A 288,358-nucleotide genomic window follows, 5' to 3' on the forward strand; every position below is an offset into this window, starting at 1 on the left:
ACACCCCCCCCCCCCACACACACACACAAACTCTGTCTCTCCCCCCCCAGGACCCTTCGTGGAGTTTACAGCGCAGGCTCCAGACACTGCAAGCCCCCAGCAAGGTAATTATAACCCCAATGGATGTTGGGGGTTTGATTGACAGGACATGCATGGCATATAACATTTGATAAATTGCATAATTGTTTTCATATGTGTACAACCTGTGCAGTATGCAATACCATTGTTCAGTGTTTCAACACGTACAGTAGCCTACTTACCATGTTACAAACCACTTATTGTGCAATGACCGACAAGAGGCTCTTGAAACTCTCTCCTCACACTTTAGGTTAGGTTCTATTGTGCATATGAAAGCAAATGCATCATGACGTGATCATTGGAGACACTTGATATTGTGAATGTCAGCCTGTGACAATAACCATTTGATATTCTGATTTGCTTGTCTCCAGTGGGTCTTATTGTTGCTTTGTGCTTCGCCAGTGAATGACCAGTCCATATAATTTCATATTACGCTACACGCGCAAAGTGCAATGCACTGATTGGATGGCAGGCATCATTGGTCCCTCCTTTACCCAGAGAACTTTGCTTTGCTCTCTGGCCGCTCACTACCCAATCAGGGTTCTCCTCTCCGGGGCAGTGCTGCTGCTACTGCTGCTGCTGCTGCTGCTAACTAAACAAGAAGCGTTGGCAGATGGAAAAAAATGGGGAGGCAAATGCTGATTTTCTGCCCCAATTAGTAATCATCACTATTTCAAGGAGAGGATAGATGTTGTGGCAAGGAGTTGTTGTTGAATGGCTTCTATTTGAGCATGTCCATATGTGCAGTACTGTACATTGATCTCAATATCATTAAAATGCTCTGTCTTATCCCTCCTCTCCTCTTTTTCCCTCTTTGTCTCTCCTTCGTTTTCTCTTTTTCTATTTCTCTCCTTATCTCTCTCTGTAACCAGATCATATGTGGACTCCTGATACCCCCCTTATGAAATCCCAGGGACGCACCCAGGAACCCTCTCCCTCAAATAGAGAAGACCGGAGCCCAAGCCCGCCACGCGACGACTCCCAGCCACCCCCCCGTTCACGGAAGAAGTTCCGCAAATTCTCCTTGTCGCAAGCCAAGCGGGACAGCCTTATTGAGATCCCTGAAGAGGTTCACATCGACCCCACACTCATAGACCTCTATAAGAAGTCGAAGTCCAAGCCGTTCAAGTCATCCTGCCCACTCACCAGTGACTCTGGGATCAGCTCCCTCAGCAGGGAGGCCAGTGTGGTTCAACTCCCACCTGCCACCCAGCCCGAACACTTCAAACTGGAGCCCATCAAGGGCCAGGGGGACCCCAACTGGAGGGACAGCCTGTACAAACTTGTCTCCCTCTACGGCTTCCGCTCCCCACGGGCCTCCAGACTGGCTGCACTGAGTCACCTGGCTGTTCCTGAGGCCTCCCAGTGCCTCCCCTGCACCCTGCCCTCTCTCAAGGCCTGGCAGGCCAGCAAGATGTCCCTCGGCCAGAGGGTGGTGACGAAGATCCAGGTGAAGGAAAGGGACTCCATAGAGAGGCCTCCCTCCCAGTTCCACCATGGGCTGCCCCTGTCCTGGCAGCTCAACAGCCACACCCTGCAGCCCTGTGGGGAGAGCCAGTACGGGAGGCTAGAGATGGACTGGACGAGGGAGCACATGGAGGTCCAGAGAGGGAAGTTGAGCAGGCTGAGGCTGCCTCCGATAATGTCCAAGTGTCACCCTCCCTAATCACCAGGGGGCAGTATGGGGCTGAGGTTCCTTCTAGGCTGTGTTTGTCTTTGAGTAGCTGCTTGAGAAATGTACTCTTATTTGGATGACAATATAATGCATTGAGCTCTTTTTGTGTTTATAATAATAATAATATTATTATAAAAAAATTAAATTGTGTAATAGCTGATGTAACACAAGCATTTTTTTTTTCTTCAAACTAAATACACACACATACACACACACACACACACACAATCATTTTAATTTTGATACACTGATGATTCACAGAATACACATACATGGTGGGTATGAGTAGACCGATCATACTCGTCACTCAATTTGAGGCCTTGACTTCATTATACTCATCAGTATTTATTCCATAATTAAGTCTTGTATTTATAGGTATTTCTGAAAGATCAAACTGAGTATTATATTATGCTTGTGGTATCTGAACTGTCTGGGACGCACAATACACTACATTACCCATAAGTCACCAGCATATTCCACCCCCAACCCAGCCGGTGTATTTGGATACAAAGTCAGCCTAGAGACTGACAGCTCGGTCTGCGAAATGGCACGTCTTTTGGAGAAAAAAGCTATTTGATTGTGATGGGCAACTGGCCAACCGACTGACCCAGATGAGTATGGACTCCAAGACCAATTATTTTGCGGGATTGGGCTGTAAACACTGATGGTGGATATACTCGGATGCGATCACACGCCCATGCGACGATGGATGTTGTGATGCACAGTGGCCAGGCTACATCACCGTAAATACGAATACTTTAATATGTGGTTTATTTGGAGCAAAAGATAGGACGCAGGATACACATTGTGACTGGATTCTAATCAATTTTGCGCTAAAGAGGATTATATTTGGGATTGACATTCATATTATTATCATTATTGTTATTATTTGTAGTAGTCATATTTTATTTTTTAATTGTTATTATTGCCTCGAAGATGGTGTACCCGCCTGTCGTTGACTTAGCCAAAGAAAACACGTTACCGAAGAGGATTCCATCGCCTTATTTTTACCACGTCTACTCGGATTAGAGATACATAAATATTTGCGATTGGAATTACATAGCATACTCAGACAGCTCGATGTCAGGTCGTGGTAGTCCGCTCATTCTCTTTGCGTGTGAGAGCGTCGATCAACACTAAAACATCTATCTATGAGCCAGCAGGTGTAGGTCCTTTGATCTTAACCGTAATGTGCAACATTCCATACATTTAAGACTAGACTATTGATTATGATTACAAATGTGTCCATTTATAAGATTCGTCCTATAGACAAATAAAAGCTGGAGAATAATGGCAAGATTCTCCAGTTTTTCTCTAGATTATACGTTTAAAACCGAAACAAATGGTTACTCGCAGTCTCTTAATGTAGTCGCATTTATTGAGATGCGTGCGCAGAACGTAGGCCGCATAATGTTACTAGAAAAACGATGAATCGTGGCTGTGCGCTGACTGTAAAGGTGTTACTTGTACAGTCGCTCTATCAAACTGTTTGACTGTCTGCTCGCCGTAATTCTCTATCTTACATGAACGAGTATTTTATATCCCCAAAGGCTATTAAATGACGTTAAACTGGCTTAGGCCTACGTTTATATGCATAGGATTTAGTCTGGACGAGGAAGCCACAAACTAGCGCAATATTTCTTGATATTTCAATGGGATAAAGAAAATAGCAATCATCCTTGTCAAAAAACAGCCAATGAATAGCCAGATGCCAGACGAGCGATGTGCTGCTCCTCCGCTGTTCTTGCTAGGAAATAATGACGGTCCTTGCTCAGAGGATATTCAACTCAAATACATGTTATACCATAAGAAATTGTTTACTTGCATATAGTGCAATTTATCTTTAGATAGCCTACAACTTGTCAATACAGGTGAACAATCACTCTCTTATCTCAACCTTAGGGTGAGGAGTCTCTTTAAATATCTGAGTCAGGATATGTTGTTCTCAATGAGGCGAAAAGAAGTGCACTGTGGGCCATGCATTATTCATCAAGGCAAAAATGAACTAAAAATGGTAAGACATCATAAACTCAGTTCCTTTCTGGAACATAAGCTGGGAAATGATCAGCTATGTCTCCCAGGGATAAAAATGATTCTGCTCTGAAGGTTATTTATTTTCTCTTTTATGAACACTCCCCTGTGTGGTAATACATGTTAAACACCACACCACGATATACATGATTATACAGACACTAGCACATGCATTGGTGATAGGAACTAGAACTACTTCAATAGGAAGGGCGTGTGATGGGACAGTGGGGCATTGGCCTGCTGGTCCATTGATCCCGCTCTCCTCTAGTTAAAGGAGGCCTGGATTCTGCTGATGGGCCCTGCATGGATTTTGCCCGTGAGTTGACAAAGGGCAGGCCCACACAACGCTGATCAGCAGCCGGACAGCCATGGACCCTTACACCAGAGCCAGCAGCACGGCCACCCATCTGCCTTGCACCAGCTGCGGGGGCTGCTGCACCACTCCTCCTCCTGGCTTCGTCCCCCCTGGTCCCCCCTACTCCATGCCCCCAGAGATGGACCCCGCACCCCCCATGTGTGCCGCCATAGCCATACAGACGGAGAATGGCAGCAGCTGGAACTCTTCCATCCTCTCCTCCTCCGGATCCCTAGATTCCCACCATGGCCATCAGGGAGGCCCCGCCAACCCCAACCCGTACTGGACGGCCGTGTTCGACTACGAGGCCACAGCGGACGAGGAGCTGACCCTGCGGCGCGGGGACCTCTTGGAGGTCCTCTCCAAGGACTCCAAAGTGTCTGGCGACGAGGGCTGGTGGACAGGCAAGATCCAGGACAAGGTTGGCATCTTCCCAAGCAACTATGTCACGCGGAGAGACGCCGGGAGTTACCCACAGCTAACCCCAGGAGGGCTGGTGGCGGGCGGGATGGGAGTCGGCGAGTGCCCCCTGGAGATCGACTTCACGGAGCTGCTCCTAGAGGAGGTGATTGGAGCAGGGGGATTTGGGAAGGTGTATAAGGGTGATTGGCTCGGGGAGGAGGTGGCGGTGAAGGCTGCCAGGCAGGACCCAGACGAGGACATTAGCGCCACTGCGGAGAGTGTACGACAGGAGGCCAGGCTCTTCTGGATGCTGAGGCACCCCAACATCATCTCCTTACGAGGGGTGTGCCTACGAGAACCCAATCTATGCCTTGTTATGGAGTATGCTCGAGGGGGGGCCCTGAACCGAGCCCTGGCTGGGAAGAAGGTTCCCCCCAGAGTACTGGTGAATTGGGCCGTGCAGATCGCCACTGGGATGGACTACCTGCATAACCAGACAATCGTACCGGTTATCCACAGAGACCTCAAGTCCAGTAACAGTGAGTATTTATTCTCCTCTCCTCCCAAATGATGTGCATAGTCACTAGATCTGTGGTTCCCAACCTGGAGGATGGGACCCCCAGGGCGGGCGCCAAATATTTCAGGCATAATTCAAGCATAATTTTATCCATTATACATACAAATGCATAGGGTTATATTCAACAAATAACTACATGTATCACTCCAGAGAAAACTGGATAATGATGCCATGAAAATGACTTTTTCCTTTGAAAGAAAGAAATTCCAGTTGTGAATAGGTCTATTACACTATGTAAGATACATAGGAAAAAAAGGTTTGTTCAGTTGAAAAAGGTTGGGTCCGTACTCGATGACCATGCTAGAACGGACAATAGTGACAATCTTGTCATAACTGACGAGTGTTTCAAATCATGTGTGGTACCTTACTTCCATCCATTCCAGCATGGCCAGACAGTCACAACCACTTTGTCATTTTCTCTCCAATTATTACACTCTGAATTGAAAATCTTTGTTTCCTTCGGTTTGTTTGCTTTGTTGAATCAGCCAAGCATACACACTTGATTGCCGCATAGGCCATACAGTAGATGTACTATAGATATGCGTATTTTCATTCCAGTACCCAGTTAAGGGTAATATGATATCAAAGGACGGAGGAGTGGATGAGTGGACACTTATGAACGTACAGTCCACTCTCCTTAATTTAAGTGTTGTTGTGATGGGTTCATTTAAGTGTTGCAGGGATTGGATGAAGAACAGGTTTTCTGTTTGACTCACAGACAGACAGTTAATCTTAGCACAGCAGGCTGTAGCATCAGCCCTGGAGAGCCAGTCTCTCTAACTGCCATCTTTTCCCTGTCATTTCTCTTTCTGTGCCTCCCCTCCTCAAGGAGAGCAGTTCTGCTCTGCAACTCGCCGAGCTATTTTTGGTCCTTTGTGCTACTTGCTGTTTAAAGACGCAGTTGCAGTTGTTGGTGTATCAGAACAAATACTGTGTGTGTGTGTGGGGGGGGGGGGGGGGGGGCAGGGCTTTTTTAAAGGAGAGCGAGCTTGAAAACGTTGTTATGTCCTAATCTTCTCCTTCTAGTTTCTGAACCTCTGATCTAGAGAGTGTGGCCTTATAAAAAGCTCTCTCTCCACCACAGTGACTGTAATGATGGGGATCAGATGGGTATTGGACAGCGGAGCCTTGGCAACAACACCAGAGCTGCCTTCACAACAGTGCTGTTGAGTCATCCAGCTGCTAGCCTCTGCGCAAATGTCAAGTCCCTTAACTTAGAATTATTCTGTGGAAAATGATTCTAAAGGAGTGTCTTTGGCAGGCTGTGTCCAACTCATTGAAAGCCATCTAGTGCTCTCTGCTAAGTATGTGATCAGACTGTGACTCAAATGAAGGGATGTTTACATTAGCCTGGTGATGCCCGGAGGGAGGGAGGGAGAGAGAGAGAGGGAGAGAGAAAAGAGAAAGGGGGGGGGAGGGAGGGAGGGAGAGAGAGAAAGGAAGACAGCAGTAGGAGATACTGTAGAAATGAGATAAGTGAGAAAGATAGAGAATGAGGAAGAGAGGGGGGAGAAACAGAGTGGCAGAGAGGGAGAGGGAAGAATAAACAGTTGGTTCATCTACGTTTAGGGTTACACCTCAGCTCATTGTCCCGGTGCGCAGGTCTCAGGTGTCCTCTTCAAACTACCGCCCGCTTGGCATCGCTGCGGTTATGGAGGAGTTGAGGCCCTGCAGCCTCTTGTGTTCCAACCCTCCCTGGCTTACCAACCTACCCCCCCTCTTCACCCTCATTGCTCACCTACTGTTGTCCACAAGACTCTGTGTCACACTGATAATGAATACTATCAAGAATTTGTGTTTGAAGTGTGTTGGCTTCATCAGATCCCTGTAATGCTATTTTCTACCATGTATTTTGGCACACTCAAATGCCCCTTTTCATCCCAACAGAGAAACACACATTTCATTGTTGTTGTTTTGTGTGTACGTATCAGTGTGGTTATGGTATGATTGTGTGTCTCTGAGAGTAGTAGTGTGTAGTCTTATCTGTGTCTCTCTCTGTTCAATTCATGAGACTAAAGCAGTGTCTTTTTGTTTGTGTCAGAGTAGTGTTTCTTCTCCTCTTCTGTGTTGTTCTTCCTTAGGCTACTGTAGTGTGTGTTATGCTGTACTTCAAGCTTGAGTAGTGTGTGTTTGTGTGTGCATGCATGCGTGTGTACTTGCGTGTGTGTGAGTATGTCCCTGCATTCCTGCCTTTCTATGTTGTTATTCTCCAGGCCAGTAGTGAGTCTATGTAACTGGGATAATCTGATTACGATGACCTCTTTAGAGTGGGAGTCACTGTGTGTTTGTGGGTTGGCAGGTCACTGTCCCGTGGTCGCTTTAGCCCTTACCTGTCACCCTGATACAGGATCAGCGTACTCTCACAGTGTTCTACAAATCCTTTGGCTCTGTCATAGAATTGCAACCTATGGAAAGGACATTCCCATTGAAAGCAATGTTACACAGTGTCTCTGCGGATGTTTTGAGGATGGTCCCTTATTCTAGTTGTATGGGTTCTATTCAAGTCAAACTAGGTTCATATTCCCTTTTCTGTAAGATTACACACTTGGATTCATGTACTCTCTACAAGAGCTTTATTGATAGTGTCACAATACAGTAAGTTGTCACAATTTCATTTGTGCTTGTTGCCTGTGCGATGAACCTGTGCGATGACTCAACAGCAGGCAACACAATACTGCACCACTGATCACCTGTTCCTATGACACAGGTCTGGTAGATCCCTCCATAACACAGAAGTTGGTTGCTTGGCTAGCAACTTAAGTTGCTTGGCTAGTAGCTAAGTGCTGTTAATTGAAATGACCGGCATGTTTACACATTCAACAATCGCCTGAATAGTTGGGAATTGCATTTACATTGCATTTACATTTATGGCATTTAGCAGATGCCTTTATCCAAAGCAACTTACAACAAATACATTTGACTAGGTAAGTGAATCATCTATCCATCAGTCAGTATAAGAAAAAAATAATTTATGTTAGGACCTGGGGATATTTACAGTCACAATGCTAGAAGAAAGGGTGTATTTACAGGAGAGAAACTTGCACAGGGGGGTAGTGGGGATGAAGAGGCTGCTACCAGCAGGCTGGTCCAGTCTGTAACATCTTTTGGTGAATAAAGCATTTATTCCACACACTGTTGGTATATGGACAATATTGGTACACTATGACTTTTGTTAGATGGTGTGAGTCTGACATCATTATTTAACATCACCATACAATGCATAGGTATTTTACATGATATTGACTGTCCAAATGAGGCTGGCAAAACTCTATTGGAATTTATGGGAAATGGGAGGTTTTTTTTGCACACTGATTGTATTTGTCTTTGATCCTTTCATTATATTCTTCTATTACAAATAAATAAATTAACAGCCTCTTACAGTTTCATTACGGTTAACATTTTGAGCTGTAATTGAAAATGTTAACATTGCTCCAGATTATCCATTCAATAACATAATCTCCCCCCCCAAAAGACCAATTCACTATAGAAAGATAGATAAAGATAAAGTAGTAATCAGCCTATAGATGAAGGCCTAACGGCCAGTAACGTCATTTTCACATTGAATGTCTATGGGCACTTTTTCATGTTTTTTCCCCTTTGTCATGCATTAGTCCGAATTCACACCAGAAAACACAAACGAGCGTTGACGAAAAAGGAGATCTCCCCCGTCATAATCGAGCAGGGTGTTCAGACACGGGCGAGCATGCAACTCTTCTCCTGGGAGCTGTGACAGCCGCCTTGTTTGGCTTCTGTGTCGCTCACCCGCAGTAGTCCCACGTGTGCTGTCACCTCATTGTCTTTCACGGCTTCAATCCCTTTTGTTAAATCATTGGGGAGTTATTTCTTTCGCGTCTTTCAACATGATGGGGACCAGGTGTGGACAGCTGAAAGCAATTTTTCTCTCTCGCTTGCCTGCGGTTTGAATACAGACTTAAGAGTTGGAGATGACAATGTTTCTTGCTGCAAAGACCTGTCATTTCACCAATTGAAAATGCAACATTATATGCCCCAAAAATTCCCCAAATTCAGAGGATAAATACCCTCAGAAGTATTACACAGTCTTGTTCTCAAGACAGGGATAACACAAAGTGTGCGTGCGTGCGTGCGTGCGTGCGTGCGTGCGTGCGTGCGTGCGTGCGTGCGTGCTTTTGGGTGTTTTTCCTTGTGTGTGCATGCGTTGTGTCTGCATTTGTAGTGTATGTGTGTGTATGGAGGTTGGACAGAGGGACACAAGGAGTTAGGGCAGAGAACACACACACACACACACACACACACACACACACACACACACAGATACAGTACATATACATACACACACACACTGCTAAGCAACAATGACCCCATTCTCATTCGACAGCCTAAGACAGAGCGAGAGTGGGGCTCACAATGACAGGAGTCACGAGGGGGAGGGGGGGAGCACGACAAGAGAGAGGTCGACTGTAGACCTTGAATGACAGGGCAGAGGGGGAGATGGATGGATAGATAGAGGAGAAGGAGAAGGAATGCACTTGCTATAGAATAGGCCTTGAGGACTAGGTTGGGGAAGGATGAAGGGTGGGATTGAGGTTGAGGAGGTAACGGAAGAATGCAAGAGAAGAATTGGGTCTGGTGTTCAGAGTTTTACATTTTAGTCACTTAGATTTAGAGCAACTTACAATAAGTACGTTGTAAGTCTAAAGTAAGTGAATCAACGATACATCACAGTCATCATGAGCAAATCCTTCCGTAAGAATAACTGCCACAGGCCGTCATAGTGCTAGAGAAAGGAATAAAACAAGTTATTTAGTTCTGCTCCCTCTTGTATTCGATAAGAGTGTCCTAATCAACTATGTACGAATTAAAAGTTCCATACCTTTGGTTCGGTAAAGAATGGCACACAAGGGAGGCTAGTGAAGGTGGAAATCGAAGGACCAGGCTCACTGTAATGCATGGAATGCAAATGAGAAATGGTATCAAATACACATGTTTATTATAATGAGCCCGCCCTCTGAGTTCTACCTCCACCAGCCTCCAAGGTCAGCAAAAGCGTATAGGCATAACTAATTATTAGTTGAGCGTGTTGGTTAGCTGGAAAACAGAATATGTGTTCGAGGACTAGGTGCCATGACGGTTGAGAATGACAGGTGTATTGTAAGGTCCCGCTGATGGTGTGTCTGTTCTGTCGGACTCTTAAATGTTTGGCTGACTTGTTCAGACCTTGGACTCGCAGCGTGAGAAGAGGAGCAGGCTGCAAACAGATGTTTGTATTCCCTCTCAGTTAAGCTCAGACAGACCCCCTGAGTTGATGAAAGTGTAGAGAGATAGAAAGAGAGGGAGAGAGAAACAGCAGTGACACCGATCAATGGTCAGTCAGATTGCAACAGAAACACAAAAACACAACATAAGGTACGTACACACACACACACACACACACACACACAAGTATTTGCACTAAAACACACACTCAAACACATACACACCACAGGTACTCTCTACACAGGTCAATAAACAGGACAGTGGCTACCAGTTAACCATGCTGACACATGGAACACTACACCGCCATGGCCTTGTGCCTGATTTCCACAAACACACAGATTTCTGGAGTGTTATACTGCTTTGTTTCTTATACCCCAATCATGAGTTTTGACTGAGTGTAGTGTACATCCATCATAAATCTCCGTTATCATTTTCCACTATGCACACACATTCTACACATTGCATTCTACACATGCGGCATGCTAACATACACATGCTGTTCTGTGGACAGTCAACAGGGCAACTATGGGACTGGACTGTGCCTCGCAATGTTACTGTCTCCATCTGCCAGCCTCATGTGACTAAAGGAGAGAGCAACAACAGGGTGCTCACACAGCCAGACTCACACACACACACACACACACACACAGTGCCACTGCAAGGGACATGGGGTTTCACCACGTCTTTACCCCTGATCCCACATGTACGTACACACATACACACACATGTGCGCCATCACAATGCACATTGGCATCCAATGCCTGGGTTGTGTGGCGACTGCTGTTAGCATGGCATTGTTGCTGCCCAGAAGTCTGGCAGTGGGCCTAAGGCCCAAGGGGGATGTGAACGAGACTGGATGAGAGGCAGGCTCAACGCAGGGGGCTTTGCACTGGATGTCCCCTGAGCTGGAGTCCTTCACCCACAATCATAGTTAAGTAGAGGACATATCATGAATATGCCACATATATCGTGAACAGAAAAGAAAGGAAACGTTGGTGGCGTGTGTGTGTGTGTTATGATTTCCCTCAGGCATAGCATAGGAACAATGGACTGTTCAGTAGATGCTCATTGCAAACATGATAATACTGTAGGGTTGCTTGCTACCTTGCTACGCTACGAAAACATGCAGTGTTGGGTCCATATCATTTAATTCAGTAGGATTGGTAATTGAATGGGGGAAAAAAACATTGAAAGTGAATGGCTTTGTGCGTGCCTGCGTGCCTGCGTGCCTGCGTGCCTGCCTGCGTACACACTGTACTGTATGTGTGTGTTTGTTAGTATTATTTACACACATTGGAGGATCACTGTACTTAACAACCAGCCTCTCAGTCCAGGCAAATTCATAATGGATTTCCTGGTGTTGATGGTTTGCATCTCAAATAGACGGAACAAAAAGACCCAGACGGATTCTCCGAAACATACACCCTGTACCAAATGTCTTTCTTCTTTCTTGTAAAACACAGTCAAATATGTAATCTGACTTGAATTGATAACCATGCTTTCTAAATATCCATAGTAATCTGCGATCTCACTCCACATACTCTCAGAGACAGGCAAGAGAAAACAGTCTCACTTAATACCTCAATCCCTTACCAGAGTGATGTCGCCCGGTCACACAAATTTGGCAGCTGCGTTTGTACGGAGACAAAGTGAATGCCTTCAGGGTGAAACTGTGTCTCTGCACGGCTCAGGATTAGAGCCCAAATGGCCTCTGGTTGTACGAGTGGAGCCAGGGATATCAATGACATGGGAGCTGATTCAGTACAACCTCTACAACAAGGGAGGCTGGTGGAGGTAGGAATCGGAGGACGGGCTCATTGTAATGAATGTAATGAGCAATGGTATAAAAAAAAGATGAAGGATGGAGGGAATTGATACATGTGTCTGATACCATTCCTCATTCCTTGCATTACAATGACCATGTCCTTCAATTTCTTCCTCCACCAGACTCCACTGCTCCACAGTACATGGTGACAGGCAGAGTGAAGAAACCCTGAGACACTGTGTATGCAGCATCTACTATACAGGTTCTTTTCAATAGTGATTGTAGCTTCCTGTACCATACTAATATACTGATTTGAAAAGGTCAGTATGGCTTGAAGTAGCCTATAATACATTGTGGTTTTAAATTGGGGTGTAAAACCTACAGTACGTCAGTGTCAAGTGCATTGTGGTCACATACTGTGACACATACTGGTACACATCAAAGTGCTGTGTTTTAGGATTAGTGTGTGCGTGTGCGTGCGTGCGTGTGTCTTTCTCTATGGTTTCTTTGGAGTCTTTTAGGAGAGGAACAGAGACAGGAGGGACGTGAAAGCAAGCGAAAGAGAGACCTAGAAGGAGATAAAGACAAGAAATATGTCCTGCCAGCAAGATGTCAAAAAGCTCTCCTTCCCCCAGTCATATTTCTTTATTCCTTCTATCCTTTATCTTCTCATCTCTCTCTCATCTCTCTCTCTCTCATGCCACTGGTCCCTTACCCATCTTACTCCATTTTCCTTTCCATCTTGCTCCTTTCTTGCCCTCTCTCTCTAGCCACCACTTTCTCTCTCAGTTTAGCCCCATCTCTCTCCTCCCCCTTGCCCTCATTCTTGTCCCCTTCCCTCTTGTCATTTTTCTCTCTTCTGCCTCCCTCCTTCCTTCTTTCCTCATCTCCCACTCCCCTCCCCCACATCTCTTCACTCTCTCTCTCTTTCTTCCTATCTCCCGACTGCCTCAAATCCCACCTTACACGACCTCTCTCCTTCCTCTGTTTTTCTCATCTCCTTCCTCTACCTTCTATTTCTCTCTCTCTCCATCTCTCTCTCCACAGCGTAGTGCAGTCTGAGTTGATCCTATAGGCAGGCGACAGCTGGAACAGCAGACAGTCAGGGAGGCGGCATCAGAGGGGGGGGGGGGGGGGGGTGGGTGAAGGGAGAGGAGGGGGGTGGGGGGGTATGGGGTGTTAGGGGTGGAGGCGGGGGGGGGGGCTTTTTTGTTGGCAGGGCTGTGACCTTTGATGTGGAAATTGAGTCTCAGAGATTGACCCTGAGGGCCTGGCGCAGTGGCTGTATCTGCTATTGGAAAACAAAGCTTACATTACTGCATGTACCCACTCTCATTGGACTGAACCTCCTGTCTATCTACTCACTGTACACTTTTTTTTTGTCAAGGCAATCCCTCCTCTAAGAAAATCTCCTCAGAGTCAGAGGGTGTCAGAGGGTGATGATGACGCTATTGTGCAAGAACAGTCCAGCACCCAGGCTATTGGAAGGCTATCACCCTTTTAAACCTCACTCCATCTGAACCTCACTCCCCTTATTGAGGATGGCAGAATCGGGTGTGGATGTGGGTGTAGGTGTGTGAGTGGTTGAGGGTCTATGAGGGAGACACATCTGAGGGTGGGGTAGCGGTTACTGTGCGTGGACGTGCGGGAGGTCGGGTTGGTACAGAGGGACTGATTCGACGACAGCAACAGCTGTTCCACCCTGCAGGCTACACCTGAGAGAGAGAGAGAGAGAGAGAGAGAGAGAGATACACTGTAGAGGAGGAGAGAGGGAAAGTGAGAGGGAAAAGTGGGAGAGTGAGAGGGAGGCAGGGGTAAAGTGCAGGGATAGGGGCATAGGGGTGCTGTTCTCCCACAGTCTTCTAGGCTTCACCTTTCCTAGTCTCAGCTCCTAGCTTCCTATTTCACAGAGCAAGACCCTTGTTGTCGGGCCTTGTTACCATAACAACACAGGTTGATGTGACTGCACATTTTAGTGTCTGTTGTACACCATGGGGAACACAAGTGGAATAACTGGTTTTAAAGCTCTGCAGAGCACCACTTACCACTGTATTTATGTACAGCACTTTTCACAAACCCAAAGTGTGTATTGAAGTTGAAAACTCACTCAAGGATCTAACATGGAATCATCTCACAATATATAGACACGTAGATAAAGAATTGGCCACAGCACATACAGTAGTGCCCTTTAATGGGGTTTTGAAAAATGATGTCTTCGTCAGGCAGCCACCTGTACAACACAACTGCTGTGCACTGACTTACCTCAGAGGATTATCACGAAGGCTAAGCCAGTGTGTGTGTCTGTAAGGCCCTTGTGGGCCGAGTGACTCACAGCATTCCTCCACTCTCCAACATGGTCAGGGTCCATGGGCTTGGGATGGACGGATAGACGGACGTATGGATAGAGGGATGGACAAATAGGGGGATGGATGGATGGATAGATGGAGGGATTGGAGGGCCGGGGGAAATGAGAAAGGCTGGGAGGAACGGTTAAGGCCGAGAATACTTGTCTTGTCATGTCTCATTCATTTCACAGTACATAGTACAGTATGTCAATATAAAGTCATTATGTGTTAGGAATAGCTCGACGAGATAGGTATAGAGCGCTGATTAGACAGTACGTTATCACACTTCACACTCCACACATGGGGACGTCGGTGTACTGCACCAGATGGGACTGGGTGTGAACGCCACCACTGACCACATATTGGCCCGAATCCATCAGGCTATATCTGGATTTATATTCTTACTGTAAATTGGACATATTCTTTGGGATTCTTTTGCGTGTTGTGGGTCTCATTTGTGACCCTGTGAACAACCATCACCATCATCCAACTTCAGAGCTTGTCCTGGATCCTGGTAAGCAGCCAACTTTACGGACCATTTTAAAGTGCCAATAAATGCACTTTAAAATGGTCCGTATTTATGTAGCCCGTATTTAGTATTTAGTTTTTAGTATTTAATGCTATAATCGCACTGTCTGCCTTACCTTTTTGCACCTCACCTAACTGCAAAGACATTTACAACTGCACCTCGCCTGTATAAAATTCTGCTAATGTTGTATGTTGTATGTGTATGTTATGTGTGATACCCCCTATGTCTGTATGCTACTTGGAACCTGAATTTCCCCCTGGGATAAATAAAGTTTCTATCTATCTATCTATCTATCAACTGCCTCCCCAGGTCACATCACATCCAACACTGTCCGCATACTCCGACTTCTCATGTTAATACTACACATCCAGACCAGTTTCCGAATCTTTTAGATAGCTTAGCACCCTTAGACTAGATGAGTAGAGATACCTGTAGGCTGGCTAGTTGGTTTCATAACAAATGTAATAGCACTGTGTTTAAGCAATGTTTTATCTTACGTATAGTTGTAGTAAACATACCACGTTGTATATGCTACCTAGAACCATAAAGGGTTCTTCAGCGGTCCCTGTGGGAGAACCCTCAGAAGAAACCCTAACCCTTTTTGGTTCCATGTAGAACCCTTTTCACAGAGGGTTTAAAAAAGGTTCTACATGAAACCAGAGTGTCTGTTGATGAAGCTTATGTGTTGATAATGAAGTGATGGTAGGCAGCAAAGTGTGGTAGGTAGGTGTGGAATACATAATGGTAAAAGGGCTATTATTAGTTATTATTATTAGTTATTATTATTAGTTATTATTAGGCTTGAGTGAAATATTGACATCACGAGAGCTGGAGTGGAAACAGGTGCCTCTGCTTTGATCAGATGTCAGTAAACATCTCTTTTTCTCTCTCAACCAAGTTGCATTGAATCCAACACACACGTTTATGGACTTGATGCAGACACGCCCTCAGTCTAACATGCAAACAGGCAGACTGACGGTAAGCTGTCATACTCATTCCTCTCTCTCTCTCTCTTTCTTCCTTCTCTCTGTCTCTGTCTCTCTCTGTGTGTGTCTCTCTCTCTCTCTCTCTCTTCCTTCTCTCTGTCTCTGTCTCTCTCTGTGTGTGTCTCTCTCTCTCTCTCTCTCGCTCATAGGCATAAGACGCACACGGGCGCACACACACACACCAACCAGCCTTGAGGAGACAGCTGTCCCCCGCAGAGACAGTGGTATCGAAATAGAAAAAGAGGGCTAGGGGATGACAATGGCAGCAGCCGTTCCCTATTCCCTATAGGGGATATACTCCGAAATGTTATATATTAGAGATATGCCACTCCCTTGATTTGCTTGGTTGTGCGACAGACGACTTCGGATAAATTTAACGTGTGCGCGTGCGGCACACAACATAGATGCATCGTTGCATTGTTCGCACAGATCCCCATTGAAAAGCGATGGGACTTCTGTTAGGCCGCAACTGCATGCCACAGTCGGTGTGTATGAGGCATTGAGCTTCGTACACACAGACTGCGGTATGCGGTTGCAGTCCAGCGGAAGTCACATCGCGGAAGTCTGCGTTCGTGCCCGTTCAGTCTATCCAACTTGTGCGTTGAAATGCTGCACAGCGCTCGGGCGGAAGTTGGTTTAAAAGTGACTTTGTGATATTCTACTCCTAACACCACTACAACACTAGGTTCTCAAGCAACACTAGGTTCTCATAGCTTCTCAACAATGTTTGCTTTTATTCAAACACTTTTAGACTTAGATGCCACCCAGCTCGAACTATACATCACCATACCATACACCATATAGCATGTCTGCAAGTCTGTGTGTTCGAGGCGTCACTGACAGTTGTCGTTGCTAGGATTGCGTCTTTCTGACGCCGTTTCCCTAGCAGCGTGTGTGTAGGACTAGAGCGGGAGTCTAGTAGGGTTGGAGAGAGCCAATTGAAGTGTATTTTTAAGCAATTACAGCAACTTTTACGATCAAATGACTGCACAAAATGTTTCTACACACACACACACACAAAAAAAAAAAAGAAGTTGCTAAAAGTTGCTAATCCCTATCATTTTGGTGTGAGTGGAGTTTTTGTCCTGCCCTCCCGTAGACGACCTGTCTGAAAAACAGCGTTTGGTCTCCTTATTGAAAATAAGCACCCAAAGAGATGTTGCCAAGATGGCAGAGGAGTGAACCAGCTTCCTTTCAAGAGGCTTTGCTATACTTAAAATTAGATGCAAGAATGGCTTTTAACTGGATAATAACGGGAGATAGAGAGATGATGCCGATCCAGGAAGTATTGCATCATAGTGTAGTCATATCTCTATTAGATTAATTAAATACACTCAGCCCTATACACATATTCAGTGGAGTAGGCTATACAAAACTATTGGTAACCAAATATCCTTGTTCTCAGTAGAGAATGTTTGTGTGGATAAGAGATATGTGTATTTGTGTACATACTGTCGCAGAAACATCTCTTTTTTGAATGTTTGTTATTCATTTTCATTGACAGCAGTGCTGTAAGCACATACTCCTCTCCCCTTTTCTACAAGTGTATTTCTGCTCCCGGACTCCAGGGCAGTTCTGTGTGTGGACATTGGCTGGCTAGGCTACCTGTCAACATAACAAGAGTACAGAGTCTGAGTGCCACACCTGTGTCACGTGAGCTCAGCCTCTGCGTGTGTGTGTGTCCGTGTGTGTGTGTGTGCGTGCGTGTGTGTGCGTATGTGCGTGTGTATGCGCGTGTGTGTGTGTGTGTAAACAAAGACTCCCCTGTGTGCTCTGTCACTCCCCGCCTCCCTTTGCATATGCCCGTAGATAAGCCAGAACAACCCGGTCCCATACCTCCCTCCCAGCACTGTAGACTGTGTACACTCCAAATATTTCCATAGCCAGCTCTCACACGGAAATGAAAGAGGAAGTGGATGGACAGGAGTAGAGAGAGAGAGAGAAAGAGAGAGAGAGAAAGAGCACTGGGAATAAAACTCTCTCACCTCGGTCCCCCAATGCAGAGACCTTGAACTGGCCATCTCATTGAATGCATATCCTAAAAGTCATCATAATCATACACAAGTAGGCTACTGTAGCCTATACTGCTGGATAAGGTCCATGATGTGTATGAAGCAGAAACCTGAATAGCACACTGCTCTGACCACACCTGTATTGTCAATAGAACTTCAGTTTAAGTGCAGACCTGTTGAAGATGCACCATGGGAAAAAATGTACATGCACATGACATTGTGTAAAGTTCATTGGGGTTTTCACTGAAGTCTGCCTGCTGCTAAAGAACTTATTCAACTCCTGCGAGGGTACTTTGACCATTTTCAAAGCTGTTGCTGAAGTGTGACTGAAAAAAAAAACAGTTTTGTGTGTGTGAAGGTGATGAGAGATACTATATGTCTGACCTAGTGGTTATGGAATATGCACAGGTGACCAAAGGGTTAGATACAAGCTAGCTTCCAGAAATCCTTGGCAGGTTATGCAGCTGCAGAGTTCTTGAGTTGAGGCTCTTGACCTGAATTGATTTAGTCAATAAGCCGTTTTTATATGATGAGATTGTGTCTACCTACCTCTGTGTATGTGTGTGGATCAAGACGACTATTCCTCAGATTTACCTCCAACTCTCCATCTCCGTGTCTCCCCTCACCTCTCCACCTATCCTCCCGTCTTCTCTCCCTCTCTTTCCTCAACCCTTCTCACCGCTATTCCTCCCTTTCTCATCTCTCTATCCTCCTACCATACCTCCATATCTATTTCTCTCCATCCTCCCTTCCTCCCAAACTCCTTACCCCCTTTTCATTCCCTCTCACCTCACCCCCGCCCTATCCCTGCCTTCCCTCTTCTTCTTATCTCCTCCTCCTCCTCCTCTTCTCCCTGTTTATCTTTCCCCAGTCCTAATCCTGGAGCCACTGGAGAGAGATGACCTGGGTGGTAAGACCCTGAAGATCACAGACTTTGGCCTGGCGCGGGAGTGGCACCAGACCACCAAGATGAGTGCAGCAGGCACCTACGCCTGGATGGCCCCTGAGGTCATCAAACTCTCCCTCTTCTCCAAGAGCAGCGATGTCTGGAGGTAGGACACTTAAAACTGTCATGTACAGCTTGGTCCCTTGATATCATTGTTTAGTTTCCTCATTGTAGTACATAATGGTAGTTTTTTTAAATTAAACATCGGGAACACATCACATTTACTGTAAATTGTGCCCCTCAGGCAGTAGAAACTTTGTTGATTTTTGTGCTCTATATTGCCTGTGGTACTGTATAAACTGGTGGATAGGATGGGACTGCTGGAGGACAACTTGTACAATTGTGCCACCATTTACATATCATTAACATGTTCCATGTGTAACATTTATTTGAACATTGTGACACCACCGTGATGATGTCAGGCAATGAGTCAAGGATATGGAGGGGAAACCAAAATCCGTCTCTAAATAATAATTTCAGGATCATCATACATGATGAAAAATAAAAGATTCTTCTTTCTCAAAAATGTTGTCTCCCATGGCTCAGTAAAAGTGAGGTAAAAGGCAGCCTGCCCCTGGGCTGCCCCTCACAATGTCACTTCTACATTTCAACACACTTGCAATTATCAAAAAATGCATTGCAAAACACTGTAGCGTAGTGAACTTAACGGGCCACACCATTTTCAGCCTTGTATTAATTATCTCCAGCACCATACCAATGTAACTGTCTGCATATGTGAAAACGGTGAATTCCTACATTCTGTAGTCAAATACACAGAAGAAGAAAGGGTCCTAAAAATAACCTTGTGTCATTGGGATGTCATTTTTAATGTAATGAATTTAAGTAATTTGCAGAAACTGAAGCCACAAATGCCCAGCAACGCACTCACACTGGCTGAAAACTTGTGTTTGTGGTAGTTGTTTTTTCAAAACAATGTTGTGTGGGTGGGGGTTGTGATGTGTTTATGATTCTTTTCCTTTTTTTGGAAAAAGTGTGTTGAATTAAGATGACGCTGATCTATGGCATGGTGCTGCTGTTTGAACTGGAAATTACTGGAAATTGAATTGTAAAATGTGCTATTAACAAGTTGGCCAAAGTATTATTAATCTTGTGGAATTTTCAGTGGGGCAGATACTAATGTATGGCAGGGTATACAGGGATGTTTTTATATTCTTCTCTCTCTATCCCCCCCCCCTCTCTCTCTCTCACCCCCCCCCCCCCTCCCTCTCTCACCTCCCTTCTCTATCCTCTCTCCCCCCCCCTCCCCCTCTCTCTCTCACCCCCCCCCCCTCCCTCTCTCACCTCCCTTCTCTATTCTCTCCCTCTTTTGCTCTCTCTTTAGTTTCGGCGTGCTACTTTGGGAGCTGCTGACTGGAGAGGTTCCCTACCGGGAGATAGACGCACTAGCCGTAGCGTACGGCGTGGCCATGAACAAACTGACCCTGCCCATCCCTTCCACCTGCCCTGAACCCTTTGCACTCCTGCTGGCAGGTAAGAAGTGGAATCCAGAGGAGGCTGGTGGTAGGAGGTAGAAATCAGAGGACGGGCTCATTGTAATGCATGGAATGGAATAAGGAATGGTATCAAACACGTGTCCAAATGGACACCTAACCCCCAGCCCTAGGCACCAGCTGGAGAATGGACACTAGTTCAGTAGTACCGGTACTCTTTGAGCTGCAGTCAGAGCTAGACACGCACCTTCTTGTCACAATGATTCTTGTCATGTACCATGTCCATACCTCTCTTACTCCTGGTTTCAGTAAATCCACTGCAGAGTTGCAATAAATACCTTCCAGCCTCCAACATGTTGACTGTCCAAAAATGCTCTATGTTTAATTATTTAGCTTCCGTGAGGCATCACTTTATATACACCTGCTGCCATGATCACTGTAGTAGTCTCTCAAAAGTCTTACACCCCCCCCCCCTCACACTTTTTTCTCCAATACATTTTGAGAATGATCAATGAGAAGGTGAAGACAGAGGACGCAATGATGAAATGAGACTTTTGGTCAGAATACTGTAGTATTAGTAGTACCCTTCCCTTACAAAGTTGATATTTCCCTCTCACTCCACTTCTTTCTATCCTCTACTATAGCTCCCTTCTTTCCTCATCCCTCTCCCCTTCCCCTTCATCTTATCCCTCTTCATCCTTTAATCTCTCTTTTGTCATCCCTCTCTACTCTGTTTATTTCGGTCTCTCTCTCTCTCTCTTCATCCTCTTTTCCCTTTCCACCCTCTGTTCATCATGTATCTTTCTTTTCCCCTCTCCTCCTCCTCCTCTTTCTCCTCTCTTTGTCCCTGGACATCAAATGTTATCAGGTTTGAGGACATTTGGGGCCAGTTTCCCGGACCTTGATGAAGCATAGTCCGAGACTATAAATATCTTTCATTGGAGAATCCCCGTTGAAAGTGTGATCTAGTCTAGGCTTAATCTGTGTCTGGGGAAACTGCCCCTCGGTGTTACAGGGCCATGGGTGCAGTCTATTGGTTGAGGTCATTTGTAGAAGTGTAGATGCGTTGTTATTGTTTAGATTTTTCAGTTTCTGTTCATTGACACTTCGGGCCCCAATTTGCTTTAGCAAATAGCGCTGGGCAGAGCATAATAAATAATACCTAACAACAAAATTCTCTACAGCATGATTTTCATTATACCTGGTCTTTAACAATATCTTTGAGAAAAATAGTGATTATTCAATCAGAGTTTTAATAAACATATAATGCAAATGCTAGTTGCAGTATTCCAAAAATCCCATTGGATTTTTTTTGCACATGCATGTTTTGTATGCAGCCTAGATTCTCCTGTATGCACTCTTAACACCTTAATTGTACGATAAAGACTCCAACTCTCTCCCCCACGTCCCGTCCCCAGAGTGCTGGAGCCCTAACCCTCACAGTCGCCCGTCCTTTACTAGTATCCTGATGCGACTGCTGGCCATCGAGCAGTCAGCCATGTTCCAGATGCCCCTAGAGTCCTTCCACTCACTGCAGGAGGACTGGAGGCTGGAAATCCAGCAGATGTTTGACGAGCTCAGGGCTAAGGAGAAGGTGTGTGTGTGCGTGTTTAAAGTAAATGTACATGGTGTATTCACCTCAGTTCTCTATGTGTTATATGGGAAGGTTTCACAATAACTCCTCTGTGCTCTTGTACACCACTATATCCTCCTCTCCTCTCCTCTCCTCTCCCTCTTCTCCTACCCTCTACTCTCTAGGAGTTGCGTTCCTGGGAGGAGGCGCTGGCACGTGCGGCCGAGGAGCAGCGAGAGCAGGAGGAGCAGCTGCGGAGGAGGGAGCAGGAGTTAGCCGAGAGGGAGATCGACATCGTAGAGCGTGAACTCAACATCATCATCCACCAGATGTACCAGGAGAAGCCCAGGGTCAAGAAGCGCAAGGGCAACTTCAAGAAGAGCCGGCTTCTCAAGCTGGGCCGAGACAGCAACTGCATAAGCCTGCCCTCTGGTGTGTGGAGGAAGGGACTGCACCCAGACATTTAGCCTCTTTTGCCCTTTAATAACCTATGTATTTTCTATTTTAAATGATACTTTATATTTGCAGTGCATCTAAATGTTGATTATATCTAATAAGAGATATTTGATTGACAGGAGAATTGATATTTGAGATGATCTGTAGCCTTGTTTGTATGACCCTGTTCCTCTCTGTTCCAATTGGTGCAGGTTTTGAGCACAAGATCACGGTGCAGGCTTCCCCGAGCGTGGACAAGAGGAAAACCCAGGGGAACGAGAGCACCACCCCTCCTGCCAGTCCAGGGGTCATTCCCCGCCTCAGGGCTATACGACGTGAGTCCACCTGAGGGGGCGGCAAAGAATGCCAATGAGGAAGTGCATCGTTCCTGGATGCCATTGAATTTTAAATTATATCATTGACTAAGTTTTACTGTACTGCTGTATATTTACCATCGATACCGCTGTGTTATAGCCTGCTTCATTTGTTCAATGTTTTAACAAGATCATTTTGATAATTTTGTTACAGCATTGTACATTCCTATGAAGACAACCAAATGATTTTCTGATTTGAAACACATTGATCAAAGGATGTTACTTTTTCAAAAGGCATTTTCAATAGGTTAACATGGAAATCAATTAATTGTGTGCTTAGGAAACAGAACTATAGTGTTGCCCTAGTATTCTTTGACTAAGTGAAAATGCGTTGTAGGTGCAATACATTTGAGCAACGATAAAACTAATCTGTCCTGTGTCTGCTGCTCTCTGCTCGGCACAAGGGAAAGAGCGAGATGTAGCCACCCTTTATGTGCAGCTCTCTGCATAGTCCAACCACTTGTCCCGGACTTGTCCCGGACAAACGACAATGGGTAATGTCGAACACTGGTAGATCTAACCATGTGCCCACTGTCTTGCATATTCATTTGTCAAGTCAACTCCCATCTGAAATGTTCAGGTTGGGACGTGAAAAAGGAAGAGGCCTTTAATTGTGTTGCTGTTTTGTTGTTTGGCCCGCAGTGACACCTAGCGACGGCAATAAGACATGGGGCCGAAGCGCTGTGTGCAAGAAAGAGGACCTGGCAACCAGCAAGAAGAAGGGACGCACCTGGGGCCCTAGCTCCACCCATCAGAGAGAGAGACTGGGTGGTGAGGACAGGTAAACAAGGAAGTTGCTATCTGTCGCTATCTGTCGCTATCTCTCAGTCCAACCAATGCGCATGAAATAAAGAAAAGAGATATTCAGCGCACTCCTTGAGGAAAAGTCCTAAAAATGCTGTTTCTTTTGTTAGAAAAAGAAAGAGTTTTTTATCAGCCCCCTAACACATTGAACAGCATGGTCATAGTATGAGTGGGGAAATGTATAGAGTAGGTCCTGTGACCTGTGGTGAGTGTTTGGTAGATGATGCTATCAGGGAATGTTATTGACCCAAAGTATGCGTCCTCCTGCAGATTGAAGTCACTGGGGGAGGGGTGTAAAGTGTGGTCCTCAAGTGCCCCAAATCTGGGCAAGTCCCCCAAACATGCCCCCATGACCGCTGGCTTCTCCAGCCTCAATGAGATGGGTGAGTCTGTCTGTTTGGACATTGTGTTGACAAAGAGATTTCCTTACAGTTTTTTCATGTATGTCACTCTGATAAAAGTCATTCATCCAACAACTTGTTTTTCTGATGACGCTACAGTTTTCTGATGATGCGCTTTATTTGAGTAATTTACACCAGTCAGAATTTCATGCACTGGGTGGTTGTTGGAGGTGGCGGGTGGGGGGTGGTTAGGACTGGGTTACTGCGACTTGAATGTGTGTAACCAGCATCATGCCACAGTATCGCTTCCTCCCTCACAAGATGGTACTCAGCGTTTATCTTGGGTCCTCAGTGTGTGTATTTCAAACACTAACTGGAATTGCAAACACACGTGACTGCTAGTGATGGGCAGGTCAGCTATTTGTTCACCCTCACCCACCTACATCTTTTAATAACCCACCCGCCAGACTATGTGATGAAGCAAAAATAAAGACCCGCAACACGACCAAAACCCCACATTTATTGAACCTTTCTGAGCATTTATTGATCTATGTCAAATATGTTTCTCACACAAGAGGCTAGAATTAACAGCGACATCTCCGGTCGCTCTGCCTTAGGTAAATACAGATATTGGTCTGGGCCTAATAATCTAGTCCTAAAAAGCAGATGAAATGATAACCAGCTGTTTCCGGTTGCACTGCTACGCTCAATCGTTGACTGATTAAACAACAGGCAGAAAGTCTTAAAGACTTATTGCATTGTTTACCCTAATATTTAACCAGTCACTGACCCAACATTTATCAACACAATATTTTTGGACCCTAAAGACGCCTGACCCACGGTTATGAGTTAACCTGCGCATCACTAGTGTCAGCCCTGCTGAAACACCACGCTAACCAGCTACCACAAAACCACAAAAGCTAGCAATTCGATGTTGTAGGTGGGGGATATTTCAAGTTGAGTTGTGAGTTTACCAATTCAACCTGCTTTTATGTGCCCTGTGTCCTGACAGAGGAGCACTGTGAGTCTGAGGGAGAGTCCCCCGGGTCCCTGATACCTCCGGAGCCCAGCAGTAATGGGGCTGTGGAGGAGGCGGGCCCCTCGTGGGGTGGCGGTGGTATGGCAGGGTCTGGAGGACTGGGGAGCGGGGTGGGCTACCAGGACTCTCTGCGACGCTGCAGCCAGAGGAAGAAGAGCGATATGCTGCTACTGGGCTGTGCCTCTCTGCTGGCCTCTGTGGGCCTGGGACAGGACCTGCTACAGCTGGGCAAACTACAGGTACTGATAAGGATGGATAAGGATGGAGGGAGGGAGTTGGAAGTATGGGTGGATTAATAGACAGGGTGGAGGGTGTGAGGGAGTTAGAGAGAGAGTGGTCTTCTACGGTGGAGGGATGGAGTAGAGGAGGGAAAGAGGGTGAACAACATAGATGGACAAAATAACAAAAGCCATGGAAAATCACCTCAGTCCTGCCCCCTAGTGTAGAGCATCTGTTAAAGCAATGAGTAATGCTTTATGCATCTCAGTGTTGACATGTTTTAATGTGTCATGTGTCCATTGACATTATGCCAGACCTGGGCAAAATGCAGATTAGAATATTTGAAAAACATAAGGCACTGAAAATATTGAAACCATTTAAGATATATCTGTTGCCCAGGTCTGCATGACACATCAAATGAATGATGGTATGATATTGTATAACCTTGTGTCCAGGTACTTCAGGACGAGCAGGACCTTCGAGAAGAGCAACCCAAGAAAAAGGAGGGTCTTTTCCAGCGAACAGGTCGCTTCCGTCGAAGCACCTCCCCCCCCAGCCGTACCCTCTCCCTCTCTCTCTCCCGTCATCAGGACTCCACCCTCCCCTGCATGGACCCCTCCCCCTCCGTCACCCTCCTGTCACTTTCCTCCCTATCCGACTGCAACTCCACCAAATCCCTCCTGCCCTCGGACCCTGACGACCTGGCCGTGACCCCTGGCGTGGGGGTGGTCAACCTCCCCGTGTTGCCCCCCACCCCCTCCCTCAACCCCCTCCTGGACCTGAAGGCGGAGAGTTTCAAGAGGGAGCCCAACCAGTCGCTCACACCCACCCATGTCACTGCAGCCATGGCACTGAACAGGGGTCACAGGCGCACCCCGTCGGAGGGAGCCATACGCCCCCGCGCCCAAACCCTGGGGCACCGCAGGACTCCCTCGGACGGAAGCATGCCCCTCCCATCGGCACCAGGGGCACCCATGCTCACCCCACGCACAGGTGAGGAGGAGTGTACTGGGAGCATCTACATATGATGGCAATACTAGAGGTGTCACTGAGAGTAGGCGGCCATTTGTTTTAACTGAACATCATACAAGACAATGAGCTGTATATACTTGTCATTTCACCTCATCATTTAACCCTTTCGCTCTGCTCTCTCCATCTCCACCCTTCCTCTGCACTTCTCCCCCTTTCTTTCTCTCTCTCGTCTATTGCTCTGCTCCTCTCTCTCTCTCTCTCTCTCTCTCCTCTCTCAGGTTCACGGGAGACCCTTGACATCCCCCGTCTCCCCGACCCCTCCGCCCTCTTCCCGTCGGTCCTCCGTCGCAAAGCCCCCCCGCCTCCTCTTCCGCCCGTCCCTGTGACCGACGTAGACGCAATCTCCATCGTCAGCCCCCTGGAGAGGCCCAAGACACTCGCGTTTGCCCCCCGGCCCCGGCCCACCCCCGCCAGGGTGCGAGCGGACCCCTGGAAGCTGGGCTCACTGTCGCGGACCCTGAGCTCTTCCCCGGGGAGCAGCTGTGACAGCCCCCTGGGCTCTGGAGACAGTAGCGCCAGCACCGGCACCGGCGTCGGCACCACCAGACCCAACCTCCTGGACATGGACATGGAGGGGCAGAATCTGGATGGCACTGTGCCCATGTGTGGGAAGCACCTGCCTGCCACGGTCTGTGGACAGCAGTACTCCTAGTGAACCTACCGCAGGATGCGTCTTCTCTTAGTGACCCCCCCCCCCCCCCCTGCAGGTCCTCAAAGTCAGGCCCTTCTCCTTGTGCCCTAGTACCATCTCCTTGTGCCCTAGTACCATCTCCTTGTGCCCTAGTACCATCTCCTTGTGCCCTAGTACCATCTCCATCTCTTAGTACTCTTAGTTCATCCAGTGTGTGCCCTCCTCACCCTCAAAGGTAACTCTGTTTCAGTCTGATACTAGTGCTAAATTAGTTAACCAGCTCAACCACCTCATCAACACAGTATTTCTCCACACCGGTGTTATCGTGTTGGTCTGCCTACCTCCCTCCCCAAAGACCGGAACTGGAAGCATAGACAACACTTGACTTAACACCTCTGACCAGGGTTTGATTTACACATTGACTCTTAAGAGATGCCCTAAAAAAATATCGGGCTATTTGATACGCTTGAACACTTTTGTGGTAGTGTCCATGTTGATATTAGGGTGTGTTGGGTACAAACCTCCTGTAATCTCCGCCCTGTATGTTGAAACCCTCATTCACTTTAAACATGTAGTCATTCAGTAGATGCTGTAATACTAAAGTACTCCTGATCAGTGCACCCCAGAGTATCTATACTCCTCTAGACTGTAGCACCGGTGTCCTTCCTCACCTCCACATAGCTTCATATGGGGTTTGTGTCCGTCCTCGACCCCTCCCTCCCCCCAAAGGCGGAAAGAGGAACAGAGAAGCCATTTTAGCTTCACAGCACAATGGACAGAACTCTTTTCCTCCACTCTGTACTGTAAATACAGTTAAAAAAAAATCTCAATGCTTGCGCCATTCCTGCCATAACCTGTTAGCACAGCATTATTTTATATGAACATAAAGGTCTATTATTTGTTGTGTATACAAATCTATTTAATTTTTTTAATGTCATTTTTTCTTGTGTGCGTGCATGTGTGCGTGCGTGTGTGTGCGTGTGTGCATGCGAGGGGGGGGGGGGGGCGCATGCATGTGTGCGTGTGTGTGTGCGTGCATGCGTGGGGGGGGGCGCATGCATGCTGCTATTTTGTTAACGCATGTTATGTATGAATGAGAACAACTGGATCCTTCTCTCTCTCATTCTGTAATTGATAGACTCAGACGTTTCTCCACAAACATCTTTCTTAACATCATCATAGCTCTGAATGGGGCTCCCCAACCCTCAGACCACAGACGGACTGGATAACAGACAAATAGCACAACAGCACCTCGGTGAGTTGAGGAGGACCATGGGAAATGAGGGTTTATCAGCTTGCAATAAACAGTGAATGAATACTACCTGTTTAAAAAAAAAAAGAAAAAGAAAAAAAGAAAGTACAATTCATGTGTGACTGCTCGTCTCAAAAAATAACATGATGTCCTACTTCACCTACTGCATTCAGCATCAATGGAAATAAATGGATGCTGTCCTCGGTCAAAGAGCCATGTAGCTTTTACTTTGTCTGTGTCACAAGAGTACAGACTGTGAGGAACCTGCTGTGGGAAAATGGGTGACAAATCAACTGAACAATGTCTCTGGATTTACAGAACTGCTTGTAGGCCCATGTGTGCACCTTACTGTCAGTTAGCTGGAAGGAAATGGAAAAAAATACCACTTTTTGTTAAACTACACAGTTAGTCAAGGCTACAGACAGTATTTACTTGACTGTGTGTGTGTGTGTGTGTGTGTGTGTGTGTGTGTGTGTGTGTGTGTGTGTGTGTGTGTGTGTGTGTGTGTGTGTGTGTGTGTGTGTGTGTGTGTGTGTGTGTGTGTGTGTGTGTACAGTTTTATTTGTATGGGATAATGACAATCCCATTGGTACTGTAGAGGGGATGGACCAAACTCATCCTTATTCTCCTTGTGTGGTTAAAAAAAGCTATTTATTGAAATTATTGTTATAATTGAAATAATGATTAATTATTGTTATTCCATTCTCTTCCCGGGATATCTGTATATATTTGTTAATATAACACAGACCAACCAAGGAAACCAAGCAAATTACTGACTGACTCATTTAGTGTGTGGATGGGCTGTGTTACATCTCAATATGCGACGTGTTGGGATAAATGACGAAAAGTGTGAGGTGTTGAGTGTTAAAGTGTGATGAATGATTTTTATGAACGACAGATTAAAGAGGAAGATAGGTGTTTTCTGTGTCTTTGCCGTTTCAATCTCTCTTTGTGATGGTGACTGGGAGTGATGGTCTTTACATGTTGTAGAATCATCTATTGATATGTAATAGTTCAGCATTAATGCTGAAAGATTCGTTGCGGGCTCCATTCAAACATTAACATGGGTGCAATAATGACTAAGTCCTCTCAATTCCACCAAAGATGCCTATTAATGTTACTTAAATGTGTTGACATGACTGTCTTGTTCCACTTTGAATTATGCAGTGAAAAAACGATTTTTCTCAGGCACATAAAGCCTGTCTAAATGTTGACCCAGATCTATAAGTAAAGAACTACAGTAGAGGTTTTGGCCTCTCACAGTGGCCAGCACCACCTATGTAGGGGTACAGGAGGAATCCTTCCCCAGCAGACTTATTTTCCATTCGACTCGATATCAAAAGCATAATTTTCATAAAAGACCATAAAGAAGCAATGTGTTTTTCTCATGTATAAGGACATTGTAACAAAATTAGCCACGGTGTTTTACTATTTGAAAGGGACAAAGTTGCTGCACTGTTGTTAATGCCCCCAGAGGCATTCATAACATTATTAAAGTTGTTAGTAAATACATGAACAAATGATTTGTTCATGTCATTAAGGTGTAACTGAAATTAAGAAATTAACTGAACAAATCATTAATGATTTAACATTCACTAAATTGTACTTGTTTAATAGTTAACAAATAATGGTTTTAAATTATGTTTGTGTGTATATCTATACCAGATCATCATGGGTGGATGGTTGATATAGCCAGGGGTTACTGTTACAGTAAACTATACTATATAGTTACTATAAACTATATAGTTGAAGTATATCTATCTTCAGGCTGGAACAAGAGAGATAAACAGATGTCCAGCGATCAAGAATGGTTTGTTGTCATCATTATTATTCTGTTGGGGATGCTCTGGCTCCATGCTCCTATCAGGTAAAATGGTGTTGATGTTTGAATAATTCAGCTGTTGTTTCTGCACTGTTTTGCCCAGTGTACTACATTGTTTTTCCCAGTGAACCAACAAATGTTAACTGCCTTCAAACCTTGCCATTGAATGCACGGATGCCACAGATGTGGGGTTCATTCAGGAACACTCATATCTTAGGGTTAGGGTTTAACCATTAATGAATATAAATTGGCGTATTTGGATGGCTTTTGAGAGCTCCCTGTCTGGGAGTTATAAACAACTACAACACATACATGTATATTACATGGCAGGGAGCCCATACATCTACCAACCCCCCAATAGATACAGACAGAGCAGATCCGAAGCAGGTGGAGGCTGGGGGTGGTGGTGGGAGTAAAAACAATAGCAACCCTCTCATAACACAGTAATGACCAACAGTACCAGTGACAACCTTGTAGGCTACAGAAAGGTGTGGAGACTCACCGCTTCAATAGACCGCCACATCAATGTGTGACATATGACTGTGTCAGGTGTTACCAGCTGATCTGTCACCTGGCAGACAGCTAGCACTGACTTTGAGTGTCCTGCCTGACCTAAGCTCACTCCATGCAGTGGGTAGCCTGGACGCCAGAGAAACCCACTTGGAGGGTTGTTAGTTAGTGTAAAAAAAGTATCTTGTTGTTCTTGTGCCCTGCTAAAGTAGTGATGTCACTGAAGAGTGCTGACAACCTGTTCGTCACCTGCATCCGGGGTGTAATTTGTCCAAAATACAAAATAAAAGAGAATCTGAGTACTTTGTTTACCAGTCACCAGTTTTTGAATTGAGAATATGGTGGTCATGTCATGTGGCCAGTGCACTGGATTGCCCTGCACTGACCACTGCACTGACCACTAAAACAATTGTAACAGTAAACAAAAGTGCTCGGGTTGCCTTTAATTTGGTATTTTTGATAAATGAGACACCAGCGCAGATGAAGAACAGGTTGTCAGAACTCTCGCAACATCAATACTTTGGTGAGTAACAAAAGTATATTATGGCCTGTCACTAATAATAGACCGACAGAGATGAGGCCAACAAGGTTTTGTGTTGAATGCGACAGGGCATTTGTAGCAGGCAGGCCCAGCGTCAGCATGCCGCACGTACGCCCTGGACCAGAGCTAATAGGCACAATCACACACAAAATGGTCCATTTATAAGATGGAGAATGTTCATATTGGAAACAATAAAGGCAGAGAGAGATGCACAGACATGGGGCCGTACTTTAACGGTGTAAAAAACAATATTTCGGGGTTTTTTCACAAGTGTGGGTGCTGTTGGGGGCACTGGCGCTGGCAGTGGTGCTTAGGGGGTGTGTCTGAAATATTAGTGCTATTTCTTAGGCCAGATTTTTCAGTGCACATGATGGCATTTGACCTGCCTATTGTCATGAACATGCCACTATTTACCACGCAGTGGTATTTTCACCTGTTACCGCTGACACAAACTGCCAATATGGCTGCGTTTAGACTTGCGTCCATTTTGAACTGGCTGAAAATAAAGCTCATGATGATGCAAGAATTAGTTGATCCACACGCACACGCACGCGCACACGCACACGCACACACACACACACACACACACCACACCCCTGATTTACTCCACTGCTCTGTCTATCAGTGCAGCCCCCAATCAAACACCCTTTGAGACGCCAGCCAGTTACCTAGCAACCACTCCTCACTTATATGGTGATGCTATTAAAAGAAAGAGGAAGGGGGATGATGGGTGTGTGTGTGTGTGTGTGTGTGTGTGTGTGTGTGTGTGTGTGTGTGTGTGTGTGTGTGTGTGTGTGTGTGTGTGTGTGTGTGCGTGCGCAGGGGGCAAATGGGGTGATGGGAATTTCACCTGTGCTTTATACATGTCTCTAAACCTACTGCAGTGACAACTAAAAACCTGTTGGACACAGACACACACACAGTACACCCTGTGCAGTGTGTATACATATCCATGCTGATCTTGTGATTTGTTTATTTTTGCTCCTTTTCCTGTTTCCTTGCTTCCTCCATTTCTCACACCTTCCTCTCCCTCCCTCATTCTCACATTGAATTTCTCATGGCTCTGTCCATCCCTCTCTCTCCTTTTGTTGTTCCCCCCAGTCACCCCAGCATGCCTCTCTCTCTCTCTCTCTCTCTCTCTCTCTCTCCTTTTCTTCCTCGCCCTCCATCTTTTCCCTCCACCTTTTCTCAGCATCTCTCTCCTCCTTTCCTCATCCCTCTCTTTCTACCCCTCCGTCTTTTCCCTAATGCTTTGCTCACCATCTTTTCTCCTTCTCTCCTCCCTCCCTCCCTCCCTCCCTCCCTCCCTCTCTCTGGAGATCAGGGAGCCATTAAGCAGGGCAGTCAGTAGTGACAGACAGATTATTACCTTAGGAAGGAGAAGAGAGGGGAGGGGAGGTGGAGGAGTAGAGAATAGTGCTGCAATTGCAGTGCCAGGATAAGAGGGAAGTGCTCTCAGGACAAATGGCATGGAGAAGGGTGCGTGCGTGCGTGCGTGCGTGCGTGCGTGCGTGCGTGCGTGCGTGCATTGTTGTTAACATTTTAAAGTGAGGCATCACCAAACACTGACCATTAAAACAATCACGCTGCACAATTTATTTTCCTCTTTAAACTTTATTTATAGTCTTCATTTACCAATCAATAGTGCATTCCAGGGCTAGCAATTCAATGTAACCAGTTATCATGTCCTCCAATGTTTTGATTTGAAATATTGAAAAAAAAGATCCTCTCCGCAGAGGAATAACGCATGATCCAATGGGGACATGGAGTCGTAATCATGATGTCCTCAGCGTCAAGTCCCACTCTCTAGTACAAGCAAAAAGAAAGGAAACATACAGTATTTGTGGAGTTCTTCTATGCCATAGCTCAGCTGGGCACTCCCAATCGTCCCCTCCACTCCATTCCTGTGTCACTGGTTCACCTGTGTATGGACGCCCACTTTGTTCAACAATGGGAGATTAACTGTTGCTTTAAGGGGGTTCAAAGTGCATTGCACAGACTCAGTCTTACAGTAGAATCTGGGTCCCCAAAATCTGACAACATCCAACCCCACAGAAACAGTACAGTGCAAACAGACACGGTGACAATGTTACCCCCTGTGGCGTAGGTAGCCTCAATACGAAACACTCCACTCATTCCTTTCCTTTCTCTTGCTCTCTCATCAATTGATAACATAATGAAATAAAGTAAAGCTTTTCACAACCATTCGTTTTTCCCCTTGGTGTTTTTTTTTTTGTCTGTTTTCTTTTTAATTGTCTCATAACCACAAAAAACTACTTTGACATTTTTGACAAACATATACCGCAAATGACATCAAAGGAAAGAGGGAAAAAACACAGCAAGTATTTACTTTTCCACTCCTCTTTTTAGTTGTGCTTTTGTTGTTTGTTTTCCAAGCTACACTGATGCAGAGAGGACATCTAGGCCTATCTTTATTTGCACATACAGTATGTTACATTATGCCCATGATAACTGGTCCAGGGGTAGATTCCATTTTGTTTCCATTTTTCCCCACAATTGGTACAGTGATGTGTGGGCTGGGTGAGACAGGATTGAGCCTAGACCTGTTATCATGTCCATAAAGTAACCGTAGACACAGCCACAAACATTGGGGCTAGAATGACTCAGCACATTGGGACAAGAAACAAGATGGCTGACAGATGCCATGGAGAGAGGACCAAGGGAGAAAACCTATTCCCGAGAGGCCCATGGGGTTAGTAGGCTCAGCGCATGCAGCCATGGAGACAGACCAGCCCTCCTTAGCTGTTGTTTGTTTGCTTTTCCCTTCAGAGTAATAGAAAGCATAAATCAGAGAAAAGGGTGGGTGTGTGAGAGAGAGAGAGAGAGAGAGAGAGAGAGAGAGAGAGAGAGGGGGGGGGGGGGGGGGGGTACAATAGGGAAAGGGCCAAGGAGACAAGAGGGAGAGAGGGTAGAGATAGATGAGGAGAGGAAGAGAGAGAGAGAGAGAGAGAGAGAGAGAGAGAGAGAGAGACGGTAAGGGAAAAGAGAGTATCTGGGTGCTTTGTGCCTCAGGGTTCTTCCACACCTGGTCACTGTAACCCTGCTACCAAGGCAACCTTCCCACAGCAGTTCTGTAGCCATGTATCAACAACATCTCATCTATACACGGTCAGGGCAACATGGTGCCAAATGTGTTAGTAAAGGCTGCTGGCCTATTTCTCTCTGCATTGGAGCCTCTCTGTATCACGCTGGTCTCCTCCTTGTATGGTGCCGTACCTCCAGAGTCCCATTGACACACTTAGGCTCCCTGTTCCCTCTTATCAGGTCACAGCAAAATGAGGAGATACTCTCAAATCTCTTTGACTGATTTACCATCATCCACTCCTCTGAATATCTTTTGTAATCAATGTGATTCTTTTTAGACTATACTTACAGTAGTTGACCTGGGCCATGGCAGGTGACTGCTGACCCTAACTTGCTTTTGTACGGGACAATAAGTCTCATGAAATCGCCTTATTCCAGATAGAGGGATCATATTACTGTAAAGCCTGTTCTGTGTTCGTAAGAGGCCGATGGTATTTTGTTGGGGCAGATGGGAAAGGGAACAGCATGCCATTATAGAAAGCAACACGTCAGACATGATTCCCAACATCTTGATCCAAAATGGCTTCCTCGAGAGACGCACATTACCATGCAGGGGCTTGTCTTGAAAATAGGGCAAAGGAAATTGGATTCCATAGTATTAGACTTATGAATGAAGGTCATGCTTTTACATTGGTCCATCCAGTCTTCTCCTCAGAATGGGGCAGATGTCTTTATAAGATAATAGGTAGCAGGATGGTATGCAGTAAATGTGATTCTTCACCAGCTAGTTTAGGGTTGCCCCAAACCAAATCATCAATTGTCTTTCTCGACCACAACTGTTGTGTTTAATCCAACTTTGGAGACATTGATTCTATTTTGCGGGGAAAAAACCTCTGCTAGCTATCAAAGTATACACAATTAGATGCAAAGGGAATCTGGAACCTCAAAGGGCACACTCACATTGAGGTAACACTTTCCACAAGTGCACATTAATTGACATAAATGAATGTAGTAGTTAAGATGAACAAATGATTGACTAATACATTAACAAACCATTGACATTGACAAAAATAAATAACTTCATAAATAGTTTACTAATAGATGGTTGGATTGTTTGTACTGCTATTTGTTCATATTAACAAGGTTTACTACTAATTCACTGTTATCTTTTTTCAGATTTTTTTAAATTAACTATATTTAATCTCTTAATTTACTGTAACAGTAAGTGTTGGCTTACATAAACCCTCCATCCATGGTGATTGTATATAGATATACACATCAACATTATTTAAAACCATTATTTGTTAACTATTAACTAATATTTTGTGAATATTAATAATTAATGATTTGTTCATTTTATATATACATGTATATAATTTGTTCATTATATATATATCAAATATTCATATTATTCATGTATATACTAACAGCTTTAATAATCGTATGAATGGCTTGTATATGTATATATTACTTATTTGTTCATGCTGCCAGTTGTAAACCTTATTAACTTTAACAAATTGCAGTACCAACCATCTTTTCATGTATTAGTTATTAATTTATGAAGTAAGTGCAATTCTTATTAATGGTTTGTTCATGTTAATTACTTCATTCGTTACTGTCAATTTATGTACCCTTAATCGGAAAGTGTTACCCATATTGATGTGTAATTGACTGGAGTCAGATGGTAGAAAGACAGTTCCGGCAGATTATGGGCTCCATTTTCAGCCGGCGCAAAACAGACGCAAATCCAAATGCAGGCATATTGGCAATTTGTGTCGGCAGTAACAGTTGAAAATACCGCTGTGCTGTGGGGGGAGAAGCGACAAATAGAGGCGCGTTCACGTGACAAGCAGGTCATGTGCCATCATGTGTGCTGAAAAAACTGGCCTTGAAAATAGCACTAATATTTCAGACACACCCCCTAACCCACATTTGCTCTAGGACTTGTTTTATACGCCGTTAAAATATACCCCAATATGTGTGGTTTTTGTCTGCCCAGAGTGTGATGTCAGTAATGTCTGGGAGGAGTCAGTATTAGAGATAAATGGCTAGGATAGAGAACTCGGACATCAGAACTCAGAATGAAACCTCTGCACGGCCAACAGTGGTTGATAGAACATCAATCCTACTGGCTATTTGTGGATGGGAAGGGAGGGGCTTTAACAGTCTGACAACACAACACATTTCATGGGGGTATCGCACAACAGATTCAAGACACCAGTTTCACAACAACACCCCTGTTATTAACAGTTGAACAGCGAAGTCTGTGAGAGTTTGTTTGCTTTTTTTGTTCCTTAGAAAGAGAAACGTCACATACTTTGCTTTTTTAAACAACCAATAGTAAGAACAATATAAACGATATCAACAGCAAATCATAAAACCCTGATAAATATCAAAGGACAAATTACAAACACTTGAATTAGCCCTTAAATTGAAAACAGTCCCAAAACTGAGACAAGGTATGCTGAAAACGAAAAGAAAGAGAGATAGAATATCAGCACAAAGGCAGGCTTTTTCTGATGACTATTTAATATTAAAAAGACAGAGATGTACTGTAGCACGCTAGCCTGTACTGGCCAGGTTAGGGAACGGTCTCTAACAGTGGCAATTTGGGTTTGAGGAGCCCCCATTCTGACTGAATAGGCTTCAGGGGTGTACAATCGTGGTAGGCGAAGGTCTTAATATATGTCTCATCCCGTACACCCCTCACTTTCTCCCAAACTGCCTCAACAAAACACAACCTTCTCCCTCCCTCCCTCCCTCCCTCATCTCTATACCTCCCCAACCCCCAACCTCTCTTCAGTCCTCAAATTGAAATAGAGAGAGAAAAAATAGAAATGCTGTACTATTTTTTGTTACCTTTACTAAATCACGCAAATGTCCCTTATTCATCAATTTAAAAAAAATCATTCAACCGTTACTGTTTTCTATAAGTATACTACAATATTTTCCCCTCCGTTTAGTTTTCTGTTGGCTTGACAGTCTGCAGAACTAAACCACAGCGCCTGGGTAGGGAGAAAAGAGGGGAAGGGGGGGGGGGGGGGGGGGTAGACTAGATGGATCTTATCTTGCCTCACTTGTCCATCCTTGGAGGGAGGGGAGGAGCGCTTGGTTCTTATTCATCCATGGGACCGGGGCGCGATAGAGGAAGAAAGGAGGCAGAGAAAGAGAGGAGGGGTGATGTAGGGTGGGTCATTGGGATGGAGAGGTAAAAAGGTCAAAGGTTAGCCCAGGGCCTCTTTGGCAATCTCTCGCTCCCGCTGTTCACTCTTGCTCATCTTCATCTCCGTCAGCTGGATGTAGCGCAGCACATTGGTGTCTGTGTCACAGAGAGAGACAGAGAGGGAGAGAGAGAGAGAAGAATGGAGGGAAAGAAAGAGAAGGACGAGTGAGAAAGGCATTAGTGAAGCTGAAGGCATCGGTGAACTATAGTTTTGGGGAATGCGAACATTTGCCAGCTGCTACTATATCTGAACTTACCTGTGGGTTCACGGTTCTTGGCGTCACGCAAGTAGCGTAGGGCACATTCGTAGTCACCCAGGTGGTAGAAGGCTATGCCGGCACGGTACATGGCCTTGAAGTGGTCCCTCTGGTGCCCCAACACCTTCAGACAGTACTCTTTCACCCGCTCATAGTTCACCAACTCTGACTGCAACAGGCATGCTGGAGAGAGAGAGAGAGAGAGAGAGAGAGAGAGAGAGAGAGAGAGAGAGAGAGAGAGAGAGAGAGAGAGTAGTAGTAGTTGTCATTTCTAGTTTGCCATGCATTGCGCTTTGGCAACATTAGATTGATATTTCTAGATTGATAGATTGATATTTTGTTCCTGTCGATAAAGCTAGCTTGAATTGTATTTGATTCGATTGAGAAGCGAGTAAAAGGAGAAACAGGAGGGGTTGGAGTGAGAGACAGAGGGTCTATCTCAATAGTCTCTCCTCTGTTTCTCACATCATTCTCAAAACGTATTGGGGGAGAAGATCTGAGGTTCCTCTCTTAGATCTACTCCTCCAATGTGTTTCAAGAAGGAAGCGATTAGAGACGGTGGGAGGAATACAGGAAAGACTATTGGGACACAACCACAGAGCTGACATGCTACACACCACACTTTTTTAAAAAGAGTAGCAGTGAAATCTTCTCTCCCAGACGACGAGAGAGATATCAATAGCTACACAGGATATTACGCAAAACGTTAGCAAATGTATTACACGCCTCAGAAAATCAACACAAAAACCTAGAGGAAATACAAGTATTTTTACAGTAACTGAGAAAACTGCTGTCTAAGCTACTGTTGGACTATCCCCACAAACGAGAGAGTGAAATCTAGTGAATGTAGCACACCTTTAGAGGCCTGGAGTACCACATTAAAGATGTTTAAGCTTTATCTTCCTGACTGGGCAAATATGAGCTTAGTATGGGAGAGAGGGTGAGATTGGAAAAAGAAAAAGAGGGAGAATGATGGATTCACACTTGTGAATGGATGGTAGAAGGGTAAAAACTGAAAACAAAACACAGGTGGTAGCAAGGGCAAGATTGAAACATCATGGTAGGAACGGTGGCACACAACCAGTTAAACGAAGAGTAATGTGACGAGGTTAAAGAACAGTACTTTGGAGACACTGTTCTATTGGGGGTCATTAATCGTATGGATGTGTCTGAGACAGCACTTTTCAGAAGGTCTGAGACTAACTAAGGTCTGGATACTGTAACTTCATTAGTATAGACACACACGCACACGCACACACACACACACACACACACACACACACACACACACACACACACACACACACACACACACAGCTTTATTGCAGCTTTTAGTCCAGCAAAGCTTTTAAATGCCTGCCCACTGCCCAGCTATCTGATCACTCAGCTGCCCTTCCCCTCACAAACACAAACACTTGTGGTATTAGCATTCATTGCATTAGTCTCTTCAGTTATTTTTGTACCTTTTATTTTGATGCATACAAGACTTTCATATTTTGCCATATATGGGTTTTTTGTGAACGTGTGCTGTTTACGTGATGAGACCGCAGTGGCCCTTGACACATAGACAAGCTCTGTGAATAACATGAGTCAGGGTCTATTAGCCGGGAGACAGGGTGAGTCAGGAGATAGAGACAAGGAGACAGAGAAGGGGGGGACAGGGCGGCAGTGGGAGGAGGGAGGGGGTGGGGGGACACAGGGAGGCGGAGGGGAGGGGAGGGGAGGACGAGAGAGGGTTACTAAAGGAGACAGTTTGTGTTCTAGCACCTGTCACCTTTCAATAACCTCACAGAGGTCCCTGGCTAGAGAGAGGGAGTGCGCTTGTGTGTGCGGGTGGGTGTGTACGTGGCAGTGTACAGTGCCTTCGGAAAGTATTCAGCCAAATTCTTTTAATTTAATCCATTTTAAATTGAGTCTACAACACAACAAAATGTGGAAAAAGGGAAGGGGTCTGAATACTTTCCGAAGGCACTGTATGTACATGTGTGGGTGATTATGCATGTGTGTGTAGATGACAATATCAAATACAGGCAGATTCATTGACAAGGCACAACTGCCTCTGTAAAGGAGAGTTTGGTGTTGATGGAGCCTAGTCAATCACATCGGCTTTGGGCGTCTGCAACAGAAGTGCATTGTACTAAATAATGCAACATGAGTGGAAGGGGATAGACCCATCTAACAGATCTGTAAGTGTTTGGGTTATGAGGCTGAGTTGACATAAAGTAGGTATAGACCTGCCAAACGGGTCATTTCAGTTCACTCCAGGCTCAACACAGTCCCAAGTTCTCCTGCTGAACATTTCACTGCATTTGTATCCACCCTTTCCTCCACCCCATCTCATTCCCTCCAGTTCTACTCCTCCCTCCCTCCCCCCCATCCTCCCCTATTCCTCCCATCCTCTCCTCCTCCCTCTCTCTCTCTCTCTCTCTCTCCCCATTCCTCCCATCTCAGTGTCTTCCTTTCCCCCCCCCTCCTCCATCCCCTCCCAATCTCATACTGCTGTGTTTGTCTACTCTGTCTTTTAAAAATGGGGATACTTTCATGATATTAGACCTTGTTCCTTTCACATGCAATAAAAAGGAGGGAAGGGAAGGGACGAGGAGAAAAGGAAGCAGGGATGGTAGGCACAAACACTCACTCACACACACACACACACACACACACACACACACACACACACACACACACACACACACACACACATCATGAAGCTCACACACTAAGCACACAAAGCACCTTCGAGATATTTGAGCCACCGAGGAGCAACAATAGAAAGCTAGAGGATGGAGAACTCTTTCAATAAGAGGTGAATCACGCGATTCAGGCAAGTCAGTAGCTATGAGATCACAATGTACTGAACTCAGCTGTTTCAACAGTCAGCCGGGTAGCCACCTAAGTAGGTAACATACCCCTCTACCTACTGTATTTACTCAGGCTGTACTTCAACCGACCATCTATGACATGACTGTAGGGATGTTTTTCCCTTGTCTTCCCTTCGCTCCTGTCCATTCATCACACTCAAGTGCTGACCCTCTGGAGGGAGCTTTCAGGGGATTCAGTTACAGCCAGTAATGGCCTAATGGCTGTTGCTGTTAGAGTGTTCCTCTCTTATATACAATTAGGAAAAGACACTCACGCATATGCACAAACAGCATGGTAAACAGGCAGAGGTAGAGATAGGCACACACACACACACACACACACACACACACACACACACACACACACACACACACACACACACACAGGCCACACCCTGCCAGCCCATTACAGATACTGTAGATATCAAAGGTCAGAGGAAATGTACAGTGAGCTACATTGAGGCATTAAGGGTGAGGTAATGATACAATCAGAGTCGGGGCATGCATGTCGAAGGGCTACCTCACATCACAGGACAGGGCAAGGTTACAGTAGCCCTGTGAGTGCCACCCTGAGAAATAGGCTTTGATTTCCCAGTCGGGATACTCTTTCCTAGAAAACTGCTGGTTATTATGTCAAATCATTGGTTTGGAGTTTTCCTGACACAATGGGACCAAATGGAATGATTCCAAAAGTCTAAACCCTGCCCATCTGGCACTCCAGCAAGAGAGAGAGAGAGAGAATGAGAGAGAGAATGAGCAGAGGGACTTAGAGAGGCCATCCAAGGAGAAGCAGAGAAAGAGCAGAGTATTCTGAGTGGTGCAGTGGATGGCCTTGTGCACATTGATAGTGTCAGTGTTGGTGATCTGAGTGTCTTTCTTTAAGGACCCTCTGGTTCATATTCTTGAGCACCACACTATCCTTGAGACTAAGCCGAGGAGGAGACTGGGGCGACCCAACAGGTGCAAAGACAGCAGCTTTGTGTGTGTGTGTGTGTGTGTTTGAGCTGGGGAAATACATCAGAAAGAGAGAAGGATAGGGAGGCATTAGGGAAAGAGGGCACATATACTTATAAATAACATCAAGTGAAAGAAAGAGAAAGGTAGAGAAAGACAAGGAGAGATTGCAGAGATGAGTGGAATTCAACTATTGTTCTTGCTAGTAGTGGGCTTGCTTCAACAAATCCAACTGTTGTTCTTCAACATACTTATTAGTGGGCTTGCTTCAGCACTATTCTTCTTTGACGAACTGCTGACATATATATTGCTTTTCTTCCGAATATTTCCACTGCTACTCCTCTTACAACTTTTCACTCCGATCCACTTTGGAGATTATTCCGGTCTTCTCTGACCTATCCAACCGTCCTTTTTACACGGCTTCCTTCAATGCGTACAAGGTACTGGTCGGGCCTTCTGAAAAATAGGCTTTGCATCAGAGCGTGTTCTGATTATTGCTTTGAAGTCTTTGAAGGCTTTCTGGTGGTGTTGTAGTACACCTTTGACTTCTGGATCAGTTCTTGGCTTTCTTCACTGAGAAGATATTTTTCCAGTTCAAGTTTATCTTCTCTAGCCAGTTTTGGCCCGTCGATGCAGGTCTGTGCCTTTTAACAATGACTAATGGCAGGGTCACAGTTTGTTTTTCATACTGCACTGGTACTGTCACATATCCAAGTAAAGAGATTTCTGTCCAGAATAATTAGTCAACTATATCTGCATTTTCTGCAATGGCAGGTGTTCTTGTAACACACCTCAGACACCAGTGAAACTGCGGCCCCAGCATCCAACTGCATGTTTACATTTTTTGTGTAAAATGTTCCCATCCAAAGTGACATTGACTGTAGTGCCCTTTTTTCCAATGGAGATAGTGTGACAGTGTTCAGTGTATACACTCAGAAAAGCTCTGAATCATCGTCCTTTATGCTCTAATTTTCCGCAGTTTCCACTTACTGCGTCTATGCAGCTGTTCTGCGGTTCCTACATGCACAGACTACGTGTCTAACTTTAGAACAAGCATGGCACTTTTTCTTTTTGAATCTGCATTCATGAGGAGAATGTTTTGTTCCTCCGCACCTGTAGCACTGCTGATCTACATTATCAGGCTTTGTGTTTTTTTTTTTTTTCCTGATATTGTCTCTGTATCTGTATTTCGCTTGAACTGCCCTTTTCTTCCTGGGTGAGGGTTATTGCAAGATTTACTGCATTTAATGTTCCATTGCCTTTACTGCAAACTCCAGTGTGTTCTTTGATGCTAACTCCATGATGATGCAATTTCACATGCCTGTCTGAAAGTCCTTCTCTGCTAGCACTGCATAGCGTCTGAGCACGGTCCACTCACAAACCTCTCTCTCAGTGCCTCTCCTAAATACTGTGCAAACTCACATTTAGCAGATAGCTGTCTCAAAGCTACAACATGCTCAGAAACAGATTCTCCCTCCTTTTAGTTACGTTTCTGAAAACGGAATCTCAGAGGCTGAGGTCTACGTTTCTTAGTTTACGTTTCTGAAAACAGAGATTATCAGAGGTGAGGTCTGTAGTAGTCTGTAGGTCCTATGCAAATCAGAGACCCTATAAAAACAAAGATATTCATTCCAAAATCACATGAACTATTATCCTCGCATTAAGATGGACTCAATTCAACTCATTGAGTGATTTGTTGATGACATTTTTGCATTTGAGCTCATTTTAAGAGTGTCATGGCAAAGGGTCTGAATACTTATGCAAATTAGGTATTTCTGTATTTCAATTTTAATACATTTGCAGAAATGTCTAAAAACGTGTTTTCGCCTGGGACCTGGTGGAGGGACCCATTACTCTTACTCTTACTGACACCCTCCACACACACGTACATGCACACACACACACACACACTCACACACACACACACACACACACACGCTCACACACACACACAAACACACACACACACACACACACACACACACACACGCTCACACACACACACACACACACACAAACACACACACACACACACACACACACACACACACACTCACACACACACACACACACACGCTCACACACGCTCACACACACAGACACACACACAAACACACACACACACACACACACACACACACACACACACACACACACACACACACACACTTCCTTTCACACTGTCCTACCTGCGTCCATCTCAGACCCCCAGCTCTCACCACCCACCCTTCCTCCACCATGTCCCTGTTTACCCCTGAACCAAGATCAAAGATCTACCACCTCCTCCCCTGACCCTGTCCCATCGCACTCACTCACACACAAACACACACACATACAAATACAAACACACACACACACAGACAGCCGACACACTCTCTTCAAACGCATGTAATCAGGAATCAACACCTCTACGTACAGAACTCTCTGGCTCTGCGTTATGCAGATTGTATCTCAGATGCCCACTAAGAATAGCTCCCTCCCTAGGCCCAGTGTGAAAGCCTCTGTCTCTCTCTGTCATTCAGAAGGACAGGACAGAGCTGCTGGCTGCCTTTGTCACTGGGCTGTCTGCACCGACATGACACAGCATTATCCTCCACCTTCACACTCTGTGCCCTCTGTGTTAGCCACCTCCCTCCCTCTCTCTCTCTTTCTTTCTATCTCTCTTTTTTCTCGTTTCTTCTCCCTCTCCTCCCCATTTGCACCTTTGTCTACCCGTATCGGTCCTCTCACGGCGTGTTTTTTGAAAGTAACTGGTTCTTATGTTCATTGGGTTGATCACAAGATGCATTTGAAAGGCTTTAGATGCGTCACAGAGAGTCTCACGGAATTACGGTGCGTCGTTGTGAGAGAACTTGTTGTTTGGTACGCGCTGTCACGAAACGTTGCAAAACCAACCGAAATGTTTAACCCACTGAACGCACCCCAGCACTCGCCCCTACACTACATGACTCAGCATCACTGACCACACACAGCTACCTACTGCTCTATACACAAAGGGCCACACTGACTAGGCAACAAAAAAAATGAAACTCCATGTTCAGAGGCAAGACACACTGATGTGGTTTTTCTCTTCAGGGGTTCTTCTGCACCCCTGACTCCCACCAAAAACGTCCTCTCTTTCAATTGGTTTGATCAATTTTCAAATGTATTTAACTTTGTGTTCTAAATTTCCTATCATGTTCCCTATAGAAATTAACAAGTAGTAGACACTAAGCACTGATGATGCTAACCCTACATTTGGCCCAGAGTGGAACATAGCAACATAATCCATCTGTATCAGCATAACAGAGTCTACAGACCATCTACAATGACAACAGATCAGTGTTGCAACAGAGCTTTCAATGTCATTGCAAAGCGGCCCACGTAGAGAGAAAGCAAAACCAACCGACATAGTGTAGCTTCTATCAACATGGAGATTTCCGGATAAATACCAAATGGTCTATACTGTCCACTGGAGCACAGTGTGCGTTACTGTAGATAAGCATAAATTACTCTTGCAAATTCTCATTACTGTTGGCTTAGTATGGATGGAAAATAAATACTCTGTATGTGTGCTCTCTCGCTCTCTCTCTCTCTCTCTGGCTGTGAGGTTGTCTGGCTCTGAGAGGGCATCTGTTTTAGTTTCCTCTAAGCTAATGCCGTGACTTTTAACTGCAGACTAAAAAAGGCCTCTCTCATTAACACACACACACACACACACACACACACACACACACACAAAAAACTGACACAAAAACTGTGTTTTTTTTTCTCTCTTTCTCCTTGTCTTCGGTCTCTCCCTCCCTTCCTTTTTCTCAATCTATAGTCTCTACCCACACAGACGATTGTATCTGACGATGATATACCCTCTGCTCCAGGGGCAACAGTATACTCTGACAAAGATCTTATGCCCGAAAACAAGTGTGCAGCGACTCCTTTCTTGCAGCCATTTGATTTTGAATCATCAACAGCACACCCACATTTTGACTTGTCTATAGCCATTGAACATACTGACTTCATACTGCCAGATTCATTGGTAGAGGGGAGTATAGCCCTATGAGTCTGGCAAGAGAGACTACTCCCTCTATTCCCCCCCCCCCCACACACACACACACACACACACTCTCTCTCTCCCTCCCTCCCCTCCCTCCAGAGTTCTCACCAGATGACTGGATCTTATTTACTGCCATGACAGGGGCACTTAAGCTCTGCAAGGCTTGTGATATAATACAGTTAGCTGTGGATGCGATTTCTCATCACCATACTTACTATGAAAAATGATACGCAAATGTAACATGAAAAAAAACCTCACGCTCCCTTTCAGAGGTCAAAGGTCTACCAAAGCTTTCTCACTCTTTTCTCTTTCTCTCTCTCTCTCTCTCTCTCTCTCTCTCTCTCTCTCTCTCTTATAATCCCTTTCTATTTAACAGTTCCCTTAACACTGTCCACTTTCTCTCGCTCTCTTTCCCCCACCCTCCCCCACTTCAGCCACAGCACCCCCTCTCTTGACTCTCTGCCCCCCGCCCCTCTATCTATCTCTCTTTCCACCGTCTCCTTGTTCAATCTCTCTCTCTCTCTCTCCGACCCCCTCTCTCAGACGTAGAGGCGAGTATATTGTGTGGTACAGTAGAGTGAGTGCCCAGTCGAGCTCCCACAGTGATGCCATGCCATCTGCAGACCTGGCACACAAGACGCCCGCAGCTCTCATTCTGCCGTGCCACCCCCGAACAGCCAACACATGCACCGAGGAAAAAACACCAAAACACCCATCCCCCTTTTCACCTTCGCCCCACTCTCCCCCCCCCTCGTCTGCCCTCCCACCATCTCCCTCTCTCCTCCTCCTACCCTTTCCTTCCTGCTTTTCTTCCTCAGTCTTCCTACCCACACGTCATACTCTCCCTCTCTCTTTCTCCTTCCTCCTCCTCCACCTCTTCCCGTTTCTTCCTCTCTATTTCATACTCCCCCATTGTCTTCCCCTTTTCGCACTTCATCCACTCTAGCTCCTCCCCTAGTGTGTGTGTGTGTGTGTGTGTGTGTGTGTGTGTGTGTGTGTGTGTGTGTGTGTGTGTGTGTGTGTGTGTGTGTGTGTGTGTGTGTGTGTGTGTGTGTGTGTGTGTGACGTTGTTGGCAGTGGATGAGAGGGAGGAGTTTAAAGTGGTTTTATAAGAGAAACTTGACAGCCTTTAGATAGCTCCCCCTCTGCAGTGTTATTCAGCTCTGAATACATAGTATTATTACACCCAGGTTCCCTTCCAGAATGAGATTAGGATTAAACCAAAATGCTCAAGAATCTTCAGAGAGTATCTTTGCCATGTATAACAGAATGCTCAAGATTCTTCAGGGAGTATCTCTGCCATGTACAGTATAACAGAGTTATAAGTAACAGAGTTCCTTATAAAACATTCTGATCTGTTCTATTCTATTTCTATGATATCGTGCTCTGCCAGAGCCAGATGGAACTCGCAGTGAATGGAATTCAGTCTAGGTTCCCTAAGACCCCTCTGTGCAGAGGGCAAGGCTCCAAGCTCCCTTCTCCACGTCCGGAGAACAACAGATGCCGATGACACCGACAAGCTCATTAAAGCCTCGTTACAATTGGTGCCTGTAATTGCAAGTCATGGTTCAAAAGTTCACTGAAGGCCTCTGAATGCAATGCCCCTGAGTGGAAATGAATAGTATGAGATGTATTGACACTGAACATCAGACAAAAGTGTGGCTGACACACATACACACACACACACAATGTCATCATCGTCACAGCCCTAGCTTATTGTTTATTTAATTATTTTTTTTGTGTGACAAGTGGGTGGAAGTTGTTGCATTGGATTATCATCACAGTGTGCAGAGCAATCAGGAACCGAGAGCAAAATGTGCTTGGTGTTATGAAACGGTTTGGGGAGGTTGGTAGAGGTAGAAATTCTTCACATTGACATTTGTGTGCCCATGTTAAATGATGTATTTATCCACAGGAGCATTCTATATTGCCTGATGTTAGTTTGTAATTCGACAACAGTTTCTTGATACTTCTACAGTTTTTATTTGGGGCTTTCAGGACCATGTATGAAAAGTGAAGTGTTATCATCAGATTTACGTTTTAGTAGCACAGTAATGTGGTTTAGGTGGGTGGCTGACTAGTGTAGCTCCCTCTGGCCAACATGTTGCACCACTTTTCAGAGACGCAACATACAGATGCTGGTGTAAACCACTTAGACACAGTCCCTTACCCCCATGGGGAGAACGCATTTTGGGTGTCTCTTAAAGTGGCAGTATGCAAGTTTTAATCATTCAAACATTGCCAAATGACCCTGGTACACCTGTAGTAAAACTGAGACCAACTCTATCCAATCAAAATTCCATGAAGAAATCAGTCAGTGTCAGTCTCTCTCAGACAGAATCAGGTAACATAACTGTAGGCACAGATTTCTCATTTTCTTTGTCCCCACCCCTTTTTCTCTCTCTCCTCTGGTGTTATTCTTTTATCTTCCTCCCTTTCCTGTATATTTGCCATAACAATCATTTTTTTCCCCTTCTATCTTTTCCTCCCTTTCATCCAGTCATAGTTTCCTCAGCATTCTCTTTCCAGCGTTGCTTTCCTCCTTTGAAGTCCGCTCCTCCTATCTCGCGTCTTGAATCTCTGTCACAAACAGAATTACTTGGCCTGACAGCAAAATCGTGCATTGAGTCACCTTTGTTGATTTTTTAATTTGTTTAACTTTGTTGAGTCGCCATGTAATTTAAAAAGATGCTATGACTGGTACATGACGCATTGTCAAAATTAAAAGCTTGTCCTTGTCAAAGCAAAGTCAACTCAAGGACTCAAGCCAACACATACACATACACATGTACGCGCACACACACACACAAACACTTACAGCAATGTCAGCAAGAGCACTGTGAGAATAGCAGAATGAGTGCACCCTCTTACCCGACACCCCCTTCAGCCAGCTGCCCTCGCTACAGCACTACATTCGCTGAGACTATAGAATAGAATCACAGACATACACACACTGGGTTACACTTGGTGTTAACATGCAACTTTTGTTATCAGATCACTATTCAATCGTGGTGCCAAGCATCTTCACCTAGTATTCCAAATATTAAAATGTGTCTCTTATTGTTTGCGCATTGTGTCCACACAGAGCAGAAATATAAACACCACGAGTCGTCCCAGACTACCTCCGCAGGTGGTCACGAAAATCTGATCACGATAAATTCACGTGTCTTTTTATTGTCTACACCTATTGAAAATGTGGGCATAATCAGAATGTGGGCACGATCTGGATACAGATCGCTTGTTAATACCAACTGTAGCCACAGACTCACACCCACACCCACAGTGGAGCTGGTGGAGGAGCCGTCCGCTCTACTGCCCCTGAGTCATGCATCAAAGGCCGAGACAGTTGGCCAATCAAAACGCTACCTCACACTTGTAACCACAGGGGCCACCTTATGTCCTGTAGGACTATGGGTAATGCGGTGGCTGCATAGGATGCGGGGCTTATGAAATGTGTTATTATTATTATTATTTTTCGGAATAAAGTGTCACTTTTTCGGAAGAACAAATCTAGTCAATACATTTTCACACACAAAAAATATTTTTGATAATGACGACCTGTTGACAGTGAAGGTAGAGGAAAGGCGCAGTATGTCACATTTCTGTAACATTTCTGTGTGTATCAGTCTGTGTTTCTGTGTGAAGTGGGACCAAAATGAGAAGGGTGAGAGGTATTGCTCTAATACAATAACAGGAAAAAGACCCAGTGATGGTTGCCATGGTAAATATGCCCCCCGTCGCATGATAGCACTCCCTCCCTCCCCCTTCCAATCTCTCCCTCTCTCTTTCGCTGTACCATTCCACTCTCTCTACATCCCCCTTCTCTCTCTCTCCTCTCTCTACCTCTCCCAACCCCTTCCACTCTCACTCTCTTTCCCTCTCCCTTCATATTCTCTCTATATTTCTTTCCCTCCTCTTTCTCTCTCCCCTCTTCCCCTCCTCTCATCCCTCTCTATTTCCCTCTCTCGCTCTCCACCTCTTTCTCCTTCACGCCAGGGTGGCTTCCCTTCAGGGCCCAGACAGACAGACAGACAGACAGACAGACAGACAGGCTCAACATGGGGAAGAGCTAGCCGACCTTCAGCCTGTCGTGACAGCTCAGCAGAGCAAGGCCACAGAGACACAACGCCACAGCCAACCTACCAGTGGAGGCTTGTGGAGGTAGAAATCGGCTGATAGGCTTCCCTAATTTGTTAGATAGACTTGTTTTTACTACTGTACTAAACAAATGTTAATCTTCCCGTCTATTAGATACTGAGCCACAAGAACACATAAGCCAATAATGAGCCAATGCTCCACTCAGACTTTCATACTAGAATATTTCAATACATTATTGGAGATATTTGTTTTATTGTGGTCTGTATGTGTTGTATTATTTGTGCAACAGGTACGATCCATCTTGCCCGAGGTTGGATTTGATACCATGTCAAACTATCACAACGTAACCATTACCCTATCAAAAGCTAGGTAATGGAAGGATGCGGGCAAGACTACTTAGGTCTCAAGTCGGCAGCATCACTGCGCAATGCTGATCACAGCCATCCGCTACATCTGCATCTGTTTTGATTGTATGTCATGAGCATATGATTGTCCTGTTTTGTCTCCTGGATCTCTAGCCTGGTAAAACCAGCCTGATCTCGCAAGCTCACGTTCTGTATGTCTACTTGACCAGGCTACTGGATCACCTCCTTGGCCAGGTCTCTCTTTCAAAGTAGATGATCTTTTACCTCAGTGGGAATGGTTTAGATAAAGGTTGGATGAAAATCATTTTATTTATCAGATAGATCTGTCAGAGGACAAGCTACCAAACTTTCATCCAATATATTCACAATATGTGCCCATAATCGAGTAGACTAAAATAGGCTACAGACAATCTGATACTGCTGTATCAGTAAGAATAAAATCTCATACATCTGTAGGATAGATTAGATTATTGGTCAACAAGTAATCTCTTAGACCGACATCTATTGGAAAGATTATCCTAGAGCATGCCTAAACTACTAATAGCCAATCTGTAATCTCAATATGTCTCACCCAGATCTGCTAAATACACTATAGCAGTTGGTATATAATCTCTTCAAATCACATTCCTAACTGTAAGACAGCATGTTTGACCCACACTTGTCTTTCCTGTTGTGATTGCTATGACATAAGGGCATATCTGACTTGACAATGACCTATCAGTGACACAGGAGGCACAATGTCCATAACATGTTTTCGGGGCATGTAAACTATTTTTGCAACAACACATCTGCACTGTCAGATACATCATGGGTTGGTGGGTAGGTAGCCTTTACTCACGGGCACCAACCATGTGTATTTCTGTGCCTTCTTCCACGCCATGGGATGGATGAATACCCCACTCATTTACCATAAAGTTCCATTAGCTACAATAACACCCGATGACCACGGACAAAACACCACGGTTACATGCAGTCTAAAAAGATAAACAGTACAGTAGCTCATTTGCTCTCATAAACACTTCAATCAGAATAAAGTAACCAGAATAAGCCTGTTCTGAATGAAATTTAGTTTGGAATGCAAGGCATAGGATATAGATTTTGATAAACCCAATCTCAGATAATACCGATGTTGTGTCAGTATGTGTTCCCTTGGCAGATGGTGTTCCCCCTCTATTAATTATATATATATAATGAAAAATATATATAATTGCATGTCACTATTGCAATCCAAGTGTATTCATGCATTTTGTATAATGTTTTGAAATGAATTATTTAATTCAGAACATGAATTAATATTATCGCAATGTGTCAATTTAACACCAAAATTAATCAAAATGTTTGACTTGAATGATATAACAGATGCAGTCAATAATGTGTCATCTGCAAGCATCAGTAACGTCTTACAGATGAATAAATGTAAACAAATATATATATCTTTTGAATCGATAATTATATTTATGCAGCTAACCTAAAGTGCATGGAAATATGTTTACAAAAATGTGATGGACAAGGGTATAACATGATTGACAATCATTACTTAAGTAGTAATTAATCATAATTAAACATTATTTTACAATAATCTTTCTGAAAAACACACAAACTACACTTTCTGTCAGAGCTGTTTCCCAATCCAACGCATGCCCGCCTGGACTTTATAGGCTACAGAAAGAGATACTTTGCAGAAGTCTAAGAGGGATCTATACCGATTATGTGTTTGGACATTTGCACATGCATTCGATAGTGATCATATAGACAGCTTGTTCGGAATGAGCATTCCGAATTAATTCATTCTGAATGCCCAAATAATGTGCATGAAAACGTTGCCACTGTTTTGCGCTGTGCCTACCAGGGGGATCAAATGGAAAATTATTGAAATCAGCAGAACCAGATATAGAGAGGAATGGAACGTAACTAGGCGAGACAGACAGAGAAAACATTGATAAGAATGACAAAAGGACAAAACCGAGTCTGGCACCGAAAGATTGAGACTGATAAGATTTCACAATTAACCTGTTTGAATTGTTAGGCTACTAAATCAATAACCCGTTAATCGAGATTGAAAACGCACGCGCTTTCACTTTGATTGCATTCATGCACGAATTGTATCACACAAACCCCATTCGCCAAGATACCCGTTAGAATCGGCATGATGGTGCTGTCCTTTGTGTAATGCGCGATTTGTTGATATTATTGCACTATTATTAGCCTCTGATAACCCCAAGAATATTGAGTAGTATCTCATTCCCTGCGGGAAATATGCCTGACATTGGCACACTGAAGCTCGTTTCTTTCTGCGAATCCCGTGAACCGGAACGAACAATGGAGGCAACGGTGGTTCTCAAAACAAGCTTTCCATGCATGACCTAAACAGGGGGTCTGCTACATTGCCTCGGTGCCAATCAACAACACCAACCGGCGGCTCACCTGTCAGGCTGTCATAACACTCGATCTCCGTGCTCTCCACGGCTCTCCGCTGCTCCTCTGTCAGCTTGGCCGCAGCTTGGTTTAGGAGGTTGACCTCGGAGCCCGTGGTTCCATCAACAACATGTACCCCCTTCAGTTGCAGCAAAGCCCGGTGGTACTTCCCTATAGCCTCCCGGAATTTCTTCTCTTTGTAGCAGCGGTGGCCCTCCACCTTGAAGTCTATGGCTTTCTGGATCTTTGCCTCCATCTCCATTTCAGCCGAGCCGGCACGAAATCCACCACCACCTCCAACGTCCCCAACCGCGGCCGCTGCCAGGCTCCGGCCCCCCGTCTCCGGGTAGCTTTTCAAGCTCTTGATTGAGTGCTGCTTGGCTTCCATCTCTTTTAGTGGGCGCGACTGGAGCGGGCCATGCTGTTCCGACGCGAAGGTCTGTTTTCTCGGAGAAGACTGGAGCAGCGTGCTGTGCATAAAGGATACGAGATCGAACGCAGATGTGCGAGATGGCAGGCACCGACAAAAAAATACTGCGAGAGAAAAGAGAGAAGGTTATCTAAAAACACTGTTCGTAATAGCTTACATCCAAACACAAAAAAAAAGCCTAGAAATATTCACAATAGGGGATTAGTCCCAACAACATATCGTTTACGTTTTAAAATAAGAGGGCCTAAATAATTGGTATGGATTCCTCAATTACGTCCCCTCTTCTTCTACCTCTGACCATCGCGCGCAAAGATGCTTCGATTGTGTGCTCAGCGACAGGCCCCCGGCACGCGCAGCTTCAGCACCACAGACAGCGGACACGAGCTCGTTCGCGTTGTATTGTGGGAAAGAGAGGAGTCGTGAGGTGTTGCTGCATCAAGAGAGTATTTAAATCCTGCACGGCAAAAGCTGTTAATGCAATCTCCACACAATTTGAGTCACGAACTATGAGAAAAGGAAGATTACGTAAAAGTGTCCCTATTTGCATATATATAAGACTACATCCCAGCAAACACAGCCACGTAGTGTCAACCTACTTGAGTACTACAGTCTTGTTAGAAGGTAGCCATAACATACCATTACATACCAATGAAATACTTTTAAGGGTCGCGACAACGTATGATAAGTGTGCAACCTTTAGCCTACCTGGAGTCGACCGATGGGCAACTTTGTCAGGGGGCGCACCCATAACGAAGTGGCAATGATTATTTATTTGCCTACCAGGTGACAACTAGGGCGACGTTTTATTTTGCCACTGCCGACTATTAAGATAACTTATTTAATGTTCTAGCCAAATATAAACAAGTGTATGTTGTCCGCCACGAATGATGATGTAGCACCCCTCCTGTGTCAGTTGGTGACAAATGCTTCGTGGATTAATGAGAGAGAGAATAACAACTTTTTTTTTCCCTTCGTTGAAAATTAAAATGTGATAGCTGTCTATGGACGGTTAGGGTTTTGATATAAAACAGGATTATTATTTTAAAACAGGATTCTTTTATGTTTTTACAGGCAGAGGAGGGACAACATACTGATAATACGTCGTGTTGGACTACACTGATAGTAACGCAGTATTATTTGAATTACCAATACTTTTGTAAACCGAAGTAGCCTGTGAGCTCAGAAATTATGAGCATTAAAAATGTCATCCTTCACGAAAAAAATTGGCAAGCATCAATCAATGTTTATTTTTGTAAACTGAAGGAGCTATTGGCTCTCCGTCCCGCAGAGTCTGGCGCCTATGCTGACCCAGTGAATCCACATTGAACACGCTAAAAAGCTTTGATGATTTCCATGAGTGATTATTTGATTAGTGTGGATGCAGTGAATTAACCTTGCTTCATGTAATAGCATTATTTGAAATCAGCCCACAGATTTGAGTAAGGTGGGAGTCATGATGAAAGCGCAATTTGTGCAAGGCAGGTTATATTCTAATCCTATAAATTGTAGTAGCGCAGAGACTGTTTAATTCAGTATCAACCTTTCTTTATTTGAACGTTAGGCCAACTGCAGAGGAATCCCATTGAGAATTTCAGTATTAGTTTAGGAGTCGAGGTGAACGGGACATCGTGGATGAGCAGTTGTATATGCCATGGACTCGACGCGCACTGTATGGAAATTGGAGACACCATGGAATGTTGCATGGCAAAACAGAATGTTTTAAACAGATAATGTGCCCCGCGTTATCGACCACCGAAAATGAACAAAACCGCGCAACAGAGGACATTCTAAAGTAGCCTAATCGCTGCTCACGGGCAAACCATTACTATGAGGTTAAAGTAGAGATTCTCAGCTTTCATATGAGGGTATTTGTGTACACATTGGTTTCACCATTCAGAAATTGTAACACTTTTTACACATAGTCCCAAAAGTAATTTAACAGATTTATCAAATGTCCAAATTAAGCACTAGTGTATTTGGTTGACAATCCATTGCATGCAATAACTGCGTGAAGTCTGCGACCCATTGACCCCACCATGTTCTTGGGTATCTTCTCTGGTGATGCTCTGCCAGGCCTGTACTGCAGCCATCTTCAGTTGTTGTTTGTTTTGAGGACGTTTTGCCATAAGTCTCCTCTTCAGCAAATTAAATGCATGTTCAATAGGATTAAAATGGCAAGTAAAAACTCCCAAGTTGCTATAGTATGTTTTGGGTCATTGCCCTGCTGTATGATTAAGTGCCATCCAATGAGTTTGGAGCCGTTTGTCATTTGTACTTGGGCTGGCATGATGTTCCTGTACACTTTAGAATTCATCCTGCTGCAGTCGTCAGCTGTTACATCATCAATGAAGACAAGTGAGCCAGTTCCAGTGGAAGCCATACATGCCCAAACTAACCCCCTCGACCTTATTTCACAGATGAGGTGATATACTGTGGATATTGTGTAGTTCCTTTTTTTCTCCACTCTTTACTCTTGCCATCCCTCAGGTTTATGTTAATCTCATCTATCCACAATAAGCATAACATATTCAAATATTCATTTTGTTTTTTAATTCATTTGGCTATTTAAAAGTGTACTTATTATTCAGACTCATCTGTCTCGCTTCTTACATATTTATATAAAGTAAGAATATATTTATTCTTACTATATATATAACATTCCCAGATTCGTTAGACTATCAGCCTACTTCATTAGGCTACACTCCTACAGCTGCATTCACAGCCAGACTGAAAAGTTACTGGAATGTGTATGTAGTGCTTATTTGATTCATTATCAGTCTTGCTTCTTACAAGTTTGCCTTCATTTCAAGGCAGTCTACGGATTTAATGTAGGCCAAAAAGTTATGAGCTTGTAGTGCTTATTTGATTCATTTTCAAGGATTTGACAGTATTATTTGAAAACAGCAAATTGGCCAAAAGGTGCTGTATTCTCCTCTTCGCACCCTATTATGACATTTTTTATTTAAAAATTAGAACACTTTAGCCGCACCGTCATAAGATTAATCAGCGTCATCTCGAAACTCCTAACACTGGATCTCTATGGCAAGACGTATCATTCACCTAGGTTGGTCAAAATTGAGCCAGTGGTGTCAGAGATAAATCGTGTGACATAAAAAAACAGACAAGAGACCGATCCATAGTTCCCGCCCCGATTTCATTGTGGGGGAAAGTATTTGAAAATAGTTTGAAACGCTTTGAAAATAGTTGCATTTTCAGATTTGACAGCATGTGTTTTGCCGCACCCTCTTCTATGGGAGATCTGACACCTGCACCCCATCAGTGAGTCAAGTCAGAGGATACCGTGTCACAACTAGTGCGCAGTGACCAGTTAGGATCAGCTTGATTCAGGTGTGATTTGGCATTACAAGATGTCGTGCTGTTGTGTTGGCACCAGGGTGGCACTGCATTTATGCCACGACAACGCTACATTAACAGAAGGGGGTCATTAGGTTATGTTGGCCCCAACTTCAACACAACCTCACCACAGTCTTACTTCAAGGTTGCGGTTATGTAGGTGGTAGGCCTACTGTGTTTCCTGTGATGAGCCAATATCCCAGCGAACATTTGATGGACCTTGGATGACGAAATAGCGTCCCATATGCGCCCCATGCTGGCCTGTCTCCTTTTTGGCCCTAATATTGACATTCAGAATGTGTCTTTGAAATGTAGACTTTTCGTCTCAGCTCTCACACATGCCATTTCAATAACAGGATGTCACATTAGAAGGCTCAAGGTAAAATAAATTGGATTGATTAAAAATGATTCAAGAGAAAAGAAAATAATCAAGACATTTTTCCCAGTTTTCTCTCTCTTTATCATCAACAGTTTTTTTTTTTTTTTTTTTTTATTGTTTTTTTTTTTTTACAGTGGTTGAAAAGGTTGTTTGTCATAATTTTTTCCCTCCAAAATCTGTACAGTGTAACAAAGTTCTGGTGTGAAGTTTCATTAAAAAAAAAAAAGACAAAAAGTCCAAGTGACCTACAGACTGTACGTACAGTGTATAGGGCATAACATATCAGTTCCTGTAGTGCGCAGATGTATGGCAAACTTGGTATTTAATCAGTCGAGTGCAACATTACAGAGGATTCACACAGCAATGTTTGGTGTAGAAGAGTTGCTACTCTTTGGTGGAATATAGAACCATGCCAAATCTACACCTTACATTTCAATCTACGACCCTCCATAAAATTGCACTCCATTGATAATAAGTCATGTGGTAAGACATCCAGGTCAGGGGTCAGACACCTCTTCTATTGACTATAACAAAATCACTGAATTCAGAATATCTTGGCCTTCAAACTTGAGGTTTCGTGTGGTGTGGTGGGAGCAGTCAAAAGGAGGTATTGTATCAAGCAATGTGCACTTCAATTTATCTACAAGTCTCATTAATATAAAATGATGTGATGAGAGGCTTTTGCTTGTTTGAGGTTTCTCTTTGTGCGGTTTGCTCTTAACAGGCGTCAAGCCAAGGTGTTATTAGTGGACTGTCCTCCTGTGTATCTTAACAGCCCAGTGTTGATGAATGATCCAACTGTCTGGGGTCATCCCCACACTCCCTACACAAAATCAATGTTCGAGTAGCTCTCAATGTGCTGTCATCAACGTGTCACAATAGCTAGCATTCCAGAGGGGAGCAGACGAGGAGAGCAGCTAAAATTCCTACATAAATTGACATGAGGTCAAGAGACCACCATTTTGGTTGCTTGGTGGGTGCTTATGCCTTAATAATTTTAATAAAATAAAATAAAACTATAAAAATGCTGGAGATGGGTAAAGACTTCTAAACTCCTTGTTTTAAAGTGCAAGGAAAGCGGAAGAGGTGCACGTTTAATTTCTGCAGTAACCAGAGTTTGAATATGGTATCAGGCTTAATTATAAATGGGTGCGCTTGGATGGGCAGGTCAATTCATTCATTCATAAAATATTTTTTTTACAATACTACCCCAAAGCCTGACTCAATATTAATGTGTTTAATTCCCTCAGGCTGACTGCAATGGTCCTCTTTGAAACCTCTAGCAGGTGACTATAACACAATGCTTATCACTACTCCAGCATGTACTTGGGGGGGGGGGGGGGTTGGATGTAAAAGTGAAAAATAAAAGTAAAGGAGTGTATTTAGGGGGATATGGTCAGATAAGTGTTAGGTCCTCTTGCTGCCCAGTCTATTGAATACGCTGACTAGGCCAACATCCATCTGAGCGACCAGGCACTCGCCTCCTCCTCCTGCCCCGGTGCTGCTGCTAACCTTGGGGCTGGCAAGGGCGGGGTGGGCCCAGGCCTTGGTTCTGGTGCTGGTCACCCGGCTGTCCTGGGTGTCGGCAGGCTGGGGGGAGGCAGGCGTGCCTGGGTGTGTGGTGGGGGGCTTGCCCAGTCGCTGAAGGATGCTGAGCTTGGGAGGGGGGAGGCCATCTGGGGAGGAGGAGGAGGAGGAGGAGGAGGAGGTGGGAGACTCAGTGGGGGGGAGTTTGAATTTGCCCCCCAGGCGGCGGAGGGTGGTGGGGGCTGGTTTGGCAACAAGGTCTTTCTTCGTGGAGGGAGGAGGTCGCTTGAGGACTCCAGCATACTGTAGGACTGAGCCCTCTCCGTCGCTGTTGTCCTCCTCTCCTCGGTCTACATCCATTCCATCCATCATCCCTTCTGTCTGTTCATCCACCTCTTCGTCCGTTCTGCCCAAACGACTGAACACACCAGTTGGCTGGGGAGTGGGAAGCAATTCAATCAAGTGAGGTTGTTTACAGTGTGTACTACACAATAATAAAGACACACACACACACAAATGTACCATTGTAATAGAGGTTTTTACCTTGCTGCTGCTTGTAGTTGTGTCTGCCTTCGATTCAGCTCCAAGACGCTCAAACACAGAGGTGCGATTGGTCCCTTTTTAGGAGAAAGAGATAAGAGTTAAAAAAAGACATCGCTCACAGAGTGAGACATTGAAAAAAGAAAGACGGTTAGTGAGGGATAGGTACACATATTTACCATGGGAAGACCGGGAGACATTTCAGCCCCCATTGGATTTTCCAAGTTAGTCACTTGCAGTCAAGTGCAGTGTTAGTGAGCTAAACAAGGTCAAGCCTACCTTTCTTGGCCTGCTGGGCCAGGATGCGGCGTGTGCGTGCCGTTGTGCCTTTGGGCATGTTGATGATGTACTTGCCTTCCATCTCCGCCGTCACGCGCCGGCGCTTCACCGACAAACCGTTCCCTTCATCTGCAGGTCGACTCAGAACTGAGGGAAGGGAAGAGGACAGAGGTTGAAAAAGGTCAAGAACAGACAAGAGAAAAGAGAAGCAACCCGATATAAGATATCTGTTTTATTCTACTCTAACAATAGAAAAATGTACATCATAAATATTAATAATCAAAAAGTGCAACATAACACAAGTCATTTCCCTGAGTTGTTGTGTCATGTGCTTTGCCGTTTTTGTTGAATTACATTTTGAAAAGCAATGTTTTACCCACTAAAGACTTGCCTCTACATTGCAAATATTCTCGAAATGGCTACACACAAAGCAAGCTTACACACAAAGCAAGCCAGCACGCACAGCATTATCTGCAGAACTACTGGGGTGTTGCCGGGTAGAAAAGCATCATTAATTAATACAAATAAATTACCATGGTAATTCTTTAGATTATTGTCGATGTTGTCAAACTAAAACTTTTATGTCTGAATTCCGTGATTTCCACATTGAGGAAATGATAGGGCCCTATAAGAGGCAGAGAGAAAGAGAGAAGCCTGAGTAAACTAAACACCAGACCTGGGGGGACCGGGCTTTCTCCCCTGCAGCCTCCACTCTCTGGAACATTCTCCCAGCACGCTCTCCTCCTTCAAACAATCCCTCAAAAAAACCTAATCTTTTTAAACTTGCTTTTAATCTTTAACTATTTTTTCTTGTTGTTTTTACTGACTGTGCGTTTGTTTTACTTTTTATTTATCCATCTATTCTTGTTCTCTCCATGGAACGTAGTGTCTTTGAGTACTGAGAAAAGCACGATACAAAACAAACGCGTTATTATTATTATTATTATTACGCGGTGATAGAAGAGACGAACAAATATGGAGGATCGAGGATATCTACCCGCTTTGCCGCTCTTGCTGGCCTGCTTGTTGGACACAGTCACAGAGAGGCGGTTGTCAGGGCGACGAGCTGGGGTGCTTGGCGGGGAGTCGCGGCTCAAGGCGTTGGCAATCATACGTGTGGCAGCTAAGAAGAGACAAAGAGATTCTTTTGATTTCTGTCCAACCTTCAATAATCCCAGTTCACCATGACGCATTCCATGTAAACAGAACGTTTATTCGTGAGAGGGGTAAAATGCCAATCAATTCAGTGTTGGATTCTTATGCATTTTTAGACTGAGCAGCTGATCTGTGGGTTTATGTTTATCTGTCAAAAATGCGCATGTGTACAGTTACCTGACCTCAAACATAACATAGGCTTTAGCTACATAAAGGAGCCATATGGATCTGTGTAAAACTACCTGGCTCTAAAGAAATATTAAATTAATTAATCTGAACTCTTCTTGTATGAATATGGCATAGGTCTGAAATCACAGATATTTTTCCAGACTACATAAATCGTTTTTTTGTGTGTATTGCATACTTTCCCAGGTCTGGAAATGGTCAATATTTGATTGTCTCCCTGAGAAAGAATCAAAGAATTCAAGAGATGAAATAGATGGGCCAGAAGTGGAGCTGAAATTCTACTCTGAATGTGTGAGGACTTTTTCCACACATTGTAATTGAGATGGGTAGAAGGAGGGAAATGTGTGGGGAGTGTTGTCTTGCACAAAATAGTGCTACAACAACACATTATGTTACAATATGATGATGGATGAGATGGATAAATCGCTTCTTATGCACTTAAGGATCTTATGATATAAAATAAGATAAGTATAAATCTAAACATAAATGCAACATCAAAGTACGGCGTAAATGTATAAGTGTATCAGAAATGTTTACGAAAACACTCACGGGTATTGGCGGTTCTTCTGAGTTCAGCTTGAACACTGGTCTGTCCTGAGGAGATGGCCTCAGAAGCCATTTTGCACATGTCCTGGTGATTGGGAGAGGGGTGGAGAAAAAGGCAACACTGAGTAACTGTTGTCAGAATTACGTCTTTTGGCAAAGCTTCATATCCCTCATTTGATGTAGTGCTGCAAGAAAGTGCTTGAAACATGTACCAAAAGCTTATTGAATAAATTATGCAATAGGATGATATCTTTGAGCATTACTCAAACCTCTTACTCTCTAAAGTAATTTAGATTTGAGGTAAGGCTGAGGTCAACTTCAACTATTACCCGTAGGACAATTGTCAGGTTTGTGAGAAAGCTTTTTAAATTGTTTAATAGCTAGTTTGAACGTAACCTTGTTGAGACCAGGCTAGTTCGGGAAAGCCTGGGGAAATACTTTGCAGAAAGTAGCTACAAAGGGGTAGAAACCCATTTGAAATGAGTGATGCATCACAACACATCAAACCAGTCAAATACCTTGCTTGGGCAGAGTGATGTGCATGTGAGGGAGGGTTCTTGGAATATAACATCCAATGAAATTGCAAGCCCATTTTTCCATCGCCCTGTCCAGTTCAATCCAAGCCAGATCGGCTAATCTAAAATTCTCCAGACCTCCAAAGGCATGAGTACAACGTGATTTTGAGGTATGGCTACACGAGACTAGGTTGAATGCAATAGAGCCCCAAGCCCCAGCACCAATAAACCATATTTATAGGACAGCAGGCTTGCTTTCTCCTCAGTCCTCACCTGCCTGTAGACCTGTTTGGCATGTTTGAGGATACCGATGATGTCACCAATGACTGTGATGCCCAGGTCCATCATGATCTCCTTACTGAGGTCCATTAACATGTTCTTCTGGATCCTGCAGAGGGAGAGAGAGAGAGAGGGGGGGGTATGGAATACTACTCCAAATGTTTCTGTCATAAATCAAGGCTGTTTTTCCTCTATAAAACTTCCTACATTCAGATGGCATTCAGTACCTGTTGTCCACAAAAGACACAGCGTAATTAACAGCCAGGCCAGCAGGGATCCCAGCATCCTTGAAGAACTGGATCCACTCTGAGGTGGCTGAACAGACAGGAGGAAGAGTGTTAAAAAACACAGCTTGACTATAACTCAGACAGACAGGCAGACAGACACACAAACACCTCATTCCTGAACCCATCTCTGTACCTTTGAAAATGCAAATTAGCTAACTTTACTTTGCAAATTATCTGTATTACAAAAGTAATTGTCAAACTACTCAAAATAACTTGACCTTCAAAGTTTGGGCCTAGACTAATACGTAAAGCCCCTCTAATAGCATCTACAGTGAGATAGATCCTGGTGGAAAATCGCATGAGTAAACCCTGAGGGACAGCATGCTGAAGTCAGACAACACATGCTCAGGCTGGCCAGCTGGGTGTTATTTATAAAGCGTCTTGTGGTAGGAGCGAAATTCCGAGTCAAATTGCCTCATCAGTGTCCTAGTCGGGCCGCAATGGGATGCTGGTCAGAATAGTCCCTTTAGTCTGTCCCGATCCTTGGTGCATGAACATCTACCACCAAAACTCAAAAACCTTCTTTTGACTCATGTTGGATTTTTCTGTAAATTACGAAATTAGCATTCTTATTGACCTCAATGTTATTCATAGAGGAACTACCACCGGAACCACTGGTTTAGCGAGGTATTATTGGATCGATCTAGCTGATGTCCTATGGACAGTCAGAGACTGCCGTGTAACGAAATAAAAATGACCTGCCATGATGACATAGTTTGTGATAAAAATCCGCATTACACTGATTCTGATGGTTCTTCGTGTGGTTGCCCCATTTGACGGGCATAAAGCTAGCCCAATGTGCCTTGTAAAAAAATAAGCACACTTTTCAACTACTCAAGGGGTACACTATGAAGTGAGTTAAAGTAATCGGGAGCTAACGTCAACTCCAATTCGAGATTTGGTCAAGGTTAACTCGCTAACTCCCTTTACTTGCCATTCAATTACATTGCAAGAGATATCTGACAAGCTTGATGAACGTCAAAGGGGACAACCACCCAACGAACCATCAGTCATTGTCTTTCCCGAGGTAATTTTTATTTCGATACGTGCCATATGATAACGATAAGTATACGACTATCTGTATCTGTCCATAGGCCAGCATAGAGCGGAGGATGCTATCCGGCTAGGTTCGGTCGAAAAATCGAGTATACTCTATAGGGTGCTGTTTATATGAATGGGAACCGAAATCACACTGATTTAACACACACTGACTTATTACAGTTTCAATGTAACGTTATGGGTTCAGCTGGGGTGTGTTGTATTATCTAGCTATGTTAGCTAGATAGCTAGCTACTTTACTGGTTCTAATTTAGATGGCTCTGATTTACTGTGTGGAGCTCGATCAAAACACACATGTTCGCTTACATTATTAGGCAAACCAACCATAGGGTATTAGTTCATATTATTGGCTTGAACAAATGTGTGACGAATGAAAACATGTACGTAGGCATTTTCGTAGAGTATTTGGTTTGATAATGGAAATCAGAAAAGGATTGTTGCTAGCTACACTAGCGGACTAAACGACTCACTCTGGCTAGGTGGGATAGCGAGTTATCTTCAGCTAACGCATGTGGCTTATTCATTTACCAACGTCGATGTGTCAACTGAACGGGTCTGTTCTTGGGATAGTAAAAGCTTCCATTTATTTTTCTTCTGTGCTTCTCATGCAAGTATTTATTTTGACACAACGAGCGATAGAGTTAACGCCAGCTAAATGGCTGGGACAGCCCATACCGTATGCCAAGGCTAACCATATCAGGGCTAGGAGCTAGCTTGCTATGCTAGCCGGGAGCTGTTTTCCATTCTTCGACTGTTAACGGCAACGCTAGCTGTACAGCAAATAAACTAAAATGATGTATTTGTTTTAGCAGGTTCTTCAATAAGCGCACAGATTGTTTCTTAGGCTTTTCAAGCGGCCACCCACGCTAGCTGGGCTCCTTTATCACTTACCTGTTGTCACGGACGCCATGTTTACAGAGAAAAAAACAGCTGGCCGGCTAGCCGTGTGCGTGACGTAATTTCCGTGTGGTTCTTGTTCTGAGGCAGTATCGTGTGTGTGTGTGTGTGTGTGTGTGTGTGTGAGAAAGGAAGCGTGTCTGGGGGGGGACCAGAGAGTGCCAGTGTCTGACAGCCCACCAGCACAGGACTCAAAACACACACACACAGTAATCTCGAATGTTTATCGCATCTAATCTTGAAATACATCTACATTACAAATGACCTCGCTGAATATTTAAAACAAAGCACACGTAAGGTCCAACTGATCAGTTTTCTTGCATATTGATATAGGCCATGTGTCGGTATTACATTATGCTGTATAACAGAGTTCACAGGCTATATGCATACTGCTTTAGGCTACACTCCTAGCTCATTGCACCCTATTATGTGACATGGTTTATGATAAATCGGCGTCACCTCGAAACTCGTAAACAATGGCAAGACGCATCTTTCACCAGTTTCGTCAACTTCGTAAATGCCGCATCTGTATGGCAAGATCCATTATTCACCCAAGTTTCACAAAATTGGTGGTGCTATCGAGAAAAAGCGTGACATACGAACGGACAGAGACGGTGGGGACAATTACAAGTTTAATATGCCAACATAGGGATACTGTTACTATTTCCCATTTAGCCAACTACAGTGCCCTCCATAAGTACTGGAAAGAGGAAGCATTTTATCTTCGTTTAGCTCAATACTTCAACAGTTTGGATTTGAAATCAAATAATTACTATCAGGTTAAATTAGACATTTCTCAGGTTTAATTCAATGTTTTCTTTTTTCAGATTGGTTTCACCATTTAAAAATTACAACCCTTTTTATACATAGCCCCCTCTCTTTCAGGGAACCAGTAGTATTAGAAAATTGGCTTGACAGGACTTTCTGGTTAGTCAGGTGGAACAGAAATATGGTGGTGTTATGGCTTGGGCGTGTATGTCTGCCACTGGAACTGGCTCACTTGTCTTCACTGATGATGTAACTGCTGACGGCAGCAGTGTACAGAAACATCTTGTCTGCTGAAGTACAAGCAAATGCTTTCAATCTCATGCACTGCATACTCCCCCTCCTTGAGGTTAGATGACCCCAAACATGAAAAAAGACCCCAAACAAAAAACAACTGAAGATGGCTGTAGTACAGGCCTAGCGGAGCATCACCAGAGAATATACCCAGCATCTGATGGGGTCAATGGGTCGCAGACTTCAGGCTGTTATTGCATGCAAAGGATTGTCTACCAAATACTAAACAGTAAGCATAAAGCAACAGTGCTTTATTTGGACAATATATTATTTTTTACAATACTTCTGGAGCCCTGAAATTGGGGGAGTATGTTTAAAAAATGTTGTACTTTCTAATTGGTGAACCCAATCTGAAAAACAACAACATTGAATTAAAGAAGAATCTTTACTTTGACCCCATAGTAACTGATTTGATTTCAAATCCAAACTGTTGGAGTATAGAGCTAAAAGAAGACAAAATTATACCTATTTCCAATACTTATGGAGGGCACTGTATAAATGCTGCAGCAGATTTCAATAAGACAAAAGTGAACTTTGATGATTCAACTGAAAGTCATTGCAACAAACAAAAATGATTGTTCAGTGGGGAGAGGACCTCATTTTGGTCTTGGACCCCCACCCATATGACAGGAGGGCAGGAGAAGAGGGGGCTGGGGCTGGCTGGAGGTGAAAGGTTGTTGTGGAGAGGAAGAGGAGGAAGGGTATGTTGCTCCTGGGGTTCTGTTGGAGCAACCTGGGATCTGACTTTCCTGCTCTCTGAAAGGGAAGAAAGGTGTGATAAAAAGTTTGTGGAAATAGAAGCAGATTAATGATTTACTACACATTATGTATGTCAGTATATTTAAAGAACACAGAATAAGGATTTTAGTATCATCTTGATGATTTATCTTTATGTATTACTAACAGATCTAATAGATACTTATACACATAGATTGTTTGTATAAACTCCTATTTTGGAGCTGTACACACATCACAAACAAATTGTCAGCTCACTGAATGTGCCAAGAGAGGGCAGTGTTGATCCATTGCAAACTTGTACTCCACTCATTTACTTTTTATTTATTAAATAAAACAACTGCGGTGCGGCCCTTGACATCTACTCCTAAACATCTCCATAACCATTTGACACAGGAGAGCAGACAGCGACCACTCACCCGGTATGACCGTGGGCTGCACGGTCCCGTTGCCGCCGATTCTTGAACCAATTGCTCACCTGAGTGACGGTGAGGCCAGTGGCGGCTGCGAGATCCCGTTTCTCACGCGGTGAAGGGTAAGGCTTGCGGTAATACCACTCTCGCAGTACACTTCGTGATTTCTCCTGTACAGATGATTCGATTTAGGTTACAAAGCCATGATCCCACATTTTAAGGAACCATTTCTAGATGGGTAATTCTACAAAAATGGTGCAAATTGAGTTCCCCTTAAATAAAAAATACTGAAGATTTAAAAGAGATAAACGTTCAGACTCATGCAATCATGTTTATTCTGATTTGGCCCAAGTCAATAAACAACATTTACCGATTGATTAGCAGTACCACTTGCTATTGAGAGCTGAGTGTCCTCGCAATGGATCCTCAAATTTGATGTTGAAAAATAAAGCAATAGGAATTGTTTATCAAATCAATGATTTGTTTGGATAGGAAATTAAAATATTAAGTAATATTAAATATGATTAAATATGCCATAAGCCACAACCTCAAGAATGTGACCAGTAAATGAGGTAGCATCTCTCTACATTATTGGTGCGTTTTGCAGCTGTAGGAAACTCGGAAATACCAGAGTGGGATATTAGAGATACGAGTTCCCCAGTGGGAAATAACCACTAAAACGAACCTCCAAGTCAGAGATCCAAGAAGTGGGAAACTCATACCAGTGTCATGATACCTGATACCCGAGTTTACGAATTCTGTAACCTTTCCCCTTCTTGTCAGAAAACAGACGCCGATTTATCGAACGTAATAGTAAAAATGTCAGCAGTAGGCCTATTCATCTTTCTGTACAATTTCATTTTTTTATTGTTAACAATCGCACGTGCAATATAGCCTATGCTTGTAGTTTGTTAACGTTCATTATGGAAATGTCGTTGGTTGAAGAGTTGCTCCCACTTCAAAAGCACTCGAATGCATGTCGGAGTTATGAATTCACCAACTGGGAGCTACGAAAGAACATACCACAAGTCCAAGAGCTGATTTGTCATCTTAAGCCATCTATACACTGCTGATCCGCCATAAAAAGCCATCACAGTTCCGCTATAATTATAAAAACATGAATTTACACAGACATTCTATTTCGGCAATTTAAGACTGCATAACCTGTTTCCACACAAAAACGAACTGCTGGGAACAATGTATCTCGCGCGCACACTAATATAGGAAGCTGATGTTGTGGTTGAGATCGCACTTGTTCTTCAAAGGTAAGCAAACAAAACTCAAAATACAACTGCGACAACTTGCAGAAGAGTAGAGACATAATAGAGGCATAGGAGAGATGCATACATATGTCCTCTCATATTCGCCGTTTCTTAACATATACTTGATAAATAACTTAAATATCCACAGACTTACAATTCTGTGAGTCTAAAGCAATCTTCTATGCTTCAGTTGACATTTAGTTGCATTTATGTTATTCAGTATTGCTACGACACTAGTTGCTGAGAGAGCCAAAAGTCACTTTTCACATGATTTTTTTCTAAACCTCCATGCAGATTGAAGCCATACCAACTGTGGGTTTAACCACATCTTGATATCAATATTACCATGTTGTCACAGTTGCAATCATGATGTCACCACAGAAACGGCTGGTATAATGCTAATAAATTGGTGAGAAATGTGTTGGGGGGGGGGTTCTCGAAAATTAGGAGGATCAGTAGTTAGAGAAATTCCATCCATTACTAAGTCAAAGCTTTTACAGTCAAAGCTATAACAAATAAAATAAAATATAATAAAACCTCCCAATGTTAAAGTGGCTAAAGTCAGCTGAAGTTAGTCGTGGCTATTTAAACAAATCTGAACCATGGATTACAGTTTCCCCTGGCCCATAGACTACTTTCAGGGTAAGGAAGTATTTTACCATAAAGGTGTAATTCTAAGGTGTAAAATAGTGAACTTATCTTTTAAGCTCTAGCCCAGCTCCAACACAACTGGTTCAACTACCATGTAGCTCTCTAGGATTAGGTTACAAGGCAATTACTCGTATATAGCTATGAAATATAGCTGAAAAAGAAACCCAAATGCCTTCTCCTCCATGAGGAACTCAACCCACTGTACCCTACCTTGAAGCAATAGCTGGTCTCCTCTCCATCCCAGATGGTTCGTGGCAGGGGGAACTTGCGGCGAACGCGGTACTTCCCAACCGCCCCCAGGGGGTGCCCTCTTTGTCTCTCTGCCTCCAGGTAGTGTGCCCTCAGCCACAGCTGCTGCAGGAGAGGGTGGCTGAGCGGGGTGAAGGGAAAACCTTCCAGCAGGGTGTAGAGGTCCGAGAAGCGCCCCTGATGGAAGGACACCGCTGCCCGAGCCTTCAGCACACTTTCCAGACCACCCAGGCATGATGAGGAAGAAGAGGAGTAGGGAGGAAGAGTGTGAAGGAAGCCAGTGAGGCGCTCCATGCAGCCACTCTGCAGGAGGACCTCACACATGCACGCAACCTGTTCCGCAGTGAAGATCATTGCCAGGTAAATGGAACCCGTACACACCCAGAAAGAGGTCAGGCCAGTACCTCTGTGCTGAGAGGAAACTCTTCTGTCCAGGGAAAGAGGATGTTAGAGAGAGCTTGAGGGTCTGTGGAGCATGTTCGCTGGTCTTGGAGTGAATAAGTCTGTGTGAATGTGTGTGTGTGTGTGTGTATCCTTACCCATACCCTGGCAGTGTTGAACTTACAGGTAACCTGAGAGCATGGGGGTTACAAAAACAACATTCTCTCACACACACACCCACACACACGTTTGTGCTCTCTCCGTTGTGTTTGCATTCATCCAGAGAGAAAGCATGATAGTGCAATGCAAACAGAAAACATAAATTTAAATCTTATTTCCTAACCAAATTAGGTGCAAAAATCACATCTAAGAGAAGTAATTTGGGTAGTATAGGTGCTCCTCAATCGATGACCAGCAAATCTCACACAAATCTCAGCACAGACACACTCACAAGACCTCCCCAAACATAACAAGCAAATGTGCATTTTAACTGTAGTTTATTACAATATCACAATAAAACTGTATATAAAAAATAGAATACCTTTAAGTACAAAACAAACCTCTCAAGAGTGGACAGAACAATGTTTTACCTTGAATAACAGATTCAATAATCCCTTTACTCACTATTAAAAAGTAAACCAATATACATTATCTTTGGTTATATCAGCTGGAGGCTGTTTTTGTGTGTGTGTGTGTGTGTGTGTGTGTGCGTGTATGTGACTAAACTACATTAGACCACAGGCCAGAGCTGAGCTGCCTGTGGGTACAATAGTACACACTCATTTGAAACTGTAACAGCATTTTAAGCACCTCACTACAAGGGGGAAACCCTTCACACACAGACAATAATTGGGCTCATAGATACACAACACAAATACACACACACACACACACATTCCCTTAGCATCCAACTAATGCACGTTATCACCAGGCTATGGAGTAACCACCCAGAACCACAACAATTAATCGAACACAAACAAAAACAACTCACAACAGATACCTTTGGCAAACAAATGCTACAGGTGTTATCATATTGTACATGTACGATATCATTTACATGGCGAGAAGTGGTGATTTCAACATCTACAAATAGTTTGAGACTGTACAGCCCAAGGATGGGGGAAGAACAAGACTGCATCTTGCCAAACAAAGTATAATGCTTTTTTCCTATGTCCATTTACATCATGGACTTTTCGTTGTCGTTCAAAGTGTTCGGTTACAATTAAAAACTGATTGATAAATGATTGAAATATACATATAAAAGAAACAAACACACAAATGATAACCCAGAGAGGGCTCACTGTAGCCTGGCCAGGAGTGACGCTTTGTGTACCGTTGACCAGAGAACTAACTGCTACTGTCTGTGCTGTGGCAATGGAGACAAAATGGTGACCATTGTAGGTTTATGGAGGGACTGCACCAAGTCTCCCTGGGGCTCATTCCATTCCAAAATCAGCCCTCATGTCTTCTGCCCCTGGACAACTTGCCTGTACAGATCTGACAGGACTACAGGATAAGTCAAAGCAATATGTCAGACACTGCACCTAGCCAATTGGAAGCGTCATAGAGAATTGATATCACCCATCTTGTCCTCTGAGATCTATGACATCATCAAGAGCAGAGGGAAGGTAGATTTCTTTTAGAATGGAATCCAGCCATCACCAAAAACACACACAAAGCAGAGTGACGTAAACATTATGTAGATGAAATGTGCAAAATGAACAAAAAGGAGGGAGCTCTCGAGTGTGGCAGTGTAGATGCCAATCAGAGACAAATATGGGATATCACAAGACGTATATATAACATAATTGTGGGAAGTTGGTTGGATCACGGTTGCGTCATTTTGTGAAAAGTCAAACACATTATCCACTTTAAAGGGTCAGCCGCATAGACCCATCAACCTCTGAAACTGGAGAGTAAGGCACTTATTAGTTCTATCTCATAACTATACATGTAATATAAAAGCACTCAAAAAACAACATATCATTCATTGACACAAATACAATTTGTAGTGTAAAACTGTGGTGCATTCAGTAAATATCCCCACAACGTCATCACAGCAGAGTCTGTAGCATACGAGCAATAGGCTTCATAGTGTATAAAAGCTCAGTCTTTATAACGTCTCTCCCAATTGGACTGGCTTTTACTGTATATGTAATTCATGCCACTGTGTCATATCTGTGTGTCATATAGGGAACATTTATAGAGGGACATGCATTGCATAGAGTACAAAAACATTAGACAATTCCCAAGTGACAACAATCCCATGATTGTTTAAAAAGAATGGGAGGTTGTTGGTGCCCCCACAGGGGTTTAAAGGACAGAGAAAGCTTGGGTGATGGCTAAGTTGTCTCAGTAGTCGAACACCGCTTCCTTTCTTTACTTCCTTCCCTTCATCTCCACTGATCCAAGTAACAGAAGCAACAGATGAGAGAAAAATTACCATGTAAGCGTTTTCCAAAGTATTTTACTGTTCTACCTTTTCAGATCAGTGCAGATGAGGGAGAAAAGACTGTCAAGATGAACCCCTGGTATAGGTAAGTGCAACCAAGACCTCTGCTCAGATTGGAAGTTGTCCATTGGCACTGATTTAGGATCAGCTTACCCTCCCTAACTAACCTCTAACTTCACTATTGGGGAGGAAAACTGACCATGAAACAGCATCTGGGGGCAACTTCATCCTACTCTCTGATTTCAGTACAATCTCTGCCAGCTGGGCTGCGTTCACCGAGGCTGAACTGGGCACTTTGTAACACTTATAAACCAAACTACTTAAGCACTAGAGTGAGCAACCATAAAGAACCACCCAGTCAAACTAAATATGGCTAAAACACTTGGTTGTGTCTGCAATTGGTTGTGTTTAACATCTTTGAAAAGACATGCCTGGCAAAAGGCTGTGGTGGACCAACTCCTCTAGACTAGCACTGCCAAGTAAAACTCCAGGCATTCATCCCCCTGTAGTACAAATAGTCTTGGCTGAAACTGAAGGTCTGTGCATGAAAGTGGCAGAATGTCTTTGCAAATAAACTTCTGGGAAAATAGGCCAAGGAACCCCGCCTTGCTTGGGAGAGTCTAGACTTTTTACTCCTACAGTTGAAACTTAGCCAGAGGGGTTCCTCCATTTTGGCTCTGACTGGATTTGGTGACACAGAAGGGGCTCTGAGCTTGTGGAAGAAGGAAACAGAGGAAAGTGCTGAAACTGCGTAGAGTGAGAACCATGTGTGCTGTTGAGGAGACAAGCCTGTATGATCTAGGTCAATCACTGTTCAGTATTTTATCAACTTACCCACTCCCATCTGACCCTGCCCTTTCCGTAATCAAACCAGACACAGTATATCCCAAGGGTCAACATCTCTAAGGCTATGACTACAGAGTCTGAGAACCTTTCTCAAAGTCAAAACCTGTTCGCCTCTCAATACAAACACAACGAAGAGAGATTGAGCAGTTACGCAATAAAAACACCTCCCAGATAGTTCTAGAACATCTAGATTTCCATGTGTGACGGGTTAATGGGGGGGGTGTGGCGACCAGATTACAACCCCAGCGTATCATCCACAGGGACAGACTGTAACTGGGTAAGAATCTTGGGGTCCCCATCTATTTCCTCCTCGTCCCCCAAATGTAAACCCCTCTCCATGTCCTGCTCCGGAGAGGGGCTCCCCAGAAGCAGGGACTCGCCCCCAGGCAGGCCCAGCAAAGCTGGGTCCTCGTGTAGATCCCCCTTTCCACGGACGTCAAACAGAGTCAGGCTAGCGGAGGTGGAGAGGGGGACGGGGCTCCAGGTGGGCTGCGGGAGCTGGGTGGAGGGGGTCACGCCGCTGCACATGGGGCTGAGAGAAAGCATGCTCTCCGGGGTGAGGGCATTGGCAGGCGTGGGGGTGCTGGAGGCGTCCAGGGTATGCGAGGAGGCTGTGGTGGGGAGCAGGTTGGTGGTGGGGACCCCTGTCTCGGGTGAGCAGTAGAGCGGGGATGAGTTGATGAAGCAGAAGGGAGATGTCTGGAAAGTGCTGGAGGTTGGGACGGAGGTGGAGGCAGGGAGGGTGGATGGAGGGTAGATGAAGGGGGTGAGACTGGGGCCTAGTCCATTGGTGGGGACGGGAGAAGCCTCAGTGACGGGTTTGAGGGGCAGGCTGGTGAACTGGATACCGGCTGGGATGGTCAGGATCAGCTTGCCATGCTGGACACTCAGGATCGGGCTTCCCCCCAGAACGAGGTTCCCTACAATGGAGAGTAGAGGAAAGGAGCAGAGGAAGACATGAAAGAGGAGAGGGCAGGAGGAGGCAGGATGCAATGGGAAGAACATGCAAAGGAATTAAATTATAGCGTGTGAACATTACATAACCAAAATATAAATGTTAAAATATAAATAAATATAAACCAATTCAAAGGGATGGTTCACTATTTTTTGACTATTTTTTCAGGTGTTGGCACTGAACAATCCAGATATTTCATAAAAATCTTCATTATATAGTGCTGGCCAGTCTTGTTTCACTCTAATGGAAGCATTTAGGGAACTTTTTCAAACATGAGAATGTCCATTTCTAAACTTCAAAATTACGAGTCAATCAATTATTTGTTTTCAGAGATAGTACATCTGAAGTAATCTCACTGATGGTGGTTTTTCACGATTCGCGAAAGCATACATTGTTTGGATTTGTGTTGTTCAATGTTCTTGTTCAACTTGTGGATGGGTGAGGAACTGTACAGGTAATGCATGGTTCAGAAAAGTTACTTCCTGATGAAAAATACAATTTAACATCCATTAACAAGCAGTATCTGACGATATACAAACTTACATAGAGATACATTATCTATAGTTTGTGCATTTTCTGCTCTGCAGAACAGGAGTCTGCTTGCCCCGAATTCTGCTGTAATGACTAAATAACAATGATTTTCAAATAAAAATCATCTGGATTGTGCTTACACCAGAAAAAACAGGTACAAGTCTAAAAATGGTGAACCATCCCTTTAATATCCTCAACATTATCACTCAGTTCTCCTATTGCTTTGTCACTTGTAGCGCAAGTTTATCTGCGCTCTCTCACAATCCAACTAAGGTGAACGAGCAAACTCAATCTAATAAAGATATTCAACTGCGCTTGGAGGAAAAAGTTCACATGCCATTAGTTACCGTACCTGGAGAGGCAGAAGGGAGCTGGATGACCCCAGAGTTGAGGAACTGGACACCTGGAGCCACACTGGTGGGGGGCCCAACACTCTTGAGGTGCCCCAGCTGGTTTATTCTGAAGGGCCCCTGGGTCACTCCTCCAGCTGCCCCAGGTGCCGAGGTGAGTATCTGGAAGCCCCCCCCAGCAGAAGGGATGGAGAGGGTGGGGGTGGCCGGGACCACCTGGGGAAAGGACAGGGGTACGGCAGAGGAAGCGGGTATAGAGGAGACTGGAACAAGCTGGGGAAGGGAGAGCGGAACCAACTGAGCATGGGCTGGGGCTGTCTCCTTGGACTGGGAGACCGGGACCACCTGGGTGGGGGACGAGATGGGGATGACCTGGGTGCAGAGTGGGGACTGGATCTGGGTGAGGGTAGGAGTGGTGGCTGAGGTCTGGTCCCCCAGCTGAAATGTGAGGCCCTGGGGGAGCTGCCCGTTGGTAAGCTGGGAGACAGAGAGGATGGTGGTGCCTTCGCCCAGGGTGGAGGACCCAGTCTGCTGCTGGGGCAGGGGTTGGGTGAGTCGGGGGGCCATATTCAGAGTCTGGTGGCTATGGAACTGGGGAAGGGAGAGGGTGGCTTGGGTGAGAGGGGAGGTGAGGGAGGGCACAGGGACCAACTGGGGGCATTGGGAGACCTGGGCCCCTGGGGTATGCTGGACTAGCTGAGATACAGGTATACCCTGGATAGAGGGCACCACCTGGGGCAGAGAGAAGACCTGAGAGGTGGAGTAGGGCGAGGAGGACACCACCTGGCAGATGGAGCCAGAGGGGCTCAACTGGGAACCAGCTGTGGCAAACACAACATACTCCCCCTGCTGGCCGGGAAGAGATACTACAGGACTGGAGATGATCACGCCTGGGGAGGACATGGAGGCGGGGAAGGTGAGGGTGTCCTGGACACGGCCATTTTGTGTCAAGGGGAGAGAGGTGGGTGAGGAGAGAGAAAAGGAAGATGACACTGAGGACGAAGACGGGGACACTGTCTGAACGCTGTCCTCTGCTTTAATAACCATTCCCTCTGGGACGTTGATGATGTCCAGGGTGGGGATTGCCGAGGGGTTCATTACGCTCACCCTCTCCGCCTTCATGTCCTCAGTCAGGGAGAGAGAGATGGAAGCGCCGGGGTTGTTGTTGGGGTTTAGCACCACTGTTGGAAGGCTACTTGGCTGGGCCTCCATGGCTGTGACACCATGACCCATCACACTCATGTCCTGCTGCACACCCCCACTGGGTTTGGGGAACACCTGGGCCCCATTGAGGAGCAAGGGGGAGTTGGCAGTGACAGGGCTCAAAGTGACCGTATGGCCATCGCTCAGGGTCAGCCCGTTGATGATGACCCCAGCCCCTGCCCCAGATATCAGGGAGCCCCCGTTGAGCAGTAATGGGTGGGAGGCTGTGAGGAAGCCACCAGCGCCGTTGAGGAAGCCACCAGTGCTGTTGAGGATGAGCTGGCCTCCGGTGCTGATGAGGGAGGCTGTAGAGCCCACCATGTCCTCTGGTTTGTCTGAGATGTCGTCCATGTTGCTGGCTTCATCCTCTGTGCTGTGGTTGCCATCAGACTCACTGGGAGAGGTAAGTAAAGAAAGAAAGAGAGAGAGAGAGAGAGAGAGGGGGTAGAGGGAGATAATGAACAGAGATAAGGGTATAGATGGCTGGGTAAACAATCTTTACTCTTTGTTGTGCTGCAGCTGGGTTGTTGGAAGAAATAAAGTACTACTTAAGCTACGAAGCTTTCAGGGAACTCACCCCAGAATTGTTCAAGACTTACTACATTTTGCAGTTTCAGTTTGCACTTATCCCATCTCAGGAGTCAACTGTATTTCCTAATTTGACTCACTACTATCCTGGGGCACTGGAGCAGGAGCAGATATCTATAGTATGTTGAACAGAAAGGACAATGGCCTGCACAGATTGACTGTCACAGCCACAACCCCCACAGATAAGATAAAGACAGCGGGACAGTTGGCATTCTCTCCTTCCTCTATTCTCTCATCATGAGAGAGGACACCAAAAACAACTGGAAAATAAACATGTCAGCTTAAGTGTATTCACGGCACTAAATTCCCTAATTAACTGCAATGTGGTAGTCTACACTAAAGTAACAACTATATAGAGCAGGCCATACTGAGGGGAAAAAGACACACCCACACATTGGGTTATTGAATGCACCCTCAAGGGGACACAAGTCACATTCAAAAGCGTGAATTTGTTTTATCTTATATCTAATATAGACATGTTTTTTTCTTGCCTCCATAGACCTCCCTCTTGTACTCCTCTCTTGCCCTCTTTTCCCCTGTGCTAACAGCACTGTGGAGTATGCAGAGGTTTGTGTGGAGGTTGCGGAGCAGGATTTCAGGAAATTTGAGTCACAGGGCACCCAGGTCTCACATTTCACAACAAAGGGACATGCTCTTGCTCCCAGTCATGCTCTCTGAGACCTGTGTGGTGTTATCACGGTGTGAAGGGTCATTCATACAGCCATTTGTGTTTTTATTCAAACAATTTCTTTTAACAATTTTGTTTAAAATGTATGACACTGAAATGTACAGACAGAATAATCTGAAATAAAATAAATTTGAACCCTGTGAAAGATAGCTCACATATTCAAACATCAGGTTAAAATATTTGCCTACTTTGTTGCACATCATCTCAAATGCAATGTCTGATGATTTCCACGTTTGAACTGGAGAATTTAGAAAGAGATGTGGATATATGTGTATGATTGGCCTACTTTGACAGACCCTAATCTGCTGCTCGAACAATCATAAACTACCCAGTGCAATGATTACACAAACAGCATATTGACTTATAGCATATACAGTCGTTGAATGAAACGACCCGGGGACTGCAATTACCTTTTGCTGTTGGTACCGGAGGGGGTTCGATCTCTCTGCCGTCGGTTCTTGAACCAATTACTGACTTGTGTGAGGGAGAGTCCAGTGACTTTAGCCAAGTTTTTCTTCTCGTCTGGAGTGGGGTACCTGTTGCTTTTGTAACATTCTTTCAACGCATTGCGAGACTTCTCCTTAAAACAATACACGGTCTCCTCTCCGTCCCATATTGTTTTTGGCAGGGGAAACTTCTTCCTAAGCCGATACTTGTCCACGGCACCTAGGCTGCGACCCCGGGACCTCTCCGCCTCCTTGTAACGCGCCTGTAAGTAAAGGTCCTGAAGGAACCCATGGTTGCTCGGGTGGAAGTCATGGCTCTCCAGTATCGCGTATAGCTCTTTGAATTCTTCCCGATGGAAAGCGACCAGTGCCTGGGCCTTCAGTAGGGTCTCGTTGCCACGTAGCAGCTCGGCCGATGGAGGGATGGTGGATAGAAATCTCCATAGGCGATCCACATTGCCAGCTTGCAGAAGAGCTTCGCACAGACATGCTACTTGATCGGTCGAAAAGCTAAGTGCCGAGTTTTGGAAAGTTTTTAACAGTCGTTCCGATACTTCGTCCGGATCATTCTCGTCTTTCGGCTCAGCGGCATCCGTGGTAGACACCTCCGGGCTATTCTGAGATTGTTCTGCAGACTCCAAAGACAAGGAAGCCATTTTTAGTTTAACTTTTTTCTCTTAGTTCCTCCTCCCTCCCCTTCGCTCTCTCCCATTCTCTCCGTCGACGAGTGCCACCGCTTCAAGCGTCACGCCCCTACCTCGTCGATTCCCATTCAAAGATTCATGACATTAAACTAGACTAGGCTAGCATGCCTGCCCTGCTTGACACACAGACAGGGGACAGTAAAGGCGGGGTTGCACCTATATGGATTCAATTGATCTGAGTTTAGAGCGAGTCTACATTTTGTAAATCTAGATTTAAAAATGTGTTGCACCACTTAATTTTAACCTGGTTTAGTAAATCTAAGATTAATTAATGAATTGTCCCCCACCCAATTGGCCCAATTTTTACGAAACTATGGTGAAAGATATGTCGTGCCATAGAGGCTGTTTAGGAGTTTCCAGGTGACACCGACTCATCATTAAACACGACATAACAGGCTGCAAATAGTAACATAATAACAACATAATAACAGTTAGCGCCACTTGCACATAGACTGCGGAATGCGATTGAGGTCCGGCGGGAGTCCTTGGGTTCGATTGGGATGCGGTGCGCACCACCGACTCGGCAGCTGCACCAGACTGCGTTGCATTCCGGATTCCGCACAATCCTATATGTGCGTTAAAATGTGCTGCGGCACTCCGGCGGAAATCAGTTTAAAAACGACGTTCTGACAGTCGAGTTGAAATTGCAGATTATATGTCAAGGTTTCAAGAATATAGCCCCCCCCGTTATGAAGTGTAGCCAGAATCATTTTCAGATAGCTTCCCTTTATGAAATGTAGTTTATTTTGTCAACGTTTGTTGCAGTGCATCACGTCTCCCTCGTGCAAACGGTTTTAACGGAACAACGGTACACGCTCTCGTTTGATGTTACAGTGACAATGTTACATCTATTGAGAACCGTGATCACGTATTTCTTCCCAGGCTTTAGCTAGCTATAAACATCAGCTACAAATGTAGCTAACACGTTAAATGTGCATTTTCTGTTTTATATTTCCCCAGTTCAGGAGGTAATCTGTGTACCGGAGGTTCTTCGACATAATTATTTTTTATTAGGTGGCCTTGCTTCAGCAAACCAAAAGATGCAATTTTTGAACAATTGCCACACATTTTAAGCTAGTCACACCATTTAATCTGTAAAATGTGCAAAAAAATAAGCTTTCTGATACCCATTAAACTTTTTAAACTATTATGCTTTGTGTAACTCCAAAACCTCTCATGTGGCTAACATGGTGGAATGTTGATTTCAGGTAGCATTCTGAGAACCACCATTGTTACTGCACCTGCTATGGAACTTTCAGAACTGTTGAATAAAAACAACATGAGACCTGCAGGACACTTTCTTAGAATGACACAACAATGCACTCTCTTGGCTAACAGTTGTACCCCCCTGAAACCACTCTCAACTACTTAACTAACCAACTCTATCACTCAACCAACCAACCCTCTTCCCACTCCACTGAACTACACCAGGCTCATCCTATCTATCTATCTATCTATCTATCTATCTATCTATCTATCTATCTATGACCTTCTAACATACTATCTATCTAACCGTATACCTTTCCAACCGTATATCTATCTAACCTTTCAACTACCTATCCTTTCTTCCTTTCACTTCCTTTTCTAGTTAAGATTGATAGTGTAATTGTAATTGTCCAATCAAACATATCTATTTACTTTTTACAACAATGTTACGTTGTACACACCTTAACTAGGCTTAAAAACTATTCGCCATCAGAGTTCTCCTTACTGCATTTCCATTGGCAGCATTGTGCACCTGGTCACCTCCATCCTCTTCAGGGTGGTATAATAGAGTCACCTTGCCTCTTCCCATAGTTGTACAGCACAGCCACTGCATTGATGAGGGTCAGTGTTTTCTGTAGTTTGGTGCAGAGCCCCCACCAAAAGGCTCTCTCTATTATACTGTACCTCTTGCATGGATGTGACAGAAGTTGTATCTCCTTTCTGCCTGGGTTTGGGGATTCAAAAGGGGTCAGGAGATATATTCAGTATGGGTATCCATTATCCCCCAGTAGGTGCCCTTCATATGCCTCTCTTTCCAGCATTGCACTAAGATGAGAGTTGACGAAGATCCAACTGTCATGTATAGATCCTGACCATCTATCAACGATGCTGGTTATCTGGGCTTTATCATCACAAACAACCTGTAGCACAGAAGTGCAGGGCCACCAGGAGCTGAAGAAATGGGGGCACAGCTCAATTTGTCTTACTCCCATGCCCTATTGTTGGCCCTACCTTTCTGTTCAGTTGAATCACTAGCCTTTTCTCAATTGTTAGGTACACGACTCCTCACTTCTCTGTCCTCCACTTGCTTTGTCCTCAAAAACTATTTTGAACTGAATAGATCCTGCAATTTTAACACCATAAAGAACAGAAATTCACACATGCAAATGTGCTTCCTTCTGTTGCAAGGTCACTGGGTAATTGTGAATTTCTGTTCTTTCTTTTGTATTATCTCACTAACTAATATACCTGTTATGTTGGTTCTTGTTTGACTGTACTACATCTGCGCTCATGTTCATGTGTTGAGGTGAGGTGGTATTTTTTTTATATGACAGAACTCGTACAGGTCATGAGAGTTTCAGTTAATGTATAAATGTAAGTAAATGTAACTTACATCTTATTAGTAGATGCATGTACTAAAACTAACTGTTTGTGGAACAAATGAAAATTAAGTACCGTACTAGAAATATTCATGTAAATATATAACATTTTTATATTACATTATATTATACATTATATTACATTTTATAATATATAAAAGTTATCTTTACTAAGCTCCTGAGTATTTTTTTACAGTGTGAGTTTCAGCTTTTAATCAGTCTCACAGAGAGCAAGTTGAGAGGAAATGTGTGTGTGTGAGTGAAAGAGAGAGAGAGAGAGAAGAGAGAGAGAGAGAGAGAGAGAGAGAGAGAGAGAGAGAGAGAGAGAGAGAGAGAGAGAATACTGAGTGCCCAGAGTGTGAGAGGGTGAGAGTGTGGCACTAAGTGGTTATGATAGTGTAATTGTAAGAGAGTGTGTTTTTGCTCTTCATGAATTAGGGAGAGAGAAGGAGTAGAGAGCTGTGACCGTATGTGAACAACATCACGTACACCTGGACGTGCAGACAGATGAGGTGTGATAAGGCAAGACGGAACACCACCATCTCAACTCTAAACAGGAATGTAAACTTTTCCTTTGGTGGTGGGGGTGCAGCCCCCTCTCTAGTCTCAACCCACAGATAGTTGTATCTGATGATACACCATCTGCTCCAATTCTGTGGGCAAACAGCTAATGGAAATGGAGGTACAGCGGCTTCTCCCACCCTTCAGGAAATGGTGGTACAGCGGCTTCTCCCATCCTTCAACCCCCATTCTCTTGATATCTGGTTGGTGCTACGACCTGTCAGTGTGTTAAATTTCAACAACAAACCCACATTCTGACTTCTTGATAGCTATTGAAGACTGACTGACTTTGCCAGACACAATGCTTGAGTGGAGCAGAGTGGAGAGACTACCCCCTCCCTGACCTGTCTGGCTTCTGGCTGCACCCCATCCTCCTGTCCTTTTATCCTTTGTTGTGTGCCCATACATGCTCTCAAACTACCACACACAGCCATAAATTGTCATGGAAATCTGTGGGATGTTGTGAAGAATTACAAAAATAATTTTGTTAAAAATGAATTACGTTCTTTGACGTTCCCATTTCTGAATGTGTAAATGTTGGAGTACTAGCTAATCATTTAATTCAAAAGGCAAGACATTGCTCTACTGTTCAGCTATATTTTTTTTATATTTCTCAATAAATAAAAATAGACTTTTAACTATTCTCATTTTATGAATAGAACGATGACTGGATTGTGCAAATTCAAACGTGTAGGCATAGAGCATATAAAGTCCCAACTCTCATTTACTTCCTGAAAAGCGATGAAAGCCCTGAAACAGACCAGAATGGCCATACTCCCTTCTTGTCTAATTGAGAATAATGGGAAACTACTGTCTAGTCACCAACTTGTCCCTATATGCTAATTTGTTTACAAAATCTGAGATCCATCTTTCTCACTCTCTACCTCTCTCTCTTTATCTATGATTTACCATTGAGGGTAGAACATTTTTTACATGAAGTATTTGCCTAGTAATAATTGTACACGTATACAGTATTATTAAAGCCTCATTTGATTCATTCTGTTTGACCAGTCTTGCACTAAATCAGCACAAACTCAACATTTCTTTGCACATAGTGATAATTACATTACCGATGAAGACACCGCTTTAGACTTAAACTCACCTGATCCGTATTCTAGAAGTGTTGCAGAGTAGATTGGTAAGAGATGAGTTGAAACTAAAAAAGGAAGTTCCTGAAGAAACTTTGTGGGCTTGAAAAGTCTTATTTTGGTAGTTGGTAAAGTTAAAAGTTAAAAGGTTTGGACTATAGATTTTTTTAGGCAACTCAAGTTACACAAGTCTGGGCATTTAAAAGTTGATTTGAAGCTAATAGCCTAAGCGGTTTAACCTGTATACATGGTGGTATAGGCATGAATAGGATAGGACAGGACACTGTGAAGTCCAGATAGGGCACTGTGAGCTGGTTGGCCCCGCTTTCGACTCAAACTCACCTAATCCACATTCTAGAAGTGTTGCAGAGTAGATACTAGGTACTAGAGATGACCAAACCATAACATCCATTATAGATACCCTATGTAGTCCAGTCTTTCATCAGGGGTAATTAGGATATTAGAAGAATTGCAAACCCTTAAAACACAAATAATACATAGAGAGGATTAAATATTTATTTCCAGAGATATGTCAAAGATAAGTTAAATATAATATGTGGTTCCTTTATTCATATGTACTATTTCGAAAAGCTTAAACAAGTTTAACGTGGGCGCTTTTATTTTGAAGAACTCTAATTTACATACACCCGAGGTAGGTGGGCGGGGTTCCACTTTTGTAGTTCGCGGAACAGAGATGACAGGAAGAAAGCTCTAGAACCGGGTATTACAGCAACGGTGGCGTTGTTGATATCCTCTGGAACAATACAGGCGCACAGCAACCGTCTCACCCGCCCCATTGGAGATTACCGCACATGGTCCGACGAGTGATCGAGCTTAACATTTGTTAGCAAACTGATAGATCTAACTCATTTACAAAGGTTATCAGGACAGCCGCAAGTCGGACAGATACAGAAGACTGGTAAGCTGCTAAGCGACCGTTAAACGTAATTATCTTCCTGTGTAAACGTGCTAATTTCAGCTAACACCTAGCTAGCTAAATCGCTAGCTAATATTTCCCTTTATCCTGTTGGTTCCAGTTGCAGCTTCTTTGCATCGCGCCAAGTGAGTGCCAGAAAGCTAGCCAGCTAACTATTATTACATGTATCTTGTGTAGTACTTATTTGCCAGGAAAGCTTGAAGAATGGACGGCGGCGTGGCAGTGATCACCAACCCCACGGTGGCGGTGCGACTGACGAGCACCCTCAGCACATTCGAAACGAATCGCCGATTCAACAGGGGAATAACTATTGCAGAGTTTAAGGTTGGTTGACAGTCATTCCGTTTTCCCACACTAGCTACGCACTTTATTAGCTAGTTGCTTAGTGCGACTTTAACTAGAGAACCCGTAATTATCCGTAAAATAGTTGTGCTATAACAGATAGCAACTAGCACACAGACTCAGTGACGTCGCAGTTCAATATTACCCCCTGTGTCTTTTCCTCAGAGTAAACTGGAGATGGTTGTGGGAACCCCAGCCTCCTGCATGGACCTGCAGCTTTACAACACATCTGACAAGTTCCTGCAGAAACTAGAGGACAATGAAGCCTTGCTGGGTTCCTATCCTGTGGATGATGACTGCAGAATACATGTATGTGAATTGAGATGCATAGCCCTGTTGCCCCAGATCTGTTTGTGTTGAATATCCAACTGAAGTTGTCATGCCAAAAGCACATGTTTGGCAGGACAATAACAGTAGTTGGCTATAGAGCACAAACAGATCGGGGAATGACCAGGCTATGCATGACACACACACACAGGGGTTCAAGTTGGGGAGGACTGAACTGGTGCATAGTTCCACCACCTTAGGATGGGAGGCAGCAGAGTACTGTGGCAATTCTAAAGCAGGTTTCACACAGGCGCTGCAGCCGCTAGGGGGTTCATTCGCAGCTACAGCTGGCTTGTCTATAAAAGCCTTAAGAATGTTGACCACAGCCCCAAAACTCCCTGGGCACTTAAAGGTGTACACATGTATATGGTACATCATTGTTTTGACCAACCCGGACAGTTATGATGGCTGCAGTGGTTATATGCATGATGATTGACTGATACCATAATAATCACAGTCCTACCACAGCATGACTTTGCCAGCCTGACACAGCAGTGCTGTATTGTTGCTTAGCCAAATCTGTTAATTGGCAAGGCTATAATGATTGGGTTTAAAGCTGAAACAGGCTGGCCCTTAGGCAATGACTTTGCTTCACCGTGTACTTTTTACATTTTCCTCATTGTTCTGAGTTATGATGATGATGATGATGGTGGTAATGAAGAGACCGATCTGTGCAGGTGACCGACCGCAGTGGAGCCGCAGTTGGGGAGTTCAGTGATGTATCAAAGGTGGAGAAATTTGTGATCTCAGACGATGTCTATGAGAAGAGAACAGGTACTGTAGCTCACACTATCGCCCAACTTGCACAGTCAGCCAAATAATTAATATTTATTCCTCCGCGTAAATATTGCATTTTAGAGTGGTGATGTTAGTCATTCACAGAGCTATTTGGGAAAGTGATGCCGGATATAGCCAGGAGCGATTCTCAATAAAATGTGTAGAAAGGTTGTTTGACCTAGTCGCAAAAAAGCTGGTGAAAGGGATTCAGAGGACTATCTTTTGTCTCTAATTTTAAAATAGGCTAGCCACGTCACACTTCAGAGCTCTATGCTTTATGAAATGTTATGTCACAGCACGTGGGAAATCGTTTTAGGAGGAGCTAAGAAAATAGAATGTATCGCCCGAAATACACATTACTTTGACGTAAGTGACAATTGCCTGGCTTGGATCATTGTGCAATAACATTGTTCAGCACCAGGATGTCTCATCAGCTAAAAAAACCCAACAAAATGACTAATGTGGGCCTTTAAAAAGCAAGTTATCTTCATTGACGTGCCTGAGTACCCAGTGCCCCAGTATTCTCTCCTGACCTCACTTCGCATTGCGATGTGAACTTCCATCAGATTGATAATTCAGCTGTGCTTCCACTGACACAACCACTATGGGATTTTAAGGATAAAAAATATATATTGGCTTACAGCTAGTTACTACTTTGGAGTGCCATGAGCATTTAGTGGTTTCTTTGCAACTACTCTCTTGCACATACAAACTAGGGCATGAGTACTTGAATATCCGAACGGATGTTAAAACTCAATCTTTAACCCATTTGTGCCGGATGCTGCGCGACGCAACATTGCATCTACTGCCGGTTGCTGCGTTGCGCAACTCTGAATCTACCGCCAGTTGCTGCGTGGCGCAGCATTTTTGATTTGTCGTACTTTCCATGAGTGCAGCATATAATGCACTGTCATTGGTTCAAATACACATGAGGTGGGTCTTGTTGATTTTTTTAAAACCACGTGAGCACCCAAATGTCGTCTGGTTCGCCGAAAATCAATCAGACATACACGTGCGTTTAAAAAATCTACAATAAACGCACGTGTATGTCTGATTGATTTACGTGATTTTCGGCGAACCACAAGACATTTGGGTGCTCACGTGGTTTTAAAAAATCAACAAGACCCACCTCATGTGTATTTGAACCAATGACAGTGCATTCAGCACAAATTTAACCAGAGCATTCGTCTGTCTCCCTGTGTGTGGATATCGGGCCCTTATCAATCAGACACACAAACCTATAGGCTACTGCAGCCTACATGCACACACAGGTGGAGAAAGTGTATTGGTTCTAATAGACTGAGAGGAAAAACTAACTAATAACATTTCAATGAAGAACGGTAAACTTAGCAACACCGGGATTTTAGAAATGATGAATTGTTCATCTCCCTCCTCAGACTCCGTGAGGTCATTCATGAAGAAACAACGCGTCGGCCGCTTCAATGAGGAAGAGACAGCAAAGAAAGAGGAGGAGCTTGCTGCCCGTGAGGCCAACGAGACAAGTGCTGCTGCCTCCATCGCTATTGGCAACCGTTGCCAAGTCCTAGTTCCCGGGCAGCCCACCAGGATTGGCACTGTTATGTATGTTGGTGAGTGAGGTTGAAGCTTATGCTGATTTTCCCCATTCAGGATTTTGGATCTAGGCCTGTGCTGTTCTGGATTTTCACCTTAACTGAACCGCTTTTGTAATAGTACATGTCAATACTGGTGTTTTTTCTTCCTGCCATCAATTGAGCTATCAAACAGTCCAAAGAGTTTTCCATTGCTCGTAGAAAGCTAGTGATACAGGACTCCAGACTAAGCTTTTTTTCCAGTGCCACCAACTTTTTCATTTGGTGGTAACAGTACATTGTTTGGTTGCATCAAAAGGTTGCAGCGTAATAGAAACATAAAACCAAAACCAAATACTAAACATGAGTGCTTAATTTGGACATCATATTAGTCTGTCCCATTACTTTTGGTGCCCTGAAGTGGGGGGGGGGGGACTATGTATAGAAAGTGTTGTAATTTCTGAATGGTGAAACCGACATGCATATTGAAAAAATGCTTCACTGTCCCATTACTTACGCAGGGCACTGTATATGGATTTTATGTTTGTAAACAAAGGCGATGCTCAAGCATTTCTAGGGGGGAAACAAGTGATAACACCAAAGTGCATAGGGAGACAAAGACCTTCAGATACAAATAAATTAATATAGAAAACTTTTTCCCACCCTTGTTTCTTAATGAAAGCATGTTTTAAATGACAGATTCAGGGTTCCTCCTAGGATTTGTGAACAGTGTAGCGCTGGATGGCATTATCAAAACCCGACTCGCATTTACTCATGAAAAATGCGCAAAAATACTGCTAAAACGCTGAATTCACCGAGGAACATCATAAACCTTACACTTTCGTTGACTATCAGAGTAACTATCATCACTAAATATATAGTTGAATTTGTCTTGAAATATTTACAGAGTGGCACCGGCAAGCATGAGGCAGCACCACTCTTACATTCTTTGGGGAGAAATTCAGATTTTTTGTATTGACCGAACATCAACGATAACTTAGGTCCTAGGTACAACAGGTGTTGCCACAAACAAAAGGATTGCTCAGAGTTTGAAAATTCTTTAGAATGTGTTTTTTGGGGGCAAGATTCATCCATTCTAACAAATGCTCCAGTTGCTTTTCCTACCCTGAGTCTGTGCACATGGTGTTTGTTTGTTTTGTTTGTGGTATCACATACTGGATTCTGAATGCAACTATGCATTAGCCTTTTTCAACCACTTCATAATAGTGCCTCATACATTATGTTTTTGAGTGGTGAAACCAATACCATATATATTATTCCCCCATAAATGTATTGTTCTCTCTTGACTGGCAGGTACAGCAGATTTCAAGCCAGGCCACTGGGTGGGAGTGAAGTATGACGAGCCTCTGGGGAAACACGATGGAAGGTGAGGTCTCAAAAATGTTTCTTGTCGGAGGGTAAGACATAGAAGGGAGAGCTGGACAGGCTTCTCTGAGTTAGAGATTGACCTGATGTCTCCTTATTCTTTCCTCACAGTGTGAGCGGGAAGCGGTATTTTGAATGCGAGAACAGGTACGGTGCATTTGTGAAGCCCCTCTCTGTGACCGTCGGGGACTTCCCAGAGGAAGACTATGGCCTAGACGAGATGTAGGACTGTGACGGTGTCCCCAGTTCCAAGGGTGCAGGCCAAGACGCAAGCCTGCCTGGAATGTTCAACTTTCAACTCTCTAGTTCAATTACAAAGGACGAGGCACATTGTCTTTTTTGCTATTAATATCTTTTGTTTTGTGCTGGTCTGGGCGGTATGGGTTGGATTATAAAGAGTTGCAACAGAGGAGAGATGGAACATCACCTCTTAGTGACATCACTATGAAACCAGGGGTGTAGTGGAAGGTAAACTCTTTTTACACACCTTGTTTATGGTGAATAGCATTTCTGCACCTTTTACGCAAATGTGTGAAGCGTTCACATTTGTCATTTTCTCCGGTGTCAAGTGTTTACCCAGCCTTTCTTTCTACCACTACATCCCTGTGTAACACCACTGGGTGATGGTCAGTTATTTCATCTGTGTCGGATGTTAGAATACAATGAATAAGTGCAAAAAGTAAGCAAAACCTAGAAACCTACAGGTTAAACCTCATGAATGGGGAGAGGCAGTGTTTCTTGATCAAACCTAGTCTATGTTGCATGTGAACTCAAGGGTTTGAAGTGGTCGTCTCTTTATGCACTTTCCCTTCAGAAGTTCCCACTGTTTAATGATCAGAGAACAGTGTTGTTTTCAAGAAATCAACTGTACTAAGATTCTACACTAACATTCTGATCAGACAGTCCAAATCAAATTCAAGTGATCTTTCCATTTTATTTTGCAATCTGTACAAATGTGATTGTATATAACAACTGTATGTTTGACATGCACTGTAGTTAGTTACATGTGTTAATTCTGAGTAAAGTTGGAGGAATCAACCCCTGACCTATTAGATATGTTAAACAGTCTGCAAAACAGGTACAGACGTCTTTGATGCCTTGTAAGTTTAGTTCTTGTTTTTAGATGAACAACCCTGTGGTCCTACACATTCTTTTGATGTAGTGGATGTAGAAAAACAGAGTTCCCTAGTTTGCACTTATCTAAGGGTGGCACTCAGGCATGGTCTCTCAAAACAAACCTCTCCGAAGCCACGGATACGAACCACCACAGTCCATTTAGTCATCAGTTTATGCTTAGGACCATAGGACCCCTTCTGTGTCCTTTTTCCTTCCTTTATTCCCTTCCTTTATTCCCTTGTCATCTGTCTGTAATACTGTTAAACTGCTTCTAACACTCCCACACTTCAAACATCCAATCTTCCGCCGTAGATTGAAGACCCATCTCTTCAGGCTACATCTTAGTCCCATCTTAGTTCAGTCCCTCCTAAAGACCTCTTCACCCCTGTTACCCCCCCTGTACAAGTTTCTCTCCTGTTAATAAAAAAAAAAAAAAAATCCTTCTTCTAGCATTGAGACTGCCAATGGCCCCTGGTCTGAGCATTGATTACGTTATCTTATGATGGTTGATGGATAGATGATTCACTTACTTAAACAAATGTATTTGTTGTAAGTCGCTTTGGATAAAGGCGTGTGCTAAATGCCATAATTGTAAATGTAAACATCTGAATGCTAGTCCACATTGACAGCATACAGTTCAGTGTGCTAAACTGGCAACAATGCACTTTTCAAATAGATATGCCTTATCCGTGCTTCTCTGAACTTCATTGTTGTACCACTCCTCATCACCACTTAGACAGATGATTTACATTAGCATGTGATTTGTCATGTCCTGTCACTAATGAGTTAGTCTCACGTAGCCATACCTCCAAATGACACTGTTCTCATGCCTCCTTTGGAGGTCTGAAGAATTTAAAATTAACCGGTCTGGTTTGGATTGAACTGGACGGAGCGATGGGAGAATGTTCTTGCAATATCATTGGATGTTACTGTACATTCCAATAACCCTCCCCCACATACTCGTAGAATGGTTGTTTGTTGTTATGTGAATCGTCTTTTCTGATCGGGTAGGACTGTTTTGCAAAGAGTCGTTGCATATGCTATCTTGCAACATTGAATAAAAGAGAAGAGAACCTGAAGGAAAAACTGAATTGTGTGTTTATTTTATTATTTTTTTTAGCTCTGCCCAAGCAAGGTATTTGATTACTTTGATGTGTCGGGAGGCGTCAATCATTTCAAAAGGCTTTCCAGCCCTTTATAGCATCCTTTCTGCAAAGGATTTCCCCAGGCTTTCCGAACTAGGAACGCTTGGTCTCAACGAGGTTACTAATGAGTGAGTGAGTCTAGAAGAGAAATATGATGTGAATACAACAGAAAATTATTCATTTTGATTTTGTTCTTTTTTCCACTTCACTGTCATTAACACTAACATGCTATAAAAAAAATATATATATATCTTTTTTTCCCATGAACTGCAATCTGTCCTTTGGAAAACAACAAAGGTGCTTTATTATGTGCCAGAGTGTAATATGTCATGCATAATAATAATACAAAATAATAATAAATGCCAGTTCATCTGATCAAGGCATATCATTTGACATGGGAGGCAAGTAGGCAAGACAGCATGCTGTTTCACATTTAGGGAAAAAGTGGAGAAGTTTGGATAGATTTTCCTGGTCTTGGTAGAGGGCCAAACAGAGACCTTGTACACCCCCAACCCCCAACAGTGATCTGGGCCCAACATTAGGCAGCGTTACATGCCTTCTGTTGGGTGTTTCTCTGCTACTACTGAATGGATTGATGTGGCCAAAACGGTAAATGCTAAGTAGGATCCTTGGGACGGCTCAACTGTGATGTCAAACTTACGCTTTGTATCCAGTTGAGTGGGGAAATTACAATAATTACAGTGCCCTCTGTAAATAAAGCATATCGATTTCCCCAATGTACATTGTATCACTTTAGATCCTTCCATTTGTGCAACAAACTGATAAACTTTCTCAGATCCCCAAAGACGATTTGCTGTGGCTTATATTGGGCTGCTTGTATGGTGACTGTCCTATGAGTTATGGTAACATTTTTTGTAGGGTCTAACGAGAAGATCGTCAATTAATCAGGCTTCAAATGGTAGGACTCTCAGAGGAGGAAGTGTGTTCCGTTTACCATCGCTTCACGTGAACGCTCCATTATACTAGCTGAAGTCAACTTGACTTGAATGAATTGATTTGATTGACACGTGTCCGGCGTCACACCCGAGTCTTCAAATCAACTGAGCGAGTGAAATGGACTTGCTCTCAATTGGAGAATCAGAATTGAGCCAGGGCTTCTGTCTCCTCTTTGCCCTACCAACATGGCCGCTGAAATGACTTGCTTCTCTTCAAAAGACGTCATTCTGATGCTATATCAGCAGAGCCAGGGTTGCCAGGTGTGGCTAAAATTTCCAGCCCAATGACCACTCAAAACCCACCCATAAGGCCTGAAAACTAGCCCAATTTCTTTATTTTTCGCAGCAAGAGAGAGGAGTTGCCAAATTTATCCACGTGTCTCATAATAACAATATAAACACAACTGTTACAATGGCTTTAATTTGTTCTCTGCATTTGTCCCTTTCTTATTTGTTCATCACACAATTATTTAATCTGAACTATAGAAGTGATTGATAGTGAATGGTTAATATTTTCTTTTTTCAGAAAACATTATTGAAATAATCTTACGCAGTGTTAAAATAATTTAATTTTCAACTATAGTATGACAAATCGAAAAGCCTAAACAGTTTGATAGAACGAACACGTCAAACAAGATCATGAGGAACAAGTTTGTAGCCGGTTAAACTGTTCGTTTATTGTTGTGTGTTCATTTCCTCAATGCACAGCTGGAGGTCAAACAGCTTCATGTTAATACAGTCTAATATCCCCCCCCCCCGCGGACATGGCAACCCTGAGCAGAGCTCACGCGAGAAGTGCGATTTAATTGCAGGCCAACAGCGGGACTCTCTCTTTTCACGGCATTTCGCTCGGTAGGCGGTGATATAAGTGACAGTGGGCGTCGATTTAACTTGCGCGACTCAGTTCACACTGTAGTTCCGGTGAAGCGGCGTCGCGCTAAAATGACGACACCTAAAGTATGGGTGCACATCTCTGTTCTATGAGCTCCAATACACAGCCCTCGATATACGCACTCGTAGTCCCAGTAGCCTCTTCAGTATTTCAAATCAGTTCGCCTAACATTGAAGCCGAGTCAGGCTGGCTAACATCAGAAGAACTGACCATCCAACATGACAACTTTTTTTCAAAATAACTCCAAACTAAAAGCGCGAGAGATTAATGGAAAGTGATGGGATCACAATATTGTATCTTATTTCTTGCTGACATAAGGACAAATTAACGAACAGAGAAAGTATATACAATTTGGGGAAAAAAAGTAATTTTGATCATTACAATTCACATATGGCTGCTATGACATGTCATTTTACACATGCATATTCGATTTGTATGAACTGGACTGGAATATTGATTGAACTCGATGATATCAACTAATCTCTGGTGTCAAGTCTACTCGGCACGAATGTGGACCAAGGTGAGTTCGAGTCTAAAGCGGTGTCGGGTTGAACTCGGTCCTCGGTTGTCGTGCACACCTATCCACGGCCGCGGTGACGTGTAAGCACCGCCCACCGTGTGAAATGGCGTGAAAACAGAGTCCCAGCCAGCAGCAGTGTGTGCGACAGAGACAGGGAAGATGGCGTCGCAGGAGGCTGAAGCAACTCCGCAATCCACCGTGAGCAACGGCGAGGTAAAAATGAATGAAATAATATGGCTGTATTCAAATTTTTTGCTTAAATGACAGAAGCTTACTGGTCGTTCGAAATATTTGAGTCGCAAAGGGGAAAGATGTTTAACCGCACAATCGAATCATTTGTTTCACACGAGCCCCTCTGACGTGACGTTTTCAATGCCGGTCGGTTTCAAAACGACCCCCTGCCTGCCTTTCACGGTGCGTCGGGAAATACCGTAACACGCGATCTCTGTCTGTCTATCTATCTATCTATCTATCTATCTAACTAACTAGCTAGCTATGTTTGAACTGCCACACTAGCTAACGTGGTAACTGTCGTCTCGAATATTTCCCCGATCCTCAAGGAAATAACTAGGTAGACTGTCACATGCCTTTTCATGACCGTCAGTGGATGGTTAGCCTCAGCATGCTAGCTGGTTAGCTTTCAGCCAACCTTCTGAGACGTGCAGTGGATTCCTACGGAGCAGATTCGTTGATGTGTCAAATATTAACGTTAGCTGGCCAGCTATTCATTAAAAAAATAACCGCCTATAACTAGTCATTGTTGACCAGCCTGTCTGTCATTTCTGATTGCGCAATGAGGCGTTGTAGTCTTTTCCTGAAGATTATAGCGCTTGTGGTGTATGTACATTCAGTTCCAATGCATTTTGGTTCGCTAGCTAAATGGGGAGCCTTCTAATGACGATCAGGGTCCATCTTTCCTCCCCCCCCTGTCGTGTAAGTGCCTTATGCAAAGGTAGACTGTGGGATATGGCGTCATAGCAAAAAAAACTAGCTAGGCGACACTGACTGACACCAGACTTTCCAGAACGGTGATGCAACAGACCAGACAAGTGTTGCGACAGAACGCATGCATCAAAAGTTTTGTTGAGTGTCTTCGGTGTAATTAAGAATGTCTTTAGTTCTCATCCAAGGCAGCTGTTTATCTTAGGCTCGTTTTCTGAGAAGTGGAACCAAAAAAATAAGAAACCGAGGGAAATGGGGAAAAAGTGAATGCTCTTGTTCACTACAATATTTAATGGAAGTTGCTCTGTTGTCATGGATGTGACGTCATACCCCCAGAGTCTAGCGTTAAGGCATAGCAGGGCAAGACAGTGTGAATATTGCTCACATTTGCGCCTAGATTTGCGAAAAACATTATTTAGGAGCATATTTATGCCTATAAAATGAACGAAATGAAACATGTTGTACACATGTTTTAAAATGTTACCGGTTCAGGCTTCAACACATTATGGGGCTTCTGACAAACGGTTATCACTGCCAGTTCGCGTTTTGAGAGCAGTGGAGATGTATGCAACGTAATGTAGCGAATAGCTGCATGAGAACCTGCACACAATTTCACGGCCGATTCCCCAATTGCACTTTGCATCTTGTCGGCTGGCTGTCAGACCTTGAATTTGTCATTGTGTGAAATTAGAAGGGATCAGATGAGCGCAGTACATCTCAAGTAATCTCGAGCGCAGTCATCTCAGCTGTTTGTTCAGCAACCTGGATGAGACGGCTAGTCGTTCGTATCTGTATCGAGTATTGTGATATCAGAAATGTTTGCTTCGATACCAGTTCAACCCTATTGTATGTAAGAGAGCCATGTCTGTGAAACAACATATTTCTTCCTAAATATTCCACAATGTTGTGGCTGTTCTCTTATGCAAGTTCACGTATGACAAAAATTGTAATATTGTTTTGTGTCTTACTGTGTCAATGGAGATAATTAGTTCAGAACTTTATTTATGACGGAAAATGTATAGACATTACAGCATGGGACAAAGGCCTCACTGGGATGGGACAACCTGCTGTTGACTATTGATTGTACCAGACCAACAACAGATTTGATCTTTTGTATTACACTAAAACACCACAATGAATTGAACAACCAATCTAAACAAGTTAGATTGAACAGCAAATCACTGATATCAATATGCAGTGCCCTGAACATGTGAAATTCTCATTTGGCATAAGTAACTGTGCACATGAATAGTGCAACATTTATTCATTATCAATGGAAATCGTTTCAGGTCATTATTGAGAGATGGATCAGAAATGTTTTTCTGTCAGGGCTCAGCCCATGTTTTATTTAAGGTCACTTATGGTACTTCTCAACTCTACAATCTTGCTCACAGGAGCCAGTTCGGTCCTGAATCAGATATTGTCATTTATCTCAGAAATGAAGAATGCTGTAGAGCAATGGCAGCAGCTCCTTACCAGTTCCCATCTGAAAAGAAAGATTGACAGATAAAGGCTGCCACTCATAGTTCTGAAAGCTACGGGGCTGCGTGGAATCCACACGCATGCGCACCACGCTGCAGGCGTGTGACGGGGACCAGTTTCTGCTTATTAGCTCTACGTTAAGACTATAGGCTGAAATTATGCTGTAGTAACACTTTAAATGTTAATCCATGTTGAGCTTTTGTAATTATTGCCTCTTGTTGGGGCAGGTAGGCCAACTTGCTTCCAGCAGTGCAGTTAAGCATTGTTCACACTGCAGGCCTCTGATTTGTTTTGGAATACTGACTGTTCAAACAGCATTTACAAGTGACCAAGTGAGATTTGTGTCTTCAGATCGTGGTCTTAAACTCACATGACTATGCTAGTTGTCGCGGTAAAGGCAGACCCTGTGCAGTAGTGTTGGGCCGGTGAGAGGTTCTACTGGTAGCATAGGGTGTACAAGCTTACACTGGTGTAATTCCTGCCACACCATCCATACCGTTATTTTGCCATTACACCCGCCACGCCAGGAGCTGACATTTTTTTAAATTAATAAAAAGGCGTATGCAACGCACGTGGTGTGATCAGTGACACTGGAATGGTAGCCAGAGGGAGAGGGGGGGGGAAAAGTAAACTAGTGTGAAGTGACCTGTTGACTTGGATCATGACTGAGGATTTTCTCTAAAAAATCGCAACTGCCTGTATGGCAAAAATGTTGTATTCGAAACAGATGACAAAGGTAGGTCTATAATTTAGTTTGGCACGTTATGCACCAAGAGCTGGCTGTATGTGTGTAGCCAGTCGGAGAACATTAGCAATGTAGAGGCTACTTGTATGTAGGCTTTCAATTCAACATTAACTTCCAAGCACATGACCGAATACCGGTCTTGTCTGTGTAATGGTCATCATGGGGTGCCCTCCAGAATAAAGCAGAGCATCTGCTGAAGGTAATGAATCATTCCAGTCAGTTAACACAATAAGAGACCGCAGATTGCATGATAAATACATCCCTCATGCAGCGCTGTTTAACTTCAGTTTGTAGGCCTACTTGAATTACATTTTGACATGCTTTATGCCCAGAGCATGCTTCTTGTAGAAACTTAAGTTTGCTGGCTTCGTGGGAACAAAATGACATAATTGCGGCGAAAACCAACTTTGTTCGTTCAGAGCTGTTCTCTCTCGCCATGTTCTGCGCAGCCAAAGTCTTTTGTGACTACACAAAGTTACCACATCAGAATTGCATCCCACCAACATCTGTAATTGGTGACGACTGCTGCTGCTGCTCCTCCACCACAAACATCAGCCAGGATGACCCTTCTGTTTGAGACTTTCAAAGGCAGCACCAAGTCAGCTTCCAAGTTATATCAGCAGTGTCAGCAGATCTGTGCAGTGCCTTGAGATGCATGTGTGTGTATCTTGATGAATTAATGAATTAATTCACTGGTGATTCTCGAAGTGAATACTTGTCTATCACCCAAAAGTGCCACTTTCGGCCACTTCTTCTTCTTGGTTTCATGCACTTCCTGAACTGTGTTGGGCCTAGACAAGGTCAGATTGAGAGTTTAATGAATGACCTTTTATAGATTTAATGTGAAAAGAAAATGTATTGTCTTGTGATCATTGCATGTTCCTACAGCATTGTGGCTCTATCCTATCCAGGAGTTTTCCTGCGCAGAGAATAGTTTTTTTTTTTTTTTTTACAGTTTTATTGATCATTTAGCAATAACCAGACTTGAAGCAATGTGAATAGTAGCCTTCGAAGCACACAGCCACCAATTTGAATAATAATAATTTCCCAGTTGTATGTATTTTTGTAATTAACATATGTTAAATGCTATAAAGTGATTTTGAATATGGCACTGTAAAATCACTGTAGCAGCAGCAATTTTAGGGCTAAGTAGCAGGAAAACACAGGCTCGAGTGGAGGGACAGAGCCAGAGAGGGAGATAGCAGAGGAACAGCAGTCTGAGGCCGAGTCTGAGCCAGTTGAGGGACAGGGGTGAGCATGGATATTAAAATGGAAAATGGTTAAAGGCAAATAAATCGTCAACTAGCTAGAACGTATAGGCCAGCCAAGACTTTTTTGTAACTTTTTTTGTATACAGTAAGGCTGGGATAGAACGAGTAACCTATGGCAGGGATGTATAACCAGTTTACCTCCAGTCAACTTCATGTCAATCAAACTGTCCTTGATTCATGTCCAGCATTCATTACAAGCCACCAGAATTGACTAACAGCTGTCTCCTAAAATACATTTTCCCCACCTAGGCACCTTTTTGAGCCAGGAAAAACCCCTGCTACCTCTAAAATGCAAATATCCACTTTCTCGTGTGTGTCTGTCTGTGTGCAGGTGAGCACCAATGGCGCTGTTGCAGCTGTGGACGGCCAAGCTGTGGAGCCGGCTGGAAATGCACAGGACCCTCCGCAGCAGCCACCGGCGCCACCACCTAACGCGTGGCAGGTCATCAAAGGAGTCGTCTTCAGGTGGGGCAGACACACACACACACACACACACACACACACCATGGTGGTGGTATAGAGGCCTGTCTAACGGAGGTCGCTGGCTGACCATGTTCTCATGAGTTACCTTGCCTGAGACCTAGGCTTAAGCTTAGCGAGCTTGCACATGTCTTCGATGTGGAAGGCCGAGGTTTGAATCTGGGGTGTAGTTGTCGAATGTTGGATGTAGAATGTAGAATGCCTGTAGAACAATCCTTTAATGGTATCTCTAAGCCATGGCCTCGTGTGACTGAGATTATCATTCCCTTCCAACCTGAACTGATTCATTCATCTCAGGAGGTCTGGTTGTTAATGGCGGTCAGGGTAGAGTACAGCTGTCACAGTTCCACCACATCCACTGACCTTTGAGTCAATTCAACTGTCTTATCAGGTTGTCAGGGCTCTGCTAGCCTGAGATTTCACCATGTGAACTTCGCGGCGTCACTATGTAAACATTTCAAGGCAAATTTAAACTATATGTTTACTAACGATAGAGTAACTATCTTTGATTGCCAGCGACATTGTTAACACTTTCCCTTTTGTTTGAGTTTTTATGAGGTTCCTCGGTGAAATACAACGTTTTAGTATTCTGACATTAATAAACGGGTGTCTGTTTTTGATGATGCGGTCCAGTGCCATGCTGTTCAAACATCCTGGGGAGAACCCTGCATCTGATCTGCTGTTTTTTTTAACTCGCACCCACATTTTTATTCTCAATAATGTTCATGTAATGCTTTACTTTTTAAATCTGTTCTAATTGAGGTTTTCCAGACAAGCGCCATTTTATTTATTTGCCCCTCCTGCATATTGTCTTTTTTGATATCTTAATGTAACTTTGTCTGTCTTCTGTGTGCAAATTAAATACAAAAATAAATAAATTCTTAATGACAGACAATAATTGGCATAGGCTTGTTAGACACAGTAGGGCTTAGAGTAATATGAGGGCCATTTTGGGTATTAGTGCAAAGACCACCTTTCAAGCCAGGCACATTAGTGTTCCAATCCTATTAGGCTGAGGTTGGGGTTTGAGGTTTATTGGAGGTGCCCTGTCTAGGTTCAGATCAGCAGGTGAGATTGGTTGAATTAGATGCTTGAATGAAAGTGTGTTCACTGTTGTGCTCTAGGGCCAGGGATTATGTTGACTCATAGGATGTAAAACATAAATCAAAAGTCAAGCTAGAATTGTCAGTTTATTCTCTGCACAATAATGGGCTGTGTACTTTTGGGGAGAACTCTTTCCAGTACACTGGAAGCATGTATTTCAATCCCTTGTGGATCCTCTGTGACTGTGGTTGTCTAGTAGAGTAGAGACTCAAACAGAATACTTGTGACGAGTGAGAAGTTAGTCTGACATTGTTTTGAGTGTGTTAATTGGTGCCTGGAGAGTAAGGTCCCATTTATTGAACCTTTATTTTAGACGGGGGAGGTACTACTGAAATCAAGGTCTCTTTCAGAGGAGCCTTGCTTTACAAACAAAACAAACACCCTAATACATAAAAATTACAAACATAATACAATTCATTAATTGCATATCAAGGAAGCACATGAATAATAAATGTCATCGGCATACAGCTGTAATTTCCAGTTAGGTTCAAGGGAACCAATGTTGTTAATGTAAATAGTGAAGAGCACTGGTCCTTGAGGTACTCCTTTAGTAATTTCTAGAAACTGGGATTGGAAACCATCAGCCGCAATACACAAGTTCTCAGTTAAGTAGTTCTGGAAGCAATTACAAACATCACTAGAGATGCAGCAGAAATGGTGCTATGACCAGCCTGAAAGCCAGATTGTACATTTCTAAATTACAACTGGCTTGAATAATTAATAGCTACACATGAGAGCTTTGAAATTGGACAATAATTATGTAAGCCACTAGGGTCACCTTGATGGCTTGCCTATAGTCCTACAAATGCCTTTTCACTGATTAAAAACAGCCGTTTGGAAGATGCCTGTAAAACTAGTACTAGTGAAAAATTACCTTCTTGCTGGCTTGCTAGCTCTGTCTTTTCCAGATATACTAACGCGATATGATGGCACCATTCATCTAATCTAGCAATATAGCTAGCAGCTATGTTTTTGCTGTGTGAAACTAAAAACACGTCATTTTGGCCAGCTACGGTTTTGCCACAGGACACTAGAAACACACAGTTTCGGCCGATGCCGAACTCTTGTGGCATAATAGTTATGCCTATGCCTTCCAGCACAATAATTGATCACACACTTTTTACTGATCTTGCTGCTGTTGCCTTTTTTGTGATTGTAAACGTTGATGCCAACAGCGCTCTATAAAAGCTTGTTATGCTTTCAATTGATCTTATGCTCTTCGCCAGATGCAGGCGAAGAGAGCATGACCGAGCAGAGGCTCATTAGTGAATTGGGATTGTTTTAAAAAAAAAAAAAAAAAAAAAAAAAAAAAAAAAGAATAATAATAAATTGCAGCCTTTCAAACAGTTCAGTCATTAGGACTGACAGAAACGGCAAGAGAACGTTAGAAAGTGTTCAAAATCCAAACGATATGATTTGCATTATTTTTGCAGATAAAATATAGCCTAAATGAAAATAACAAACATTTAATTGAAGGTGCTGCTGCTGTGCATCTATGATTAGAGCAGAGAGAGAGAGAGCAGTAGGCGCTGCGAGTTATCACACAGCCATGCAAGATTCTATAGAAAAGAAAATGAAACGCAGCTCTGTCACGGCAAACCCAAGCCTGCCCCGGCCCGATTCAATTGTCAGAAAATCAGGACCGACCCTGCTCAGATTGGTGATCAGATCATTGACTGTGACTGTCAAATGGACACTGAAAAATTGAATCGGAAGAGTGTGTTGAGGATCACATTCAGATCTCCTTGTCCGAATGGTTTTATCAGTGAATCATGGGCATATGTTTTGAGCCTGAATGTAGCCAGACTGGATACACGACCGTCAGATTAGGAAACAGGTTTAAATCTTGTCAAACATTGCTCAGAAATCAAAGATCAGAACACTTTCCCTCCATGTGTCCTTTTTCACCCATATTCTCCCCCTCCTTAAATGCCTTATTTTAAATGCATAAATCAAAATGACTAATCTTTTTTTTTTTTTTTTTTTTTTTCTCTTTCTTTCTTTCTTCTCTCATGATAAATGATCCTCTTCCCTCCATCCTTTCTTCCCCCTCCAGGATTTTCGTCATCTGGGCCATTAGTAGCTGGTTCCGCCGGGGGCCCTCTACTCCAGACCCCAGCACCCCAGCCGGGGTTCCACGGCTCCCCAGCCGAAACCTCTTTCCCAAGGATAGTCTTATGGTATTACAGCGCCACATACCTCCTTCACCTTTTACTGAAAGTGAATGTCGTGTTGACATTATTGACACTTCACTAATACCAGTGGCAGAAAAAAAATGATTAATTTATTTTTCTGTTTTACTTGCTCCCAGCAAATCTCGTTTGACGTCATTCGCTAACAACAATATGCACAAGTCCTCATTCATATAGAATAACATGCTTACGATCACAAACGCAACTGGAAATGCCCAACATTTTTTTTTTTGTTCTATCCCCACAGGACTTATACGTGTATATCTCCCAGGATGAGGTGTTCGCTGACTTCAACAACACAGAGAGCCTGTTCTGGTTCCAGAGGGACCTAATCTACGGAGACTGGTCCACTGGAGATATCGGGGATGGCTGTTACGAGACGTACCAGGAGCTGGACATCCCGGAGGTGAGGGGGGGGGGGGGGGGGGAGGAGGGCGGCGGCGTAGTGGGTAAACATTAGGAGGAGATGGAGCGGTAGGGCAAGCAAATTGTGTGAAGGTTGAATGGAAGCACTGTGTAGCTTTGCATCCCAGAGGTGGGGGCAGGAAGGAGAGAGGAGATTAAGAATGTCATGATGATGTATTTTGCGTTTGTAATGATTGCTTTTGTCACTTGTGCACCCGCTCACTTGTGTTTCTCCCCCTTTCTGGTCCTGCGTGCTACAGAAGGTGCAGCTGAATGGTTCCCTCTACATCCACGTGTATTTCACCAAGAGCGGCTTCCACCCAGACCCTAAACGCAAAGCAGAGTACCGTCGCCTGGCAACCGTTCATACCACACGCAGTAAGTGGCGCACGCGCGCATGCACAAATTCAGACACAGGTGTACATTGTATTTAAAAACATGCTTATCAAATGTAATTAGTTATTTGTCAGGTGATTTTTATTCTTGACTCATGTTTTCCCCATTTTTTTAACTGCTTCAGTGCTGAACAAATTCAAACGCAGAAAGTTCCTCAAGACCAAGAACCTGCTGACAGGGGAGACGGAGGCAGACCCTGAGATGATCAAGGTCAGACATGCTCACTGTGATGTGCGCAGAACAAACCGTAAGAAAGCTACGCTAGAACATACTGGAATTGTCTTGGGGAATTTAACACTCCCCAGCGAAATGACGGTATCGAAAACATTTTCAGCTGACTCCCATGTTCTCATTTTCTGCATTGTGTGCAGGTTGGGTTCTAAACAGAGTAGCTTCAGGTAGTACTTCAGCAAAAACTTTAGGCTGTGGCTACAGATACAGACGTGTATTGGAATTACCAACGGCTAAAATGACATTTTTAATGACGCAATGCATAATATACCTCTCTGCACTCATTCAATGTAGGCGACACACAAAATAATTATCTTGTAAGATCTTGTTGGATCACTGACAAAACGGCCATTGCAAAGAGTATGATGGCAGGCTAAAGTTGGCTACAGCAAACTACTGCTACAGCCTACAACCATAGAAAGTCAACAAAATGCCTTGTCATATTTGGAGACATGGGGCAGTTACAATCGCTAGCAGGAGCTGCAGCTAATTCAGTCAAGGATGCTTATATTTTCGCTGGCAGTGGCAAACTTGGTTGACTTGAGGTGTAACTCCACATTTACTGTTGGCCAACGGCCCAACTCACTTGTGTGGAGCAATCACAACTTCTGGCCCTGCCTGCCTCCAAACGTGACACGGTTTATGATGTACATTACTTGTAGCTGGCAAAAGTTAGTGTACTCGTCCTGAGGTGTGGCATAAGACGTATAATCATATATATGTAATATAATCATTAATCTCAGGGTAGGTGGTCGACGGTTAAGTACAAGGTAGCGCAGGATTTGGTAATGACCATACTTTGATCCTGTGGTAATTCTAATACACTCCCGTATCAACGGCCACTTCCAAAACGTTAAGGAAGCGGCGACTTTGCGGACAACTGTCTACTGTTTTGACTTCTTTAGCTACCAAAATCGCAATTGAGCAGCGAGATTAGATTCTGGATGTTGAGAGAATTTATAAACTCAAATGTTATTTGTTGCAGTTAATGATGTGTGTCTCTCTCTGCACAGAGGGCTGAGAGCCACGGCCCAGTGGAGATCATCTCTCACTGGCACCCCAACCTCACCATCAACATGGTAGATGACCACACAGCCTGGGTCAAGGGCTCTGTCCCCCCTCCCCTCGACCAACGTAAGTTCTATCCCCCTACTCTTACACACCTCTATGGATCATACCAAACTATATGCAGGGGCATTGTACCACTTTGCCTTCTGCCCCATGTATAGTCTTTACAAATGCATGCACAACCTATAATGGATATGGGGTACATTGTGAATTGTTCGGTACAAGCCCTCAGTTTACTGTTGACGTGAAATGAACCTTGGTACGCAACATTGTTCCCCCCCCCCCCCCCCCCTTATGTCTACAAAGTTTTCAGAACTTTTCAGTTTTATGAATAAACTTGACATTCTACTCTGTGTATATAAGGCTAGGCCAAAAATATTACTAGCTCAACGGGCACCGACAGATATTTAGTGTTGTAGGCGACCATCAAATTATCTAAAATGATTTCCCCCGCACAGCAATCGCATGTGAATAGTTGCTGGTTGGTAACTTGCCGGTTAAATTCTCCCACATAATATGTCTAGGGCAACTCATTTAAACATAAGATGTTATAATGTATCTAACTTCTACGACTGACATTGATAATGGCAATGAGATGAGTACAATATAAAATGTCTACCTTTTGACTGTCACAGTTGAGCGACAGTCAAAAACTAAACGTCAAAATGCAAATGCTGGACCTCTGTAGCTTTTCCATTGCTGGATTGACATTGTTATTGGTTAGTCACATGTTTGTGACTGGAATTTGGAAACAACAGTTTATTAGAGTTGTGTTAAGAGATCTTAATAAACACAGCACATTCTGGTGGCCGATTGTTGTAATTACACCGGCGTAAGTTCTCTGAAAAATTTATAAATTCTGCTCCTCCATCTCGTACAAGATCAAAAGGATGAGTTTCTGAAATTCAATGGATGCAAAATACTTAAGATGTCCAGAGATGCTCGAGTAACCGTTCTAAGAAAAATATTCATTTGTCGGAGATATCATCATGTGAAATGTTAATGTTGCGTATACGTATTTAAAGAAGCGGTAACACTTTACATTAATGTCACATTTGTAAAGGGTATATAAATGGTTTATAATTTGTTAATAAATCACTTGTAACCAGTTTATAACTCACACATTAGCCGTTATGTTCGCGCAGGGTGTAAATAGTACTGTGTTAGCCTGCTATATTTCTGCTGATGTTAAGTCTGCCCATCAAAAAGTGTGGTGCAGGCAGCTCGCATGGTGCTGACTTTCTACAACACAACCTTAGCGTCCCCATTTGTCAAATAAAGGATAATAATGCATTTATTTTGGATAGCGCTTTTCTCAGTACTCAAACACTACATTCCATGGAGATAACAACAACAATATATGGATAAATTAAACAAAAAGTAAAACAAAAGCACAGTCAGTAAAAATAAATAAATAAATGTTTACACCCCCAACATCTTATACGGTTGAAGAAAAATGTTCTTCATATGAATGTTATCCAGATGCTGTCTTTTGGAAATGTTGAAATGTCCACACTGTGGACTAAACAATATTGTTTCTGTATTTCTCTCCTAAACCCTCCCAGATGTGAAATTTGACGCGGTGAGTGGCGACTACTACCCCATCGTCTACTTCAACGAATACTGGAACCTGCAGAAGGACTACTACCCCATCAATGAGACCCTCCAGACGCTGCCCCTGCGCCTCTCCTACTGCCCGCTGTCCCTCTGGCGCTGGCAGCTTTATGCCGCCCAGAACGCCCGCTCGCCGTGGAACTTCCTGCCTGAGGACACCTATGAGCAGTCAGATGAGGACCAGGACTCTGTCAAGGTCTGGTGTCATAAGGGCAGGGAGGGATTAGAGGAGGACATGTGGAACTGTATGTGCTTGTGCTGTGGAGGTGTTGTAGTTCATCTAGATCTGTCGACACAGTTTGTTTTATTCTTGTTAAAATGGTATGTTCTTACCAGGAGATGTGTAATAGGTGGTGTGTCATGACTATAGTACTGTACATTTGCACACCTCTGTAATGGGCTGCTCTAGACTCCTGATTGAATCTCTGATCCATGCTGTTTCCTCTGTGACCGTTGCTAAGGAAGTGTGTCTCCGTAGGTGGCTCTGTTGGAGACCAACCCGTACCTCCTAGGTGTGACCATTGTGGTCTCTATCGTACACAGCATCTTTGAATTCCTGGCATTCAAGAACGGTGAGAATACTGTCTTGGTGTTTTTAAACTTCCTTTTTATGAGCTGCTTCAGAACTTTGATGAATACATATTGTGTTTTTATAACTAATTATGCCTGTTTTTTTTCTTTCTTTTGTAAACGCTGATTTTTCTAAAATGTTTGTTGCTGGTGGAATGTCTCTCTGTGCTTCCTGTATTCATTGGTGTGTCTCTCTGTCTCTCTCACTCACAGACATCCAGTTCTGGAACAGCAGGCAGTCTCTGGAGGGCCTGTCGGTACGCTCCATCATCTTCGGAGTGTTTCAGTCGCTGGTGGTGTTGCTCTACATCCTGGACAACGAGACCAACTTCGTGGTGCAGGTCAGCGTCTTCATCGGCCTGCTCATCGACTTCTGGAAGATCACCAAGGTCATGGACGTCAAAGTAAGTCACGGTCTCAGGGGACGGTCACGTGTTAACTTGAACTTTCATTAATTTGCCCCCTATATACATAAACATAAGTTGTGAAAGGGAAATAACTGATGACTGCACATGTTTTTAAAAGTTGAGACTTGATAATTCAAATGTTATGGTTATCATAAATGCATGTCTATATTTATCATGTAGCAGCCATGTATTTGTGTTCAATATTCTATTTGTATCTTTTTCTTTTTTTTTTTTGTATTTCGTTTGCACATCTGAATTCCTATGTATTGCATATTTGCACACCCAATTTGTCAGTCTTCTTACAGTCTTTCATTTAAAGCAACACTCTTTTTATTAACCCTGAACTTCTGTCTCCCCAGTTGGACAGAGAGAAGAAGATAGTGGGGATCTTCCCTCGCATCGTATTCACAGACAAGTCTACATACGTTCAGTCCTCAACCAAGATCTACGACGCCGTAAGTCACATCACGCATTTGCAACACACTCTGAAACGACAACAACACAAGCATACACCGAGTATACAAACCCAGCAATTATCCCAAACTATGCAATTAAAAACATCCTCTATCATATGAGGGCACTCTAGTTCAGAGGAAGCAATTCAAATGTCACGCCAACAAATTAGTGATTTTGATTAGCTTCAATTTGATATACTTATTTTACCTGCATCTCATCTTCCCTCTCTGTAGATGGCTTTTAGGTACCTGTCGTGGCTGCTGTACCCTCTGTTTGGCTGCTACGCCATCTACAGCTTGATGTATGTAGAGCACAAAAGCTGGTACTCATGGGTACTAAGCATGCTCTATGGCTTCTTGTTAACCTTTGGTGAGTCTCTCGTGATTTTTATTTAGATTCATGTGATTTTACTTGATCAATCTGTCTAAAATCCAAGAGTGAGTCACTGCTTGTTATAATTAGTCACAGTCCAGAATAACTGGCAGTCTGTCTAGTCTCTTGTCTATCGGCAGTCTATGGGAGTTGCTTGTTTATAGTTATCTGATGTTTGGTATCTGCTTCTTGATTGGCTCAGGCTTCATCACGATGACGCCACAGCTCTTCATCAACTACAAGATGAAGTCGGTGGCCCACCTCCCATGGAGGATGCTCACCTACAAGGCACTCAACACCTTCATTGACGACCTGTTCGCCTTCGTCATTAAGATGCCCATGATGTACAGGATAGGATGCCTCCGAGATGGTACGTCCACTGGCTGCCCTACAACATGTTCGAACCTCATTCTCCCTCTACAACAGTAGTCTCTATTCCAACCTTCCTTTATGGAGAGTTACAGGATGCGCAGACTTGTTCCAGCCTACACATCCTGTTTCTCGACAGAGACAAGAATGAAGGCCACACACAAATGTATACTGACCTAACAATGATCCATCTTCCATCCATTGATCGTGTTTAGATTTAAAGCACTGATGATCCTAAATCCTTTGCTGTCCTATTAATACACCAAAAAGTATAGTCTCTGATTCAATTGTTTCTTCTCCCCACAGATGTAGTATTCTTCATCTACTTGTACCAGCGCTGGATCTACCGTGTTGATCCCAACAGGGTCAATGAGTTTGGCACTAGCGGAGTGGACCCTACCAAGGACAGCACAGCAACAGGAGAGGCTGAAGGCACGGTCGCAGCTCTCACAGACAAACCAGAGGGGGAGAAGAAGAACGATTAACAACAACCAACCCTATCCGCCTTCCTCACCCTGCCTCCTGGGGCGAGGAGGACTTGTGGAGACCAGGCAGAGTTGAATGTCAATTTTGCCAGGGAAGGGAGTCATTGTTTTTGGTCATGGACACTGCGACAAATTTCAGTTCAACTCTCCCTGTAGTTTGTGTGGGGATCCGCAGCGAATCATATTTAATGTAGACCTCCTAATTCTATTTTTCAATTTCCCCCCATGTTTTGCAGTTCAAGTGAAGTAAAACAAAATGTGACGTACTGTATTCTATATAATTTTGAATGGGTAACGGTAATGTTTCAGAGGCCAGGTTGTGAATGGGGAGACCCAGTTTGTAGGGGGAAAAGGTCGCAGAACATGTCGCCGTATTTTTTAAGTACAGGGAAGAAGGAGGCCAAGTGCAGCTTTGCTCTGTCTGTGGATTCCTTGTGAATTGTTTTCATTCCATGTGTGAGCGCAGTGTCATGGGTACCTGGAAACTGGTGAGTAGTGCAGGAGGAAACTGGAAGGGTCCAGAGCCAAGAACGGGGGTGTATGGAACCAAGATGGATGACCCTGTCCAAACACTACCCATGAAAGACAGTGACTACCCTCATTTTTAAACAAATGGTTGATGTTCCAAACTTGAAAAAAATAATAAAAAAAGATAAGCCTTGTAGGTATTAATATAAATATATATGAATATTATTGATAATGATAACTTTTCTGTTTTTCAGTCACTGAATTTTTGTTTTTGTATGTCCTGAAACTGTACAGAATCTCAGCTTGTGATGTTAATACTGATGTCAAACTGTCTAGCAATAGTTGATTTGCAAGTATTTTTGCCCTGGACTTCTGATTTTTGAATTGATCTACTACATTCACACTCCAAGCAGGACCACCTTGACAAATACAGTGCAGTGTCTGTGTGTATGAGAGGAATTCCAGTTTTCTCTTGCTTTTATTTTGGGTTCTGTAATTCTGATATGATGAGGCTTCTGTGTTGGTACATATTACATTTTGAACACTCATGTTTATAGTAAAGCATAAGTGCGATTTAAAAGGTCTATGCAGAACTTATTTATTCCTGGCTGCCCTAATTGGTCACTGAGAAAAAGTAGATTTTACTGAGAGGTTGTTTCACTGTAGAGCTACAATGTCAGTGGTGAGTAATTCTACTACAGTGCCTATTGGTGACAAATGTTTATGCACCCACGAGTGGACAGTTGATGCACCCTCTATTTTGCCTCTGACCTCATTGCTTTGTTTGTTGAGTAAATGGGTTCTGTCTATATTTGTAAGAAGGTCAATGACTTGAGAGTGAATAATGCTGAGCATTCCTTCCTTTAAACGGGCAAGGTTTCTCTTTCGACATCCAAGAAAAGGCATAGATTTTCTGTGCTGTAGATGGCAGTATCGGCCTTTTTGGAAAATGATTTGATCATACCTTTAAGCAAAGCATCAGACCCGTTTAAGGTAATCCAGTTGTATACATGTTCAACATGGAATTGGAGTCAACTGGAATTGATTTCCATGAGTTAAATTCATATGTAAAAAGCTTGTTTGTATCCTGATCAACACAAAGGTTGACCAAAACGACATATATTCTGTCCAACAGATAGAATAGAAATTTGAAGTTGGAAGGCTGCAGTGTAAAATTGAGGATGGCTCTGTGTAATATTAAGTAGGAGGCAAAATAATGAATTCACAAGTATGTCTTAGCGTGCTCTGATAAACCAATGACCTAACGACAAGATTGCGTAGATGACGCAACCATCAGAAATCACGCTTTCCGCTGCTTTCAGGCTGCATGGCTAAATCAAAGTTGTATGTCATTGTTTTAGAAAAACAAAACACGTGTGTAACCATGTTCCACTCTTCATCAATGGGACAACTATTGGCGTAATTTAGATGCGTACGCTGTGAGTAAAAATGCAAAAAGATATACTGGACACCAAGAGTTCCATTCACATTTAGATCACACTGGCTGGCTGCTATACTGTTCTGTATCAAAATGGGGTTGATTGAATGAAACGTATCTGTGGTTATCTCGTTGATATGGTTACAGCCTCAGGGAGTTTCCCGACCGGTGACGTAAGGGGATTTCCACCCAACCAAACAGCCAGTTAAATCCATCCAACAAGTGCGGAACTAAACGCGCAACAGAACGTGAACTCACTAAAGGTCCGAGCATATTTTTTTTTTAGCCATTGCAGTCACGAGCACAAACAAGTCAGTTTACACACCTACGCCACTTTTTATAATCGAAACAGCATACGGCTGTCGCTAACAAACAAGAAAGGGAATTCAGACGGTTACTGTACCGGCGGGAATGAGCAACAACAGACGTAATGACCTGATCCGCCGGGGAAATAGGATTCAGAACATCGAGTGTCTGCACTCTTAACTGCGTGATCAAGCTTTTCACTTCAAACACGAACATCTGTTAGCTTGCAATGAGAAACATGAGTGTTCACAGCGGTAATTCAAGTAAGTTTTATCTTCTTCGAAAACATGTACTGTGAGTGATTAATGTAGTGCAGCTTACTGTAAATGTACTGTTGCCTTCAAATTGGAACATCGGAAAAATATTTATCCAATGTGTTTCACTCAAGTAATAGTGAGAACCTAGGTGTCGGCCTGTGTCATCCTCAACTGTCATGACTGATTTTAGTAGTGTCTGTATTTATGACTTGTTTTGACATGGCCAACACCCACTCCATAGCCTATCCTATTACGACATTGTGATAGTAGTGCTCTTAATGTGCGCTGTACTCACTGATTTATTTTGTAACGATTTGTTTCCATGGTATGACACATTTGACCAATATTGCGCTGTTACATTGTCACAAATTATTAAAATCTTAGTCAGTTCTTCTATTTGAAAATGGTTCGTGTAGTTCTCAACTTCTTACACTAGACAACTAGGTTTACCATACCCGGGTGGTTCCTACTGCACATCACCATCATCCTCTGTTTTACCTGCAACCTCTGGATATATCTGCCTCTGGTAATGCATTAGTCTGGTAATGCATTTCACGTCTTAGTCTTGCTTGTCCATCCTCCTATCCGCATCAGATATTCTAATCGTTAAGTCTTGCTGTCAAAACGTCATTCAATATTGCTTAAGTTATTTCGATAGTGTGTGGATGTACCATCTATGCTGTGATGGGCATGGCATTTTTATAATGAGCACCCCGCTAGTGCAACTGCTACATTTAGCCTATTAGGGCTGCGTAGATAGGCAACACAATAATATCAGACAAACTGGCGCTCGAGTAGCTCGTTGATACAGTCTGTAACCAATGTTTAAATATTATCTGAGCCGCCTCATTGATACAATGTGACAATGTTCTCCGAGACGCCTCGTTGATGCAATGTTCCCCTGGCGAATGATGCAGACAAGGAAAAAAAATAGCTGCCACATTTGATTAAAGAAAATCTGACTACCCAAAATAAATAGTGATAAGGTGACATGTAGCCTAAAATGGGCTTGAGTTTACTACGTCAAATTTCGGGAAAATGTTCAATAGCTAGGTGACGAAGCTCAGCTCCGCCTGGCACTCCAATTTTTTACCCTATGCGCTCCGGCCCTATGCAAACCCTGGTCATAATGATGGAAAAGGTGATTGATTTCATTGGGGTTCATGTCCTGACTCATATGTTATGTTTTCTCTTTGTTTACCACAGCAATCGACTTGGGTGAGTTAACAATTAATTCCATCAGGATATATTCAGTATACTTATAAACATAAGGCCTACAGGTTGTATAGCCTACATTGTGTTGTGCATACTGTAGCCATTAAAGGGATAGTTAATCAAAATTACAAAACCACATATTTGTTTCCTTACCTTGAGAGTAATTTATAGACAAGGACTGCAATCCAGAATATGATTTCAAGTGATTTTATCGTTCGATTTATTTTTATTTATTTATTATTTTAAGACACACACACATTTGACTATTTCCAATGTCCATCCATCCTTTGCATGTATGCAGTTCATCTCGAGTTGTTCTCCTTATCTTGGCCTCCTCTCCTTTACAGACATCATTGAGGAGTTGATAATAGAGGACAGGGAGCGGACCTGTCAGAATCCATCCAGTTTCCGTCTCCCCGGACCTCCTCGCCCCCCTTTGGACCCTGATCTCCAACCCCAGAATCACAGGGTCATGCCCAGGCAAACCCTCTCCCCTTCTCCCCCCTTGCTGGTGTCAAGAGGCACAGCCTCCAGGGTGAGTACCAGGCCTCCACTAGATCTACATAGGATACTTCAGACTCTCTCGGAGGAGAATGGAAGTTTCAAATAAAGTGTTAAAGGTGAACTTGCTCTCATGCCTTTTGATTACTATTACCGGTAATAATGGATGTGCAATCCTTAAATAGTTTTTCAGTCACTTGTTTTGGTGTAAGGAGAGATGGGGCTGGAATTCATAGATTTCAGTCCATACACATTGAAATGGGTATATATACCTGTACTGTATGTGTGTGTGTATATATATACACACACAGCATGCACCACAGCATGCAGAGGGGGCGTGATGGATAACACTCTCTCCTTGTATATATATATATACATATATATATGTGTGTGTGTGTGTATATATATATATATATATATATATATATATATATATATATATATATATATATATATATATATACAGTAGGGGAAATAATTATTTGATCCCCTGCTGATTTTGTTAGTTTGCCCGATTACAAAGAAATGAGCGGTCTATAATTTTTAGGGTACTTTTATTTTAACAAATAGAGACAGAATATCAACAAAGAAGTCCAGAAAAAACACATTATATAAAGTTATAAATTCATTTGCATTTGATCGAAGGAAATAAGTATTTGATCCCCAAGCAAAACATGACTTAGTACTTCGTGGAGAAACCCTTGCTGGCAAGCACAGAAGTCAGACGTTTCTTATAGTTGGTCACCAGGTTTGCACACATCTCAGGAGGGATTTTGATCCACTCCTCTTTACAGATCCTCTCCAAATCCTGAAGGTTTCAAGGCTTTTGCTTGGCAACTCGAAGCTTCAGCTCCCTCCACAAATTTTCTATAGGATTAAGGTCTGGAGACTAGCTAGGCCACTCCATGACCTTAGTGTGCTTCTTCTTGAGCCACTCCTTTGTTGCCTTGGCTGTATGTTTTGGGTCATTGTCATGCTGGAAGACCCATCCACGACCCATCCTCAGTGCTCTGGCTGAGGGAAGGAGGTTCTTGTCCAAGACCTTATGGTACATGGCCCCGTTCATTGGCCCCTCAATGCAGTGAAGTCGTCCTGTACCCTTAGCAGAGAAACAACCCCAAAGCATAATGTTTCCACCTCCGTGTTTGACGGTGGGGATGGTGTTCTTGGGATTGTAGCATTCAGCATTTCTCTCCCTCCAAACACGAAGAGTCGAATTTATGCCAAAGAGTTCAATTTTGGTCTCATCTGACCACATCACCTTCTCCCAAGCCTTCTCTGAATCATTTAGGTGTTCATTGGCAAACTTCAGATGGGCCTGTACATGTGCCTTCTTGAGCAGGGGGACCTTGCGGGCACTGCAGGATTTCAATCCATTACGGTGTAGTGTGTTACCAATGGTTTTCTTGGTGACTGTGGTCCCAGCTGCCTTGAGATCATTACCAAGCTCCTCCCGTGTAGTTCTGGGCTGATCCCTCACCCTTCTCATGATCATCCTTACCCCACGAGGCAAGATCTTGCATGGAGCTCCAGGCCGAGGGCGATTGATGGTTATTTTGTATTTCTTCCATTTTCTAATAATTGCACCAACAGTTGTCTCCTTCTCACCAAGCTTCTTGCTGATGGTCTTGTAGCCCATTCCAGCCTTGTGCAGGTCTACAACTCTTACCCTGATGTCCTTTGAATGTTCTTTGGTCTTGCCCATGGTGGTGGAGAGGTTGGAATGGAAGAGATTGATTCTATTGACAGGTGTCTTTTATACCCATAACAAGCAGAGAGTACTTTTCCTAAAGTGACAGGACTAATCTGTGTGCCTCATGGGCATATAACCGGTCTGTATGAGCCAGAATTCTTGCTGGTTTGTAGGGGATCAAATACTTATCAAATGCAAATGAATTTTTAACTTTATATAATGTGTTTTTTCTGGACTTTTTTGTTGATATTCTGTCTCTATTTGTTAAAATAAAAGTACCATAAAAATGATAGACCGCTCATTTCTTTGTAATCGGGCAAACTAACAAAATCATCAGGGGATCAAATAATTATTTCCTCCACTGTGTATATATATATATATATATATATATATATATATATATATATATATATATATATATATATATATATATATATATATATATATATATATATGTGTGTATATATATATATACAAGGAGAGAGTGTTATCCATCACGCCCCCTCTGCATGCTGTGGTCTCTTGCGAGGGAGGAAGTAGAAAGGAGAGGAAGGGAGGACTTGGAAAAAAGAGTGTAATCTGATTCCTACTTTCGGTTTGCATTCCCTTCCTACTGGGAGCCCAACCCTCTCAGGGTGAAAGGTGACATTCTTCTGATTTTCTGCTTTTCTGATTGGTCGATATGCATTAGATTATGTCAACTTCCTGTTTCCTGAACATCCCCTCAAGCTTTTGTGTAGGGTCTCTCTGACTAACACCAGGCATGCCTAGACTATTACTCTTACTCACTCACTCACACACACACACACACACACACACAAACACACACACACACCCTGCAGCCAATGCTAGATAGCCAGGAACAAATGATCTCACACATGCTCATATTCGCACACAGCTCTTTTTCTTCTTCATAGATGTATGTAGAGATACATTTTAATTCTAGGACGGCTTGAAATAACAACGGGAGACAGCAGCACTGGCCTTTAGTCGGTCAGTTTCTTTCCCTTTGTTACGTTTTGTTTTGTTCAGTCACTTTCCCAGTGCTGGTCTTGCAGGCCTCTTCAAACGGGCTGTTGATTTAAAGGTATGTGGTTGACCTTAGAGAGTTGAGAGAAAAAGTGTGTGTGCATATGCATGATTGCTTTTGTTTTTGTGAACAACACAGACTGTGGTTTATGTTGCTGTCTATATCAGTATTTACAATATGAGCAATATGAGGTAACTTTTAGGCAACATCGGTAGAGAGAGAGAGAAGAAGAAAAACAGTTATTGTCCTCAACACAGTGTTGGAAATAGAGAGACGGAAGTGGAGGGGTTCACCTCAGAAACGGAAGGGGTCTTTAGTTTAACGGTCGATAGAGAAGTGGTGTTGAAGGAAGACATGACTACATGCTGTATATGGTGCATTGTAATTACTGAGACAGAAAATGTGGATTTTAGACATACATTAAACAAGGTGTCTTTAAAAAAAGACCAGATGTCACCTAATCTCAGACCAACCATGATGATATTTAACATGTTGTGTTGTTGAGACTGTGTTCTTTATTTTCAGTTTGAAACACAAACAATTGGGGTATTTAACTTGTTGGTCAACATTGTGCATTTTCAGTTCTCTACCAATATTCGTTCAAGATTATCCAGGCAATGCCTCGTCTTTGTCAGGTGTTGACATGGCACTTATCAGCGCATGGCCGATCATAACTCTAACCAGAGTTTTATTTAATTATTTCTCTGCTCTGTCTATCCACAGCCGCCCTGTTCCTTCCCTCAGTCCCAGCACCCATCCAGCACAGCCAGGACCATGACATCACCCCTCCGAGGGGCCTCTCACTCAGGTCCGGCCCGGCGAGGAAGCGGGTCCTCTGGCTCAGGGAGCTCCAGGGGGCCCGCGGGTCCTTCTCGGCAGGCCCACACAGGCACAGAGCTGCTGGAGAAGATCCTGGAGAGACCCAGGCTGGAGGTGGTGGAGCAGCCCAAGGAGAGGGGGATGAGGTTCCGGTACGAGTGTGAGGGCCGCTCGGCCGGGAGCATCCTGGGGGCGTCCAGTAGCGAGGCCAGCAAGACCCTGCCTGCTATTGAAGTACTAGTCCTATATATACTGTTTTCAAAATGCACTATATTCTTGCATAATTGTTTTAGAATGCACCTCATGTCAGTGTTTCATTTTAGTCATTCATTCCACCCTATCCTGCACAATATGTGAGAGAATGTGTCTCGGTGGGGGGGTGGGGTGGGGGAGGGGGAGGGGGGTTAGGTAAGTAGGTTGATGGAATGTACCATCTACCCCAGAATAAAGGGAGTTCCCCCAAGTTTTGCTGCATTGTATATGTAGAGCCTTACACCAAGTAAGGGGGCGGGGAGGTGGAGGGATGGATAAAGCTTAACTGAAATAGAAAGTGGTTTAAAACCTGGGGGATTACCCCCCCCCCCTCACATACAAGCACACACAAACAAACTGACTACTATACAAACGGACACTCCCAAGAAGTGTGACAGTTGAAAGGAGGCAGTTGGCTACATTTGATGATGATTATTCAACTCACTCTTTCATATCTCTTTGTCCCTCATTGCCTCTTTCTACCACCATCTCTCATTCTCTTTCAATACTCTCTCTTGCATTCTCTCCCTCTCTTTCTCTTGCTCCTTCACTCCCTCTCTCAGATCCAGGGTCCCATTCAGCACATAAAGAAGGTGACGGTCACTGTTTCCCTGGTGACCAAAGACATTCCACATCGTCCTCACCCCCACTGCCTTGTGGGTAAAGACTGTGCTGAGGGTGCTGGAATCTGTGTCGTCAGCTTTAACCCTAACACCAACCGACGTCACAGGTACCCCCCCCCCCCCCCCCCCTCTCTCCTCTATCTTTCTTTTTCTTCCATGTTTTACCCCCTCACCTTGGCTGGGAGAGTGAGAAACCTCCTCTCGATTCCTTTGTATGTCTTGACATGTGAAGAATTGACAATAAAGCCACTTTGACTTTGACTGTAGTTGATAAGCCCAGACAGTTTTGAGTATTTTGCTTCCTTAGGTACTGGGTAGTTGAATTGTGTTTCCTCAATGTGGCTTTAGGGCCCCATTAATTCTGGGAATATGTCAAAAACACTGTGCAGACACTCCAATCCAACTCATATTATGACAGAATCCACAGCTTTTTGAAAAGTCATATATTCTCTCTCATCTTTTCCACTCACTCTCTCTCTTGGATGTGCTGTTTGGACAATAAAAATCCTTGGAATCCAGTCAATTGTGTATGCTATTAATGGTTGGTAACAGAGCTTGTATGTGTTGGTGTATCTTTCAGTTTCGCTAACCTGGGGATCCAGTGTATCAGACGGAAGGAGCTGGACACCTCACTAGCGAAGAGACGGAATCTGAAGATTGACCCTTTTAACAGTGAGTAGAACAAACACACACTTAATGCATACACCACTCCACACACACACCAGTGGTTAGTGCCGTTCAAGATTAGAGGACTATTTTTATGAGCATGGCCTTAATTCTATTACAGCAGATTGGACGACTAGCTATCATTCATATTCCATTCACCCAGCTCAATGTAACACCGATTAAGCTATTTACTACATAACCAGCCTGGGTATGACACTCGACTTTGCCCACCCAATACCCATCGTACCACAACCTAGCCTAGAAATCAAAGTTTATAACATAGAGAAGAGATAAGACTAATCAAGGTGACAGTGACACTTCAACATCTACAATACTGGCTTATCTAAATAGCTGCACCTGTCCCACACCCAGTTCACTTTCATAGCAGCTATATACAGCATCACTTTATTCGTTGTATAATTCCTTTTCGCATCCCACCTCCACGCCCTCTCCTTCCCTCACTTTTTACCGTAGCTTGGATACTTCGACACATAACCGCTCTCCATGACTAGGCACACCTCTCCAAGCCAAACCTTCATACCATAACTGCTACAATAACCACTGCACGGCCTACATCGTTGTCACCAGATTAACATTAGTTAAGAAACTCAATGACGTGTCAGTAAACCTACAATTCCAATACATCTTATTTTCAGTCACGGAAAACAGTTTAGCAGTAGTTAACACCGGCAGGCCCGTTATATCCTAGAATGTCCAGGGGCAATAAATCAATAAAAACTCAAAACTCTCTCTTTTCCTTACTTACAGTGTAGGTCTATGAAAGGGGTTGAGAAGCATAAACCTCCTACTGTAGGTTTGTAGCTAGAGGACGAAAAATGACTGTCCTATTGCTACCCTGGGTACTGTTTTTAGGGCATTTCTGCTTTATTGCAATAGAGACAGTAGAGATTGACAGGAAGGATGGGAGAGAGAGGAAGGATGACATGCAGATAGGTCGAGGGTCCAGAACCAGGAACCTTGCGATTACGTGGTAAGCGCATTAGTGTGCTACACCACTAAGGGCCCCTACCCTGAGTACTATTGAGACTACTGTAGACATTTATTGCTAAATAGTGTGTATAACAGAACAGAACAAAGTTCTGTGTCCATGTTCTTGTCAAAACAAGTGTGAGTTGTGATGTTTGAATACGAGTTATGCTGTTCCCCTGTCCCCCAGCGGGCCACTCTAAGAGCATCGAGGACATGGACATGAATGTGGTGCGGCTGTGTTTCCAGTGTGAGCTGGAGTGGGATGACGGGAAGAGAGACTCTCTGAACCCTCTGGTGTCCAACCCCATCTACGACAAGAGTAAGAGGACTACCCTTCCTACCAAACTTCCACTGAATCGACTTGACATTTAAACATAGCCCAATTCAGCCCAAAGTGTATTTCACATACAAGATAATGAAGTAGCAAAAAAAAAACATTAAGTATAAGTCAGCTACTACAAACCACAGTATAAACATGTAAACATAAGAGGTTCTTTAGTATGTAATATCAATGAGTCTGCAGGTTATTGTTATGATCACGCTAAGAAACAGGAAACCACAGCAAATGTACAGTAAATGTACTTCCTCCGTGAACGACCCAGCAGGTGCTCAGTCTGTGTGTGTTTACAGAAGCAACCACGACATCAGAGTTAAAGATCAACCGACTGAACACTGTTAAAGGGCCCTGCACTGGCAAGACAGAGATCTACATGCTTTGCGACAAAGTGCAGAAAGGTGAGACGAACACACACGCGCACACACACACACAGACAGACAGACAGACAGACAGACAGACACACAGACACACACACACACACACACACACACACACACACAGGAAACATGCTCAATCAAAAGGGGAAGAGGAACACTGTCCAAACAACGAAATGTAAGCTTGCATACTGTGTAGTACCTCTGGTGAGCTGAACTGCTCATTGTACAATGTGGAAGTGCATACATTAGTCAGCGCATACATTAGTCAGCGCTACTGCTTTCACATCTGCATTTCATGGGTAGATAACAATTGCATTTGTAAAATGACATTCATTACTATACAAGCTAACAGTATTGTGTGTGTGTGTGTGTGTGTGTGCGCGCGCGCGCTTTTTTAAATACCCTCACAGACGATATTGAGATCATCTTCAAGCGGGGGTCATGGGAGGCGAAGGCGGAGTTTGCCCAGACTGACGTCCATCGACAGATCGCCATCGTCTTCAAGAGCCCGTCCTACCAGGAACAGGATGTGGTGGAGGACGTTGTAGTCAATGTCTTTCTGCGCCGCATCTCTGACCACATGGACAGTGAACCGGTTACTTTCACCTACGAGCCCGACAACTCAGGTCAGCTACTGCTATATATACAATACATGCAGAATAAATGCATATACATGTACATACATGTGTCCTTAGTCACCCACCTTAGTCAACCCTAGTATGAGGATTATCTTTCTTCAGTATCTCTATATAGTAGGGAGAAGGCACAACTCTTGCTCAATATCTCTGAATATAAGTATCTCTGAATAACATAATTAGTATTTAGATGCATGGTATGTAACTAAGACTTATTCAACTTGGTTAACCATTTAACATCAAAGGTTGTTTTTCTGTGTTTGTATTGTATTTCATTTTAGATCCCTATGAGGTGAAGCGGAAGAGGAAGATAAAGACAGACATCAAGTTCACAGAGAGGTCCTGTGTGGCAGGCAAGGCTCATATTTCACATATTTACATAATATAATCTCTATAAGACAGTGAAAGAGGAACAAGAGAGAGGAGATTGGTTTATTTATTTCTTTTTTTTCTTCTGGTTCAATACCAATACATTGTCAATGAAAAGATCCATAGAAAAACACTGACATCAAAACGTCTCCTCTCTATCACATTCTTCAAGTTAAGATTTGTTCTTGTTCAATATAATCTAAATAAAGTCATTTCCCCTCAATAGCTCAGAGTCTGGCGGTTGCCGAACCCTCCACCTCCCAGCCATTCCAGCCATTGCCATTGCCGTCGCTGTTCCCCTTCGCTTCAGCTGAGAACAGGCCAGAGGAGGTGCAGCCTCTCTCCCAGCCTGGAGCCTCCACCATGGAGGAGATTCACTACAGCGAACCCCAGGGGGCCAACCTCCCCACCTCGGACCTCAATGGGGAGGACTGGAGCCAATTATGTCAAGTCCTGGAAAGGATGGAAAATGTCTTCCAAACAGACCCCATCTACCAGGCCATGCTCTACGATTCTAGCCTCACCTCTTCACTGCTCCCTGGCTTTGGTCAGATGACCAACAGCAATTCCAACGTTGTCTCAGATAACATGGATTTGAACTTTAACCTGAACCTCAGCGGGGTAGGGCAGGACTTGGGCTACTATAATGACATGCAGTTCAGCCAGCTTGTGAACGAGAACCAGGCTCCACTTACTGGGCCCCTCCCACAGGGACTCCCTGACTCCTCCCCTCAGGACCTGGTCCAATGTGATAACGAGGGGAGTCTGCTGCTCCAGGTGAAGACAGAGAGGGACCTATGAGGAAGGACTGCATAGTAGCTCTGCCCTCTACAGACTGAATCCTCCCTCTGGAGTGCAAGTATAGGCTTCAAGTCTATTTTCCTACGTTCACGGAGTGTATCCGAGCCGTCCAGATGAAAACAACACAAGTTGAGGCTGCCCAAAGCCTCTCTCTGGTCTGCCACTTGACTGACTGCACACTTCTGTTACAGGCCTCACGTAGCATCCCCAGTGCAACTCGACGAGACGCAAACGTTCTGCTTACGCGGCGGGCACAATATAGTTTGGCCATAAAGGTATCGCCGGTTTCCCCCTTTATGCTGTAGACACCCTATATGTGAAAGTGGATATTTAACTAAATTAATTGTAGGGTAAGTCCGCAAGGGGACAGCTTCAAGAGCCACAAATGCTGTGTAGTTTCAAATGTGACCTATGCCTTGTAGTTTAGTCAGTTTGTTCACAATATCCACCAGTCTCTGGGCTTGTTTGACTTCAAAGTTGAACCAGGCTAGGCTAGGCGAGAACAGACAGGGGCAGTGTTCTGTGCAGTCTCAAGTTGGACAATGAAGTGTAATTCTGACTGCACCTCTTGAAAACATGGCGGTGACAACATGACGGCTATGAAATCCTCAATAAAACGTCCTATGAATTCAATTTGACTAATCACCACATAACACAACCATCAATTGAACATCAGTCAATCAATACATCTCTCAAATACTGTAATTATTTATATCCTACCACAGTCTACACGTCATGGCATATAGGGCTTTTCATGATTTTCATGAATGTGTCAAGAAAACATTAATTATTGTGCTTCCCACAATGAAGGCGGTTGCTGCTTCATGCAGTCTGTGAGAAGTAACTGCAGGGCTCCAAAGCTCCTCACCAGAAATTGTGTGAGCCTCGATCATGTGACTCTCGTAAATCTGAAGCAGCTGTTTTCTGATCAGTGCTAGCCAAAACTGCTCAAAATTGATCCTTTCAAACACAGTCTCTGTCTCACCTGTTGACTACTTCAATATATAATCATAGACAATAGAAGCTAGTGGACCATAATACAAAGCGCTGTTTGTAGTACCCAATGTTGTTTGCTGTAAATGCTATCTTGAGGTATGATGTGAAACATTATTACAGTTTCTTTTTCCATGTCTCATTCCACCCTTCCCACTGTAGCATTGTTGATTGTTGTCATTACTATTTCAAAGATTAATAAAATGACTATCATTTAGTCTTTATCAGCATGATCTCAAGTCATTTTGAAGGAATTGTGTCTTTCGTTTATTCAAATAACATGACAACTTTTCATGTAAACAGGGCAGAAAGAAGGACAGGGGAGAGGACAAAGAAAGTAACAGATGGAGGCTATGGGGAGCTAGAGTGTCCTTGTGGAGGCTGGTTGCTTTTAATACAGTCTATTTTTAGCTCCTTGAGCTTTTGTTGCCATCAGATTCCAGCCCACACGCATTCCTAACTACTCACTCACATTTATCCTGAAAAGCAGCGTTACTTCCTGTAAACTCACCAATACAACCTGTTCCGAAAACATCATTACTGACCAGCCTGTGAGGCTGCTGTTTACACTGACCAGCATGTGTGAGTGCAACTCTCCTTATTAAAAATCGCAAAGACCTTTGCACATTGTTGATAAACATACGTAAATGCTCTTTTTGTGGAAATGTACCACCCACAAACCCTTGATGAATCAGTCTCCCTGTTTTTGAAGACGGCAGCGTCCAGAATGGGGTTTTCCGGGCCTGATGTGCCACTGATTGGAATTGGGAGCAGCTTGGGCATGTGGCTTGGGGGAATATACAGCTGCAACATTGGTTATTCCTGTACCTCTATCTTTTTAACTGACTTCCTAAAAGAAAACTTTTGAGGTGCCAGTCAGCAAAAACAGCAAAGTGTGATATGTGACTCCCTGGTAAAGAATTGACTATGATAATCATAATTGAAGTACGACTAACAGCATATTTCAGCTGGTTGGTTGAACATTTTGAAATTGAGGAGGTACTCTACTAAGTCCTCCCATTGCAGCTGATGTTTGCTGACTGCATCATAGTTACTTACATGGCTAGCTGATTCCTGTTTTCGAGCAGCTGTCTTCTCAGTCTGTGCCCTTCATTGTTGACCAATACTGGAAATAGTGTGGCGTGAAGCCACTGGGAAACTCCACACTGGGCTGACAGCCAACAGTTTCATTACCCTACAGTACACACATACACGCACAGTCTAGTTAAACTTAGCTCCTAATAACGTTTTGCACACTCATGTGTCCACATATGTTTACTTTTGTAGATGCACATTATGCTCATTCTTTGGCATGGAAATACATATATTATTTTCCCTTCATCACTTCTATATATTTTGAACACATTAGTTGATCATGTGAGCCTAATGGATAGTTCTATTATATTTGAATGAACACTAACACCCCTCACATAAGTTTCAAAACATGTAGCATCATTTTTCTCTTGTGTAAGCCAGTTTTTTTTCTATGTCAGTCTGATTTCACTGTTAAATTATCTAAACAAAACTCCTTATACCAGAGATAAGATGTACTTTCCAGACCTGGGTCAGTGAGTATTTGAGCTTGTGTATGCTTGAGTGTGCCTAGACTGCTTAGGGTTAGGGTTAGGGTTAGGCAAAAAATAGTTTGCAAAAGAACTCTGACTATCTGAAAATACATACTAAAATAAGTTTAACACTTCTGCAATGTGGTTGAATGCAAGGACATGTGACATGACGTAAGTCAAGCTCTAAGGCTGCTCCCATACTTACTGAGAAGGTTTGCATTTTTGGAATGTTATCTTCAGTGGGAAATCTAGAGTGGAATAACGATTGGACAGCCCCGAAGGAAAAATCATTCAATGAGATGAAATCATATGATGTAGTTACATTATTTAACTGTACAACACAATTACAGGAGGTCTGGGACAGTACGACAAGGCAGTTTCACTTACGCAGCTCTATTTTACTAAAAGCTCTCTACTCCCCCTAGTAATGGAGTATTGCATGTTGATGGCCATATGCAGTGAGTTGAAAGGTTGAAGACCTTGTAGGCCCACCACTCACATCACAGCTGGTGCTATTTCGACTCAAAGTCAGCGCACTTGACTATGAATTTTGCACAAATCATTCATTGATGTCAATGGACTAGCGAAAATAGAGTGAAAATTCAAGTTAAGTGTGCGGAGCTCATGTCTCTGTTTCTCAATGGGATTCAGGGAAATCCTGGCCTGGCAGGCTGACTAATTCTCTGTGGAACTAATCACCACTAGAAAGGCAGTCATTTAGTTAATAGTGTGGTAACCTCCCTAACCACATTAATGGTCACTGCCGAAGGGGAAAGTGTGAATGAAGAATGACTCAACATACATAACTAATAGCCCCTTCTTCACCAACATAATAAATGCATACTATGGAGTCCCATGGCACCAGAGAAATGGTATTAATAGAAAGGTAGGTGTTAGCAGGAAGGGTAATTCCAAGCTTGTCAATATTGTTTGGCAGTGTATCTAGCCTATATCCATATAAGGTATGAATACACCTGTGTAATGGTGATTGTTGAGGAAGCCCTGTTGTGTTGCTAGGTTACTACACCCACGGGAGTCCCCAAGACAATAGGGATTCACCACGCCACAAGTGTCAGAACCACATGAACCCTTGGTAACGGAAAAAGTGACGGTGAGCATGCACAGGCGCTGTTGAAAGCAAAAGCAACACTGAAGCCACAATGTTTACTACTCTCAAAGCCAAATTAGCACATTTTCCATCAGGTTTTGTTTACTACAGAAATAGTCCCTTGAATTCCCAATTATACTTAGAAAGGCATGCTTCCCTTAAAGGGGTCATCTGTAATGTAAATATTTTCTGCCTTGGCCCAAGGTTTACTAAGCTTGCAGGTAAGGTGTAATTGATTAACTTACTGGAATTTACAGTCATAACGATGACGAGTGTCTCCAGCGTTGTTTATATTCTGCAGTTTGTGACATACTGACTTTCTAGCATATTGGTACATCCATTTTTGGACTTTTAAATTAATGATATATAGCCATTGATTCTTGAAGAATATCATTTATAAATGCCTCATGAGCTTAGCTCAACGGTCTTACCCAAAATATCAGTTAGTTTTACTCCATTGTTTGTAAACTGTATAGCTTCAAAACAAATTAATTGTAAAACTATAATTTTGATCTCATGGATGGTCAGTCCTTGCATCCATAGCTCGGTCTATGCAATTGAGAGTGGTTACATTTCTCCAGCCCCATCCTTCAACTGTTTACCAAATAAGTGGTGGGAGCCTACTTTGTTGTTGTTTGAATTACAGATTGCACCTTTAAGTAAATCTGCCTTGATGATCCTTGTGATGTAGCTACTAATCAAGCAGCACAAAACTGAAAGACAGTATGAAGCAAAAGACGACAGCAGCATAACAATCACCTCTCTTGTTCGGTTTCAATTCAATAAATAGTGGTGTCTTGAGAAAGTGGTAGGCTTCCACCTAGTGGATATACAGGTGTATGAAACTATTACAAAACATCATCATCACAATAAAGATGGTTGCATGAAATACAGCTTAAAAAAACATTCATCTTTTATTCCTTAGATAACTATACAGCACTGGTCTATATAGCTCTTACATCACACTGGACATTATTTACATGGCAATGACCTAGAGAGAGATGGGTCAAAATCAGCTGCAAGGAGTCACTGGTGAAAAACAACGGAACCTGAATAAATAACTGTCTTTCACAGGGACTTTGTGATGTCCTCCAGGTGTCAACAGGATGTCATCGCAGACTTCCAGGAAGTGGGCCTTTACTTCTTCTCCACTAGCTGGGGCTCTGAGAGCTTCTGGATGGTCAACTCTTTCACCAGATTCTCCACACAGCTCTTAAACAGAGGCTCCGGCTCCTGGTAGATCAAAAAAAAAAACAGAACCAAATCAGAGCGAACAGGATAAAGCGGATACAGTGCACACATGGGACCAGATCAGAACCGCATTTATTCCCTTTACTCGTCATTTGTGTTCCCATGAGCTGGCACCTTAGCAACCTCTAGTCTTCCAGGGGTCCTATATATGTATGTACATGAATGTACTGTATGTACAAGGGCCAAGCGAATAATTGAAAGGTGAAGTAAATTCTCCCCCAAAGGGATAATAAAGTTGCATTGAACTAATATGTCGAACTGAGCAATGAATAATGTGTGTATACACCGACCCCTCTGTAACTGACACCTCAAGAAGTGGCAGATTCCGATAACTTGCGGTTGTAGAGGTGGCTCCCAAATGTATTACGCATTTGCCCCGAGAGTAAATTAGCCTATAATCATCATAATAATTTGCTGCGGTGACTGCTTGCAAGACAAGACTAGTGATTACTGAAACAAGGATATAGCACATTTGCATTAGAAAGTGAAATTTCACATCACTCAAAGTGCAGTTCCCTTCCCTAGACACACATCTTTAGGTCTACTGACTGTGCTCCATAACCAACATCATAAAAACCTAATTCGCGCCAAATTAATGTATCTCAATAACTCCTGCACTTCACTACCTTGATGATTTACACTAACCCTAACCCCAACAGGTGCAAGTTCGTGTGGGCGGTGTATATGAATACATTTCCTGTTACCTTGTGCTCCAGTTGTCTCTGTTTCTCCACGGCCTCCTCCAAAGACAGGCCCTTCCACTCAGCCTCTTCTTCAGGGATCTCAAACTGCTGCTTGGGGCAAAGGAGTAGACAGAGTGAGAGAGAGAAAAGGCAGGCAAGAGAGAGCATGTACAAGAGAGATAGTGGGAAAGAGCTAGAAAACACACGCACAATCGAGAATTCATGAACAACAACTGCTACCCGTTTAACTGTTCAGTTTTTGTCCTCGTTCATTCCATATACACACTTTATGGCCAATAATAACATAGGAGTATTCATCATTTTCAACACAAATTATATGGTCCAAGAAGGGCAACAAGCTATTCCTATCAACTTCCTAGTGGGTTCACGTTCAAACGTACTGACCCAAAAACGGCTGACCCACCTTGTACTTGGCATAAACCTTCCCCCTCTTGGTAGGGTCGTCTGGGTAGAGCTCAGTGTCCCTGCGAGCTAGACGGAGGAGCATGGCCCTCTTCAGGTCCATCCCCAGTTTGGAATTTAGGTCTTCCTTTGGTGTCTGAAGGGAAGGAGTTGTTCACAAAAGCATCAATAATAGTGCTAAGACTGTAGGAGCTACACTGTCTAAGCACATTGGATATGGTAAGCGCAGTAGCATACACAGGAAGGTTAACAATAGCAGGCTACATATTCACAGTATAGCTATAGATTATAGCTATAGATTACACTAGGCTACATATCGACAAATGTAGCGCATACAGTCGGCTACATTTACACATGTACAGTAAAGCTAAGGATTGCAACCCACAGGCTAGACTCACATTCAGGATGTAGTAGTCAAAGCCGTAAACTGCATCGATGAGGTCCAAGGTGCGAGCAGTGACCATGATGCTGAACTTGTGGTTGAGGATCTCACTGTACAGCTCCCTGTTGAACAGTTGGGGCTTCCATACCATCTTCAGCCGATTAGAGAGCTGAGGAGATACACAGCTCTTATAGTAAATATGCATAGATATGGAAAAGAATATCCTCCTTCAGGTGGGGAGACAGCGTTATGCTACACTACATGCTCAGATATGGAGCAAGCTGGTAGAACCATCAATGGGACATTCTTTGTGACTGCGAGAATATTGGAAGAATTTGCAATAAGAAAATCCATTTATTTAACTTTTATGACCCTAAACACTGATGTTGCTTGTTTCTTCAATGAGGTAAAACCAATGATGTATGTCTATGGGTAGAACTCACTTTGTCATTGTTTGCGTATTTATACCCTGATATCCAGCCCTCGCCTCCCCATAGTCCATCCTGGGACTCCGGGGGGAAGTAGATGGGGATAGGGACATCTTGCACCCGCTCCTTGTGCCCTGTTTTGGGGTTGGCCCTGTACTTGACCCCCAGGGGTTTCCAGTGGACCGGTGTGGGCTGCTTGGTCTCCTCCAGGGAACGGAGGTAGTGTTTGGGGAGGCGGGCGTAGATCCCCTGCTTCAGTTTCATGGCTTCCCAGATCTTTGGGGAGTATTTGTGGAGAGGCATGGTGGCTGGAGTCCTGCTGAGCACACCTACCTAGAGAGAAGGGAGAGAGCTATGAACATTTACACATAGATAGCTAGGCAGATAGTCATTTGCCATGTATCAAAATAAAAGTGACCCTGCCAAGACACAGTTTGTAATAAAATCCTTCTTTCACTGACTAATGGTTTGTCTAGTGGTGGCCCCCTTTGACAGGCATCAAGCTTGTCAAATGTCTCTTGTAAAGTAATTACATACTAAGTAAAGGGAGTAAGGGAGCTAACTTTGACCAAATCCCAAGTTGGAGCTAAAGGTAGCTTGCCAACTCCCTTAGCTCGCATCACAGAATACCTCTCAAGTTGTTGATATTCCAATTACTTATTTCCAATTTACTTTCACTTATTGGTGGGCTTGCTTCAGCAAGTCCAACTATTGTTCTTGCTCAGACATGTACTTATTATTCCAATTCTTCCGCATGCTCCTCCTCCTACACCTTTCATGCTATTCACACCAATCCAACTGTAAAATGTGCCAACTCAAAATTATCAATCCAGAGACTTAATCAACTTTACACCCTCTCTCTCCATCTATCATACCTTAACAATCCTCTAACCTTCTCTCATCTCTCTGGCTATCCTACTCTAACTTTATTTCAACTACCCAGCCATAATCCTTTCTATCAATCTATCTATCCATCCATCTTCCTACCTTCTCTCATCTATCTGCCTATATGCACCCTCTTGGACCATCTTCCATTAGTCCATCCTACTATCTCACTTTCTTTCAGCTACCCAGCTATCTATCATCCAGTTAACCATCTTTAAACTTTTCCCTCTACCAAAATTAGACTGCCAGCCCAAAGTTTTTTTCTGGAATTAATTTTTCTAGTTATTATTATTGTACTTGCATCAGCAAGTCCAACTCTTGATATTCCAATTACTTATTATTATTATTATTATTATTATTATTATTATTATTATTATTCCTGCTACTCCTCGTACAGCTTTTAAGCTATTAACACCAATCCAACTTTGCAATGTGCAGAGATGTCTAACTTGAGTTGCTTGAATAAAGCTTTTTGTAACAAACATTTTTAAAAACAGAATGTTGAGTTAGGCCAACATTCTAAGAGCCCCATTGTTACTGCAACTGCCATGGAACTTTAAGAACTCTTGAATAAAAACAGCAGGAGACCTACAGTACAGAACACATTCTTAGAATGCCTACACAACAACGTACCAGTTCTACCCCCACTGAAACCACTCTCAAACACATAACAAACCAACTCTTTACCCACTCCACTTAACTATCCAAGGCTCATCCTATCCATCAACCCATCTATCTGCGTAGAGTAGACTGACTACACTTAAAGAACTTTAGTTCCGATTTGATCAACAACTGTCTCTTGGAGTCATTTTTATTTCGATACATGGCAAACTCCAGCTATATCTGTCCATAGGAGGATGCTATCCGGCCAATATCTTGCGACGCCTATATTCAGAGCACAAGGGCATGTGCCACAGTGGCCGCGTGATTTCAATTAATGTATAAATTGAACTAAAATGTTTATAATCTGAATTCAGTATTGTTGTAGGGTATACTTTATTTAAGAAACTTCAAAAGTGGAGTAGTTTACATGCTGACTATTCACAGACACATTACATAGATGGAACAGGCGAGCACAATACAGCACGTCAATGTTGGAATCATGCAGGAGTCAGGGCGACTTAGTATGAAACTATTTTTGATTCCCATGTACGTGCCGAATAAACATGTGCTACTATGTATAAATAGTGTCTTACCGATTTATCAGATACACGACAAATTACACCATATAAGCTGTTTTCTGTCCACGTTAACCAAGGGCATGCACACACTGTCGGGAAGGATATTACCGAGAGAGCGTCAAAAGACGGAAGAAGGAAACAGGACGTGGCGATTGGTTAATCAAGCTGTCAGTCGTTGTGTACATCCGGTCTGAAGGCTCGTTCATAAACGCGTAGCTCCATATTTGCGCAGCACCCAACAAATCTGCACCGGTGCAAGTAACAGACTTTTGATGGTTACAATCGACCATCATCCTCCATACCTGCAACATTCATGCATAACACCGAGAAATGTAGCCTACAAGTTTTCCTTACAGATAATCAAAGCAAATCTAATATTTTCCGATGTAACCAGTTTGAATGTAATTACCAATACAGTACTGATTTTAAAGTCGTTTGTTTGACATTTAAGTATCGCCCACAGATCAAAGTCCAAATATCTCCGCACATACTAAATTCCGCCCGAAAGGTGGAATTGAACCACTCTGCCGCTAAGCAGCTACAGGTTTGAAGCCTGCACCCCGGACCACCGAGGCTCATCCGGGCATTTATAGAAGTAATTTCAGTCAGTTTATATACCTGATAATGTACATACACTTGCGGGTCATGGTGACGGAATAATAGTAACACTACTTATATGAACATGAAATATGAACATATATATGTAGTATAATGTGGAGGATAAGTGTTTCAGCTATGTATTTGTAAAACAAACAGATATATAAAACGCAAAATGTGGTTGAAGGAGGTTTGTTATAAAACATGCAAAGTAGATTAAGTTTCATTGGCTGAGAACAAAGAAGGTGGAGTCTTGGTAGTATCGTTTTTCTATTGGGAGGTATTTGTATTTAGGTGAAACAATTCCTTTACAATAATACAGTATTTTACCCGGTTCATTGTTGTAAATAAGTAAAGATTGAAAATAATCTGACCTCTCAAAACAAGCATCTTTGATATATAATTTGACCCTACCAGTACTCACGAGCAAGGAAAATTGATCAGACTCCTCAAATAAAGTATTTGGGTCGATGCAATAATATAATATTTTTTGTTGTACATTTGACACCGTCCACACATTTCATAGAAATAATAGAATAATTCCACAAAATAGAAACAGACACACTTAGGTGAAACATTTATTCAAGCACATTAGTGTATGATACACAAGCAATCCATCCACAGAAGATAAAGACGACCAGACAAATCAAATGGCAGTGAAAATATCTAAAATATTAACAAAATAACACTTACTTAACACGTAGACATTTACAGTACAGAAGTTGACAATACCATGAGTGACATCTGGCGTACACATTTCTTTGGTATGGCACAGTGTTGTTAATACAGTACAATGATACTAACATAATCCTGTAATGCAAACATACAGTCACATACATACAAGCTGTGGGTTCTCATAGAAATGCATAATTTAATTCCCCATCTTGGGAATGTTGCCCTTCCACTTGTATTAAGGGAAGATGGACTGTAGCCTCTCAGTTTTATGACATACCTCAGCTGTTATTTTACAAGAAGTATCTCAGTTGTCTGACGTACCCCCTTTACCTTATCTCCTATTCTTCATATTAAAAAAAATCTCCCAAGTCCCATCACTGATGGTAATAGAATCGGGTTCAAACACAGGCCAAGTACAGCTGTCACTGCTCAGGTCTTCTCTATGTAGATTAAAGGATAATATCTGATTTTGTCTATTTCCTTAGGGTACAGAGACTTTTTTGTGATCTTCCTGGGTACTTATCAGAAACTTCCGGTCTTATCAGTCTACAATGGAAGAAATAGGGGCAAATGTGAAACAAACAAAGGCTGCAAAGGCACTCAGATAAGTCATTTGAAACGGGTCCCAGAAAAAAATGGTGTGATCTGAACCTTTTCTGCAATGTAATATTCCATTTTGTGGGACTTGAGTTATACTTCACCACTTCTGTGTTTCCTCCTCGAGTTTAACAAAATGGAATATATCACTCGAGTTTAACAAAATGGAATATAACATTGTGGAAAAAGTTTGTATCGCCACAAAATTGTACGTACAACATCTAAATCACTCTTTCAGTAGATTTGCAGTTTCAAAGTGTCATTTAATGTAAAATGTAAGTTGCTCATCCGGCTGGCTAAGTGAACAATCAATGCTAGTTTTTGTGTACATTTTCAAACTAAATAAATGACACACATTCAACCACACAACTGCTTTGCTAGTTTCACAGTCATTTTACTAAGAAATTCACTGGAGAGAAATGTGAAAATGATTGACAGATTTATTGTTTCAGTTAAAGTAGTCATGCTGAGGGTGAAACTCATTAATAGTTTGCTCCTCCCTGCTCTCCCCAAGGCCTCAGAATCACCCTGGGTGGCAGAAACACAACGTACCAAAAACAACTTTAATTTTTTTTTTGGGGGGGGGGCAAAAAAAGTCTGGAGTGGGACCCGGTCTCTAGTGGAAAAGCACCAGTAGTGGAGGAAGCCACTTTAGATTATTGAGATGCACCCCTAGAATAGTAGAGGTTGATCATGGAGAGCTAGAATTGCTAGTATGTGGATTAAAATGGGAATATCCCTTCTGTTAATTCTAGTTATATCGTTCATCCTGCCCTCAAAGGAAGGTATTCTCAATGATAAGCATTTGAGGTTCTTCCTCAGATTCCCCAGCAGATGGAGCTGCAAGTGGCAATGCAGATTCCTCCTCCAGGGGAGTGCAGCACATTTTCCCAGTACAGCCTTTCCCACAGCCCAGGCTGCAGGGCAGGTGAGGTGGTAGTTGGGGTATCTCTCTGTGGATGATGGTGGGGCTGCTGTTATTGTTGTCAGGATTGCCGTTTGTTGTTGAAATGGAGAGGAGAAACTCCGGTTGTATGGTGCAGCAGCTTACACCAACACTCTGTAGCACCTTGGTGACCCCTGACATCAGATCACCACACCTGTGGGGATATATGCATGACAGTCTGTATCATTGTGATATTATGTGTACTGTGCTTAAGATTATAGCCAAAGACAAACAACCCCCCCCCCCCACACACACACACACACACACACACACACACACACCTGTGAGTCTGAAACCCGGAATGGCAGTGCACGTGCACAGATGCCACCAGGTATGTCTCCGTCAGCTGCCACACATGCAGGTCGTGCACGGCCTGCACCCCGGGCACACTGGCGATCCTACGGCCCAGGTCAGACACACACACCTGGGGAGGACTGGCCTGGAGCAACAACAATCCATATCGACACACCTGAGGAGAATTAATCAGTTAAAACAATCAAATTTCATTTAAAAAACATGTAAATCCAGTATACTACTTTTTGCCATGTTGCAGTATAGTAAGCTACTGTCACTACTCACTACATATTATTCCAGCCCTTGAACTTCAATTGCCAACACTGGTGTGTGTGTGTGTGTGTGTGTGTGTGTGTGTGTGTGTGTGTGTGTGTGTGTGTGTGTGTGTGTGTGTGTGTGTGTATGTGTGTGTGTGTGTGTGTGTGTGTGTGTGTGTGTGTGTGTGTGTGTGAAAGTAAACAACAACTTACCTGGGGCAGGGCCGTGGCCAGCAGCACCATCACAGCCACCATGGAAAAGCCAGGGTCCAGGTAGACGAGGAGGCCGCAAGCCTGGTCTGGGGCCATTAGTAGCAATGTCAGGCCATTGGTGAGAGCCAGGATGGAGCCCAGGAGGGCCTGGGTGAGGGTGATCAGGGGCAGAAGGCAGGCGAGGAACTGGTCCTTTGGTGCGGGGCTGTCTAGGGGTCGTTCTGACTGTAAGGCTGGGGATGTGTTGGGATCACCCTGGTTATCTGAGGAGTGATGATAAAAAGGGGGTAATAAGTTCACCATGAAAGCTCAACATAACTTGTTTTGTACTAATTTGAGCCATTGTTGGTGCATTCGAAATAATTACAAAACACACAACAGTGAAACTTGGTCAAGTGAAATGGAACAGGAAAAAAAAGGTCGGTTCAAAAAACGTTGCAACATATGTTGACCATGACCATAGTTATCCTTGTGGTCTGTTGTCAAATTCCAATTTGCAAAATGCAACATTGACATTCTTTCTCAAAACCTCACACAACAGATAAAGTCACCAATCATCAAAAGGAACTTGAAAAATAACTTTCAGTCGGAACTTTGCACTAATGATAAGGATTGCACTAATGACTCCCCCTGCATCAACTATCCAAACAAACTAAGCTAAAAGACAGGAAACTACCCTCCCTCACCTCTATGTCCCACACAGGCACTGTGCTTGGACGCCTCAGTGTAGATATCCTTTGGGTGAAAGCCACTGACTGCTGAATGTGGGAGTCTGCTTGGTCTCTCACAGTCTGTGGAATCTAAGGGGAGTGTGTGTGAATCTATGGAAAGTGTGTGTGTTCCATGACAGAGGTCTGAGGGGAGGCACTTGGAGGTCACAGTACTTAAGTGCCCTGGGGACAGTGGGGGGTTCTGGATTTGATGCTGAGAGTCACTTTCAGGATCCAGGACACTAGATGTTCCAGGGTTACAGAGGACAAGTGCTCCGTCCTGGAAGGAACCATCCAGAGCCGTGGGGAGGTTGTGGATGTCATCCACACCCCCCTCGACTGTGCAGTCTTTGGTCTGGACCTTGGCCTTGACTGTGATGTGTTAGAAAGAGAGAGAGAATGTCAAACAAACAACAGATGGTCATTGTTTCATGTGAATCTAACATTTTTCATTGAAATGTATTAGGAGGAATAACACCATAATAAACAGAAATTATTACCAGTTTTTATTCATATCAAAGCACAAAAACATTTCTTCTTGGTTTGGCCCTGACCCTGGCTGTCGTTGAATAGCCCAGACAGTTTTTAGTTACATATGTTGCTTCCTTAGATAGAGGATATCTCATATTATGGTCATATACTGTATGGCCCCATACATATATACATACATTCATACATGTAGGACCCAATTCATTCTGGAAATATGTCCAAAACTCCTTGCAGACACTCCAAACCAACTAATAGATAATACACAATATAATGACAGAATCCCCCTCTGAAGACTTTGCCTGCATTACATTTTTGAAAAGTAACTTCACTACGCCTTAATCCACTTTAGCATTTTGTTACCATGACAACAAAAATGCAAACATGTATAACAGCGTAACAAAATGACCTTCCAGAAAAGGCAAAGTCTTCATAAAGGGATTCTTTCATAATATACATACATAGTACACAGTCCCCTAAAACTCTAAAATAAGAAATAATATCATGCGCTGTAATACTGTACCTTTGCCATTCAAACTGAAGTGAGACCTCCCCTTAACTTCCCAGACGAGCCCAGTCTTGACCCCCAGCATGCTGTCCCAGCTCAGCACCAGCACCAGCAGGTTGTAGAGCACACTCAGAGCCCCCACCACTGTGGCCAACAGGGGGCGCTGTACAGGGTGGGGCTGCAGAGTATGGCTAAGGATCTCCATAGACACGGAGACACACAGAGCAGCCAGCAGGAGAGCTGAGATCAGAGCACCCAGGGGCTGGACCCTTGCCCCACTGTATGAGAGGCCACACTGGGGGAAGGGAGGGTCGAGGGACCGGGGGAGAGGGGTGGCTGGGACAGGCAGGGCGGGATGGGGGTCAGGAATGTGGTAGTTTGAATTGAAGGGTGCAGGTGAGAGACAGTGGGCGGTTGTATGGGTGTGGGGTTGGGGAGAGGAGGACGGTTTTTTTTGGAGGGGGGGTGAGACGGGAGCGGAGGGGTGAGGAGCTGAGTTGGAAGCGATAGGGGAGACACAGGTGGCAGCTGGGATGGAAGAGAGAGATATCACAGGTGATTGTGTCGGGGTGGAGGTAAGGGGGGAAGCGAGAGGGGAGGTGAGGGGTGGTTTTGTGGGTGCTCTGTCCACATTTGATTGAGGAAGTGGAAGAGCCATGTGCATGAGCATGAAGAGGGTGTGGAAGCCGTCCACCATGTTGATGAGGGAGTTACAAAGACGACTGACAGTGATCTCACACAGCAGGAGCAGGAAGGTCAGGACCAGCATGCATCTGTGAATGGATCCACTGCTGAGGAGCCCCGACCTGGTCGCCATCGCACCTGCGAGAGGATACACATCATACACACGCGCACGCGCACGCGCACACACACACACACACACACACACACACACACACACGCACACGCACACACGCACACACACACACACACACACACACACACACACACACACACACATTGATTTGTTCACTTTTATAGCAAAACAAGGTATTATAAACATGCCACTGATTTCTATCTATGGTGGTCAGCACAACAGAGGTTATTTAGGCAAGACCAGTGCCACATATCACACTGTACACAGTTTAGCCTTGAATTCTGTCTACTCTATGCTATAAATGAATGAAGTTTCATTCAAAATGTTTCAAGACTGGGCAAGCTAGAGCTCAGCACCTCTCTTGTTCAGTGGAATGTGTAACCTGGCAATGATCCAACCCAACTCACTAATACTGTGGACTATTAGGCCTACCTGATCCTAAAATGTCAGTGGACTGAATATGTCACAGCATGAATAACCTGGTTGGCACACACACACACACACACACACACACACACACACACACACACATACACACACGCACACGCACACGCATACAAAGCAAACAGTACGATTCACAACACAACTGCAATAAAAACAAATGTACAGTAAACATGTCCCCCACGAATGATGCAGCGCCCTTCTATCAAAGGAGAGTGATGGAATGAAGCCTGTGAATGAAGCAAGACGTATTCATAAACTTTTTACAATCACGTTTTGCGATCACTTTCTGTGACCAAAGAGAAAAAATAATTTGGGAGCCATTAGGCTACTATCGTACTAACTCTATTGATATAAGACGCCTTTACTTCAAATACAAATTTCACCAATAGGCTAATTCAAAATATTTGCACAGCCAAATTATTTGGTTACAAATGCTCCTGGCCATGAACCTAGGTTACACAACTGTGATTTCCGTATTGATATAGGCCAAGTGTCGGCATTTATTCTGCATAACAGACTTCACTCACTAAATATTATTCCCAAATTGATGAGGCATGAGGCTACACACATACAGGTGGATTCGTAGCCAGAATGAAGTCACCGGAACCTGTAGTGCTTATTTGATCAGTTCATCAGTCTTGCTCTCCAATGTGCACCCTATGCCGTGTTTAATGATGAGTCGGCGTCACTTCAAAACTCCTAAACAATCTCTATGGCAAGACGCATCTTTCACCAAATTGGGCCAAGCAGTGTAATTTCGTGAATGTCCCATCTGTATGGCAAGGCCCATCATTCACCCAAATCTCATCAAAATTGACAAACAATTGTCCAAATAATTGTCCACTCATAGTCCCCTCTCCGATTTCATCGGTGGGGGACAATTAATCTCACACTAAAATCATACCCTTAAGGCGAATAAATAGGCTGTGCAAACTTTTAGTAGTCACAGCTGTATTTGAAAGTCGCCTAAAGAAAATGACTACACCAGATCCATTAATGAGCATGGCAAATGTATTGCTATCTTTGAATACATTACAATAATTGACTATCATCATATATTTATCAAAAGTTTTATTTTTTACCTTAAGCGGGAGGAAGATGACAAGCGACAAAATAATCACCGGTAGCTGATTGCGGGATAACAGACACGGTGCGCATTGGCGTTTCGGCGCGACGAATTAAAACATCTCTCCATGTTCACCTCGGTTCTCTCTCTCTCTCTCTCTCTCTCTCTCTCTCTCTCTCTCTCTCTCTCTCTCTCTCTCTCTCTCTCTCTCTCTCTCTCTCTCTCTCTCTCTCTCTCTCTCTCTCTCTCTCTCTCTCTCTCTCTCTCTCCCCTTTCTTTCTCCCACGCCCACCGAACTCCCCGGGGTCTAATCGCAGTCATGTGAGGGAATTCGTACTCATCATCGTCATTTATCCCTAATTTGCTCTCCCATTCCGTTCGGGGGTCAAGATCTAAACTCTTAAAAACCCACCCACCCATTCACTCTTTTATGCGCCCATGTCAAGAGTGTGTGATAACTGAAGCTAATACAAAGCCTAGTGGAAGTCGTCAAGATTATGTAAACTTTTTCCATACGATATTAACGTATAAACCTGACATGAAAGGTGAAGATGGAAAGTTATAGTTGTAACAGAAAAAAAAAAGTATGAGTATGCTATGAGGTCTTATATCTTGACATGGGATACTAATATTACTCTTATCATATTTTAGCCACGGAAAATACCATTGCTGATAAGTTACACCCTGTTCCCTTGTTCAAGACTATGTGGCAATACTGTATGTTTGAGACCACATATCTTGCAATTGGGGACATCATAAAATACAGTACAGCATAACCAAACCCTTGGAAGCTACTACAACCTCTACCAATAGCCCTGTTAACTATAGGGTTGCTGGTTCAAGCCCTGCCCTGTCTCTTCCCTGTCAGGTGCTACACCAGTCTAGATGCAGCAGAGTCCCATCTCCCAAACTTCTCTGCCTACGTGAGCCCTTGCAGAGGCTTGATGCAGTCCAGTGGACAGCAAGCCAACAGGCTAGATGAGGGTTGACACCACGGAAAAGTCCCTTTCTCTTTTAAACCAACACGCTTGCACATTCCTCAGGCTCTGCTAAGCCCAAGGAAAGGCCTCGCAAGGAAACATTTCACTTGACACTGTCCTTAAAAAAGAAGACACCCCCTTTGAGGGCACATAGTTTGGGGGTCTTTGGTGAGAGAGAATTACATTTGTGACGCCTTTCGGAGAAGAAAAGTAGATGATTCACTCTGTCCTTCTCATTAGATAGTAACTCTTGCTATACTCCTGAACTTGTCTTGAAGTTGCGAACAAACCTGATGTTTGCAAAATGCAAATGGATCTGTGTGCAGTGGTTGCCAACATAGGCCTATAGTACATAACTATACAATAAATGGCCCCACATTTCAGGAATATCAAGGATATTCAAATTACAGTACAGCACCACAGGGTATTTTTAGCAATACAGATTTTTGTTAACTCGTGTACATTGCTCTACTGAGAATACAGGCATAGAATTATACATACTGTAAAGATACCATTAACATCTCCGTCAAGGGAGTTAATTCTCTTGTGGCAGTAGTTAACGCAGCCGGTTGGCATGCAGAAGGTCGTGAGTTCAATCCCTGCTTAGGGCAAGCTACTCTTCCCTGCTGTTTGCTACATTACTAGTTATATATACACTATTACAGATGGATATGCATATTTGCCTATTGGCCTTACCTAAGGAGAGATGGGTATTTTGCCAGTCCATAGTACTACAACCAAAACAAATCTATATAGTATTCCACAATGTTTCAGGTGCAGTTTATATCCACTCTGCACTCTTTCACAAACATCCACACATACACGGCAGATCACTGTGATCTCACCAAAGTTACGGCTCAATGTAGAGACGTGATGTAGGAGCAGTTTGCCCAACCCAAATGTTAAATCTTAACATGAGGGACTAGAACGTTTATCTGACACCGGATATAAAGTCATGATGTTGATGTCTGAGGATGATGCCTGGCTGTCAATGTGAATCATTGACCAGAGCAGATACACAAGGCTGATTGGGTCTGAACTGTCCACTGGCACCCAAATAGTTTCATGGCTAAAATGCTGATCCTTGACTTTCCTGGACAGCTATTACCTGTTAATGTTTACAACACTTACACTCAGTGTCTCAGTCCCACCTCCGGTCTCACTCTCTCTGCTGAGGCAACAAGTATCACTGAACAACACTAAGTAGGAGCATTCCCATTGTCTGGAGTAGCTCCCTCCACTTGCTCCTTTCCCTCCTGTGCACTGACATGAGCAAACTATACTGGTGCGAGTGTCTAGCGCATTACCTTTCCTGTATTTTCAGATCAGTGTCAAGGAGGAGAGGAAAACCTCCATTTCTGTGTCTTCTCTAAAAATGTATAGTTGGAACAATATAATATACAGTTCAATCAGGACACTCACATCAGTTTAACCATTTATTGTATGAAATGGTAATACATTTAGGCTTGGCGTAATTGAATGGATCCGCTATTTAGAGCTCCCTGCCTTAAGTTAAACAACCACAACATACATGTACTCATGCTAGCATGACCAAAAGTACACGTTTGCACAGGCCACTTATAAGCGCCTGTCCCGTGAACGTGTGACTGTACGGAATAGGTGTGAACCAGCTGTCCTGTTACCCGACGGACATCTGCACTGTTGCCCTGCCTGAACTAACGCTATGCTCCATACCTACATGTCTTGTGTGGTTTATATTCTGACTAAACAGGACTTGAGTGGTGATACTCATGTCATATCTGCTATAAACTGGTAGTTGTGCTGAACTGAACATAGCCCCAAGGAATAAGAGTATGTTGGTCGAGGAGTGCCTGTCAGACCAGGCAACAAAAATGAGACAAAGAAAAGCAGGAAATTAGGAAACCTTTTATTTCAACCAAGATACAAGAAACCCATAAATGCAAGTAAAACCTTTTTTTGTTTGTTCTGTTGTTGAATCTTTCTTCATTTCAAGAACAAAGCAGACACTAGTCGACTAGAGCCAGTTTTGATCATGAACAGAGTGAAATACATTAATGTTTAATCTGTTTCACCTTAATTCTACTTTAACATCACCATCCTCATTGCTACCATAGTTCATTATCCCCTGCCGGGCACAGCAAATCAGAAAGTGACCGAAAGGCAGATTGAACATAGAAAAAGTATGAGACATCTACATTGAACATACAGCAGAAATGGACTGTACACTTATGGCAGGTTTTAATGAATGAGAGTTCGGTAAACGTGCTTTGATAACAGAAAAACTCCACCCTCCATCTAAAAAACAAAAATGAAATAGACAGTTTACCTTAAAAGACAGTTTTTTTTTTTAGAAGAATGTTCTTTTCCAAACAGACATTGCCGAATTCACCAAACACCACAGATCACAATGTCACTGTTTAAATCATTCATGTTAGCCAGCCTGTGATCCAAAGGAAATGCCAATGTATTTCCGGTGGGGATAAATGGGTGCAAGCTCAAACCCTCTGCACTACTTCTAGGGGTTTACTGAAAGTACTGCACTGCTAGACGGGGAAGCGGAGAAAAGCCGACTTAAAAACTGAAGGTCACTTTTAATTTGTTTTCAGAGTTGCTTTCTTTCTGGAGTTCAGCCTTTTTGGGGGGCGGTGGTTTTGGGCTGGGTAAAAGAAGAAAAAACTTGCATAGATAGGAAAAGGAAGAAAGGTGATGGAAAAAAACAACTCATTTGTGTGTGTGTGTATATATATATATGTATCTATATCTCTATCTTGTGTTTCAAGAGTTAGGCTTGTTCCCTGAAAATCCTGCCGATTTTCATTTTCTTCAAACAGAGGAATATGACACATCAACTGTACAGAAAGAGGATGGTGTCTTGCTTTTGTATTTTTCAATGGCAGGGTTGGAGGGGAAGATAAAGCATCAGTCCACATTACCCTGTGGTACAGTATGTACTTCTCTTATGTAGTCTGAGGGAGTTTAAATTCAAAAAGCATGACACACTCCCTAAACCCCCCTCATTCCTCTCCCTCCTCGCCCTTGGTCTCTCTTCTTATGAGTTGGGTGGGGGCAGGGGTTGGATTAGTGGTGGCTGGCATAATTTCAGAACAGTATAACATTCATTAATACAGAACAGCCCCCACCCCCAGTTCCATACACCATCGCCCCAGGAGACTTCACTCTAAAGTGGGCCAGTGAACCCCCTCACCCCTCAACATCCCATCACAAAGTTTGGTCACCTTTTGTAAAAGGGTTTGGAAGGTCAGATTGGACCATGTCTCATGCTGTCCCTGGTGTCTAACTCAAAGACAGACCTGTCAACTGGGTAACATACCAATATCCATACCAGAACACTACTCAGCATGCTTGCATGATATTACTTCAGACATTAAGTAATGCGTGAGTATCTTGCATGCTACTAGTATGAAAGTGTTAAGTGGATTCATTGTCATAAGGTATTGTGGAAAGAGAATCAATCAATCAATCTGGTCAAGAATACCTTATTGTTGCTTTCTAAACTTTTCCAAGTACTACTGAACAGAGCAAAGTTTTTAGGCTAAAACATAGGGAGAGATGCAATGAGAAATGAAAAACAATTAAATAAATCCATGGAACGAACTAAAAATGAGAAGAAAAAAAACACACATTTGTGAAGGACACAGAACATTTCTCTCCAATACATATTGCACATTAGGATCACTAGTTATCTCAAACAACACTGACATACAGCATTGAGATTAATAGCAAAAAACCCATACATCATCGATAAAACAACTTTAAGAGTGTCGACCTTTGGCTAGTAAACATCTTAAATGTTATATCTGCTTAACATGTAAAATGTTCAGAGACCTAAATGGTAAATAATCAATAATCCATGACTCTAATTAGAAATGATCAAAGGGATAGGTCAGACACATTTCTATAGAATGCACATAAAAAATGCACATCCTTTCAAGTGTTACCTTGCATCTAAACTTTGTTTGAAGTTTCTCTGAGGAGATTTTGCCATGTAATTTCAACGATGCTAAACTAAGTGCTGTCGGAATTCTGTCTATTGAAGAGGGTGTTGAGCCTGTGCTGCGGTAGCAAAGTGGAGAATGGAGAACCGGAGAAGCTTTCACGACTGGCCTATGAGGAGAACTCGGGGTAAGATGATATTTCACCTAAACATGAAAATAGGCTGAACCATCCCTTTAACTCCCTTCTGTTACTTTCATATAAGAAAATGCTTTAGAAGGTACTGCAAGTTCTTAGCAAGACAGTCTGCCTTCGAGGTGGGCTGTGTTTGTGGATCAAGTGCGACTCAGAACAGATCTGGCCAATAGAAGTGGGTTGGCCGCTAGAGGGCCACATCAACAAACACTGAAGGGTTATGGCCTTAGCTAGGGTTGTCTTCAGAGCCACCTTTTGTAAGGGGGCCATGAGATGAGGGTGGGGTTGATAGGTGAAGGGGAGAAGCCCCTATGGGAAGGGAACAGTGGTGAATTTCTACACGTGAATACATCTTTACAAGGGGCTAGAACTCTTCAATGCAACAACGTCGTTCCAGGCCAACATACTGGACTCCCAAGCCTACACACGACTACCTCCACAGCTAAATAAACAATGAATAAAAGGCATAGGCGGGAAAATAATGTGTGGACCATGAAAATGAGACAGGATGTCTTCCACTAAAGTTTCTGAAATAAATATACTCTTTTTTTTTATATGAAACTATTAATGTATTATACCCCCTCTTGCTAGCAAGCTACTGTTACCAGCATAGAAATGCCTAAGTAGTATTAGCATAATCGCTAAACATTGCTCGCTATTTTGCCAGATAAAGTACTGTGGTAAGAATCACGTCTTTTCCATCTGCGTTGAAGGCTGCCGTTTCAGGCACCGAAGCGGCGCGCCTCGCTTCTTTTGAGTCAAAAGCGCGTTTGGTGGACACAAGCCAGTTGTTTTCATTATGAGTTTATTTGTCCGATGACACCAAATACACATCTAATAACATGCACTCAATAATGAAGTGGAAAACAAATAATAAAACATGAACACATGGGAAAACCGCAACAATGGCGGTTGTTGCAGTTATTTGGTTTACCCCGACGGGTGGCTTGACACCAACGCGGTGGTGCGGTTACCGCGACAGCCCTAAGCGAGGTGAAGGAAAAGTTACAAGGAAAGGAAGGATTTCTAAAGAATCCGATAGTAGCCTGGGCCCTGCATGCCTCACTTCAATGAAGTGATCACTCACTGATCAAACACGATGAGATTAGTCAAAGTAAGCTTTTCACTGCATTGCTCTCCAATCAAGTCATGTCAGATCACCGATTTTTTAAAGAGCATTTAAACAGGGCCCTGATCTCTCTCAGCTAAATAACTATAGGTTGGACCTATGTTGGAGCAGGCCAGTCAAACACTCCCTAAAGCCTAAGCCCCTAAAATTGCTTCCTCCACCAATTTCAGTTTCTTAAAACCTATTGAGCTGACATTTGATTCTTGCCTGCCTACAGCCACATCACTTTCCTCCTGAATAAAGTCTTATTTTGGTCCTTGCAAACCTTGACTATTAAGTCCCTCTTTTTTTCTTAGCTGGTCCATCTTAATACAGCAACATAACAGAGACATAATGGAAAAACTGACAGTATTTAATTTACCTGATGATGGGATTCTAATAACCAGCTGAAATAACAATGCATAAAAAGGCAATGAGGGTTATCTGGTGAAATCAATCTCTTTGGAAGAAAAATTCCCAAGAGCAGGTTGTGTCAATAATTTCTTCTTCTTTTCCCAAATCTTTTCCATGCAGAAATTCCTATAGTTAGTCAATTCAATGCAGTATTCCTCAAGCCAGTCATTTCAGTGAAACATTCCCAGTCACGTCATTAGTCATTACATGCATTTATTTGAGAGAGAAACAAAAAAATTGCCATACATATCTTTGTGATTACCAGCACGTTTTGATTAACTTAACAAATAATTAAAAATTACTAAAAATGAAAGCATTACAAACAATAGGGGCAGCACAGCAATGTTGATTTTGACCAAAACTCCCTGGTTGATCTGAGGACACAGAACAGGAGTATTAAGGTAAAGGCTCCATTCAACCAAACAAGTATCCAGAAGATTTCAGAGCATGACAAACCAGCATTCTTTGGCACTGAAAGAACATTCATGTATTTCTCTTTTTCTTTTGCATTGCCGCAGAATCGTCTGGATACTAGTTTTGATTGAATATCAAGCTACCTAAAGCTACCTGGGCTATAGGTTGACAGTATTGGGCACACTGCATCATATACTTTATCAGTTTTGTTGGGGTGTCAGACAGAGAACCAGAGAGGATCATACAAAGTGATCTCTATGCCAGGGCGTGTATTTACTCAAAGCTTTGATGTCGGCTTGTGTACTGTGTAGCAATCGTTCGCCTGGCCTATCAGAGTCTTTTGCTTTCCATCTGGTAATTTCATTGACTAGGTACCAACCTATATACTGTAGCTCAATAAGGAAAATACCCTAAGCCCCCAAGTGAATAAAGCAGAATAGTGTTTTGAATGGCAAGTCTCAACATGGGACTATCTCCGTCTGTGTTATTTTTAGAGCGATTTAAACCATCACTCTTGCTGCCCCCTCCTTGACAAAACGTCCATTGTGTTTCTTTTCATAACTGCACTCTCCCCCTTCCTATTGCCATATCTATTTATCTACCCCTCCACCCAGAATAGTTTTCTTTACCCAACATCTTCCCCCTCCACAAAAAAAAAAAAAAAAAAAAAAAAAACTTTAAACTTAACAATTAACTCTAATTTGAATCTGAAATATACACCAAAAGGGGGAAAATATTTAAAAGCAAGCCCCATGGAAAGAGAAATAATAAAGAGAGATGAGGGGAGAAAAAATAGAAACAAAGAGAAGGCTCATATACAGTAGCTATAAAATAAATACAAACAACTGATTTATCTAAGCAGCAAAACAAAGAAGAGATCAAATTGAACCTCGAGACCAGTCCAGTCAAAGGCAACATTTATCGTGTGTCAGAGCTGTAGAGGGAGATGGCACATAGTATTGTACCTGCGGAAGACTGAAAGAAAGAGTGAGAATAGAGAGGGGGGGGGGGGGGGGGGGTGAGAGGGTGACAAGAGACAAAACCACTTCTTTGTACTCGTTGCACACTACTTGAATTACTCTGGTCGCACAAACAGGGAAATCAATCTGAAGAAGGACAACTTTTGTGATGAAAGAGGAAGAGAAGACTTTCTCTGTAATAGAACGGCATAACTCCTCCAAGGCAGACATCTTGTTTTCTTGACATTCACCGAGGCTTCCAAAAGGCTTGGAGAGGAACTCCACTATCTCAAATAAAACCCAGAGTGAGTTCTGACAGAAAGGGTTTTGGCAGGTGAGAGATGGTTCAGGTGATCCAGAGCGTTGCTCTGTGAGACTGTGGAGGGCACATTGATTCCTGAGGGGGCCAAAGTGAATGGAGAGGACAGAAAAGAAAGCAGTCACTTTGGCAGAGGTCCCTTAGAGTTTGGGGGGTGGGGGGGTGGGGGGGGGTGGAGAGTAAAAGACACACACAAAACAAATTCCTGCCCCTGTGACCCTCTAGTTGGTTATACAACCCTCTTGTGACCAACTCTCACTGTCAGAGTAAGTGTTCTGTACATTCAAAGCCAGCAGGTCCTCTTGGTAGGGTCCAAAACTGTCACTTGCAGCTGTGCAATTATTCGCTCTTTCCTCCAGCAGGGGGCAATAGTATTGTGCAGTGCCATATTGTGCACGCTCACGACACCAACAAGAACACACATAGGAGTGGGGTGGAGCCGAGAGTGAGCAGTGTGTGTCCTGTGTCTTTGGTTAGAGCAGATATATACCCTCATTCCCTCCCTCTCTTCTTTCTCCTCCCCTGTCTCTCGCTGTCTCTCTCCCCGTTTCTACCTCCCTGGTTGCTGCTTGAGTGTAGTTTCCTGATTGACAGAATGTAGTGATATAGGCAAAAAGGATAGTGTGATTACTTCCATTCATCTTGTTTTTTTTCCTCATATAACTTTCCTTACAACATTGTGTGTGCGGGTGTTGTGTGTGTTTATTTGTGTTTCAGTTGTGGATGTAGTGGATTCATTATATCATGAAAATCGATGATTATTGTTAGTTTTTTGTCTGTCCTTTATTTATTTTGTATAGAGTTTCTAGTATTTCTAGGTGTTGCTCTAGATGACGACATGTCTTCAGTCTTCATGGGAAGGTGTCGGTGGTGATGAGTTCAACAACAAAAACATTGTAGGAGCAACAAGCCGAGTCTGAGACGTAGCCACACTGAGTCCTGTGTATCTCCAGCCCATAGTCACTGTGGCAGAGACAGAGGGGGCCATAATTAGACCAAATACTAGCTTGACAACTATGTTACCAACAACTTGAACAAACATGTAATATCAGATCAAATAATAGTTCAATCAACCTGATTACACTTCTGATTGTATATATGTGTGTGTGTGTCTATTGTTTGTGTGTTTCAGAGGCAGGTGATGTTACCATCCTGTCGCAGTGTTATGGTGCGTCTCTCCCTGTTTCCAGACTGGCCTCCAGCAGCAGCTCCTCCAGGTCCTGCCCACAGCTCAGCTCTGCTGTCACACTCACTGAAAAAAAAAAACACGTGCGCGCACACACACACACACAGGCACAGGCACACACGTCAAACTTCTGTCAGAAAATTCAGCTGTCATACACACTGAAGACACAGAGAAACATACAGTTATGTCAGACGGGGTTGTTGTGTGTGTGTGTGTGTGTGTGAACCACCCTCCCAAGTGCCATTTGCTCACCGTGCTCCATTACACAACTGCCAGGCTTGGGCCCCTCAGGGTCCAGGAGGTGCAGGGCGAACTCTGGCTTCAGCCCGTTGGGCAAGGCCGAGCCTACCACCTCTACCTCCACTCCCTCTAGGCTGCCCTCCCCCAGGCTCTCCCCCTCGTCCGTGGAACTCTCTTCAGGGGACTCCTCTGCCATGGGTGGGGGCGGGCTGCTTGGGTGGTCCACCTCCGGGGGGACTTTGGTCTCAGCCAGGGGGGGTGAGGGGTCAGGGGTGAGGACGAAGTTCTGGGACGACTGCTCCTCTGGTTGAATAGGCCGCTGCTGATGAGGTTGTTGTTGTTGCTGCTGCTGCTTGTGTAGGCCAACAGGAAGTGCTTGCTGTTCTTGTTGCTGCTGGTCCACCTGCACAGGAAGTGCCTGTTGTGCTAGTTGCTGCTCCTCCTGTGACAGATACAGTTCCTGCTCCTCTGGTTGCTCCACTCTGGCAAGCTTGGGCGCTGGTTCTTCCTCCTGACTCTGCTGGCTATTCTCTTCATCTCCTTCTTCTTCTACACTCGCTCTGGGTCTCTGCTGCTCTGACGGTGCCTTTGACCCCCCCTGCTGCTGACCCTGTGGTAGTGACTTTGTCTGCTCCTGTGGTTGGGGCAGAGGTGGTGCCGCTGCTGCTGCTAGATGAGCTAATTCAGTGTCAGTCTGTGGCTCTGCTAGCAGAGACACTAACTGTTGTTGTTGCTGCTGTGTTGCATCTGTCTGGGACAACTGTCGCGGCTGCGCTGTGCTAGCCTGGGTCTCATTGGGCTCCTGCTGTGTACAGTCTTCTTCTGGATTCACTTCTGGAGACATTGCCTGTTGTTGTTCACCAAATGTCTCTTCTTTTAGTGAGCCCTGACTCTCTTCTTCTTTCTCCACCCACACTTCTTTCTCCACCCACACTTCCTTCTCTACCAACACCTCCTTCTCCAACACCACCTCCATCTCTGTTACTGCGCCAGTAGACTGCTGGGCTGGGACAGACGGTTCTGATGGGGTCTTTTCAGTCATCTCCATCACCTCCTCCGTCTGTTGGGATTCCTCCGGTGCTCCAGTCTCAGTAGAGGTGGAGGGTATGGCCGATGTCTGGGCTGGTACTAGGGGACCCTCTTCTGTCGGTTCTAACATCTGCTCTAGGTGACTTTCTACCACCTCAGGTTCAGTGGCCAAGTTTGATGGTGTTTCCAGTGTCTGGGCCTGATATTTTATGCTCTCTGCTGTCTCATCAGTAGGGAGTGAGAGTGTTTCTGTCCCCTGTGTAGGGAGCGAGGGTATAGGGAGCGACGGCTGAGGACTAGGTACCGCTGGACCCGTGTGTTGAGAGTCTGTCGACTGTTGGTTTGAACTCTGTCCTGCTGCTTCCTCCTCCTCCTCTGTCTGTTGTATTGGTATGGGTGTAGGTGTTGTCTGGGCTTGTTGTGGTTGTTCTCCTACACTCAAGGAATGTGACGTGAGTTGCGATGGCTGCAGTGGCTGTGTTCGGGGTGGTGGTGGCTGCGTCTCGGCCTGGCCTGGGGTCTCCTTGGCTAGTGATACCACTGGTTCCTTGGTGGTGGCGGCTGGTGGAGTCTTGCTCTGTTGTCCAGCCTTGACCAGTAGGTGGAGCTGTTGTTGTTGTTGTTGTTGTTGTTGTTGCTGCTGCTGGTCAGGGGGGCTCTCTACTCGAGTGACCATGAAGATCTTGTGGCCCCTCCCAGGGCTGGAGACGGAGATGCAGCGGCCGGGGGAGGGAGGGGTACCTGGGGGAGTGCTCGACTCGGTGACCGTGATCCCTGAAATGATGCCCCCCATGCCAGGCTTGGTGGAGGAGGACGTCTGCGAGGCACTGAGGGGAGGCTGGGTGGCCCCAGGTGAGGGTGGGGGTGGGGGTAGGGGTGTAGTCTGGTTTGGAGAGTGGGAGGACTTGGAGGGTGTCTTAGAGAGTACCACCTCTTCCTCCTCCTCCTCCTCCGTGTCTGAGTCTGACTCTACAATCTGCGGTGATGCTCCTCCCACAGAGCTCACTGGCGATTGGCTGTCAGTCTGCCCTTCAGTGACTTTTGCTCCTCCCTCTCCCTTGCTATATTTTTTCTCTCCTTCCCCCTGCTCCACGGACACTGCTCCTCCTTCCTCCTCCTCCTCTTCCTCCATCGTTCCGTCCTCGGTGGCGATTTCGGCCATGGAGGCCGACTGGCGCATCTTCTGCTCCGTCTCCTCCTTCTCTTTAGCCAGGATGAAGTTCCGCTTGCAGCCATTCTGGATCTCTGCCAGCAGGGCTCGCTGTGTCTCAATGAAGCTCTTCACCTGAGAGACAAGAGACAGCAAAGAACTGGTATTAGAGATGACCCCTGACCCTGAACTATGGGAGTTAAACCACACATTCCTCCCTCCTCCGCATTCTCCCCATTGATTTTCTCAGAATCGGTTCATCTAATACAAATCCCCATAGACTGTGCCCTCCTCCACCCACACCTTTCCACCCATTTCTCTTGCTGTCTTCTCCTCTCTCACCGTCTCTTTCTTGGGCTCTCGGTCCAGGTCTAGGCGGAGGAGGGAGGTGTTGACTTTGAGGGCGAGGGACAGGGCCATGAGGCCCCCTGTCTTGATCTCGTTCTCCCGCAGGTCCAGACGCAGCAGCCGGGGGCTCTCGGCGATGAACTCCGCCACGGCCACAGCACCTGACATACAGGGAGGGGGAGACAATTCAGACTGAGATCAGTAGTCTTCTACTCTACCTCCAACATCTAACCACAGACAACCCTGAAACTAAATCTTAAATGCTTATATATAATGAGAAAAGGGATAAACTGCTCTGATTAAATTCAATAGTTCTGCTTGAGAGGGGGTATGGACACAGGATATTGTGGGATGTTCAAACACATACACATACGCATACACAGACACACACACACCTTCACAGGACAGCTTGGTGGAGGCCAGGCCTAGCCTGAGTACAGAGCGGTTGGAGATCAGGCCGTCCTTCAGCTTGTGGACGCCCTCGTTCCCCACCGAGTTATGGCCCAAGTTTAGGGTCTCCAGACTTTGGGTACAGGGCTAGAGAGAACGAGAGAAGAGAGAGAGGTGTTTGTGTGTGTGTGTGTGTGTGTGTGTGTGCGAGTGTAGACAAAAGAGAGAAGACCTCAGACGGGATAGAAATAAAGAACTGTACATTTATTCCCTAGTAAACTTCAGACGGTTATGGACACAAACTAGCGGACTCTACACACTAGTGGTCACATGACCTTCTAACACAAATTAACATTATAGTTATACCTGACTCCAAAACATATAATATAATTAATAATGATTGATAATGACTCGATCATCATCATGACACTCATCCCTGATCCTATATTTAGAGTACAGTAAGAATCCCAATATGCTATGGCCATGCATGAGTTAAAATAAATCATGACTTTGCGCATGGTATGATACATAATGTTAATGACTCGAGTCTGTGTGTTGTCAACTATGCACATGGACATTTAATATTAAAGTGAACTCATCAAAAAAATCTGGTCACAAGTATGTTGCGCTGTTTTTGCAAACACATGGAAATAGAATGCAGTGGTCAAAAGTTTCCATCCCACACACAAGCACATGACTGTCTCCACCAAATCCGTCTACGTGTGTGAGAGAGCGAGCGTGTGTGTATGTGTGTGTGAAAGAGAAACGAGAGGAGAGAAGACAACTACATGTTTTCATGCATCATGTGAATATTATAGAAAGCCCCCTCATCTGTGTTAATTCAGAGGACACTCCATCTGTCTCTCTTGTAATGTATCTTGGAGCTGTTGTTCATTCACATTCAGTTGTTAAGACATCTTCATTTTTGTAAGTGAGCAGAAAAAGCTAAATGCTAAAAAGTGTACCGTAATTTGCCGATATCATGACAACACTACTGCATAACCAATTTCCCATACTAGGGAGTCTCTCAAGTCAAACGTGTTGCCCACAAATGACCCATCCTCCAAACTAACCGTCTGGTCAACTACTGGCTTCCGTGTCTTATAGAAGGAACAGGTGGGACGCGCACGTTCAGAAAATACGGCTTTTGTTATTCCTTGAGCCTCTTCCTCTGATTCCTCCATTTCAAACTGATCCCCACTTACTTAAACTTGTGATTTGTAGGGTGAGTGTGTCTGTAGAAGGGTTCCACCCCATAGCTGCAACCGGTGTCAGCGTGTGACCTATTCCAGCGTGAACAGAGTGCCTATACAAACGCACAGTGTGCCACGCAGAAAGAAGCCGCAGTTTACCAACATTTTATTGTATTTTATTTGCAATGGGCCGTAGAAAGCCATCTAGGAATGGCCAATATTTCTAGCCTACACAGAAACTTTGGCTTGAGGCTACACACTAGGAAGTATAGAATAGTCATTATACCAGCTAGTTGCACGGTCACAAAGGTGCTGTGTACATTGTGTTCTGGTGAAACGCCAGCCGAGGCGGTCATGGGATGTGTTACATCAGTGTTAAGTGGAATGTTCAGACGACCTGTGTGTTCTACCCCACTGGATCCATCCCCTGTGACGGGAACGCTAGCAGACAGGCCTCTCAGGAGACCCGGAATCTCGTGTCTGCGCGCCAACATTCCCAGAGGGAATATGTCATTATTCCTAACTAACCACACAAAATCACTGACCAACATTTAATCTAAAGGGACATTCCTTGGTTTATCAAAGAGCAGCCGTTTCTGCTTTCAATGCTTAATCTGGTTATGGAGAGGTGGGTACAGTCGATTCAGTCAGTTTTATAGTTCGCACTAAACAAATCCAATGATATGAATACTGTGCACACATCCATATCGCGACGACGATAAAAATGTACAATATATCGCCCAGTGATGATTACAAATATAATTTCTCAGTGGCATAACTGCATTCATCTTCTAGCTTGGTCACCCCAGATCTGTTTCTGCTAGAGCCAACTCCTTTGTAGCCTACGTTTTGTCGTGTCAAACACAATCAAGGTTGGCTACGACAGCACAGACAGATCTTGAGGGGCCTTTGGGGGAGTTCTCATCCACCGGCCTGGGGGGGTCAGTTTCCCAAAAAGCTTAATAGCTAAAGAAGTACTTTATCATCTCAGGCCCACTGGTCTCCTAGAACAGCAAGGTTCTTCATTTCACAAATGCCACTCTTTCACGCACAGAACATTCACCAGCAAAGACAGATTTTTACAACTGTTATTATTATCTCGCGGCTTTGCAGTGTGGTTGTCGGGACAAAATAAGTACTACTTAAGCTACAAAGCTTTCTGTAAAAGCAGCTGTAACTGACCCCTGACCAACTTTGACAGATATATATATATATATATATATCTACTTTATTTATCCCAGAGGGGAAATTAAAGTGTTACAGCAGCTCACATCACAAACAACAACAAAATAAAGTGACAATAGAATAATAGAATAAAGTACACATCTGAAACATTATATAGTGTAGTAACAACAGTCCAGTATGATTTAATATCTCCCAGCCTGACTCTGATCACCCCGATCGAACTAGCCGGAGGAGGAGTTGTACAGTCTTATTGAGGCAGGCAGAAAAGATCTCCTATAGTGCAACGTGGTTGTAGTAATCTGTTGCTAAAGGAGCTTCTCTGCTCTGCCACAGTGTCATGTAGGGGATGGGAGGGATTGTCCATGATGGCCAGGAGTTTGGTCCGCATCCTCCTATTGGCCACCTCCTCCACAGTGTCCAGGGTGACACCGAGGACAGAACCAGCTTTCCTAATAGCTTGTTCAGCCTCTTGGTGTCACCTTCCTTGATGCTGCCCCCCCCAGCATACCACTGTGTACAGCACTGCACTGGCCAGGCTGTGATGACTGACAGTTCTGGCCATTGACATCACACTGCCCCTATTCTGATTACAACAACAACAAAAACAACAATACTGTCCCAGAGACAACGACAGGAACAGGGATGAGGCCCGTCTCTATCTGTAGAATGTTCCCCTCTGGCCTGATAGAGACAACTGAATCAAGCTTGGCCGGGGAAGATAGTGGGGGTCCGGGAAGGAGACGCTAACCACAGCTTCCTCCTCTCTTCTTTCTCCACCCCGTGATCATAAATTCATGTGTGTGTGTCAGATGTTTGTTTACTGGTGCAAATGCAAAGCAGCTCATGATAAGGGGTTTAACGTTTCACTGAATCAAAAACCAAGATACATTTCCACGACTCTACTACATTGTTGTGCAAAGCCCTGAATTGGTCACTCTCTCTGATTTGTTGCTTTCCCTTGAATCGCTACAAATCGGTACATTGAGGTGTGTGTATATTCACCAGTGCAGCAGAAAGGTAACCAGAGTGTGTGTGTGTGTGTGTGTGTGTATTTACCAGTGCAGCCGCGAGGTAGCCCATGCCGTTGTGTGTGAGCTGGTTGTTCCAGAGCACCAGAGTGACCAGGCCTTTCCTCTGCTCCTTCAGACCCTCACACACATAGGCCAGCCCTGCAAGAGAGTCCAGAGAGACCACCGACGTACCCCAGGTTAGCCAACACATCCACAACTACAAGAGCCAAAACACTTATCAAAGACATTATGAGAAGTACTAAAGCAAACATATGAAAGAGCATCCTCGCTCTGAGGAAGTGAATATATACTAAATTCAATAAATCGTTATTGTCCCAGAGGGGATAATTGGTATGCAGCATAAGAATACAGTTGTAACCATAAATTATATCTAATAAAAATAGTTAGAATTTTTTGCTATGCTCAGCACTATTTGCTCAAGCAAATTGGGGCCCAGAGAGAGAAAGAAAGAAGGAAAGAAGATAGACGTCCCTACCAGAGTCCAATATGTGGTTGTTGCGGAGGTCCAGTATCTGGATGTTGTAGTTGAATTTGAGCAGGTTGCCCAGCTGAGCCGAGTCCTGGAGGCCATTCAGCTTGTTGTCAGCCAGGTAGAGCTCCCGCAGGTTCATGTTCATCTTCAGAGCCGTGGCTACAGAGGGAGGGAGAAGAGAGAGAGAGAGAGAGGGAGAGGGAGAGAGAGAGAGGGAGGGAGAGTGAGATCGAAAACAGATGAGGGAAAGGAGGTATGCATCATGACAGTCGAAAAACTTTGTTAACCCTCCAATGAACTCTGGCTCCCACTTCGAAAACGACCCTTTTGATGTTTTTAGATCTGAAGATGCTGTAAATCAATACCACGCCTACTACGTATAATTATTATTTCAGGGGAGAGGGTGGTAAGGTCTGATAGAATTTAAATTCCATCAACCAATTTCCCTCATGTTCTCTCCTCCCTCCCTCCCTCTTTACCCAGAAGCATGAGTGGTCGTCCAGACAACCCGGCGTTCTCCAGGTGCAGTACCGCCAGGCTGCCGCTGATCCTGAGCGCCCGCGCCACAAACGGGGCAGAGTGGTCCAGCAGGGGCGTGTTACGGGCATCCAGGTATTGGAGAGAGCTTGTCTGGGGATGGAACGAACACACACACACACACACACACACACACACACACACACACACACACACACACACACACACACACACACACACACACACACACACACACACACACACACACACACACACACACACACACACACACAATGCTTTTAAAAAAATGGAATGGGAACAAAATGACAGTCAGTCTGAAATAGAGCTGGTATCTCATTGGTCAGACACGGCCGAAGCTCGACATTTTTCATTGCTGTTTATGATGACACAGGTGGAGGAAGGGAAGTGGAGGAACCCTCACAGAATTCATTTGAAAAGGGAGAGAATGTTGGCGGCACCCACCCACACGCAATGCTGTCCCGCACGCACGCACACAAAAACATATCCTCTGCTCTGGATTTAAACTGTGAACCGGCCTCTCCTCCTCCATAATCCAGGAACCTCCCATAATCTGTAATCTAAGCCATGGTAAACTGATGACTGGCAATGCCATCTAAGAGCATTAGACCTGCTCTAGGAAACTAATACTAATTTTTCTGAATAATAGAGATACACAAACTCACACAACCCCTCCCACTCAGTGAAAGCCTTACATGCCAGAGCACGTGAAGTGGTGTCCCTGGAGGGTGCTTTAACAATGTTTTCAGTCACATCTCATCAACATCCCGCTATCGTTTTGGTACCAATATAGATTAAGTGTTGTTGTTTAACACTAGCTGTTCCAACAGAGGTCCACAGGGGTAATGTGACACTAATAATATTGAAATAACACTGCTGGTGTAGAACCCATGTCCCCCTCCTTCCCTGACTTTTCCTAAAAGACCATTTCTAAATCTCACAAAATCTGGAAGCATTTTCATGACTACCACAACTTTCTTGATAGCCAACATCTCCAAGTAACATCTTGAGGTGCAATAAGCACCATTGGCGCGAATGGTCTGTTGAAACTAGCCTCATTACGCTTCACTCTCATTACGCTTCACCCTCATTACGCTTCATGCAGTACTAACAAGCCCGACAAGTTTGGCATCGGCAATTCTGTGATGCACTTTTTGACATTTGACCACGGGTTGAGAAACTTGTTCAATGTTTTATTTATACGAAAAAACCTTCTTACTTGTACATCTTATTCGATGTACAAATAAAATCGATTCAATCGGTAAAATTGTGGTGTTTTATTTTTACAGTAGGCTAGCTAACACCAATTATGTCCGTCAATATGTTATATTCAATATGTAAGCTCTTACTAAATATCATAACATATGCTATTCTAGTGATTCTTAAGTCCTTATTATTATTATTTTTTTCCTTTTTTATTTTTAAGTCCTTACAGTATTTTTTGCATGGTATTGTTACAGTACAGTGTAATCATCAACAAATGGAGGTCTCCAGACTCCTAGATCACTCTAGTGTTATCTGAGCATCGTCATAATTCTCTCTCTGCACGCATAGATTTGTTTCAATCGGTTATTGTATTTAATTAGGCCACGCAAACTTGACAAACTTAATTGTTTAACGTTTCATTTTCAGAAAGGTGAGGCGAACAAGCGAAAATAAATGAATAAAGAAAACGACCAGAGTGTACGAATATCCAGCCTAGACTGATAAACATAAAAAGTACGAGAAATATTACGCTATTACAGTCTGATTATTAAATACATTAACATAAATTCATTTCGGGTCCCTAGACGAGATCTTAACTCAAGTGATTGGTGTTTTGGTTATGGAAAGATAAGACAAAGAATGAGCATACGTTGTAGCTACACTCCCAGGGTGAGACAGTATCGCAGGATACAACGCACGGCTCTGCAGCTGCTCCATCACAAAGTAATGGATTGAACGTTAATTTGACTTCAAACTGATGCTAGCCTTTATTAGCCTGTAAGTGTCATTGTGGCTCACGAGATGGAAATGCTATCCGGTGAAGTAAACCATCTGATATTGATATTTTGTCCCTGACGGTAAAACGTAGAGTTGAGAGGTCAGGTGTATTTAGACAGATTCAGACTGCTCCCACAGAGGGCAGGCCCTTTGCTCCGTGCTCTGCCTCGAGGAGAAGCTGACATTTAGAGGGAGGATGAGACAGAGTCAAGCCTCAGTGCTCTAATGTCAGATGGTAAAATACCAGTAAATACCTAAAAGCAGGAGCATGTCTGATCATGGCTGTACTGCACAGTCATGGCTTAGAGCTGAGGACCATCTGGTCTGGTGGGAGGAAGACAACACACACACTAAATCTGAATCTAAATCCTACAGTAAAAATACCATCGGTATGATCATCGAAAACAATGTGTACAGTGATAATATTAAGATCTCAACTCATGACAGCGCCCTCGGTTCCATCAAGCCTTGTTATGAATACGATATTTTGTTCTGAAGCTGTGACGTCTAAAAGTTCTACGTAGTAGAAAGTTGCATAAATATCGTACGAAGCCTTATACACTACCTTCAGATGTGTACGGGCGATAATCCATTATCATCATGCGAAGTAATCCTACAGTTTAATGGTCAAAATATCCTTGATTTTGCCAATGGCTTCAAGCAAGGCTTTAAATAGCTTCCACCAAGCCATCGATTGACAAGATTGTTAGATCAGTCGATGTCCGCTCAGAAAAACGTCTCAGTTCTAAGCCTGGTTATGAATCTGATAATAGCCTATCACCTATTCTATTCTGAAGCTGTCCTATTGTGCATGTCGTTAGAAATATAACATTTTCGAAAAAGAGTTGGACAACTCAGTTCATCGTTACAAAGTTGTAATTTTAGAACATCATGACATTTACAATCATTCCTTCATCATTGCAGAATTTGTATTAGGCTTCATTACCATGTTGCATTAGCAAGTTAGAACCATTGTTGAGAACAAAATAACTAGACTACATGTACAGTAGTGGCCTATCCTGCACAGAGAATCTAATATAATACCAGTCGCACACTGTTGCAGCTCTATCAGTTTTCCACGCTACACACACTCCCTGCATGTGCCCTGGCTGGCTGGCGTAGGCGTTACCAGATGATGTCAGCAAAACTAATTAGAACATCAAAGTCATGCTGGATTCTACCTCATTTGGCCAGGAACAATACCGACTCTGCCCTAGGAATTACATTGGGAAGTGTTTTTTTTGGGGGTAGAACTACAAGTGAGAACTACGGTACCATGAGTGGCCACTAGGGTTTTGCATTACGTTTTACATTTTTCAGCATGGCGATGACGTTACATAGCACATGCCCCCCTCAGCCACTGATTAATCGATTGTCCCCGCTATCCCTCCCCTCCCCCATCCCCGCAACCTCTCACCTTCCTCATCATGTGAGCGGCGGCCTGCCAGCCGCGGGTGCCAATGTGCTTGTTGAAGGAAATATTGAGGTGCGTGGCCGACTCGTAGTACTCAATCATGTCAAACAGAGCTGACGCACCCTAGGAGAGAGAGAGAGAGAGAGAGAGAGAGAGAGAGAGAGAGAGAGAGAGAGAGAGAGAGAGAGAGAGAGAGACAGAGGATACAATATTAAGTTAGGCAACGCCATCACTACTTTTCATAGGCCTTATAACTACAGATTTTTACCGGTGGAATAACCTTGGAGATTATTACTGTGACCTGTGAGCAAGTACATGCTGTTATGATGCAACAGTAACTGCCAGGACTAACGTACTAGGATACAATTACACATGTACGTTAGGATATATTGACGGTATAGAGTTGCCTCGTGTTATCAAGCGAGAGGATAGGAGATGGGAGTTATGTGATGGGTTGTGCTCAACCTCTGTTGCCAAGGAAACGGACAGCAGCCTCAGGGTGAGCAAGAACCGCTGGCGTATACCACTGTGGCATTAGGGCGGGGGTGGCATATACCACTGAGGCTTTAGGGTCAATCGTACATACTGAAATTCATTCAAGCAAGAAACACTGTCCTACTTGGACACTACCAAAGCAGCAGAGTTTTTACTACTACTACTGAAGATTTTTACCCATTTAAACGTCTACAGTTAGTCAGGAAGCATCATTTTGAAAAGATAAAGGGTTATTTCAGAGCGGGTAAAAGTCTTGTGAGTGGAGCAGATAGAGGAATCCACACAGCCGTAATATCCTGAAATAGCAGACGAAGCAGAGGTCATGTCTGAGTCAGGTGGTTCGGTGTCTGGCTGTCAAAGAGTTATGAAGACACATGCCATCTTTCTTGTATGGAACTCCCCAAATAATCACAGTTAATCTAGGGGAGTGCACCCTCCAGAGATTTAACTCTATGGGCTATAGACTTCTGCAGTCTCACTCTGCCTACGAAGCATCACAAGGCACCCTAACCCAAAATATGCAGATGATGCTATGGTAGAAACATGGATCAGAGAACTTTCTTCTGTTACCTGGTGGTAACTTAACATCCAAAACAAGAGTAAACAAACAAACAAACAAACAACATATGATGGATTGCCCCTTTTGAAGTAAAGCGCTAACTGATATAAATGTAGGGTGCTCCAGTGGATCTTTCATTAACAGTGTAATGGATTGAGGCGGTTGGGGAAATGCAGTGAGACAGGCTCGTCAATGTTTCTGTCACACTGACTGGCCTGCCACAGTTACCCAACCTCATGGAGTGTGTGTGTGTGTGTGTGTGTGTGTGTGTGTGTGTGTGTGGTTGCCCCACAGTAGAATTAGACCATGGTTTCTTATGAGTGAGTGATTGAGCTCACCAAGTCTGTTCCTTAACATTTACCGGGACAGAAATTGAGTCATAATAATAATTAAAGCTGCAAGCAGTGATTCACGGGTGATTGACCAAACGGCTGTCAGAGAGGGAGAGCCTTGAGGATGTCAACCAGGTTTACAACGGTAGGGTAAACCGTCTTTGATTTGTAAATAACCCCAGGCTATTGCACACAAGGCACATATAAGCCTGGAATAACAACGACTCAAACCTGGCCTCAGGAGTGAATTTACTGAGTCAAGTATTTGTTATTGATTTCAGCTAATCACACTGCTGCGAGGCGTAGCTCCAAATCAGAAATGTGTGATGCGCAAGCACTGGGGGAAAGTGTGTGGGAGATGATTTATGCAAGGTAAAGCCAATGGCTATGCAGCGTCTGTTTTCAACGCTCTTTCTATTGGCTTAATGAAGGCCAAGTTTGAACCGTTGGTCCACCAGACCTTTCTCGCATTTGGGGCGGAAGTGTCTGGGAACGAGACAAATGCGTAAATGCTATTTTGCATCCGAGAGGCATGGACGGGTTTCATAGTGACGGGCGCCTTGGTGGCATACCACATAATATTGTGACTGCATGGGTTTGAATCCCAGCTCATGCTATGCTGTCATGTCACATGTAATGACAAGGATCACAGAGCCACTATTTAGCTCCCCTTGGATGGATTGACATAACACAGTCTTAAACTTCTGTAAAATTATGTTTCATAATAATAGTGCCAACCATCTTTGATTTATAGGCATTTATATGATAGACCATACCCACAAGCCCAACAGTATGGCCAATTCAAGACATGTTTAAGATATTGGCCAAGACTGTACCCTCAGGCGTGGGTACTACATTCCATGTCATTTAGTGAACCACATCAAGAGATATCCTCCTTTTGGTTAGGGTTAGGGTTAACCCTAACCCTAATTCATTGGTTAACAGCAGTCATGTTGTTTGTTCAAATGGTTAACAAAATTTTATCCTTTGAGCACCTCAGTCCATTGATGCTACATACCAAGGTTGGTGCAGATGGGTCAATAACTGTAAAAGTGTTTTTCACAAAATTCTAAATAGCGGAAAATCTATCACTTTGATGGTCCTATAGGCTTTTTTGTTCATCGTGTCAAATTTGGTGACTATAGGTCATAAAGTATGAGAGATCCCCTCCACTGTTGAAGACAACACACGTGCATGTTTTTATTTTTATTTCCATGTCTTGTATTGTACATGTTGTGTATGCTTTGGCAAATACATACTGCTGACTGCCATGCCAATAAAGCAACTTTAAATTTGAGAGAGAGGGGAACAGAGAGAGAGTGAGAGAGAGAGTGTAGAATGAAAGTAGAATGAGAGGAGCAGAGAGAGAGAGAGAGAGAAGAATGAAAGTAGAATGAGAGGAGCAGAGAGAGAGAGAGAGTGTAGAATGAAAGTAGAATGAGAGGAGCAGAGAGAGAGAGAGTAGAATGAAAGTAGAATGAGAGGAGCAGAGAGAGAGAGAGTAGAATGAAAGTAGAATGAGAGGAGGAGAGAGAGAGAGAGAGAGAGAGAGAGAGAGTAGAATGAAAGTAGAATGAGAGGAGGAGAGAGAGAGAGAGAGTGTAGAATGAAAGTAGAATGAGAGGAGCAGAGGAAGAGTAGAATGAGAGGAGGAGAGGAAGAGAGAGAGCGCGAGAGAGAATAGGGACTGGGGGTCAGCTTACGTCCTCATCCAGGTTGGTCTGCTCTAGATCCACCACTTTAAACTGGACCCTCTTGAACACCTCCTCCAGAGACTCACAGGCCTTGTAGTCCAGCTTCTCACCTGGGCACACACACGCACAATAATCATTCAGTAGCACCAGCATGTGTGTGTGAGTGTATGTATGTATATATATATACATATATGTGTGTGTGTGTGTGCTCAAGTGTGTGTGTGAGCAATAGAGAGAGAAGAAAGAGAATACAAGTGGCACGATGTGTTATGTGTTAAACTCTTCTGTCAAAGACGTCTTTAGCGTAGTCACATGATATGTGTGTGTTAATGCTTACCTTTAAGATCTAGGCATTCGTTTCGCTGAGTCAGGTCTTTCAACTCCTAAGAAACACACACAGAGAGAGAGAGAGAGAGAGAGAGAGAGAGAGAGACACAGTCAGACAAACAGTCCAAAAAAACAACCCTTCAAGAGACACCGCAGTCAAGATTCACATCATAAGGAAAACAAGTTGAAACAATCAAATTGGAGGACAAAAACAGCACCTGCAGGACACGATTGCTCAATGGGATTAGTGTGTGTGTGAGAATGGTGTGGTCCCTGTGCACTGGCAAGGAAAAACATTCAAGTCAAGACCCGCCTATAGGAACAAGCAGAAGCTAAACAATGACAGACTAAAACTGCACCGTAGAACCACATTTTCAGGTGGGTCCGTCAGGTCTCACATAAATTATGTTCACATGTGTATTGGCCAAAATAATTGAGGAATAATAGTTTAGAGGAGTTAGAATTAGAGTTTAGAGGAAAAATATTTTAGGAGGCGGCACACAAAGTAGGTGATGAAGAAGGGGGGAAGCTGGAGCATTTTGCATTTCTCAAAATACCTCATTTTATGTCTAAAACGTGTTGCTGCCTGGCCGAGATGGGCAGGCCTGTCATTTGTATATTGCACCATGGCCCAAGACCAACCCTTGAAAACAGAAAGGTTCTTGGAACGTAACATCGAATGAAAATGCAAGCACATTTGTCCCATCGCTCCGTCCAGTTCAATCCAAGCCAGATCGACTAATCTAAAATTCTCCAAAACTCCCAAAAGAGGTAGGAGAACAATATGATTTGGAGGTATGGCTACACAAGACTACATGTAGCCTAATCTTCATTTAGAAATGTCCCCCTGTATCTATGGTCATCTGGAAAAGTCAGGTAGCCAAATTGCATCCACAGCATGAAGTTGAGACGCGGCAGTAAACCACAACTTGTTCACCGTTTAAAAAGACAGGGCAGGATCAAGAAAAGAATTCTAAAAGGAGGAAAATGTCGGTCGTATTGCCATACCAGTGTACATGAATACGATCACCTGTACACTACCAAAAGCACAGACAACTGCTTTGAAAACATCTCCACGCAAAATGTAAAGCGTGATTTAGTTATTGGGGTTCCGTAGAAAAAAATAGTACACTGTTTTTCATAGAAAATAGGACTCATGAAAATGTCTTCGATGTCAGGCTTGGGCTGGGCTTGGGCCTCCATCTCAACAGGCCGGGGTCGGGTCGGGCTTGCATTTTCAGGCCCGTTTAAAACTCTAACCTTGACCATGCAGACTGAGCTCCACATAATCTGATTAGAGTGTGTTATAGGGGCCTGTGGTGAGTATTGCCCTCAGACACCTCCGCATACATTCCTCTCAGCAGTGTGTGAGTCTTTGTGTGTGGGTGGGTGTGTGTGTGTGTCCACAGAAACCAATTTTATGTTGTACAGTGATACTGCATTACAAAAGAATTGTAATCCTCCCATGGGTGAATATGACACCACTAGAGGGAGTGGGATGACAGACATAGAGGGGGGCTATTCCACCCCTTCCACCACCACCCCCCCCCCCCCCCAATGCAACAGCCCAGCCAACATGCACTCCATGACCTCTGCTCCAGTGCCACGTTACCATCAGCTGGCTACTTGTTTGCGCAGTTAGCTGGTTAGCTCCGATGACGTCCGGGCCGCGTAATCACTAACAATCACCTGTGTCTTCCCGATATCGAAAGCGATAATACACTCACGCCGGTGACGCGATCTCGATACGACAACCAAGAAGTGAAGGGCTATCGATTTCAATCTTGCTAAACGCTTAGAACGGTGGACGTAACAAAAAAAGAAAAGAAAAAAAAGGGGGTGCCAGGTCCGCAGATTCTGTGAAAGGTTCCACTGTTGATTGCTGTGTTTAGGGTTAAAGTTGAATATCGCAGCGCGTAGTCAAGACGTTTGTAAAAGGGAAACTACAGACAAAGACACAAAGACAACCACCTTTCCATTTCCTCCATGGAGGAAAATAATTGTTTTGAAAATAATTCTCTATTGCAAATCGCGGGTCCAGTCTATACAGCTTTCAGGTGGGTTGAGCTGTCTGTCTGGAGGCAACTACAGACAAAACACAGCGCACACACACACACACATTAAGGTGCAAATACTATTCTGCCAGAGGCTAAAGGTGAATGCACTTGAGAGTATTATTGAGGAATGTTAAGAGAGAGAGACTCATTCAGGTATGGTGTATGTGAGTGCAGGGATGAGGAGGCAGGGAAACTCTGGTATGATATGATGTGTGTGTGTGTGTGTGTGTGTGTGTGTGTGTGTGTGTGTGTGTGTAAGCTACACACCACTAGGGTACTGTGGTGCATTTACTGAGAAGTTCGGATTGTGTGTGTGTGTACTGCACTCTGTCTGACCCTGCATGGGGTTCTGGGATTGGTTCTTCTCTCCTGCTTGGGGAGTGTGTGTGAGTGAATGTCTGTGTGTGTGTGGGAGGGAGGGGTGTGGTGGTGGTGGGAGGGGGGTAATTATGGAAAGGGTGAACAGGCCGATGTGTCAGTGAACAGGCCTTCACATAATACAATAGGCATGAATGTCAGTACAGTATACAGTATTCAGTACACTGAACGTGTGTCTGTGTACGCTGTGTGTACATGTGTGTATTCTTAAAAGAGTAATTGTGTATCTACAGTTGAGTGTGTGTGTGTGTGTGTGTGTGTGTAAAAGTAATGGGGAGACAGTGTCCCAGGGGACGCAGAAATGTGACACAGGGCTGCCAAGCATCCAGGCCTCGGGGGGAAAGCTACTGAGGAGCAGGCATTCAACACACAGCTGCAAAAATGGCTCAAGCCCCCCCCCATGCACAAATAACCTGTGGGCCCAAACTGGCCAACTGCCACATGTACAGTACACTAAATAAAGACTGCATTTACAGGGAAGGGGGGAAAAAAAACAGTCAATTCCTCTCTTTTTCTGGTCAGCCATTTGGTTTGACAAGCTTATTTATGTGGTAGGGTTTTCTTTTTTCTTTCTCCAAGGATGACTAAGCAGAAAAAAGGATGTAGTGGACCAGACCAGACCAGAGGGAGGGGGGGGCAGGAAAGAGCAGCCACTGATGATGGCGTAGTTAACCAGTTAAACCCCCCAGTGGAAATACCCAGACTTTATTTCAGGACCTGCGGAAACTTGCCATGCTAGCTTAGCGGGGTGATGTGTCTTTCCACAAGTGTGTGTGATGTCAGCCCCCTTCTCTCTCCCCACCGACTGACTAGGTGGGATGATGGGAGATCCTGTTGGCTCTTCTGCGTCAGAGAGGTGATGCCATCTAGGCTACATCATCATGAACACACACACACACACACACACACACACACACACACACACGGTATAATGGTAACAGTGCTGCTGCCAGCACTCAGGAGCGAGAGGCATAACGTTTTTTTTCTCTCAGCTGAGAAAGCACGAGGGGTTAGTGTTGCATGCTCACTTCACACACACACACACACACACGCACACGCACACACACGCACACACACAATTTGCCATTTTGCTAGCCCCCAGCAACGTTATTTTTTTTTAGACCGTATAATACCATATAACACACTACACACACACACACACACACACACCTAATTACAGAGGTACAGTGGAAGGACAGGGAAAGGAGGAGAGGGAGCTCGAGAGGGAGAGAAAGACAGGGAGAGGTGTGGGAGACAAAAGACAGTACCAGGGAAGAAGGAAAGGAGGGGAGGGAAAGAAAGAGAGGGTTAGCATGTGTATGGGTGTATTTTACAGGCCTATCTATGCAAGTCTCTGGATTAGAGGGTGTGTGTGTGTGTGTGTGTGTGTTTAGTGGCATGTCACAGAGCAAACAGGGGACTGAGATAACGTGTCCCTGTCCTTGCCAGCCCCTCGTCACTCTCCCTCACTGTGACTCATCAGCACTGCAGCAATTATATCACCATCACATACACACACACACACACACGCACGACGCACACGCACGACGCACACGCACGGCCCCAGACAGACACCGACATACATGGTCCCACAGACCCACGCAAATGTACGTACACATACTATACCAGCTGTTTCTTAAAGCCTATTATCAGGTCACCTACTGTCTTTCAACTCCTCCAAAGCATTACCGCTAATCGATCCGGGATGGATGAAGAAAGAGAACGTGGATTTCTGTACAGAGTCAGTGACTTAACGAAACCACCTGCCTCATGGCTAAAGGCAGGTGGACGCTGACAGGCAACTCTACGGTGTCACAATCATTTTCTGACACGAGTGGGAGTGGGTGCTCTGGCCAGATGGAGGCTGTCCCAGAGTCACCTGCACCCACTTCTTTCTTTACGATGGAACCGATGTATATATGCTATACAATTCTTTGCAGTTTTCATTCATTAATTGGCTTGACCGAACCTGTAAATGCGAGAGCTTCTCTGATGTCTAGAGCCCGGAGACTGGGCAAAACGTGGAACGTCTACCCGGCTTAGACTGTTAACTAAGAGAGAATCAAGACTAAAGAAGGAGGAGGAGGGACCTGCCCAATGCCCGGGCCATTTCAGTTGTAGATAGATTTGGTGGGACCAGCCACGTGATTTAAATGTGTTTAAATGTGGCTGAGACAAAGACAGTGATGGTCTGATCTTCCATTGTGAATGGTGATCAATGCCCCCCCCCCCCCCCGCCTCTCAGCCCGGAACACCTATTTATAGTTGAATGACGATGCCCGGTGGATGTCCGGATAGTATAGGCCAACTGGCCTCTCCCCCACCTATGTTCTATTGTTTGGAGGATATTTAAGGAAGGATACAGACCATTCATTATTTGAGTTTCTCGGGGGGTAGCCTATGGGCATCAGTCTCCCGTGTTGTCCTTGACACACACACACAGTGCTAGACATATGGTTCAACTTCCATTTGTTTACTACAGTTTATTTATTTGATACGTTACTTTAAATTGGTTCATTTGTCGATACTCGTTCTCATTCTTCCGATGTCCATTAATGTGATTTTTGTTCGCTAGATAAAGGTTCTGTTAGAACAGCACAACGTAATCATGACTGGGTTATCCCTTTAATGTCTGATGTTCAAATGCAACACAGAGTTGAGTCATCGGCTACAGGTATTATTATACATTACATACATATTATACAGCATAACCTCCTCGTGGTCCATTGTAACTTGAGAGCACGGCGGTAGCATTTTGGGGTAATTCTTAATGGAATCTAGGATCCGATATGATCCAAGTGTCTGTCTCACAGGGATGAGCAAATCATTATCCATCATTATTAACCCTAAAATATCTTTTGGAGTCAGATATAATGTCATGTTAACTTGTGTTAGTTGGCCACTTGTGTGTAGAGTCTGCTTCATCGTGTCCATGACCGTCTGAAGAAGTTGTACTGGGGGAATAAATGTGTGTTTTTTATTCTTAACCCGTCCAAGTCCTTTTCTCTATCCTTCAATGTTTTTATCCCAATTCTTCATGAGAAATGGAACAGTGGACACATTCCTCTATTCTGATCCCTCTCTATGCAAGGGCGTGGGTATCTATCTACGTTCAGTATTTGTGATGCATTCGAAAAATGTTTACAGTGGGCTGGTTTTTGCTTAGTTCGTGTATGGGGATGTGGGTGGGAATGTTTGTGCTTGTAAGCAAGTGTGTGTGTGTGTGTGTGTGTGTCTGTGTGTGTATATGGTGGGTGGGTCTTGAGGTGTAAGTACTTCCGTAAATACACTCACTCATATTTTCCGACGAAATGGCCTAGCTGACGAGTTAAAGAGTGTTTGGTCATGGGCAGGAAACTGTGGATACTTAAGGAGGAGAGTGGCTCCTTGTATATTTTCTCTCTCTCTCTCGTTTCCTGCAGTCTACGTTTCCTTCCCTCTACTTGGCTGACATACATGTCGTAAATCTCTCTAGATTCTTCTCGTCAATCTCATAAACCCACGGTATCAGTACTAGCGGATGACATCGCATATGTAAAATACCTTATACAAGAAATGAAACTAGAGCAGACTGAACATTGGCGACTATAAGCCAATCACAATCCAAGCCAGATTGTCTGTCTCGTAATCTGTTATCCAATCACTAACCCTCCCCTTTGCGCTACGGCGGAGGAGTCGCTCAAGGTAAAATAGGCCTTTCAAAGCTTTTTATCGTTCATTCTTTTATCTGTCACCGAAACAAAGTCAAGTCTCAGCATGGCGGGGATTCAGCGGAAATAAAACAAATAATTGATTAAAAGGAAAGCCTGCCCTCTTTATTTACAGAGTAGGTAACCGCTGTGGGCTGATAAACTTCACCAGTCCTGGTATACCACTGTGGCTCAGTGTGTGAGGTGAGCCAACTGCAGTTGCACCGATCCAATAGGCTACCCGACTTTTCAGACGACCGTAGCCTAGGTATAGGGGGGCGAGTAGCCACACAAATTGTTTTACCTCTCACTACATCACAGTTTCTGTCATCAATAGGTTGAAGAACTGAGAGCGTGATCTGAAAGCGGCGCACTGAATGATGCTTTCGGCCTGCACTTCTGAAGCAACCTTCCCCTGAACTCTGCGACCGCACCCAGAAAAAAAGCTATGCCTAAGTTTTTAATTGATGCAGCTGCTTATTCGGTTGAGTTATTATGGCAGAGAAAAACAGTATGTGTAATCTTGTAGGATTTTTTCCATGACCCTCCAAAGTTTTCATTTTCATCACATTTCATTTTTTTCCCTTAATTTTCCATGTGTTTTCCAGGCCTGGAAGACTAGTCTTTCTTTTTCCAGGATGCGTGGGAAACCTGCATAACCCTTTTATGTGTGAATGCATGTACACAGACACAGACACAGACACAGACACAGACACACACACACACACACACACACGCGGCAACCGTATAAAAACAAACACTGCTGAGGCATTCTTATCATATCCTATTCTTAGAGACTAGGGCACACATGACCAAGCTAACTCGCAACCAAAATGCAAAAAAGTACCACAGCAGCACAACCTTGCTAGGGAACCCCCCCCCGCCCTCCATCTTGGGAGCTATTGAGCTCTGCCAGTCAGGGTAAGCCGAGAGGGTTTCCGGGTTGGAGAGGCATGGTGTTTTTCTGATTGGGTGCCAGCGGGGGTTAGGAGGGGTGAGAGGCTTGTATTGGTACCAGATTATGATGAGGTAGGTGGTGGCGGTGGAGGATCAAAGCCTACGTTCAGTCTCACCTGTATCTGTTTGAGCACTTTGGGGATGGGTTTACAGTTGAGCTTCTGGCACGCCTGTCTGTAGGCCGAGAGGATCTCCTCCACTGTCACGTTCTGGGCTGAAATACAGAAAAGCAACCATTTATTTGATGTTCGGTCACACCCACATACTGTACACACAGTGAGTAGGTCTGTACAGTATTTGTAAGCTCTGTAACATGAAGCATGAGGCGGGGAACAGTGGCAAATACACTCTCTAAAATAACTGGTGTGTGTCTGTGTGTGTGTGTGTGTGTGTGTGTGTGTGTGTACACGCATGGAGGTCACATTTTGGTGCAGTCAGCAGTTTGGCTGCAGACACTAAAGGTGAGACAATTTGTCCTTCCCTTCATCCACCTCGCTCCCTCTGCCCTTGCCTCTCTCTCTCTCCGTCTCTTTCCCTTCCTCCATCTCTCTCCCCCTTTCTTAATTTCTCTTGCTTTCTTCACCTTTAAATGACCTATCCCACCTTCTTCTACCCCACCCCCTGTGACAGTCCAGTCAGCCCCTCCTCATAGACTATTGCCTAAACCTCGTCGAGAACCGGGCTTTCCCCAAGTTCGGAAAAGCCTGTGGAAAATTCGAGGCGGAAGTAACATGCTTGCCACCCCTCCTAACCAATCGATAGGCACCTCAAAACACTCTCTACTGTGGCTTCAAGGAAACCTGATGCTTTTCAGTGTGGGCGGTGTGGGAGCGAGCATGATTGTGTGGTTGTGTGCACGTTGGCATTGTATGTGTGTTTGACAGAGCGTATGAGTGTAGATCTGCTGGCGGGAGAGTAACACACTGCGGCTTTGTCTGTCTGCAGGACAAGTGTTCAGTGTTCTCAAACACACACACACACACACACACACACACACACACACACACACACACACACACACACCACCCTCTCAAGGCCGATATCTCTACAGATACCAGAACTATATTATACAATAATACTCGACAGATACAGAAGTCCATTTCCAAACAGCCTTGGCCCTAAGCCAGCCAACCCCCAACTTTAGTAACCCTGTAATTACAGCCAGATACAGCTAGCAGGACTTAGGCTAAGCTAAGCTAAAACATCCAGCCAGACAGGGCTCAGTGTGACGAGTCTGCTCCGCTTTTAGACCCAGACTGAAACAACAACAGCCTGCTCCAATAGGCCTGCTTGGAAAGCGCACAGACCCAGAGAGTTGGTTATGCAACCCGCCACGCACTCACACAGACAAGTGCATGCACGTACGCACCTGTTAGAAGTGTTTCAAGGCAGATATAGAGATAAAGAAGCTTCCACTGTAGTCATTACAAAATGTTTCCCGTGTGTGTGTGTGTGTGTGTGTGTGTGTGTGTGTGTGTTCATAAAGTGGCGTAATATCTATGCCATAGTATCATAAAGTTGTCGCCTTGACTCCCCCTACAATCTAAGGTCTCGGCCACACCAAACTATCTGATTTACATAGATAAAAAAATATATGTATGAACGTATACATATCGGATTTGATCTGTGGAATTTGGCGTGACTTTTGAAACAACCTAGCATCTGAACAATGCGACCTAGCAACTCAATACAAAACCTTGTTTCTAATTGGCTAAATGGACGAACGGACTGTGGAAACTCCATTGAACCTTTGTTTGGCCGTAAAAAAAATGGCCAAAACGTATTGAACAGACACTGACAGACCCTTGTCTTCTCGGTTGTCCATCAATAGATGACTCCCGTAGAGGAACCGTTGGCTCAATCAGTAATGAACGGGTAGCATCGGGACCTTAGTCTAACCGTGTCATTTCAGCAATGCCTGTTGCACCTTACAGCTCTGAGAACAGAGGCTCAGTCTGAGGTACATGTCGGCTCCTGTGTGTGTGTGTGTGTGTGTGTGTGTGTGTATGTGTGTGTGTGTGTGCTCCTGAGAACACTGTGTCCTTGGAAAAGCATTAGCCTGCAGTGTTGTTGTAGAGCAGGAGTGTGTGTAAACAGTCCCCGAGGGGAAGAGAGAGAGACGCAGGGAGCGGTACGGGAACGGAGCACATTCCCACAGCCCCCCTGCTTCTCAGACGAGGTGCACACACACACACAAACATCAACCCTGAATATTGAATACATAGAGACAGATACACACACACAAGCAAGTACTGTACGGACGCACGCACGCGCACACACACAATATCATACAAAAACTGCTTGGTAACACAGGACAGATCTATGTAAAAGATGTGGGCCTCAATCAAAAACGGGACTGAAGTGGGAGAGTCTGTGAGATTGCTAGGTGTCTGCAGCCAGAGGCACACGGCGTACCGTATAGACTAGCTCCAGGGAAACACCAGGAGAAAACGGGGAAATAGCCTAGTCCCGAAGTACCCCCCCCCCCCCCCACACCACCATCTTATCTGTGTGTGTTTTACCGTAACAGCAGTGAGTACTCATATATTTACCTTTAAACAGCACAAAAAAACACACTGTGTATGGAGGACAGATGGAGAGAGAGAGGCCTGCATTACACAATCCCTAGATCTCAACAGTGCTTGAACACAGTTTGAGAGGGAGATAGGCCAGCTGCCCATCTGTGCCAAAAACACCATTCCACCCCTCCCTCACTGTAGAAGGTCAAACAATTAGCAGGCTCAACAAACCACTTATTATCGCTAGCATTATATAAAGCCTACATAATCAGTGTGTTTATTAAAGGCACCTGGCGGCCTCACAGGCTGTTAAAAGTGCTGGGTTTGTTGGAACTGTTGAGCTTTTTCCTTCGAAAAATGGAGGACAAACATGAATATAAATGCATTTTTTCCATTCATTCCATACACTTGAAGGGACAATTCACCTAAAAAATCATAATTTCTTATTCTTTCACATACTTTAGATGATGGTTGTTGACAATTAGTGACACCAGGTTACCTTTTTCGTAAGTGTGACATAATTACTTTTGCAAATATAGGTAGTTGAGATGCTAGTTTAATATACAATAAATACAAAATGTATCTGAAATTTGGGAAAATAATGCTGTCACGCTTACTAAAAAGGTAGACAACAGACAACATGCAAGTAAGGTGTGTGTGATAGATTAGGAAATGCTTTTTAGGTAAACTATCCCTTCAACATCACTACGTAGGTCATCCGTTCTTCGGGTAGACTACAATGTCCAATATTTTCAGTAGCCTATATGTCGACATGACGTGATGCATCATACGATAGTTTCTATTTAAAGCCATTTGTTTGAAGCCAAATTTTTTTTTTTTTAATCCTTTCTTCTAGCATTGTGACCGCCAATAGCCCCTGGTCCTAGCATAAATATTTTTCTCTTATGATGAACTGATGGATAGATGATTCACTTATTTAGTCAAATGTATTTGTTGTAAGTTGCTTTGCATAAAGGCATCTGCTAAGTGCCATAAATGTAAATGTAAATGTACGAGATGTAGCTCAAGATAACCCTCACCGTGGTCAGTCCCTGGTTAGGTTACATGGTAAAACAATGAGAGAATGCAGGCCAGAAGTGAGGTGGTGGCACAAGGCAAGGCATGGCACGGCGAGGCGAGGCGAGGTGAGGTGAGGTGAGGCATGAACAAAAGATATTAGAGTGAACCTGTCCTGGCTGACTCAGAGGAGCAGCTATTATGACACCACAGTAGCTCTTGCTCTCCATTCTGCCTAATTATTGTTGTTGGCCAGCCTCCATAGAGCACTCATGGAGGCAGTAGCAGCAGCACAAGTTAAATGAAGTGCCTCTGAGCTTCCAAGCCCAATAATCACCAGACTGCGACAACAGAGCTTAGCTTGCCGATTCAAATTCAATACACGCAAATTAAAGTGGTGCGGTACAAAAAGAGACATGAATGAAGAAGATGAGAGTTTGATATGAAGCCTATTCATTTGAAAACGCACCTGTGTGTGTGTGTGTGTGTGTGTGTGTGTGTGTGTGTGTTTCTGTGTGTGAGATCAAGTTTAAGGTTTCCACCAACCAATCATGCATGTTAGATCAGTAATCAAGTAAAAACAATTTCACCAAGCCAACAACTCCTCCCTTCTGCTCTTGCGCATTCAGTTCATAGATCTGGAAGAACTGGATCGGTGAACGCAATATGGGGGAATCTAGGGTGCTATTGATCATACCTGTCAAGTCCACTAACGGAGAGTGATTGAAGGGCAGAGGGGAGAGCTTAGCTTAGCTCTGTGAATTGAAATGTAGCCTAGTTTTTAAAAACGGGCAATCTGCGATTCAAAACAACAACAAAGCAGTCTGTGCGCCACATTTTGGCAAACAGCTGAGGGACGGGGCTGGAGAAATGTAACCACTCTCAATGTCATAGACCGAGCTACGGATGCCAGGACTGACCAAAAGACCAAAATGATAGTTTGACCATGTTTTGAAGTTATACCGGGTTTGTTTACAGACACATTGTTTACAAACAATGGAGTCAAACCATCTTATATGTTGGGTTCTGATGGGGTAAGAGAGAGAGAGAGAGAGAGAGAGAGAGAGAGAGAGAGAGAGAGAGAGAGAGAGAGAGAGAGAGAGTGTAAGGAGGTGGAAGAACAGACGTATGCAGGCACGAGTAAAGGATGGGCGGGAAAGAGAGGAAAAATAAACAGGGGAATAAAAGAGAGGAGGGCAGAGTGCACCCAGGAGGCTCTCAGAGGGTGCAGCAGGATTTCGCCTGAGGCTTTCCTTATAGCCAGCCAGAGAGGGGAGAAGAGAGAAGCCCAAAACGGAGAGTAACAAAAGGAAGGTTTCCACCATTTTGCTTGCCCCGAAACCACCAACTGTGCACTGTAATGCTGGCAATACTTTAAGCGGGATGCATCTCTCTTAACAATGTCCGTGAGAAGATTCTTTTTTTATTCAAATTTAAAGTCAACGGTGTGAAAATCTGTTGCTAGCAGTGCAAATCGCACCTGTAAAATTCCAAACCCGTTTTGAATTAATTGGCGCGTCCGGTCTCCAGTCTATTAAGAATGTTATTTTTGTCGTTGTGTGGCTTATGTAGACGAAAGGAAAATGGAATCCGGAGTTAATTGAGAGATCTGTCTGAGAGATCACGCACGCGCGCACGCACGCACACAAAAGAAGACTGATAATTACAGGCCATTAAAGTGATCCCTGGTGAAACAGGCCAAACCCGCTCTTTCCTCAAGCTTCTACTATAGAAGGCTACTCGCTGGCTGTTGTCTTGGTTGTTACTGGTCTAGGTGGGGCAGGGACCGGGGCAGGAGCCAGTCTATGGTTGTCTGCTCAGGGACTGACTTACTCCAGCCTCCGTACACTCACTGACCTCTCAGATCCTAACACATCCTATATTAGGGGGAGACTTCCTGAAGTGCTTAACATGACAGCGAGGCCTATACTATAGGATAGTGACCATCGGTTGCTTTCTGCGGTAGTAACCTGGTCGACATTCTGTTCCAATTAGATGTCATAACCAACATGAATCAGATCCCACCTGAACATGGCCAACAGTTCCATAATATGGACTCTGTCAACTCAAATGAAGAGGGTCAGACAGGACGTTAGGGTGAGTCCCATAGTTGTAGGCCTGTATCACACCTCAACGTACCCACAACTTCAAGTCACCTCATCGAACACCTATGAATAAGCGTCTCAATACCTGACGTCATGTTAGAATGTAAACAAAATCTTTCTGAGCTGCCAAATGACAGTTTGTAGGCTATACCTATTGGCATTTCAGAATTGGAGCTCATTGCATACAACACACAACAAATGCAAAGCAAACTAACTGCATTCTTCAGAATACATCCAAATGCATTCCGTCTGACCCAATTTCTCTCAGGGTGTGTCAATCTCTTTATTCCTCCCTTCTCTCTCTCGCTCACTCACTCACTCTCTCTCTCTCGTTGACAGGGAACAAATTGCGAACACACAGCGGCCATTGGCACTGAGCGTTCTCTCTTCACCACGGCGACGGGGACAGGGAGGAGCCTAGGGGAGTGTGGAGACACTTAACACTTGCTCAGAGAGACTGTCTCTGGGCAGAAGGGAGCTCATTAGAATGAGTAGAACAGACAATCCCATCTAAAGCAATGTTCTGTGGTCGGAGGATCAGGGGCCATATATGGGGTGTATCGTTTCACAATGCTCATCAAATTCTCTCAAACTCTTCCTGTTCCTTTATCTATATTCTAACACACACCACATTCTGTTATAGTATTGGATGGAACACATTTCCGGTCATTCTAATTCTACACTGGGAAGGGACTGGGACTGGGGCCAGGTGTTACCAGTCTCAGCCAAGCCACTACAGATAAACACCCAACTTGCAGTAGCCACAGCCTGCAGAGTCATCTGTGTACCTCATGTGGGACTTGGGTCTCAAAGGAAGAGCATGTGTAGCCACAGAATGAACTGACAAGGCGGTGGGATGGGAGGAAAGAAAGGATTATGATTTGTTAAGCTCTGACTGAAAAGCTGCTTTGAGGATAATACCTGGGCTATACACTCTTGTGGTTGATAATCTTCTAAAAACAGGACAGATGCATCCTTTCTGATGCCATGGATGAATTGTTACCATTATGTGATGCCCAAAACTAGTTCTCTTGATACAATTAGCTAATAGAAGGCACAGATGCATGAATTAGGGTTGGGCGTGTCAACATTTTTCATATTCACAATATTATTTTATCATGCCAGTGATATATATTCATTCAACATAGTGACCCTATATTCATTCAACCGCGATGCTCCGCCGCAAAGTCTATGAACATAACATTAATGGTAAAACGCTTCAGCAATCATGGAACTTAGCTTTGCGAGTTCCTTTGCACTAGTGCAATTATGGTCACCACTGATTTAACAGTTGTGTCAACAACTCTGCTGCCGCTGACAAAGTTCTCCGCGCTGCTCCTGCCTCCTCCAGCTGACTATTACTGCTGCTCCCAATCGTGCACAGAGCATAGGCCACATCTCACTCACTACCACACTCTAACGCCACGATTTTCCTGACTTTCAAACAAACCCCCAAAGCCACGTGACTTCTTAGTTACAATCAAATAATTAATTAAAAATATAGCATTAAAGTAAAACCAACTACACACGGTGAGATAGTAAACATGTCGGGAGAATACGGGCTGCAAGCATTTCTCAGTGCTAGAAGCCGACGTAAGCAACGAAGCTTTCATGGGCAGATACGTTTGGAACATGTATTCTGATGACTTTCCCCATTGTTTGGGGAATGAGGGCATTCGTTTGAAACTTCGGGTTTAGCGAATGTGAATGTCTCCGGCTCATTTCTATGTTCAAAGAGGGCGCAATCCTGCACGTGGTGGCTTTAATACTCTGTTAATATCAACAGAGAATACATCATATTTTGACCTGGTGTATATTTGCTTCAATGTCATAGTGGCCCGGATATAATGGGAAACAGGCGTTTATTGTAGACTCAGCACTTATTGGAAGTTTTACTGCCCTGATGAAATCGCAGAGAAGTTGTGACGGATCAATCGTGTATTTTTTCGCACATTTAAAAAAAAAATGAATCCCTGATCTGGAGTTTTAAGCACTTTTAAGAGAACAACATGATGATATGCTCCAAATATCACATATCTAATATGAGACCAACCCTGGCATGAATGACTGACAGTGTGGGCCCAAGGGAAAGGGAAACCCACCCATAGTGGATAATCATTAGCATCTCATGGGTGAGCAGTGCATGTCTCTGAGTTAAATGAAGGTGTTAAGTGATATGGTGACATCATGCAGGCCAATGCCAGACAGATACAGGTGGTCTACTTGGCTACAGAGAAGGGGGAGAGGGGCTGGCTGAAAAAGTCTGTGTGGAGAGAGACATCGAAGTCTAGTCTCTCAAATGGGACTTAGTAAAGAGGTTCTGTTCTGGAAGCGGTAACCGACATAAATCAGATCCCACCTGATCATGGCCAACAGTTCCCTAATGTCCACTCAAATGAAGAGGGTCAGAGAGGTCAGGGTGAGGACCATAGCTGTAGACCTGTACCCACCAAGTCACCTCATCTCAAACTTAATAAGCGTCTTAATACTTGACATGTTAAGAATGTAACCAAAGTCTTTCTCCGCTGCTAAACACCGTACGATCCTTTCGGTCATCTAAAAATTTTCAACGGTACAGGTGAAATAAATCTCCCATGTAGGACCTTTCCTGTCTTCTCAGATGAGCGCATATGAAAGAGCAGAAGGATGAGGAGGAGTGAAAGGTAGCCTAGCTAGGCAGGGGTGGACTGAGGGTTTAGTGGGGTCAGGACACAGTGTGGTAGGGCAGTCACAGGCCACTGACTGGATGGAATAAGGGGGGAGCCATTCGGACCAGCCTCCAGGGGAGGGGAGACAGACCGGACTGTGGCCAGCTACTTAACATCGGAGCGCTAGTGTCTAAAATAGCCCCCCTCCACCTCCACATTCTCATCCCAGCCATTTCACACCGCCATGCTACAGAGGGTGACAGCAGCGTCATTCACACATGACAGCTGCCAGCCCGACCGGTTACAAGGGGGTTAAGGAGGAATGCATTGGTCCATGCTAGGGAGGGAGAGAGGCGTCCCATAGGGGTCTGGGCCTTCCTGAGAATGGCCAGGATGTCTCCTTGTTCCATTCAACACTCCTGAACACATCAGGGACCCAGTGCAAGAAGAGCACCTTATGAAAGTCAGACAGACCACTCAAACTGAGTACTGTTATTCCCCCCCCCCCCCACCCCCTTTTGTGTCTGGAATTAGTTGAGAACTTTATTCATAAAAGGGGCAATGTATGGACATTACAGCCGAGGCCAAAGGACTCAATGGGATATGACTATTAATTGTTCTAGCCACAAACAATGGATACAATCTTTAAATTACGCTAAAACACCTGAATGAATTAAACCAAATCACAACTAATGGGCCAGAACAATTGTAGCAGTAGGTTATTTGACTCTCAATTGCGAGCACATTCTCCTCCCATCACTCTGTCCAGGTTCAATCCAAGCCAGATCAGCTAATCAAAAATACCTCCAGACCTCCAAAAAAGGCGTGAGAAAGACGCTACACAGACTAGACCAGACGCAACCTCACAAGGGCTGAAAATAATACATTTGTTCGTAAAACTAAACGAATGTCCACTCCTGTGCGCACCGGCACCTCATATTATTACAATACTCAATATTACAGTCGCCTATTATATAATAATAAATACATAATATTACAGCCTACTCAACGCCTCATTTCCTCAATATCACAGTGTTTACAGCAGCCTATTCAAACTCAGATTAATGCCTTATTTTTTAAGATGGGTTCATTTTAATTCATAATTAACCAATATACTTATAAGTCTATTTTCTATATATTACATGTACCTTATCAAGTACAATAAATATCTGTAAGTAGGAGTCTATCTTATTTTTCATGTCCACCAATCAGGGGAGGTAGGATTTAAAAAAAATGAAATAAATAAAAAAAGAATTATGCAACCAATTTCTGATTGAACTTAATCAAATCTGATCTATCCTTCCAAAATGTTCCACACCCACAGGCCTGTTTGGAGCACCTGACAGGCCTTCCCTCCCAGATAACTCTGCTCCGCAGCAGAGGCTAAGAAATGGCTGCTAACAAACGTGGATTCGGCAACGATGATGTGGCCCGAGCGGGGCTCAAGTGTGCTGAGGCCAGAATGGAATGTGATTATGAAAACGTTCAGCGCTCATTTGGAGCTTGCACGCTGGTCAATAATTAACAGAGCACTTGGCAGAGATGCTCAAATGGCCACAATTCTATTTCTCTCACTGCCGAGAGAACCGATCCGATTCCCGGTGTGAGGAAATTCGCCTTGAGAAGAAATGACTCAAATAGGAACATTTGACTCACATTTGCCTTCATATCGTCTGGCATAACAATTACTTCATATAATAACAACCTTAACCTATACCTGAGCAGGAATACCACATTTAGGCTCGGCCAAGCCTCAATATTACGTCTTAATTGGTCATAAAATGTGGTGACTGATAAACACAGTAGTACATATTAAAACCGCATCACGTTCACACAGAGCATTGCACAGCGATGACAGACCCTGTAGCAAAGACATAGTCAGACACATAGGGATTGTGGTAGCATGGGCAAACATTGTGCCTGAACTGACTCCCCCACAGGGCTCTGTCTATTTATAAGTGAGTGGGCATTTTTTGGGCAGTGTCAACCAGCCCTCTTTAAAACCGATAAGAGGAGAGATTGGGGCTTTTTGTGAGGGCAGCTAGCCATCCTGGCTGGGAGAGAGAGAGGCACTGGGCAGCCCAGCACCATTTTCCCTGAGGGAAAAAAATGCACAAGTACAAACAATGTACTTAATCCTAGTCTAGGCCTACACCTTGGGGTGTGGGAATGGCAGAAGAATACAACAGTCTTTTTGCTGTTAGTCATCTTAATTCGGCCTGTTTGGTATTGTCATCCACTTGTTTTTTCAAACGCTGCTCAGCTAAAGACTAAATAAACAGAGATCGTCTTCCCAATAGGCGCAGCAGCTTTCCCCCTGTGAACATCAAAATGGATGCCTCTGGGTGCACTGGCTCCCAAATAAAGTTCATACAGACAAACATTTAAAGGGCAGGGTTCATGACCCCACACAGCAGGTGCACAGCAGGACACACGCACGCATGCACGCCTAGGCTCAACAGGTCGTACTTTGGTCCACAGCCACAGATCACATAACTTCTCTCAGCAATCAGACTTCACGAGTCAGTCAGTAACTACAGATCTGCTGCCAAGTTGGGCCTTGGGTGTATTGTCAATGAGACTGCACGTAGGCTAAACGGCTTTCTCTCCACCATTCCTCATGCTTAAAAGGCTAATTTCTTTCACTTATCATTAGTGTGCTTGTGAAGAAACACACTGCTGTTCTTTGTTTTACTTAAATGTATTATTTGTATTCCACCTGTTACTCCTCCTACTGCTTTTATGATAAACATACCATTTCAACTTTATAATGTGCAGAGAAGTCTAACTTAAGTTGCTTGTCTTCAATTTTTTAATGCTTTTTAAAATATAATCAATTGAAAGTGCACATTTTAACATTCGAGGTCTATTGTGAGAGAAGATGCAACTTTTGGACACTACTGTTCTTACACCTTCCAAGTGAAACACTCGAAACAAACTTTAAGCAGACATCTTTTATTAAAACCCAAAAATGGTATGGCTATCTTGCTGGATAGCAAGTTTCTTTTGTCTCTAGTTAACTAAGTAGACTAACCAGGATGCCACTTAATTAGGTTGCCACCATTCAATCTAATCTAGAAATATAGCTAGCTAAGTAATTAGCATTAGTGGGCTTGCTTCAGCAAAATTATTTTCATACCTCTCACGATTCTCCCCAGGATTTTTGAATTTAAGTTATTTCGGATAGCATTGCTCACATAATTTCTACTCCCTTTTTTTCTGCCCCAACCCTCCCCTAATTGGAGGACATGAAAATGTATATTATATTTATAATTGTACAAACCGGTAACATAATGACCAAATTCAATCTGTAACAGAATTACTAAAATTGAATTGGCTACATTCACCTATTGTACAGGTTGTACAAAACCTAAAAGAGTTATTCAGCTGTCCCTGTGGGAGAACCCTTTTAGGTTCCATGTAGAATGTTCTTGGGTTCCATGTAGAACCCTTTTCACAGAGGGTTCTACATGGAACCAAATAGGGTTCTTCATGGAACGTAAAAGGGTTCCAAAAGGGTTCTTCCACAGGGACAGCCAAACAACTGTGGGAAATCATACAGTAGAAGTTACAAAGCCCTGCATCACCATCATCATCCTCCTCCTCCTCCTCACCAAGCACCGCATCAACATCCTCATCTCATGCGGCAACAAATGGACTTCATTGTTGTTGAGTACAGTGGAGAAAAAAAATCCAGCAAATCACACAAATATGAAGCACATGTAACTTCCATTGAGAATGATGGCATACATGTTGCACACTTCTACAAAGAGGGCACAAAGAGATTTATCTTCAAAAGAGCGCACTGACACATGGTGTAGTGTCCTTAAGGCAGACTTTCATGATACTTTCCACACCAGTTGCAGACAAAAAACATTTTCATTTCGCAGAGGCCATCTCTGAGGAAACCTATGAGCAGATTGGTGACTGTGTCTATACGACATAGGCCTACTTGTATTTAATTTGTTAGAAGTAGGCCATGTGCACAGAGTTGTACAGTTTATTAAACTTTGCTAACAATGGTTTTTGTTTGGCATGCGTCTGTAAGTGAAACATTTAGTCCCAGGGTCATTCTGTTACCATGGAATTGCCCTGATAAAGTATTGTACTGATAAAGATATCAGCCATATCTCTGCCCTAAATAACATTAGCCTATCATGCATCATGTGATTTCCCAGACACCCGCCCCCTTCCTGGTACTATCAGTCGGACCTTTGAAACTTAAATAAACTGATAATTTCTTCTGGGCCATTGCTGTAACTAACATGTCTATTTTCAGTGCCATTTTTCCAAGAACTCCGGTGATGTAACTGGGAGAGACGTCGCCGGGGCTAGTAGGGATGATCAAGCCTACTTTTCACAGATGTCCCCACTTCGCCACTCAACTCCCATGTAAAAATGTAAGAATGCTGGTCGGCCTCCTAAAAATTGCTTCCACTAACCATCTTAGTTTCTGTCACATCCTAATTGTGTCCACATGAAAAGGCAAGTGTAAATGGAAAAAAAGACACACTGTGGCTCGCATTATGGACGTGTAAATACAATCCAGACACAGAGGTAGTTAACACCATTCTGTTAAACTTTGTTTAAATTAGACACGTGACAACAAGCCAAGGAACGGGACATTTAAATGAAATCCGATTACAATGCAGACACGGAAGTCAGATAAATGCAGCATTTTAACGTACGGCGTTAATGTGGGCTAGACATATCCGATCATATGTGATCCGATCACAAGATGCATGTTAATGCAAGGTGTAAATGGGGTCAGAGTGATGTCCAATAACTTAGCAAAATTCTACACAGTGTTCATATAAACTGAACGTATAACGCACATTTCTGGGACCCCTTTTTGGCTCACCAGTGACAGGAACAGCAACTACATTTGCTGTTGCGTAACTTAACTCACATTGGAGAGAGTTCTCCAGACTAGATCACTTCCATTACGCAGGATTGGACATGTTAGTTAACCCAAGTCTTGTTTTTAACAACAAGAAACTACACACAACCGCACAGACACTCAACAGTAGGACAATGTGCTGTATGCAAAACAGCAGAAACTGAAACAGAAAAGAAAATCCCAGGTACTTATTCTGTGTTGTGTGCCATGTTTCAAAACATTTAGATAGAAATGTGGCCTATAGAGAAGACAATGCTCCACCACAGGGACTCATGATTCTTCTCTGCTCTACTTCAATCTACACTTTTTGGGGGCATAGGCAGAACAAAGTAAGACAAGGTACAGTGCTAGTAACTTCAAAGGGGGGATGTAGAGACATACTGCGAACCACATCCAACATGATCTTACTACAAAGACGTTTTCATGAGGCAAACAGTGCCCAACTAAAATGGCACACCTTTGAGGAGTGTCAGGTTTTGCTAAATGAGAAAAGACACACCAAGAGATGTCTAATGGATCAAATTCCTTTTTACCTGGTAGGGAAATTTTCAAGGACTATTAACAGATAATGAATAAAACAGGGTTTAAAACATATAGGCCCAGGCTACATCTCCCTTGTTATGACACCTGTAACTATTAAATGACAGCTTGTGGGTTTTCGGATCACTTTGAAAAGTACAATATATTACCATTATATTATGATTACGACTGTGACAAAAAACTGCGTGTTGTGGTAAATGAGAGAATATGCCTAAACTAGGGACGCACCAATTAATCAGCCAGTAATCGATATCAGCCGATATTGGCAAAAATGTGCACAATCGGTGATTGGCCAATTGCGTTAAAATGGCTGATTGTCCTGACCAATTATTATCTAAATAAGCGTCAAATCTGCTCTACTCGTATAACAAATATTGGATGACACACCAAGGAGCATGCAGAGTACCTCAAAATGGCAGCAGCAGCTAAAAAGAAACTCCCCCTCCCATCAACCAGACTCCCTCGGTAGCCCAAGCATTCGAGAATGGCAAAAAATTCAATCGGGCCAGTTCCAAAGCTAAAGGCATCACTGAGAAAGTTATGGGATTTCATTGCCCTAGATGACCAGCCTTTCTCTGTTGTGAAGGACGTTGGCTTTCAGCGGCTGATTGAGCATATTGAACCCTGTTACACACTTGCCTAGTCTGCGTTATTTCTCAGATGAGTGTCTACCAGAAACATACAACTTTGTAGCTACACACCTACGTGAGCTCCTGGCCCTTGATATAACAGCCATCGGTTATATGGAGCTCCGATGTCAGCCCTATGGGTATGCTTAGTCTCACAGCCCAATGGTTAGACAAAGATTTCACGTTGAGAAAAACTATTCTGCACGCACAGGAGTTTTTCGGGGTCAGAGACATCTATTAAGCAAAGAGGTTGACACAGACCATGGAGTTAAAACTTCATTAAAAAGCACGCTATTAGAGGCTGTGAATAAATGCTTTGATACAACTGAATCTGACCCCCTTTAATGTATCACAACCCTACTGGATCCGAGGTATAAGGCCCATTACTATGTTGGGGACACAAAACAACTGGACATGTTGGGTAGGCCTGCTGGAGATGAAGACGGGTGCACAGCGCAGGGACAGGTGACAACAATGTGGAGAAGTGTAGGATAGCATCTCCACCTTGAGGTCGCACCAAGGCAACAGACACCATCCCAACAAGGCCTTCATAAAGATAAAACAAGTACATAAATCAAGCAGTCATAGTAAAAATGCAATGAGTAATTACCATGTCTCCAGGGATCCTTGGGCTCCATCGCTCCAGAGACAATATCCTCATCGGAGGGAAAAGTCACCCTCTTGCCTCCTGGTTTGTGTTTATCATCTGCCTCCTCCAGGGTAGGGGAGAGGGCCTCTTCATGGGCAGAGCCCTGAGGCAAGCTCTCCTGCCGGGGTTCTGAGAGTTCTTTCTCTCCATCCTTATCTGAGACAACGTCAAGGGTTACGGAATCAGGATTGGTACCGCTTGAGGAGGATGTCTCCTCTGCCAGGGATGGTCCCTGTTCTGTCGATTCAGACTCCAATACGCCACTTTCATCTAGGCTCAAATCCACACCGATATCCATATCACCACTATCGTTCCCTTCCTCAATAGAAAACACAAGGCCCAGTGGTCCTGTATCCTTGATACTATCTGCCTCACGGTGGTCATCATTAGAAACATTTAAGTCAGAACTGACAACCTCAGAGGTGTTCGGGACACTATTGTTCTTATTGCCATTAACCTCGTCAATTTCCAGTGTCTCTTTAGCCCGGTGGTTGTCCTTGTCTCCTCGTGGGTTGTCAGTGAGTCTGGCAAGCGAGGAAGTGTCTGCGGCCTCTGAGCCAATGCCTTGTTTACCCAAGTCTCCATCCATCAGTTCCGAGATGCGGGGTATGATCTCTTCCGAGTTATTGGTGGTATTATCATCAACATTGTTCTTTGTTTTGACATTGCACAAATCTAGAGCTTGCTCTTCGATATTCATATTTTCATTTCCAGTGCAATATAGACAATTGATTGTGTTGGGCAAGAAATTTCACAATGCCAGAGTATTCAACTAGCTTGACAGATGTGATGCACCAAGGACTCAGTGTATTCAGTCTAGACTTAATGTAGACACTGATTATTGACAATTAGACGACCGTCTCTTTAATCCTTAATGCCGAAAATAATTTGCTAAATAAGTGCTTTCACCAACGATGTTAATGACAAAAAAGTGTAATGTTTATGCGAAATGTCAACAATGAGACTACACAAGTGCATGCTTTAGATCACATAAATTGCACAGAATCCTTCAGACGAATTATTTGACAGCTGACTGTAGGCTACCCAAACATCACTTTATTAAATATTGGTATTATGAGGGAAGATATTATGATGCTTTGTTGTCTGAAGTTTCCACCGTCACATGTCCAGGAACTTGAGTGATTAATGGTTGTCAGAAGACGTGGCTACACACCTGTCAAACGATTTTGATCGAATCATCGGCCATGAATTGCTCAGCGACGTTTAATCCTCCTCACCAAGAAACAATAACTTAACCTTGTTTATCCCAGTTGTTAACTCCAACCGATGTCTCGCTAGCAATAATTGTTTGGGCTAACTTGTTAGCCAGCGACAAAGTGCACAACAGCAGCTGTCTGTTTCGTAATCACACGCCGTCGTCGAATTCGTATGGTTAGTCAGTGCGTTATTGAAGCGGATATGGAAGCAATGTTTGTTTTGGATGCCTATATTTTGGGTGACTAGCTACCTGGTCCTCACAAGTCCTCACGGTGCCTCCATTACGTTAGCTAGCAAAAGTGAGCTAGCTTAAACCAAGAGAATTTCATTTGCATGAAGCAAGCTAAAGTAGTTGCTTAACAATGACATCTAGGCTCGCGTGTTTGCATGCACCTTTTTGTAAGAACAAATTCCTTGTCTTCCGGAGTCCTTCATCGTTCTATTTCAAGAAAAACAATTTCCGAACGTCGCTGTCTCACCCGTGCACCTCGTATCACAATCCTCGAGCAAGGAAAAAAACAGGCGTCATAGTCCACAGCATGTTTCAATCGTGCTAGCTAGCAAGCATATGTGTCCAAATGTTTTCAAATGCCGAGCAAAAAGTACATTTCCGTATTGATCCTTCAGTTAAAATAAGAAATGTCGCTACGTTTGATATGGATCATATGTAACCAATGTCAAGATGCTGTTTTTCTTCTCCTTGTGCTAGCTAGCTTCCTAGCTTGCTCAAGTCCAACAACTGTTTGTTGTCCGTACGTCCGTACGTCATCGCATAGGGGCATGTTCAGTAGACGTAACGTAAAGCGCTCCAGATAGAAATCGAATTCGCAGAGCGGGCGCATACGAATAGAGCCGAAGTCTCCATCCCCCCTGGTATGACGCGCTGGTACCAGAAGTAAGAATTTATAGATCCAGCACTATCCAGGCTTTGCACCGTCAATGATCTCACTTAAATACAACATGACACCGTTCGAAACTTCTCTGATGTTATTACTGACATGTCAACCTTACAGGAAAGCAACCAAGGATATTGTTTTTTCGTAAGAAAAAGACCCAACACTGGCGCAAAGGAGATGTCATCACTGAACCTGATGTGCTACTTTTTATAACGTGAAATAATATGATTCTAAAATAACAATGCACTGTTTTTATTTTAAATATTACAAATAATTTCCTGATCAAAACCGGCGTTGAACAAGTGTTGAACATGTCACCTCTGTTTCAGCCGGTAGTCGTCGCTGTTTCACACCTGTCGTTCGACATAGCCACTGTTATCAATCTATCCAGAATAAATTGAAACTATATGCCATTTAGCTGAAGCTTTTATCCAAAAGAAACATACATTGCAGTGAGTGCATACATTTTTCAGTATATATGGTCCCAGCAGGAATCAAACCCACAACCTAAGTGTTGTTAGTGCCATGCTCTACCAACTGAGCCACAGAGGACCACAGACAAGTCTGTGTCCTGGGCCTTCAGTCCTGTACGGTTAGATGTATGCATCTGATTGCTAGAGATATGCATCTGATCACAACTTAATATTTTGTCCCAGGAATCTGAATGACTCAACAGTGTTAACTGGGGAGTCACACATGATGAGGGGGGCTTCTCCTGAAGTCTACTACCATCTCTACAGTTTTTAGGGCGTTCAGCTCCAAGTAGTTCTGGCTGCACCAGGAAGCCAGGCTGTCAACTTCCTCTCTGTAGGTGGCCTCATCACCATTGGAGATTAATCCAATGAGGGTTGTGTCATCAGCGAACTTCAGGAGTTTGACAGAAGGGTGGCTAGAGGTGCAGCTGTTGGTGTAGAGCAGGGGTGCCCAAATTCTTCCCAGTGGAGGGCCAAAATTTAATCTGGGGGGAGGGTCGTGGGCCAAAATGTTAATTTTGCAGTACATTAAGTTAAATATGGGTATATATAGCATGCGTGTGCAAAATAAACACTATCACAAAGTAATTTCGAAAAAGGAATGACACTGTTTATTGTGCTTCACATTAATGTTCAAAAAATTACTGACGTCAATCTGGCTTCTTTAAATTAGAAAAATAATTGAAGCACTATGAAATATTTGAAGACAGACATGGAACATTACTAGGCCTTGGGCCTATATCTTCAAATACAAAGACATTTAGTGCAAAGTAACATGGGACAAAACATGTCTCCATGGGACCAAAATACATTCTTCACTGGTTTGAACAATCATTTTTAAATCAGGAATAGTAGTAGAATTGGACAACAGCTTGAGAAGGTTTGTAGAAATCAGTACTGTACTTACAAGTGCAATAAACAAAGTAACATGGGACAAAACATGCCCCCATTAATCATACAGAGTAGAACATACTCTGACACATTGGAGGCCTAGGCCTACACATCCTGCCTGAAGTAGGCTAGGCCTATCAGTGGGAGACATGAAGCCTGTCCTTGGTTTTTAAAAGTCTCTCAATATCAGGCTCCAGCTGACTAACTGACAAAGTGAGAATGTCATGTAGGTGAGAGTCAGATAAAGCATTTCTTAGTTTGGACTTATTAAGATTCATCAGGCTGAAAGCCTGCTCACATACATAGGTACTTCCAAAGAGGGATAACATCACCTGTGCATGTTTGCGGATCTTGCCATATCTGTGTGCAGGAACACATTTGTAAAAGTCCTGTAAGGAAAGCTCTCTGAACCTGCTACGGAGGTCTGAATCAGACTGAAGTTCCAAAAGTTCCATTTGAAGCTCCTCACTGACTGCATCCACATTTACAGAAAAGGGTTGCGCAAACAGCTCAAATGCTGTTTCATTTCCACGAAAATCTTCAAAGCGATGGTCAAACTCCACCACAAGATTGCTGAGAATGTTGAGGTATTTTGGTGTGTCTTCCTCCATCAACCCAACTTCTCTGAGGCTGGGAAAATGTGCCAAATTTCCTGAATGTACAGACACAAAGACAAAAGGAGCAATGTAAGATGCAAGATTCATGTTCATTTGATTTTCAATTAAATACCAAACATCAATCAAATGAGAAAAAACTACTTTTTTTTGTTTATGGCTGCAGTATGAAAAACAAATACTGCTTCTGTGATTGGATTTAATGCCTAGATTTAAATAGAACATCCATTTTCCACAAACACAAAGTATGCATGCATCACACAAATATAATAACATGGTTGTGATCAATAACAAGCCTACTACATTGTTGTGTGTTCAATAACATATTAAAGTTAGATCTCACCTGTTGAGAGATGTCTGCTAAGCAACTGGAGCTTTTGCTTGAAGGCTTTGACATGGTCATACATCTGAGTGATTATCTGGTCTCTCCCTTGAAGCTGAAGATTGAGGATATTCAGCAGCTCTGTGATGTCCACAAGAAAAGCCAGGTCTGCAAGCCAGTGATTGTCCGAGGGCACTTGGATGCTGTTCTTCTTTGTGGCTTGAAACACCCTGATTTCCTCACGCAACTCAAAGAAACGTCGTAAAACTTTCCCACGGCTCAGCCACCGCACCTCCTGGTGGTACAATACATCACCATACTGGGCATCCATCTCATCAACAAGAGCTTTGAACTGACGGTGTGAGAGCGCCTTTGAGCGAATATTATTGACAATGCCAACAACATCCTGCATCACGTTCTTCAGGCCGATGTTTTTAGCGCACAGTTGCTCCTGATGCAAAATACAATGGTATTTAAAAATCGAGCCACCAAACTCACGGACTTTGTCCGACACAAGTGCAGTTAGGCCTGCTCTCTTACCGACCATGGCCGGGGCTCCATCAGTCGTGATGCCAGATAGGTTTTCCCACTTCAACCCGTTCTTGTCCATAATTCGCTGCACTGCCATAAAAATATCGATACCTCTTGTTGTCCCTTTCAGTGTTTCAAGGCCCGCTAGTTCTTGACACACTTCAAAGTCCTCATTGACGCCTCGCAAAAACACCAGCAACTGTGCTGAGTCAGATATGTCGGTGCTTTCGTCGCTTGCGATGGAGAAGGCAGAAAACCGACCTGCTCTTTGGGCTATCTGGCCCCGAACGTCTTCGGCCATGTCCTCAACGCGGCGGGTGACCGTGTTCCGTGACAGGCTAATCTGAGAAAATGCCCGCATCTGAGTTGGACACACAGCTTCAGCAGCAATTGTCAGACACTCTTTGACAAAATCACCCGCAGCAAAAGCTCGTCCACTTCTGACAATGACTTTGCTAATGCGATAACTTGCCCGAGTGGCATTTTCTTGTGCAGTGGACGGCTGAAGTAAAGTTCGCTGCTGTGTGGTTAGCTTTCTTAGCAAGTCTGCTACCTTCAGCTTGCGATCGTCACCTGTGTATTTTGCGAACTGGTGAGAATGCATAGTTTCATAGTGACGACGAATGTTGTGCTCCTTTGAAACAGCGACCCTCTGCTTACATACCAGACACACTGCGGTGGAATCGACCTCGGTAAAAAGATAATCATGTTCCCAACTTTTTTTGAATTTTCGCTTGTCTGTGTGCCACTGTTTAACACGCTCCATCCTTGCATCCTCTCACTCACTGGTCTTCGCCTCACCGGATTGCATCTGGTAGGAGCTCAACAGCGCCACCCTACCATCATTGTATCACAATGTTATTCTCTGGTCAGGAGTGGAAGTGCACCAATAAATAATATTCAATGAGAGCGAGCGCAGATTCCGAGCGCTGATGGCGGGAAAAAAATTATACAGTGGATAAGGCGCGGGCCAAATATAATCGGTCGCGGGCCAAGTTTGGGCAGCCTATACTATAGGCTATTTAACAGTCAAAATAAGAAGCATTGGCAGTGACGTTTTGGCTCTGTATTGTGTTATTATTAACAAAACACATGTTGATATTAATAATCTGACTCCATTGCACTTAATTTAACACCATGTGCAATGAATTTTTGAGTTTGGTTAGAGACTTCATTTACTGTAGGTGCGTGATTGAAAGGGACAGAGCTGTCAATTATATTTGATGTACAGACAAAAAGATAGATGTATTGTCCAGGCAAAGCAAACATCAATTGTTGCAGCGGTAGGCTGTTGGGTAAAGCTTAATAATATTAATGGCCTCGTGATATAAAGACATTAATAAATAAGAAAAAACATGAAACACATACACACCGCACTTAACGTATAAGTATGTCAATGTCTCATGTCTTATCTATTGATGATTCATGTTTCAGATTTGGTGCGGATCAAACGATAAAGTATTTTGAATGCACCTGATTTAGGTGCTCATTCTTGACACGCGCGTACTGCCAATGAGTTGTCTTATACTCCGAGTCCTCATCTTTGGATGGGCTAAATTATGTAGCCTATAGCTATTTTGTACAATGTCTTTGTACAAATTGTAATTGGCCTCCAAACTATAAATTGCATTAAAACGAATGAAGATCTGCAACTTATCGTCCGTATTCAAGGACGGGATGCTACCTCGTTTGTCTTAATATTTCAGGCATACTGTAGCCTTCAGTAAGTAGGAGTTCTTTGACTTAGTTTGTGACCATTGCGACTAGAGTCCAGCCGCTAGATCATAATAGTTCCGTCCACATAATTCTGTCAAAAGGCTAGCGTGTCATAATTACTCCATATAAAGTCATGATTATGATGTCATAATGAAACACTATTATATAACATAGGTGCAGGAACGAAATTATATATTCTTGGACATGCAGGCCCGAGTACAGGTGAAAGGCTGCATCTAAAGCCAATGTACTGTGTATGTCACCACCTTTGACATATTACTCCTAAGGGGAGAAGAGAAGAGCCATGGACCCGCATTCTGTGAGTACACAAACATTTTACTTCACCTGCTCGATGACACTGGCATAGAGGAATATAGCTGTATGTGAAATCTTACTGTATCCTTAATTTCATTATATTTCTCATTGAAATATGATTGTTTTTTGCCCTTTATTGAAAACACCTAATTCCATTGTTGTTCATCTTACAACATTGGTATATACGCTTTGCTTCTGAAAATTGACCTTATCTCTTGATCATGTTGTTAAGGCTTGGGCAGCAGGGTTGTATCAGTATGATGCTGATGGATACTATCATTCGATTCAAAATGACCAATGGGGTAAGAACCACATTAATGCTCAGATTCAGTGCATTCATGGACTGCTCATTAATCAATGTGAGGAATCAAGATTCTGTTCTGACCTTTTTCACAGTGAGGTACGACTGGGACCCCAACAGCCGCTTTACCAATAACTTCCCCAGTCAGAGCAGTCAAGCAGCTGACCAGCAAAGAGGGTTTCAGGGAGAGCAAGCTCCCTCTGATCTTCCCCTCCATACTTCCTCCAATCTCACCCAGCTGAGTACACAAGGGCAAGGAGCCATTCCACCAGTTAATGAGCCCCTTGCAAAGTAAGTAACAGCAATGATATCTACACACCTGGGTAAACCAGATCCAGTCTTTTTTGGGGGCGTGGTTGAGTGGTTGAATGGAAGATGTAATTGTGGTGAAGTGGAGGGAAATATTGGACACATGTCATGAGTTGCAATGCACTAGGCAGTCTAATTCAGCTCAGTTAGCCCCTGGTTTCAATTAATTGATGTTTTACATTTACCCATTAGGGTCAGAATTCGAAAGAACAATAACAGGTCATGGTGTGTAGTCCCCTTCTCGGTCCCACACCTATCTAATATGACCTGACGTGTTTTCCTCTCCTGTAGCTGTAGAACCCTGGAGGAGCTGATGACACTTTCACAGCAGAGGTCTCAAGAGTGCCTATTGGAATACGTCTCGTGGTATTTTCTGACAGTCCTGTGCATGCAGAAGAGATCAGTAAGTTTGTTTGTGTGTATGTATGTATGTAGAGCTAGATTCTTAAAGAATGAGTTGTGGATAATGGTGGAATAACATAGATAACATGGTGATTGCAGTCATTCATTGCTGCGCCCATACACACATCTGTATGCACACATACACATACACACACACACCACTAGAGAGGAATCCAAGTCTTCACTTACTCACACACTCATGGGTGCAAGAAGATACTGTAGGCGAAATACATGAATCACCAAATCCACACAAACCATCCATGTATGTTTAGGTGGATTTTCCAATCGTTTGTGACTCTCAGTCTGACCTGGACATTCCAATTGAGGACAGCACCCGACTTGAGCGAAACATTCAGATTGTGACTGCCGTCCTGCCTGGCCTGGATACTCCAGTTGCTTTGTTCATGGACGGTGTTCAGCAGCCAGAACTGGATGCCCCAATTGTGAACGATGTCTGCCCAGGTGTAGACACTTCAATTGTGGGTGAGGTCCGACTTGAACTGGACACACCAGTTGTGGACCACATCGAGCTAGGCCTGGGATCACTGATTGGGGAGGACGTCCGACCTGGGGTGGATGATGCCCGGTCCGAACTGGACCCCCAAATTGAGGATGGCATCCCGTCTGATGTGGACAATGTCCTGCCTAAAGTGGAGTTTCTGGTTGTGGATGAGATCCAGCCTGGCTTTGGGGTACTGACAAGGGATAATCTCAGACCACAGCTGGCTGCTCTGATTAACACAGATGATCAGCCAGGCCTGAGTGCTCCAATTATGGATGCCGAACTGCCCAGAGGGGACTGTCCAATTGTGGATGACATCCAGCCTGAACTGGATCCTCAGACCATGGACAATGTCCTCCATGTGGATGTCCAACCTGGCCTTGATGCACTAAGTTTGGACAATATTCAACACGAACTGCACCCCTTGCCAATCAACAACATCCTCCAAGACATGGAAGTTCAGACTGCGGACTATGTTTGTCTCGAAATGGACACACCAGTTGTGGACCACAACCAGTCTGGCCAGGATCTACTGATTGTGGAGGATGTGGATGCGCTGGTTGCCGCCCACGATGATGTGATGCCCGCAGGAGACTCTTCAACTGTTAACAACATCCAGCCTGCTCCGTTTGTCTGGCCTGGACCGGATAGTCTCATTAACGATGCCTTCTCGGAGTTGTCCATGGTGGTTGAGGCCCCTTGTGTGGCTGGTGCCAGTCTCTCCCAGCCCCAGGCTATCACAGATCCACTGGCGTACAATCAGCGGCTCTCTCGGCCAATAATGAACCCTCTACCTGTGGTTGGCGTGAGACCTCCACCCATGGCCACTGCTTCTGTCAAGGACAGTTTTTGTCCCTCTCAGCCGCACCTCCCAATGGTATGTTAATTTTGATTTTCAAATGTTAATTCACAGTATCGACCTGGGAGTAATCAATTGCATATTGTGATTAATTGGTTATCATTCATATCAGATATGTCCTCCACCACCTCCCAACACCCAGATGGCCCCCCAGGACTTTTACGCCAGGAGAAAAGGTGATGTTTGTCTGGGTGTGCTGTGAGATTATGTGATTTAAATTGCTGTGACATATCAATTAATATACCTTTAAACTAGTGAATTCTAGAGTTCCAATGCTAAATCCTGAGTAATAAAGAGAGGGCTTTACAGAGCAGAGAAGCTTAAGATTGATTGTTCTTGTCACAGATGTTCGGAGTAGATATGTGGATTATGTAATGACCACCCAGCAAAATCAGCCAAAAGTCCCCAGCCAACAAATTGTTCAGGCGCCCAGCCAGTCAGTGTCTGAGCCCCCTGCTGCAAAGCAGAAGACCAGTGGAGAGGGCTGGTTCAGCTGGCTGACATGGAGGAGACCAAAAGAGGCCTTCCTCCCTGACAATTCCAACGAACCTGTAAGGAAACAGTGCCTCATATTCTGAGGAACTCTGTTTTACCCGTCTGTCATGTTGAACTGAATGCAATAACAGAGTGATAACAACTTACAGGGGGTCAGTCACTCCAAACACACTTATTCCATCAACAGTAACAAAGTAATAATGCAATGTCTTGGTTATTATTGAAATATTGAAGAGCATATTACTGAAATGACCAATAACTCACAAACCAATATAGTTTGCTATGCTGTCTCAACAGATGTTTATATTTCTACAGTGAGAGACCATATAGCTGTCATGACTTCTGTCAACTCCTCTTCTCTTCTTCCTCAGATGGTCTTTGATGCGTCTCAGGGGGGGTGGGTGAAGGAGAGAGCATCTCAGCAGGAGGTACAGTTCTCACTTTCAGCAGCCATTTAAAGGGAAACAAATACAGTCTTATGTGACCAGTGATTTTTCATGCTTTTGGTGTTTTGTTCATACTTTTCCACAGACCAGACCTCCACCACCTCCTCCAAGGTCAACCCTCCCCCCTCCACCACCACCAAAGGGCTCTAATGCCATGAAAAATGGAGTGAACCCATACTCCATGAAAGCAGGTGATTATACCAGTCTAGCCAGCTCATGTGTAGAATATAATCCATATTGTGGATATGCTTTAGGTTTGAGGTGTGTTACTTTCATGCTGTCATTTCTATGTAGTCATCATCTCTCAGCGATAACGTTAACACTTTTCACCTTTGTGTGACAGGTCCCCCTCGGCGAAAATACGTCAACCTGTTGTACCCAGATAGGACCAACAATGGGCCTGTGACATCACAGCCACAGGTGGTAGAGTCTTTGCCATTTAAAATCCTTACTCAATGGTAGAGGTCAGGCATCTAGCATTGTTATTGTAGTAGGTCTCTTTCAAACAATATGTCACAGTCTCAGATACTTTACACTAGTGCAATACAGGTTATTGGAAAAAAAAGATCTCCAACACTAATGAGTAATAAGCATGGATGATGGAGAAGGAGTGATAGTAAATATTGATGTTTTTTCTCTCCAGTCTCTGAGGCTTGCGGGACCCAGGATGCCAGGAAGAAAGTATGGCCATGGATTACTACCCTTATAAAGGTATGATGCTGGATAATACAGACCTGTTACTATAGGTTGTTTTATAAATGCGTCAAACTCCGCTACTCTGCTTTTGTTTCTTTAGCTCAAAATATTGAAATTGAAGGTTTATATTTTTTGACAGCATAGTAATGTCAACGACTCTCTTGCTCCCACAGGCCATTTGTCCCAAGGAAAAGACAGACTGGGATTAAAACCACAGCATATAAAAAAACAAACAAAAATAAATTGCAAATGAAAAAACATGAATTGCAAATGAAATCAAGCTTGTCTTATTCCTACAGTATATTATGTCAAGTCAGGCCAACATTGCTACTTGTTGAGGGGCTTTTAAAATTCAACTGCATGTGTTACTGACTGCAAGTTTGGTACACATGACAGTCAACATTGTGCTACACACTTCAAAGTTGACCATAACCTTAAAGTGATCTCAGTTGAGGGCAACAGTTGACTTTTAAGGTTTCAGCAAGGCTACAGCGCTGCACAATACCTCCTTAATGTACATTTAATTATCTTTCATGTTCCATTTAATTGGTAAGACAGAGGCCATTTGATGCATTTCACTACCTAGCTTCAATCAAAGAATCAAAATCGCCATAGATTGAAGACCCATCTCTTCAGGCTACATCTTAACTGTCCCTCCAAAAGACATCTTCATCCCCACTATCCCCTGTGCAAGTTTCTCTCCTGAAAATAAATGTAAAAAAAATAAATAATAATCTTTGTTACTTCTAGCATTGTGACTGCCAATAGCCCCTGTCCTACCATAGGTTACTTTTTCTCATGTTGACTGATGGATAGATGATTCACTCAAGTCGCTTTGGATAAAGGCATCTGCTGAATGCCATTGTTATGTCCCCTTCAGAGTGGAGGGGGAGACAGCGCCTGGTCGAGCTGCCTTGCAGGGGTTCTGTTTCTTTAACAGTTTGTTGACGTCTCTCTCCTGGATGGAGAGAGGTGCGATGGGGGGGAGGGGGCTGTCTGGGTCCATTGTGTAGGGGGGATGTGTCTCTGTCCAGGCTGGGAAGAAGAGGTGTGATAGCTGTGGGGGAGGGTTGGTTGTGTGGGTCAGAGTCAGGACTGCTCCATTGTCTGTCGAATCTACTGTAGAAGTCATTCAGGTCATTTGCAAGTCTGAGGTCATCCATAGAGTGGGGGATTTGGTTTTGCAATCTGTGATCACTCGAAGGCCTTTCCAGACTGACAAGGAGTCATTGGCCGCAAACTGTTGTTCTAGCTTCTTTGGGTACTGTCGTCTGGCCTCCTTAATCTCCTTGCCAAACGTGTACTTAGCCAGTCTGAACCTTTCCTTGTCTCCACTCCTTGAAAGCCCTCTCCTTCTCCAAACGAAGCTGTTTGAGTCTTGCTGTGAACCAGGGCTTGTCATTGTTGTAACTCACCCTGGAGCGTGTTGGAATACATCTGTCCTCACAGAAGCTGATGTATGACGTCACAGACTCTGTGTATTCGTCCAGGTTGTTGGAAGCTGTCTTAAAAATGTCCCAGTCTGTGGTGTCTAGGCAGTCACGCAGCTCCTCCACTGCTTCTCTATTTGCAAACACATACAGAAATGCATTACATGCTACATCGCCGATTCTTTGATAATAATAATAATAACAAAATAAAAACATTGATCATGACATAGCAATTGCATGTGGGGGAAGGTACTCCCAGGCAGCATGCATAAATGACACTGACAGTAGGCCAAGCTAAGTCATATGGATATCTATTGGGGAGAAAATGTTAAATGAGGCTTTTAAATAACTATCTACACACATAGGATTGTCTACAGGCCTACAAAGGCACCGTAGATCATGAGAGAAAAGCTAAATATATTTTCTTACTGGACTTTTGTGGTGCTGCATCAGAGATACAATATCCTTGTATATCAATATCCTTGTATACCTACAATATCTTCCTGCGATGACTCTTGTCTCCCGGAACAGTGATGCCAGAATTCAGGTGTTAAACAAATGTAATGCAAAATGTGTCACAAAGGAAGCCAATACGAGAGTAATAACACTATGAAAGCTGAAATTGTAAATAGTAGGCTTAGCACAGAAATAAGTTACGCTAGAAATAAGTTATACAAACACCATATCCCGACCCCAAATCAGCAACAATAGATCATGAGAAGGTCTCCAAGATCGAAGACCTTTGAGTTGCATAAAACTTGTACATCAAGGATGCTTTCCTGGCCATTCAACTTTGATATTGGTGAAGCTCTTGAAATTATATCATGTTTCATAAATATTACATTTGGTTTGATTTCATCCACATCAGTGGGGCTGAGGTGGAGAGAGTCAATAACTTCTGGTTTCTTGGTGTCTACATCACTAAGGATCTAACATGGTCACACCACACCCACACAGTCATCAAGTCAGCATACCAGCGTCTGTTTTTCCACAAGGCGGCTGAGGAATTTCGGCATGTCCCCCCAGATCCTCACAAACGTTTACAGATGCATAATTGAGAGCATCCTGCATCACCGCCTGGAATGGCAACTGCACTGCTCACAATCGAAAAGCCCTGCAGAGAGTCGTGAAAACAGCCCAGTCCATCACAGGCTGTGAGCTCCCCGCCATCCACACCATCTACTCTGCGAGATGTAAGAGGAAGGCCGGGAAGATCATCAAGGACAACAGCCATCCCACTCACACTCTGTTCTGCTTCCATCAGGCACACTGTACCGAAGCATTCAGACCCGGACCAAACTTGAAACTTGAACTTGATCCGCATCTCTGCCCTTTTAATACCTGAATCTCTGGCTCATATTTTTTAACATGACAGTTCTCTCTGGTACCATTCCCAAAGTGTGGAAGGCGGCCAATGAACTCCCTCTTCATAAGGGGGGGATCCCAGTGATTTGAATAATTACCACACTATCTCAAGGCTTTCTTGCTTAGCAAGAGTCCCTGATCAATCCTCAGATGCGGTCCTTTTCTACCAATAAATTGCATTTTAAATGAGCACCTGTCAGGTTTTAAGTTAGGATTAGGGTTAGACCAGTGGGTTAGACCAGTGGGTTAGACCAGTGGGTTAGACCAGCAATAAATAAGTTGAAACCTATACATGCTAAAGTGGGGTTCTTTGATTTGTCAAAATGAGGCTGCCAAACAGTAGCGGACTGGCCATTTGGAGCACTGGGAGAATTCCCTCCCGTTGGCTGAAAGTCCAGAGCCATTTTGTTGTCTCAGTCCATGCCTGGTGCCAAGTATCACGGACACCCCTGTGACATGAATTCTGAAATTTAAGGAGTAAGTTTGACGAACTGGGAGGCTGCATTTTTAACAGAAAGCTTTCTTTCTTACCTCTACCCTGGATGACCTCTTAGTGATAGAGCTGACATGTGTAAGTAAAATGGCTGTAGCTCCATCTACAGTAGCCTTCTGCTAAGGTAAGGTAAAGGTGTAGATAGATGTGTGTATAATATTCCCAATGGTAGATGGACAGTACTTGGAGTAGGAAGACAAAGACACATTTATGTGAAATATTTACTGCATTTTGCGTCAACATTCTCTCAATACAGTACAATGTGATTTGTATGACTATACTGAAATTATAAAATCATAATGGTTATGTGTTAACAAAACCTACCACTAGAGGTCAGTATGTTACTAGTCTGTGCCTTTGTAGGTGTTGTTCTTAGATGTAATGATTGTGGTGAAATTTCACTTATCGAATTCATTATGTTAAAGACACTACATGGTTGTAATCATTCTTTACCTCATGTTGTGTATGTCTGGTGTCTGGGATTCAAACAACAACAAAGCAGTCATCATGGCTTCCTGGCATGGTTTGGTCAGTGTATTATTCCTCCACTTTATAACAGTTTGATTGATTTGTTCCAGATACATAAACACCCTCTAATATGCTGTGCATGACCCCCTACATTTGTGAAGGGACAGAGAAGAGTTACCAAGCCACGCTAATGTGTCTGGCCTCCTAGATGAATGTACCAAACAAGGATTTAATTTACCTCTGGCGAGCAGTGACACAGCAAGACGGGAAACCGAGACCTCCCACAGGGGGACAAAAGTAAAGTAAATATTTTTACATCAAATTGGAAGCACTTGCAGAAGCTTGTTGTTTGAAGTCATTTCTGGGCTTTCTCTGTTTCCTCTGCAATTATTAATGGTTTGCTTTGTCACTGCCAATCTCCTGGTTGCCCAGTCTGTGTGTTTCCCCTTCCCTTAGTACTAGAAGAAAAAGGACAGAGGGAGAGAGTGGGGGGGGGGCATTTTGAGTAAAAGTTCAGCTTGACTTTAAACGTGGCGTCTGGCCAATGGCCGCACCGCGGGAAGACAAATTAAGCCGGGACCTTCCCAGCGGTCGTCCTTGGACCGATGTGATCTGATTCTGTTCAACCTCTCATCCTTCTGGCAGGTGGGGATAGGACAGGACTCACCAGCTGTCACACAGACAGCTATAGCTACAGATCTCACCGGCCTTCCTGTTAGATGAGTGAGTGTGTGTAAAGTGAAGCCAGCCTGCACACTGTGTGTAGCTCCCAACACAATTTATTTACACTCTGTGGAGAATAGATCAGCATATGTGACCATATAGGTTTTTATCATGTGGGTTGTCATCGTTGGGACATGCCATTTGTTTCATTTGTACCTCTCGAGAGTAATCGTCCGGACAAGAGCGGAAGGCCCTCTCTATTTATTGGTAACAGTAGCCAAGAACACCGCAAGGTCTGTAAGCTGAGTGAGGAGAGAAAATTGAAGAAGAGAGACAAAAGGGAGCGGTGTGAAAAAATCACGAGTCACACAAGATTGGTGGGCTGTAACAATGGATATACCCACTGAAATTGTATTTGTATTCATATTGTATTGATAGCAGATCAGTTTTCTGTTCTTGTAACACTTTGTCTTTTGTTTTGTATTTGTATATTTTATGTACACACTGCTACTTCCTTGTTTTGCCATTTTGCCAGGTCGCCCGATCTTACCTTGTTAAATAAAGGTTAAATAAAAATAAAATAATTTAACTAACTCATTTGTGAGTTGGTTATTAAAGGCTGAGATCAAACCCTTTGATAGCCAATCTTTCTTCCATCATCCAACTTCCATCTCACTCAGCCAGACAATGATGTCATCACATTCAGGTTCACCTGACAAAACAAACAGCAACCTGTCTGTCTGTCTGTCTGTCTGCCAGGTCACAGCTGTGTGGCTGTGTGGCTATATCTGGGACAGGCAGACAGGTGCAGGGAGCATCAGTTGTGTGATGTGCTCCAGTGCAGAGAGCCTTCAGTGGAGCGCGTTCAGGGGGGCCCCACTCTCTCTCTCGCTCTCTCTCTTTTTCTCTCTCCCTGGCCGATAATAAATCCTCAGACGTGGCGACTAGGAGGATTGCGCCGTTACTTTGACTCCTGCTTTTTTCCCTCTCCTCTGCTTTATGGAGATGTCAAGAGAGGACTGGGGGGGGGGGGGGGGAGATTGCCCCGGGTCGCGGGGAGGGAATCAATCTTCTAAATAAACCAAATCCAAGAGTCAATCTGATCTGTTTCACACACGTGCGTGAGGAGGGGAAGTGCTGCTGGTGGAATCAAGGGTCTCCTTCCACATCACTAGCTCAAACAGAATAACCCTCCCTTAATAAGATCAAGACTTTCAAGGTCTTAGACTATCATTGGCGATGGCGATGGCTTCCCATTGTTCCACAACCACGTGACATCGATTCAGTCAGAGATGGCGATAGTAACGCAGTAACCATGACAACAGAGCAGGTAATGAATGGATCAACCTGTGGACCGGTAGTTGTGGTAATGATGACTCAATACGTAATACGCAGAATACGTCAACAGCGGAACTACAGAGGCTTCACTGCAAGGTGCAAACCACTAGTTATCCTCAAAAAGAATACAGTTTGCATACCACCTCATCTAGGAAACATTGTGGAGGTGATGTTATGGTTTGGGTATGTATAGATGCCACTAGAACAGGCTAACTTAATTGATGATGTAACTGCTGATGGCAGTATTCTGAAGTGTACAGAAACATCTTGTCTGCTTGAGTGAAAGCAAATGCCTCCAAATTCTGTGGATTGCGCTTTATCATCCAGTAAGACAATGACCCCAAACATACTGCCATAGCAACTAGGGAGTTTTTCAGGGCCAAAAACTGGAAAGTTCTTGACTGGCCAAGTCAATCTTCAGATTATTAAATCCAATTGAACATTTAATTGAGCATTTAATTTCCTGATGATAAAATTTTAGACAAAATGACCTCAAAACAAACAACAACTGAGGATCACTACAGGCCTGGCAGAGCATCAGCAAAGAAGATACCCAGCGTCTGGTGGGGTCAATAGGTCACAGACTAACATGGTGGAATGTTGATTGAGCCCGACTGTCATTGGCTGAGATTCAGTTGTCTGGTACGGCCCGGTCAAGTATAAACCGGGCCGGTTATACTTAAGGCAAATATACATGTACGCCTAGGCTAACATGAAAACACAATTGCACAGAAAAATGCACACTAGTTTATAAAACAAACAAGCAAACCTGCACCCCCCCCCCTCCCACCCCCCATCTCCTCTCCTCTCCTCTCCTCTCCTCTCCTCTCCCCTCCTCTCCTCTCCCCTCTCCTTAGGTCCTAAGCCAGCTTTGATTGCTACCATATGTCCACCAGGTTTACCAATCAAAACGCTTTCCTCCTTCAAACAATAAGAAAGCACAGGGCGGGCCCTGGGAGATATAAAATAAGAACAGGATTTGATCTGCCACTGACCACCTGTGTGTGGAGACTGACGAGGAACAGAAACACTGCGGATCCACCGCCACGTCATTAGAAGAGGGAGAGAAGGAGAGAAAGAAGGAGATTTTCCAGCACTGAAATCCATCCATCCATCCATCCATCCATCCATCCATCCATCCATCCAGCCACCTATCCATCCATCCCACCTGTGCTAAGCCTCCGTTCCTCCCTGCCTTTTATTCTGCCATCTGTTTTCTCTATCCCTTCTTTCCCTCTCTGTCCATAACTCATTGTCTCTCTTTCACACCCCACTTGTCTATCTCATTTTTCTTAATAAACAGATATTTCTCTCTCATCTCTTTTCCACGTCTCCCTGTACACTGCGTTGTCAAACACACACATAAACACACACATAAACACACACACACACACACACACACACACACACACACACACACACACACACACACATACACACACCCACCCACACACAGACACCATTTCTTTAAATATTCATATCCGTCTGACTGATGTGTTTTGAAGGGTTTCCTGTTCCCAGCACTCTGGCTTCCCTGAGAACCGTCATTTAGGAAGCCAGACAACCAGCAGTTCTGGCCCTGGGTCCCATCCTATTCCCATTTCCATCCCAATTCCATTTCCATCCTATTCCCAGCCAGAGAACAGGGGAGAGAACAGCGACAGCCCCCATCCTCACAGGTTGCTGCTCATTAAGCATTACTGGCCTTGTGATTCTATTATGACGTTGTTGTTGTTGTAACCCTAACTCACCTTTAAATACACTGAACATATTAGTCTATTTCTCAGCTGGACCTTCCCAATAATTTCTCAGACAAGATTCCTTAAACAAGGACAGAATGCAAAGGTAGCGTGAGATTTGAACGGACAATTCCTTTTTACTACCAATCAGGACGTTTTTTTTTTTCATCAAAACTATTTTGGCATAGCTAAAATACAACTTACATAAAACATAAAAACAATCTGTTGAGTTTTAAAGCGTTATTAGCATTTATAAGACACTTGGTGTAAAGTGTCTTTGAATATACAGTATCTGGGAATATTATGTGTTCTTTTCAGATTTAACTGATTTACACTCACACCAGAAAGCCGCCAACACTCAACAAAAGTAACACATCACAATGACCACAAAGCTCAGTTGAGGTAGAGCACAGTCTCACAGGTGGTCTAGAACAGACAATGCGCTGGAAAGGGAAAGTGGGGGAAAGGGGGGGACATGGATGTCTGTGGAACTGATTTGGTTCTGTGGTCGAGCATTTCACCCTGTCTGCTGTGGTAAAGGGAGAGAAAGAGATGCCCCTCATCTTCTCATTTACTTTCCTTGTCTTCTCCTCTACTCTACCTCTTCTCTCATCCACTCCCCTTCTCTCCTCTCCTCTCCCCTCTCCTCCTCTCCCCTCCCCTCTCCTCCTCTTCTCTCCTCTCTGATCCTCTCCCCCCTATACCCCCCTTCCCTCCTCTCCTGTCCTCTCCCCCCCCTACTCTCCTCTCATCCACTCCCCTTCTCTCCTCTCCCTCCCCCTCCTCTCCCCTCCCATGCACTCCCCTCCCCTCTTCTTCTCTCCTCTCTAATCCTCTCCCCCCTCTACTCTCTCCCCCTTCCCTCCTCTCCCGTCTTCTCCCCCCCTCTCCTCTCCCCCCCTTCAATCTCATCTCATGTCCTCTCCTCTCCCCTCATTTCCTCTCCTCTTCTCTCCTCTCCTCCTCTCCACTATCTTCTCCTCTCCTCTCATTTTCTCTCCTCTCCTTTCCCCCCCTCTACTCTACTCTCCTTCCCCCATCCCCCTCCCTCCTAGACCACACAGGGGCTCAGGTCTGTCCCTCCCTGCCTGTCAATGGGTATAAAAATAACCTGCAGAAGGAGGGAGGCCCCTCTGATGACAGCCCAAGGCTCTTCTCATGCCTGTGTGTGTGTGTGTGTGTGTGTGTGTGTGTGTGTGTGTGTGTGTGTGCTGTGGATGCAGATGCTCTAGAACATTCTCCCATGCTTGGTTTTCTCATTCTGGCTACAAACAGAATAGTGATTTATCTTATTGTGCTGTTGCTTGGGCCAAAAACAGGATGGACAGATGGAGGTATGGAGGGAAGGACAGGCGGAAGCATGTGTTGATTGCTCAATCGTGGAGTTTTTGACTGAGTTTTTGAGCTGTTGTTTACGTGGCACCACTGTGTTTACAGAGTATTTTTCTGTTGATGATGATGTCACTTCCACCTTCCTGAGGACAGCAGAAGGAAAAGATTTCACTGCGGATGTTTTGGTGTTTCCCTGGCATAACCAACCACACTCTGGCCTGGTTTCACTCTGCAATGAAACACAATACAGTCAGAGATTAAACGACAGACCTTGCAATAATGTTTTCACTGAACTCCATGCCAGGTGACTGAGAAATAAGGACTATATGGTCACGGTGCTCTGTTATAGCACTCATTGTTAGAGGGAGGCTTTTGGGAAAGCCAGTGAACATTTGGAGCCCTTTCGTTTCCTTCCTAGTCGTGCTCTGAATCACCCACATGTGAACAGTTGAGGCTGGTGGAGGCATAAATCGGAGGACGGGCTCATTATAATGCATGGAATGGACTGAGGAATGGTATCAAACACATTGGAATGAGGAATGGTATAAAACATACTGGAATGAGGAATGGTATCAAACACATGTGTTTGATACCATTCCTCATTCCATTCCATGCATTACAATGAGCCCGTCCTCCAATTTCTACCTCCACTAGCCTCAACTGCATATGAGGTATGTGTCAGCAACACACCTGAAGCCTGAACGTGACTTACTTCCAGTTATGGCCAGCAGACCATGTGGTGGCTAGCCGATGTTTATAAAGGACAACCCCCCCATATGTGCTTCTTGTCTCTGATTCACGTTCCATTTTACCTGCTAGAGATGTCTTCTTATCACTTACTTACTCCTCTTCGCTCCCTGTAACACATCATGGTCAAGCAACCTAAATCAAGTACCGAACATGGAAAGTCATAAAAAATAAATAGACTATTTCGACCTTGGTCTGGTTGTGGTAGATGAAGAATTTAGAACGGTACAGGAGAGGAGTAGGGTTGAGTCACTGAGACTGTGCTGTATTTCCAAGTACAGCAGCAGACCACATCCACCAGGCAGTGGAACTACGGTACGTTGTATTTCCAAGAACAGTTTAGCCTGAGGGGAGTACATGGGCCTGCTAGCTTTGGGTGTCTGCTAGCATGCGTGAGTTAGCGTGCGGCTCCATTAACAGCCTCAGACATTAGCGCTAGCTGTTAGCACTGACGTTAGCTCCTGTCCTCTCAGCTCAACGCCTCGGCCTCAGCCAGAGTAATTAAGCCTCCGGCCCACCTCTGGAGATGAGAGGGTATGTATCAGCCCCTTCATCGCTTTGTCTTCACGCCATTCCCACCCTTCCTCCCTTTGGAGTCTAAGCTCAGAGGTGCAGGGAGTGAGCTGAGCTCATAATTAAAGGGGAAGGGAATGGAGGTGGGCCTGCTCCAACCCGGGCCCACGCTTCCCCCTAAGTGGGTGGGGGGTCTGGGGGGTGGGAAAGAATGTTATCCTTCTCACCCTCTCTCACCAGAATGGATGGTCTGGGGGAGGGTGTTTAATGTAACACACATTATCACACCTTAAAAAAAAACAGCCTGCTGCATCATCATGGTGACCCTAGAGGCTGGTGGGAGTGTTGATGTTGTAACACCCCATAGGGAGCTTCAAATGAGCAGTGTGTTGTAAAGACTCATTGAGTCCTGCCCCATCAACAAGGATTTGGAAGTTTGGTCTTGATCCATTGTAGTACACTACGGACGAAATATGATCTTTAAGCTTTCGGGGAACTCACCTCAGGTTTGTGCTTGAGTCGTGAGGTGTAATTGCCATGCTGAATGTACAAACGTATGATGATGAAAAGAAGTAACAAAAGTATGCAGCTTTAAATTGTGAATGGCAGGCCCCATATACCTGTGCTTCATGAAGGGGTCATTTGAATGTTTTCATCTGGAGCAGAATGACAGTGAGGGATCGTCATTCAAAGAAACAAATAGGCACACTCAAAGAAAAACAGAGCAGAGAAACCACAAAAGAGGAAGACGATGGTGGAGATGAAGAAGTGGGGGAGGGGTGGGGGTGTGGGGGGGGGGGGGATGTGAGATCAAGCCCAGATCTGTGGGGAAGCGGTAGCTTGGGCCGGACGAATTCACAGATGTTTTAAAGTGCTAATCTAATCTCTATGCCAGGCCTTTCCCCCCCTCCGCCTCTCTCCCTTCTCTCGTTTTTTTTCTCCTTCCTCCGCTACCTCTTTTTAAACTCTGGAAGGGCTGAAGCCCGTGTTAATGTTCCTCAGGAGCGCCATGTGCTGCTCTCGGAGATTGGCTGTAGTTATTCATGCGCCTGTTATCGGCCCTGTTCTCAGCCTTAGACACATGTGCTAATGCAATGAGGGAGAGATTCGTGCCTAAAAAAAAACAAAAAAAACGATAAAAAATAACCTCACTCAGGCAAAACACAAAGCCAACTAAAAAAAGGAAAGTTGGAGAAGGAGGGAGGGACAAGCCCTTTTCTCTTTTGGAAATGTCACCCCTGGTGACCATTCATCACATTCGATGAACTCTCATTTTTTACTTGCACAGTCGTTTTATTCGTTCGTTGACTTATCTATGTCTCGTTCACCCGGATTCTGACCATCAAAATGTTACAGTTATGGTCCAGATAAAGAACCAATGGGATCATATTGCCCTCTCATAGTAAAAAAAGTAAATATGTTTTAGGGCACACTTTGAATTTCGACGACCTTCTCCATCTGCCCCCTTCCCCTCCTCCCTCTTCCCCTTCTCCCTCTTTCCCCTTCCTCCCTCTCTCCTTCAGTTTCTTGCCAAAGAGGAAGGGTATTCTGCGTAATACAGTAGCCACATTGAAATATAGTGACAACTCCCCCCTGATTCAGCGGATGTATATGTTCAGGAGTTATTCTCACTCTGCTGAATGTTGCAGCAAACTCAAATCCTGTGGTTTAATCCTGTACAAACCCAGACACGCTAGAAAAGAAACAAAGAAGTACTATCAGATACAATCTTAATACTCTTATTCCTGTAGGAGAACTCTATGAAGTACCATTTTGGGTTCCATATACAACTCATGGCACCAAACATTTGTCTCGCAGAGAAAATCGCAAGGAAAAGGGTTCTCCTGCAGCACTTTTTGGCTCTAGAAAATGTGCTAACACTGAAAGCAATCTCTATCTATCTACGTCTAACTGTCTTCTATCTGGCCATCATTTCTTCCTATTGCCTTCCTATTGTCCATTTATCCAACCTTCTAACATCTATCAATTCAACCATTCATCCATCCATCCAACCAACCAAACCAGCTTGAACTTCATTCGCTACCATAATAAGACTATCTCACTTTCTTTCAACTACCCAGCAAATCTATCTATCTATCGTCCAAAACATTTCTGGTTTCGATATAATACCACAATAATAATTTACCTTTATCACTGTCATGACAGTCTGATAAATTACCTACATCGGTGATACCATGCAGTCCAAGAAGTAGTTACATAGAAATATGGATTTTATTGCAAGAAACTATTAATTGTTACTTCATTATTACTTTATAATTGTTATCACTAAAATGAAATGCTACCCCATATAATAATAATGTTTTGTCTGTAAGGGATATTTTTTCACTGGCGGAAAAAGGCAGATAAATCCTCAGGATCATTATGAGATAAAAAACATTAAGATACTGTTATTCATACTTATAACTTCTAACAAGTCTTACAATGCATTATGAATACTCTATGTATACTGTACAGTAAGTGAAGTGTTCCCAATTTATTTTTCCAAGAGTGAACTACGAAGCCTAGAAATGAAGGAGGCTAATGAAGTGAATATGTTTAAGTGAGAATTAAGAACTCTATGAACCTTCAGTTCTACCAGAGACTGCACTGTGCTAAATACTGTAGTAGACAGTACTGCATCTGTGTGTATCAGTACAACAGAGAAAATAGGCACTCTGTAGTATGACATCCATCATCGGCGTTGCATATAAAAACAAATCCATCCGTCAATCATTCAAGATGGATGAAGAGGAAATAGAAACAGGTTGCTGGACACAGACACAGTTTGTTTTGTTTTGTTGCTGGGCTCTGACTCTGTTTTGAAGCAGTTTGCCACATACAGGGCACTCCTACTGTTGACCCTCAGTCCCTAGCCACGTAGCACATTGGATGTGAAAGTCATAAAATATATTCTATGATGATTCCATCTTGGCAACAACCCCTGAACACCCCCCTACCTCCTTGCCTCTCTCCCTCCCTCTATCCCTGGCTCCTGTCCAGCCCCCATCCTCTCCTCCTCTTTCCTCTGTGTGCTTCAGAACATCTGGAGAAGAGTGACATCCTCGAAGTAAACAGACCAACAGCTGTCCACCGGCTCCTCTCTCTCTCCCTCTCTCTCTCTCTCTCTCTCTCTCTCTCTCTATCTATCTGTCTGATGTTGGCCAACCAACCAGCTCATTGATGGATGTGTTTACACACCATTGATGCTTTGTAGGGCCGGGTCTGGTGATCTGGGGTAGAAATATAAGGACACACAGATTGGTGGTTAGTTTAATCAGAGATTGAAGAGATGGAGAGCTTATCTCTGTGGCTCGGACTCTTTTGAAGCACCTTTCTGGGAGTTAGACAGGCTCAGGCCTGCTTGGAGGGTTGGTGAGTTTAGGGGACGGCCGAGTCCAAAATACTGCATTCATTGTCTACAACGGCCTTATTAAAGCCACACTTAAGGATCTCACCTCCCTCCTCTCAATTCCAGTCATATACTGCATGTCCCTAAACGCCCGCCTCGAGTGTCGAAAGCAAATCAAAAGCCGGCAGCGGGGAGAGGATGGAGAGAGAGAGGAAGGGAAGGGAGGGAGGGAGGGACGAATGCGATTTCCAGTTGAGCGGGGACAGCATCCGCATCGCGAGACACCTGTAAAAACATCATTTTTCATCCCAGGGTTGTGAGGGAATGGGGCGGGTGGAGGAATGGGGCTGGTGAACGAAGGGGGGTGGGGGAGGGGGAGAATGGAAGGATGGCGGGATGGCAGATGGGGGCTTAGTGAGATGGAGGGTGATGGGGCAGTGGGGGATTTTCTCTCTCTCTCTTTTGCCCCTAAGTCATTATCCAGCCCCGCATTTCCATGGCAGTGACTCTTGGAGATGGAGACAGACAGGGATTCCTGGAAGAAATGGGATACAGGGATGGGAGAACGGATGGAGACCACCAGCTGGTCCAAAGTCACCTCCACCCCCCAACTCCACCATCTCCACCAACCTCATCCCAGCAGAAACCAGCACTCCAGAACGAGGTCGGTGTTCCTGCTCATGAGAGGCAGACTTCCGATTTTCCTGACGTGCAACACCTGCCTCGGTCCACGACCCAGAGGTCCAGGTTTTGCCATTCGTTCCAGCATGGGTCCATCTTTGAAGCTCGAAACCTAAAACCCTCCATATCTGTTTTAAACGTTCCAGACAAAACCACCAACTCAGCGAACTGGAAGCTTAGGACTACAGCTGCTATGATGATTGGATGGTTTTATCGTGTATCATACAATGTGTATCATATACTGTATACTTTACATGTGGGGGTAACCATGATTGAAAACAGAGTCTGATGTTGTAAATGGAAAGTCTAGAGCTAGGCCCTAGGTCACACTTCATTTGGATAGTCCCCTATACAGTAGATGGTCTACAGTTGATAAAACTGTCAATAAACTATCAACTGCAACTCTGTTCATATAGGTTATGGTTAGGGCTAGAGTAAGGGTTAAGGTTAGAGTTCAGGTTAGGGTTAGGTTTCAGGTTAAGTATGGGGTTAGGATATGGGTTAAAGTTAGGGTTAGGGTTAGGGCTAGTGGATAGTTTGTTGAAATGTTGTTGACAGTTAGTTGAACATCTACTGAACATTTACAAACCATCTATTTGGCACTATCCAAATGAAGTGTTACCAGGCCCTATTCTAACCCCTCCATGATAGTGGTGCCCTGGAACATCTGTTGTGAATACTACTGACAGTTTTTATGTATCACTTTTGGTTTAAGGGCATGTCACTGTTCCTACCAAACCTCTACCCCATGAAAAGTAGTCTACACTACAGCAAAAACTGTACATGAGGAGCAGAAATCGGAGGATGGGCTCATTGTAATGCATAGAATGGAGTGAGTAATAGTATCAAACACATATGCAGGCATTACAAAGAGCCTGTCTTCTGATTTCTGCCTCCACCAGCCTCCTCTGATGAGGAATCAGTCAGACTGGCTAGTCTGCTGTGGAAGGGCCAACAGTAGGTGCCATAGAGCAGTTTCCAGTGTGTGTGTGTGTGTGTGTGTGTGTGTGTGTGAGTGTGTGTGTGTGTGTGTGAGTGTGTGTGTGTGTGTGTGTGTGTGTGAGTGTGTGTGTGTGTGTGTGTGTGTGTGTGTGTGTGTGTGTGTGTGTGTGTGTGTGTGTGTGTGTGTGTGTCTTTGGGGAAGTGTGTGTGCATGAGACACTGGCAGTGGGTGGGCTATACAGTTGAGACACTGTGAGTTGACAGGCAGGACTAGTGGAGCCAGCAATAGTGGGGGTTATTTCCGTATGCCAAGGTGAGTGTGGGCCTGTCAGTCTGTAGAGTAGACCAGGGATGGGGCCTGCTCAAGGCTTGCTTTGGCCTGGCCTGTGTGGGTGGTGAGATTGGCAGGTTCCAGGTAGAGCATGGTTAACTTAATTTCCATTACCTCAACACCCAAACTTTGCTCCTAACTCTGAGGATCCCTCTGGATCCACTATGCAGCTACATCATTGTAGGCTTAGCTTAACATTTGTTTACTATGGTGATATCATCTACCAAAATGCAGTAGCGGCCACTCTTAAACCCTTGGATGCCATTTAGCTCACAGGTGATAAGGTTGTAATACTCATCATTGCATCCTTTACCAAAATGTTGCCTGGACCTCCCGTAGATCGCACCATTACTCCCTTTTTGTGTACAAAGCCTTACTGCATAAACTCCTGGCTTACCTCTCGTTATTGAAGTAAGAACATAAAGATACCAAACTCGTTCTCAGGCAGTGGTGTTTTGGCAGCAGATGGCGCTGTTGCGCGAATTAAACATCACCCTAAGCATCACCCTTGTCATATAATTGTATTGTCATATTCTACCCTTACCAAATCGAAGACATTTTTTTAAAATCTGTGGTTAATTAAACATTCACGGCTGTGCTTTAGTTTATTTTCCTTGTGTATGGAAGCTCTTTGTTGTTTTTCCTCACCTGGCTGGCTGGCTCAGTGCTACTGTTTTCTATGGTAGTGGGGCCAGTCCTGTTTGGCCCCTCTCTGTCAATGACGCGCTATGAGTGGGGAAAATGGTTGTGCACATGCTCAAAATATGCCTCTCTGTTGAGTCAAAGGCAAGGTCAAGAGGCCGAGCTCCACCGGCCCCATGGTCCCTAGAGGTTCAAAAAGATGCAGCCAGAGAAAGACAAAATGCCTCGAAGTTACAAGAGTGTTTCTGGGTCTGCTGCGTGCAAATTGGACTGGTAAAATTAGTCACATAGCAAGTGGTCATAGCTAAACAGAAAGCTAACATGTAGCTAACAAATAAAAGCTGCATGATTGTGCCCACGAGAAAGAGCTCAACATATTTCTTACTCTTAATCTTAAAATATATTCAGCTAATAAACTATGTCTTGATGGAGGCTATATCCAACTGTGATCATAACGGGTGATGTGTTTTGACTGTGGCTCCACTGGCATGCATCTGAGCGTTTTTGACAGTGGCCCCACCAAAATGTTGGTGTTAAAAACACCACTGTTCTCAGGGTTGGTTTACTCTTGAGGTTCCTCGGTTCTCCACCAAATTGGGTAAATCCACTTTTAGTTTTGTTGCACCTCACTGCTGGACCACAGAGTACATACACCAGTTGTTGTGGGGCTGCTCTGGCAATTTAACATTTCGATCGAGGATCATGTGGTTGTTTTTCTTGATTGTGTTGTATAATGTTGTAATTTTGTGTGATGTATGGTTGTAAATTGTGTGTATGCAGTGCTCCCTAGTAAAAGAGACCTTGGTCTCAATGGGACTCCCTGCCAAAATAAGGTTACAAATAAAATGTGCCCAAATCCCCAATCACACTGAACTTTCACCCACATTTTAGGCATACAGGTTTTCTATTCATAACCAAAAGCTAAATTAGAACATATTGTATTTGTCCCGTATATTTCAATATTCCAAAGTCTTATGGCTAGAACTGCACTAACTCTGCTGGATCTGCTCCTGTGAAGTGGTTATCAAAAATGTTCAGTGTGTACAGCAGGGGAGGCTGGTGGAGGTAGGAGGACATGCTCATTATAATGAGCCCGTCCTCCAATTTCTACTTCCACCAACCTCGAACTGGTGTACAGCTATCTTCAGTCCTTCTGAGAGAGCGCTGTTGTAATGTGAGGCATTTGTACTCCCTTGCCTATCTGGGCTCCATCACACATCACAAGATAAATCCAGGCACCTGGTTCAAGGTGCGGCCCTGTCTCTCTGGGAAGCCCCCTATAGCCTGTGATTTATGGTCCCAGGGAAGGTGTTCCACTGGGTTGATTGGGTCAAGGCCACTGGCCGACACACACCTGACAAGATAAGCTGGCCATATCCTGTTTCTCCCCCTTCCCCACCCCATCCCGATACACCAACGACAGTCGTAACTCAGCACCTGGGGGTGAGGAAGGGTTGAGAGTAGGGTTGGCTGAGGGGGGAGTGCATGGGTTAGGGGGTGAGGGATAGGTGAGGGGTGAGGGAGATGGTGAAGGATGGGTTGATGGGATTAGAGGGGCAAGGATAGGGTTAAATACAGGTCGGTGATGAAGAAGTGAGTGAGGGTTAGGGGGGTAAAGGCCTATAGTACGTGCACACACACACACACACACACACACACACACACACACACACACACACACACACACACACACACACACACACACACACACACACACACACACACACACACAGGAGCCCAAGTGGCAGTGTGCTGTTGACAGCTGGTGCGGAACAATATGTAGGTAGGGATCCGGACAGCTCCAGCTGTAGCCAGTGAGCCCTGGACCACGTCCAGACTCCGACAAGAGGGGCGGGGGGGAAGAGCGGGGTCACCCCCTCCCCAGGATGGAGCGATTCGGCTATTGGTTTCACACCATTCACCTCTCCTCCATCTCTCACAAGCAGTGAGCTGGACCATCTGGCGGGGGGGGGGGGGGGGGGGTTGTTCCTTTCAACAGACAGGAATGCGGGGTCAGGAAAGCTGTTGAGTTGATTTGACCCCCGCATTCATGCCGCGAGGAATGACCTGCGGCCAAGCACGCTGCCTGCTGCTAAGCTCAGGAGCGCAGTAGCGCTCTGCGTAACGTCTGGAGATCAGAAACACATGCGGGGTGTAGCGTAAGGCTGGGTGTGAATCGATAAGGTGTTGCAGTGGTTTTGGCTGTTGATAAACCTGGATCTGTCCCAAGTAGCCTTCTATACAGTGCTACTCATGCCCTATTGTGTAACTTGTATCTATCGTATATAGTCTACTCCCAACTGCCCAATGTAGTCAACTTACCAGTGTTTTAACTTCTGTCCTATGTAGTCTAGTACTCCTCATGCCTTGTTACGTAACTTCTATCTGTCCTATGTCGCCCACTTGTCAAGCCCAATGTTTTAACTATTGCATTGTAATATTGTAATAATGTTTCGTCTACTTCTGATACCCTAGTGTGTTTAACTGAAAGGACTGAAAGTACCTCCTTATTATAACCGCCTCATCCGATTTGTTCTGGGTTCACCGAGGGAGCTCTCACCACCTTCCTGAACATGAATAGTGTTAGCCTATTGGTCAATACAAATGACCAAGCCATGATGGACAGGAATTCTGATCAGTGGATGGATTTGACAGACCCATCCTCTGCCCTGGCCCCTGGTCTTGTGCTTTGATTCAGTGTAATATTATTAGTATAACAGATCTGTCTTGTATCTTGAAAGCACTCATGGGATAGATCAAAAGTAGCTAAAATATGCTGTAATATCAAAGAGCCATCGGTATTGGGAAACTCACGCCAGGTCAGTTGAGGCTCTGAAGGTTGTGTAGGAATGATACCACCTGTGGTAATATACTGTACATCCTCAGGTCACAAACAGAGAAAAGAGAATGGAGTATAGTTCCTATTTCAAACACAGGCAGGTGACAGTGGGGCTGCTTGGTCTTTGTTTATTACAGGAATCACCACGTCTTCAGACAATGTCAAACATTTTACAGACTGTTGTTTATATGCTTCCATTTAGAGGGAAAGGGCAACACATTGAAAAAAATCCCTCAAAACACTCAACTCAGCGGGAACACATTTGCAAAGCCCTTGTCCAAAAGGCACTGAAAATCAACTGGTTTAAACGTCAGAGGCTCTTTTTTTAAAACATGCACACAGCTAGCAAATACATCTGCGATGATGAAATTGTGGTCTTGTTAGACGGCTCAGTGGAATACAATAGCTTTGTTATGTAGTATTTGTTGAGCTTATGATGGCACCATTGATAAATTGCTCTGTTTGCATAATGTGCTACACCTAATGTTTGAAAACGAATGAAGACCAGTCAAAGTAATGCTGGCTGTTTATTCAACACAATGGCCGTAAATACAGATGTAAAGCCACCACCATAACTTGCGGTACCAAAAGCTTTTGTATGGACTGCAGGCTCCAGTTTTAGGTGCTATATGGTAAATGTGAGGTTGTAGAGAGCAGATATCTTAAATATTTTCAAGATTAAATACACCATATGTGGTCACTATTTAAATACACAATGTGTCTTTTAAGTTAGATTTACCATTTCATGGAATTATGTTTGATGACAACGATTATTTGAAATCTCTTCAAAAGAAATGTACAAAAAAGTTCTCTCTTTAAATAATAATGATAGTATTACATTCAAACAATAGCATAATAATTCCTCAGTATTTTTGTTGTGGTTTTAAATATCTCATGACGGGAAGCTTGGCAAGGACAATCTGTCTGTCTGTCTGTCTGTCCGTCCATCCGTCTGTTCGTCTGTCTGTCTGTCTGTCTGTCTGTCAGAGAAATCCAAATGTATTCAGTCTATTTGAGGAGTTTCTGTCCAGGTCTCTTTTGGTGTGAGACCAATAATGTGGATCCCACTTATCCTACTTAGCTCGGTTGCCTAGACGACGGTGCTGCCAACGCAATGGATTCCGTCATCAAACGACAGCCCTCGCTCTTAAGAGTGTCCACTGTATGGCGTTGTACTGTCCTCTGCTTACTGGCATTTCTTTGACAGTCCACTTAGTCAGTTGAAGAACTGCATCTCCTTTCCCAGCTTGGTGTTGAAATGAGAGGTGGGTGATAAACCAAACTCTGAGCGACAATAGACACAGATATTACAGATAAGACAGGGAGAAGGGCTGCTGCGTGGGCCCAGATCAAAGCACGGGACTGTCCCGGTGAGTGGTGCGGAAGGGAATGAGGTTGAGTCATCCCTCATGTACAGTAGGGCTAATGATAGGATGCTATCTCTCTGTGTCCCTCTGCAGTGTACTCTCATCCCTGTGTCCTCTCCTGTCGGTGACATTCACGACTCTTACAGGGTTGTGGGAGGGTGCTATATTCCATTCTCCTAGTTCCATTAGTGACACAGCTGTAGCCTCCCATCACCACATTCTGGAACTTCTTGAGCACCACCCTCACTCTCCCTCTCTCTCTTTCCCCCACTACTGGTATTAACATCCCCCCATCATTATGTCCAGGTAAGCTCTCACACGATCCTGCTGGGTTGAGTTCTGTCGTTTCCCATGATTTCTTCCTCCTCCTTCTCTCCTCTCCCTTCCTTACCATCTTTTCTCTCTCTCTCTCTCTCTCTCTCTCTTTCTCTCTCGCTATCTCCTCTCTCTGTCTCCCAGCTACCGGCACCCACAGCCTTCGACCACCATATCCTCGTAGTTCTTGAGCACCACGCGGTCCTCCGGGTCGGTGTAGAGCAGGGCGAGGGGGCTGAGGGAGGTGGGCACACAGCAGGCCCGCGGCACCGCCCCGTTCACGGAGTTGACCAGCGTCTGCACCATGGCGTGGCTCGACGAGTTCATGTGGTCAGCCAGCGGGAAGCGGCACTCACCCAGGCAGAAGTAGGCGTCGTAACCGCTGGGCGCAATGATCCACTTGTGCCAGCCCACGTCATTGAAGTCCACGTAGAGTGGGTGGCGGCGGCAGCGGGCCCGGGACAAGCGCTTCAGCTTGGCGGCGCGCCCGCCGTTGCGCTTCACCCTCCCGCGCTCGTTCCAGCCCCCTCCTCCTCCCCCCCAGCCTGGCCCGGACCCCCTGTCCCTGTCCCTTTCCCGGTCTCTACTACCCTGGTCTCTACTACTGCTGCTGCTGCTTCCCCTGCCCTTGTCCCTGGCCCCTTTCCTGCCCCTCATCCTCTGGGTCACCCCGAGACTCCTCCTGCCATGGGTGGCCAGTGGCTTTCCACGCCCGTCATGGCTGTAAGTCACCAGCAGGGGTCTCTCTTGTGCCCAGCTGTGCTCATCCTGCCCCAGGGACCTGCGCACCCTCAGGTGTCCCTCCCTGTGCCCCTCCTTCTCAGCAGAGAAAGGGAGGGTGGGTGAGATGAGGGCGGAGCTACTGTTATTCTCAGGGGTCACCTCAAGTAGGAAGGCCAGGTCATCTGTCCAAGTGAGGGCCCCCTGGAGGAGCTCCGTGCTGAGGCTGAAGGCCTCCCAGGAACCTGCTGTGGGTTTGGGGTTGGAGCCAGCCGGGAGTAACCTGGACTCCAGCAGAGTAGGCTCAGAGTTCCCATGGCCCTCTGAGAGGTAGAGGCTGACCCTGTGGGCCCCAGCTCCAGCCCAAGTCCCAGCTCCAGCAACACCCACAGCCCCGCTGCCCCGGAGGAAGCGCAGCTCTGCAGAGACCACCCTCTCATCCTGGGGTATGGAGGAGACGTTGAAGGAGAGGTGGACCCTGTTGTTGTCTGGTGTGGTCTGCCTCTGTTCAAGTGGAAGTGAGGGATGGGCTGATTCTGAGAAGGAGAGAAGAAAGGGAGAAATAGAAAGAGAAACAAGTAAGAGGCTAAGGTTAAGAGGCTAAGGTTAAGAGGCTAAGGTTAAGAGGCTAAGGTTAAGAGGCTAAGGTTAAGAGGCTTTCAACATTGTTCTGCAAAGCAAAAAAGAGACCACAAATTGAGACAAAAGACAAAAAAGAGACACACACACACACACACACACACACACACACACACACACACAGTCACTGCAGTAGTTTGGAAGTCTCCCTTGAATGATTTCCCAGGCTCAAGGAAAACTGCCTAGCACTGTAATCTCAATGTCAAATTACCCTTTAAATACTAAGAAATTACCTTCAACTCTCAAATCTTCAATGTCAGACACATTTAGTGCCATAAACGGTCAGATAAGCTATCCGTTGCACACACGCGCACACACACACACACACACACACGCACGCACACACACACACACACACACACACACACACACACACGCACACACACACACACACACACACACGCTGTACACGCTTTGGAATAGGATCTCAATAGGTTGATGTCAGTGTATGGTATGTTATGGAAACCCATCTTATAATTGGCAGATAGATGGTCCCAACTCAGTTGTTTGTTGTTAAGATGGTGAGTCATAACAGAGAAGACAGGCTGGGTATCACAGACTGGATGTCTACTATGTCACCTAACCCTGGTGAAAGCCTAGAACTGCTGTCAAACGTGTAGGTTCTATGTTACAGGTTGTTGACCCTAAGGAGCCTGTCCATTCTGTCTATTATATGTCTATAAACTTTCTATGTTGTTGAGATACTTAATTAAGCAATAATGCCATTTAGCGACAATATCCCCCTACAAAGTGACAATATTGACAAAAAAAAATCAGAAAATTGTGACGAGAAAACAATGCTTAATTTGGGATAGATTGTGATGATTTTTGCCCTGCGCTCAGAAATATCGTTCTCAAAACTACCACAGTTGATAAGTTGACCTGATAAACAAATCTAAAGTGTTCTGAACAAATCTACTGCGGCGTATGAATATCATAACGGGTGACATTATCAAATCATTATTAAATATCGGCTTTAAACGCCTCAGCCTCGGCCAGTCACAATACTTGTTCTGATCAACCAGTTGTATAATAATCTGTTATAATAAAAACGTTGTACCTTAATGGCTTCAAAGTATAGCATTGGAAGTCGGGCCCACAATAACACAGATGAACGACACCCATGACATTGCGCAACGGTATATAAAGTACGCTGTATGCTGTACGTAGTGTGTTTGAGAGTCTTCTCAAAGCTCTGTTCTAATGAAATTCATCATCATTATTGGCATTATCATAATGAATATTCAGATGTTGACAACCTGAGCCTGTCTCTAACCAACCTGTGTGGTGGAAGCTGCGGACTGTGTTGGCCTCCTGCACGTGCTGACTGGGGAAGCTGAACTGTGGGTCTTGGACCAGGTGGTACTGCTGTGAGTGGAAGCGGTACAGGTCCAGCAGGTACTGGGGGATGGGGGCTCCGGGCCTTGGGTTGGGGCGGGAGTGCAGGCCCAGCCTGGTCAGCAGCAGGTTCTGAATGGTCTGAGCCAGGCTGGGCTCCGGGGGTGACGACAATGACGACACGCTGGCGCCGTCGTGGGCCTCGCTGGAGGCTCCGCCTTGGCGACCAGACGAGGCTTGAGGTAGCAGCAGGACCATCAGGACCAAGAGGTTAGCAGGGAACATGGTGGATCTGTGGGTGGAAGGGAGGGGGAGGAGAGGGATATGTAAAGGAATGAAAGGTGTGCTAGAATCAAGTTCTAAATGTTTGAAACTACCAATGGTGATGTTTTAAATGATACTGTATCGAAGCAAAATGATCCACCGTGTGTGGGTAATAGGAACCATTTTGATTAACCATACATTTCACATGATATATAGTGTGTGTTGGAATGAGGAATTGAAATATCACTGAATGGAGATTGAATCTTCTATGAGAAGTACTCAATATATCATCTTCGTTCTCCTCCTTGCCATACTTATTTCTCATCAGGCAATACTGTATGCACTGAAGCTGGCGTGGTATCAAGAAATGTACTGCCTGTGTCCATACGAAGTTGTTTGCTGGATACACAAGGCTGTTAAAACAGCATCACTTTGTTTTCTTTATTGTTAATTTATGACTACGTGTTGCCAAGGCAAGGCCTATATCTCCTAGGACACCCAAGCACCGGGGGATAGGAGTGATTAAACAGAGGCTGTATCTATGTTGTGTGTGTGTGTGTGTGTGTGTGTGTGTCTGTGTGTGTGTGTCTGTGTGTCTGTGTGTGTATGATTTAGGTTCATAGCACTATGTTCTAAAACCATCTATTAACCGAAGCATGTTGACTCTAATGCATAGGGGCCTGTCATGATGACAGATAACCAGCTACTGTATATCTCTCATCCTTCTCTCTTTCCCTTTGCACCGCCGTCTCTAGCTGTGAAGCTGTGTACAGTAACTCTTTAGGCCTAGCCATGCTTCATCGACAACAATGCAACCAGGGGTCTGCGTAGGTTCGCGAAGGTCGAAGGTCGCGAACTGTTGCAGAGGAGGTTGCACGGGCGAGAGAGGCGCACCTCTCTCGATATCTCAATGCACGACCGGCCGCGTCGATGTTGCATACCATCGATTGGTTGGTTAGTGAATGGAGGCAGAGCTGAAGTAGTTCAGTGCATCAAAGACTGGAAGAAGATACACGGGACAAGTTTGTGCGAATGAAAAGAAAGCTGGAGAAAACAAAGAAAAGTGGAGCTGCGACTGGGAATCAAACAAAGCCCACCTTCTTCGTTATGCTCTCCTGGCTAGAAGTATTCATACTTCCCTACTTTGATTGCAATTCTCAACCATTAATTATGTAATCGGTAAAGTATGAATTACAGAGTGCTTGCGACAGTATTGCGCAGCTGTGCCAAATAAATGATTTTTCTGTGCTCAGTTTTCATGTTCAGTTGTTAACACATCCTATACAGTTGCTTCACCACTGTATGAGGATGGGGGTAGTACCGTAACGTTGAGCTGTAACCTACCTTCTGATCAGTCGCTCCATTGATAATTGCTTCCCACCACTGATATCTCACTCAAACATGGCAGTTAGCAGTTTGCAGTTAGCCTGTGCGGGAAAAGAGCCAGTGCCGGAGGTCCCCTATCATTAACACTACAACCAGGTTAACACCCTATGGCTCTGTAATACAGGTGTTAATGACTGAGCCTGTTATTATAAACCACTAAACACAATAGCCTTTTGCCTTTTGGAGCCAAGGGTCAGGGGTCATTGTTCATTGCCCATGTAGATCTCTAGAGGTTTTTGAGCCATGGCTATAACATCCTCTCTTTAAACCGGTCTGGAATAGAATAAAATAAAATAAAAAAGAATAGAACGGAACGGAATGGAATAGAACCAAGCACAATAGAATAGAATGGTATGGAACAGAATAGAATAGAATAGAATAGAATGGAATGGAATGGAATAGAATGGTATGGAATAGAATAGAATAGAATAGAAAAGCAATGTTGTCCATTTAATATGTGGCAAGTTGCCTTTGGCTTCACTCAAGGATAAATCCATTATCCTTTCTAAAAAGAAAGTTTTTAACGCCTTATCTATCTCCACTGAGATAGAGTGAAGTGAAGCGCCCTCTAAATCTGTACTGATCTCTCTTTCTCTATCTCTATCTCTGTTCTGGACAGAGAATCAATTGAGTTTACTCCAGCAAGATAACTGAGACGTTTATGGCCCAACAAACACATAACGACACCATAATGACAGCTAATTGTACCAGAGTGTCAGAGTGGGGTTTAGTGGGAGGTCACGTGTGTGTGTGTGTGTGTGTGTGTGTGTGTGTGTGTGTGTGTGTGTGTGTGTGTGTGTGTGTGTTCATGTGAACATATACAGTTTGAAGTACAGCCCTTGTAAAATGGGCTGCCGTGAGCGTGGGACTCTGTTAGCTACCCATTAACTGTCACAGTCCCAGGCCGTCTCCCAACCCGAGGCTACAACACAACAGAGTACAATTACAGATTAGAGACACCACTGGACAGCCTCTCCCATGGTATATATATACGCTCGTAAAGCAGATTAAAGCACAACCCTCATACACACACACACACACACACACACACACACCACCTCACTCCCGCGCTTCCCCATTCTCCCCCCCGCCCCCATCACCTTTATGTCACCACCCTCCTTCCACCCTGGTGACTTTATTAAGGTTCAAAGGTTCAGTTGTGATGGGGGGAGGAAGTGGGGGACAGAGGACACCCCGCCCGACATCTACAGAACATCTCTCCGTCTCTCCCCCTCTCCACCTCATCTACAGTGAACTAGGTAGAAAGAGACGCAGGCTGCATTTGGCCCCCTTTATCTGCTGTCCTCCACATAGTCCCACCCCCTCTGGTGTCTCCTCGTCCCATTCATCCTGGTAAGCTGCCATCCCTGTGATTGCTTTCCCCTGCTCTGTCCCCCCCCACACCACACCCCCACCCCCACCCCCACCCCCGTCTCAGCTGAAACTGGCCTAATCAAGTATTTCGAGGGAGGTGGGGATGGGGTTGAGGGAGGGAGAGGGTGAGAGGGGGGTGAGGGTTAGGGTTCTTCCCCTGAAAAGGGACTAATCAAGTCTCTATGCAGAGGGGTGCGGATGGGGGGGGGGGGGGGGGGGGGGGGGCTCTCAGACTTATTAGATCTCGTCTGACCCCAGTGGAAACAGTAGCGTGACCCTGGTGTGAGCCGGCGGGAGGAAGCTGTGTGGCGTCGCCGCGGTAATCGGCTGTTGCCGTCTGCTCACTGGCCCTCTGAACTATCTTAGTCTTTCTCTCTAGCAACCTCTGGTCCCTCTCTTTGTCTCACTTTTCAACGTCACCCCTCTCTCCATCCATCACTTTATTTTTCTCTTTTTTTCCACGTTTCCCTGTACCCCTCTATCTCTCCCCCTTTCTGTCTCTCTTTTTCCGTCCCTTTCTTTGATCTCTTATTTCTCCATCTCTGTCTTTTTCCTCTCACCCCTATCCCCCGCTTTCACCCTTTTCTCACTCCCTGCTCCCCTGTATTTGAACCACTGCTGTTTTCTCTCTTTCTCCCTCTCTGTTAAGTTTTCCTCTATTCTCTAGTCTCTCTGTTCTCCCTTCTTGCTCTTCAAGTCTCTATATCTGTCTCTCTATATCTCCTCTATCACCCCCATATGCTCTTCCATTCTGTCTCTCCTCTCCCATTCTCACTTTTATTCTTTCTCTTTGTCTCTCTGTCTCTCTTGTCCTCTTTATATGTATGTCTCTCCCTATCTCTCTCCCCTTCCACCTCTCCCTCATGTTGGTCTTTTTCCTAAATGAACGGTGTTTTTGCGGAAGAGTGTTGCCAGTGTTGCCGGGGCAAAAAGGCCGAGTGTCACTGCAGTGAGCTGATTTATCAGCGGCCGCTGTCTTCGTGTTACGCCTGGTCCCTCCACTTTCCCTTCCTGTTGTTCTTCCCGTGTTTCTTTTCCCAGATTCCTCCTCTCACAATCTCCCCCTCTCTTTCCCTCTCTCATACACACATTCTGCTGTATACAGAGAGGGTCTGCCTATGTCATCTTGTTATGATTATGTCCTGAAAAACAAACACATACTCACACTCTACAGTATGTTCCCTGAACGCATCGAGGAGCACAATCTCTGTGTGTGGAACAGGCTGTATAATCCCACACTCTGAGACGTAACACCTATGCATTCATCCAAAGCATCTCCACTCATCTCCAAACTTCTCCATACATCAGGAGTTGTCAGATTTGTCAAGGGGGGGGGGGGGTTCAAGCAAAGAGGGGGGGGTTTGATTTCACGACAGATGAAATCACTAGAATAATACCGCAGCGTGGTTTTATAAGAGTGTATTAGCACAGCTCTATAATGTATCCCAGCTGGAGTGATTATAAGAAGCTAATGAGACGGGCAGCCCAGATCTCAGCTCGCCTTCGCCCACAAGCCTCTGCATGGTAATTACAAATCCACAATGCATGTCTCCTCGCGCCACACAAGTGTGTGCACCACGCTAACTGCCAGGCAGAATGAGTGCAAATGCGTACATGGGTAAACAATGCTAAGATGTGTGCAGTGAGTATACAGTGAGATGGACGTTGGCCAATTGGTTTTGGATTTGATCATACACACACATGCACGCACGCATGCGCACACACACACACACACACACACACACACACACACACACACACACACACACACACACAATCTCTCTCTCTCAGAGGAGTGTAGCAGAATGCAGTGTCTCCTGCCAGGGTTCAGCTGAGAGCAGACGAGAGTAGGTTCCCTAAGGAGGAGTGGAGTAGACCAGACACTTCCCGGCTACTGGGGAACCAACCAATGCTCTCACAACATTATCAGAGCATTCCATACTTGCATGCTTGGATAGACATTAGCCAGCTACACAATGTACAATACAGCAGTCACCACAGCTCTAACTTTCATTCCCAGGTCTGGAAAATCACAAAAAGTCCACATTAGCACATTCACAACTTCAAAAGGTCACCTTGTATTCACCTTCAACTGTTAAAACCAGGACATTATGATAGTAAAAGTAAAAAAAGTAAAATGAAAGCTGTATATCCTGTATATCCTGTCATGGTATCATCCACAGTGTATCGTCGTACAGTACTCATGATAATCATGATGTTTGCTCTCTCTCTCTCTCTGTTTTTCTGTGTCTCTCTTTCTCTCTCTCTCTCTCTCTCGCTCTCTCTCTCTGTGATTGCCATACAGTATATCGCTCATTGCAATGTTTTGATTATCTGTCGGGGAAGAGCGACAGCAGGAGGCTGTGTTTTGGTGAACAGGAGGCCTTACCGAGGCATAACATTGCAGGAGCATTGGTGGAAACACTGACATGCATGACACATGATTTCAAACAGCGCAAAGACTTCACATGTTCTGTCAGAACTTTTTTTTTTTTAAATATTAAAGCTGTTTATGATTAACACCAAGAAATTATTCATGTGTTTAATTTTGACAGAGTAGTAAGTTACGTTATGTCCTTTGAACATATAAGGGTCACATTATTCTTAGACTGTTGCTTTCAAGACTTTGACTGAGAGCCACACAGTATGCCAGCATCTCTGTGTGTGTGTGTGTGTGTGTGTGTGTGTGTGTGTGTGTGTGTGTGTATGTGTGTGTGTGTGTGTTCCCTTGAGTGGCTAATGGTTTGAGCAGTGACGTTCCTGGGGCCAGACAAAGATGGCTTGGCACACATGAATGTGTGTGTGTGTGTGTGTGTGTGTGTGTGTGTGTGTGTGTGTGTGTGTGTGTGTGTGTGCGTGTGTGTGTGTGAGCATGGTACTCACGTCCAGGCGTGGTAGAAGGTGTGCAGAGTCCATGGTTTATCCTTGAGCTCCAGTGTTACGAACCCTCATCTCCCGCTCCCTCTCCTTAGACAAAGTAGACTCTGTACCTCTCCTCCTCCTCCTCCTCCTCTCTCTCCTCTCTCTCTATTTCTGTCTGTCCCTCTCAGGGTAGCCTGTGCCTGTGGCTCCTGTATGAGTGGACTGTGGGTAAGGACACTGTACTGTCCATGGTCCTCCCTGCGCTGCTGGGCTCTCCCCCCTTGTTCAACCTCTCATCCTGTTGTCAGTTTCAGATAAGCGCTCTCTTAAAAAATATCCACCGGCTTCCCCCTGCCTGCCTGACCTCTTCAAACAGGCAACTCCCTCTTTCTGTCGCCTACACTTCCACCTTCTGCTCAGCTGCGCAGAGAAAACGCGGAATATATGGAACCTGCAGAAGAAAAATTAGGTTGGAGTTTTCTGTACACCAGCAACAATTCCCTCTTGTCCCCAGCTTCCTAAATGTCTCTCTCCCTTCCTCTCCTTCTCTTTTTGTCTCTCCTCCCCTTTTTCCTCTCTCCCTCTCCCTCTCTCTCTCTCATATGCAATACAGAGAGTCCAGCTGGTAAACTCAGTTTAACTCTAATTGACTTTCCTGGCCATTTGGATCCTCCCTGATAGTGATGTCACAAAGTCAGACCACCCCCACTACCTTCATAAACTACTGTCAGCCACACACACACACACACACACACACACACACACACACACACACACACACACACACACACACACACACACACACACACTCTCTTCTTTTAGATAAGGTCAGCATGACGGGCAGACTGATTATTTTCTACTTCTACTTTCACAAACTCACCCACAGGTTTTTATTGGCACTATTTTACTTATCAGTTAACATACTCACAGACAATACATTCTCTCTTAGAAATTCATGAACCCATGCTACTGAATAAGACCAAACATATTCTGTTACAAGGGTTGAATGGATGACTCATATTGTAGCGGAGGGATGAGGTCACTGCGATTCGGAGACTTGATTGGATGGATGGACCAAAAAAAAAGTGTGCTGTAATTCTCCACTGCGTGCTCGAGCAAGGTGCAATCGTCCTTCCAGCAGCGCAGGCCACTGCATTGGTATTCATGGGGCAGGGCTATGAGGAAACGTCTCTTTAGGATGCGTCGTCTCACATATTAGATTTCATCTGGAGAATCACTTGCCCCCCACCCCCCCCTCCCAAACACACACACACAGGCCCAACTCCCCTCAATTCACCCACAGTCTGATGAATGACCTTGGCTCAGAAGGACAGACACACAATCCATATCATGTTGGTGTGAATTGAGTTTTTGTCTTTCCCATAGGTAACCTGTCTAAAAAACTGCGTTTGATCTCTCTATTTGTAAATAAGCACCTGAGAGGCGTTGCAAATATGGCAGCTCTGTTGTCCGGCTTTCTTTGAAAGAGGCTTTGGTCTAGCTTTAAACAGCAGTTCATATCTGGATGTATACGTAAATGATTATTCTATAATAAGTGATTTCCTTCTCCAAAGATCCAGTGGTGAGAAAGCCATGGTACAGAACAGATAACTCCAGTAGACAGTCTTGTGTTGTGACCGCTAGGAGGCAACCCTCTCTGTGCCCTGTCCCTTTCCCTTGAGTTGCAAGTCACTGTAAAAAAACATTCACTCATCTAATTGTTTTGCACAGGTGCATTTTATCAGCAAAAGGAGAAAAATCTGCATGTTGCAACATAAGCTCCTAATGTTCGGGTTATGTGTTCCAAAACATCGATGTATTCTCTTCCCTTATGTTGGGTAGCCTACACCACAGACTAACGGAGATGTGGCGTTTTTTAAATGCAATTTTATTGATTTGAACGACCCAGTTTTAGAACTCCTGTTGGCTGTTGGTGTCTCCAAGATTCAACATGTCAAATGTTAGCTAAAGTCTTAAGATGAGATGGAGCTGACACAGCAATCGTGTTGACAGTTAGCTTGTTACAACTAGCTTTCTAGGTAGTTGGATAACTTAGCTAACGCTAGCAAGTTTTACCTTATTTTCTATTTACCTAGTGTTTTCTATTCATTTACCCAATGCTAAATGACGAGCCAGTGGATTTAAAAGCTGCCTGGAAGAACCACTAGCATCCTAGGTAAGTCACAAAAAAATTTAAGACTACAAAAAAAGTGAACTATCCCTTTAAGGCCACTGTCCCATCCCATTTAAGCTCTTGGTCAGCATGAGGGGCCATCTCCAGAGAAGCAGTGGTAACTACAGTCCAGCCTCCAGGTTTCCCATCCTCTGGAAAAGACGTTCGCTAGCTGCTGTCCCACTTCTGCCTCCACATTCCGACGGGGGTGGAGGAGAAGCTTTTAAAGTAATATCTCAGCGCTCTTAACAAGCTGACCGGAGTCTTCCCACCTCCGTCCAATCCCCATTATCCTCTCCATCTCCACACCATGAGCTAGACAAGAGTGAGTCATATTTGGAGAGGAGGGGATGAAAACGCCTCTTTATTCAAGTGTTTCTTCTGTGTTCTGTAATGTGCACCATTTGTTTTCAGCACACATTCCAGTACTGTAACAGCAGTACATATATTCGTACTCTGGTAGTACACAGTACACTACTCTCTATAGACCAGTGGAGGCTGGTGAAGGTAGAAAGTGTGTTTGATACCATTCCTCATTCCCTTCCATGCATTACAATGAGTCCTCCGATTTTTGCCTCCACCAGCCTCCCCTGCTGCAGACCAAAGGTAATGTAAAACAGTAATACACCAGGTTAAGATATGCTACCGTGAATCTGTTACTATTTATCACACCTGAAAACTGTCTAAAGATGTTCCATCTATATGACTTCTCAATTAACCACTAAATTACAAAGGATTGGTTGTACAATCAGGTGAGACTGAGAACAGAACATCCTGGGCATAAAACCAGGAAGCAAAGTGGAAAAGAGAGCATTAAACGGGTAGGGATTCAGAGAGATATTGGAGCTTGACTTGAGTGATCCTTGGCCTTAGCAATAACACAAACAGCTTGAACCTAAACTGTTCAACACAAGCATAAATGCTTCCCAGGCGATAATGGGAGAATTTATGAGCCACTTTATATCTGTGATAAAGTTCCAGCCAAGTTGGTCCAAACCCCACTCCTTATCTATGCCCAACTAAACATCCGTTTGCTCAGGTAATCTTCTCATGACATTCAGTTTGAGCAGAGCAGGACACAGGCTCTCTCAAATGTCACTCTAGGAGCAAATATGATTCTGTAGCTGCTGGGATGGTTTGAAGCCATTACAGTGCATTCTGCTAATGATAATCAAGGTCTACTGACAACTAACCGTCGTCCAAAGAAACAATGGGTCAAAGGTCTGCTATCTGGGGAGGAGGGCAGCATATAAAAAAAAAATCTAAATCTGAAAATGTTATATTCAAATCCTCAAATATGATATCAGCTATGTATTTACAAATATGTATTTACATGATGGCAAATAATTGTATGATTGGTTAAAACAAATGGCTGGTATGTGCAGTAATCATTGGGACATTGAAAACAAGACTGGGTTTGGCCTCTGAAGGAATGACACTGCGAGAGAAAAAAGTGGAGTGGATGATTTGTGACTGTTGCGTGCTGGGAAAGACAATTTGATCTTGATGTCAGAGAGTGGACTGCAGTGTGAGGATCGAGGAGGAAGACAGAGAAAGAGTGTCATTAACAGTTCACATGAAGGAATTCGGATAACCAAAGGGCCACAGAACACACACTCACTCGCAGACACTCACTCGCAGACACTCACTCGCAGACACACACACACACACACACACACACACACACACACACATACACACATATACACACATATACACACACACAAACACACACACACACACACACACACACACACACACACACACACATACAATCAGGGACTGACGTTTTGCATTCACGGACTAGGAATTCCAAAGTGCATTTTTGCAGAGATAAGATTCCATTCTCCTGAGCTCACTGTTTTGGAGTGGAGGCAGAGAGAAAGGGAGATGATGGCAGGAGGAGGTCACTCATGCCCAACACCATTCTGACCTCCCTCCCTGCCCCACCCCCAACCCACACCCTCAACCTCACTGGGAGACAATGAGAGGCAACAGGTTTCCTCTTTGTGTATATATTTTTTTCGGCAAAACTTACTGTACCCACACACTTTCCTTTCCTTTTTGGTTATATGATGAAACTCACTTTTACTGCCTTCCTAAAACACACTCACACTCACGAACGCACACACACACACACACACACACACACACACACACACACACACACACACACACACACATACAACAGTACTGTCCTGACATCCCGCCCCTCCTCCAGAACACATTCCAATGATAACATCAGGGCAAATGCTGAAGACAAGGTCGCTGAGCGGGCAAACATGGACCAGGGTCTGTGTGTGTGTGTGTGTGTGTGTGTGCGTGTATGTGTGTGTGTGTGTGTGTGTGTGTGCGTGCGTGAGTGTGAGTGAGTGTGAGTGTGTGTGTTTGGAGGAGTGTTCGTCCTTGTTATGAAGACAATGATTTTATAAATGAGCATGTGTATAGAGATTAGAGGAGTGTATGTGGGTGATATGTAGGACATGTATCAGTCCCTGGTTCTCTCTCTGTGGGCATCCTAGGGGGGCATCTTAGGGCTGGCTATAGGCACACAATTACGATTGATACTGGACATTCCCATTAAGAGCAATATTCTGGCAGTCATATTTGGTGTACCTTTTGATGAGTTCAATTAATGCTCAACCACACCTCAAAGAATTCTCTACCTTTGTCTATGTTATATACCATATTGAACATATGTTAATCAACAGGTTTACAGACAAGAGCTACTGTAAATTGTACATACTCTAATTATATGCATTTGCCTCTCAGAAGTCTGACATTGACATTGCTGATTGACAGGGAACTTTCCCACAAGTCCCATGCAGGATTTCAAGACCAGGCTAAAGCTTTTTTAACATCCATCTGGTCAAATTGTCCACACACACACACACACACACACACACACACACACACACACACACACACACACACACACACACACACACACACACACACACACACACACACACACACACACACACACAGCTACCTGCTTGTGCACAGCCATTTCTGAGAGGAGCATCCAGGATGTCAGCCAAACATATTGCCTTTGCAGTTCAAAATTATTGATCACTCCCAGTCAGCATTCTCTGCAGAATACCTTACTTTATTGGTGATTTCACAGAACATTGAAATAACAGATACTACAGAAGCTCTTTAATTCAAGGTGTGCCGCTGTACTCATGATGTTTGTTCCCACAGTGCTTCAGTCAGTCAGTCAGTCAGTCCAGCAATCAACAGAATCGCCCAGTGTGTTTATCAGTGGTAGGAACCACAAGCACACAAACCATAAAAATAACTGTTTTTAACAGACAATCCAGGATGAGGAGGGGGTGTATTGTTAGTGTTTCTGTGTGAGTGTGAGTGTGAGTGTGAGTGTGAGTGTGTGTGTGTGTGTGTGTGTGTGTGTGTGTGTGTGTGTGTGTGTGTGTGTGTGTGTGTGTGTGTAATAACAGGAAGCTGATCCTCTGTGTTGATGTAAACCTGTCTGGGTGACCGGTCATCTGAAATAAATAAATAAGAACCCAGAACCCGAAGCGGTGGAATTTTCTAGAATAAAAGAGAACAGAACTTGAAGGCTCCTTCAAACCCAAACAGGAACACCTGCAGCTCGACCCCGAGCTGGGCCCGTCACCACGACAACCAAACACGTTGTGTGTAAACAGTTTACAGTAGATCATGGGGGTAGGGAGAAGGGGGGAGACTGAGAGGGACTATATGAGAGAGGCACACAGGTTGAAGGAGGGGAGGAACAGAGGGAGGAGGAGGGATGGAGGGTTGAGTAAAGAAATTGGGATTGACATTCCCAAAAAAAGGCATATGAACAGCTAGAGGAAGATGGTATGTTCCCTCATTTGACCTTTAAATGGGACAGACACAGGGGAGGGAGGGGGGAGAGCTTGCCCCTTGGTGAAGCCATCCCTCCAACACAGGGTTCAGTTGTATCACCAACTCCCTATCATAACAATCACCCTGTAGTGTAGCCACGCAATGAGAGGTCTGGGGCGTTCACCCTTCTTCGGTTTGGGGGCCAGTGATCTATGAGCTCTATCAATGATAATGGGAGATTCAATGTTATCAGCGCCAAGTACCATCGGGAGAATCTCTGCCAAGAACTGAGTGGCACTGCTGCAGGAATCTGCTGCCCTCAGCGCCCTCAGGGACTCTGATCCTGTCTCCTGCAAGAGGATAACATCTAAGGGGCTGTCCGCCGCTTCTGTTTTTGAAACTGCGGCCTTCAAAGCGGAGTGGAAAAAGACATGACTGTTGTTGCTAGGCTACCTGATACAGTGCTTTAGCTGGCAAGGTAACTAGCAACGATTAGCAATTATGCTAACATGAACTTTGTAGGCATTTCTATGCTAGTAACAGAGCAGCTTGCAAGCAAGAGGGGGTAAAATACATTAAGAGAGTGTCTGTTTCTTAGAAAAAGAGTGTATATTTATTTCAGAACTGTAGCGGTAGACATCCTCATTTTCCACTGAAGTAGCCGCCATCTTGTTGTGAATTTTCTGTTTGTCCTACCCCTCCATCAATTTGATTGGTTCCTTGGCCCAAAGTGACATTGATGCATGGCGCTCTTTTCCAAAACTTTAATAAAATTCAATATGGGGGTGCCTGGAGCACTCTGCCAAAAACAGCGAGGTGCACGACTTTGGTAGAGGAGAGCGCAAAACCCATTTAAAACAAGGGGGAAAAGGCACTGACAATTGAAAAAAGTATGCATGCGGTGGACACGGCCCCTAAGACTCTCCAGGTCAGTACACTTCACTGTTGTGGCTTCATGTCCTTTGCCATATCGGCTTGCTGGCGCTCCAGTTCGACGACCCGGTCCATAACAACGCTGAAAGTGTGCCTCATTTTAGATTCCTTTTTAGACAGTCTTGAGAGAGACTCGTGGAGTGAGTCAATTTCTTTGTCCACATCCTGGCGTAGAGCCTGGATATTCGATTATGTCTTGATGGAGGACTGATATTTCAGTTCTGATATCTTTTAGCACCGCAATGCAAGAAAGCTGTAGTTCAGATCTTAAAGTTTGTAAGGTGAGCCTTTGAAACGCCATCTTGTCTGCTTTCCCAGCAGGATTCGGCCCACTTTGTTTGGATTTTTGTTGACTGCCCAGATTCGGGGTTTGATTCCTGCTCAATCAGATTTGTCAATATCCCCTAAACTAATGTTGTAATGTAATCTGTCAAACAAGGAAAAGAGGGCTAGAATGTATTAATAAACTGTGAAATCATCGGGAGCTCTCTGGACCTTCGTTTACTCCATGGAGGGCGGATGTTCATTCCTAAGGTCATTCTATGACTTACAGTAGCCGAGCTACTGAACTCTTTCCCTTCCATTCTCCGCCATTCTCTTCCGTGGAGCAACAATGTCTGAACACTTTATATCCAGTGCACGCCCTGCGCAGCTACCTGGACTAACCCTAACCCTAACCCTAACCCTAACCCTTGACAGAGCAAAGTTATTCCGATGGTGTGTACAACTGTTTGTTTGCTTCGCCAACCCAAATAGGAATACTAGGAGTAGGAAGACAGGGAGGGAGAGAGATGCTCAAGGATCACTTAAAATAAGATGAATTAATTCTGATGGAATCTATCAAATGATTAATTTGATGTGACTGAATTGCATTGAGATAGTTTGTTAATTTTTGGGGCGGGATATTAGCAAAGTTGCCAAAAAAATTATCCATTTGTAGTTCAGAGTGCAGGCAAATACAGGTTTTTTTTAGCTGTTGAGCTGTGTAAAATGCTTTTGCACCAATACAGCAGATTGTAACAGTCAGTTTTTTTTTTCTAATAAATTGGTAATTGTATTCAGTAGCACTTCTGAGTACTTCTAGTGCAGGGGTGCCCACACTTTTTCGGCTTGCGAGCTACTTTCAAAATGACCAGGTCAAAATGATCTACCTACATTAAAAAATGCTAAATGTATATTGCGAAATATATACATGCAAATGCATGGTGACACGTGACCCGTAGAAGAGAAGCGATCTCATAGTGGTGCATTGTACGTCAATCAAGTGGCGCACTCACACTGGCTCAATTGCCTCGTACCGTGCTGAAGCACAAATGTCCGTGTAAAAAAAATCGTAATACGACGTGATTTTTTTAATGTCACGCGATCGACCGGCACTACTCTCGCGATCGACCGGTCGATCGTAATCGACGTATTCGGCACCCCGATTCTCCTATCTAGAGTAGCTGCTTGACCAGAGAATTACTCCTCCTATCTCCAGCCTCCTGAGGAAGCTTAGCAGGAGATGTCTGCTTCTGCAGTGTCAGTGGGGTCCTCTGAGTAGTAAAAGTGCCCCTCAAACAGCCCGAACAGCTGATCGTATTTCAGACTGCGGGATAAAACACAAGCCTCTGATGCATAAAATAAGAAACCTAAGCTCACAACTGGCAGGCGGAAGGACAGATCAGCGGAAGGCTACATCTGTGTGTGTGTGTGTGTGTGTGTGTGTGTGTGTGTGTGTGTGTGTGTGTGTGTGTGTGTGTGTGTGTGTATTATGTGTGTTATGTATTATGTGTGTCTCTCAGTATACAGTGCCCTGCATAGGTAATAGGATAGTGAAATTTTTTTGGGCTCTAAATTGGGATTTGAAATCAAACAATTACTATGATGTTAAAGTAGAGATTCTCAGCCCATTTAGAAATGACAATACCTTTTATACATAGTGTTAGTTAGTGTTAGTTAGTCAGGAGTGTTCCGTCACATCATTTGTGCAGGCATAAAAAAGCTGTCATTGTCTAGCATTGATTCTAGGCTTTGTCCACTATTGATGCCTGTCGACAAGAGGACCAAAATCAACAGTTTGGAACATCATTAAAAAGAAAGAAAAGCACTGGTGAGCTCAGCAATCGCAAACGGGCTGGTAGGCCAAGGAAGAGTTCTACAGTGGATGACTGAAAAATGCTCACCGTAATTAAGAAAACCCCCAAAACAACTGTCCCACAGATTAGGTACACTCCCCAGGAGGTAGGCGTGAAGGAAGAATGCGTGTCAGAGACTACCATCCGTAGAATATGTCACCAGCGAAACAACAGAGGCTCATTGTAAGATGCAAACCACTAGTTATCCTCAAAAAGCAAGAACTGAAGATAGCTGCTGTACAGGCCTGGCAGAGCATCACCAGAGAATATATCCAGCGTTTGGTGGGGTCAATGGGTCACAGATTTCAGGCAGTTATTGCATGCAAAGGATTTTCGACCAAATACTTAACATAAGTGCTTAATTTGGACATTATATGAATCTGTCCCATTACTTTCAACCTTAAATAGGTGGATGATGTATACAGTGTTGTAATTTCTAAATGGCAAAACATGTACAAACATACCATTAAATAAAAGCTGAAAATCTATTATTTAACCTCAAAGTAATTGTTTGATTGGTGTGTGTGTGTGTGTGTGTGTGTGTGTGTGTGTGTGTGTGTGTGTGTGTGTGTGTGTGTGTGTGCGCGCGCGCGCGTGTGTGTGTGTGTCTCAGTATGTACACTCACCGAGCACTTTATTCAGAACACTATAAGTGTTATGTAGTGTATAAGAATTTAGGCTGTTTTGAGAGCAAAGGGAGTCGCAAAGGGCCTCCCTTTGCTCTCAAAACAGCTTAAATTCTTTGTGGCATTTATTCCACAAGATGTTAGACACATTCCTTTGAGATTCTAGTCCATGATGACATGATTGCATCTCGCAATTCCTGCAGATTTTTCAGGTGCACTTTCAAGCTGTGAATCTCTCGTTCTACCACATCCCAAAAGTGTTCTATTGGATTCAGATCCGATGGCTGGGAAGGCCACTGAAGAACACTGAACTCTTTGTCATGTTCATGAAACCAGTTTGAGACGACTTTTGCTTTGTGACATGGTGCATTATCATGCTGGAAGTAACCATTAGAAGATGGGTAAATTGTGGCCATGAAGGGATGCACATGGTCAGCAACAATACTCAAATAGGCTGTGGCATTCAAGCGATGATTGATTGGTATTAACATCATATAATCAAAGTGTGCCAAGAAAATATTCCCCACACCATTACACCACCTCCACCATGAGGTGTACAGGTGTTCCTAATAAAGTGTTCGGTGAGTTTATGTGTGTGTGTGTGTGTGTGTGTGTGTGTGTGTGTATGTGTGTGTGTGTGTGTGTGTGTGTGTGTTTGTGTGTTATTTATGTTTCACTCCACTCCGTCAGAGCACTAGCTCCAGATGTGCTGGGGTCACAGGAGTGCTGTGCTCCCCCAGATATGTTCAGGTGTGGCCTGTGGTGTCACGCCACTGGGCCCTGTCTGTGCATGTGCTTGTCTGTCCAATCATAACAGCTGTGCCCATTGGAGATACTGTATCTTCAAAATGGTAATAGAAGAGGACCAGGAGGCTGGGACAGGCAGGCTTCAGAGGGTCCAGCTGCATGTGTAACCGGCCGAGTTGGTAAACTCACTCCTCAAGTTGAAATCCCCTGCCCTAGAGATGAGTGAGGAAGGTTTGGGGAGGCCCTGGAAAGAAGGAATGAAGGGTTGGATGCGGAGGGTGTAGTGTAAAACCGACAGAGGTTTGGGTTGAAGGGGTGAGGTTTGGGTGGCTGTGCAGAAGGTTTGGGTGGAGGGAAGGGTAAGGGGCAGTGGAGGCGAGGGTGGAGGATGATGTCCTCTCCTCCTTATCTAGCCTCAGTGTTTACCCAGATTCCAGCTCCCAGATACCATCAGTAAATAAGCGGCTAGGGAGACGTGCTCTGGGACGTGGCCAAAAATGCCCCTCCCGCACCCCCTAACACACACACACACGCACGCACACACACACGCACACACACACACACACACACACACACACACACACACACACACACACACACACACACAATTCCCAGGATAGGTCTAGGGGACAGGGGTGCAGAGGCCCTGGGATGGGGGGGAGCTTCCTCTATAGTACAGTACAGTAGGCCTGGCTACAACAACAGTAGTAGTGAGAAGAACTACAAGTCATGGACTGCTGATGACACAAAACTGATTCATGTCTCCAGCTAATATAATGGCCAATGGTTCTGAAGAATTAGAAATAAAACACTGAAGAATAGAGGATGGGTTAAGAATAAGACATACATATGTATTCCCAAGTACAACTTCAGATGGTTATGGACATGATAAAGCAAACTCAATACAAGTGGTCACATGTTAACACAAGTTAACTTTACGTTATATCTGACTCCAAAAGATTTTTCATGCTTAATAATTATTGATCATGCTTTGCTCATGCCTGTGTGACAGACAATCGATCATCTCGGATCCTAGATTCCACTAAGAATACCCAAAATGCTATTTTGCCATGCCCTCAAGTTAAGATAAAACACTCAAACCAATATCTGAAACTGAGGAATCGACTCTATGTGCCGTTAACGATAACGACGTAATGGAAGACCTTGGTCACGATTATGTCGTACTGTATTAACAGAACCTTTATCTAGTGCACAACATCACATTAATGCACATAGGAAGAATGAGAATAGAGGATCAACAAAATAACCAATAACAGTTTCAAAGCAACATATGACTGTAAGTTTTAACCATGCGTTTAACGTGTGTCAAGGACAACATGGGAGAGTAACTCAAAGGACATCTTGCTGTCCTTCTCCTTAAATATCATTCCCAACAAAAGGACATAGGTATGAGACACATTACAATCGCAAAGGAATTGACAAATGGTGAGGTGATTTCTTCAGGATGTCCGCCAGGCTCATTCAACTGTAAATAGGTATACACATTTAAATCAAGGCTGGCACCACTAAATCCCTCTACAGTTACTGTTGATGAACTACTAATTCTTACTAATTGGAACTCGGTTCAACTGTTTAGCCCTTTTTACTGTCTGTCCCTCTCCTCCCCATCCCTCTCTCTCTCTCTCTCTCTCTCTCTCTCTCTCTCTCTCTCTCTCTCTCTCTCCAGTAAGTGACGACATCATCATCAGTATCATAACGACTCATTGATAAAGACAGTGAAAGACAGTTTGATGAACTTCAATACTACCAAGCACTCTTTAACTCCCTCTCCACCTCTCTCTCTTGTCCCTCCTCCACCTCTCTCTCCCTCTCTCTCTCTCTATCACTCTCTCTCTCTGTCCCCGATATCTCGCTGTGACAGAGTGATGATGTGACAGTAGAGAGCAGACAATGTCGGGTTACCCTGGTTATTTCGGAGGGGACGGAAGTATCCTCAGCGTCCCTCCCCAGGCTCCAGACTGAGCCCCCGCTGATGATTCACCAGCCTGTGTGATGAGGGGTGGTGACCCCAATTTGAAAGAGGGAGGAGGATGAGGAGGAGAAAGAGGATGAGGAAGAGGAGAGGGTGAAGAGGAGGAGGAGGAGTGGATGGCGATACCTACGTCAGTAGTTCTTGCTAATGGACAGATGTCCTTGTCCCTGACACGAGTAAATCAGTCTCCTGAGGAGAAAGACAGGAGGAGAAAGAGGAAGGGAGGGAGGGAGAGAAGGAGAAAGACAGAGATTGAGATTGCAGTCTGCTAACGAAGGGAGGGGGTGGGTGGGCGTGAGTGCGTGTGTGAGTAAAATTATAAGCAATTATGTTTGCCTCCAAGCCCACCTCGAAAAACATTCTTTTGATGATGTGAAAGAAAAGAGGGGGGGGGGTCGGGGGGGGGGGGGGGTCGGGTGGATGAGGGGTGGTGGGGCTTTGGGGGAGGGAGGGAGGTGGAGGGGGACTGAGTGTTGGGAATCGTCCTCCCTTCCGTTCTTGTGGGAAGCATCTGAAGATCATTGCAGCGCTTTTGCAACCACAGACAGAGAGTTAATGACCATAGGAAAAAAAACCTTCACAAGTGATTCTGCCCGTAGATTAAATAGCTTTACACAAGTACCACTTCTCACTGCCAGGGCAGGTTCCTCTGTAGATGGACCACCACGCATCTCATTCACACCTGTGTTACTGTAACCTGACGTAGTCATTTTTAAGGGCACTGAAAAAAATTGTTAGGCACTCTTGCTCATCAAACAAGAATGTTATTCGACATAACAAGGGAAAAAAAAACACTTTAAGCAGGCAGAGCAGGGGGGTCAGGATTGGGTCTTTGCCCACACCGAGGTCCAGCAGGAAACCGCTTCTCAGATATTGCCTGTCTACTTCCTGTTTTTGTCTAATTAAAGGATCAGTGCAGTGAGATAGTACCAGTGGTGAGTAGTTGGTGTTGTCTGAAGGTTGGACCTGTTGCTCTCCTGACTTAAGACCCCTGAGTGGCTGTCATGAGGTCAGCCCCTTATGTGTAGTTAGGGAGCTGAGGGAGACTTTACTGTGTGTTCAGACCAAGGGAGACGAAATTGCCTGTTGTCTTGCGGTTTGCTTGTCTCTTGTCACTTTAGTCTTTAGTGGGTGTGTCTACATAGATGCAGCATGTTTGGTGGTGCATGGATGCAGCATGTTTGGTGGCGCATGGAAGAGCAGGTCTGCCATAATTTAGAGTTTTCAACCTTAAATCACTTAAATGTTCCTAAGTTGGTCATGAATGCACCAATATTTTTTATTGTAATGGGGTTCAAATTAAATGAACAATTTGATAGTGATGTTTAGTGATGGACAAACACTTTCAAGCAACTGAGGCAGGCTACTGGCCAAGAGACGGGACAGACAGCAGACTGACATTGCACACTTTATGACTGGCAATTAACAACAGATCATAATGTGTAAATTAAAAGTAGCCTAGCTGAAAAAGTAGAAAAAGTATCCGGCCCAAAAATTAGTCTCCTTGGCCGATGACCGGCGCTTTTGGAACACCAGCTAGTTTTTGTAATACATTAACCAGTAAAACCAAAAAAACAATAACCTTACAGGACGTAAATTAATTTGGTATGAAAACCTTAGAGTTTGACACCGTTGTTTACCATAGAACCGGTGCACCATGACATCCCTATTCTGCAGAGCATGTAAGGTTGTTCCTTACGTGATGCTTGCCATTGCTGCTGGAGGGTAACAAATATGGGGATGTTGAGAGTAGCCCTGTGTGCTTTGTGCATATTGTTCTGCAAGGTTGTGATTAGCTAGGAGGTGGGACGTCACTGCCTGAGAATCTGTCCAATCACCAGACAGAACCCATGGTGGACGGCCATCAGCATTACAGACACTCATTAGCAACATCTTCCTGTGTTTAGCCCTGTGGGAGTGGGAGTGGGCCAGAAAGGGCTCACTACGCTTTGATGTAGATAAATGAAGATAACTTTAATCTCCCACTAATTAGGTATCCTCCACCCCCATCCCCCTACCACCACCCCGCCATCTCTTCCTGTCTAGACAGGAGTATATGGGACCCCCCCCCCCCCCCCCCCCCAAATCCCCTCGCCCTTTAGGTCACTTGGAAAGCAGCACTATGTGCCCCTTCCTGCTAGATGGCACAGAGATTAAAATGACCTGCTTGCTCGATTGCTGTTTGTGATTGTTGTTTCAAATCCTGTTTTGTGGTGTTAACCACAAAAACCTGTCAACTTTGACAGTGTTCTTCAATGTATCTATCCTACACAAATATATATTAGGCAGACTGTTGAGTAATAATGTAGACTATGAGAGCGAGGTTAGAGGCCTCTGAGTGGGGTTGTTTGGGTTTGGGACCAGACCGCCACTCGCCGGGGTCTCTCTGCTGGCACGTTCCCCTGCTTGGTTCTTTATCTCCCTGGCCACTTGAGCCTGGGAAGTGAGGCTGCCCGCACTAAGCGCCAGCGCTCGCACAATCACTGGAGCTCCTCCAACATTCCCCCACAGACTAGTCAAACAAACCTAGGGGCCTGCCGCTGCTGCTGCTGCTGCCCGTGACTCAGTCCTCCCGCTGTCTGTCTGTCTGCCGCAACATGCCACAATGGGCACATACCAGTAAACATCCCCCGCCCTCGTAGTCACCTAATGGGAGCTTGACTGATGGAGGTCGCTGAGATTGTCAACGTCATCATGCTTTTAATGTTTATTTAATGGAATCCAGTGTTTTACTATGGGTAGAGTGGGTGGATATGGAGACATTTCTTAATCAACTCACAAGACCTACATTTAACTATAACATTTGGAAAAATACAATACAATGCATGTCCTACCAGCTACCCAATAGTAAAGCAGACCCTTGGGGAGACCTTGTTTCTCAACATGTTTGTGTGAGCCAGGCATTTGAGAGCAGAATTTCATCTTTGTTTCCCTTCCCATTTTGAGTTTGTTCACATAGCAGTTACATTTGCACAAACATGCAGTCCATATTGGCTCTGACGTGCTTTTGAAGCTGTTTCAGGTTTCATTGACTCTTCAATTGGGTGTGTGAATTCCTCGCCTGACTGCAGACTCATGTACACTTAACGATATCATATATGTCTAGCTCGGCCCTACGGTGGATTCAGGTTGGTAGACAAGGATGAGACATTTCCAGGGACTGATCATGTCTCACGTGTAGAAAGTCATACTTATTTAATTCTTATTGAATTGAATTCAACCTTTGTCAACACAGCTAGGTTAGTTTTATTGATATTAAATAAATCTGCCTATTTGTTTGGACTGCCTTCTGCCTCCTTCCAGGAGATGTGGTGAGTAAAATAATGTGAATCGTTTTCAGCCGCAGCAAATAACAAAGAACTCTGAAACCTTGAAGCCCTTATAAGGCAGCTATTGAAAACACTGAAAATACATTCCCTACAAGTGACTGCCAACAGTTCTAATGGGGGAACTTTTGGGCAGGGGCAGGGTATTAAGTGTATGTATTTTTGTAAGTTATCACAGACACTTGACAGGACGTGAGAGAGGGCTACAAACAGGAAAGAGCGGAATGTGCTTCCTCTTGGCCAATGGTGTTAGACAGGGCAGATTCCTTGTACCATTGTGACAGCCCTCCCTCTCCTACACCGAAACACACACACACACACGGATGTTTTTCCACTGGAATCAGGGAGAAGCAGGCGGTCAGGAAAGAGAAACATTGAGAGTAGATAACAGTGACAGTGTGCCCCCTATGTATGCTACAAATTAAGGCGACTATGGGCTAATCAACTGCACCAACTGGGATCCTCACAAAAGTGACACAAAACACTTCATCATAACAGCCACAACCAGATTAACATTCAGTCAACTTGTTTTTGTTTTTTTTAGCCGATGCACATCAAGGGAGTGCAAATCTGGAGTTCAGGTCTCCTGTTGCTGCTGCCACCACCACGATCGCCTGCCTGGCTATATGAAATTAACATTGGTCGTCCTTGAGGGCTTCCTGATTGAATCACAAGGGCCCTGATGATGTCACAGGGTTTCACTCATACTTCCAGGGAGAGGGGGGCTGGCTGGGTATGACTCATCCTCTCATTGATGACTGTCTCCACAGAGCATTCAGGATAATTCAGGTACAACAACAAGAGAGGGACAGACTGGGTACACTGACCGCCTAATGGCATTCCAACAAAATGATTTATTGGGGAAGGCTCACACACACACAGAGACAAATCTTAACAATGACAAATCCTCAACAGTATTGGCTACTTGTGAGGACTGTTTCAACTAAGAAACTAGAGTACTACGATGGTGTCATAGGCCTATAACTCAATACAAAGTCGGTGGGGCATGTACAACACTAGGTCATGAATACTTCTGTTTAATTAATCTTAAATCTCCCCTCAAGTTTTGGGGTGAGGATTGCTAATCTGTCATCTATTACAAATGCATAAAGGGGCCCTTCACAACCACATATTCATTATCCCTAGCACTATACCGGCATCATGTAAAAACTGTAATTTTCTACGTTCTGTAGTCAAAAGGATAAGAAAAGGTAATCTGCGGTTATTTAAAAAAAAAAAAAGAAGAAAAAAAAAAGGTGATTTTCAAAAACTTGCAGCAGGGGAGCATTTGTAGCTGAAGTTTTTAAAAAATATCACTGAATTGACATCTTACCCCCAATGACAGGGGGACATAGGGGGGCTGATTTTCTTTTTAACTACAGAACATAGAAAATCTGTTTTTACATATGTAGACACTAGTATTGTGCTGGAGATGAATATCAGGTTGACATGATTCGTGAAATGCCCCTTGAATACACTCTTATAAAAATAAAAATAAAAAGGGATATTCACTTTCGATGTCCATGTTTCCACAGAGGGTTCTATGGAGGTTCTATAACCCCAATAGGGTTCTTTTACAGAGACAGCAGTATAACCCCTAATTCACTCTACAGAGCCGAACCAAGTTGAGCTGTACTGCACTGGCCTGGTTACACATCCACCATAGTTCCTGAAAAAGTGCTGAAAGTGAAGGGAGAACATCTGAGCAAGCAGAGTACGGTTTGGCTCCACCCTGTAGTGTTTAAAGCCCTATGAGTGTATATTTCCCTGATTGCATTGCAGACCTAGATGTTGTAATATCTTCCATACTTATACATTCAAAAAACTTTGATCATGTGAAAAAAACACACAAAATGCAATAACTTCATTCAAGAACGTAATAATTGGATCAAAATGATATTACTTATGCTTGCCATTGGCTTACTTTATTCAGAGGGAACACTACAGAACACGTCAATGCAAGTGATACATTTTTATTCAGAAACAGGAAAACAATAACTAAATAATGTTCAAACGACAAAGGAGTATGAAATAACATCTTGGCACCTGAGCAAAGCCTCTTTCTGTACTCCAATGGGAGTCTGTAGGTCAGAAACTTGGAAGTTGAGAACATCGATGTCAGAGGCTCCGAACTTCGCCTCAACCATGACTCTCTCATACATATGGAACTGGACTTGCTTGTTTGTCATGGTGATCAAAGTTCTCAGGAAGCATTCTCTCAACACTGATCGTGTACGCTGCTCCTCTCGGATTTGGATGGAGTCTGTCCCTGTGTCTGTCGAGGCTGAAATAGTGGTTGAACACAGTGCGATGAAACGGGGTGAGCTCGGGTCAAATCCGCGGCTGTTCGGGTCAGGTCCTCGCGGCAGACGAAGCACAGACACCGGTGTCCTCATTTCGACGTGCGGCTCACTGAAATCACAAAGCAAGACATGAAAATAACACGACATGCACACTAAATAAGGGTATTTTCACATATAGTGCTCTTTAAAAAGAACCAAACTCACTATGTTTTCCAAACCTGCTTTACAACATTTGCAACAACCTCATGAATGTAACCTGCAAATAGCACTTATAGGCAGACCCCCATATCCTGCAGGTTTGCTTTGCCTGTACAACTACACGTTTCAGAAACCTGATTTAAAGCAGGTTTAATTTACCTGTAAATGTTTGCTTTACCTGCACACCCCTGATCAGGGTGGAAACTAAGTAGGCCACTTTTGAAGGCTACCCCTCAATTTCATGTGCTTTGAATCACATCTTCAGAACAGCTGAGGCCAGAGACATGATTCATCCACGTACACTTGGCAGACTCTCCCGATTAACGCAAGTAAACACTTAACCATGTTAAATGAACCCTTCCCAGTGAAAACTGGGCCAAAAGTCGCCCCATAAAAACCACTACCTTCTCCATAAAGAACCATTGCCTGCAGCGCTTCAAGAACCAATGCCTGTCTGTGGGTTGGATTAAGCTAGCAGTGTGTAGTTGATTGTTATGCAGATCAGAAACCCTATAAAAACAAAATATTAATTCCAAAATCACATTAACTATTATCCTTTCATTAAGATGGACTCAATTTAACTTGTGACTTGTTGACAACATTTTTTAAGAGTGTCATAGCAAAGGGTCTGAATACTTATGTAAATTAGATATTTCTGTATTTCATTTTTAATAAATTTGCTGAAATTTCTAAAACCGTTTTTTCGCTTTGTCATTATGGGGTATTGTGTGTGGATTGACAGCACCATTTATTTTTATTTAATCCATTTTAAATTGGATAAACAAAATGTGGAAAAGGTGAAGGGGTCTGAATACTTTCCAAAGCCAGTGAGTGTGCATGTGTATATAAATAAAGATATTATAAAACAAATTATCTTGTGGATAAATATACATATGAACGTGTCTGTCCGTTTGTATGTCACAAAATTCTGTCTGCTCGTATGTCAGACTCTTCATCTCCGACACCACTGAGACAATTTTGATGAAACTTGGGTGAATGATGCACCTTGCAATACAGATGCGGCATTTACAAAATTACACTGATTGGCCCAATTTTGACAAAACTACGCTGAAAGAGGTGCTCATCTTGATTCCCTTTCTTTGAAGTCTAAAAACCAAGTCAGAAATCTGGGTGTTATTATTGACTCAGATCTAAATGTTAACACCCACATCAAGTCTATAACAAAATCGGCCTATTATCATCTTAAAAATATAGCAAGAACTAGAGGATACATGCTCAAACAAAACGTGAATTAGTTTTTCATTTCCAGTAGGTTAGACTACTGTAATAGTCTTTTCTTATGCCTCCCCAAAAAAGAACTTCCGTAGTTACAGCTCATTCAGAATGCTGCTGGAGTTCTAACAAGGACTAAGAAAGCTTAACATATTACACCAGTTCTGAAGTCTCTGCAATGGCTACCAGTGTGTTATAGAATTGACTTCAAAATACTATTACTTGTCTATAAATCACCTAATGGTTTAGGGCCAAAATACATCTCTGACTTGCTTCCACACTATGAACCCTCTAGACTTCTTAGGTCATCAGGGACCAGTCTACTAACTGTTCTCAGGACTAAAACAAACAATGTGTTTATTTGAGTAGGGACAGATGCAATAACATCGACATATTGAAATTTCAACAAGGCTGTCTGTCCCTAACCCTAAATAAAAAAAATTATAAACAAGATTTTTTTTTTGAATTTATTAAAATGTTGCAAATTCTTAAAGTCATCTGGAAGCAAGTTCCAGAGACATACTCCCTAAACAGAGAAGATTGATTGAGCAAGTGCTGTCTTACATATTGGAACTCAACAGTTGCATCTAGTGGCATCCCGAGTATGTGTACCTTGCAAGCATTTAAAAAAACAAAATGACATTAAGAAATGTACAAAAGCTGTAAAAACGAAGCAAATCATGTTTCTTTAGCACATGGCAGTGATGATGCCTTATCAGCTTTTTGTCTAAAATGTTCTAAACTCTGTTGTAGAGTGGTTCAATAGATTTGTTTACTGTGAGTTTAGCTTGAGTCCATGTTGTCATGCAGTAAGATATTCCTGCTCTAAGACCCAACCTCAACAATCTCTTCCGATGGGCCAAATTACTGTAATCTCTCTGTGATGTTTACAGGCCCTTGGAATGTTTGAATCTCTACTCAAGTGTCATTTGACTGATGGCGACAGGATAATGTCTGATTGGTTCTCCCATACAACAGCTCTTGATTTGAATACTATGGTTGGAAGTCAGGTATAAAACAGAATGTTGAAGAGCACATTCTCTTTCTTTGTTTTCTGGTCAGAGGTCCCAGCTGTTGTTCTGTGAGTACAGTGTCAGACCATAGGTCAGTATCAGACCAATGTTCTCCCTCTGTCTATCATTTACCATGAGGATAGAATGTAACATTTATGATGCATTTGCCTTGTAATAATTGTATTTTACATTGCCATTCACAATGACAATGACTTTACAATGCCTCATTTGATTTATTCTCACTTGAACATTCTTGCTCTAAGACCCAAACTCAAACTCTTGAAGCTATTGCTTGCATCACTTTCTACAGTTCCAATACTGATCTCTGAATGACTAAAATTCATGGCAAGGTCCTCAACAGATTGAATAAAGAATTATTAATTGCTTCCATATCATGGCACTATTACCTTTGGCATCTGAGATAACCCTCATGTAATGTTTTTCTTTTTTAAGTTCCTTAACCACACTATTCCTCAATGCATTTGTATCTTTGCAAATCAACACTATTCTGACTTTTTACAAACGTCTTCAAAGCACGATCTCTCCGTTTCATTAATTGCCTTATGGAGTCACCTAACCAGGGCAGTTGTGCTTTTCCATGAGTACCCTTTCCCTCTCTTTAGATACTTATTGACAATTTGTCCTAGAGAGATCATCATTTTGTTACAACAAGAATTGGTATCATCATTGATAGTCTTCAATTCCCTCTCAGACTGTGGCAAATATTTCTTTGGAATGTAGCACTTAATTGGCTTTTGATTCAGGTGGTAATAACCAGGAAGACGTTTTTTGAGATATTTGCACATAAACTAAGCTAATATTGTGATCAGAGTCACAGTTACTAAATTGTATATTTTTGTAATTCGATTCTCTCTGTTTGTGAATATCAGATTTATCTGTGTCTAGCTGTTTCTGGTTATTCTGGTGGGCCAATGAACCATTTGACAGAAATCTAGACATCTTTTGACATGACTGCTTTAAGCCTCTTTTTGCCAGGTTTGTCAATCCAGCTGATATTAAAATCAATAAAAAACATTCAGATTTGGGTTTAAAAGATGTAAGTATTTCTTCTAATTTTACATAGCATTGTAAATCACATGCAGGGGGATTATACATAACTAACAAATGCATAAATGACTATGCTTAACTTTGTAGCCAATCACTACCAAGTGTATTGTTGCTTGGTAAATACCACAAAAAACACATGGCACTCAAGGTGGTGAGTGTTGCGCACATTCTCTGGCAATGAGTGTAACTCACTTGATGCATTTGTCCTCCAAATATTCCTTTTGGCTTTACTCTCACATCCCAGACCACTTTAGCATAATTTACCATTTGGAATAATAACGGTTTCCTCTGTTTTGATATAGCATTGTTCTGCCAGACTCTGATGTTCACCCATATTGGACGTTAAAAATGTGTTTTTCAAACTGTGCAATGTTCCAGTTACTTATCTTAAAAGGGGTCATGATGTAAATAGAATAAGGTGTTTTGTGAAGACACATATGATCTTAATGCTAATTATTTAGAAAGTAAAGTAATCAAAAAAATAAGTCATATGTAATAATAAAAAAAATCTAAGTAGTTTGGAACAAATGATGTTCAGCAAATGTCTAACTTCATTCAATTCAGTTGCATAACTATTACTGTGAAAATGGGGTGGGGAGTGCAGTCCTCTCTATGTGGGGGCCAGTGGTGGTGGGGGGTGTGGTCCTCTATAGGTGGGGGCCAGTGGTGGTGGGGGGTGTGGTCCTCTATAGGTGGGGGCCAGTGGTGCTGGGGGGTGGGGTCCTCTATAGGTGGGGGCCAGTGGTGCTGGGGGGTGTGGTCCTCTACAGGTGGGGGCCAGTGGTGCTGGGGGGTGGGGTCCTCTATGGGTGGGGGGCCATGTGCTGGGGGGACTATGCGTAAAAAGTCTTGAAGTACTTTAGCCCCACAGTAGTTGTGTACTTTTGGAGTGTAGCTCCAAAAGAAGCAAACATGCTTCAGTGTCCGATTACTTACGCAGGTATATGCAGGTATTTCCGATGACAGCAGGCTGCTCAGTTCGGTTCACCTCAGAGGGGTCTGAGTTCATTTGGAGCATTCACATATGTATGAAAGGATGAAAGGCTGAAAGGGACCATGGGGGGGAAAAACCCAAGACACCCAGTCCTGAACCTAGCTGTAACTGCAACCTAAGTCTGCATCATATAAAAACACACCGCCGCACTCTATCGCTGAATAAAAACCTGATTCAAGATACCCCACTTGTTTGTTGTGTTGTTCTTTATTGCGGAAAGTTAGGGTCAATTTTAACTAAAAAATACTCACCAGAAGTGATGTTTGTTCATTTGGTTTCTGTGGCGGTGGTGTATTTAGTGCCGGCTCATGCAAGCACACGCTACCTCGAGGAGAAAGCGTGCGCTACGCTAGCATTAGCCGGGACCAGCAATACACTACCACCACCGGAAAAACGGATCAAACATCTCAGTTCCCATCGTATTGCACACTTCGTTCGTGCCAAAGCTCATCGCTGGCTAAATGGTGGTCCACTGACCCCTCCGGCAAGGTAGCACTGCATTTCATAACTAGCTTATAACTAGCTATCCTAGCTAAACAGGCAGGGACAATGATTTAATGAATGGGAAGTGTCCAGCTGCAAGGTGATTGAAAACAAAGTACCGACAACTGGTCAGACGTCTTTTAGGTGGATATACAATTAAAAGCGTTCATTTGCGAGGCTTACCGATTTGTAGTGGAAAGGACGAATTGTTTCCTGGAGGCTGTGTAGCTAAGAGGAGTAACACATTTTAATGTTTTTGTCCTTCCATTATATGTTACCCAGGAGCTAGTGGTTCCACTCTATTTGATTCCGCCCTACTATTCTAAGATATATGCTGCCCTCTAGTGATGAGGGAGCCGTCAAAGGATATGACTCGGACTGAACCACTATCCAGGACGTCCTGTGTGAGACGTGTGAACGACCTGTTGTTTTGGCCTCCTCTAGTCCTACTACACTTAATCTCGACCCAGACTTTACAGCAAGTAGGCTTATGCAATATTCGGAAGCACACAGTTTGTCTCTGCGAAATGATGCTACCTGATGGGCCCTCCCAGCCCACTATAGACATAATGTAAAGTACTCTGCTTATTTTGGCTCTACTCTCCAAAAGATTGGATTTGAAATTAGGCAATTAGTATGAGGTTAAAGTAGAGATGCTCAGCTTTTATGTGATGGTATTTGTGTACATATTGGTTTAACCATTCAGAAATTACAACACTTGTTCTGCTTTTTGAGGATTACTAGTGGTTTGCACCTTCCAATGAAGCCTCTGTAGTTCTCAACCATAATCCTATGGTTTTGGTTAATTTTTTTAGTTGATTTTCCAGTCTAATAAAGGCTTACTTGACTTTCATTGACACCGCTTTGGCCCTCATGTTGACAGACACCAATAGCAGACTCCAAAGGTAAAGCCTAGAATACTAGACATTGACAGCTCTCTTATGCCTGCACAAATGATGTGACGGGATACACCTGACTCACCAGAAACACCTGTCAATCTTATGGATACCCTGAAATAGGACTATGCATAAAAAGTGTTGCCATTTCTGAATGGTGAAACCAATCTGTACACAAATACCATCAAATTAAAAGATGAAAATCTCTACTTTAACCTCACAGTAACTGTTTGATTTCAAATTCAACCTTTTGGAGTGTAGCCAAAAGAAGATTTTTGTTTTCAATGTTCCATTACTTAAGCAGGGCACTGTATTTGATCATAACGGCAGCAGTTGTTGCCTGTCAGGGATAATCCCTAATCCTAATCCTAATAACCCCATCCTCTATACATATGCAGAAGTAGGCCTAATGTATGGCTAAAACATGGAATGACCAATGTTCCATACATTGATCGCCTCCGTTGTCTGGGACAATTACTGATTAAATCATGGAACAAATCTCTTTGATAGGGTATAAAATAAAATAGGAGAATATCTTAAACATTTTATACTGTAGAAAACTGAATATACGTCTGGAGAGCCTTACTCACAAACTAAAAAGATGGTTGTTAGAATCTTCCTGAAATTCCACTTATTCAATCCATGGTAATATTGGGAGGAGAAAATAATATAAACTAGCATACAATAGGCCTATGCAAATCCACCCCCATACTGCATGATGGCCTACACTGATCATTGTAACCGTACGCATCGCAATCTTAACAGGTTCAAACAATGCGCTACACAATGATCCCGCAGTGCATTTATTTTTAATACTATACACTACTGCCAGTGACTATAAGTAGGCCTACAATAGGCTACTGTAATAATAACCATATAGTCCTAAAAGCGTTTACAGAGAAGAAACAAAAGCGTATGATATTATATACATCAGTGCATGCAGGCAACTGTAAAACTACACTGACATGGCAGGTAATTATGGTTCTGACTGGGGGTTGCGAGAGATAAAGGACAATTGCCTATTTATTTCGCTCTTGCAAATTCAAAACAATAGAAAAGTCGCGACCTCACTACATTGAGACGAGAAGCAGGTTAAATTTGGCGCGCCATTGTAGGCTTGTTGCGTGCTTAGATTATGATATCATAGACCCATTGTGGTTACATTTGTTGTCTACAACTGATAATATGGTCATTTTATTTTATAGAGATCTATTGATCTCTGTTATGACAACATCAAAAATGCCTACAAATTTATTTAAAAAAAAACACTTATAATGACCATAATGCAATACACCTTATTCCATCATGTCGTACCAAACTAAAAAGGGCAGGTACAACATTTTAAACTATCAGGAAATGGGACAACAATGCAGAAGAAACACTCAGAGACTGCTTTGATGGCACAGATAGGTCTGTGTTTTTACATAAAACATAAACATTTACATTTTACATTTAAGACATTTAGCAGACGCCTTTACTTTTACTTTTGTTTAAGTAAGTGAATCATCTATACATCAGTCATCATAAGAAACACAAATCTCAGGTTTATGAGATACTTCATGAATATATATGAATATCTATCTATATAGATAGATAGATATATATATATAGATATATCTTTTACCTTTTTAGAAAAGCTCTTCAAAGTCATGTTATTCCTTATAATTCCTATCGATAGCTTAAATTACCTCGTCTTTTATTGTTGTTTTTTGTCAGTTTGCCCAACCTTAAGTGGGGCAATTTTGAAACTACTTTGAAAGTGCAAAACACAAATACTGATCGTTCTATGCAGCGTCTTCACTTTTAAGGTTGCATGATAATTAATGTAGAAATTATTTTATGTGGCGCTGTAAATGAAATAGGGATGGCAACCCCAGTATATGGGAGGTGGAAAGGAAATCTCTGAAAAGGCACACATAAAACAATAACATGCAGGATGTTTTCAGCTCAGACAACAAGAATGACATAAGAACTTTAATTTAATTTCCACACAACCTTCTCTGTACAGTGCCTTTCAATCGATTGATCTCTTGAATGACCGATATATGCCACTACATCAGTATATCATGTCACAAATACATTGAGAAAAGTAATTTCAAATGTGTATTCCCTTTGTAAAATGTAGCATGCAAAAATACATCTATCGTCATATCAAAAACTGTATCAAATTTGGATAATGAATAGCGTGCTACTGTTCTTGTCGTTTTCTGGTTGCAACAAACAGCTTTAAATGGCAAAGGGCAAGAAAAGCCTCGCTGGTTTTATTGCGGCACTGCATAACATCACTTCAAGATGCAGATGTTAGATCCTTGATGATCACTCAGTGGCATCTATAAGCCAACTACGAACCACTAAAAACACTACTTATAGGTTTGCAAAGTTACAGGTAACCTATATTCAATTAATTAGATGACCTCCTACCAATGCTTAAATGTTAAATGAAAGTTGCCACAAGACGTGCTGGAGACCACAGGCCAGGGTACAGCTCAGAGTGATACCTGCCATGCATCTTACCTAACGTTGGCCCATCTACACTGCTCAGCAAATCATAACTCCAACTCAGACTTTAGTCATTATTGCTCTGCATACAACATCCCATCAACATGCCTCTTTCTTTCAATCCGCAGCCCACTATTTATACTACCAAAACATATTGCAGGAATATTGATAGTGATTCATTGCAAATCTAAATATCCATTTCATTGGTACATCAATATATCATCCAGTCATGACTACAGCTTATATTGCCACACAAATGAGTCCCAACTCAGTGTCTGCTGAGCGTTCATTGGTTGTTTTAGTTACAGTATTACTACATTTTAAAAAGGGTGGATTTGCATGCGTACATAACAACATTGAGACTTGAACTCCCAATTACAAAATTTGGTCCCATGAACTTTAATGTACATACATTCAAAGTTCATCCATAATTACAAATTTTGCTTAACTAAAGGTTAAAGGAAGTAAAATGATAAAGTTTGTACACAGTATTGGCTTGTGTCAATTGGTCACTAAAATTGATCTTTGTCATCATAAATTAGGGATATACAACACTAGCACCCGAGACCGTTCTGAGGTAATTTTCCAAGTTGGTATATAAAAAGCCAAGTTGCTCTGAAGCCCTCAATGCTTTCGGAAAGATACAAAATACCTTGCATTATTAGTTATGGTGTCTTGCATGTTGCATGTAATTCAGCTATATGGCATTGGTTCGGTTTGGGGAAGCTCTACGAAAGTTCTCCGATTTCTTTTGCAACCGTACTTTCTCAGGATAGAGTCGCTGCGAGTCGATGGATGGATGGAGCCAAGCTCTGCGTGACGACGATCATAGTTCTCCAAATGAACGCAACCAAAAAAGACCTGATAAAATAAACTAAAATGTTGACTACTCAAAACAGAGTGAGATATGAGACCATCATACTGTAGCAGGGCCTGCAGAAGCCATCATACATATTTTTGGGGAATAAAAGAGCAACATCTAGACATAAGCTAAACAAACAAAAATACAAGAGAAGTCAACTCATAAACCATAACGGACAACGGTACGAGAAGCATCATTGTTATGGAGCCATTACGCGTATTAAAGGTTGTAGGGGGGGTTTAACGATAACCATAACATTTTCAGGCATTCCGCAAAAGGTGACAAACATTAATTGTTTCTGTTGGTTACTTGAGGAAAAAACTGTCGTCTGATGGGAATATGAATAGTAAAAGCTGAAGCCAAAATTAAACATACAATAAGATCACACGACACCGCAACTATGGTAACAGCTCCTCTATTACAGCACCTCAACAGGCAATACAAAGTAGGACCAATCTTCGCACCAGCTCAAATTCAATCTTTCTAGTAGATGCCAATTCAACGACTAACATGACTAATGTTCCATCAGTCTCATTCTTAGGGTCAATTTTTGCCAGAGAACAGACATCAGAAAACAAAGACAACTTCGACTTCTTACTATCCCAATTTGAGGGGTCAATAAGTTCAAGTTAATGAACATGCATAATACGCATATTACAGGTGGATACGTCATTTCTTAAAGTATATCAACACTCTGGCTTTCAGTACATTCAGTGTTACCTATTGTTACCTTTGAATTAAGAAAATAAGTTATACTCTACTATAAGGGGAGGTTAGCTCTTCAGGGGAAGATAGGAGAAAGGCAAAGAGAGGCATTACTGTGCCTATATATCTGACATTATACTTTTAGGAGATGTTTAGATGGTCAGCAGTAGGCTATAGGCCTACAATAGTGCAAACCCAGATTCACGTTTCATTTTGTTATTAACATTGTTTGCTTGAATGTCCTTCTGCAACACAGAGAAATATGGGTCATATGGAAAAGGCATCCATCTATACTATTCTTAGCCCATTTTGAATGGAGATTGACAACTGAACTGAGACGTCCATGTGGGGACCAGTTGAAGAAGTCATACAAACCAACAAAGGGTAAAGCCGAGCAATGACGACGTTAAACAATCTCTAAAACACTCCTAACAACTCGATTAAGCATGATGAAAAAAGATCAACAGACAATCCAATTGAATCCAATTCAATTGTTGCATTCAAGCAACAGCGGCACGTGAAATGTGCCTACTGGTGAGCTGAATTGGTCTATGATATCCATGATGATATGCCATTTAGTTAAACAAAACAGACCCCTCATAACCATACTCTTTCACAATTAAATGTGCCTTTTCCCTAAAAACTGTCAAGATCTGATCAGAGGGCACCCTTAAGCCTAGTTTTTATGCAAGTACTAGACTAGAAATGGTGCATGTATGATTTAAATGTGATTTCATTATTTACATCCTGGGCTTGCTATTGTTCAGGTCACTCTCAAATTAAGCACTTATCCCTCATTGGAATGACAACACACACACCCATGAGCATATCCATTCACTGGAAATAGATTAGCTTCAGATAAACTGTGTCCCCTAACGATGAAAAATGTACAGGTTGACAGATAATTCAACTACATCCTGATATGTAACTAGTTCTACCTGCATGGCCAGTGGCAACATTCCATGATGCATTTTTGCAGCTTGACTTCTCTATAAATGCTGTAGTTTCGGTGACCCCAGAAACAAGTACTAGGCCTACACATATTCATCGAAGAACCAATTTGCTGGATACTTTCCACACACTAGAGATAGACAGACAGACTACAAACAACCAGTAAGATATAGCCTAGCCTACATATTGAATGTCCAACAAAAGTCAAAATAAATGTCAGTTTCACAATGTTTTGCATATGCACTGTTACGCTTCACCATAGCTCAAAACTGAGATCATAACTAATGAACAGCAACATTTTATGGGGGGAGATTCAATGACAACCTATTGGCAGTTATTTCTGTAATAAAACATTAAAGGCATTATTCTCTGTAATATCACCCACTGCATGCTAGTTGGCTAGTTAGTATCCCTCTCGACCAATGGGTGTAAAAATGAATTTCTGAATTAGTAGTGCACGTACATTACGTGTATCCGGGACCAGTTGGTTAACAAGCTATGCAATGAGTTGGTGTGGTCTCACCAGACAAACTAGCCTGGTATTAAACAAAGTAAGCTTCATGATGAACATCCACCTGCCCTCATCACCTCTCCTCTCTAAAACAGAACAATCTGAACGTCCAACCATCTGAAACACACTAGACTCAACTCAAGCAATAGCTCCAAAAGTCACTTTATTTTAGTGCAAAAATAACATTGTTATCAAATGTTGTACAGGTCTGGTAATCTAAGGTGCTGGTATAAATAGGTAACTTAAAACATGATAAGCAGTATTAGAAACAAATTTAGGATGAACAAAGGATATGAGGTAAAATGATTTAGGAAACGGTGGAGTGAAAGATGAAGCGTTCAGCGTACTGAAACGAGAACATTCACATTTCATTGGACAAGCACATATTCTGCATTGATGAGGGTAGCCAATAGAAAAAGCTGAGTGACTGATTTGAGTTCCCACAATAATACCATCAACTCAAGTTCTATCCTAAAAATCTACCTAAATAAAAAATTGTGAGATAACGATCCAAATTAGTGATACTTTTCATGAACTCTATATGTGTCTATGGGAATATAGCGGTACATGTTGTACATTTAAAATGTCAAGCCAAGGGTTAAAATAAGAGACAATACCCATAGTCAAATTCAGATTTTTGGTGGTGAGCTGCTATGACTTTCATTACCCTTTTCTTTACTGACATGTTACTTGCGAACATACCTACATATGCAACATGTCTATATTCAAAGATATGCAATACGCTTCTTTAAGTCAGATTGTATTGTTATCCAGCATTGGTTTCTAAACTTCCCATATCCATCTCAAATAAAAAAAAGGTGCTAAAAATGCTGTTCCATTGGCATGTAGAAAAAAAGGAAAAAGCCAAAAGCTTTGTACGACCAACAAATACTTTCCTAACAATTTGGTCTTACAGCTCAATGCTAAAGATCCCAAGACTTTCAAGCCACTTTTTTCTTGAAAAAACATTTAGAACATGCTTCAGGATAGCTTACAAAAACTAGGATTACAGAATGCAGGTTCACTGTCCCACATGTCAAACGTTGAAAAACGTTGAACCTCAATGCAAGACTCAAGCGATGCCTATCAGATAGATATATCACGTGTAATTATGAGGAAATGACCAGCAGTGTGATGTTACCATAACACTTGAACAGGTAACAAGAGGTAGAACACACAGCCATTTCCACACAATTGCACCTCCATGGTGGAGAGAGATCGATCAGATGCCGCTGTCACAAGTCTTTGGGCCTTTGTGACCAGCTCTCAGGCTCACATATATATACACCTTTTTGCCCGGGAAACACATGATCTTATCAGTGGCAAACTTTAGCTGGCCCTTGGTTGGTCTTCAGACAGTTCAGGGCCCCTGGGTTCCTAGAAGGAGAAAACGCCCCTAATCCAACCATTCTCACGGTTCTATATCCTATGGGGGTTGTTGCTAAAACTAATTTCACAAACACCAGAACACCTTGGCATCTCACCCACGCCTCATTGGGCAAACAACAACACCCATACACCTTTTGCCCGGGAAACACGTGATCTTGTCAGTGACACCCCCGCGACATGGGTCATACCCTTGTTTGAAACTAAACATTTTTAAAAATTTAACCATTTTTTTAATTCCCCATTTTATTAACCCTAACCCTTCATTATTGAACACTTATTTTTATTAACCCTAACCCTTCATTAATTGCACATTTTAACCCTCAGTATTGAACTTTTATTTTAAGCCTCATATGCAATTTTGACATAGATGTATGTATGCAGCATAAAGTCATCGCCACACATCACACAGCCCTTATCAGTGACAAACTTTAGCTGGACCTCGGTTGGTCTTCAGACAGTTCAGGGCCCCTGGGATTCCCCTAATCCATCCATTCTCACGGTTCTATATCCTATGGGGGGTGACCACATCCTCATAAAAATGTCAAGTTGTTAAAACTAATTTCACAAACACCAGAACACCTTGGCATCTCACCCACGTCTCATTGGGCAATAAACAACCGTCCAATTCCCACACCATCCTTGTAGACGACATTTTAGACACTGTCATATAGCGACAACTACTACAGATCTCACACAGGCTCATATATATATACACCTTTTGCCCGGGAAACACGTGATCTTGTCAGTGACACCCCCGCGACATGGGTCATACCCACGTTTGAAACTAAACATTTTTAAAAATTTAACCATTTTTTAATCCCCGATTTTATTAACCCTAACCCTTCATTATTGAACACATTACTACCACTAGAGTAGCAGCCTAACCATTTTTTAATTGCCTTTTTTTTTAATTGCACATTTTAACCCTCAGTATTGAACTTTTATTTTAAGCCTCATATGCAATTTTGACAGATGTATGTATGCAGCATAAAGTCATCGCCACACATCACACAGCCCTTATCAGTGACAAACTTTAGCTGGACCTCGGTTGGTCTTCAGACAGTTCAGGGCCCCTGGGATTCCCCTAATCCATCCATTCTCACGGTTCTATATCCTATGGGGGGTGACCACATCCTCATAAAAATGTCAAGTTGTTAAAACTAATTTCACAAACACCAGAACACCTTGGCATCTCACCCACGTCTCATTGTGCAAGCATCAACAGCCCACCACATCCGCCCCAAAGGGGCGGGACTTATAATTTTCAAGTATTATTTTTGATGATTAAATTTATGTGACGTCATCACCTTTTGTCACAAAGTGTATACTATATTCTCTATAATGCTAGAATAATTACTTTTTTAATTTATTTTTTTATTTACAATTGAAAAATTGTACAGGGGGGTAGTGGGGATGAAGAGGTCTTTATGAGGGGCAGTCAAAATGTAGTCTGAAAAGATGGGTCTTTAGTCTACGGCGGAAGATAGGTATTGACTCTGCAGTCCTGACAGCAGTGGGAAGCCTATTCCACCAGCGGGGCGCCAGGACAGTGAAAAGCCGTGACCGGAATAGTGCGACTGCTGCATCCACGTAGAGGCGGCGGTGCCAGGCAGCCAGCCGAGGTGGAAGAGCAGAGTGATCAGGCAGGGCTTTGGGGGCTGACCATTGCTTGCAAGTTCTCCTTACTGTTCTGAGCATCAATGGCAAAATACAACTTCTCCAACAATTATATCATGGCTATAAAGCAATATTCTGTCTGTGAGTTATGATGATGCCCAGATGATGATGATGATGCCCAGATGATGATGATGATGATGATAATGATGATGATGTTCCCTTTGCCACCCGGTAGGCAAGCACCAGGGTCTTGAATCTGATGCGAGCTGCTATCGGGAGCTAGTGAAGGGTCCGCAGGAGGGGGAGACATAAACACCTTAGATGAGACTGTGGAGGTAGTAACAGACTATATCAAGTTCTTTGATGAGGCAGTTTTACCATCAAATACAGTAAACGTGTTTTTCAATAAGCCTTGGATAACTAAGGAACTAAAAACAACTTTAAATGACAAAAGGAGAGTACATGCCACAGGAGACAAGGTCGAATCAAAACATGATAAAATCAAATTGAACAAGCAAATTAAGGATGCAAAAAGGGTTAATTAAAACAAGGTGGAATGTCTATTTAAAATAGAAACCAAGAACTAATACTATAAATACTATAAACAGTATAAACAATATGAACAGTATAAGCAGTAAGCATATAAGTAAGCAATATAAATAGCAGATGGATGATTATGTGTGTGCATATGTGTTAAGATGACAGTGCATGTGTGAGTGACTTGAGGGGGGCACTGGTGGGGTCATCGTTGATGATTCTGATGGCGTGGGGGAAGAAACTCAGCCTTAGCCTCTCTGTTCTTGCTGCATGACAGCGGAGCCGTTTTCCTGACCGCAGCGGCTGGAACAGTCCATGTTTCGGGTGGTCTGGTTCCTTCATAATCCTGTACATGAGACTGGGAAGAAGTGGGATTTGGAAGTACACCCACCCAGGTTCTCATGCATTACTCTGAGTCACTTCCTGCGATTTCTGCAGGCACCGTCCGGTCTCTTTCGCTTCCCCCGCACGATTTTATTGAGTAGCATGTGACATTCCTTTGTGCTTGTAATGTGTTTCACACATTGTCCTTTGTTGGGAATGATATTTATGGAGAGGGGCAGCGAGATATTCTTGGACGGTAAGGCGCGTCACGGGCACCATTCTCCCATGTTGTCCTTGACGCACGTTAACGTATGGTTAAAACTTACAGTCATACGTTGCTTTGAAACTGATAAATTGGTTATTTTGTTGATTCTCATTCTTCATATGTGCATTAATGTGATGTTATGCGCTAGATAAAGGTTTTGTTAATATAGAACGACATAATCGTGATCAGGTTCTCCCATTTAATGTCTAATGTTCACATGCATCGTTAACGACACGTAGAGTGAGTCATCAGCTTCAGATATTGGCCTGAGCGTAAACTCCTCGCAATCCGCTTTATCTTAACTTGAGAGCATGGTAAAAATAGCATTTTCGGTATTCTTAATGGAATCTAGGATCTGATATGATCGATTGTCTGTCACACAGGGATGAGCAAAGCATTATCAATCATTATCTTTTGGAGTCATATAACGTACTGTTAACTTGTGTTAGTTGGTCGTTCGATCATGTCCATAACTGTTAGAAGTAATCATTGGAAATAAATGTATGTCTTATGTTTGACCCGTCCTCTATTCTTCAGTGGTTTATTTTCTTATTCTATAATGGTAGTCAGTGCACAGATCACACAGTTACAGGACCATCAGTACAGGAGCATCCAACTACCTATTACTTTGTCAGTACAGTGGGCCAGTGTTTAAAAGGTTCATACCGCCATCGCAGCAGTGGTCTACCTCAATGCCACTGCCGCAGCAGACACACATTGTGAGGTGGTGACAAGAGCTGTGAAGGATGTTTGAAAAGATCCATCATTCTAATCGCTCAAATAAAAAGAGAGAGAGAGAATGGTTGGTGAAGGTTTGCCTTATCAGCTTGCCTTATCGGGTGGATTGGCAAAATCGAGTTTATTATAGCAGCTCATGCATAACAGAGATGAAGTGGAAATGGTTTAAATGTCAGGGTATGTTAACGTGGACCAAGGAATGGGACCAACTCCTATCTACTCTTATTCCGTCATCACGCATTCTCTCTCAGCGCAGAGAAGCGGGGGAAATGTTTTCGCGCAATCTGACACAATAAACGCGAGTCGGCTTTAATAATGCAACATATTGATTATAGAATGAAGTTAGGGATTTTCACTTAAGGTTTCAATAAGATTGAGACTGGAACACTCTCCCAAACCATATCAAAGAATCCAGCATGCTCTCCTCTTTCAAACGATCCCTCAAAACCCATTTTTTAAAACTTGCTTTTAATATTTGTATTGTTGTTTTTACTGACTGTGCTTTTGTTTTACTTTTATTTATCTATCTATTCTTGTTCTCTCCATGAAATGTAGAGTAGTGTAGTGTCTTTAGGTACTAAGAAAAGTGCTATACAAATAAATGCATTATTATTATTACAGTTATCATTTAAAAAAAAAACCGTCATAATAGGGTGCCAATGTCCGAATTTTCAGCAAGGGCATCCTTCTCTTGTCCACTCAATCAAACCAAATCTTTCTATCATAACTGGCGACATGATTTAATATTTAGAGGATATTAAATAAAAGTGTACCAGCCAGTGATAACTGACAAATCCACTATTGACAGTTTAAGTTCATTTTTAAAAATATATACTTTTTGACTTGTCTGTCAAACATCAGACAGATGCACCACCGCTAACTGCCGAAACCAGCTATCAGTAATGGTTGGCAGTAAACAAGTATTGCGCGCACTCTTTGCTGAGACAAGCTAGCGAGTGGCAGCTACAATGGGGAACTAGATGCGGGTTTTACCCCCAAAATGAAGAAAAACATGGCGGAAAAGCGAAAGAAAACGTATCATTTTCACAATGATTTGGAGGAAGAGTTCTTTTTTACGATAGTGAAAGACAAGTGTGTATGTCTCATTTGCGGGGTGACTGTGGCGACGGCAAAGCGGCACAATGTGGGAAGTTTGTATCAAACAAATAGCCCTTCGTATTACTCAGTACCCTTGCAGTAGCTCTCAGGTTCAAAAAGGTTGGTGACCCCTGGTCTAGCTTGTATAGCTTAAGTTTATCTTAAATTTCGCCTGTATTGGATATCCGACGAATTTATTCAAGACACCGACACTCGCCACTTTTATCAATAAAAAAAAAAATCACTGACTGATATTGCTATATTTTCCATCTGGCAACACTGCTCAGAGAACACAGATCATTGCCAGCATCATCAGCCGTGTCCGTCGTCAACTGCGTGAGTGGAGCGCAAGATAAACTGAGGCAACCAATCACGCAGTTTAGTTCACTAACAATACGTTTTGTTGGTTGAGGCTGAAGTGGAATCTATTTGGAAAACCGCTGGTGTTGTGTATGCATTACAATTGCAATATAACAAATGAGTAGCTTCTCATCTTAGAAATTAACTTGGCATTGCGTTCAGAGACACTTCCTGTTCTACAATGTCATTACAATGGTATTAGTATTTACAAACGCATACAGAGACAACTAATAAAACATTGTTTGATCATGACATCACAATTGCATGCGGTAGAAGGCATATCCAGCTGTAGTTAATAAACTTAGATGAAGGGTTTTTTCTTTGGCTGGTTTGCCTGTTACAGCTGAGAACTCAATCTACAGTTGAAATAAGATAGCAGGTTTAAGAGGCACAAGGTGATTAGTTGATATGATGTATGGTTGTGTCTGTGTGCATGAGAGCTAGGGGAGAGATGAAGGAATGAAATGTTGCTGGTGTTGGTACATTCAGTCTCTTCCTTTCTCGGTTGCAGGCTTCTCTGTAGTTGTAACTTTATTTTTTGGATCCTTCTTTGTCTGCTTAGACACTACCAGCTGACACCCCCCTTTCAGATTCTCTGGGCACCCCTAATACCCCCTCTCCGGGCCCCTGTTCGGGTTCACCGGTCCCTGTGATTGCTGTTGCTGTGGCCATTGCATTCGTCCCTGGGATGTATTCATTGGAGTTGGATATCGTCCCTTGTAGGCTTCTCCGCCGCATTCGCGGGCTCTTTTGTAACATTCCCGGACCATATGTCCTTTTTGTCCGCAATAGTGACACAGTCTTGCGCCTCGCTGGGGTCCTGGATTATAACCTCCTTGTCTAGTATATCCTTGACCCCCCTTTCTCCATTTCTGAGGTTGTGGGTACAGAGGCTGAGGAGCAGCCTGTATTACTGGTGTCGATTGAGGTTGTGTCTGTGGTTGAGGCAGGTTTTGCAGAACCACAGCCTGTGTTCTTTCCTTATTCTGTTTTCTCTTGCTCAACTGCACCTGATTAAGTTTTCTGAGCGTCTCTTGGTCTTGCTCTTTCAAAGTTTGTTCTTCTTTGCAATGTAACTCCACCTGATGGGCTACGTGGTCCATGTAGATAACAATCGTGGTTTTAGCTTCTCCTGTCTCGAGTATTTGTTTATCTTCATCTTCCATGAGGTATCTTCCTTCTGTGTTGAGGATTGGTAGTTGTGGATAGCTTCTGGTGGGCGTAGCCCTTCCCTCATATGGTGGTGGAGCCACAGTTGGGGTTTTGTGTGAGAAAGGAGTATTCGTCTCCTTCACTAATCTCCTGGTTTCCTCTTCCAGGCTCTTATCCACTGCTTTATCTCTTATTCCTTTTACCAATGGGTTGCTCTTTTCAACCATTTGCACTGGAGTAGACGTCTTAGCCGAAGCCGCACCCATAATTGTTGTTCCTTCAACCGTTGACTTAGCTGAAGACACTTTTCCAGTAGGCACTTCCTTTGTTTACAGTTCAACTTCTTGGCTGAATGGTTGGTTACTTATTTTGTTGATTCTATATTAATCATTTATCTAAAATAAAATATGTCTTTAATCAACACATTCAGTCACCATACCAGTGTGAAACGTTCTTGCTCTGGCTATCTTCCTATCCAGAAGCTTACTTTCTAATCTCAACCCTAGTCTTCGGCATTTTGGCGGCGGGACAATTAAGCACTCCCTTGAGGGGACTCCACTGACCCAAGTAACTCAGGTTTGTGAAGGTGCGCCCGAGACAACTGCTCTAACCACCTCCGTGCCAAAAATAACAAATTAAAACAAAAAAGGTTCAGCAAAGACACCGAGATGCCTTTGCTGCTATGCCTGTCAGCAAGTCAGTTCCACACCCCACAATCATACACCTTTCAGACTCAGACGTCTCTCACAAGGATGTTTGTCCTGTTAATGCTAGCCAAATCAATCCTCCTGTAAACACTAAACAAACCAAACAAATGCAAACATTTGAATATTCAGTTTAAATTGTGATATGATCATATCGCAGTCATGCAAAAGCTTTATATCATTTCACAGGTGATGCACACATAGTATTGTTCAAGTCGAAGCACGCAAAAATTAGAAGCAGATTAGATTGCCTGTGTTATACATGTTCCATCAGTGTCAGCATGATTGTTCTGTATACTATAATTCACTACCATCATCTGTTAATGGAAGTGACCGATCAGAGAGAGAGAGAGAGAGAACGAGAGGATCGCTTTATCTTAATTAAGCAACTAGCCAAACAATCACTCAATGGTTAATTATATTATTTTCACAATTACTGAATTTGTTTATTGATTCATTACAAATCAATCACAAATAATCAATCACTAATTCAATTCAATTAATTAATCCTTGATCACAATTGACAATTGTCAGTTATCCCCAATGGAGCAACCAATTAGCCAATTAATACATTTAACCAATTAACCATATAATCAAACAACGGATTGACCAATTAACCAATTACCCTATTACCCAATTAACAAATCGACTACTCAATCAAATCAGCAATCAATTAACCAATTAGCAAATCAATCATCCAATCAAATCAGCAAATCAATCAACCAATTAGCAAATCAATCATCCAATCAAATCAACAATCAATCAACCAATTAGCAAATCAATCATCCAATCAAATCAACAATCAATCAACCAATTAGCAAATAGTCAATCAACAAGGCCATATGGCGAACTTTAAACATCAACCAAATAATAGCAGTCTTACTTTGACGTAGACTATATGAGACAAGCTGTTCTGATGTCTCCCACAAATCGGTCTTTTCACTACTATCTGGCGCTCTCTCTCTCGGAACCTCTGTCCCTCTCCTGTTTTGCTCGGAAACAAAACATACATTTCTTGTACAGAAGATACTAGACTAAAATAAGATCAGAAATAAGAAAAATAAACTTCATAAAATGGAACGTTACTTTTTCCAATGTTTAAACAGTTTCCAACATCTCAACGTGCACTTGAGATGTTGGCAACAGGCCCAGAAAAACTCATCGTAAACTTCACATGCACCGCCTGGCACCAAGATCTACGTAAGCATGTGTGTTCGAGTGTTCGCGCACCCGAGGTCCCTCACCCGCCTGAGACAAGAGGTCGAATCGCAGCAACCAGATCCCCGCATTCACGGAATAGAAATCCCCAATGAGAAAGAGAGAGAGAGAAAGAAAGAACAGAGAGGGAAGGTATTTTAGATGAGATATTTACAGCTTGCACTGTGCACACCCAATCATATTGTTCAATTCAAATTTCTCTCTCTCAAATTTAAGAACAAGGGTAAGATACTAATTTTATTTCATACGTTCTCTGGAAGAACCCGCCCCTGTCAGAGATCTGTAATTTTTCGAGCAGGCAGCCATTCTATTTTTAGAACGAGGGAGCAGAGAGGGAAATCTGTGCGCCTCTGTTCCAGGATGCATCATCGATATATTTTATCAGGCCTCTGTTATCATCGATATCATCGATTTTATCAGGACTTTAACCTGCATACGTACCCAAATAGCCCAGCAGGGAAGCCACCCCTGTCAAGGTTCTGTAATTTTTTGTTGTTTTATCAGGGCTTGAACCTGAATGGGGCTTTAACCCAAAACAATGTAGCCTGACCTCAGACGAAATCACTGCGCAGCGTCCCACACAGAATTTATCGAGTCTCTACATCATTTAGTGTCTTCCTAAATTTAAGTGATCACGACCTCCAGCTGATCAGACCAGTTCACGACAACCAGCTGATCAGACCAGTTCCGTAATGTCAAGTGACGTAACTCCAAATAATTCAAACTAATTACCAAGTTTTTAGGGTTACATTGAAGGATCAAACCTCCAACAGTTAGGTCAACATAACATTTCACAGACACTTTGCACTTTGTTTAAATTTAGCAGACATGCAACCACCTTCAATTCATCTACCTGGTTCTTTTAAAATTTGGTCGATAGCCCACAGTCAACTTGACATAATAGCCTGTACTTACTTCTTTGAGGCACACACCCAGCTGGTGGCCTGTTCTTCTGCACGGCTATCGGTTGGCCAAATCCTGTTCGTGACGCCAATTTGTAGTTAATAAACTTAGATGAAGAAAGGAAGCTGCAGAGGTCCGGATGAGTCAGTTTAATCGTCTTTAATTAATCATAACTTCATCATTACAATCCACGGCCAGATGTGGGGGCTCCTATACAGCCAATAATGTCCCCCCCCTTCTAGTCTAGCTGTTCAGTCTTATATACCGTACAGCATGCCTTATCTTACAGAACAGCATGTACTATCTCCCAGATTTGGGCATGGAAATCCCAGGTCTACATTATTCTAGACATTTTCAACCTATACGGTGGTGATGTTCATACCCTTTACCAAATAAGGCTATTCCCAACACTATCTCTCCTGTACCATCCCGTACTTTCTCCTCAATCTACAGTGGCCAACTGCATGCTGCAACATTTCAAGTGCACAATACTGTAGGCTTATACATAACACATCAGGCCTTCTTCTGGTCAGAGCAAAATACACTACACAGCCAACATGCATATTACTGACAGTATAGGCCAAGACAAGTCATATGGATACCGAAGGGAGAGAAAATGTTAAATTAGGCTTTTAAGCAACTATCCTCACACAGACTTAATGAGTGTCTATCCAAATTATAAGGCACTGTAGATCATGAGAAAAAAGCTAAATATATTTTCTTACTGGACATTTTGTGATGCTTTTGTGAAAGCCTCTGTTCTGTATGCATGTGCATACAGAGATACATCATCATTGTATTGTCACACAACTTCCTAAACACAATAAAACCTCTCTTAGATGAAAAGTGGGAGGGACAGAAAGGGAGGTACATTTAAAAAAAAAAAAAAAAAAAGAGTAGGTGGGACCGGATTAATAGTATTTAATGCCCTCATCTGTTTCAGCTATAGATGAAACTGCTGAATGGAAAGTATCACTATGACCATTTTGCAACTATTGTGCACAATTGGTATGCATTTGTATCACAGTCTCCTGGAAAATTGTTTTATTGCAGTCTGAAGACTTGTTTCCCTAATTGTGGCTTTGTTTTGATGATTGCAGTTTGGCTGCCTCAACTGTGCCCCAGGATAAATGGTAAGTTGGAAAATATAATCTCTGGCGTAATATTTGATTAATAAAATTAGCCCAGCTGATGAGAGCTCATGGGATGTTCTGCTCTTTCTGCCAGATAGTTGTGTGTTTACAGTAGAGTTAGGGGAGAACTTGATTGTTTGTAATGGGCAACACTTTATTATGGCTTGTCTTTGGTCATGGTAAGCCACAGCTTTATCCCCTACATCAGGGGTCTCAAACTCAAGTTACCTGGGGGCCGCTGGAGGTAGAGTCTGGGTGAGGCTGGGCCGCATCAAGTTAATAAAAAAAACTACTATCAATGCTTTGGCTTTTGCCTACCATACACTTCAAGATTCAAGATTCTTTATTTGTCACGTGCATACAAGTATACAGTGAAATGCAAAAGTGACAGTGCCACAGAGTAGTGCAACAATACAATAAGTTTTAAAATACAATAAAATAAAAATAGAAGTACTAAAAAATATACAGTATGGACAGTATAAACAATATGAACAGTATAAGCAGTAAGCATATAAGTAAGCCATATAAATAGCAGATGGATGATTATGTGTGTGCATATGTGTTAAGATGACAGTGCATGTGTGAGTGCTTTGGGCACCCTTAAGGCGGGCTTTCCATTGTGATATGATTGTGATTACATGTTTTTATCCCAATACCTGAGTATTTGGGATCTTATTTAGTATGCTCTTTCTATATATTCTGAGAGGGATTTGAAAATGTTATCATTGTTCATAGCTTTTTTGAGCACACTCATTATTAAATTTCTCAATCGTGTTCTCTCTCAGGTGTTTATACCTTTCACATTCATAAATAAAGTGATCTAGATTTTCTTCTTTTTGTTTACATCCTACACATCCTTCTGCTCTACCAAATCTCTCTGGATACCATTGAGCTAACTCTGGTGTCCATGTTACTCCACCTGTCTTAATTCTTAACATCAAGTGCATTGTCTCATGTTTTATGTCTTTTAATTTCTTGCTTTTTTTGATTAAGTTGTTCTTGGTAAATTCGTTTTCTTTTGCGATCGCACATATCTGTCCTTTTTCCTTTTCTTTATTTCTCTTGTAATAATAATCTATAACTTCTTCTTTATAATATTCAGGTTCTAACCACCATTTAGCTTTTTTCCATGTAATTCTTTCCCCTTTCCTATTGCAACACTCTGCTGTCTTTATTAGTCACTGATTACTCTTGTTGAGTCCGCCCCACTACCTAAGTCCTCTGTACCAGTCCTCTGCACTGGGTGACAGAATATATTTTCCTTCTGCTTGGTGTCACTCCGGAATCACGTTTCAACCAAGTGACAAACGTTGCTAATTCGCGTTGGCTAATTTGTCAACAAACACCACCGGAAGCTGTCACGAGCCTGAGATATGGTAGCCCATAAGTGACAAAAACATATAAAACGCCCAGGGCAACGACTCGGCAAAAAGGTGCGTGTGAGAAAAACGCGCGGGCCGCACTAACGCTAAACTTTGATGTCAAGTAGGGGGCCACAAAATATCGTCCCGCGGGCATCAATTGGCCCGCGAGTTTGAGACCCCTGCCCTACATACTGGTAGGAGCTTGGGCTGAAACCATTGACGGCTAAGAGGCAGAATTAAACGGGTTATCTCCCCTGTGGTTTGGTATTGAGTGTGGATGCAACAGCTTACTTTGTAAACATGCCCCTTCAAATCAAAATCTGCCAATCTGTATCTGTATCTGTGTCTGTATCTGTGTCTGTATCTGTATCTGTGTCTGTATCTAAGATATTTGTGGAATGTAGGTTAAGAGGAGTAGTTGTGCCATCTTCTTCACAACAAACAGCTCTAGCACACAGGAGTGATCAGGTGAACAAAGGATGAAGCATTACAAAATCAGGATGGACATAATTAATATAGGCTGAACCATCCCTTTAATTTGGCAGGTGATGCAATTTAAGTGGGTGTGATGCAATTCTTCTCCCTCAGGGCACTCAAGTGTATGGAGCAGAGTATCAATAATAGATGATACCCTAACCCTAACAGGGTGTACTGTATGTGGGGAGGAGTTAAAGAGCATACTACAGTATATGAGCAAAGATGTAGAGTGACCAGTAAAGGAATGTGATACTGTTGTATATTCAGGATAGCTTTCAACTATGATGACAATAAAATTCTGTTTCACAGCTTTTCACTGAACATCTAGTGCATTATCTTGATGTGGGGATGTTCTATTTTTTACAGAGAACACTGTCTCAGCTTTCAAGCATGATGGGAGGCTCTTTGGCAGGTGAGTGTAACAAGTACTTCTCTCAATGATCCAGGTAGAAGGTGCCCATAGACATGTATCTGTAAGAGCAGATCTGTAAGAGCAGCTCACCAAGTTTCCTATTACACTCACTCTACTATAAGGCAATAAAGAGTACTTTGTCCTTTGTCCATTACACAGAGAAACTGACATTAATCTTTTTGCATACCCTCCGAGACACACAGACATAGCCTATACACATATGCGCAGTTAGGGGTTAAGTGCCTTGCTCAAGGGAAGTGGTGGCACCATAGATGTGTACTGTCCCTGTCTGTAAACTCTGATGTGATGTGATGCAAAAACATATCCCCAGAGGGTAATACAATAAACTGAATGAGTAATAAACTAATCTATGAATATGAAATGAATAACTAATCTAAGCAGCTCTGTCAGAATTCCATACTGTGGCATGCTGGAATATGACATTTCCGAGTACACATGCTGCCATGGACACCGGCATAGAGATGCAAGGTTGTCCTGCTGTGGACTCAAGGCCTTCAACCCTGCCAAAGCTTCCTGTTGTCAAGGTGAGACAGTTAGGTGATTAGGTTATGTAATGTCATTTTCTTTTAAATCCTCTTTTAGACACTGTTTGTCCTAGAAAACCTGGTTACTAAGACGTTTGAGTGTGTGTGTGTGTTTGTTTGTTTGTTTGTTTGTCTGTGTGTGTGTGTGTGTGTTTGTGACACAATCATTGCCATTGCAGGTAAGCTAACAGAGAATGTGAGCCAGCTGGTGTCAGATTGCTGTGGCAGTAGAGCTTATGACCCTCTCAACCAGCTGTGCTGTGGCACACAAATCCTGACAAGGACCCATCCCAATGCCAAGTGCTGCGGGAAAGGTCAGTGTGCCAAACACCACCCCATAGACAATGGCTCAGGGATATCCTATAGTTTTTGTTGTCTAATCAAGTTCAACACTTCCACTTACAGTATAAATCTTTCCTATTTGTTACAAATAATAACCCATGATTGCGTATTATGTTTTTTTTTTACCATGGAATTACCCACTTATTACCAGGCCATAAAGTATAGTACAGGCTACAGAGAAAGCCACTGGTACTGTATGTACTGTACATCCAAATCATTGTAATCATTGCCACTACTTCTTCCACAGAATTGTATGATCAGGAGAACCAGTTATGTTGTGGTCTATTATCCAGTCCGACGGTCCTGAACAAAGAGTCCCAACACCACCTCTGCTGTGGAGCACACCAGTTCAACCAAATCAGCCACTGCTGCAGCCCTACGCTACACATAGAGCCTCTCAGCGCCCTCTGCTGCGGCCAACCCCCGGCATGTCAGTATTTTCAGATACATTACATAAGAAAGTTAAGGAACTACGATAACGATTGCAGTCAGGATTTTAAAGATAACGGTAACAATAGCATTAATAATAACATAACACTGATAACAATGTTAATCTTCACTCACAATCATTATCGTTGCAGGTCAGCTGGCGAAGCGTGTGAGTCTCTGTGGTGGTATGGATTATGACCCTCTGAACCAGCTGTGTTGTGACACACAAATCTTGACCAGGACCCCGCCCCATGCCAAGTGCTGTGGGAAAGGTCAGTGTACCATACACCACCCCACAGTCAATGGCTCAGGGATGTCCTCTTGTCAATGTTGTCTAATAAGGTGCCACACAACACTCCATTCATTGACCATCCAGACCCAAATCGATAGGTTTCAAAAATACAGACATAGTTGCAAAGATCCTGTAGCACCTGTTTTAAGATGGTGATATAATAAGTCCTTAGATCTGGTGCTTTGCCAAATGAGGCATAACCCTTATCCCACCTTGCATGTACAGTGCCCTTCATAAGTATTGGAAAGAGGAAGCATTTTGTCTTCTTTTAGCTTTATACTCCACCAGTTTGGATTTGATTACTATGGGATCCAAGTAGAGATTCTCAGCTTTAATTCCATTTAGAAAGTACAATTTTTTTTTTAAATATACTCCCCCTATTTCAGGGCTCCAAAAGTATAAAATCATATAATGTGCAAACACAGTACTCATGTTTAGTATTTGGTCGACAATCCTTTACATGCAATAACTGCCTGAAGTCATAAATTCATTGACCCCATTGTCTTACTGTATGATGAAGCGCCATCCAATAAATTTGGAGGCATTTACTTGTACTCGAGCAGACTAGATGCTTCTGTACACTTCAGAATACATTCTGCTGCTGCCGGCAGCAGTGACATAATCAATTAGGATAAATTAGCCAGTTCATGTGGCAGTTATACATGCCAAAACCATGGCACCCCCTCCACCATGCTTCACAGATCAGGTGGTATGCTGTAAACCTTGGGCAGATCCTTTTATCGCCAAACTTTTCTCTTGCAATCACTCTGATACATGATATTTGTCTTATCTGTCCACAAGACCGTTTTCCAGATCTCTGCAGGGTTTGTAGGTACTTTTTAACAAACTGTAACGTGACCATCCTTTTTGTGGATAACACCTTGCAGTGAAGCCTTGTAGTTAGGCTGGGAACGTATTCTGCGGATGGTAATTTCTGACCCATTCTTGTCTACCTCCTGGAGAGTGTTTTCCGGATCTGTGGGACAGTTGTTTATTTGTTGTATTATGGTGAGCATTCTTCGGTCATCCACTGTAGAAGTCTTCCTTGGCCTACCAGCCTGTTTGTGTAGCAGAGCTCACCAGTGGTTTCTTTCTTTTTCTTTTTTTTTAATGATGTTACAGACTCTTGATTTTGGTAACTCTAAGGTTTTGGCTGTGTTTCTGCTAGATTTTTCTGATATTTCAGCCTCATAATGGCTTCCTTGACTTTCATTGACGTCTCTTTGATCTTCATGTTTACAAACACCAATAGAAGACTCCAAAGGCAATATTAGAATCAATACTGGACATTGACAGCTCTCTTATGCCTGCACAAATGATGTGACGAAACACCTGTCAAGCCAATTTTCCAATACTTTTGGTGCTCTGAAATAGGGGGACTATGTATAAAAACGGTTGTAATTTCTAAATGGTGAAACAATCTGAAAAAAGAAGACATTGAATTTAAAGCTGAGAATCTCTACTTTAACCTCAGTAATTGTTTGATTTCAAATCCAAACTGTTGGAGTACAGAACTAAAAGAAGACAAAATGCTTCCTCTTTCCAATACTTATGGAGGGCACTGTATATTGTAGTATGAAATTAGCTTCACAGCATTTCTGTTTACAGTTGGATGCTATTACATTTTTGGTGAGTTACTTTGGAGCTAGCTCTGTAAAATTGTTAGCAGCTGTACTAACGTAAGTTAACAAAGTTTGTTTTTCTAGCTTGCAAAATACAACACTGCTAGCTCATTCACTGTGAGCACTGTGTGCAGGCTCAAATAGTAGAGATGTGAAACGTTAATAAATTATATTACTGGTTTATTTTTGAGTTGTACTACCCAGAGAAAGCATCTTATTGGAGTATTACGTGTTACTACAGCACAGCAGGTCTCGTTGACGATTTTTACATAGAGTACTGGAAAACAACCAAAACCTCATTTTTCATATTTGGTTGATGCTAATTTGATCTTGTGATACCAAAAATCAAACCAGGAAATACTGGAAAGTGAAGATTTTCACTTTAATGGGCCAGTATAGTGCCCTGCGTAAGTAATGGGACAGTGTAACGTCCCGTCTTGTGCGTTAGTGTTGTTTGTCTTTGTTTTTTGTTATTCTTTTAATTCCTGTTTTACTCACGTTGTTTTTTGTTTCTGTCACTTCGTTATCTGCCCTTGTGTATTTTCCCGCTTGTGTAATTGTTTGCCCCGCCCCAATTGATTTCACCTGTTCCTTACCATCATTCCCTGTGTATTTAGTCTGTGTGTTCTCCTGTCTCATTGCCAGTTCATCTTTGTACCTTGTGTCAAGTGTTCCAGTGTTCTTTCCTAGTGTAGTGTATTCCTGGTTTTTGACCTCTGATAGTACTTCTGACTTTGCCTTTTGCCGACCCCTTTTCGGTTTATCTGTTTAATTTTTTGATCTGTCATGTAATTGAGTCCTTTAATTGGTCTTCTTTTCAGACAGTGAAGGACTTTTTTCTTCTTTTGGCTCTATGCTCCAAAAGTTTGGTTTTGAAATTAAACAGTTATTGATGAGGTTCAAGTAGAGATTCTCAGCTTTTATTTGATGGAATTTGTGTACATTGTGTACACTTTTTAAACGTATTCCCCCTATTTCAGTGCACGAAAAGTAATGGGACAATTGGCTTGACAGGTGTTTCTGATTAGCCAGGTGTGTTCTGTTGCTGTGTATGTCAGTGAATGTAAAGCTACCTAACAATGCTGTACTGAAAATATATTTCACCAACCTAGGTTGTGTGGCAATAAAAGGATCTTATATCTTGTCATGCAGAATATATAAGTAACTATCTTGGGAGAAAACAGTCTCTAAGAGTATTAGCTTCTGTCTGAAAGAAGCTTTGAATCCTAAGCAACCTGCCCACTGGTGAGTGCATGTTGTTGGAAGTACAGTAGACCAAGATACAGCAGGTATAAAAGCCGTGTGCTGGAAAACCTTGTTAGTGCATCGGTTGTGGTGCTCATTTTGAAATTATTTTGCGGCTTTTGACAAGCCAAAACTTCTCACTTTAAATAGTTTTTGATAATTAATTTCCAGGGTTTTTACACTGTAAATTTTTTTAAGAACTAGGCTTATTCATAAATGTGACCCTAGATGAGCAACATCCAGAAATAGGCTAGTGAGATAGCAACGTATGTGGATTTTTTGTAATCACTAAGAAAATACGTTAATTTGTTAATCATTGCTACTACTATCTGCTCCACAGAATTGTATGATCAGGAGCACCAGTTATGTTGTGGTCTATTATCCAGTCCGACGGTCCTGAACAAAGAGTCCCAACACCACCTCTGCTGTGGAGCACGCCAGTTCAACCAAAACAGCCACTGCTGCAGCCCTACGCTACACATAGAGCCTCTCAGCGCCCTCTGCTGCGGCCAACCCCCGGCAGGTCAGTATTTTCAGATACATTACATAAGAAAGATAAGGAACTACTTAAAATATACTCCCCCTATTTCAGGGCGGGTGTTATTATTGACTCAGATCAAAATGTTAACACCCATATCAAGTCTATAACAAAATCTGCCTATTATCATCTTAAAAATATAGCAAGAATTAGAGGATACATGTACAAACAAGACCTAGAAAAACGAATTCACGCTTTCATTTCCAATAGGTTAGATTCCTTTAACCTAGAACTTAGATTCCTTTAACCAAGAAAGAAGCACTTTGGCAGTTACAGCTCATTCAGGATGCTACTGCTGGAGTTCTAACAAGGACTAAAAATGCTGAACATATTACACCAGTTCTCAGGTCTCTGCATTGGCTACCAGTGTGTATTAGGATTGACTTCAAAATACTATTACTTGTCTATAAATCACTTAATGGTTTAGGGCCAAAATACATCTCTGACTTGCTTCCACACGATGAACCCTCTAGACTTCTTGGGTCATCAGGGACCAGTCTTCTAACTGTTAATAGGATTAAAACAAAACATGGTGAAGCAGCATTCAGTTATTATGGTACACATGAAATAAACTTCCAGAAGGTCTTAGATCAGCCCCAACTTGGCTACTTTCAAAAAAGGGCTAAAAACCTTTATGTTTGCCTTTGCCTTAAATTGAAACTAAATTGCTGCTAATAATTGCACTCTGACCCTAAAAGTCTTGTATGCTCTTTCCCCTTTATTTATTGTATGTAAAGCACTTTGAATTGCCTCTGTGTATGAAATGTGCTATATAAATAAACTTGCATTGCCTTGCCTGAAAAGGTAGGTCTTGAGGGTAGTCTTAAAAGGTAACTGTTGCTAACTCCCAAACAAGGGCAGACAGTCTTACTCACCAGGGGAGCCCCTTGATCGCAATTTTTTTAGATTAGATTAGATTCAACTTTATTGTCATTGTGCAGAGTACAAGTACAGAGACAACGAAATGCAGTTAGCGTCTAACCAGAAGTGCAAAATAGCAGAAAGTGCAATGAACAGTATTTACAGGTAGTGCAATATATGATCAGTAGTAGTGCAGTATAATATAGTATAATATAAGCAGTATAATATAGCAGTGCAGTATAGCAGTATATGAGTAACAGTAGCATTATAGCAGAATAAATAGTTACAGTATGAGCAGTGTAGCAGCATATGAGCTGTATGGGTAATGCAGTATGTATGTATTAACAGTAACATGAGGTAGATGCAGAATAAATATAAATATGGAATGCCGTATAAACAAGTATGTACAGTATGTGCAGTAGTATTAAAGAAAATATAGGATATGTGCATTATGTGCATTATGAACAGTATGAACAGTATGGACAGGTATGTACAGAAGAGCAGTGGTATTGAGTAAGAGCAGGGGAGGGGAGTAATAGTGCAATAGTGCAATTGTCCGGGTGGGGGGGGGGGGTGGGGGTTGCAGGGGTAGTAGGTTGTCAGGTAGGTGTAGTGTTCGAGTTCAGCAGGGTGACAGCCGCAGGGAAGAAGCTGCCTCTGAACCTACTGGTTCGGGTGCGGAGAGACCTGTAGCGCCTCCCGGAGGGGAGTGGGGTGAAAAGTCTATGGTTGGGGTGAGAGATGTCCTTGAGGATGCTGCGTGCCTTACGCAAGCATCGTTTGCCCTGGACAGCCTCGATGGAGGGGAGTGAGGAACCGGTGATGCGTTGGGCAGTTTTCACCACCCTCTGCAGTGCTTTCCGGTCCGATGCCGAGCAGTTGCCATATGGGGCTCCCCTGCCAAAATAAAGGTCAATAAATTGTCTCAGACACGTCAGACAGCGTGACTCCGTCTGCCTCCCTCTCTCTCTCTCTCTCCCTATAAATAATAGTCTATTCTCTGCCCTTTCTTTCTTATCAGGCCTATCTTGTTGTGGTGGCAGTGACTCTGTCGGTTACAACCCAGGCACCCATATGTGCTGTGCAGGGCAACTGTCCAAGAGAGTGTCAGGGAAGAACCTGGTGAGTAACCCACTGCACTAGGAACAGTTTCCCCTATCAATATCCTCAAGATATGTGTAAAACAAGGTTGTCAGCGCTGTGTACAATTAAATTTTCCTTGGTCATAATGCACTAAACTTCATCCCAAGGCTATTGCGCACGTCGCATATAAGCCTGGAATAAATTGTGACTCAAACCTGGCCTTCAGGGGAGTGAACTTATACTAAAGTATTTGTCATTATTAGATTTTAGCTAATCACACGACTGCTAGGCCTGGCTCCGAATCAGCTCAAGCCAGCAGCTATGCATCAGGAGATTTTCTAGATCTTTGAATTGGGTAAACAAAGGCCATGTTTGACCCATTGGTCTACCTGACCTTCCAAGTATATTCGGCGGAAGTGTCTGGGAATGAGATTAAAATGCACTCAACCAATCACTGTCTTATAGGACCTGGGCAAAAACATAGTACATTTACATTTTACATTTATGCCATTTAGCAGACGCCTTTATCCAAAGTGACTTACAACAAATACATTTAACTAAGTAAGTGAATCATCTATCCATCAGACATTATATAATTTTTGCTTTTTGTTGAGATAAAAGTCTAAATGGTGAAACCAATCTGAATGAAAACAACACTGAATTAAAATAAAGCTGCAAATCTGTACTTTGGCCTCATATTAACTGTCCTCATAATCCAAACTGTTGGAGTATAGAGCCAAAATGCTTATTTTTTTCAATACTTATGGAGGGCACTGTATACATGTTTTGAATAGTTTAAAATGCATTAAACCAAACATCAGAAGCAATTTGGAGCCCTTTGTCCTAGCGAGTTGAGCTTTACTATGTCTCTACTATATACTCTGCACTACATCAGCTCAGCTGCACTGTTAGAACTGCAAGCCCCCGTAATCAATTCCACTGGAGCAGCCCCTCTTATGTGTGTAAGTGTGTGTGTGAAGGCTAACGACAGCTCACAATGGGTAGACCCAAGCTCTTCTTGGGTCTGTTTTCCTTTGCTCGACACTATCACTAGAGGGTTGTACATGTTCTCTGGTAAATTAAGTTAGACTTTCTTGTGTGTGTGTGTGTGTGTGTGTGTGTGTGTGTGTGTGTGGTGTGTGTGTGTGTGTGTGTGTAAGCACAGTGTGTATGTTTCACTATAATTCATGCCATGTCAAATATGTGTGTGTGTGTGTGGTGTGTGTGTGTGTGTGTGTAAGCACAGTGTGTATGTTTCACTATAATTCATGCCATGTCAAATATGTGGGTGTGTGTGTGTGTGCGGATATCCTACTGACTGGTGTGTGTCTCTCCCAGTGCTGTGGTACAGAGCCATACAGTGTAGCAGACCGTTTGGTACTGTGCTGTAATGGGACCTTGCGTTATGATGTTGGGGATGGGTACAAGTGCTCCTCAGGAGGTTACCTGTATCGGCAATCTGATGTGACGGTATGTGGCTCACATCGTCACCCGAATCCAGGCCAACACTGCTGTGGAGAGGACACATACAATCCTCTCAATGAGATTTGCTGTGATGGACACAAGTGAGTAGTGCTGTGTTAGTAGCGTTTGTGTGTGTGTGTGTGTGTGTGTGTGTGTGTGTGTGTGTGTGTGTGTGTGTGTGTGTGTGTGTGTGTGTGTGTGTGTGTGTCTGTGTCTGTGTCTGTGTCTGTCTGTCTGTCTGTCTGTCTGTCTGTCTGTCTGTCCGTCCGTCCGTCCGTCCGTCCGTCCGTCCGTCTGTTCCTCCATCCGCCCGTCTATCTGACTGAATGTGTGTCTGTTTGTTTACATTTATGCCAGAGGTCAAAGATGTTTACATTTACATTTAGCAGACGCAAGGATTACTTTTTTTACAATTATTATTTATTTATTTATTTTTTATTTACAATCGAGAAACTGTACAAGGGGCTAGTGGGGGGTGAAGAGGTCTTTAGGAGAGACGGGAAATGACAATTTTCCATTAGCTACGCTGCAAGGGAATTCTGGGGGCGGTTAACCCACTTAATGTCACATCTCAATGGAGACAAAAAGACGACTGTTCAAGACAGCCAAGTGTAATTTAATAGGGCAAGGCACTGACAGCCTTTTGGCAGCCATTCAACTTCCCTTTTTCCAGTAAGAGGCATTCAGTAGGTTAGGCAGCTGTAATTTCCTACAAGCTTTGGTATGTCGGTATTCCCAAGATAACACATCTGGGTGTGTGTTTGTGCATGCAGTTGCGTCAATGTCTGGTTGTGTGCAGGAAAAAAATAATCAGACATGATGTGTATGTTTATGTATGACTTGGAATATGTTTATGTCTGGGGGATCAGGAATGTGGTACGTTTTTTCCTCAGTGAATAATGTCTTAAGTATCATGAATTACTTACTCAGATTGGATTTCTGGTAAAAACTTAAGCATTTAAATTAATTTCACAATAAAAGTAGGGTACTGCACACAAATACACTCAAACTCAAGTTGACAATGTCTCCTTGCTGACCTTCTGTTTCACTTCAGTTGATTTAATAAAATGTGAGGTGTTGTGATCAAAGTAAAACATGTGATTAGTCAAATGGACGGCCTCTCCTCGTGAGGACTACAGTGTAAACTTGTTTTCCTCCTTACTTAGATTAAATTAATCGATTGGCTTATACTGAAAATTGATATACTGTAGAAGCCTCCAGATTCAGATTCCTTCAATACTGCTTGCTTGAGAACACAATGGGTAGAATGGATAAATTGTTTTTGTCATTTTTGAATGGACATACTGTATTTGAAAGCAGAGCACAGTGCAAACATTCCCAATCATAGTTTTTCATCTCATGACAATATATTTTTTTTACAGCTTGTTTTCTTAGTTATCGTCTGAGGTAACTCACCCTTTTCCTTTGAGCTCTGGGTCCGGCCATTTTGGCTGATATAATTAGCCATGTTGCCTATGAAGAACAGACAGAAAATATATTTGCATATATTTTGTCGATTAAAGTAACTGATTAGCTATATCTCACTATTTTGATTGATGTTGTGTGTCTGAGCTGAGCTGAGAGGTATGTTTCCCATCACAGACATCTGGGTTGTTTAGTTTGTGTGTGTTTGTGCATGCAGTTGTGTCAGTGTCTGGTTGTGTGCAGGAAAAAAATCATCAGACATGATGTGTCTGAAAGTTATTGGTATGTGACTTGGAATATGTTTATGTCTGGGGGATCAGGAATGTGGTACGTTTTTTCCTCAGTGAATAATGTCTTAATTATCATGAATTACTTACTCAGATTGGATTTCTGGCAAAAACTTAAGCATTTAAGTTAATTTCACAATAAAAGTAGGGTACTGCACACAAATACACTCAAACTCAAGTTGACAATGTCTCCTTGCTGACCTTCTGTTTCACTTCAGTTGATTTAATAAAATGTGAGGTGTTGTGATCAAAGTAAAACATGTGATTAGTCAAATGGACGGCCTCTCCTCGTGAGGACTACAGTGTAAACTTGTTTTCCTCCTGTAACAAGGTCCATTGTACACAGAGAGGCAGACGCAGCGTGTTGGTGAGGGAATGTCCCGTTTATTTATCAAGTTCGTAATATTTTCGTATTTATCAAGTTCGTAAAACCAAAACACTCGGCGACTTTCCAGTCGCCCTCCTTCTCTCTCGAACGCAGAGGCACACACATCTTAAACCATCTAGTCAACGAGGCTTCATTTGCAACAGGTGTGCAACGGAGCCTCGCCGACGTCACCCTGGCCACGGTCCTGTAGCTCCCTCTACAGGCCGAACGCTGCATGTCCCCCCACATACCCCCACCGCCCGACACAGGCCGGGGACACGACGGCCGACAACCTACTCCCCCCCCCCTGCACGGGAGAGGAAGTCTGCCACGACCATCTGCGCCCCCGGTCTGTGCACGACCGAAAAGTTGAAGGGCTGCAACGCGAGATACCACCGGGTGATCCTCGCGTTCACATCCTTCATGCGGTGGAGCCACTGGAGGGGAGCATGGTCGGAGTAGAGGGTGAAAGCGCGACCCAGCAGATAGTAGCGGAGGGCGCCGACCGCCCACTTGATGGCCAGGCACTCCTTCTCCACCGTGCTGTACCGGCCCTCCCTCTCCGATAGTTTGCAGCTCAGGTACAGCACCGGCCGGTCAGCCCCCTCCACCCGCTGGGTCAGCACTGCTCCCAGGCCTCTATCCGACGCGTCCGTCTGTAGGGAGAAAGGGAGGATAAAATCAGGCGCATACAGGACTGTTTCTCCACAAAGAGCTCCCTTAAGGGCCTCGAACGACCCCTGGCACTGGCCCGACCATTGGACCGGATCCGGGGCACCCTTCCGGGTGAGGTCCGTCAAGGGACTGGCCAGCTCTGAAAACCCCGGCACGAACTGCCGGTAATAGCCAGCCAGCCCCAGGAAGGCCCTCACCTCCTTCTTCGTCTTGGGCCGCGGAGAGGCGGCGATGGCTGCAGTCTTTTCAATCTGCGGCCACACCTCCCCCCGACCCAAGTGGTACCCCAGATACCGGATCTCCCTCCGCCCGATCACGCACTTCTTCGGGTTGGCCGTCAGCCCCGCCTGCCTCAGGGACAGCAGAACAGCAGCCACACTCTGCACATGCTGCGCCCAGGTGTCACTGTGAATGACAATGTCATCCAGGTTGGCCGCAGCATAGGCAGTGTGCGGCCGCAGAATGCGGTCCATGAGGCGCTGAAAAGTGGCTGGGGCTCCGAACAACCCGAAAGGGAGCACCGTGAACTGGAATAGCCCGAGCGGAGTGGAGAATGCAGTTTTCTCCCGGGATACCGGCGAGAGTGGAATCTGCCAGTATCCCTTCGTGCAATCCAACGTCGTGAAATTCTTGGCCGTGCCAAGCCGGTCCAAGAGCTCGTCAACCCGGGGCATCGGGTAGGCATCGAACTTGGAGACCGCATTAACCCGTCTATAATCCACACAGAACCGTATAGCCCCATCCGGCTTGTTGACAAGCACGATGGGGCTACACCAGTCACTGCGGGACTCCTCGACCACACCCAGCTCCAGCATGGCTTCCAATTCCCTGCACACAATGTCTCGTTTGTGTACCGGCAACCTATAGGGACGCGTGCGCACCGTTAAACCCGGCTGCGTTTCTATGTGGTGGTCGATAAGCGTAGTCCGACCGGGCAGGGGAGAGAACACGTCCGCGAACTTAGCTTGCAAATCTGCAACGTCCGTGGCCTGGCTAGCAGAGAGATTGGATACCGACCGGAGTGCTAACTTTTGATTTTGGGACTTCCGGACCGAACTCATCTCTCTCTGGAATTATTGTAGCCAGAGCAACAGTGACCACATCGTTCCATTTTTTTAGGAGATTTACGTGATACACCTGCAAGCTATCCCCCCGGTCCGAGCGTACTACCTCGTAATCCACGTCCCCCATGCGACGTGTGACCACAAACGGCCCTTGCCACTTCGCTAGTAATTTCGTGCTGGAGGTGGGTAACAGTACGAGCACCTTATCTCCCGGTGTAAATTCTCGTAGGGTAGTTCCCCTGTCGTACAGTCGCTTTTGACGCTCCTGGGCTTGCAGCAAATGCTCGCGTGAGATAACCCCTAGGGCGTGGAGCTTTGTGCGCAAGTCCAGGATGTATTGAATCTCATTCTTACTGTCGTTAGACCCTTCCTCCCAATTTTCTTTAAGAAGGTCTAGGACACCCCGGGGCTTACGCCCGTAGAGTAATTCAAACGGGGAAAACCCGGTGGAAGCTTGGGGGACTTCCCGTACCGCAAACAACAGGGGATCTAGCCATTTATGCCAATTCCGACTATCCTTGTGTACAAACTTCCGGATCATTGACTTCAAGGTCCGATTGAACCTCTCACAAAGGCCATCAGTGGCCGGGTGGTAGACACTGGTTCGAACCGCCTTGATGTTCAACAAGCCATACAGTTCTTTGAGGGTGCGTGACATAAAATGAGTGCCCTGATCGGTGAGAATCTCTTTCGGGATTCCCACGCGGGAGATTACTTGAAACAATGCCTGCGCTACACTACTGGCAGAGATATTGCGCAGCGGTGTTGCCTCTGGGTATCGGGTTGCGTAATCTATCAAGACCAACACAAATCGATATCCCTGTGTACACCGATCAAATGGCCCGATAATATCCATGGCTATGCAGTCGAATGGGTTCTCGACCAATGGTAAGGGCCGCAAGGGGGCCCGTGGAATGGCCGGGGGATTTACCAACTGACATTCGCGACAAGAAGCGCACCACCTACGCACCTCTGCCCGAATTCCCGGCCAATAAAATCGAGCCATTATACGGTTTAGTGTCTTATCATACCCTAAATGGCCCGCCATGGAGTTGAAATGAGCCGCCTGGAAGACCATTTCCCGGCGGCTACGGGGAACCAACAACTGGGTTACTTCTTCCTGGCTATGTGAGTCACGACTTACTCGGTACAACCTGTCGCTGATAATCGCGAAATAGGGGTGGGCGCGTACTGCGTCTGGCCATACCAAAGTACCATCAATCGCTATCACTTGGTCATAGGCCGATCGTAGCGTCTCGTCACGAGACTGCTCGAGGGGGAAGTCACCTAGCAGCGGATAGTTCGGCGGGGGAATCTCGGGTTGAGACCCCCCCCCCGGCTCCGGCTCCTCGGCAGTGTCGCGAGGCGCCGCCTCAGCACAGAGCACATTACACGCCTCACACCTCCCTCTCTGTCGTGCACGCACCCCGGTAGCCCGCTTTACCGCTTGAGGAAACCCCTCCCAATCTACACCCAGAATAAGGGGATGCGTGAGGCGCGGGCTAACCGCTGCCTGTACACTATGCTTTTTCCCTTCAAAATGAATTTCGATCGCGACCACAGGATATTCGTGAATGTCCCCATGCACACACTTCACCAACACCCTCGATGCCTTTAACAATGCCCCCGGTCGAACCAGGCGCTCCTGGATCATGGACTGCATGCAGCCCGAATCCAAGAACGCCTGGTGCGTATCATGTTGTATCCTTACCGGAACACGATACGCCGCTCCTGGTCCGATGCGGACGACCTGCCCCACCTCCCTCACTGGGCACTCCGACCGTACATGGCCCGGCCGTCCGCATCGCCAACACACCCCCCCTGTTGCTCGGGGTGCTTCCTGTGGGGCCAGGGCTGGTTCTCGACATGCCTGCCCCTGCCATCTCGTCCTCGGGGCGGGCGCCGGCCTCTCCTCCTCCGGCAGCACGGCACCTTCCGGGCACCGGCCCCCCGCCCCCTGACCGGGGTTGGTCGCCGTGGCTCCTGCGGCGGGAGGGAGAGATGGTCCTCCGCCAAGGTAACGGCGGCCGCGAGATCCTGGGGCCGGTGGTACTGGACCCAGGCGGCGGTCCGGGCCGGGAGCCCCGTGAGGAAGTGCTCCAACACCACCCGGTCCCCGACCTCCTCCGCCGAGCTGTTCTCTGGGTCTAGCCACCGCCGCGTGCTGTCCCGCAGCCGCTGGGCGTAGGCAAAGGGCCGGCTCCCCTCCTCCATCGTCAGGGCCCGGAACCGGCGACGGTGTTCCTCCGGGGTGAGGCCCAGGCGGTCCCGAATCGCCCGGGCGAGGGAGGGATAGTCCCGCTGGGCGGCCATTGGCAGGCTGTGGGCAGCGAGCTGCGTCTCGCCCGACAGGAGGGGCAGCAGATGGTACGCCCACTCGCCGTCCGGCCACCCCGAGATCCTCGCCGTCCCCTCGAAGACCGCCAGGAACGCCTCCAGGTCGTCCAGGTCCCCCATCTTCTGGAGGTGTACCTTGGGGGGACCTTGGGGGGGACCTTGGGGGGGACCTTGTGGCGACCCGGGCGCCGGTCCCGCTTTGATGGCCCCAACGAGCTCCTGGAGGAGGGCACGGTCCTCAGCCCTCGCCGTCGCCATCTCTCCCATTGCGGACTGCTGCTTGAGCTGGAGTTGAGCCTGCCGCTCCAGTATGAGGGCCATCCCTCCGATGGCCGCACTTAACGCCTCCATTCCTCTGTGCTCCACCTTGGGCGCCACTGTAACAAGGTCCATTGTACACAGAGAGGCAGACGCAGCGTGTTGGTGAGGGAATGTCCCGTTTATTTATCAAGTTCGTAATATTTTCGTATTTATCAAGTTCGTAAAACCAAAACACTCGGCGACTTTCCAGTCGCCCTCCTTCTCTCTCGAACGCGGAGGCACACACATCTTAAACCATCTAGTCAACGAGGCTTCATTTGCAACAGGTGTGCAACGGAGCCTCGCCGACATCACCCTGGCCACGGTCCTGTAGCTCCCTCAACAGGCCGAACGCTGCATGTCCCCCCACACCTCCTTACTTAGATTAAATTAATCGATTGGCTTATACTGAAAATTGATATACTGTAGAACCCTCCAGATTCAGATTCCTTCAATACTGCTTGCTTTAGAACACAATGGGTAGAATGGATAAATTGTTTTTGTCATTTTTGAATGGACATACTGTATTTGAAAGCAGAGCACAGTGCAAACATTCCCAATCATAGTTTTTCATCTCATGACAATATTTTTTTTACAGCTTGTTTTCTTAGTTATCGTCTGAGGTAACTCACCCTTTTCCTTTAAGCTCTGGGTCCGGCCATTGTGGCTGATATAATTAGCCATGTTGCCTATGAAGAACACACAGAAAATGTATTTGCATATATTTTGTCGATTAAAGTAACTGATTAGCTATATCTCACTATTTTGATTGATGTTGTGTGTCTGAGCTGAGCTGAGAGGTATGTTTCCCATCACAGACATCACTATGATGGGAAAATGTCCTGCTGTGGAATTAAGCCATACGATCCCAGAGATGGCCAGAAGAAGTGTTGCAATGCGACTCTGCATCACCTGACGGATCAGGGCAATGAAACCCAATGCTGTGGGAGCCACCTGATTAAAAACACCAAGAGCGAGACTTGCTGCTCTGCCCAGGGCCTGGCCGTGCTCTACTCTACCCATCCAGAGTTCACCTGCTGCGGGCAGTACTACTATAACACCTCCCTGTGGTCTTGTTGTGCGGGGGACCTTCAGACTGGGCCTGAAACAAATAGGATTAACAGAGGCAAGTGGGGAGCTCTAGATACAAATTGCCCTAAGAAACCTATGATGCATTGTTCTGTATACTACTTATTGGATACAACACTTAGTTAATGATTTAATACTACATTTAGTTAGTCTCTATTCACAGGCGATGTTGTCTTATGACAAATCGTCTCTCTACAATTCACTGAATGTGAAGGTGGATATAGAGACAAAAATAGTTGTAGACTACAATTGGCTTTAAAAATTAAAATATGCACATTTTCTGTTTTGAGAGACCTTCCTCCCAAAAATTAGTACCATCCTTCTGCTTTACGCATGTTTCGTTCTGTTGTTGCTACTTGGCACCGAGCTTCTACAACCAGCTTATTAGAGACTGCAATGTTGTCTTCATTGCATTGAATCAATTAAACCTTCACAATTTCTTTGTTTGAAGTTGTTAATAATCAAGACAGGGTGTGTTTGATTGTTTGCCAACGGAATGTGAGAAAGGTTACATTTACTGTACATAGCAGCATTTAGATGCCCAAATGTGGTGTCTTTTAATGTGTCTCATGGGCTCTGCTCGGCCCTTGTCTAAACCACTTTCATGTTAACTTTGTTTAGGGCCTAGACTTCTATCACTGGTGGATCTGAACACAACAGTCCTTTGTAGTAAGGCCAGCCAAGGTAAGGCCTGGAGTTTCTTACACAGAAGTCAATTGTACGCCTTGTTTACATACTTGTACCACTGAATGGGAAAGATAAATTTCAGAACAACAATGTGTGTTTGTGTGCCCGTTCAGTGCTCCTAGGGACAGTGCAGAGTATCTCCGTGGAGAACAACAACCGCTCGATCGTGATGGTGAATGTGTTTAAAATCCAGGCCTCACTTGGCACCATTAACATCATCCGGCCTTCACTGCCACACATCTTCCAGCTACCTGACTGCAGCTCCCCTGAACTAGTTATGGGAAAGACTTACATCTGGGTCCGTAATGTACGATTAATCTCTGAGGTCCATAACATACAATTAATCTCTGAACTAAGCGATCATTCCTCCCCTCTAAAGTCTCTCCATTTCATTCTTTCCATGTGCAGAGACTTTATGTAGCCTTTTACACTGTATGTTAGCTAGGTCCAAGTGAAAAGGGAGTAAAGCCATTCACAAGAGGATGTAAGCGATGTGTACTGTATTCCTGTTATATGTACTGTATATACAGTAGATACTGGATATGCTATTATGTCTAGATCATGTGTAATTTAAGATAAGCTTACTTGACTAAAGGTGCTGCCACTCGTTTTGGTTTAAAATAGAGAGTTGAGGCTTGTGAAATGTGACCACTGTCAAATACATAGGCAGAGCTGTGAATATAACCATATCAATATAGTCTAAAGGTATACCTTGTTTACAAAGACATTGTTTGATGATAAGCTGAGACAGTTTTACTGAGTTTATCAGTAATTTAAACGCCCAACGTGGCTAACGCCTAACGTGGCTAACGCCTGACGTGGCTAACGCCTGACGTGGCTTCAGGTGGGGAGTGCACCCAATCTTTCTAGCTGCCTGTGTTTGTCTGGTTTATGTTTAGGAAATGTTAAGGAAACTCACAAAAGTTTTGCTTTATGCACTATTGCTTTAATGTTTTTCAGTGTTTGTAATATTATTCTGTCTTGTTATCACCAGTGCCCCCCTCAAGTCACTCACACATGCACTGTCATCTTAACATATATGCACACACATAATCATCCATCTGCTATTTATATTGCTTACTTATATGCTTACTGGTTATACTGTTCATATTGTTTATACTGTTTATACTGTCCATACTGTATATTCTTTAGTACTTCTATTTTATTTTATTTTATTCTATTTTAAAACGTATTGTTGCACTACTCTGTGGCACTGTCACTTTTGCATTTCACTGTATACTTGTATGCACGTGACAAATAAAGAATCTTGAATCTTGAATCTTGAAATGAAAAGCACTTTACAGATAAAATGTATTATTATTATTATTGTTATTATTATACCTGTGAATGAAAATAATAGAATGGAATGAATATGGAGAGAGAGTTAACAGTTAAATTACACTAAAAGGGACACTTCACCAATTTTTAACATCATTCATTATCTCCAGCACCATGATCTCCAGCACCAATCTCCAGCCTACATACGTGTGTGAAAACAGCAATTGTCTACGTTCTGTTGTCAAAAAAAGACAAAAGATTACCCCTTATGATGTCATGTGGGGTAAAAACAACAACATTTAATTAATTGAAAAACTAAACTAAAGCCACAAACACACTGGCTGGAAGCTCATTGTAGTTTGTAAAAAAAAGTTAGGGGATAGGGGATAATTTCTGAACGTAGAAAATTGCAGTTTTCACATATGTAGACACTGGTATGGTGCTGGAGATAATGTTAAAAATGTGTGAGGTGTCCCTTTAATAAAACCTTTCGTGATAAAGTGTGAGTTTATGACTGAATCACATTTTGTTCACACGGTCCTTATCTGATAATTATAGCATGTGTACAGTAACACCTACTGTGTGGTAAAAATGTGATGTGGAAAGACTTGCCCACTCCTACACAGTATGACTGTTTGTGTCTTGTCCCAACCACAGATAAGCTGAATCAGATAGAATCAGACTCAGCTTTCTTTATAGGAATATGTCCTGCCTCTTTTCCGAAAGTAGGTCATGTATAGTCCAAGCAACAATTTTACGTGTGACTATGGTGATATTTTATACATGCATGCTCCCACTAGCACATTAAAATCCTTGGATGCCATATACCACAGTGTGCTCTGATTTATAACAGATAACAGATATACCACTCATCATTTGTACTCTATACCAGAATGTGGGTTGGGTTTCCCTGGCTCATCGAAGATCATGCCATTGGCTTACTTCTGTTCACCATTGTACCTTACCCTACTTTTGAATTGGAGGGTCACAAATGATCACACAAGATCTCAATTCTGGCTAGTTTTGGAGGTATCCCTATGCTTCCAGTTTCTGGGCTTTTAGCATTCATGCCCCATTCTCTTAGAATTGCCTTCAGGAGGAACTTAAGGTAGAGACATTGGTCAGCTTAGGCCATTTATTCATTGAAAATGTTAACTGTTTTAGTGGGTCCTTTGTTGTGTGATTCCTATCTGTTAATCTTGGTTGTACTCATGTTTTAAGGGTTTATATCATTGATGTTATTCTTTTCTTTTTATCCATTCATTATTTTGTAGATTTCCATTTTTCCTCTTTCTGCTTTTATTTTGTTTAAATATTGCCTGTCTAGTTTATTTGATCTTATTCCCTGTTTCCATGTACCTTACAGGGGTCTTCTGTAAAAGAGACTCATGACTCAGTAAGATCTCCCTAAATAAAGGATAAATACAAAAATGATTTTGATCGGCCTCTGTTCTTATTGAGGGGCTGTATGCTTATATATCTCTTGTCTAAATAAGTTTCCTCAATTGATGATTACGCTTCTCTCATTTATCTGAAAATGCAACGGTTGAATTTGTATGCTTGGATAATTTGCTAGAACTTTTCTTTGAATAGTGATGACCCGGTTAAGCCTAGCTATATCTTTATGATCAATTAGTTTGTGATTGCACAACCCAATGTTCGACGCACAATACGGTTAAGGTGTTCGGTTGGCGCTTGTAGCATTGTGATTTTTCGGTAATTAGAATCTTATCTCATAATTAGGAGAGATACTTTTGACATATAGCATGTGAGTAGAGATCTCTTATTAACTAGTTATTTGTATAATTAACTAAATCTGATATTCAAAGAGTCTAGTGTGGTTCTCTCATTGGTGGCCACAGCGTTTAAGAGTATTCTGACTATAACCTGATTGTGTTCATTACATTTGGCAAGTGTACGCAAGTAGGGAGCCTCTGAATTATCTTTTGTTCTATTGGATTTAAATCAAATTTGTTCACTAACTATTTTACATTCCCTTGGCCAATCTAAGATTTGAATTTAACGCTCACTTCAATTCCAGGACCTGGCTGGAGTGCATTATTTACAGAGGAAATGGGGTAATGACAGCATGAAACTGAACAAAATTATACCAGGACCCCAAAAACCTTGAGAGAGTGAAGGTGTGAAATGAGGGGGCTCCTGTAGAAAACGAAAAACAGGAGTGAGTCGTATCACTACAGTGAATCAAAGTAAGGCCAATATCCACTGAACAAACTTAGGGAGGAGAGGCTCATTTCAGCTTGTGTGGATCATGAACAGGTAATAAAAGGTGATTATGCAAGAGAAGATAAGCTGTGTTAATAAAATAGACATTTCAGTCACAGCAACCTGGAGAGGTTTAGGTACCAGACACACAGTTCACTGACTTGTAGATGCAGTCTAGTCTTTAAAAGTCAAGGATAAAAGCATACAAATGTAGAACAGTGTCTATGTAAATGTTTGAAAGTAGAGACTAGAGTTGATTAGAGAGACACTCGTATCTGTCTTTGGATGAATGGCGTCAAAGTCATCTGATAAAGGAGGACCTCCGTCTCCAGCAAAGCATCGGAATGACCGTCCAACTTAAGAAAAAGATGGAGTTGACCTGGTAACTTTCTCCCAGTGACTCTATTTACTACTGACCGAAACAGACACTCAGTTGCTTTAACATTTACTCAAGTTGTTCATGCAGACTACTGTATATATGGTCTATGAGTAGACATGAAGGAGGGCCATTCTTGCTGGTGCCCCTCTTTGTGTCCGAGCAGGGACACTATTCGTTTCTATCTGCTGTGGGCCCTCATCTTCCTCTACATGCTTGCTGGAGCAGCAATCTTCTCTGCCCTGGAGACACCCACAGAGCTGAAGGCTCAACAACACTGGGAGAGGCAGCTGGAGGCCTTCAGTCACAAGCACAGGGTCAGTCTTAAGGACCTGAGCATCTTGTTGCGCTACTATGAGGACGCAAACAGCGCAGGCGTCCGGATGGACCGCCGCAGGGCCCGTTGGGACTTCCCGGGGGCCTTCTACTTTGTGGGCACAGTGGTCTCCACCATAGGTCAGTAAGGGAGCTGGATGGAAACATGTTACTGATAGTGTCTGCTGATCTATCACAGTTGTTAGACCCACGGATAACCCATGGCCTAACATTACCAACAGCTTCATACCTATTTGTCTAATGATGTTGCATTCAAGCCTAAATTACTTTTAGGTGGTGTCTTAGTGTCTTAGAGGTATATACAGTGTGCACAAGCTGTGTATATGTGCTAAAGGGAAACAGTAGATAATTACAACAATCTACAGTAACACAATAAAAAACCCATGCAATGATAAAGCTACTATCTATTATTTTTACTGGGGAGATACTATTTACCAACCTCAATTTCAGAGGTGTAATGAACATTTACAGTCTCCCTCTAACACTTCTTTATCTCACTGTCCTCTGTATCACCACAGAAACAGTGGGAGGGGTTGACACAATCGACTGTGGATCAATTTCCTTTTTCAACAAACTGCATGTTTATCCACTATATGTACTCATTTGAATGGTGTGGCCAATGATTTTCTTTCTTACACAAAGACAGTAACATGTTTGACGGTGAAAATACTGATACTAACTGAGACATCCTCTACCCCTCTCTCTCTACCTCTCTCTCTTCCCCCCCTCTCTCTCTCCTCCCCTCTCCACCCTTCTCTCTCTCACTCTCTGATAGGTTTCGGAATGACGGCTCCATCCACCACTGTGGGCAAAGTTCTCCAGTATGGTGCTGGAGATAATGTTAAAAATGTGTGAGGTGTCCCTTTAATAAAACCTTTCGTGATAAAGTGTGAGTTTATGACTGAATCACATTTTGTTCACACGGTCCTTATCTGATAATTATAGCATGTGTACAGTAACACCTACTGTGTGGTAAAAATGTGATGTGGAAAGACTTGCCCACTCCTACACAGTATGACTGTTTGTGTCTTGTCCCAACCACAGATAAGCTGAATCAGATAGAATCAGACTCAGCTTTCTTTATAGGAATATGTCCTGCCTCTTTTCCGAAAGTAGGTCATGTATAGTCCAAGCAACAATTTTACGTGTGACTATGGTGATATTTTATACATGCATGCTCCCACTAGCACATTAAAATCCTTGGATGCCATATACCACAGTGTGCTCTGATTTATAACAGATAACAGATATACCACTCATCATTTGTACTCTATACCAGAATGTGGGTTGGGTTTCCCTGGCTCATCGAAGATCATGCCATTGGCTTACTTCTGTTCACCATTGTACCTTACCCTACTTTTGAATTGGAGGGTCACAAATGATCACACAAGATCTCAATTCTGGCTAGTTTTGGAGGTATCCCTATGCTTCCAGTTTCTGGGCTTTTAGCATTCATGCCCCATTCTCTTAGAATTGCCTTCAGGAGGAACTTAAGGTAGAGACATTGGTCAGCTTAGGCCATTTATTCATTGAAAATGTTAACTGTTTTAGTGGGTCCTTTGTTGTGTGATTCCTATCTGTTAATCTTGGTTGTACTCATGTTTTAAGGGTTTATATCATTGATGTTATTCTTTTCTTTTTATCCATTCATTATTTTGTAGATTTCCATTTTTCCTCTTTCTGCTTTTATTTTGTTTAAATATTGCCTGTCTAGTTTATTTGATCTTATTCCGTTTCCATGTACCTTACAGGGGTCTTCTGTAAAAGAGACTCATGACTCAGTAAGATCTCCCTAAATAAAGGATAAATACAAAAATTATTTTGATCGGCCTCTGTTCTTATTGAGGGGCTGTATGCTTATATATCTCTTGTCTAAATAAGTTTCCTCAATTGATGATTACGCTTCTCTCATTTATCTGAAAATGCAACGGTTGAATTTGTATGCTTGGATAATTTGCTAGAACTTTTCTTTGAATAGTAATGACCCGGTTAAGCCTAGCTATATCTTTATGATCAATTAGTTTGTGATTGCACAACCCAATGTTCGACGCACAATACGGTTAAGGTGTTCGGTTGGCGCTTGTAGCATTGTGATTTTTCGGTAATTAGAATCTTATCTCATAATTAGGAGAGATACTTTTGACATATAGCATGTGAGTAGAGATCTCTTATTAACTAGTTATTTGTATAATTGATAACTAAATCTGATATTCAAAGAGTCTAGTGTGGTTCTCTCATTGGTGGCCACAGCGTTTAAGAGTATTCTGACTATAACCTGATTGTGTTCATTACATTTGGCAAGTGTACGCAAGTAGGGAGCCTCTGAATTATCTTTTGTTCTATTGGATTTAAATCAAATTTGTTCACTAACTATTTTACATTCCCTTGGCCAATCTAAGATTTGAATTTAACGCTCACTTCAATTCCAGGACCTGGCTGGAGTGCATTATTTACAGAGGAAATGGGGTAATGACAGCATGAAACTGAACAAAATTATACCAGGACCCCAAAAACCTTGAGAGAGTGAAGGTGTGAAATGAGGGGGCTCCAGTAGAAAACGAAAAACAGGAGTGAGTCGTATCACTACAGTGAATCAAAGTAAGGCCAATATCCACTGAACAAACTTAGGGAGGAGAGGTTCATTTCAGCTTGTGTGGATCATGAACAGGTAATAAAAGGTGATTATGCAAGAGAAGATAAGCTGTGTTAATAAAATAGACATTTCAGTCACAGCAACCTGGAGAGGTTTAGGTACCAGACACACAGTTCACTGACTTGTAGATGCAGTCTAGTCTTTAAAAGTCAAGGATAAAAGCATACAAATGTAGAACAGTGTCTATGTAAATGTTTGAAAGTAGAGACTAGAGTTGATTAGAGAGACACTCGTATCTGTCTTTGGATGAATGGCGTCAAAGTCATCTGATAAAGGAGGACCTCCGTCTCCAGCAAAGCATCGGAATGACCGTCCAACTTAAGAAAAAGATGGAGTTGACCTGGTAACTTTCTCCCAGTGACTCTATTTACTACTGACCGAAACAGACAC

General features: G+C 43.7%; 14 protein-coding genes across 22 annotated transcripts; 5 read left to right on the forward strand and 9 right to left on the reverse strand.

The window, feature by feature from the left end:
- Positions 1-4,087: 4,087 nt before the first annotated feature.
- map3k10 (mitogen-activated protein kinase kinase kinase 10) lies at positions 4,088-27,763 on the forward strand (the record flags this gene model as incomplete). The annotated part of the gene is given in 12 exon segments (XM_083666971.1): positions 4,088-4,123; positions 4,126-5,080; positions 18,862-19,042; positions 20,279-20,427; positions 21,806-21,981; positions 22,146-22,392; positions 22,608-22,730; positions 23,412-23,550; positions 23,844-23,956; positions 24,927-25,192; positions 25,628-26,165; positions 26,423-27,763. Coding segments are annotated over 12 exon segments (3,357 nt in total). The 3' UTR covers positions 26,857-27,763.
- Positions 27,764-37,229: 9,466 nt separating this feature from the next.
- Positions 37,230-52,689, reverse strand: ttc9b (tetratricopeptide repeat domain 9B; the record flags this gene model as incomplete). Its single annotated transcript, XM_083667437.1, has 3 exons — positions 37,230-37,324; positions 37,486-37,668; positions 52,221-52,689. 3 exons carry the CDS (start codon positions 52,687-52,689, stop codon positions 37,230-37,232), a joined length of 747 nt encoding a protein of 248 aa, XP_083523563.1.
- A 3,753-nt stretch (positions 52,690-56,442) lies between these two features.
- On the reverse strand, positions 56,443-63,708 carry cUnh19orf47 (chromosome Un C19orf47 homolog). 2 transcript variants are annotated; one of them, XM_083667196.1, is made up of 8 exons: positions 63,639-63,708; positions 61,629-61,716; positions 61,396-61,510; positions 60,611-60,692; positions 59,718-59,843; positions 58,796-58,867; positions 58,445-58,518; positions 56,443-58,336 (listed from the first exon to the last, which is right to left on the reverse strand). In XM_083667196.1, the coding sequence occupies exons 1-8, from the start codon at positions 63,655-63,657 to the stop codon at positions 57,782-57,784; spliced, it is 1,131 nt and encodes a 376-aa protein (XP_083523322.1). In that variant the 5' UTR covers positions 63,658-63,708; the 3' UTR covers positions 56,443-57,781. The 2 variants fall into 2 exon arrangements, with proteins under 2 accessions (XP_083523322.1, XP_083523321.1); XM_083667195.1 differs by having other exon boundaries at positions 58,721-58,867.
- A 561-nt stretch (positions 63,709-64,269) lies between these two features.
- Positions 64,270-68,500, reverse strand: six9 (SIX homeobox 9). 2 transcript variants are annotated; one of them, XM_083667055.1, is made up of 3 exons: positions 67,975-68,500; positions 65,917-66,021; positions 64,270-65,459 (listed from the first exon to the last, which is right to left on the reverse strand). In XM_083667055.1, the coding sequence occupies exons 1-3, from the start codon at positions 68,365-68,367 to the stop codon at positions 65,283-65,285; spliced, it is 675 nt and encodes a 224-aa protein (XP_083523181.1). In that variant the 5' UTR covers positions 68,368-68,500; the 3' UTR covers positions 64,270-65,282. The 2 variants fall into 2 exon arrangements, with proteins under 2 accessions (XP_083523181.1, XP_083523180.1); XM_083667054.1 differs by having other exon boundaries at positions 65,858-66,021.
- A 392-nt stretch (positions 68,501-68,892) lies between these two features.
- On the reverse strand, positions 68,893-77,124 carry six5 (SIX homeobox 5). The gene is made up of 3 exons (XM_083667377.1): positions 76,418-77,124; positions 73,531-75,125; positions 68,893-72,612 (listed from the first exon to the last, which is right to left on the reverse strand). Exons 1-3 carry the CDS (start codon positions 77,107-77,109, stop codon positions 71,927-71,929), a joined length of 2,973 nt encoding a protein of 990 aa, XP_083523503.1. The 5' UTR covers positions 77,110-77,124; the 3' UTR covers positions 68,893-71,926.
- Positions 77,125-82,143: 5,019 nt separating this feature from the next.
- On the forward strand, positions 82,144-88,904 carry tbcb (tubulin folding cofactor B). 2 transcript variants are annotated; one of them, XM_083667378.1, is made up of 7 exons: positions 82,144-82,310; positions 82,506-82,652; positions 82,836-82,979; positions 83,675-83,771; positions 85,172-85,363; positions 86,639-86,711; positions 86,822-88,904. In XM_083667378.1, exons 2-7 carry the CDS (start codon positions 82,533-82,535, stop codon positions 86,934-86,936), a joined length of 741 nt encoding a protein of 246 aa, XP_083523504.1. In that variant the 5' UTR covers positions 82,144-82,310; positions 82,506-82,532; the 3' UTR covers positions 86,937-88,904. The 2 variants fall into 2 exon arrangements, with proteins under 2 accessions (XP_083523504.1, XP_083523505.1); XM_083667379.1 differs by having other exon boundaries at positions 82,525-82,652.
- A 2,532-nt stretch (positions 88,905-91,436) lies between these two features.
- clptm1 (CLPTM1 regulator of GABA type A receptor forward trafficking) lies at positions 91,437-107,205 on the forward strand. Its single transcript, XM_083666964.1, has 14 exons — positions 91,437-91,552; positions 96,111-96,244; positions 99,420-99,543; positions 99,803-99,961; positions 100,221-100,338; positions 100,481-100,566; positions 101,601-101,721; positions 103,221-103,465; positions 103,748-103,841; positions 104,053-104,243; positions 104,606-104,701; positions 104,936-105,071; positions 105,277-105,444; positions 105,750-107,205. The coding sequence occupies exons 1-14, from the start codon at positions 91,499-91,501 to the stop codon at positions 105,926-105,928; spliced, it is 1,905 nt and encodes a 634-aa protein (XP_083523090.1). The 5' UTR covers positions 91,437-91,498; the 3' UTR covers positions 105,929-107,205.
- A 2,822-nt stretch (positions 107,206-110,027) lies between these two features.
- relb (v-rel avian reticuloendotheliosis viral oncogene homolog B) lies at positions 110,028-119,931 on the forward strand. 3 transcript variants are annotated; one of them, XM_083666952.1, is made up of 9 exons: positions 110,028-110,147; positions 113,560-113,889; positions 114,471-114,637; positions 115,111-115,202; positions 116,374-116,505; positions 116,817-116,921; positions 117,311-117,526; positions 117,817-117,888; positions 118,131-119,931. In XM_083666952.1, the coding sequence occupies exons 1-9, from the start codon at positions 110,085-110,087 to the stop codon at positions 118,703-118,705; spliced, it is 1,752 nt and encodes a 583-aa protein (XP_083523078.1). In that variant the 5' UTR covers positions 110,028-110,084; the 3' UTR covers positions 118,706-119,931. The 3 variants fall into 3 exon arrangements, with proteins under 3 accessions (XP_083523078.1, XP_083523080.1, XP_083523079.1); XM_083666954.1 differs by lacking the exon at positions 110,028-110,147 and adding an exon at positions 112,620-112,799; XM_083666953.1 differs by lacking the exon at positions 110,028-110,147 and adding an exon at positions 112,787-112,893.
- Positions 119,932-123,009: 3,078 nt separating this feature from the next.
- Positions 123,010-127,721, reverse strand: mrpl28 (mitochondrial ribosomal protein L28). Of its 3 annotated transcripts, none has more exons than XM_083665878.1 (6): positions 127,454-127,530; positions 125,554-125,871; positions 125,127-125,279; positions 124,730-124,864; positions 124,327-124,413; positions 123,010-123,604 (listed from the first exon to the last, which is right to left on the reverse strand). In XM_083665878.1, exons 2-6 carry the CDS (start codon positions 125,839-125,841, stop codon positions 123,509-123,511), a joined length of 759 nt encoding a protein of 252 aa, XP_083522004.1. In that variant the 5' UTR covers positions 125,842-125,871; positions 127,454-127,530; the 3' UTR covers positions 123,010-123,508. The 3 variants fall into 3 exon arrangements, with proteins under 3 accessions (XP_083522004.1, XP_083522003.1, XP_083522002.1); XM_083665877.1 differs by lacking the exon at positions 127,454-127,530 and adding an exon at positions 127,620-127,715 and having other exon boundaries at positions 123,011-123,604; positions 125,554-125,867; XM_083665876.1 differs by lacking the exon at positions 127,454-127,530 and adding an exon at positions 127,620-127,721 and having other exon boundaries at positions 123,013-123,604.
- A 2,527-nt stretch (positions 127,722-130,248) lies between these two features.
- Positions 130,249-135,354, reverse strand: LOC310802248 (uncharacterized protein; the record flags this gene model as incomplete). Its single annotated transcript, XM_083666538.1, has 6 exons — positions 135,231-135,354; positions 132,964-133,709; positions 131,860-131,974; positions 131,184-131,446; positions 130,701-130,888; positions 130,249-130,573 (listed from the first exon to the last, which is right to left on the reverse strand). Exons 2-6 carry the CDS (start codon positions 133,702-133,704, stop codon positions 130,249-130,251), a joined length of 1,632 nt encoding a protein of 543 aa, XP_083522664.1. The 5' UTR covers positions 133,705-133,709; positions 135,231-135,354.
- Positions 135,355-142,042: 6,688 nt separating this feature from the next.
- ppp1r37 (protein phosphatase 1, regulatory subunit 37) lies at positions 142,043-183,109 on the reverse strand. The gene is made up of 13 exons (XM_083666379.1): positions 181,133-183,109; positions 166,281-166,378; positions 159,094-159,139; positions 158,766-158,866; positions 155,680-155,799; positions 152,243-152,393; positions 151,767-151,922; positions 151,317-151,429; positions 147,888-148,029; positions 147,487-147,653; positions 144,978-147,279; positions 144,688-144,791; positions 142,043-144,502 (listed from the first exon to the last, which is right to left on the reverse strand). The coding sequence occupies exons 1-12, from the start codon at positions 181,869-181,871 to the stop codon at positions 144,703-144,705; spliced, it is 4,224 nt and encodes a 1,407-aa protein (XP_083522505.1). The 5' UTR covers positions 181,872-183,109; the 3' UTR covers positions 142,043-144,502; positions 144,688-144,702.
- A 28,032-nt stretch (positions 183,110-211,141) lies between these two features.
- bmp16 (bone morphogenetic protein 16) lies at positions 211,142-221,878 on the reverse strand. Its single transcript, XM_083666936.1, has 3 exons — positions 221,316-221,878; positions 215,351-215,700; positions 211,142-213,967 (listed from the first exon to the last, which is right to left on the reverse strand). The coding sequence occupies exons 2-3, from the start codon at positions 215,691-215,693 to the stop codon at positions 212,856-212,858; spliced, it is 1,455 nt and encodes a 484-aa protein (XP_083523062.1). The 5' UTR covers positions 215,694-215,700; positions 221,316-221,878; the 3' UTR covers positions 211,142-212,855.
- A 16,773-nt stretch (positions 221,879-238,651) lies between these two features.
- Positions 238,652-244,655, reverse strand: gemin7 (gem (nuclear organelle) associated protein 7). Of its 2 annotated transcripts, none has more exons than XM_083666052.1 (2): positions 244,516-244,655; positions 238,652-239,452 (listed from the first exon to the last, which is right to left on the reverse strand). In XM_083666052.1, the coding sequence occupies exon 2, from the start codon at positions 239,434-239,436 to the stop codon at positions 239,050-239,052; it is 387 nt and encodes a 128-aa protein (XP_083522178.1). In that variant the 5' UTR covers positions 239,437-239,452; positions 244,516-244,655; the 3' UTR covers positions 238,652-239,049. The 2 variants fall into 2 exon arrangements, with proteins under 2 accessions (XP_083522178.1, XP_083522177.1); XM_083666051.1 differs by lacking the exon at positions 244,516-244,655 and adding an exon at positions 244,101-244,169.
- A 20,219-nt stretch (positions 244,656-264,874) lies between these two features.
- LOC310802249 (uncharacterized protein) lies at positions 264,875-282,326 on the forward strand (the record flags this gene model as incomplete). The annotated part of the gene is made up of 10 exons (XM_083666539.1): positions 264,875-264,992; positions 265,172-265,306; positions 265,582-265,764; positions 265,916-266,035; positions 269,263-269,445; positions 271,343-271,443; positions 272,743-272,969; positions 280,142-280,449; positions 281,034-281,096; positions 281,213-282,326. The coding sequence occupies 10 exons, from the start codon at positions 264,875-264,877 to the stop codon at positions 281,518-281,520; spliced, it is 1,746 nt and encodes a 581-aa protein (XP_083522665.1). The 3' UTR covers positions 281,521-282,326.
- Positions 282,327-288,358: the final 6,032 nt, after the last annotated feature.

This window comes from Argentina silus, assembly GCF_951799395.1.
Source record: "Argentina silus genome assembly, chromosome: 3".
Taxonomy (NCBI): domain Eukaryota; kingdom Metazoa; phylum Chordata; class Actinopteri; order Argentiniformes; family Argentinidae; genus Argentina; species Argentina silus.

Coding starts and splice junctions, on each gene's coding strand:
- cUnh19orf47 (XM_083667195.1), bottom strand. Junction 61,511..61,628: donor GTGTCTTTTGTGGACAACAG/GTACTGAATGCC, acceptor CTCCCTCTGCAG/GATCCAGAAGAACATGTTAA. Junction 58,868..59,717: donor CAGCAAGAGCGGCAAAGCGG/GTAGATATCCTC, acceptor CCCTTCCCTCAG/TTCTGAGTCGACCTGCAGAT.
- six9 (XM_083667054.1), bottom strand. CDS start 68,367: ATGATCTTCACTGCGGAACAGGTTGCGTGCATGTGTGAGGTCCTCCTG. Junction 66,022..67,974: donor AGACCAGCTATTGCTTCAAG/GTAGGGTACAGT, acceptor TCATCTGTACAG/GAGAAATCACGAAGTGTACT. Junction 65,460..65,857: donor GCAGCCCACGGTCATACCGG/GTGAGTGGTCGC, acceptor CTTCCCTTTCAG/AGAGCAGGAAAGTCAGATCC.
- six5 (XM_083667377.1), bottom strand. CDS start 77,109: ATGGCTTCCTTGTCTTTGGAGTCTGCAGAACAATCTCAGAATAGCCCG. Junction 75,126..76,417: donor TCCGGTACCAACAGCAAAAG/GTAATTGCAGTC, acceptor TACCTCTCCCAG/TGAGTCTGATGGCAACCACA. Junction 72,613..73,530: donor GCTCCCTTCTGCCTCTCCAG/GTACGGTAACTA, acceptor TCTCCATTGTAG/GGAACCTCGTTCTGGGGGGA.
- tbcb (XM_083667378.1), top strand. CDS start 82,533: ATGGACGGCGGCGTGGCAGTGATCACCAACCCCACGGTGGCGGTGCGA. Junction 83,772..85,171: donor TGTCTATGAGAAGAGAACAG/GTACTGTAGCTC, acceptor CTCCCTCCTCAG/ACTCCGTGAGGTCATTCATG. Junction 85,364..86,638: donor TGGCACTGTTATGTATGTTG/GTGAGTGAGGTT, acceptor CTTGACTGGCAG/GTACAGCAGATTTCAAGCCA.
- clptm1 (XM_083666964.1), top strand. CDS start 91,499: ATGGCGTCGCAGGAGGCTGAAGCAACTCCGCAATCCACCGTGAGCAAC. Junction 91,553..96,110: donor CCACCGTGAGCAACGGCGAG/GTAAAAATGAAT, acceptor GTCTGTGTGCAG/GTGAGCACCAATGGCGCTGT. Junction 104,702..104,935: donor CAACCAAGATCTACGACGCC/GTAAGTCACATC, acceptor CCCTCTCTGTAG/ATGGCTTTTAGGTACCTGTC.
- relb (XM_083666952.1), top strand. CDS start 110,085: ATGCCCAGGCAAACCCTCTCCCCTTCTCCCCCCTTGCTGGTGTCAAGA. Junction 114,638..115,110: donor AACACCAACCGACGTCACAG/GTACCCCCCCCC, acceptor TGTATCTTTCAG/TTTCGCTAACCTGGGGATCC. Junction 115,203..116,373: donor GAAGATTGACCCTTTTAACA/GTGAGTAGAACA, acceptor CCTGTCCCCCAG/CGGGCCACTCTAAGAGCATC.
- mrpl28 (XM_083665878.1), bottom strand. CDS start 125,841: ATGCCTCTCCACAAATACTCCCCAAAGATCTGGGAAGCCATGAAACTG. Junction 124,865..125,126: donor TTGACTACTACATCCTGAAT/GTGAGTCTAGCC, acceptor CCTTCCCTTCAG/ACACCAAAGGAAGACCTAAA. Junction 124,414..124,729: donor AGGTTTATGCCAAGTACAAG/GTGGGTCAGCCG, acceptor TGCCCCAAGCAG/CAGTTTGAGATCCCTGAAGA.
- ppp1r37 (XM_083666379.1), bottom strand. CDS start 181,871: ATGAATATCGAAGAGCAAGCTCTAGATTTGTGCAATGTCAAAACAAAG. Junction 159,140..166,280: donor AAGTGCTCAAACAGATACAG/GTGAGACTGAAC, acceptor TGTGTTTCTTAG/GAGTTGAAAGACCTGACTCA. Junction 158,867..159,093: donor CGAATGCCTAGATCTTAAAG/GTAAGCATTAAC, acceptor GTGTGTGCCCAG/GTGAGAAGCTGGACTACAAG.
- bmp16 (XM_083666936.1), bottom strand. CDS start 215,693: ATGTTCCCTGCTAACCTCTTGGTCCTGATGGTCCTGCTGCTACCTCAA. Junction 213,968..215,350: donor CCGCAGCTTCCACCACACAG/GTTGGTTAGAGA, acceptor TCTCCTTCTCAG/AATCAGCCCATCCCTCACTT.
- gemin7 (XM_083666051.1), bottom strand. CDS start 244,120: ATGAACAAACATCACTTCTG. Junction 239,453..244,100: donor ATGAACAAACATCACTTCTG/GTGAGTATTTTT, acceptor TTGTGATTTCAG/TGAGCCGCACGTCGAAATGA.